Raw genomic sequence first — 288,358 nt, 5'->3', positions numbered from 1 at the left:
GGAAATTTGACATTAGTTAATACTGATGATTATTGCATTGCTTTGGTCATTTGTTTCATGGTGTACATGTCTGTGTTTAAGTTCTTGGTTACCTTGGTGATATGTAAATCTCCCTTCTCAAAATTAGTCCAGCGTGAGTCCTCTAAGTAGTTTGATTTGTAACCTGACTTACATAATTCTGATTATGAATATATGGAAAATATCATAGATTTGGCTTACAGATGTGACCCATGGCAAGGGTTGGGGTACTCCAAATCCAAAGGGGGACACTCCTGAGGGAATTAATTCTGAGAGGATTAGGGCAGTAAATGGTTAATTTTGAGAATTAAGTAAACCACACTGACTCCATCTTGTGACTCAATTCTGTGGCTAGCTCAGTTTTCTTTCTATTCAGTTACAGGCTTAGTCCAAATTCTGCCTTGTGAAAAAAGCTAATTCATTTGTGGGAATTGGGAGAAAACCTTATTGCAATGTTTGAACCTAGCCCTGTATGGCTGGAAAATTGGACCATCTGTACCTGCTGTTTAGAGACCCTTAACCAAGGACGGAGGTTATGTTGACCAGAAACATAATTCCCAAGACTAACTAAAGGAGTTTTCTCCTAATTGTACATCTCAAGCAATCCATATGTCTTATCTAAAAACTGGCCCCATATGATCAGTCAATTATTGATTCCATGTTCCTTTAATTGTCTACAGATACTACTCGGGGAGTTACGGAACACTTCTTTCTCTGGGGAATTTGAAGGAATTGTGCCTGTTCACGCTCTTCCTCCCAACTAGGGAAGTCCCTAATATTTTATCCAATTACAAACCAGATTGCTTAATATTGTTTCCTGTTAACGAGTTGGTCATCTTTGATTGTTTTTTAATGTATAAGTCTACTCTCCCCCATTTAGAGTCCAGCCCTAAATTGAGGAAGTGGCTTGATCCCAATGTTAGCCAAATGGCACTCATCACTTAATAAATCAAACCTGTTTCCTCAGTCATTTTGTCTTCAACTCTTACCTACCTCACACCCGAATTAATACAAAAGGTGGGTCTGCCTGCCTCCAATCATCTTCCATTCAGCCACCTAAATGGTTTTTCTCAAGTCAGTCTGATCATGTAACCCCAACCCCCAATACACTCCAACAGATCAAAGATGGCTCCAAAGATCCAAAGTAAAATCCTGTTTGAGCTTCAAAGCCTTTCCTTACCTGCCCCTCTCCTTTCCAGTCTTCCTCCAGCCTCCTCTCCCACCACTCTTTGATCCAGTGACCCTGGCCTCCCGGCCCGACCATGGACAAGTCTACACCTCCAGTCTCTGAGCTTTGACTCCGGCTGTGCCCCAGGCTGGCAGGCGCTCCATCCTGTGCTCACTTCAGCAAGTCCCAACAACGTCTCACCTCCCCTTGTAGCGGCATCCGTCTCAAAGAGAAGTGGATCCCCGCAGGCTGCTGCCCCAGCTAGCCCCAACCCCGCCTCATTTCCCACTGGCTCTGCAGATGGCCTTGCTGGACCCTTTTGCTCCACAATGGCAGCTCCTCGAGGGCGGTACCTGTCCTTGGCCTCTTTCTACGTCCTCTGCATTTGGCAGTGTCTGGCACACAATGGGTGCTTCACCCACATTTAACTGTGGATAAGGAACAGTCAGGGCAGGAATGGGCAGGGTCAGCTGTCTGGAGGACTAAAGGCAAGAGTTGGGGGGAGGGCACAGAATGGAGAGGGACAGGGTGGAGGGGCAGAGAGGGAGGAGGCGGCACAGGGTCACCCCAGGGGGAGCTGGCAACGTGGACTCCAGGGGCTGCGGGAGGGATCAACAGGAAAAGTTGGAGGGGAATCCTTGGCCAAACTCTCTAGGACAGGCCTCCCCGCGTGTGAGCCCAGGTACCCCGCTGAGGGCGCACACCGAAGTGCAAAGACATACACACAAACAGATAGACACAGAAAATAGTTCTCGCACTCTCCGGAGAAATAACTCCAGGCACACTTCAAACCGGGATCTGCACTCTTGGGGGAGGGAGTGGGCGGGGAAACGCGCGCCTGCGCACTGACTCGCCCCTAGGCACCGGAGGAAAGAGGTCGGCCTCTGCGCGTGCGCACTCCTGCCCTTGGTCCCTCCCTCCTTCACTCACGCACGGGTTTAGCCCCTGGAGCCGCACCCGTGCCCTGACTGGGAATCTGGCCTCCTAGAAGGTACGAGGCTTCATCCCTCTGACATCCGGAAGGACGAGTCCCATAATGGGAGTTTACGTCATTCTGCACCTGATGGGAGGGGCTCCCGATGCATTCTGGGAAATGAAGTTCAGAGACAGACGGCCCTTCCTGGACCAAACTGCGCACGCGCCTTCCGGGATGACATTCACCCAGATGATCCTCTCCCAAGTGGAGCTCCTGCGCCTGCGTACTAGGAAGGAGTCAACCTGTCTTTCAGCCGCCTCTTCCCCTAGAACCCCCCAGGAATCCGCCTGATGTGGGGCCCCAAGAGCTGAGAATGAAGAGGACGGTATGCAGGGAGGAAGACCCGACAGACAAACCCTAGAAGCAGCTTGCAGCCGAGGTCCTGAGGAGTGAAAGGGGCTCAAAAGGAGTGGAAGTTCAAGAAGACCATTCAGAGGAGACCGAGGGGCATCTTCGTGCATACTTCCGTAGCTTGGGGAGCTCATCATCGTCCCCTTTCCTGGAGTGCACTACTACTCGGCGATGCTCCATCCTTGAGGATACTGCCTCAGCTCCCCAGTTCCCCCAAGTGAAACTCTCCCGTCCATAGGAGGCTGCCAACAGGAGGTATGGTGGATAGGCTTAAACCACCCTACTTTGGATACTACAGTTGAGGAGGAGGCAGGAGAGAAAGTAACTGTCTAGGAGTCTGAAGGCAGCCTCGCTGTTACGAATCTGGAGCCTCTTTCCCTTGTTTGGAGGAATTTCCCATCATCCCTTCCTGGAGGAGCTTCTTTTAAAGGACTCATTGACAAGAGGTGGGAATGAGGCTGACACCTTCCAAGTTCCCTTGGCTGGATTCCATTTGGTTGACCTTGCCATTTCAGTGGGATATGACTCAATTCCCATGACAAGCTCTTTTCAAAAGGCTTTGACCAATCAGTTTCAGTCTTCTCAGTCCTCAGTTTCCACATTTGTAAACAATGGGAGGGATTATAAAGTTTCTCCCAGATTCTGACCTCTGCCTTTGGGTTTATTAAAGCCACAAAAGCTAAGATGATGCCCTGTTTGTGATATCTGAGTGGGTAGGGGCAAACCAAACCTGTCCCCCTTAAATTTAGGGCTTTATGGAACCAATACCATTTTTATAGATGAAGAAACAGGCAAAGAGAGACTGAGTTACCTGCCCGGAATTACACCATCACAAATTTTTCTGAGGCAGAATTCAAACTAGGATCTTCCTGTCTCTAGCCTCCATGTGAGGCATTGGGGCAAAGTGGATAGAGCCCCCAGCCTAGAGTCAGGAAGATCAGACACTTCCTAGCTGTGTGATCCTGGGCAAGTCACTTAATCTGTTATCTTCAGATTTTCAACTGAAAAGTAGGGGTAATTGTATCTATCTCCCACAGGTAACTTTTGGAAATACAAATAAAACCAAAGTATCCCTGTCTTTGTGGGTTTATACATATATTCTAAAGGAAGAAGACAACCCATAAAAGGTGAAAGAAAGTACCCGAGTCAAGGCATGATGGAGAAGGTCTAGAACAGAACTTGGAGAATGGGGACACATCTGGCCTGAGGTAGTAGTTCTGGGAGGAACCATTAATCAGAAGAAGGGGCCACATAGGCAGTATATTTCCAGTGTGAGAAGTCCAAGAGTACATTGAACTTTCAGGGTAAAGACTGACCTGGTAGAGAAAGTCTAGAATAAGTAGAGCCTAGAGAGAAATAATGGCAACCCTGATTCCACAGTGAAATTGTGTTCCGAATTTAAAGGAAGGGTATCCTGTGGGACTGTTTTTTATTGGCAAAGAAAACATCACAAGAAAGGGTGAAATTTCTTCTACTGGTTATGAATATTCTGTCTGAGGCAAAAGGGTATAATTTACATCCTCTCCAAATAATGTCTTGGGCCCTCCTGTAAGCCCTGTATTGGCCCAATCCTACATCCAGACAACTTATCTCTGTCCTCTCTTCAGGGGGGGTTTCCCAGTGCCCTGGAGGCCATGACCAAACCTGATCACCCTCAGGTCCTGCCTGACCAGTTCTTCCTCCAACTGCCAGCACCAGCCTCTTGTCCAGATTCCCCTAGGCCATACCTTCTCACCTGATCCATTTTGCTGTGGGGTAGGCCTCCTCATCAGCACAGGGCCAAAAGTCTTACCACTAGGTGGAACTCAAGGAAGGCTCTAATCACCTGATTTTTTTCAATGAACCTCTGTCCAGGAACTCTTATTCTGTTAGATTCATTCCTCAAAGCAAACTTTCCTTCTCCTCCTCCTCTCTGTCAATATACAAACTCCAATCCCCTTGCTCTCTTGCTTGCTCTGTTGTTCCCATTAATACCTTCTTCTCCCTATCCGTTACAGACCTACCTATTTCCATTACGCTCTCTAGAATGCCTGTCAAAATAAGTGAACTTTTAGTTTTGAAACTGTTCCTTTTCCCATCTTCTTAAACCCTCTAAAATTTGTACTCCTGGTTTATACTGCCTAAAACTTGCCTAACCTTTCCTGTACTGGTTGCAGTTTCACCCATTATTTTGTCAAGGTGAAAGGATTAAAATGCTTCTTGCTCCCTAATTACTTCCAGACTCTTCTACTATGAACATTCTGGAACTTATCCTTTTAGGTTCATTCAGTCCAAATTTGTCACCCAACAAGATTTTGGTATCTATTATCTACTGACCAAAAGGACATTCACTTTCTGTCATTATTAGTTCAGTTCCTGCCTTACAGTCTTTCTCTTTACTCCAAATCCTATCTTTATACCAGGTCACTACAACATAGAAAGATGGATGGATGGATGGATGGAGGGAGGGATGGATATATTGTCTCAAATAGACTCAATCTACTCAGTTTCTATAGCCTACTCTTCCAGTTTGCACAATGATGGTCATATCCTTGATCTTACCATTACCCATAAGTACAGACTCCCATATTCATGAACTCTGAAATTCCTGTGTAATTCTATTTTTCCTTCTGTTTAACTGGTGTCTGCTTTATAGTAGGTGCTTACTAAATACTGGTTAACTGACTTTATAACTCCTAACCCTTTTCTTCATGCTCATTGTGATTTCCATTCTCTACACCTCTAATTTATTTCCCAAGCTGACACCTTTGCTAGATAGGTTCTCTTCCCTTTCCTTTCTTAAACCTAGGGAGATTTAGTTCAACTCTACATTATATACTTTAATCATTTGCCCCTCTACCTTCCCATCCTTGATCACACCTTGTCAAGCCCCAACCTTGTATTAATCCCATCATAAATCAACTTCATTCACTCCATGTGCTGCTGTAAAAAGGTAGAGAAAATGATGAAATGATAGCTAGGAACACTACAAACCTGCTGCATAATCTCCCCAGAACCCCTAACTGCAGAGCCAGTTCTTCTACTTCTCTACTGCCTCACTCACTATATCATAGAGTGGCTAGGTGGTGCAGTGGGCCAGGGCCTGGAGTCAAAGAAGACCTGAGTTCAAACCTGGCATCATATACTTCCTGCCTATGTGACCCTGTATAAGTCACTTAAACCTGTTTGCCTCAGTTTCCTCATCTATAAAATGAGTTCAAGAAGGAAATGGCAAATCCCTCTGGTGTCTCTGCCAGGAAACCCTTCAACTGGGTCAGGATTGAACATGTAATTAAATAGATCAGGAGCCCCAAGAACAGAGTTTGAGCTCAGTTCTGTCCAGCCTCAGCTTCCTTCTCTGCTCCACAGCTTAGCTGGATTGAACAGTGCTCAGCCCTGGAATTGAAGCTGTCCAGCTCCCTTGGGAAAGACATGGATCTGTCAGCGGTCGCCCGGCCCCCCACCGCTGACTCCAGGGCTCCCGGGAATAACGGCCATTGGGCCTCGAGGAGCTGCCATCACCACGCGTCCCTTCGAAGACGCCTTCTCTTTTGGGCTGAGAGAGGAGATACGCAGAGCCTTCTGGTAGCTGTAGTCTGGCTCTGTAACTGGACTCCATTTCCCAGCATGCTTCTGCTCTCCCACCACCACCATCAACAACGCCCAGGCGGAGTTGGGGTAGGAGTGCGCAGTCGCAGTTTCTCCTCCCATCTCTGGCACGCTGGGCTCCGGCACCGGATCCTGAGGGGTCCATGTGTGAGTTTGCGCGCGCTGTGCCCATTTGTGTGCACCTGCGTGCGAGTATGGGCAGCGCATGTGCACGTGAGCGGCTGGTATTGGGGAGGAGTCAGTACTTGGGTGGGCTTGTCTGTCGAGTGCTGAGGAGCGGTGGGAAAGTTCCCAGGTGGATTGGGGCGTGGCAAAGCGGGCGCGGGTCGGGATGACTGATTAATCTTGGACCGATAAGTATGGAAACCGGAGTGGGTGCCCACGTGTGACCGTGTTCTCAGGGGACCCCAGACCCGGGTTCTGGCAGAAAGGTCCCCTGGAAAGTCACTGAGCGGTGGGGCTTCTAGAAGGCGAAGATGGCCAGGAGACCAGACCCAAGTGGTGAGGCCAGCCCCCGGCTTCAGGTGGTGTGGGGCTTCGGTCCGCAGTGAGCAGACACCCGAGGAGGAGGGGACTATGGACCGCTTGGCCGCGAAACTTGGGGAGAGAGGTGAGGAGGACACGACTCGGGGAAGGTGTGGGCCTCCTGCGCCCTGGGGTATGGACGGGCCAGAAGAGAGAGGGGGCAGCGGAAGCCCAGCTCCCGGCCTCCCCCGCTTCTCTTTACTGATTTCTCTCACCTGGGCCTCCCAGCCTAGTCTCTCCTGGTGCCATTAATTAAACACTGAAGGGGCAGCCAGGTGGGCTTAAATTCAGCTTCAGACGCGTCCTAGCGGTGTGACCCTGTCCTTGGCACTCAACCCGTTACCAGTTCTGCCTCGGAACCCATGCGCAGCATTGAGGTTAAAACGGAAGGGAAAGTTTAAAAAAATCCAACACACTGCTCAGTGCCTGCTGGGAGGTGGGCTCGGGCAGGGGTTGCTGTTTGGGGTGGGCTCCCCACCACTTCTTTGTCTTGGTCCAGCTCGCCCATCCACAGCTGCCTCGGCCGCCGCTCCCCCTGGAGACAGCAGAATCGTGGACCTGGAGGCCAGGACTGCGGTGAGTTCTGGGGCCCGCTTGTGCCCATCTGTTGGCAGAGGAGCCTTTCCTTAGGGGAACGTCCCTATGCCTCATTCATTTCTCCTCCAGAGCCCTCCGACCATCTGGTCACTGATAAAGAGAATACAATTCCCCGAGCTGAAAAGGCTACAAAGACAAATGCATCTCCCACAAGGGAGCTAAAAAGTGGGACCAGATGGCCTCCTGGGCCCTTATAAAGCAGTTCACAGGTTGCTGCTATGTACCAGGCACTGGGATACACAGATAAAATGAAACTGCTCTGAACAAAGACCTTTGTCAAGAAGAGGGATCAGCAACCAATCAACAAACACATTAAAAACCTACTATGTGCCAGGCATAGTGCATAGAAGGGCGATAGGCAAGAGAACATAAAATAGAGGGAGAAGCAGAGGAAGAGCCGGCTGAGTAGGAAAGCAGAAAAGGAGGTAGGAGAAAGGAATTGGAAATAAGAGCCCAAAGGTGTCCTTTCTCTCTGCCTCATCACTCTGCCATTCTGCAGTCCTGTGGTCAGTCTACTGGGGCACTTTTTAGGAAGGGGATTGATAAGGAGGAGAGCAGCCATTGGGGGCCAGCCTGGAGGGTGGATTAGTTACATTTAGGTTGGAGAAGATAAGGTTTAGGAGGATCCTGGGAGCTTTGTCCATGTGTCCAATGGAGGGAGAGTTGGCTTGTTTTGCTTGACCTCGGAGGTAGGAACTAGAAACAATATGCAGAAGTCATGAGAAAAAAATAAATGTTTCAGATAAAGTAAAACTTTCTGACTTCTTAATCTGCCAAAAAGTGGCACAAATGCTTTGAGGAGATAGTGGGTTTCTTTGAAGGAATTTTTAAAAAATAGGATTTAAGGTGTTTTTTAAATTAGATATATGGGGAATATATTCAATTATTTAAGTACATTCTCCCCCATATTTCTTTTCCCCTTTATCAGAGGAGTAACCAGTAATTAAAAAAAAAAGAAAGTAGAGAAGAAAAAAATTCTCAAAAACCCAAAATTATACTTGCTGTTTTGTACCCATGGACTTCCCCGTCACCAGTACCACACAGGTCGTACAAGATTTATTAGTCTTATAGCTTCTAGAATTACAGAGTTTCCTGGAGAATTGTCACAGACAACCTTCCTCCAGGGCTTGTCTTCTATCTGTTATATCAGGCTACTTTTCAACCAGCTAGGATTGTGGGTGGTGCAGTGTTTAGAGTGCTGGACCTTGAGTCAGAAAGACTCATCTTCCTGAGTTCAAATCCAGTCTCAGACACTTCCTTGCTCTATGACCCTGGGCAAGCCACTTAACCCTGTTTGCTTCAGTTTCTTCATCTGTCAAGTAGGTCTATCTATACCTCCTTTTTGCTTCTAGCTTTGATTCTTATTCTGAGGCAGGATGAGGGATTTCTCTAAGCAGATGCACTCATGGAATGACCCTGGCTATTGTATTTATATTATAGAATATTTTCCTTTTCACATTAGAGTTTTCAGTGCAATCCGTTCCTACTATCTAAACCATATAAACCTTTTCATTACCTGCTTCAGTTCTTCCTTTAATATCCTCACCCATTCTCCTGTGTTCTCTTCTTCCCAAGAGAAGAAAAACATTTCCTTTTATTATTAGCTTTTCACTTGCCTCGGACAGATAAAATATTCCTTTCTATAATCTTCTCCCCTCCCATTCTGTAATTTGGTCCCACCAAAAAGAACTCCAAAGCCCCCAACAATGACTCACCTATATGCTGAGCATTTTCATTCATGGTATTTCAGATCTGTTCTTCCACTGTCAGTTCTTGTATTTGACTTCTGCTTTTACCTGTATCTTTTTGTATACATTTGAAAAGAAATTTTTAATAGGCACTGTTATTTTTTTGCTAACCGCATAGGTATCTTTTTCTTTTTTAGTTTTTTCCTTCATTTTCTGGAGTGATTTATTTTGTATCTGTGCTTTTTTGGTTGTGGCTTTGTTTACCTTTTTTGTGTTTTCTATTGTCTAGGGTGTTTATGGAACAGATAATATGTTTGGGTCTGATTTTCCTTGTAGGAGTGCTTCAAATGCCTCTTTATTGAACATTTTAAAAAAATTAATGGTTAGGCTCAGGTTTGCAGAGTATACCCCCTTGGATTGCAGTTTTAAACCTTTCTCAAAGAAATGCTTTCTTTTTAGTTTCTGGTGGCTGAAGGATAATATTGTGTTATTCAAATTTTCTTTCCTTTTTAATTAAAGGTGTTTATTTTGGTCACTTGTAGAATTTGTTGTTCATCAGTAGAATTATTAAATTAATCAGGATGGAATCAAGAAGAAAGATTAAAGGTAACAACTCAGCTGAACTCTCAACTTTCCTCCCTAAACAATTTAAAAATAATGCCTGAAGTTAAATTTTGGACTGGCAGAGCCAACAAAAGGTCAGGATGAGCCTTTTTTTTTGCAAGATGGATAATTTGGAAATATGTTTTACATGATTTCACGTGTATAATTGATATATTTACTTGCCTTCTCTGTAGGAGAGTGGTGGAAGGGAGAGAATTTGGAATTCAAAATTTAAGAAGAATAAACATCTAAAAATAATCAATTGGAAAAAATTAATTGCTGTTTGTCTTAGAGTTTGCAGCATAGTGGGTTTTTTTCCTGGAAGGCATCTATTGATTCTTTTGGATGGCATTTTGTTTTCTATGATCAGAAGCTCTGGTTGGTCTACTTGTATTACTTCTTGAATTATAATGTTCAGGCCTTTTTACTTCTTAAGTTCTTCTGAAAGACTTATAATCTTCAAGTTGTTTCTTTGCAGCTTGTCTTGAAGATCAATATATTTTGTTCAGATAGACATCATGTTTTCTCTTAATGTTTTTGCCTTTTTGCTTCTCTTGGATTATGCTTTCATAACTATTATTTTAAACCATTCGAAAACATCCTGCTTTGGCACCTTTTTCTCTTCAGAATTCAGGGACTTCTGCCTCATCATGTGTTGATTCATTTCCCATTGACTTAGAAGATTTATTCATAGCAACATGGAATCTTTTAGCTGATCTGGAAGCCATATTTCCTTCTGTTGTTATCTTCTTCCCTGTTGGCTTATCTGCTTATTATCTACTCAATTAAAGGGTTTTTTCCTCCTCTGAGATCTAATTTCAGTCCTTTTCCCTTATGTTATCCTTTCTGACAATTTCCCTTTGAAATTAATTTCCCTTTGGCTGAATTTAAAATCTGTCTCAGCCTTTGTAGAATCCCCCCCCCCCCCCCCCAGGGGCAGGACTGGGACCAGAGTTTCCCAGGTAAGGGTGAGGGAAAATAAGGAGAGAATACAAAACATTGGAGTCAGAAGGGTTTCGTCTTGCTGATGGCAGACAAATAAAGTTTATTGCCATCAACAACTTTTAAAGGTATAGATCACAAAGAATGAAAGTATTCCTTTGAGGAGGGTCCTTGGGAAAATGCTGAGACAAGTCCTTGGAAAAGTACAATAAGGATAGTTCTAGCAATTAGAGCAGGAGAATGGTTCCAAGAAATATAGATAGGCACCTCTGGGGTAAGATTATGATTCAAGCACCATCCAAGGTTCATGCAACAGTCAGCAACTACATGTCTTTGCCAGCAATAGACATGTATTACTATGAGAGGCCTAAAGAAGGGGAAGGAGAGGGCTCGCTTGGGCTCGATCTCAGACAGACTTTGAGTTTTAGACCTCTTGATAGAGGGCACTCAGATCTTTATCTTAGATGGGCTCCAAGTTATCAACCTCTGACAGGCCTTCTTTCATATTTCATGTTTTGCTGACCTTTGTGTTTGCCTCATGTCACTTCTGGTATGAAGGAAGGAAATGGACACTTATTAAGCTATCATTATGTGCCAGCATTGTACTGAGAGCTTTGCAAATATTTGAGATTTTAAGGAGTTTTTTGTTTTATGTGGGAAAAGAGAAGAGCTGGGCTACAAGGGGCATTTTAGGCAATATAAAGATATCAATTCTTTAAAAAATATTATTAAATATGTTCCAACACTGTGCTAAGTGCTCTGCAAATAATATATCATTTGAACCTCATAGGAATCCTGTGTGGTAGGTGCTATTATTATTCCCATTTTACAGTTAAGGAAGCTGAGGAAGAAGAGGTTAAGTGATTTGTCCAGGGTAACACAGCTAGTAAGTGTCTTGAGACCTGATTTGAACTCTGTTCTTCATTCCAGATCCAGTATCTTATCTACTCTGATGCTGCCCAATAGCTATCTCTTTTGATGGGATACAACTGACCCCAACTGAATGCGGTGTAATTTCCTAATGACTTAGTAGAGTATATGACACACACATACTGATATCCTATCCTCGTTTCCTGTATTCTTTAGTTCTCCCACTTTGTACTCTTGGAACCATGGGGTTGCCACACTGGCATCTCAGTCAGAGCAACTTTTGCTGTACAATTTTCTCTAGCGAAAAGGGTGGAAAGAGCTGAGTTCTTTTGAAAGTTTGAAGGCTTGTGCAGTCCTGCCAGAGAGGGAAAGTCAGTGTGGGAAGAGGTGCTAAGTAAGTCAGTTGGAAATTAGGAATTAGCCTTTTTCTGCTGTTATTGAATTGTACCTCATTCCAATCCTTGGTGCTCTAGACCCTGGAGACAGGCGAGAATTGTTTTGTCTGTTGTATATAGTTTTTATTGAGAGTTCGGGAGCATAGGATCAAATGTCTAGTCCTCCATTTTCTTGGTTGTGTTAACAGATTTTTTTTTTTTAAGCCAAGAAGGGGTTAGACACAGTTATACAAGGCAAAATAGACAGTTTTGATTACATGAAATTGAAAAGTTTTAAAATAAGCCTATATAAGGGGCAGCTGGGTAGCTCAGTGGATTGAGAGCCAGGCCTAGAAACAGGAGGTCCTAAGTTCAAATTTGGCCTCAGACACTTCCCAGCTGTGTGACCCTGGGCAAGTCACTTGATCCCCAATGCCTAACCCTTACCACTCTTCTGCCTTGGAGCCAATACAAGATGGAAGGTAAGAGTTTAAAAAAAAAAAAGCCTATATAGAATAAGAAGGGAAGTAATCCAACTGGTCATCTGGGAAAAAATTCTGGAATATCTCTCATATCAGTTTAGTACCCAGGATATTTGGAAAATCAGCAGAATGAAAAGCCATTCCCCAATAGTTGAATGGTCAAAGGATATGAAACAACTGGCTCAATGAAGAGTTAGAAACTTAACAAACATATGAAGGAATGTTCCAAGTCACTACTAATAAGAGAAATATAAATCAAAACAAATCTCAGAGGTCTTAAATCAAAGGCTGGGTGACTACTCATTGGAGTTGTATACAGTATAATTTAGTTAGTTATGGCTCAGTCTTCACCATTTCTCATCAGGGTGCTCTCTCTGGGCTTTCTCAGAAACCTTTTTATCCTAGAAATCTCTTCAGCTAGAATCCACACCTTAGAACTAACTACCCTCTGCCCTCCCCACTCCCCCACTTAGATGACGCCTCCCAGAACCTCTATTTAAGGAGGGTATCCAGGCCAGCCATTCCTTCATTTCTCACTGGACTTCACTTCAGACTTCTCCGTCAAAGCCCCATGCTAAATGCCTTTCCTCCCCTTTTCAACTACCTTTGTGTGTTGTCTTCCTCTCATTAGAGTGGAAACCCCTTGAGGGCAAGTACTGTTTCTTTTTGGCACTGAGTGCTTAATAAATACTTTTTGACTGACTTGGTGTCCCTAGTCAAACTCAGTGATTTTTATTACAAAAAAAATTAATTCATAGAATAGGAATAAATAAGGGAAAATATAAAAATCTTGGGATGAGACCAAATTAAACCAAATCATCCTTATAAATGTTATTGATGAAACCATAATAAGAACAACAGATGAAATGGGAAGCATTTGTCAGGAAATTAAAAGCCATGTGGGATGAAGCTGCCATGCCACATTTGTTCTCTGATCCCTCTAAAACTCTTGTGTACTATAAGCAAGAAGAAAACACCCTGAAGAAAACTGAGAGAAAGTAGACCTAGAATAGACCAAGTTCAAGACAAAGAAAGTCCAAGCATTGCTTTGAGAGTATTAAGGGATAAGTTGCCAAGAACTCATGAAAGAACATTTGCCAGCTGCTTACAAAAGATCATAGGCTGCTATGTATAACTTCTGAAAAGATACATCTAAAAGATTTTTTTAACCCCGTCTTCCATCTTGGAATCAATACTGATTATTGGTTCCAAAGTAGAAGAGGGGTAAGGGCTAGGTAAAGGGGGTGGTAAGTGACTTGCCCAGGGTCACACAGCTAGAAAAAGATCTGACGTCAGATTTGAACCTGGGATCTCTCATCTCCAAACCTAGTTCTCTATCCACTGAATCACTCGCTGTCCCTAACAAAAAGATTTCAATAGATACCTGCTGACTCTGGCAACCATTTCCCCAGCTATAAAATCTTTATGAGGAAAAACTTATACATGTAACAAAAGGGATTCTTGATGAAAATGTGAGAAGGGAATAGGCAGTCTTTCTCAGTATTACACAACACAACCTTTCAGACAAATAAGTTAAAGTTGTAGACCATAGGAGATTCCACTGGGTTGATTATTTATGACCATAAATTAGTATTTGATTTGGTAGAGCAAAATGCCACATTAAGCCTTTCCACCACCAATGTGTCCCATAGATTACTTAGATGATATAGCAATAAAGATACTTTTTTGGAAGGGTACCCGAGTATGTCATTTGTACTTTAAAAGAGGTCAACTGCTGCTATTGTGGAATTTCTTCTGCCAAGGTCTGTCTAGAAGAGGATTGCTCTGATTCTATCAAGACCTAGTACTAGGTGGTGCAGTGGATTGAGTGCCAAGCCTAGAAACCATAGGCTCTTGGTTCAAATTTGACCTCAGACACTTCCTACTTATGTGACCGTATGCAAGTCATTTAACTCCTGTTGTCCAGCCCTTACTGCTTTTTCTGCCTTGGAACCAATGCAGAATATTGACTTTAAGACAGAAGATAAGGATTTAAGGGGGGGGGGGAGGAATGACCTACAAAAATTAAAATTAATCTATAATAACACCAAGTATTATATTTTATATGATATATTAATAATCACTAGAAGTAAAGGAATAAAAAGGTAATTATCTTAACAAAATAGAACCATGTGACTAAGTTAATCTACCTGCTCAAAAGGTCCTGATCCACCTAAGCCACCAACAGGAAGGAAAAAAAGCTAGACACTGAACTCCACCCAATTTATCTCCCATCTATGTTAGCACATAACAACAGGAAGTGAGTGGGCTCCTGGGAATCGTATTTTTGTTGGGAATCATAGTTTGGGGGTAGCAGTTTCCAATTTCATAGACCTAGTACATTTCAGCTTCCTGAAAGAGATCTCTAAGCACCCAAAAGTTTGGCCTGGCTCTCATGAAAGGAAAAAAATCAAGGTAGGGAGGAATACCTCTTGTCCAGACCATTTTCAGTAATTGTATGTATGGCCACAGAATCAGTTCCTAAATTTACATATTTTGTTCAGACAATGAAGATTAGAAATGAACTAGACACTGACTGAACAAGTGGAAGGAAGCAACCAAATAGCATTTGAGAAACCATATAGTGCCTTTGATGACCCCAAATGTCTACCTGAAATAACTTCTCTGTTGGTTTTCAGGGAGTCCTTTTCAGTCATGACTTAAAACTATTTCTGGAAAGTTGACTTTGCTGGACAACTAGAAGGCTTTGGAAGGGTGTGAGTTGGGCGTAGATGGTTGCTACCTGTTACCAATGAAGAATAGCATACAGGAGGCAACACAGAAGTTATCAACAGAAAAATATGACCATAAAAAACCAGAAAGAATTACATAAGTTGAATGAGGGATGACTGCCCACAGGTTAAACTTATGTGAAGAGACTGAGAGGAAGGCCTTCTGCATTTTGGTCCCCATCTGGATATTTTTTTCCCCTGGGAATATTCAGTTGATCAAAGGAATTGGAGACAAGGGTCACATGGGCTGAAAAGGAATACATGGATTGTAATCTTGACAGGTGGAGAGAAGGTCACTGAACCATTGAAGGATAAGAGGTAGATCTTTAGAACTAAGCACCAGAGCATCTGGGTAGCATAGTGGATAGATAGCCAGGCCAGAAGATAGGAGGTCCTGGATTCAAATCTGGCCTCAGACACTACCTGGTTATATGACCCTGAGCAAGTCACTCAACCCCACCTGCCTAGTCCTTGCCACTCTCCTGTCTTAAAATTGATACTAAGATGAGGTACAGGTTAAAAAACCACCAAAGAACTTAGCACAGGTTTACACACAGTATGTGTAGTTAGTAAATGTTATAGCAGGAAGAGAAGGCCACAACATTTTATTCTAGGTCTCCACAGTACAAAGGAATTGGTCACTAGTAAAAGAAAACGAGTGACTTCAGCACTTGGAACTAGGGAGGCCACTCATCCTGTTATTCCATTTATGAGAAACTGCACCAGTCGATTGACCCTATATAAGTTAATCAGTAATGGAGAATGGTAGAACTTAATATTTGGAGTGACTGCTGATATTCATATTGTCTACCAGACTAATTTGGCTACCAATTTTGTGGTATGATCTGGAACCTTAAAAGTGCGTGGCTTTCTGGGATTGACTTGCAGAAAGAATTTGGCATGGTGAAATTGAGTCATCAGGAAAGCTCTAGTACAAAGGGAGGGACGTAGTCTTCAAGGAAAATGTACTTGAAAGAATGACCCAGGGTTAATATAGAATGTTCTTTATCCAGGCACCAGTGACATTGAGGGATGTAGCTGTGGAGTTCACCTGGGAGGAGTGGAGGCACATGGAACCAGCTCAGAGGGATCTGTACAGGGATGTGATGTTGGACAACTATGAGAACCTGGTCTTTATAGGTAAGCACAACTAGCCCTATGCCTCAGAATCTGCCCACTAGGGTGTCTTTGCAGTCTCACACTGTACCACCATAGGAACTGTGAGCTTTAAAATTAATGTTCAATAACTAAGTATTATATTTTAAAAGTTTTATTAATAACAACTAGGACAAAAGAACTGCCTGGATTCGGCCCAGTCACAGGTCCAAAAAGAGAAAGAGGGAGGAGTTACAAATACAATCATGCAAAACATGGGGACGCAGGAAAAGGGAATTTTGGGAAATACTAAGGGACTTCTGGGGGTTAAAGTCCAAAGGCTCAAAATCTCCATTTTTACAGAACTTTGAAATGCTGAGCCAAATTTTGGTTTATTGTGTTACAATATTTAAGACTACCCATCAGTTTCAGAGGGTCCCAGATCCTTTATTAGAATGTTTCTGTTCTGTGTTTTCAGGTGAAAGTTCTTTGTCTATTCATAGGGAAATTTTGTCACTTACTTGTAATGGCTCTGAGGCCACAGCATTCTTACTCTAACTCCAGGATTCTTAAATTTTTGTGTGTTATGGACCCCTTTGGCAGTTTAGAAAAATGTTTTGACCCCTTCTCAGAATAATATTTTTTTTTTTTAAAAATATATTTTATTTGATCATTTCCAAGCATTATTCGTTAAAGACAAAGATCATTTTCAGAATAATATTTTTAAATGCATAAATTAAAATCCTAGAATTACAAAAGAAAGCCATGGTTAATTAAAAAAATGTTTTTCCCCATCTAAGTAGTTTTCAAATGTTTTTCCCCATCTAAGTAGTTTTCTCTTGAAATCTCTCCACTGACTATCCAAGGTCTATAATGTAAGGGTTAAATTGGGGTTTTGACTAAATAAGAGAGTTATAAATTCAATGTTGTGGTTACTAAATTCAAAATATTATCCCTAAGCTGGGGGGGGGGGGGGCTTTAACAGCTTTTATTTATAATGAGGAAGAGAAAGAGTTGAAGTATGACATGTAGGAGGGAAAGAGGAAGGAATTGCCTAGCCTACCCTAAGTGCTGATCCAATGAAATTCAGCTCACTCCCCAACAAAGTTCCAATCTTCACGTGGAAGTCCGAGTCATTCACCAGCAAGCTGATGCACGATCCAAGGAAAAGAGTCTCTCCACAGAACTCACGCTAAAGGAGTGTCCCACCAAAGTACCAACGAGCAGAGAGGGTCTTCTTGCAGAGCCACCAGGGCAGGAATCTCTTCAAGCCAGAAGTCCAAAGGAGAAGTCTCAGGGAGCAGAGATGAGGACTGGAAGTTCTGAACTTTTAATAATCCTTTTTCCATGTCACTTCCTGTCCCTTCCCCTCTTCACAGGGGCTAATCACAGTTTCCAAATTGCCTAGCACTGCCCATGGGGGGGCAGTGTCTGTGGGATCCACCTCTTGTCCTCTGAGAGTGTAAATTCTTATCAAAGGATTCACAAGTTTCTGACTGATTGAGTTAAAAGGGTGGAATCCACTAAGTAAATGACTTGTGAAGTCTCTTACTTGATGGCTAACAAAGTGTTAAGTAGGGTTTTCTTGATTGATTAAGTCAAAATAGACAAAGAATAAAGAATTCCTTTTCACAATGGGTTCCAGTTTAAGAACCCCTACTCTAGACCCTTGGGTCCTAGATGTTTGCTAAATCTCAGGGGAATTAGGTGACTGCTTCCATCCCTCCCTTTTCCCCTGGGGAATACTTTTCCTAAATGTCCTCTTAACTCTTCCTCTATATTGGCAACCCCCATGAGGTAAGCAGAGATTATATCTTAGCTAAACTTTCTTTTTTCTTTCTGATTCATTCATTTTACTATTTTTTCACACATAGAAATAATTTTTTAACAACTCCTTTCTTTTGCAATCCCTCCCTCACTCCCCTTCCCACTCCTCAGGAGGCAAGCAATCTGATATGGATTATTCCAGTGTTGTCATGCAATACAAATTTCCCTATTTCTCATGTTATGAAAGAAGACGTATTACACATCTAAGAAAAGACTCATGAAGGAAGTAAGGCAAGAAATGACATGGTTCAATCTGCATTCATATTCTGACAGTTCCTTCTATGACTGGATAAGATTTTCATCATGAGTCCCTTGGGGTTGTCTTGGGTTCTTGCATTGCTGATAATGCTTTAGTCCTTCACAGTTGATCATTGCACAATATTTCCATTATGGTATATACACTGTTCTCCTGATTCGACTCACTTCACTTTACAATCCTAAGTTTTAAAAAAATCCTCCCATTTCTCATTTCTTATGTGCATTATAACCATACACCACAACTTATTCAGCCATTTCTCAATTGATGAACATTTCTTCAATTTCCAGTTTTTTGCTGCTCCAAAGAGAGCTTCGATAAATGTTTTTGTACAAGTAGTTCCTTTTCTCTTCTCTGTGATCTCTTTGTGATATAACTCTAGTAGTGGGTCAAAGGGTATGTACAGTTTTATAGCCTTTTGGACATAGCTATAAATTGCACTCCAGAATGATTATATCAGTTCATAGCTGCACCAAAAGCATATGAGTGCTCCAATTTTCCCACATTCCTTCCAGCATTTATCATTTTCCATTTTCATCATATTAGTCAATCTGATAGGTGTTAGGTGATAGCTCAGATTTGTTTTAATTTGCATTTCTCTGCTCAATAGTGATTTGAAGTGTTTTTTTCACTCCAAATATTTTTTGACTAGAAATAGTTTTGATTTCTTGATCTGAGACCTGCCTGTTCTTAACCTTTGATAGTTTATCATTTGAGGATTGACTTATGTTCTTCTACATTGACCCTCCTTGGTTCTTGGTAGATTTGAGGAACAAGGCCTTTGGCAGAACCACTTGCTATAATTTTTTTTTCATAGTTATTTGTTTCCCTTCTAATCTTGGTTGTATTGTTTTTCTTCATACACGCGGTTTTAAATTTAATATAATCAAGATTTCCCATTTTATTTCTTGTAACGTCCTCTCTGTCTTGTTTTGTTATAAATTCTTCCCTTATCCATAGGTGTGGCAGGGAAGCTATTCTGTGTTCTTATTTGTTTATGGTGTCATCCTTTATTTCAAGATCATGTATTCATTTTGATTTTCTTAGTTGAACTTTTTATCTCTCCAGCATAGTTTCCTTTTCGTGGTAAATAATTAAAGTTTGATGGGAAGATGAGGTAAGATATTCTGACCACCCTGCTACCATGCTCTAGAAGATCTTTCTCTAATCTCCTTGCACCTTGCCCTAACCCACTGTTCTAATGCTAGTCCTATCCCAGGCTGACTACCTTCCTCTTCTCAGGCTTCTCACATTTGTCTTTCCATTTGCTCACTCTGTTGGCCAGGGCCCTGGGCCCAACTACTGTTCCTTAAACAGTACATCCCAGCTCTACCCTCTGTGCTGTTGTATAGCTCATCCTAAGGGCTGCCTCCTACATGTGGCCTTCAGGGTGATTTTTTTGTATTTTGGTCTTACGTTTGTATGTATGTCTATGTATGTGTGTGTTAAGCTTCTCCATTAGAATGGAAGCTCCTTGTGGGTTTGGTTATTCCATCTTTATTCTGTGTCCCCAATGCCCAGAACAGATCTTAGAGCATTATATGTACCTAATAATACCTGTCATTTGATAAATATGCATGGCAAGGTCTTAATTCCTTAGAATGAAGGTCCAGTGAACTAATTTTCTTCCTCAGCCTAATTTAGATCTGTGTCCCATACTCAAATATGGATGTGGAAGTTCATTGAATGGTGCAGATAGAAACCCATGTGTCCCTGACCATCTTCTGTGGCCCTTGCCCACATCCTCCCATCACTTTGCCATAGGGACCCCCTTTTTCCACCCCACTTGCTGGAGACCTTCCTCTTTTTCTCCAGAGACTGTGAAGGGTATCTGTGGAGCTCATAGGCTGTCCTTCACCTTTCACATGGAACCAGCTCATCTTCTCTTCTCATCATACATTTCCTTAGAGATAGTTTTTATTCTTGTTCTTAGAGGTTTCTCCATATTGGCTGTGTTACAGCTTGCCTAAAGCCCTTCCTTATTCATTACCCTCTGTGCAATGCCAGCTTCTGCTCTTTTGAGATGGTCCTATTCCTTATCTTTGCCTTAGAACAACAACTGTTCTATGTTGATATGAGAAAGATAGGCTTTTGTTTCCAGGGAAACCTTGAGGTCATTAAAGGAGCTTTGCAATTTCCCCAAGGCAGTTCAGCCCACTGTCCCTGTCTGTCCTTCAGTGATGTTCACCCTCTGTGCTAGAGATGCGGTAGAAGATCAGGGTTGAAGAGGAGAGGATCATGGTGAGTTCCCCCAGTGCTCCTATTTCAGGATAGTGTTGGGCTGATTTGCTTCCATCCCTGGGATGTTTTAGAGCTTTCTGGAAGACTAAGTCCTCTGGAGTTTGGCCCTGATCATCCCTAGGAGAAAGTCCAAGTTGATGAAAGAGTCTATTGCCCAGGTTATGACCTGCATATGGGTTAATAGCTTGTCCACCACTATATCTCTCTGTGACAGAAAAAATAAATAGACTTGGAATTGGGCCTGGAATTGTGACCATCCTCCTACAAAATATAGAAAAGAATTTTGAAATCCTCTGTACCTCCTTAACTGCTTGCTTTATTTTAAATAGAATTGAATTCCCAATTAGCTTTCTGTCTCCGTCACTTTCTCATTTATCTCCTATGTGTAGGGATTCCTGTTTCCAAACTGGATATCATTTCCCTATTGGTTAGAGGAGAAGCACCGTGGATGCCAGCTAGAAAAGGCCACAGAATCTTTTATGAAGGTCAGTGAGTAAAATGGGAATCATTGTAAGCATCATCTCCCTTATTCTGTTTTGTTGTAGTTTTAAAGAGGCATTCCTTAATCATAGAGTATGAGAGAGTTCTTACGCCCTTATCCTTTATTGGTATATTGCTTCCAGAAAGACCATAGTATGTAATAAAAGTTGTGTAATCATCTTATTTCTACATGGTCCATTTGGGATCGAATTTTGTAATTCTTTTCTAACTAATATGCCTTTCATGCATATTAGACTTTTTTTTTTTCAATTCTGACATTTCTGTAGCACCTTGTGACTTGCAGGATGCTTCCCTGTTCTTCCCTTACATTCTTTTGATTGTTTTCATCCTTGTTTCATCTGGTATTTTGTACCCCCAGCACTTAGCCCAGTGCCTGGTACACAGAAGACACTTTTTAAATGATTGATTGACTTGTATTTTGGAATTGAGTTTATGTCTTCGGTGTGTCTGGGTAGACTGACTCCTGGGTATCTGGTGCCTTTTGTTTTTGTTTGATTCAGCTTGCTTTTTTCTGTTATTTCACTGGGTTTTTTATTACTTCCTAGACCTTCTGTTGGTTTTCCTAATTTTAGTAAGTATTCTTTTGTTTAAGTTACTTAATGTCTCAATTGCTTTCTGTGGAATTCTCTAAGGAAACTATCATGTTATCAGCAAATAAGAATATTTTAGTCTCCTCTTCACCATTACTGGATTTTGATGTATCTGGAAGAGACAACTTTGTGTAATTGCCTCACTTAAATCCAATTCACACCGAAGTCAAGACATCGTGAAGTCATCAGTCCTGTTCAAAAATGAAGGATAAACAGCATTTCTTGAAATATATCAAGTAACATTGAAGAGGAAAGAATATCTGTGCTTTAGCCCTAATGATTTGTTTACAATCAGGGTAACAGCAGAAATTACATCATCTCTTACATATAATTCTCATTTTGGAGACGTTTAAGAGGTTCTGAGAATCAGAGTAAGTGTCCAGTCCTCCATTTGTTGGCCATGTGACCCAGAAGTTTGTTTCTGGTGATGTCCTCATCCTCTTGGCTAGAACGGCTCAGGCCTTGGCCACTTTCTCCCACTATTGCATCTTTGCTACTCTTTTGTCATTGTTGGTTGTCTGTCTTGATTTTATCTGCACTTGACTATTTTCATGAGGACCTAAACTCGATTCCTCTAGTGACCAGGGGAAAAGTATTTGGTAAGTCTTTCCTCCATGGGGCAGGGCCACAGTGAAGGGAACTTTTTCAGCTGCATCTATCATCTATAGGATGGAGCTATGATTAGTAAGCCTATCCATGACAAGGGACGACGGCTTACTCTTTTCACCCAGATCTTTTAGCCAGTAACTATTTTCAACTAATTGTGTCCCTCTTGCTTATATAAAATACAAAGGTTGGATTGACTGGAGAAAGGGGGAAGGCTTGAGATCTTTGCCCCGCTATCCTCTAGGTAATAGTTGAATGAGATCTCTTCACCCTCTAGTCCCATATTGGCGAAGGCATGGAATGCAGGTCCCAGCAGCACTGAGGGGGCTGCTCCATTCCCCCCTCTACAGCCTGAAGACGTTTTTGGCATGTCCCACTCCTCTGTCCAGCCACCCAAAGCAAGCACTTCCTCCCTCTGCTGTCTGGGGTAATGTGGGGGGATGGAGAGAGGAGAGGGAGGCTCACAGGTGGCTTGAAGTTGCAGTTTGGCCATATGACCTTTGTCAATGCTGCTTTAGTCCAATCCTTCACCAAACATGCACCCTACAACATAGCTGAAAAGTGAACATCCAGGCTTGTTCTTAAAGCCCTTCACTAAGAGGAAACCTAATCCTTTCAGAAGCATTCCGTCCCACTTTGAAAAGCTCTGTTAGGAAACTTGACCTTAAAGCCTAAATTTGTCTCTCTGCAATTTCTCTCCCTTTCACATGAAAAGCTTTCAGATAGTTGAAAGCAATTATTATGTCCCCTTCAGTGTCTGCAATTTCTCTCCCTTTCACATGAAAAGCTTTCAGATAGTTGAAAGCAATTATTATGTCCCCTTCAGTGTTCTGCCAAAGGCAGAAGCATAATGTAGAAGTCTGGCCTTGGAGTATGGAAATTAGGTTTCAAGTTCTGCCTCAGCCATACTGTTTCACCTGTTAGTTGAGGTGACAGCTCTGTGTGGGTGAAGGAAATGCCTTGGTGGGAATTCCCCTATCCTCAGAAACTGGAGAGGGTTGTCTTCAGGTTAAATGATTCCATTTCATTCAGCCAGTTTCTTCAGTTGATTCACGGGTGATATCTTGGCTTATTCACCTTACTAATTGCTCCCCTTTGGAGGGTCTCCTGCTGATCAGTACCCTTCCTATAATGTCCCTTCCGAAACTGAGCACATCACTATATCATGGTTAGGCGAGGTCAGGCCTTTGGCTTTTCACATTCTGTACTCTCAGTGCCACTCGATAATATTATCCTTATTGACTGCCACATACCATACTTTCCTTAGATTGAGACCCCCTAGAACTAAAATTCCTGGATCTCTTTTTCTGATGAACTCCTAGTTAGCCATGTCTTCCTTACTTTGTACCTCTGGAGATGAGTATCTGAGCTTAAATAAAGTAGGACTTGATGCTTATCTCTCATTAAAATGGCTCAAGACTTTTTTTTGAAATTTCTTTCAGATTCCCTTAGTGTTGAGATCAACTCTGAAAACAAGAATTCATGTCTAATGGAGGGTAGTCACATGGGAGCATCATCCAAGAAAATTCTACCGAAGGACATGTTCTGTCATTTCAAGATGAGCAAAGCTGAGGAATATGATGTTAATTTAGAGAAACCGAAGGACAACCAAGAAAGACAATGTAGAGAAGTAACAAATATTCCCAGAATAATTTTTAATAATGCTAGACTACCTCGATATAATACATTTGGGAGACATTTTAATGTGGGGTCAACATTGGTTACACTATGGAAAGAGACAATGGGAAAAAGTGTCTTTAAATATAAGACCTTCAACATTTTTCCTGATCTGATTACATCTAATGCTTTCTCCTTCTGGTGGAACCTTTCCAAGTCTAACAAATACAAAAAATCCTTCAGTTACCACTCAGACCTAATTAAATTTCATAGACTACATGTTGGAGAAAAGTTACATGAGCAAAAGAAATGTGAAAAATCCCTTGGTAGAATATCAAACTGTGATAGATCTCAGAGAAGTCATGTTGGCAAGAAACATTACAAACATAATAAATATCAGAAGTTCTTTGGTCAAAGAGAAAGTTTGGCTAAACTTAATGCAATTCAAATTAGGGGAAAATCCTTAGTACATATTAAATTTGAGAAAGCCTTCATCAAGAGGGGACACCTTATTAAGCATAAGAGAATGAATACTGGTAAACCCTTTAAATGTAATGAATGTGGAAAAAATTTCATTGAGAAGAGAAAGCTTATTAGTCATCAGAGAACTCATACTGGAGAGAAACCATTTGCTTGTAGTAGATGTGGAAAAAGTTTCAGTCAGAGGGTACATCTTATTAGTCATGAGAAAACTCATACCAGAGAAAAGCCATTTGCATGTAATGAATGTGGCAAAGGTTTCTGCCAGAGAGGACACCTTAATAGACACCAAAGAATTCACAGTGGAGAGAAACCCTTTGAATGTAATGAATGTGGGAAAGGCTTCATCAGGAGGAGCCACCTTGTTACTCATCAGAGAATTCATACTGGAGAGAAACCCTTTGTGTGTAATGAATGTGGAAAAACATTCAGTGAAAGAAGAAATCTTATTAGCCATCAGAGAATTCATACTTCAGGAAAACCTTTTGTATGCAGTGAGTGTGGAATAGGCTTCCGGCACCGAGTAAGTCTTATCATCCATCAGAGAACTCATACTGGAGAGAAACCATTTTTATGTAATGAATGTGGGAAAGGCTTTAGACAGAGGGGTCACCTTAGCACACATAAGAGGACTCATACTGGAGAGAAACCCTTTGCTTGCAATGAATGTGGGAAAACCTTCAGTGAAAGGAGAAACCTCTTTGCCCACAGGAGAATTCATACTGGAGAGAAACCGTTTGCATGTAATGAATGCGGTAAAGGCTTCCGATGCAAAGTCAGCCTTATTACTCATGAGAGATCTCATACTGGAGGGAAAATTTTTGAATGTAAGGAATGTGGGAAGAGTTTCAGCTGGAGGGCAAGCCTTATAATCCATCAGAGAACTCATACCGGAGAAAAACCTTTTGCATGTGATGAATGTAGAAAATCCTTTGCCCGAAAGGCAAGTCTTGTCATCCATCAGAGAACTCATACTGGAGAAAAACCCTTTGTATGTAATGAATGTGGAAAAGGCTTCAGTCAGAGAGGACACCTTATTACACACCAGAGAATTCATACTGGGGAGAAACCCTTCGAATGTAGTGAATGCAGGAAAACCTTTAGTGAAAGGAGAAATCTTATTACACACCAGAGAATTCATACTGGAGAGAAACCCTTTGCTTGTAGTGAATGTGGAAAAGGCTTCCGATGCAAAGTGAACCTTATTACCCACCAGAAGACTCATACTGGAGAGAAACATTTTGCCTGTAATGAATGTGGGAAAGCCTTCAGTAAAAGGGCACACTTTATTATCCACCAGAGAACTCATACTGGAGAAAAACCCTTTGAATGTATTGAATGTGGGAAGGCCTTCAGTGTTAGAGGAAGCCTTAATAGACACCAGAGAACTCATGCTGTAGAGAAACTTTTTGAATGTAATAAATTCGGGAAAGCTTTCAGCCAGAGAGGAAACTTTATTAGTCATGAAAGAACTCATAGTGGAGAGGAACCTTTTGCATATGATGAAAATGGAAAGGCCATCATTGACCATAGACTACTCAAAAGCTATTACAGGATTCATACTGGAGAGAAACCCTTTGCATGTAATAAATGTGAGAAAGTCTTCAGCAAGAAAGGATACCTTATTAGACACCAGAGAAATCATAAAGGAGTAAAGCATTTTGAATGTAATAAGCACAAAGAGTAACATAGAACAATTTTATGTTAGTGCGGCAGGAGGAATCTGGTCCAGTACCCCAGCATCTCTGCTTGGTTCTGTGCAATTGAACATTTTTGTCAATGACATATAATTATCAAATTTTCCAGTTATCCAAAAATGAGAGGGATAGCTATCACACCATGTGACAAAGACAGGCTCCAAAAGGATCTATGACCAGTTTGGAATGTGGGACTAAAGTAAATTAAGATGAAGTTCAGTAGGGATATATATAGGTATACAGCCACCTTCAGAAGTAATTAGCATCTACTACGTGTTATCTCCTTGGTTCTATGCAAAGTATAGAGTATATAAAGAAAGCAGAATGCATCTCTGCTCTTGGAGGATGCTAATGGAGACAACACAGAAGTAAATAGACATGCAAGATACTTACAAAGTAGACGGAGATGACTGCAGTGGTAGTGGTACTATCAGTTGGGGAAACCTGGAAAGGTTTCCTGCTGAAGGTGGAATTGGAGCAATCTCGAGGGAAGTCAGAGAAAATAAAAGACAGAAGAGAGGATTTAGAGGACAGATTGTATAAAAACTCAAACTTGGGAGGTGGAGGACTGTGTGTGTGTAATTTGAAGAAGACCAGAGTAGCTGAACTAGTAGTAGAGTTTTTGGAGGGGAGTAAATCTAGGAAGGGACCATGCTGTCAAGTTTAAAATGTGAAACAAAAGATTATATTTAATCCTGAAGTTAATGGTAATAAATGCTTGTTGACAGACAAGCTACTGGAACTGATTGAGTAGTGGAGTAACATCAGACCTACACTTTAGAAAATTCAATTTGTCAGTTGAGTGGAGGATGGTTTGCAGGAGAGAAACATTCTGAGCAGGAGGACCATTTAGAATCTTATTACCATATATAAGTAAGAGGTGTTCGGGAACTGGTAGTGATATAATAAAATCATTAAAAAGACAAAAATGTTCTACCTTCGGCAGTAATTAAGATTTAAAATTCCTGGACAGTCAATGAGTGGTATTTGGTTCCACATTAAAAGTCATGTTGAAGGGCAGCTGTGGATTGAGAGCCAAGCTTAGAAACCGGAGATCTAGGTTAAAATCTAGCCTTGGACACTTCCTAGTTGTGTGACTTTGGGCAAGTCACTTAACCCCCATTGCCTAGACCTTACCACTCTTCTGCATTGGAACATAATATTGATTCTAAGGCAGAAGGTAAGGGTTTAAAAAAAAAAGTCATCTTGAAATATCCAAGTCCTGTGGTTCTGTGAGAAGGAAAATAAATCCGTCCCTCAGACAGGGTGTTACTCATTATGTGACATGAGCTGGTGTCTTCTGGTTTCCCCTGGTGTCAGCAGCAGCAGGAATGACAATATGGCAGAGCCAGTGTGACTAGGCATCCCTACTGTACTGGAATGTCACCACCTCCTGACTTTTGAAAGCAAGTGAGCAAGGAGGGTTCTTAAACTCACGCAGGAAGCATGCTTGGGTCTCCTTTTGCTTCCAGACCTGGACAGACTGGTTTATCTTAGCTCTTAATCTATGGACAGGTCCTTAGCCAGCCAAATGAAGAATCAGTTCTAGTTAGGCTGACACCTCTCAATCTCTCACTATCTCTGTCTTTTTAATTAATAAATGCCTATAAATCTGGTGCTGAACCTCTAGACCCACCTTTTAATTGTAATAGTTCTGAGTACAGTAAAGGTCCTGAATAAATGCATTGATGACCAATCAGCTATTTGGTAAGCACCCTGTATCGTGAAGATGGGATTAACTCTCCCCTGCCTATTTTTAGATTTAATCACCAGAGGTGTATACACCCCATTTTATCCTTAAGTTGGGGAGGTCTGTGACCCACGTGTGCTAAAGTGGATGATGAATCAGAAATGACTGACTGTCCCCTGAGCAGTCCTAAGCAAAGCTAAAGCCATACTTGGTCCATGTAAAGTGGAAGGAATGCTCAGGAAGTGATGCAAAAAAGCATCTCACAGGAAGTTGCAACTTCCTGTGAGAGCCAGTTCTTTGGAGTTCAGAGTTTGAGTTCAAGGCTGATGAATCTTCTTCATGGACCTGAGACTGAAATTTGGTGAAACTGTTCTTGAATCTCTTCCTTTGAACTACCACATAAGTGAGTGAAGAGGCTGACTCCCTTTTCTGGATTTTGGAGAGGCAAGCCTCCAGAGAGGCCCCTGTTTTGGAGAAGGCCTTGTGGCTGGAACCTTTGTTTAGTTTACCTTTGGGCCTCCCTTTGGTGGGACCTCTGAAGCCCTGCCTGGTTCGAACCAGGCTGGAGTAATTATCCACTCTACTCTCTCTCAATACCCCTTATTCCTTTTGTAAATAAACTGTCACAAAAAATTATTCTGACTTGAGTAATATATTTTCAGTGACTACATTTTTATACATGTAGTCCAACCTTTAACCCTTACAGTGTCAGACAGATCTATTCATTGTTTTTGCAAAAGGAAAAAGAGTCCCTACAAGTCACTTGAGAGTTTTCTCCAAGATTGATGCAGCTGTCAATTGAAGGAGGGATTACATGGGTTCTGCTTGACCCCAGAATCAAGACTGAGCAGTGGACTGCATTGAAATAAATTTCAGCTAACAGTAAGGAAATCAGAAGTGTCAAAGGGGGATGAGCTGCCTCAAGATGGTGGATTACCCCTTTTGGAGTCTCCTCCTCGAATGAAGCTTAGAGCAATCTAACAAATGCTTATTAAGCACCTCCTAGTCAGCTATAGTTGGAAAAACAGAAATGAGGATTTTAAGATGTGAGGGTGGGTAATAGGATAACTGCAAATTGGCTGTAACATCCAGCAAGCACAGGGTCACTGAATTTGCAGCTCATTCACTTACCTGCTGAGAAAGTTTGGCCCTGGGGGATTCCAAAATTGTCAGCAACTGGAAGCATCGATTTCTGGCTGTCCAGTGGTGCTCTTTCAGGTAGAAAGAACTGGCCTAGCATCAGGACAGATGAAAAGGCTGGAAGGGATGTGGAGCATCATCTCTTCTATTCTGGCACCTCCTTGATATATGGGGGAAGGTCAGTTTTGACATCACACCAGGTTTGAGGGACAGGAAGGTGTGGAGTTGAGGGGGCAGATTTAATGCATTTGAACAAGCTCGTCTGTGACACAGTGAGAAGATTAAAAAAACTAGAGCCGAAAAGGACGTAAGGAACCATCTGCTCCAATCTCACTTTTACATATGAAGAAATAGGCTCAGAGAGCTTAATTATCAGATAGTCAGTGGCAGAGTTAAGATTAGAAGTTGGGTCCCATAACTACAAATCCAACAGGAAAGTCCAGCAGCCTTTGGGATGGACCGTGCTGCCAAATATTTTTACCTGGACAGAAGATGTTAATATTTTCCTGCAAACCCTACCATTATCTCATATCTGTGGTTCATAGAGATTGCTTCTGTCTCTTTTATTTCAGTAATGACACCCAAAATATAAACAAGCAAAAACACCAACAATCTTGCCAGAAACTCTATTAGAAAATGTATCTGTTTGTTATTCTTTGAGAACACTTGGGCTGCTCAAAGCATCAGGCTCACTTGTTCTGCAGGCCCACTCCCCAGTGAGCACAGTGTGTAGCCAGAGCCCGGAACTCTTCCAGTTTGCGACTGTTCATTTTAGGTAAATATTCACACTCACAGCTTTCAAAAAAGAAGTTGTCGGCCTCATTTTTAAAACAGCTGGGCCATTTAATCATGGACCTTTGAATATCTCAACTCAGTAAGGCTTCTCACGAGTTCCTGGACCTCATTTCCAAGCCAATCGTAAGCAAGAACAAAATTAATTGGAAGATGATGTGGGCATCTGGAACTGCAGCTAAATAAATACATGAGTAAATTGCACTTGCCCTAATTTTTGGAGCACTTTTAATGGAGATCAGCTTTAGTATCATGTGTTCTTTTATCCTCCACAACAGCTAACCATGGGGAAATGCTCAGTAAACACTCATCATATATGTTGAATTAATGAAATGCCCAGGAGCTTTGGCAGGAGACTTGGGCTGTCCAAAAAGGAGGGCGGTTGTCCTTCTTACAAAAAGTAAGACTGCTTTTAGGAGAGGCACAGGGTTTTATTTGCCACTATTCTCTCTGGTGCTCATAGGGATAAATCTTGAATCATCATGCATTTGAAATAATTCTTGTAAAGAGCAATTAAAAATCATAGTTCGTAGTATCCATCATGCTTTGGGGTTTGCAAAGCACTTTACATATATGATCTCACTGGACAGTAGAGAGATATGTAGCAGAAGGACAGAAGCAAATTATAATGTGCTACCAAAGATGACCAGCTCCTTCCCTACCAACGTTATTTTCTATTTACTTTGTAAATAATATGCATATACTTATGCCTGTTGTCTCCCCGATAGAATATAAGTTCCTTGGGGCAGCTGGGTGATCCAGTGGATTGAGAGCCAGGCCTAGAGAGGGGAGATCCTGGGTTCAAATGTGGCCTCAGATGCCTCCCAGCTGTGTGACCCTGGTAAAGTCACTTGACCCCCATTGCCTAGCCCTTACCACTCCTTACACACCTTACACCTTACACAGTATTGATTCCAAGATGGAAGGTGAGGGATTAAAATAAAAAGAATGTAAATTCCTTGAGGGCTGGAATGATATCATTTTTGTCTTTGTATTTCTGGAGCTGAGCACATGCCTGGCCCATAGCAGGCATTTAATAAATGCTTGCTTGTGGATGACTTGTGCTTGAGAAGTTGTGTAAAAGACCAGACACAGAAGATAAGAAAAGGAGGAAAGGGGGCAGTTGGGTGGCTCAGTGGATTGAGAGTCAGGCCTAGAGACAGGAGGTCCTGGGTTCAAATCTGGCCTCAGACACTTCCCAGCTGTGTGACCCTGGGCAAGTCACTTAACCCCCATTGCCTAACCCTTACTGCTCTTCTGCCTTGGAGTCAATACACAATATTGACTCCAAGACAGAAGGTAAGGGTTTAAAAAAAGAAGAAAGAAAAAAAGAAAGAGAGAGAGAAAGAAGAAAGAAAGAAAGAAAGAAAGAAAGAAAGAAAGAAAGAAAGAAAGAAAGAAAGAAAGAAAGAAAGAAAGAAAGAAAGAAAGGAAAAGAAAAGAAAAGAAAAGAAAGAAAGAAAAGAAAGAAAGAAAGAAAGAAAAGGAAGGGGGAGGGGAAGGGCATTAAACTGGAGGAAAGCCCCTTACTAGCAGGACAATCTAGCTGATGCAGCAAAATTCCCCCTGAAGAAGAGGTGGGAGCCAGAGTGAACCAGACAAGTCAAATCATCTCTACTACCTTGACAGCATGTTGCTTTGGATCCTGGAAATTGCCCAGGACCCTGATTTCGCAAGCCTTGGGAAGAGCAACATCCCCAACTCAGTGCCTACAGCTATCACTGTGGGTGGGGAAAGGAGGGTTCAAACATTTATTAAGCAGGTAGTGTGTGCCAGATTCTATGTAAAACACATGACAAACATCATCTCATTTAATCCTCACAACAACTCTAGGAGATAGGTGCTCTTGTTATCTCTATTTTGCCATTGAAGAAACTGAGGCAGACAGTGGTGAAGTGACTCACCTAGGGTCACACAAAAAAAGGGAAGTGACCCTTGTACAGATGCAGCCAGGAGACAGCTTCTACAGGTGCTAAAGCCACAATAATTAAACACCCAGAAAAGAAAACTTTTGCCACTGAAGTCTTTGGCTCAGTCAAATGGTTCAACATCTGAAACTGATATTTTATCGGGTTAAATTATATTAAAGAAGAGGCACAACCCTCTGTACCCCAAGGACTAGGAGATTTCTCTATCTGATTTGCAACAGAAACTAGCCTCACCTGTTGTCTCCCCCACTGAAATATGAGCTCCTTGAGGGCAGGGATCCTCTTCCTTTTCTGTTTGAATCTCCAGAGCTTCACACAGTGTTTTTTGGATATGGTAAGTGGTAATTAAATTCATCCACTCAGCTGGCACATGGTCCTAGACACATTGTACTGATAGACCTTTGTGTATAAAACACTAGATAATAGTGTTAAGAAGTGTACCATGTCTCTCTGGCTACAGTGAAACCAGATCAGAGCTAAGAGTAAAATGTATCAAGATGGCGCCCTAACTCTGTTACGATACAAATTCAAAAAGCAATTCTTGCTGCTGGTGATGTCTTCGAAGGATTGGCTATTACTGGTTGTGGCAAAATGAGAACATTTCATCATGCCCTTGACACATTTGTCCAATACTGTTTGTTGGATCCGGTATCTCAAAGCACAAGCAGTTCCTTTTCAAAACCACCCATCAGACTGACATCATTCCAATGTGAACAACAGAACCTCATGCCAATAGTATTTTTCCAAAGAAAGAAAAAAGCCGATATGGAGAGATAGTTATTCTGATGCAAAGGGAAGTAAGCGGAACCAGCAGAACACTGTATACAGTAGAAGAAATATTATATGGTGATGAACCATGAAGGATTAAACCATTCCCAAGTTCCCAAGATACCCACAAGGGACCCAGGATGAAAAATGCTCTCCACAGCCAAAGACGGAACTATTGGAGTCTGATTGCAGATCAAAGCACATGTTCTTCCACTTTATTTCTTTCACGAGTGTTTTATTGTCTCTGTGTTATGTGTCTTCATACAGCATGAGCAATATGGAAATATGCATTGCATGAAAGCCCTGGTATAACCTATATCAAAGTATTTACCACGTTGGGGAGCTTAAATATTGACCACAAAAAACCCTGCAGAAAAAATGGCATTATGTTCCTTTCCTTGGCAGGCTCTAGCATCTCACTTTTAGACAAGTACAGGTTTAAAAAAACCCATATTTTTATTTTTGTGGCTCCTTAGGTAATCAGTTACCATATGCAAAATGCCTTACTCTGGTTCCTTTTTCATTTCTACAGAGTTAATTACTACCTCTATCCACTTAAAATTTTCTGTAATTTTTGATTTTCAAAGGCAACAGATTTGTTCCATCGTCTTTCAGTTGTGTCTGACTCTTCATGATTGATGTAATTTTGAGCCATGACAAGAAGACTTGAATGTGTTTGGGGTTCGAGGTTATGGCTGTTAAACATGTGTTAAAGGCAGGTCTTCCTTGTTCCACATTCTACCAAGTATCTCAAATTTGGCTCCTACCTGGCTCCTATAATCTAGTCCCTTTTCTGTCTTTCATAGTGTGGCTAACTTTCTATAGTCCTGGCTACTGACTGGGTAAATGCATCATTGCTTAGATCATTTTAATTGGGCCCTGATTCAAGGACCTGTTATAGATTTATTTTTCTTTGACTTGGAATTTTTACACATAAGACTTTGATACTCTGTATTTCATCTAGGAATTATATTTTTTAATTTGGATTTTTTGATGTTTTTTATTTCTCTTGCCAATTGATTCATATACCTCATAACTCAGCCATGCATCCCTAAGTGATCCTGTGTTTTTCAATCACCCTCTTCGGTGGGGGGGTGGTAATGTAAAAATATTATTTTAAATTGTAAAGTTAAAAAAATTTTTTGAGAGTAATTTTAGGTTAAGAAACATGCTACCTCTCTGAGTCCAAAAAGTGAACTGTTTGGAGAAGACACCATGAAGATGCCTCCACAGACCACACACTGCACCAGAAGATCCAGAGTGAATTTTGGGATGTGGTGATTTGAACTGTGTGGGGTTTGAATGCATTGTTTTGTATGTATACTCTTATGCCAAAGGGGACTGCTCCCTAACTGGCTTTTTGTCAGTGCGCCTAGTAATCATTGGTTTTGTTCTCTTTTCCTATTATCCACAAATTATTGCAATCTTTAAGTTGATTATGTTTCCATGATCCTTTTGGGGAAACTGGTTTCCCAATAGTGTTTCCCAGAATTCCCTATAATCTCACCTGAGTCCCCAGGTTGGCGAGATCACAATTGGTATTTAACTGGCAGTTACGCCTCCCTCTCTCTCTTCCATTCCATTGCAATGATGTAGTAAGTAAGCTAAGCACAGGGATTCTGAATTGGCTAATCAGCCATGGGCATGTGGTTATTATTTTATATCATATTTATTCCTTGATTTCTAATAATCCTTAATAAACCTCATAAGAATATAATATTTTATTATTAGACAGTAATTTTTATATGTCTCTTTTTGTATCCTCGGAGTTTAGCACAGCGCCTGGCATGTAGTAAGCACCTAGTGTTTGTTGATTGATACATGAGGTTCCTTCAAAGCCTTATTCTATGGCTCTTAATGCATGTGCTTTGTGGACCTGTTCACAGCAGAATTCACTGTTATTATTATTTCACTAATATTCAATATTATACATTATCACATGAAAGTGAAAAGTGTTGATAATCTTGGTATTGGGAATTGGGTTCACACTCATGCTATAGAAATAGCACAAGGGACATAATTTGAATTTTATCTTTGTGCCCTGGGACGTTATAATGACTGTGGGATATGTAAACAAATACTGTCTCTAGTTCTGTGGTAGGGTACTGTCAGGAACCTACAAACAATGGTGAAAATCTCAGTCTGATTAATTCCAGAGATCTGTGATATCATCCTCATGTGTATTGCAAAGAAGACTTTGACCCCTTTGTACCTTAGTGTTGATCTTCAAGAGTTGCTTCCACCAAAATAAAGCATTAGCTGCTAAATAACCTTCAATAGATGGGTCCTCTAATGCTGGCCCTTGGATAAGGCATACCCTGTTACCAAGCCTGTCCCTGCAGGGGAGGAGGGTGACTTCCATAGTGTTCCCATCCTATTATCAAATGAGCAAGTTCCTCTCTCTGCTTTTGTTTTAATTCTTAGCTCCTTCTCCTTTTTCTGGCTGTCAAAATTGTTTGGTTTAATGAGAGAAAAGAAAGAAATGGGGCTACCAACTGCTTACCTGGAAGCTAAGCTAGATAATTTGGACAAAATATCATGGACAATCTTAACCATATTTCCCCTGAAAAATAGTAAATTTCAAAGTTTGATAATTAAGATTGTTCCTAAAACAATCTTATATAAATCAAATCTTGTGATTTTATTTATCTTCATTTATTCTGCAAGTGGGCATCTATAGTATCCTATAGTCCAAATTTCCAATGTCACAAAAGCATGTAACATGGACTTGTTGAAATATTAAGAATAAACTCTCATCCCAAACTATAGTTTCCCATTAAAGAATCTCTATGAACTGTCTTTTTCAGTGACAAGTCCATCAGAAGTTCCATACTGCCTCCTGCTTAGCAAATGAGTTAAACATTACAAGAATACACAAAAAGGTATTGTAATATAGGAGCAGAATGGGGTCACTCACACTCTCCCTGATGAACTAGAAGAGAGATGTGAAGGAGCTAAAGAATGGAGAGAGGGAAGAGATTGATCCTCCCTTCTCCTACCCTTGGGAGAAGTACGGAGGAGAGAAATTATAAGGCATGCAAAAAGGACAAGAAGCAAGACAAGAAGCTGGAGATTGATCAGCTGTCAATCAAAGGAAAATTCCATTTGGAATGTTACTGAGAAACAGTTGAAGGCAAGAGCCAATGGCTGACTGATTTTCTGGGTTTTTTGGCTAATGGTGGTCTTTGAAGGAAAAAGCTGGGTTTATCTCTGGGACTTGGGATAATCAAGTTGGAGGTGACCTGGTTGATTTGAAGGCAGAAGAAGAAGGACAATAGTCCATATCTCTCTCTGACTAGCTCTGTTTCATGGTAGTGACTGAATTGCCATTTCTCTTAATATCCTCCAACCTAAGACTCACTGAAGATAATAGGGAAACCTCCAACCCTCTTACCTCCATCCTCCATCTTTCCTGTTTCCCCAAATAAACCCATCCTTGAGATAAAGAAGATGAAGATTATTTCCTCTGAAACATCATAGCTCACCCTGAGTGACTTAGAAGGAGGCTGAAGAAGAAAGGGGAAGGGAAGCTGAACAGGCTGAAGAGGGAGGTTGGGAGAGACAAGGGAGGAAGAGAGAGGAAGGGAGATATAGAGGGAGGAGGGTAGGCAAAAGAAAACTACTTGATCTATTAGTCATCTAGTATCAATCAAATATAGCCCCTCTAATATTATCTATTACAGAAGGTAGCACAAACTATATATATATATTTTTAAATCCTTACCTTCCGTCTTGGAGTCAATACTGTGTATTGGCTCCAAGGCAGAAGAGTGGTAAGGGCTAGGCAATGGGGGTCAAGTGACTTGCCCAGGGTCACACAGCTAGGAAGTGGCTGAGGCCAGATTTGAACCTAGGACCTCCCGTCTCTAGTGCTGACTCTTAATCCACTGAGCGACCCAGCTGCCCCTCAAACTATATTCAAGAGGGACAGAATATGTCTCCTCAGAGATTAGATTGTGGAGGTTAAGGACTGAAAGAGAAGGTCCTAGAGAATAGACCCACTGCCTTGTCCCTCCTCTCCTCCCATCTTGGCTGTTGTAGGAGAGCAGAATAATTCTCTTGCCCTTGGATTTCCCAGTCTCCCAACTGCTCTTTCTCTCTTTGGATCTGAGTCACTCTACAGTCTAGTTTGGAGCTGATTCTTCTCTTTGAGGAGAAAGGGTAAGATTTCCTCCCAAGCCTCGGTCCCCTTCAATAATGTTAAGTAGTTCTGATCTAAAAGGTAACTATTCTAGGGGACACACAAGGCAGGGAGAATGGGGTTATTTAATGAAGAAAATGGGAAATGGGAATCCCTATAAGCTAACAACTGACATTCCCCCCCCCTCCAGATCCTGAGGATTCAGGCTGTCTGCCTGACTCTCTTTTGAGTCAGTTGTGGGGCTATTCTTCCTCCTGATCTAATCTAATTGTAAGATGAAGTTCAAGGACAGTTTTGGGGGGATAGAGAGGATCTTCTTTAGCAGATGGATTTTCCCAAAAGTCCCAATCTACTTTTATCATCTTCAGCAGGAACCAAAAGAATTTGGGGTTCACTAGAAGGTGATCAATGTCCAGAGAAGCTCTCTGTATCAGAGGCTTCCTCTTAGACCATCCACTTTAGGAGGGCTCCCAAGAAGAAGTGAAGAAGTGAAATAACAGTTTTGAATCTTCTCAGCTCATCTGTTCTTTTCCTGGAATCTTGGGTCTTCCTTGCCCTTCCCCCATTTGGGTTGCTCTTTGGTCATGTTGGATCTGATTTCCTCTCTTACAGTATGAATCATATATAGCATGTAAATATATAAGACCTAAAAATAAATAAAATTAACCCCCCCAAAGTTGACTATTTCTGTTTCTGAATCACCACACAGAATTTGATATCTACCCAGTGATAATTTCCCTTTTAAAATTCTTTCATTTAAAATTACTACTCATAGTTTAGGGAAGAGATGTAAACCATTCCTTAAGCATTAGGTATTACCTATTTGTCATCTGCACTAACGGATGGGCATCGTATCGGAGCTAATATAATTTTTTTAAATTGTGTTGGGCTTTGGGATTGGTTTTTGTACCCGAAGCTGAAAATGAGCATTTAAAAATATGTAGCTGTGTCTCACACGCACACACACACACACACACACACACACACACACACACACACCATAGCTAGCATTTATAGAATACTTTAAAGTTTCCAAAACAAATCTTATCTCATTTGATCCTCACAGGGAGAATTTATAATCACAAACAAATAGGAGAAGGGCAAAAAGTTGTTTAGTTTCTTTCCTATGTTCATCCTTGCTTACTCCATCTTTTGTGCGAAGCTTTCCTTGAGTATTGGTCCAGCCAACGTTTGTAAAGCATGCCTTCCCTAAGCTTAGGGCTATCATTAAATATCTATAGATTAGCCCAGAAGGGTCTGGTTGCCTATAGATGCTGTAGAGGGAGGATGAGGGGAAAAAAAAGAGTAAGTCTGGGAATTACATCAGGTTGTATCAGAGGCGTTTCCCCCCTAAGCTTCCTAGAAGTCTGATTAAATTGAAATGCTTGAACAGGTAATGAGAGGAGATGCAGGAAACCGAAGCAGGAGCCAAAAAAAGCCTTAGTGGAAAAATATGGGTATTTCTGGACTCTAACATGTCACTTCTCATGGAATATACAGTTGAATAATAGCACCCAACAGTGATTTCCAGGCTTTAACTGTAAACCCAGTATTGAAGGACCATGGACTCTTGTCTTCTGTTACTATTTAATTTTGTCCAATTAATGCTTGCTGTCCTCTTTAATAAAAATGTGGCCAGAAATCAAGCTGTCGACTCTCTTCTCAAAAGAAATTCTTTGGCTTTCACAAGAAAAAGGGAAAGCCAGAAAAGGACTTATTTGAATAAAAACCCAGTGATGCCAACTCTAACCTAAAACCATCACGCAAGGCAGCACACACGTGGGGTTCATGCTAAATTAAATCTTTCAGGTCTTCAAAGATGATGTCCTCGAGCAATGCAAACTCGAATGCTTCAAAGGCACCATCTTTGGTCATTCATGGGGTGGGTAATGCCCCAAAGTATGTATTCATTTTTTGTAAATTTTGGTTGATTTTACTGGCACATTACCAACACTTCCCAATGTATCCCTCCCTTTTCTCTTAACCAAAGAATTTAGGTCATTAACCTATCCTTATAGAGTAAGTTACGGAACTAGTTTTTGAACCTAGGGTCCCTGACCCCAAATTCAGTTGCCTTACTGCTTTTCCTGGTCCAATCTCTTTCCAAGGCAAGAGTCTCCTTGGCAGTGACCTGGACCCACAGTCAAACATCAGTTTGAGCAATTCAATGGATGAGGACCTCACAACCTCCAACAGCAGCCAACTATGTGTCTTCACAGTTCTAATTGCTGGAAAACTTCTTGGATTAAGCCAAAATCCACCCCAACATTTCACTCTTCATTTCCCGCTTGTTAGGTTGTCTGGGGCTACACAAAATGACGAATTCCTCCTCCTCTTGAAATCAGCCTTTCAGGTATTTGAAGACAGTTATAATGCTTCCCCTATCTTCTCCTCTCCAGACTAAGTAGCCCCACTGTCCTCCTCCATGCTTCATCCAACATGGCGGCCAGACTCTTTACCATCTTGTTGATGTTCCTCTAAACTTGGTGGGGCTCACTGGCTTCCCTGAAATGGAGTAGCCAGATCTTAGCATCATACTCCTATTTAGTCTGACCAGGGCAGAATATAATGGGATACCCCATTCTCACAGTCAGGACATTGAGCTTCCATGAGCAGAACTAAGATTGAATTGCCTTGCGTGGTGGCCACTTCGGTTTTTTAGAATTTTCCCAGCTCCCATCTTTCACCCTTGACAAACACCATATAAATAGCCCATTCAAAATGTCTTTATTAATATTTTAGCATAGGAGTTATTCCCAAAAAAGCATTATTTGGAGCTTTGCATAGAGGGAAGAAACATTATACTAATGATGAAGCATAGTTTTGCTTTAAACAATGAGTGCCTACTAAGTGCTTATGTTGTGGACATGCAGTATTAGGAAGAAAGGAAATAGACAGATTGGTTTGAAATTCCAGGTAAAGATTCAGTCTTCCTGAAAAGGGACATTATAACCCAGGGTATTGCCCAGGGGAAAATGAGCAAAGAAGGTTCGGGCCAAATCATTGATCTGGTGGTAGGCTCCCAGGGTCTGAAAGTATTCAAAATAGTTCCAGAAGTCTGTAGTTGAGAAAGGCCAGTAGGGTAAGGCTGGCAGTTCTGCAAAGGGATCTAATAAAAAGAGAAAATAAAAGCAGTAATTAACATTTATGTGGCCCTTGAAAGTTTGCAAAGTTTTTTACATATATTTGATTCTCATAACAACCCTGGAGCTAAGTGCTATTATTATTCTCATTTTTCAAGTGAGAACCCCCAAATGAAGACCATTAATGACTTGCCCAGGGCCACACAGCCAGTAAGAACTTTAAACAGGATTCAGACTCAGGGCTTTCTGATTCCAAGTCCCACACACCATCCACTATGCCACCTAATGGACCCCACTCAGCAGCCCGAAAGAATCCCAGAAGATATTGTTTCAGTGCTGGAGAGCAAAATCAGATTGCTTGATGAAGGCTGGACTTTGATCTTCTCCTTTTACATATGAGGAAACTGAGACCCAGAGACCTTGCCTCGAGCATTGTCCAGGGTCCCCAGATGGTGAGTAGCACCCAGGCCCTTTGTCTCTGCATCCTGTACCTTTTCTCTGTCTGTACTTTATTGCCTTCTTAATCCACAGAGTCTTCCTTTCACTTAGTCAATCTATCCCACATATGTGGGACAAGAAAGTCCCATGCAGAAAATAAAACTTATTTAAGTGCTTATGAGTGTTGTCCAAACAAAAAGGGTCACAGGAGATCAGAAAATAATAATAATGAACATGGTTCATCTGTGTGTAGCCCTTAAAGGTTTGCAAAGTCTTCCTAGAACCCATTTGACCCTCAGAAGACCCCTGGGAGGTAGGTTCTATCATCCCCCCATTGTACAAATAAGAAAACAGAGATTGAGAAAGTCAAAGTGATTTGCCTAACTGCACAACTAGTAAGGGGACAAGGCAGAATTTGCATCCATAACTTCCCGAATCCAATACCCTTATCTACTGTGCCACCTAATTGCCCCTAGTGACAGACAGGTGTGATTTGGAGTACTCTGAGAAGGCTTCATGGAGGGGGAGGCCAGATGGTATAGAGGAAAGAGTGCTAAATCTAAAGTTAGATAACCTGGACGCTTACTACCTGTGTCCTTGGCCAAGCCTCGGTTTCCTCATCTATTGAATGAGGGTGGTCTTTGAGGTCTCTTCTATCATGAGCTCTAGCAGCCTTTCCAGAAAAGGCCACTGGATTCAGAGCATCCTAAGGCACCCTAAGGCCTCACAGGACAAAGTGACCTTAAACAATCTAGAACTTGAGCAGTCATGAGATCACAGAACCTGATTGTAGGATTGGAGCCAATTTCTGCTGCCTGTGAGGATGGAAAAAGAAAGCAGGCGAGCCTGCAAGTGGACATTTCTGTCACAGGAGAGAGGAGCCAGACCCAGCAATCTAGAGAATGGCTTTCCTAGAAACAAAAGGTAGAGGTGGCTTCATGAGGAAGTACAGGGCAATGGCTAAAGCATCTTGCTTGAAGTTGGGAAGACCTGAGTTCAAGTCCTGCCTCCCTAACTAGTTGTATGATCCTGGGCCAATCAATCTCTTAATTTCCCTGAGGTCAGGGATTCTTCAAGCACTGTGTTGGCCTTGGAGCAGAAGTACCCAAGGAGCCATTGCTGATTACTTAGTCAATTGATTAATCCATAGACCCCTCATTTCATATTACTGCTGATCTAAGGCTGTGATTCCCTGCAAATGAATGAATGAATGCAGTAACTCAAAACCAAGAAGCCCAAATGAAATTGCCAAATCCTTTGAAATGTAGAACATTCAAACCCATCTGCCTCTATCTCTACACCCCTGCGTGGCCCTACAGTCTCCAGGGAGGGAAGGACACACAAAGCAAGGACAGAGAAGTTGAGCCCATTTCTCTGGGACAGGAAGCACAAATTGCTGATCTTTCATTTCAGAGCAGAGCCTGTGGCTTGGCATTCAGCAAAAGCAAACTATCCCCAAAGAAAAAACTATTTATTTCTGAAGGGAGCTGGGCTGCATTGGGAGGAGGGAGACACAGTCAGGAAACCTGGTGCTGGACACGCTCCACTGTCCCCGTGTGACCAGGCTCCACGCACCATCTCTGCCAGCGTTGTTTGTCCCTGGTACTCATGGAGGCAGAGGGGATTGCTACAACCCACTGCAAATGCAATCATAGAAAATCAATACCCACTCAGGGTTTAGACCAAATGAGTCAACTCAATGTCTTCTAGCTGGAAGGGATCCCCAACATCTTCTAGCTTCACCCCCTCATTTGACAGATGAATCAACCAAGACCAGAGAGGGGAAGTAATTGCCTAGGGTCACAAAGAGAGCAGGAACAGAACGGATTCAAACTCAGTCTACTGACTACAAATCTGGGTCTTCCCTATTTGGCCTCTTAAGATCCTTTGATTCCTTTAAGACTCAGCTCAAGCACCTCCTTCTCCATGAAGCTTTTCCTGAGCCCCTTCATCCCTAGTGCTTCCCTCCCCAAATGACCTATTGGGCATCTATTCTGTCCATCCTTTTCTTTTTTTCTCCCTAAAGCCCTTCCCTTCCCTTCTGTCTTAGAATCAATACTGTGTGTTGGTACCAGGGCAGAAGAGCAAAAGGACTGGGCAACTGGGGTTGAGTGACTTGCTCAGCATCCCACAGCTAGAAAGTGTCTGGGGGCAAGATTTGAACCCAGGACCTCCTGTCTCCTAGGTCTCTATTGTACATCCTTATTAATATCTAGATGATTAGCTCCTTGAGGGTAGAGATAAATCCATTTTGGTTTTTGTGCCCCTGATTATCTAGACCAGTGAATACCTCATAGTGCAACTTAAAATCAAGCTTTATTGATTGCTTAATCAATGAGTCTTGCTGTCCCCCTTATGCCTTTTTTAACTTCAGGTCCTGGCCAAAAAAACTTCCTTCCCCCCAAATATGCCAAACCCTAGACCTAAATTCCTCCATTAAAGTTTCATGTTTTTGCTTTTCTTATGGCCCTCTATGAAAACATTAGTTCTTCTGGAAAGGAAGAGATACCCAAGTACCTGTCACTTGAATCATTCATCTAGAACCAGAAGAGATCAACCTACCTCTTTATTTTACAGATTAGTAAACTGAGCCCCAAGGGGGAAATGGCTTGCCCAAGATCATACAGTAATCACCAGGAGTGGAATTTGAACTCAGTTCCTCTCATCCCAAAGTCAGGGTTCTTTCTACTGGGCTACAATATGGCTTCAAAGACTGAGAAATGAAGCCATCATAAAAAATTTACCTTGTTATGTCTCTTTAAGTTCGTGCAAAATATTTTCTCTATAAACCTCCAAGCCTAGTAAGGAAGGTACTAAAGATATTTTCATTCCCATTTCATGGATGAGCAAAATGTGTCCCTGAGACATTGAAGGACTCATCTGTCCACGGGGACATAGTAAGTCTCATCTCCAGAGTCCAGATTGACCATTCTTCCCACTACTAGCATGCTGTTAGCTGTTGGAGAGCATTTAACATTTTTTGATGGAGGGACCTTGGAAGCTATTGAGTCCCACCCTTCATTTTACAGATGAAGAAACTGAAGTGTGGATGATTAAAGTGATTTTGCCCAAAGTAAAGCAGGCTCTGAATCCAGTTCTTCTGATTCAAAAGTAAGTGTTTTTTCCACAATATCCTACTTTCTTTCTCTGAAGCTGGAAGGGACCACTGAATGTGAGCCAAAGAAATGGAGAAGACTGATTTTGCCCCCCTGCCAGCTGAGCACCTCCCTTAGGAGAGACCCCAAAAGGCATACCCTTTCGCTTCCAGGTTTCCTGATCCAGCGCCCAGACTCTTCCACTATATCTTGCTTTTTAGAGAATCACCCAGGGGCAGCTAGATGGCACAATGGATCAAGTTCCAGGCCAGGCTTCAGACACTTCCTAGCTGTGACACTGGGCAAGTTGCTTAGCCTTGTTTGCCTAGCCCAAGTCTTTCTTATCTTAGAGTTGTAACTAAGACAAAGTATGGGTTTAAAAAAAAAAGATCACCCAAAGATGGATGCTTTCCCATGGACCCACCATTTTGGTATGGTACAGAACTTGGCACAGAGACACTGATTAACATGTGCACAGCAAATTAACAGTAAAACTAGTATTGATGGCCATTAATTTGCCTAAAATAAGAGGGAATGTTTCCCCTCCTGCCTAGCTTTACTCTTCCCCTATCATTCCTGATCCATTTTGATTCTTTTAAATTCTTTTATTTATCTTTTATTTATTTATCTCAAACTCTTTTAAAAACACACAGAGATATAAGAAATGGACACCATCACATTACCTCCATCTTCTTGGACTGGCTTGGCACCTACAAATAAAGAAGAAATGTGTCACTGCAGGGGCAAGGGGAAAGCAGAGGGTTGGAAGCTTCTGTTAGAAGGATAAAAATGAGACTGATAGTTGGCTTGATTTCAGCTTCCTGAGCCATCGGAAAAATCCTTGCAAAAGGCAAGGACATTGGGAGATCCAGAACTAGCAATTAACATAGGAGGAAGAGAGGAAGAGAGACTAAGTCAGCCATAGCATTTTTAAAGCAAAGCAGTAACAGTTGGCGCAAAGGGTATTTTTAAGATTTGCAAAGAATTTCACATTTGGTTTCTCATTTGAGTGGAAAAAATATCCAAGTTGGAGTCTAAAGATCCAGGTTTAGGTCCTGCCTCTAAAGCTTGCTACCTCTGCAAAGTACAGGTGACCAGCCTCTCTGGGACTCAGTTTCTTCATCTGTAAATCCAAAATGATCTTTTTTATGAAAAAAACAACACATCATTTTTCAGTGTAAGCTTCCAAGGGCAGGAGTTGTTTCTTTGTCTTTGTGTCCTAGCACAGCCAGTCACTGGCTCACAGAGAGCAACCTCATTGTACAATGATAGGGTTGGATGATATAACTTCTAAGGTCCCCTCCAGTTCTTGATCCATGATCCCATGACACTAAGATCATTGCTACCCATGGGACTTTCTGCAAAAATATTGAATCTTCATAGCCCTCGGTTTCCCCATGTGTATAACAAGGGGGTTGGATTAGATGATCTCTTGCTCTTAGTCCATCGTTCTCTATAGTCCTGAGGTAGATGCTATTATTGTTTTGTAAAAGATAAAACTGAGGCTCATAAGGTTGGGTGACTTGCCCTAGCTAACAAAGCTAGAGAAAATCTAATGTTGGATTTGAGCTGAAATCTTCCTGACTCTAAGCCCAGACCTCTATTCCCTCTACCTCCAGCCACCTCAAATGTTTCAGGGGATAATGAAAAGTTAGTGATTTCAGTAGCCAACTCACCTACAAAAGCCCCCATCAGCAGGCAGAGGAAGAGCTGGCTGATAACGTTGGATTTCATCTTCCCAAAATCCCACCTCTGATCTTTCAAATGTCACTGTCCAACAAATGAGGAAAAGGCCCATCATTACTACCCACATTGACACTCTTTACATACCACACTTCTCTAATAACACTGGGCTCCTCAAACACTCACCACAAAGAACCCTCCCTTATAAGCCAACCAAAACGGAGGCCATGAAAATACATTTCTGGCACCTCTACAAAATAGTCAAGGTAGCTAAAAACTTAGATCTCTGTATGGAAATACTATTTTCCTCTTAGCAAGGAGATTTGAATTTAATTACTAAAATGCGTTTTCCCCCTTCGTGCCTTTCCAGCTATAGATTTATTTTTGAGAGGTTAAGCCTTTAGTCATGAAGAATGTGAACGTGATCCTAGAAATCCAAGAAATCGTACCTTTGTTTTGCCCCCTGAGCTTGGTTCCAGTTTTTATCTGAGAAGTTAATTCTTGTCTGATTCAGCTTTCCAGCTTGAATGGGCTTCTGTTGATGACTTAAAGAGAACTACTCTCTTGAGAAAGGCAAGGGGATGAGGAGGGGAGACGTCACGTCACTTTCTGGAAGCACCAATCTGAAATTTTCCTTCTGCAAAGAATTGAACCGTAGTTCATCATAGCACCCCTTGTGTTTAAAAAACAAACAAACCTGGAAAACAGAAATCAGCTCTGAGGAATCCCAGTTGTGAATCCAAAGCAGAAAGAGAAGGATGTTCACAAAAGGACTTCTCCAGGGTGTTGAAGCTTTTTTTGTGTCATGAACCCCTTCTGGCTCAGCCAATGGAACCCCATCTCAGAGTAATGCTTTTAAATGCACAAAATCTGTAGGACAATAAAGGAAACCAACGGGATTGAAATACAGCCATGAAGTTTTTTTGTTTTTTCAGTTTCTGGACTGACCCCCAGGTTAAGAACTCCTGCTTAACGCTTCTGAGGCTGAACCCAGTGTTGGCAAAATCAAACCTAATCATATTATCATTTGACAGTTGGAAGGGACTTTAGAGAGCAAAGCATGAATCCTTCCCCTCAGCATTCCGGATAGATTCCCAGCTAGGGGAGCTGGGGAGGTGAGACTTGGGATTGCTGAATTTAAATACTAGGCATTGAACTAAAATATAATGGCAAGTGCTAATTACCCGCTTTCCTTTGCCCCAATAATGTACATTAAATGGGCTCAAACTAAGTACAAGCAAGAGAATTACATGCTGTAAAAGTTGGACAGGGCCATGGCAGCCACTTAGTCTGGTCCATACATGGAGGGAATCTCTACTCTCACATACATGACAAGTGACTTGAAGAATACTAGTGAATATTGGAGAATATTGGATAATAGTGGCTATTAGCGCCTCTTGAAGCAGCCCATTCTACTTCTGAAGAGCTGCCTGGGCTGTTTGGATGGGAGAAATATCTCTCCTTTGAGTCCTTGTGGGAGGTTACTGCTGCTGAAATAAATATGCCACAACCCAGAAATTTGAGAAGCCAAAACTTGGGTTTTATTCTGCTTAAGCCCAGGTTCAGGTGGGGAGACAAAGAACCTCTGAACCAAGATTAGGATTCTAACATGGCTTCTTAGAGAAAAAATTTTGTTCGGGTGACAGAAATAATTCTTTTAATATTTTTTTATAATCTCATATATTCTTTTAGGTTACAAGTTGTTTTTTTTTTTAGGAAGACATCCATGATCCCATCCTTCCTTTAATGTCATAAAAGCTGAACTTAGTTAAGCATAATCATGTCATACAAACCTAAATAGATTCTACTGGTAAACTAAGTCAGGTTACAGATGAACCTACATTGAGAGGCTGACTGAGAAAGGAGATTTACATGTCAACAGAATAGCCAAGCAGCTAAGAACAATCGGGATCCTTACTCTAGCTTCTTTCTGAGTAATGTTGGACACCTTGTGTAAATTTTCACATCCCATAGAGCTGGTTTCAGTCAGTTTACTAGATTTAGATTAAACTGTTACTAGATGGTTCAAGATAGGACACACAGCCTAGAGTCAGGAAGACCTGAGTTCAAATGCAGCCTCATACACTTACTAGCTGGGTGGTCCTGGGCAAGTCACTTAACCATATTGGCCTTAGTTTCCTCATCTGTAAAATAAGTTAGAGAGGGAAATGGCAAACCTCTCCAGGATCTCCCAAGAAAATTCCCCCCAAAGAGGTCACAGAGTCAGACATAAGTGAAATTACTAAACAACAAAAGGATTCATAAAAGAGAAATGGTTTTTATCTACCTCAAACCATTAGCTAGATGCCTTCCCAACAAGATCAGGGGAAAACAAGGATGCCCAGTATCACCATTATTATTTAATATTGTACTAGAAAAGCTAGTTATCGCAATAGAAGGAAAAGAAATGAGAGGAAACAGAATGGACAAAGATCATAAAACCATCTCTTTTTGCAGATGATATGTGCTAAATCCTGGAACTTCATTTAAAAAGTTGGTTGAAACTATCAATAAAGGAAAATAACGTGTATGTTCAAGAATATTTGTAGCAGTTCTCTTTGAGGTAGTACTGTGGGAGAGCTTGCTATTATCTGGTTTAGGAGGGTACAACCTTAAAGAATTACCAGGCTCCAAGGAATCTTTTAAAAATAGAGGAATGTATTGAGTGAATGGCTGGGAGGCAGGTACAGGTGAAATCTGCCTCCCTCAAGAGAGGAGGTCCAGGAGTTTTATACTTTAAAGGAAGAGAGACTGTATGACAGGGAATGGAAGGTAGGGAAGGGGACAAAGGGGATTAGATGACATTCCTGTGTGAGGTGCCTTGGTGTTTGGGATAGAAGCACAGGTTTACATTTATGATATGTTGAGCTTGGATCATAAAGGAGGGTGGGTTGCATATCTCAGAGTATCTAGTGATGTTTCAGATGCAAACAGAAGGTGTGCTAAAAACTCTTATCAGAACACTAGGGGATATGTATCTCTCAGAAAATCCTTTGATCATGCAGTTTGTCCCTTTAATTGCATCAGGACTGGCTTTCTGTATATAGTACACCAGGGGGTTCAGGATTGGGAAATTCTTCACATAGCCTTTTGACCTGGGATTCCTCCATAGTCTTGGGGTGTCCAGGGGACCTTGTGCCCCCATATCATCATCAAACAACTGGAAATTGAGATGTCCATCAACTGGAGAATGGATGATATATTAGGTGGTTGATCTTTAAGGATTATGGTAATGAAGAATCAGATCTAGGGGGCAGCTGAGTAGCTCAGTGGATTGAGAGTCAGGCCTAGAGATGGGAGGTCCTGGGTTAAAATCTAACTTCAGACACTTCCCAGCTGTGTGACCCAGGGCAAGTCACTTGACCCCCATTGCCTAGCCCTTACCACTCTTCTGCCTTGGAGCCAATACACAAAGGTAAGGGTTAAAAAACAACAACAACAACAACAACAGATCTGCCGGCCTCCTCCCTGTGTCTCCCTTCTCCCTTTTCCCTCCCCTTCAGTTAGTCTCTTCACTTGGTGACAAACTGGAAGTCAGTTCTGAGTAAGTTTCCTGAAATATCTAATAGATAACTCACTCTTTGAATGGTTGGAACAAGGGGTTTATTTAAGGAAAGGGGAGGAAAAGGAAATTGGATAGGAGAGAGGGTTTAGGGTTTCCCTTTTCTTAAAATAATACTATATTGAGAATAATATTGTAGAGTCTTGAATGAGGGGTGTGGGTAACAGAGCTGAGGATCTTTGGGTCACTTCCTGATATAATAGAGAGAAATCAGTAAGAAGAGGATCTTCTCAGTTCTTCCTCCTTCCTGTCTCAGGAGAAAGTGACCTCCAGCAGTTTGGATGTTTCTTTTTAACAGTCTCCTTCCAGTCACATTCTCTTCTGGAATGCTCCTTGATTGACAGCTTCTGCAAACCTTCATCCATTACATCTGTTTGCAGGTTTTCTTCAATTTACTCATCCACAATGAACAAGCATTAGTATATGATTGTGATAGATTACTACTGCATTGTAAGAACTGATAAGCAGGTTAATTTTTTTAAGTTGGAAAGGCCTTTATGAAATTATGAGGAAAATGAGTAGAACCAAGAGAACTTTATATACAGCTGCAGAATTAATATTTGAAGAATAACGTGTGAATGTCCACCTTCAGAGAAAGAAGTGGTAAATAGAAATAAAGGAAAAAAAGAGAGAAATGACCCTGACCAGCCCCTCCTAATAAAAACGAAATAAAAGATGACAAACTATCATCACAACAGCCATAAGTCTGTGGCTCCTCTCCTAGCCACAGGCTGCCTAGATGGAAGGCAGAATATAGGGGAACCAAAGGCAGACATTCCAGGCTTTGCCTCCCCCTTTTAGATGGCCCAAGTTACAGATCTGAATGGCTTATTGCATGTGGTAGAGAGATCCAGTTCTTTGTATTCACACAATTCATCTCCCTGATAATGACAGCTGATGGTGACAGCAGGGCTCCATTAAAGGCAATGATCCACTGATGAGTCAGCCATCTGTAATGTCACGAGAATTGTTTATTTTTCTTCTGTTGAGCGACTCAGAGAGAGACGTTCCTCCGGTAGTTTTGGTGAACTCGAAGCCCGTCTTCCTCCGGACCTCACCTCACCAAATCCTGTCCGGGGGATGGAATATATACTTAGAGCCTTAAATGCTCCTTCGATCAGAAGCCTGAAGAAGACTCGCAGCTGTTTCGCACTCTGGTGACAGCTAAATCCTCCTCAAGCCGTTTCTCAGTTTAGTCTGTGCCTAGCCCCTGGCACTGGACTGGCTTTAGGACCACAGAACCAGATGTGGAGGGGCACTCGGCCGCAGACACGCCACTGTGCTTAGCTACGTACACACGTATGCACCCATGGACAAGGTTAAAAGCAAAGTGGCGATAGAATTAAAAGATGCTAAGGCCGCAGGCGCAGAGACTCTCTATTAGGGAAGGAGGGGCCAGAGCTGCGCATGCGCAGAGCGTTCGGACCGCCTCCCCGCAGCCAGACTCTATTTCCCAGAATGCAACCGAAGACTCTTATTTTTGAAAAACCTAGCGTGACCGCCCCGTTCCCCTAGCTCAATGCATTGTGGGAGTGGTCCTTTTGGATCTCGGAGTGCTGGGGCCCCACAGTCTGTCAGGTGAGGACGTGGGTCCGAAGGCCGAGCCTGGGGGGAAGGGAAAGTGGGGGGAACGGAGAGAGTGCGCAGGCGCGGCACCCACACCCGCGTGCCCCTCCACTTACACACACGCGTGTGACAGTGTGCGCAGGTGTTGGCACGTGGGTGTGCCCACACTTGGGCCTGAGCTCCCCGGCCTCTTGGCCCCTTCCCACCTCCTGACTCTCATTCCGGCTCCTCCCATTCATTGTCCCATCCGTGGGTCCAGCTCCGCCCTGGCTGGGCTAGGCTACCTGTCTGCCCCTTCTGCTTCCTGCACCTGAACCCCTTGTCCCCACGCTCCTGGTCGCTTGGGGGAGAGGGGGTCAGTGGTCCCCTTCGGACTGACGACCTAAAACCTAACTGCAGTCCCTGAAGGGCGGCGGGTCAGTGGGTCACCTCGGCACTCCTATTCAGATGCCCCCCTCCGGCCGTGCATGTGGCTGTGAGCTCATATTCCCACCTCCACGAGGATGGCAGGGGAGGCGGGGGTCACTCCTCCCCTCCCCGGGGTCCGAGGAAGGAACCCCTACGGCAGCGGGTACAATCTGGCACCTCCCCCTGCTCTGGGCTAGAACCCTTCCAGGCTGGCTGCAGGGAACCCTGGCCTGGGTCGTGTCCCCAAAGCCCCCCAACTCACAATCCGAGGCTCTTCCCCCTTTCGCCCAAGCGGCCGGCTCCCCTGGAGGGATTGTTGAAGCGTTGGAGGTGGTGGTGGTGGGGACTCTGTCAGAGTTTGTGTTCTGCGTGGATGTCCGTGTCCCTGAGTGGGAGAGTGTTGGGGGAGCCGCGGATGGGTATGAGAATATGGGGAGGTGGGCGGGCTGAGCATGATGCCCTAGCAGGCACCGGTGGAGGTTCTTGGGGGAGCCCTCTACTGCATACTCCACCCCCTCCAGAGGGCCAGGACTCAGGGTTTCCATCATGCCTAGGAAAGACCTTTGATCTCCCCCTTTATTTCTGTGGGGGTCCCCGGCTCTGTTTAGGGTAGGCAGGGAGGCCAAAGCCCAGTGCTGGACTCTTTGGGAGAGGGTGTCTTCCTCTACTGGAATGGGGGCTCCTGACACCCAGTGCCCGGCCAGGGAGGCAGGGAGGGGTCGCTGAATAAAGGAGCATTTTCTGTCACTATGTGTAAAACAGTGGGCTAAGCTCTGGGCACCCCGTGGGAAAGAGGGCCCCTCTGCTCCAGGAGCCCCCATTCCAGTGGGTGACACCACCGGGAGGGGATTTTATGACCTCTTGATGGCCTTCCTGCTGAGAAACTTCGATGGGTCAGGCCAGAATGGGGAACCCACTGGTGACAGTGGCCTGCTTGGGTTTGGAAGTAGGCCCTGGGGGCTCTCCTGGGGGTGGGAAGGGGCTGCCCTGCCCTTGGGCCCTGGTCAGTGGTGGTGGTGGCCCCTTGGTCCTGGTGATCTCACCCTTCAGAGGTATCTCTGGGTAAGGCTTGGGTGGGAAGGGGGGGCATAGAGTGACCCCTTCTCTGTGACAGCTGCTTCCTCCCCTGGGGGCTGGCCTGGAAGGAGGGTGAGCACTTAGCTTTGGGCCAAGCTGATATTTTTAAAGTAAGATTTAGTTCTTAGGTTTTCAGATCAATGAGGACACTTAAAAAATCTCCTTTGTGATGAAATAATCAGTGTTGTTTTAGAAATCCCTGTGTGCTCATCCTCATGGAGTCTGCTTTTGGGGGTTTGGGGGCAGTGAATGATATCATCACCTCCACACAGCAATGGGCAGTTCTTAATCCATTGCTGTGGTCAAAAAAAAAAACCTCAACACCAAATGGACTGACTCCTGCCAGCACTAGTCTCATGAGGCCTTGTTCCCCCGGAATACGGACTCATGGAGGGGTTTTCATTTTAAAACCCTAGAATCCGCAGTCAATATTCAAGAAGGGCTAGGCAATGGAGTTATGTGACTTGTCCAGGGTCACAAAGCTAAGGCATGTCTGAGGCTTCATTTTAACTCAGGACTTGAACCCAGGACCTCCCATCCCCAGGCTTGGCTCTCTGGCCACTGAGTCACCAAACTACCCTAAGAGTGTATTTTTCTTAAACCTTTCATGAATGAATGAATGAAATTCATGTCTTGTCTATTTTTATGATCAGGCTCTGATTGGCTAGGCGAGTATGATGTCTTGGCCACTCGTGTTGCTCCCATCCTTTCTCACATTTGTCCTATCTTGCTTTTGAGTTCCCAGGTTTTAGCTTTCCTAAAAAGTTGAAGGCGATATGTGTCCCAGGAAAATGCCTTTACCCCAGGAGAAGATCTGTGTCCTTAAGCCTTTAATCAGAGTTCCAGGATAGGACTTGAGGTGAAGGATCAGACCCTGGAACTACTTTCTTGGGGGTACAACAACTCCAGGTCATCCTAGTCAGGCATAGAGGACTGGACAACTGACCACATGCTTTGGCCTCAGTGCTTGGGGGGAGAGGTGAAAATTCCAGAAGTGTTGATAAAGGAGGAGAATGTACATGTAGACTGAATTGTTTGTTGTAATTTGGGATGCCTAGAGAAGGGGCAGACAGGATAGCCTGTTTTAATTTAGTAAGTGCTGTTAGGTGTTCTGTCTCCACCCTAAATGGTTTTGTCAATACTATAAGGGGTTTGGTGATTTCCCAATAGCAAGGAATCCATTGCCTGCAAAATCCTGTTGTTCCCAAAATTGCTCTCAACTGTCTCTTAGTAGATGGGCACTCAATTTTTGGATATCTTCAACATGCGTAGGAGCAGACACCATCAGCTAAAACAAATCCTAAATACTCTACTTTTGGGAGATACCACTGAACCTTTGCCTTTGAGATCTTGTGTCCTCTCTTATATAATTCCAACAGGAGATGTTTGCTATTGTCTTGGCATGCTGCGGCATTTGGTGAGGCCAAGAGCAAATCATCCACAAAGTGTATTAAAAGGCTCTCCTTAAACTTGATATTTGCCAAATCTTGTGTCAAATTTTGGGGAAATAAAGTTGGACTTTCTACACAACCTTGAGGCAGATGACACCATGTGTATTTAGACCCTTTCCAGGTGAATGCAAATATTTTTCAGGAATCTTCATGGATGGGCATTGACAAAAAGGTGGAACACAAATCTACTACTGTGAAATATTTAGCAGTGCTAGGAATAGAGGAAATAATGGTTGATGGACTTGGAACAGCAGGGTGTCTTTTGATGGCATGATTATTAACAGCCCTTGAATCTTGAACAAATCGGTAAACAGATTTTCCATTTTCATCTAATTTTGATTTTTTAATAGGCAAAATAGGTGTATTGTATTCTGATTTGCATAGGATTATTATTTTTTTGTTTAATTAAAGAATTTATCACTGGGGTAATTCCCTTGATTGCTTCTTTTGATAATGGATACTAAGGAATGGAAAGATGTGGGCCACCTTTTGTTCTAATTTGGATTGGAACAGCTGCTTTAAGTAGGCCTTCATCAGAAGAAGATATAGCCCAGAGAGATTTGGATATATCTGTTGGCATTTCAAAGGTGGAAGTTTTATCCATCCTAACTACCTAGAAAGAGTACAGGGAACAAATTTAGAGATTCCTCAGTTCTAATGTAATATTGCCATCTTGAGTACATATCATTGTGGCTCTTAATTTACACAAAATATCTCTTCCTAATACATTCATGGGGGAGTTAGGCATTAGAAGGAACGAATGTTCCATGAATAAAGGTTCCACAGACACCATTTGTGGTGAAAGCTTTGGGACTATCAAGAGGTGCTCTGGACACCCCCACAACACTGATAGAGCCAATAGAATTACAATTAGAATCAGGTGTACTCATCAGCACAGATCTTGATGCCCCAGTATCTAGAAGACAATTGTATAACATAGTTTCCTACTTTCAGTGTCACATGTGGTTCATTGCTATTTGGGGGAGAATGGACTGGGATGACTAGTGTAATTAAATGGGTGTCTGGAAAATCACATGTTTCACTCTTTGATTCCAGACTCCTTTCTCCCCTCTCAGACCTTCATATAGGTCAGTGTACACCTCTCTGAGATTCCTCTCATTGAGGAGGATTTACATTTTGGCTATTGTGTGGACAAGCCCCATTTCGTATATATTGTAACATGTCATTTGCCTCATTTTGATTATTGGTTCTATCATACCCATAATTTCCATAACTGTTATTTTTGTAATTGTTTCTGTTGTTATTTTTTCTAAAATAACTGTTCCCAACATTTCCATAATTATTTCTAAAATTATTGAATACTTGGGTCCAGCTTCTGCAATTTAACTTTAGGTGTCCCCTTTTTCCACATAAGTAACATGTTGATCTTTGGTTTGTAGATTCTTACAAAGGAGTCATAGATACGCCATAATTTGTATCTCTTTTTTCAAGTTTTCTCTTTAATACTTTTTGTCTCACTATCATCTTCACTATTATCTCACTATCATCACTATCATCTTCATCTTTCCTTTCATGCCCATTATACACATATCCTGCCACTCTTCTTAATTCATCAAGGTCCATATTTGGCCAGTTAGGACATCTGGTTTTGAAATAATATTTGACCACCCTACAACAGTTTTTCACAAACTGCCTTCTCAATTGTCTTAACAACCCTTTCTCAGGTCAAATCTAGGTCTGTATTATCTTCCCCCTAGTTCTGTAAGTCTGTCCATGAACTGTGAAGGATTTTCTCTGATGTTTTAGTTTTTCAAATTTTGTCTAGGTACCTGGTCTGTCAGAACATGGTCTCATTGATTTGAATACTGACACAATCTGGTGTAATTGGATTCATCATTAAAATTCCATTTGGCGTCTTGCAGTGTCCTGTGAACTGCTCCTCTTCCACAAGCCTCATTAGTAAACATGATAACCTTATCTTGTCCCTTTTTTGTTAATAATTCATCTAGCAGATGCTCAAAATCAATCCAGGTTGAATCAAATTGTTGACATATGTTTTTCCAGCCTTTTGATAACAGCTATGGGATCATCCTCAAAATAAGGGGTGCTCTGCTTAAATCCCTCGATATCCTGAGAGGTAAATGGTTGTGGATGTCTTATGCTAATTAACTCTTCTTTGGGATTAAAGGTTGGTACTTCTCTTAAGGGGAATAGGATTGTACTTTCTTTTGCGTTTTTGATTGAACTGCCATGGAGTTGGTGGAGGAAGTAGGAACAGTAGGAGAGACAGGTTGGCTAGAGTAAGAGATAGTTTCAGACAATTGAGAAATAGTTTTGACCATTGGAGAGAAACGATCTTCAAGATATGCAACTCTGGTCTCCATTAAGCTATCTTTCCATTGTTTCTTTTTCTTAGAGAGAACTAGACAACTTATTTGATAACATTGGTATCCTTGAAGTAATCCTGTCCAAACAAATAATCCCAGAAACAGTACTAACTGGAGACAGTCTAAAATTGTGAGCTGTAATTTGAGATAGACTGGAACATCCTTCTTTCCAAATGTGCTATGATATCTAGCACCATGTTTAATTGCCTAAAATTTCCTATACTTCTATCTTTTTGTCTATTCTTGAAAAGTGGGAATGGTAAGAAGTGAAGAACAGAAGATTAATAGGTTAATCAAACTCCTACCTGGCTTGCTAGGATTGTAAGGGTTAAAAGTAGGAGTTTGACAAAACTGGGGAGAGCAGTTGAATAAACCACTTAGTTTAATTTGAGAAATACAGATAGAAAATAGTAAAGAAAGATAGAAAAAAGAAAAGAAAGAGAAGTTATTATTCTAATACCCTATTACACCTAAATTCCTAACACTATCTAAAATTTCTAATAACCTACCTCTAACTCTTTTTCTTGCCTGGCAAACACCAGGCCTGTTCTAACCTACACTATCTAAAATTGAGTCACTAACTACCTATATTCCAAAATAATCAAACATTAATCCTACAATTAGTTTTCTATCACCCAACTGTCAGTAGCCATCTGCCAGTAGGCCTTTGCCTCCCTCAGAGACAGACCTCCTGCTTTCTCAAGATCCAGAGGGCAAAATCCTCTAACTGTTCTCACTCCTCCCTTATCTCTGTCCTGGTCTTCCTGGTAACAGAATCTTCAGCTCTGGCTCACTGAGTCCTGTCAGTTCTGATCCACTTAGAAATCCTGCTTTCTTGCCTCTTAAGGAGACAGAGGGAGAAATTAAGAAAATCTCTTTAACAAAGGAAAACAGGTTGGGAAGGGGTGATTAAGGATGCTAGTTCCAAATCTAATTTCCCATCCTGGCTACATTTCCGAATAGGATATATTGTTATCCAGCCAGAGACCTTCTGCCTTCATAATCTCTGAACTACTCTATTAATTTAATCAACATTTGTTAAATGCCTACTATGTGCCATGCCTGAAGGAAAGGAGTAAAAACTGAATCAATTTACAAGTAATTTAATCCAAAAATCAGTGACTTTCTTGGGCAGAGAATGGCAATTTAGGCCTTTGGATAAAGAAAACCCATAAATAGCTGATCTAGCCCATGGGATTGATAATGAAGAAGGGTTTGGGTGATGAAGTCTAGGGTGCTCTTGAGGTTTAGGTTTAGGGGCTTTGCTTAGGATGGGTCTCCCCATGACTTCTTTCTTTATTCAGCTCCAGGCCCTGTTCTCCCATACAGCAGCATGGAGGATGAAGAGGGAATGACTTCACCCAAATTTCAGGTGGATTCAAGCGTACTTTCTCTTTTCCTATGTCACATACATACCACATTGTTTCTCAATAAATCAATACATTTCTTCCCTTTATTCCCATGGCATGCTTTCCTCCCAGTTCTCTCTCTGTGTCTTTGTCTTTCTGTCTCTGTCTCTGTCTCTCCCCCTCTTCTCTCCCCCTTACCTTCTGTCTAATAGAATTAACACTTTGTGTATTGGTTCCAAGGCAGAGGGCTAAGCAATGGAGGTTAGGTGATTTACCCAGGGTCACCCAGGTAGGAAGTGACCAAGGTCAGATTTGAACACAGGACCTATGTCTCTATGTCTGGTTCTCAATCTACCAAGACACCTAGCTGCCCCTTCCTTCAAGTTCTCTTTAGGAATCTGAGCTTTGAAGTCTTCTGTTGAAACCTCTGGATATTTTGAGAGATGATATTGAATTTATAGATCATGGGAGCTAGAATGTCTCCATAGTAGATATTGACAAATTCAGAACTGAAGGCCTATTAAAAACTATTTTACTTTTAGTTCCAAATTTTCTTTCTCCCTTCCCCCTCCCATTGAGAAAGCAAAAAAAAAAACGAAACCCAAAAACGTTACAAATGTGTAGTTTTACAAAACAATTTTCTGCATTAACTTTGTTTAAAAAGAAAAGGGAGAGAGAAAACTAAATATACTTCCATCTGTTCTCAGAACTTATTAATTCTCCATCTGGAGGTGGAAATCAGTTTTCATCAGGAATCCTTTGGAATTGTATGGGTCACTGTATTGATCAGAGTTCCTGTTTTTCCCAGTTGATTTTCAATTCAATATTGCTGTCATGATGTACTGTGTTTTCCTGGTTCTCTTGACTTTATTTTGCATCAGTTCATACAAAGCTTTCCAAGCTTCTCTGAAACCATTCCTTTCATCATTTCTTCTATCTAGCACAAGAGAATTCTTCCACACTCATATACCATAACTTGCCCACGCATTCTACGATGGGCATCCCCTCAATATCCATTTTTTTTGTCCTCCAAAAAAAGAGTCTCTATAAATATTTTTGTACATTTGAATCCTTTTCCCCTCTCTTTTACCTCTTTGGGATACAGACCTAGTAGAGTATTGCTGGGTCAAAGTTTTATACAATTTTATAGCCCACTGTTTATAGTTCTAAATTGGTTTCCAGAATGATTGGACCATTTTACAATACCACCAACAATATATCAGTATAACTGTTTTTCTAAATCCCTTCCAGAATTTCTTGTTTTCTTTTTCTGTGATTTTACCATATCTGATAGGTATAAGGTGGTACCTGAGAGTTGTTTTAATTTTCATTTCTCTAATCAGTACTTATTTAGGACATTTTTTATATGACTTTTTTTAACCCTTACCTTCTGTCTTAGAATCAATACTATGTATTGGTTCCAAGGCAGAAGAGCAGTAAGGGCTGGGCAATGGGGGTTAAGTGACTTGCCGAGGATCACACAGCTGGAATATGTCTGAGGCCAGATTTGAACCTAGGACCTCCCATATCTAGATCTAGCTCTCAATCCACTGAGCCATCCAGCTGCCCCCTCAAATAACTTTTAATAGCTTTGATTTCTTCCTGGGAGATTAATTCTTAATCAAACCCTAAATATAGAGGCTGGTACAAAAAACAAACAGATGATTCTGATTATATGAAAATCTTTTGCATAAGGAAAATGATGCATTTATAGTAAGAAAGGAAATAGTTGACTGAGTTAACATTTTTTAAATTAAATTTTCAGATAATGATTTGGTGCCCAAGATAGACAGTTAGCAGAAATATATAAGACTAAAAGCCATTCTCCAGTAGATAAGTAGTCAAAGGAGATGAAGAGTTCTTAAAAGAAGAATCTCAGACTGTTAACAGTTGAGTGAAAGAATGCTCCTCATGTGTAGTTAGAAAACTGCACATCAAAATAACACTGAGTTTTCTCATTCTACTCTGACAATTGGCCAAGAGAACCAAAGAGGAGACCAGTTGGTGTTGTAGGGGCCATCAAAAAGAGGTACAAGAAGGCATTATTTGGTGTCTCTGTGAATTAAGATAACTATTCTGGAAAGCATGTTTTGGAATTATGCAAATAAAATGACTGATATATCTACATCCTTTGAACCAAAGACTTTTCTACTAGTGTCTTCTATCCTGGAAATGCCATTCATGAAGGAGACCTGATATCTACCAAAAGGTCTATAACATCATGTTTTGTGGTAGCAAAGAATTGCAAACAAAGATACTTATCAAGGAGAGAATATGTAATGGGAAATGACTGTGCTACCCGAAACAGTGAAGATGGTGAATACAGTGAAGTATGAACAATGTTCTACTTGATTCCAAGATTGCTCTCCTTAATTTCACAACATTCCAGCTCAATTGTCCTGGGGTGATTCCTTCCATTTACATGATTGTAGTCATTACACTGTTCAGTTCATATGTGCCTTTCCATACATCTCTATACTGAAATGCAAATAAATTACTGATATGTCCATAATGTCCAGTCTTTTTCAATACATTGATCAGGTTTGCTGAATGTTTTTTCTCTTCCTCTATTTAACGCCCCCCCCCAAAAAAAAAACCCCTTGTAATAAAGGATCAACTTGTAGAAAGGCTTTTTCAGGGTGAATATGAGCAATCAAGGAAAGTTATCTGTATGGGTCTAGAACAAAACAAGGTGGGGTACCTACATAGGTTAGGTGTAAATATTTGGATGAGTGGTCACTGGTTAAGGAAGAATGTATTGGATTCAGGAATCCCTGATGTTCAAGGATGTGGCTGTGGACTTCACTCCGGAAGAGTGGAGACATCTGGATCCTACACAGAGGACCCTGTTCAGGGATGTGATGTTGGAGAATTATGAGAACTTGGTCTCCTTGGGTAAGCACATCTCAGTATCTGCTCCTTGGACGATTGTCTTTGCAGTCCTGTGCCACAGGTTTGGATAGTGTGAATTGCTGAGTTGAGTATTTGACTTATTGCATAAGATATTTCTAGGCTGCTTATTCCTTCAAGAAAGTCCTAAATCCTTTATGGCCAATAAGCAGAAGGGTTCTGCTCTCTATTTCCAGGTGAAAAATCTTCCCATGATATAAATGGCAATCTTATAGCTTCTTTGTACCAACCCAAGGTTACGTTTCCTTTACTCCCTAGACCCTCCAGTCAAAGATTTCAGTCCAAATCTCAGGGGACTTGGGATACTTTTTTTCTCTCTAGGAAACCTTTCCTCCTGCTCTTGCTTAGACATTTCTTCAGGCACTTTCCTGGGATCTCTGTTCTAGATGAATTTTCCTCTCCCTAAAACAAGCAAGCAGGGCTGATACTTAGCTGAACTTTATATCTCCCCAATATTGTTCATTGTATCCAGTATGTATTTAATGGCTGAAAGATTTGTAAATGAAGAACCAGAGAAAAGCTCAAGTCTGATTCTATCCCTCTCCATTTCATGAAGCTCTTGGTAGCTCCCTGTTGCCTTTAGTACAAACATGCAAACCTGTTTGGCTTCTTAGCTTTGAGAGAGGTCAATGCACTAGTTTTCTTTATGAGCCTAAAGCAGATCTGTGGCCTTTTTTTTCCTTCCATTACAAAATAGGGTTTGCTTCAGAGGTCTTTTTGTCTACCTTCTATGCTCTCTAGCTGCCCTCTTCTGGAACTGGAAGCGATTTGCAGAAAACTTTCCATCTTCAGCAATTTTCCATTTCTTTCCTTCTACATAGGGCTTCCTGTTTCCAAACTGGATGTGATCTCCCTGTTGGAGAGAGGAGAAGCACCCTGGAGGCCTGAGGAAAGGGGCTCACAATGTTTCTGCCCAGGTGAGTGAGTAAAGTAGACAGAAAAATGTCATTCAAGTGTTTGTCCCTTTGCAGAGTTGGACAGGGAACTCTTGTCAAAGGCTTTTGGACCTGGGGCAAAGACCTCAGCCTAGCTGGCATGAGGTGATACCTTTCACTTGAGCATATTATTTCCCTGATTTCTGCCCTCATATTTCCCTGTAATAGAGAAGAGATGGATGTTTCTTAGTTTTTGTTGTTTTTAACAGACATTTAAAATGGAATAACCATCAACTAAAGCATTTATACTTACAAATAATAGTTGTAAATGGTTATACATCTAAATAATTTCCATTGTTTTCTATTTGTTTTCAAGTGTAGAGTAACTAACAAAATAGTAAGAAATAGTCCTATTTATTCCCACTGTGATTCTTCCTTTCTGCATTTCTCCCCCTTTTTATTTAAAGGTTGTTTTTTTTTACATAGTTTGGTTAACTTGGGTAGATTGTTGTCCTGACTTTGCTTCTGTATCACCTTTTTAAATCTTCTCATCTTGCTTTGGTTTCTTTTGTTGACTTCTTATGTCCTAATTACACATAATTAAATTCATACCATACTTTGGCCATATCCCAGTTGTTGAACTTGTGTTGTTGCCACATTTTTTGCTGTCATAGATAATAGCCCATCAGTAACAAACAGACTTTTAGCCATGGCATCCCTACAGGCGTATGAACAGTTTTGTAGCTTCATTGAAAAGGATTTAGTTGCTCTTGTCAACTTTGAAAAACATAGAACCACTAAAGTAGTTAGAAAGAACAAGTCTTTATTCAGGACAAGGAAGACAGTGCTCAGATTCAGCCACTACACAGAGTCAAGTGCTAGGTAATACTCGGAACCAAAGCTCTGGGACTCTGGGAAAATTGTCTCCAGGAAAAAAAAAACCACCAAAGGAGATTTTTTTGGGGAGCATGAGAACTTGGGATCTTATATACCTTTTAGGGAATTAAGGACAGAAAACTTATGCTGACTGGTTATAAGCAGGCTTGGGGAAGAGGCTGAAGCCTGAGGGTGGGGTACCAGGGAGTAGCATAAGATACAATGGGAGAAACTTCTAAGACAAAAAGGGTGATTGAAATTTGAGTATTTCTATCACTCTTATTCAGGATACTTAATGGATACTTGGTGGTCCATTGTTCAGGCTAAGTCAAGGTCAGTCTGGGACTTCCCTTAAGATAAGTTCCCAAGGGACAGGGGCAAATTTAGGGGTTCCATAGATACAGGTGACAATATCTAGAAATGTTGGACCACTTCATTATTGGATATTTTCATAGGCATTTCTTTGTAGCCCCACTAGCTTTAATTTTAGTTGTTTTTTTTTAATGAACCCATATCTTTTCTCCTAGAATTAATAGAAATATTGATTTCAAGGCAGAAGAGCAATAAGAGCTAGGTGATGGTGTTGTGGTAGAGCTTAGAAGTGAAACCCCAGGTTCAGGACAGGTTGCCCTTTGCAAGAATACAAGAATACAAAGAATTTAGCTTAAGAAGAAAAAATAAAAAATTATTAATTTGGAAGCTATGTTTAAAGGCTGAGAGATAGTGTGCAGGTTGAATACTGGCTCCCAAGGAGATGGGAGTTTGGGATTTTTATACCTTTTTAACAACAGGACCTAAGTGACTTGAGATAGGATGATGATGTCATGTTACTGGGTCTCTGGAATCCAATTTGGGTTATATAGTTATGTTCTATGCCTCAAAGTCAAAAGGGGATGAACTGTCCAACTTAGAGGATAATCAGATATCTGGGATATACAATAGATGCTTATCCAGAATAATCTGGGAGGTGCCTATCTGTGCTCATCAAGAATGAAGAGAGAGGCCAGAGAGGATCTTCATTTTAATCAAAGTCACTTTCTCTTAACACCACAGGAATGCAAGGAAAAAGGAGTCTTTTATGTACTCTCTGACTTGGCCCACAATCTGGGGTGTTGGGGTGTCTAGTGTTAAATGGTAACTTGAACCAGTGAAAGGTTAATTGTGTTCTGTTACTGTTACTGTTTTTGGGGTGTATGGGGTGTTCAGGGAAGGGTAGCACCCTTGGTACGGAGGGCTTGTTGTGCCCTCCTAGGGCAGCTCTCCAGACTCTGACCCCCACCTGATACCCAGCTCTCACTTGTGGCTTCCAGTAGCTGCTAGCATGCGGCAGCGGCCACACCCCAGGCAACGGCTTTGACAGGCCGGCTAAACCTTGTGAGGGTACCCATCGGGTCGTCGCCGACCCCTGGTGAACTAGGGCTTTGCTCACCCAGCATGTGAAGACTGCTTCAGTGGAATAGGTGGAAGAAACCAATAAGAAGGTTCAACGGCTAAGAGGGCGATGCAGCAAAGCACTGTGGAGTGCTCAGGGCATGTTGGAGCACAAAAGATAACACGGCCACCCAATGCAGCTGAGGAAGTCTACAGGCGTAATGATTTTTTGTGCCACTGGATCCAGGCTTCCAACGCCGAGAGAGTGGGACTGTCTCTGTGCATCAACTTTTCCACTTAAATCTCCTTCACACACAAGTATCTTTGTGCACACTCATCTATTCCAACCCTGCCTACCCTTTTCAAGACCTGCGGCAATGGGGGAGTGGCTATGCAACAGGTGGAGGTGACCACTGGCAGTTGTAGTCACGATCCTGCACGTAGGCGGCCCATGGACCAGTGGTCGTTCGGCCCGGTACCCGGGCAGCAGAGTCGTTCAGCAGCATCCTGGGTGACTGAGTAGCCCTCTCTAAGATAGCACTGCTCACCCTAATCAAGGGGAGGGACTAGAAAAGGTGTCCTAAACATTGCCTGCCCTACAAACACCCGGTCAGCACACCGCGGCTGGTGGGTCATCCCTTTAAGCGGTCGAAACCAAAGAAAACAAAACACAAAGAAATTCCTACTAGGAGCATGGAACATCAGAACATTACTTGACAGAGAGAATACCCCAAGACCTGAGAGAAGAACAGCTTTAATTTGTAAAGAGCTGGTGTGATATAACATCGACATTGCAGCCCTAAGCGAAACACGCTTACCAGAAGAGGGATCACTCAGTGAACTCACCACTGGATACACCTTCTTCTGGAAAGGTAGAGCCACAAGTGAAGACAGAATCCACGGTGTTGGCCTGGTTATCAAGACCAGTTTGCTCAAACAGCTGCCAGACTTGCCTGTGGGCATCAGCGAGAGGCTCATGAAGATTCGTTTACCTCTTAGCAAAGACCAGTATGCCACAATCATTAGCGCATATGCCCCTACACTAACCAGCACAGAGGAGACCATCGAGCAGTTCTACTCTGACCTGAGTGCTGTCCTGCACTCAGTGCCCACCAATGACAAGCTGATACTACTGGGAGACTTCAACACCCGCGTTGGCCAGGACCATGAAAGATGGAAAGGAGTGCTCGGCAAACACGGCGTGGGCAAAATGAACAACAACGGCCTACTGCTACTAAGCAAATGCTCAGAGTTTGAACTCACCATCACGAACACTGTGTTCAGAATGGTGAACAAATATAAAACAACGTGGATGCACCCACGATCAAAACAGTGGCATCTCATTGACTACATCATTGTATGCTGGTGAGACATCCAGGACACACAGATCACCAGAGCCATGAGAGGAGCTGAATGCTGGACAGACCACCGATTGGTTAGAGCGACTCTTCAAATGCGCATTGCGCCTCGCCATCCAAAACGCACCCAGGCAGTTTGCGCATCTTGCAACGTGAGTCGTCTCAGAGATCCACTTTATCTGCAAACATTCCAGTCCTGTCTGGATGACAGACTGTCTACCAAGGGACCACTCACTGGAAGCCCAACCAAGAAATGGAACCAGTTCAGAGACGTGGTGACAGAAACATCAAAGGCAGTCCTAGGCCCCAAACAGCACAACCACCAGGACTGGTTCGAGGAGAACAACACTGCTATTGAAGACCTATTGAACAAAAAGAACAAAGCCTTTATGGAGTGGCAAAATAACCCAAACTCTGCTCCTAAAAAGGACAGATTCAAGTCTCTCCAAGCCACAGCGCAGTGTGAGATTAGGAACATACAAGACCGATGGTGGGGAAAAAAAGGCAGAAGAAATCCAGCTCTTTGCTCACACGAAAAACTATAAACAATTTTTCAGTGCCCTCAAGACTATCTATGAGCCATTAAAACCCACCACTGCCCCCTTGCTATCCTCTGACGGTGACACTCTCATAAAAGATAAAAAAGGCATCAGCAACAGGTGGAAAGGACACTTCAGCCAGCTCTTCAACCGACCCTCCTCAGTCGACCAAAGGGCCCTTGACTAGATCCCCCCAAACCGCATCATCAAGCAACTTGACGTCCCTCCTTCATTAGAAGAAGTCCAAAAAGCCATTAAACAAATGAGTGCAGGCAAGGCACCCAGTAAAGACGGGATCCCAATCGAGGTATACAAGGCCTTAAAGGGAAAGGCGCTTCAGGCATTCCAAATAGTGCTGACCAGCATATGGGAAGAGGAAGACATGCCCTCAGAACTCAGAGATGCCTCTATCGTAGTCCTATACAAGAACAAAGGCACACGAGCAGCCTGTGACAACTACAGAGGCATCTCACTACTCTCCACTGCTGGAAAAATCCTCGCCCGTGTTATATTCAACAGACTCCTGTCATCTGTTTCAGAGCAGAACCTGCCTGAATCACAGTGCGGTTTCCAACCAGATTGCAGCACCATCGACATGGTATTCACGGTGAGGCAAATTCAGGAAAATGCCTTGAGCAGAACCTGAGTCTCTACATTGTCTTCATAGACCTGAAGAAGGCGTTCGACACAGTGAACAGGGACGCATTGTGGGTGATCCTTAGCAAGCTTGATTGCCCAGCAAAATTCGTCAAACTGATCCAGCTCTTTCATATTGACATGACAGGGGAAGTCCTATCTGGTGGAGAGACTTCCGGCCGCTTCAACATCTCCAATTGGTGTGAAACAAGGCTGTGTCCTTGCTCCGGTGCTATTCAACCTATACTTCACCCAAGTATTACGACATGCTGTGATGGATCTACACCTGGGCGTCTACATCAAATACCAACTGGATGGCTCACTATTCGACCTTCACTGCCTGACTGCAAAAACAAAGACAGCAGAGAGACTCATCCTGGAAGCTCTCTTCGCAGATGACTGTGCTCTTATGGCCCACCAAGAAAATCATCTTCAAACCATAGTGGACAGGTTCTCTACCGCAACAAAATTGTTTGACCTGACTATCAGCCTCAGCAAAACAGAAGTACTGTTCCAACCCGCACCAGGGAGGCCAACTAACCAGCTGTGCATTACAATCAACGGCACACAGCTTTCTAACGTCAACACTTTCAAGTACCTGGGCAGCACCATCGCCAACAATGGGTCCCTAGACCATGAGATCAATGCCAGGATCCAAAAGGCCAGCCAGGCACTCAGGCAGCTGCACTCCAAAGTCCTCCAACACAGCAGTGTAAGCACTGCAACGAAGCTGAAAGTGTATAACACAGTGGTCCTCAGCTCGCTCCTGTACAGTTGCGAGACATGGACACTACCGAAAGCACATGAAACAGCTGGAGCAATTCCACCAACGCTCTCTCCGGTCAATCATGAGGATCTGATGGCAGGACCGAATCACCAATCAGGAAGTCCTCAACAGAGCCAACTCCACCAGCATAGAAGTAATGGTCCTCAAAACCCAGCTACGATGGTCTGGACACATCATCTGCATGGACCCACAGCGAATACCAAGACAGGTATTCTATGGTGAACTATCAGCTGGCCTCAGGAAACAAGGCTGACCAAAGAAAAGATACAAGGATCAGCTAAAGTCAAACTTGAAGTGGGCTGGTATTACACCAAAACAACTAGAACTCGCTGCATCTGACAGAAGCAGCTGGCGAACCCACATTAACCATACCCCTGCCACTGATGTCAACGTTTTGCCGCTGCGCGTGAATGCCGACACCAGGCCACAACCGCACCTCCTGTAACAACTGGTGTTCCATGCCCCATGTGCCACAAACTCTGTGCCTCAGCCTTTGGACTTCAAAGCCACATGAGGGTACATCAATAGATGATAATGCACAAAGACAATAGTCATTCTCAGCTTTGGAGAGACTACTTCTACTGTTTAGCTTCTCCCCCCTGGCCTGAGGGCAAGATGGATATCCTCAGGCCTGGAATTCACCAACAAAAACAATCTGACTTTCTTGTAAGCAAAAGTAGGTTTATTCAAATTGATATTCAGGAAGATAAGGAAGTATGGTGGGCTAGGAAGGTCCCTAATCTTTTCCCAAGCTTTCTATCTCAGTTCCCTCTGACCCTCACAGGGTCTCTTCTGTGTCCAACACTGTTGGACCTACTCTGCCTCCCTCTCTGCCTAATTCCCACCTTCTTGTCTAAATAAACTAAACTGGGAGCAGCTGGGTGGCTCAGTGTATTGAGAGCCAGGCCTAGAGATGGGAGGTCCTGGGTTCAAATGTGGCCTCAGACACTTCCCTGGTATGTGACCCCAGGCAAGTCACTTAACTCCCCCCTCCCCCTTTGCCTAGCCCTTACTACTCTTCTGCCTTGGAGCCAATATACAACATTAACTCCAAGATGGAAGGTAAGGGTTTAAAAATAAATAAATGAATGAATGAATGAATGAATGAATAAATAAACTAAACTAAGCCCATCCAGGCTCCCAGAATCCCCCCATTCAGAATTCCAAGCTCCCTCTTACATTCTATTTTCTGCATCCAGCACACTCTTGTATTCTTGTTTCTGTCCCATCACATTTTACCCAGATTTCCCCCTTTCATTAGGGGAAACCAATACCCCCATTTCAGTGCACGTTAAGTGACTTGCCTAGGGTCACACAACTAGGAGGTATCTGAAACCAGATTTGAACTGAGGACCTTCTGTCTCCAGGTCTGGCTCTCTATCCACTGAACCATCTAGATGCTTCCATTTTTATGGTTCTGTTAACTTAATGAATCTGATATTGCATCTTAGAAAATTTTTTAAAATTTAGGTTTTTACAATGAAAGAATGAAAAGAATTTTTCATGTGGCTATTGCTAATTTCTGTCCCTTTAATGATTTTCATTTTTTAAGATAATAACCCTATTTCTGTTTTTTTTTGATATTTTCCTTTGCAAAGGTATCCCTCACCTGGAACCCTATGAGCCATCTCTTATAATAAAGAATAGAAAAGAAAGAGGGAAAGAAAAAAGAAGCATTTCTGCAAATCTAACCAACACGTGGACTTGAGTTAGAATGTACTCTGCCCTGCTCTACGCCCTGAGTCTTCACCTCTGTCTAGGAATGAAAGGAAGGAGAGAGCCGGGCATTTTCTTGTCTCTTCTTTATCATGTTTTATAGAAAAGTATAAATACAAACCATAGACACACAGATGTATATTTGTCCTTTCCATTTATATTGTGGTCATGGTTAATATTGTTTTCTTGGCCCTACTTAATTTTCTTAGGATAATTTCATGTTGTTCTTCCTACTGTAAGGATGATATTAGAAAATAAGTGTTGTTTTACTAATTTAGGGATAAGAGGTAAAGTGCTGGCAGAGCTGAGAGAGCATGTTAATTTCAGATGTGACAGTTATAACCGTTTTTCTGTGTCAATTACTCTCTCTGGCAGTTGGCAGAGACACACACTCAGAGACTCTCTCTCAGGACTGGAGGAGGGAATATCTTTGCCTCTCTCTGTCTGAGGGAAAAATCTGAAGGAACTTAGTGTTTTCCTTTCCCAACTTGGGAAACACTATTGATTATCTATTGCGGTTTATATAGATTGATTAAACTCTGAGAAGACCAAAGAAAAACTTGGTCTTTGGTTTGGCCTTTGAGTCGGTTAAGACTCAGAGCCCTAACTTGATTCTTGTTGAATCTCAGTCAGCTAGCCTTTGCTATTTATAATTTGAAGGTTAAGTTAAGAATTATAAGGATAATAGCGGTAGTTTTTATTTAGATAGTATAAATTTGGGTTAGTCAGATCAGGGAAGATTAGTGTAGCCTGTGAAACACAGGAGAACCGGTATCTTATGGAACCTGGGAGTTTATTTGGGTGGATTTAGAATCCCTTAGAATTAGAAATCCTTCTTTATCCTTATATATTTTAATAAATATTTTATTTTTTATAATAAGAGTATCTTTAGCATCCTTGTGCCTGGCCCTGAAGGGAAGTTCACATTTGAGCTTCACTTCATCACTGAGGATACTTTTGATGAAAAGTATCTAAACAGTTTGAACCTGATTGGTGAATTAAACAGTTTTGAAAACTTTTGAACCTATATTAAATAGTTTTTCCATCTAAGTATTTTATTTTATAACTCGCCAATTTTATTTTTATATTACACATCTCTGAACTGTTCATATTTGTTGTTTTTTATGTTTATTTACATGATGTGCTTAGTCATTCTCCATTTGGTGGCCATCTACTTTGTTTCTAGCTCTTTGCCATGGCAAAAGAGCTGTTATGAATATTTTGGCATCTATCTTACCTTTCCTTTTGTCCTTGACCTCTTTGAGGAATATGACTAGCAAGATCTCTGAGAAAATGGGTATGAACATTACAATAATTTTCTGGATATAATTCTAAATCACTTTCCAGAATGATTGAACCAATTCATAGCTCTACCAACAGGGCATTAGTGTGACCCTTTCAACAGGCAACCAAGAAAATTTTCCAAATGTCTATACAGTAATTCCTCACCTATCACAGGAGTTTCATTCCAGAGACCCTTGAATAGGTAAAAATCCACAAAGTAACAACTTTACAGTTATTATTTATATATATTTTAAGACTTTACAAACTCTTCCCACTCTCCTACAAATCTTTTCTACACTCTTATTAACCTACAGTCACTGAGCCAATCAGCAAACAGGAAACAGAACACAGTGCTGTGGTTGGTCACCTTTCATTTCACCAGCCAATGGTGTACCATGATATGTGTAACTCCACAATACAAAATTAGATATATTAAAAAACAAACAAACAAACCAGGTGATACAATGAAGTCAGACTAAGTGAGGGTCGACTGTATACTTGAACACAGACAACCCACTTCTAGCTTATAACCTCAATGGACAGAAATAAAGTTCCATATATCCTTGGTAGTTTGATTGAAATAGCTCCTAATCTGTACATTTATTTAGATTGTATCATCATTTATATTATATTGTCTTAGCTCGACAATGAATAGTGTCGATTTCCAATCAGTTAAAATGCTTTGTTTTATTACAAGGTGTTTTAATATTTCATTTGAAAGTGAAATATGCTTTGGTAGATTGACTCAGAAACTTTTTGCCATTTGTGTTTATATTGATTGCTATTTTCCTTTCTATTACTTCTTTTTGGATTCTATATATTGATTCCCCTATATTTTATTCATTTTTCAGTTATTATGAATGTACTATTATGAATGTAATTCCTTTTGTTGCCTCTTGGATTATTTTCTTATTCCAGAGAAATGCTGTCAATTTTGGTGGATTTATTAAGTAGCCTGACCGTTGCCAAAGCTATTAACTCCTTACTTTATTATCTTTGCTGATTCTCTAGTTTCCTAAGTAAACCATCATGCTGTCAGCAAGTAGGGATAGTTTTGTCTACTCTGCAATCTTTACATCTTTTCAAATGAGTCACAGTTTATCCCTTCCTCAATGGCTTTCCTCTGTTTGGCAGATGCTCATTCGGTTTTTCATGGATGTAGTTTTTTTATGACATCTGGAGGTTTGTAATTTTTTTAATCTTTGGCACTCAAGTTATTATCTCCTTACCTGTCTTTGTCTTCATTTCCTCTAAACAGTGTTTTACTTGGTCCAGATTGAACATTTTCAAGGAGCTTTCTATGTTTCTTTCTGTCAGTATAACAAATGTAGCTTAGTGACTTTTCCTCCATTTGTTTCAGGTTCCCTCACTGAGGAGGGCAGGATTCCAATAAAAGATTCTCTTCTCATACAGGCTATGTGTCTGAAAGAAGCCTCTAAGAAAAGATTGCCAAAAGATCCTGCCCAGTCTTCAAAGATGCAAGAAGCTAAAGAAGATGATATTAATTTAGAGAAACTGAAGGGAAGACAGGGGAAACAGTCTAGACAAGTAACAATCACTCCTAGAACAACTTTTAATAAATGGAATGTGCCCACTCAGGGTTATACATTGGGAAGAAATTTTAGTTCGGGATCAGCCTTGGGTCTGTTGTGGAAGGGAGGTATGGAGAAACGTCTCTATAGATATAAGACACTTGGAAAGAACTTCAGGGGCTTTTCATACCTGAATGTGTGTAACAGATCCTCCTTAGAGAAAAACTTGGGGAAATGTGGCTTGTGCAGGAAGCCCTTCAGTTACCATTCAGACTTAATTAAATTTCATAAAATTCATACAAGAGAAAGGCTTCATAAACACAGGGAATGTGGAAAAGCCTTTGGCAAAAGACAAAATGGCACTGGGCATCAGAGAACTGATACTGGAGAAAAACATGAATGTACTCAATATGAGAAAGTTTTTAGCCACAAGGAAATCTTGACTAAACTTAAGAAATTTCATACTGGAGTGAAACTGTTTGAATGTAATGAATGTCGGAAGTCGTTCAGGGAAAGTAAAGTACTCAAAAGCCATCAGAGAATTCATACTGGAGAAAAACCTTTTGAATGCAATGAATGTGGGAAAGGCTTTAGCCAGAGAGCCAACCTCGTTAGGCATCAGAGAACTCATACTGGTGTGAAACCTTTTGAATGTAATGAGTGTGGTAAAGCCTTCAGTCAGAGGGGACAGCTCATTTATCATCAGAGAATTCATACCGGAGAAAAGCCCTTTGAATGTAGTAAATGTGGGAAATGTTTCAGCCGGAGGGCAATCCTTATCACTCATCAGAGAACTCATACTGGAGAGAAACCCTTTGTATGTAATGAATGTGGAAAAGCCTTCAGTGAGAATAAAGTACTGAAAAGCCATCAGAGAATTCATACTGGAGAAAAACCCTTTGAATGTAATGAATGTGGTAAAACCTTCAGCCAGAGGAGGCTGCTCATTTATCACCAGAGAATTCATACTGGGGTGAAACCCTTTCAATGTAATGAATGTGGAAAAGCCTTCAATGAGAGTCGAGTATTGAAAAGCCATCAGCGAATTCATACTGGAGAGAAACCCTTTGAATGCAATGAATGTGGTAAAGGCTTCACCCAGAGGGGCCATCTTATTAGACATCAGAGAACACATACTGGAGTGAAACCCTTTGAATGTAATGAATGCCAGAAAGCTTTCAGTCAGAGAGGAAATCTTATTTGTCATCAGCGAATTCATACTGGAGAAAAGCCTTTTGAGTGTAGTAAATGTGGTAAAGGCTTTAGACAGAGGGCAGTCTTTATCACCCATCAGAGAACTCATACAGGAGTGAAACCCTTTGAATGTAATGAATGTGGGAAAGGCTTCAGCCAGAGAGGACACCTCATTAGACATCAGAGAACCCATTCCGGAGCAAAACCTTTTAAATGTAATGAATGTGGCAAAGGCTTCAACCAGAGTGGACACCTTATTAAACATCAGAGAACCCATACTGGACCAAAACATTTTGAATATAACAAATTCCTTCCTCCTGAACAGGTCATCCCAAAGTAGATGTTCATTGATTGAGGAATGGCTAAATGTATTGTGTTTCATCAGTAATGAAATACTACTGTGCTATAAGAAAGAGTGAAGAATTTAAAGAAACATGAGAAGGCATGTGAACTGATGCAGGGTGAAGAAAAGAGAACAAGGACTACAGTTTATACAATGAGTCAACACTATGACAAGAAAGAAAAAAATTAAATGCAGTGTAATTTTAATCACTCAGCTTGACCCCTGGGAAAGGGAAAGGCACATGCCTCTTTTTTAGAGATGGGAAGGCTTGGAATATCAGATAACCTTGTGTTTGCTGTCAGACTTCCTGGATGTTTTGCTGAACTCCTCTACCCTTCCCAGCTTCATTCTTGGTTAAAGAGATGTCTTGGGTAGTAAGGGATGGAGGTCACATGAAAATGTATCAAAATTATTTTAAAAGAACAGGTTATGTGAAACTGAGCTCATGTCTTTTATTGATTACTATAGTTACTAACCTAACATATATGTTGTTTATACAGAGTTGTTTGGATGTTATTTTCCTCATTAGACTGAGCTCCTTGGGACTTTTTTTTTTAAGCTTAACACTGTGGCTGGCATATAGTAGGCACTTAAGAAATGCTTATTTATTGACTGTGGCTAAAGGAATGTTGTCACTATAGTTTAACCTAGAAGAAATGGAGTTAATAAAATCTTTTTGTCATACAATCCAGTGGATCACCTCCAGAGAGTCATTATTAGTGATTTAATTTCAGTGAGAAAGATCTTCAAGGGAGTGCTCCAAGTTCTTAGACTGCTTGAATATTTTTATCAGTGACTTCTGTGAAGACACAGATGTTGTGCTTACCAATTTTTCAGCTCCCTTTGATCTGTTTTGAAACATATTTTGTCAGTGACCTTTTCTTTCTTCAGCCTCACTCTAACCTTCCTCTGCTCTCATCCTTGGGCTTTTCTTCCCCTTTTCCTCCAAAAGCCTTGTCTTTTAACATCTATATATAGTTGAGCTAAACAGTTCAGCAACATTGGGCTTGTCTGAAGGTATAGGTTTCATTCTGCATCTCTACTCAAGATGTGGGAGTCAAGGTTCAGCTTCCATCTTTGGCAATCATTATTCCTTGTGCTGAAGAAGGGAAAGAGACACAAATGTGAGTTTAGCAACTATTACATTAAATTTGTTGTGTAACTAAAAAATAAGTCATACACAATCAGCATTTACTTTTTTATTTTTGTGTTTTATTTTTTAACATGGCAATGATGTAAAACACTTATTACTAAGCCAGGCACTATCCTTTGTGTTAGAAGGTTGGATTATAAGAATCCCGAGTTCAAGGTGTGTGGTCTCAAGAACTATAATCCTATATCTATTTTCATAAGGTTCATTATAATAAAAATGTTATTTTCAAAAATTTGAACTAATATCAATCTGGGTCCAAAACAAATTATAGAATTGGCATCCAGTGCAGAGTGAGAGGAGCAGAAACAGGAGAACATTGTACACAGAGACTGATACATTGTGGTACAATCGAAGGTAATGGACTCCTCCATTGGTGGTAATGCAGTGATCATGAACAACCTAGAGGGGTTCAGGAGAAAAAACATCCACATCCAGAGGAAAAACTGTGGGAGTAAAAACACTAAAGAAAAACTACTCCTTAATGACATGGGTCGAAGGGGATATGACTGGGGATATAGACTCCAAATGAACATCCTATTGCAAATATCAACAACATGGAAAGAGGTTCTGATCAAGAACACATGCGATACCCCGTCAAACTGCACATTGGCTTTGAGAGGGGTGAGGGAGGGGAGGGAGGGAAATAAAATTATTTTTGTAACCAAGGAACAGTGCTTGAAATTAAAAATTAAAAAAAGAATTAGCATCCAGGAGCATCATGATGGTCTCAAACATGTGTGAAGATTGGATTTGGCTCTCCCTATTGTAACAATGAAGGTACTTAGCTCTTCCTTGATTGTGAAGATTAAATTGTAATCCCATCTATTTTTAGATTTTAATCCCCAAAATGTAAAGAATCTTCTAGGTACCATCAAAAGAGGATTATAGGGAGTTTATTAACTCCTCCTTCCTGAAAACTATGTCTTTCTTATGTACTTCCAGACTACCTCAGATATTTTGGCTGCACCATCACAGCGACTCATATATTGAGTTCAGAACTCAATAACAAAAACATTTTCATATTGCTATTAAATCATGCCTCCCACATCTCAGATTTTTGAAAGTTTTTGTTTTTTAATCCAAATGCAAAATCTAACATTTATTTGTTTAATTTTCATCCTTTGAAATTCAATCCCATGATTTAGAATAATTTGCCATGGTTACAAGACTCATCCCTCCTCTCCCCCCAACCCCCTCCCATATCTGACACACAATTCCACTGGGTTTAACATGTGCCATCAATCAAGACCCATTTCCTTATTAATATTTGCACTAGGTATTATGCATTTCAAGGAGAGTTTCTATGTTTGGGTGTTTCTTAACAAATTAAAAATTATTGATAGATGCATTGACAAGGAGCCATTAAGTGGCATTCCCCTATTGTGAACCTTAAAATTCTCAGACCCTACTTCATAAGGTTAGGATTATAAACCTTAAAAATTTCCAGACCCTACTTCATAAGGTTGGGTTAAGACCATTCCCCACTTTAAACAATGAGGGAACTTAGATCAGGAATGTGAAGACCTCTACTCCACCCGTACTTAGGTCTGCTTTGGGGGAAGAAACTCCTTGCTGAACAATGAAAAGATACTTAAATCCATACTTATAGTAAGACAAAAAGTTCTTAAGCTATGCCTATTTTTGGATATAATACAAAAGGGTGCTAAGTACCTATAAAGGTCAGGCAACTTGTGAATTTACAAGGAGCAAAGGAGTGAGAAACTTACTCAGAGATTCGAGTCTACTTGGGTGTGAATTACTCAAAAGATTAGTCTTCTTAGGTGTGAACTAAGAATGGTTTGTCCTTTGAAAAACGTCTACTGTGATTGGTAGATATAAGGACTTAGGGGAGGAGACATAGGAAAAAATTCCCTTTAAAAGGAGTCTCTAAGGAGGTTCTTGGGAGAGTCTCTTCAGCACAGTCTCTTGGAACAGTTCCAGGGAGGCTGACTCTGGCTGGAACTCCCTCTGAGGTGCCTTTGTCCCTCTTAATCTTTGATCTTGTGGTGAGTGATTAAGGACTGACTGATCTCTCTCTCTTAAGACTCAGGTCTAGGCCATGTTGGCTAAGGCCCTTCATACTTATTCCTTTCTTATTCTCTCTCTCCCTTTCTTTAATTCCTCATTAATTAAAATCTCTATAAAACCCAGTTGACTTGGGTATATTTTAATAATTGGGAATATTTCCCTGGCGACCACCTTTTATTTGATTTTAAAACAAGACACTGTAGTGAAAACATATTTTCTGCGGTCACAATTTACTCACCCACTCTTATATCTACTACAATTTAAGTCTTCCACTATTTTAATCACTACAGTTTATGACAGCAAATACTATTTTAATTATTACACTTTTGTGGCACAAGAATTTTACAATTTAGGGGCAGCTGGGTTGCTCAGTGGATTGAGAGCCAGGCCTAGAGATGGGAGGTCCTGGGTTCAAATCTGGCTTCTGACACTTCTTAGCTGTGTGACCCTGGGCAAGACATTTGACTCCAATTTGCCTAGCCCTTGCCACATTTCTGCCTTGGAACCAAATACATAGTATTGATTCTAAGATGGAAGGTGAGGGTTATTAAAAAAAAAAAGTTTTACAATTAAAAAATATATATCGTTGCATGGGGAGACCTGGAGGGTATGGTTGACCCAGCTCCTACAGTTCATTATATCCAAAGACTCACTCAGAGTCTTATGATTTCTAGGGACATCTTCTATTGCTGTCATTTTTTCAATCCATCTAGAGACATGACGATCCTTATAGCATTGTTCCTGGAAGATCTACTTTCCTGGTCCAGATCACTGGCAATATCTTTCTCTAAAATTGCTTTAAAAACATCTTAATTTGTAGACCTTTATTATATCTCCACAATTCCCCTTCAGGAGAATTTGATATTGCCCAGGACCTACCCCTGTAAAAGAAGCACATACATAACTTGATAGTAACACAAAATATTTCAAAATAGCATATATTCTTTTACAACAATAGACTTGGTATAGGATGTTTGGTTAGGCTAATTATTCAAAAATACATTTACAAGTCACTCAAATAATATACGAATCATTTTTCCCGAAAGAGAAAAAAAAATATAACAAGTCCCTGATACTCATCTACTTTAGCGGAGATAGCGTATATCCTGGAAGCATGGAGGTCAGATGAGATAATATCGCAATTACCTGCCATCTGCCATGACTGAAGAAAGTTGCCATACCCTCCAGAAAAAGCAGGCAGGGTTGGAGGACAGAAATATGACAAAAAAGAGAATGTGATCCCGTAGCCTGATTTCTACTCCCAACAAGAGCCATGAGGATAGGAAGATGGAGTCAGAGCTAAGTGAGCCTATTCTCCACCAGAGGAGATGTCCAACCACAGGAAAGAGTCAGAGAAGCCCTACCTCAGTCTCTGCTTAATAGTTGCTCTTCTCCCCTGAGACTGCTCTCCCTACCTCTGGCACTGACAGGTATCACCCCACATGGGCTGTTGCCATCCACGACAGAGGCTTATTAGCACCCATCTTATTTGAAATCAGACTTAAACATTGCTTACAGCCCCATAAGATTTAATCATAAACAGCAAGTTTCAAAGCCTAAGCTTTGGGGTATGCAGTATCGTTAGGGCTGTTGGACACTGTAAACTGACCCTTGTGACAAGGAAATCACTTTAAAAGACTGATATATACTAATTTAAGGTCGCCAAGGAATTCAGCTATGTAATTCCTAAATGAAAACTCAAGTCAGCTGTCAACCTTTTTTTGGGTTTAATTACAGACAGGAGGAAGAAAGGAATTAGAGATAGAGATAGAGAGGGAGAGAGAAAGGGGAGAGAAGGGAATAGGGCTTAAATACCCCTTCTGTTTAGGCTGGGCCAAAAGGCCCAAGCCCTTAGATAGCTGGGGCAAAGAAAAGAGATCAGTCCCTATTACTCACGTGACCAAAATGGAGAAACAGTCTCAGAGGCCCCCACCTTCAGCTTCCTTCAGAGGAAGCTTCTCAGAGCACCTCTCCAACCACTCAGAGCTAAAACTCTCCAACCACCCCCCAGTCCTCAGACCCCTCTCTCTTTAAGGAAACCATCCAAGTTCCCTCCCCTCAGTTCTCACATCTACCAATCACTGTCCATCATTTTCCCTGTGCCAATGGTGGCTCTACCTTAACCCAGGACCGCCCAGAGGTCTGGGCTTTGCACATGTCTGTTGGAGGTCATATTCTCAAATAATTAAATTTTGATCTATGCTGCAGCCCTTCCTAAATCCTGTTAGGACTGAGTGGGGTGGAAATTGTATTTTCCAAGACCTGATTCTGTCATTCCAAGTATCTCTATTGTATCAATTCTAAAATCAATCATGACTCAAAGAAATTCCTGTTCTGTGCTTAAGCATAGATCAAAGCCCTTTCCATTGTTCAGCAAAAGGTTTCTGTCCTAAAGTGATCTTAAGTAGGGAGGAGAAGGACCCTCCCATGCCAATGGGGTTCACATTCCAATACACTATCAGTAAGAAATTTTCCAAGTATGAAATTTCCCAATGGTGAAATTTCCAACATTTATAAGTCTAAGAAATTTTAAGGTTTACACCCTTCAATACTAGATATCAGGTATAATTCTATAAACTCAAAAATAATCATACTTAAAGCTAACAAAAAAAAAAGCAAAAGAAAAATTGTTTCCCGAACCCCATTCAACTATGTAACAATTATGTAGCTTGAACTATATCCCGAGCTCATTTCTCAACCTCAGCAGAGATGTTCCTAATTGAATCTATTACTTCCATCATCCATATAACAGCCCAGAAAAACCTCTGTGCTAAAGAGGAAAGGGCAACTGAGTCACACCCAGATCTCCTGCTCTTTGATGCCACTGAGTGCCCAGATTCCTAGGGGCCAGCTTGTCTGCTTGGCTAATAAAATGATTATGCACCACTGGTGGGGTTATCTAGGCCAAACCACCCTTGGGAAAAGGAAGAGTAACCTGCAGAGTTAAGACATAGAATTGCCCAGGGGTCACCAAACCCCATGGAAAATCTGATTTTAACTGTGATGAGGCAGTAACAGTTGCAAAGGATATGCATTCATATGACGCATCCTTTATCCTATTGAGGTATGTCTTAACCCAGATAAATGTTGTGGCAGGGAATTGGAACTGTCAGGTCGCACTTCACATTGTCACCCATATATATATATATATATATATACACTCCATTTTTTGCTCCTAATTGCATCCCTTCTGAAAGCTCCTCTAATTGGTGGACTCTAACTATATTCTGGGCAAGAGTCAGGTCTTCTGGACACCAGGGAGTCACAAAGGACAAGAGAAAAGGGTCTTCCAGGCACCAGGAATATGGGGATCTCTAGATCTCTGTGGCCTCCAGAATAGTTATGTCTGCTTTCCTCCTCCCCTACTATTTTTAGTTCCGATTTGATTTTCACAAAGATCCCAATGTTTTCAGGGCAGCCCTAACTCACTCTAGCTCCTACTTTATATTCCCTTCAAATCAAATTGTGCAGTTTTTAGTCTGAAATTCCAGGCTTCCCAAAGAGAAAATTTCCATCAGAGGTTTTCTTTTCAATGATATTGATTGCAATAGCGTTGGGATAGCTCTCCACTCTTTAGTTTACTAGATTGGTTCCTTCCTTAGAACATTAGCATACAATGATTAATTGTGGAATTCTTGACAGTTCTGCTCTTCACTACAAGATGGGAGCATTAGCTACCTTTTAGCAAATATAAAACTCCCTTAAAGACCAATTATGTTCTGAAAATTTATCAACAGGAGTACCAGAATTGCCCAAAGTAACCCCTCACCTACAATTCCAGTTGCCTACTTGAACATTTTCACTAAATGATTTGCAAGCCATATAATTTCAGTAGAATGTCCAGGGAATCCAGGATCAATTTTCCCTGTCAGAGATTGGGAAATGTCTAATGAAGGGCTCTCAGAACTTATTTACCTCTCACTTAAATTCCCATCTTGGAGAAGCTTTTTGTGAATATAATTCTGCTTAATTGGAGCCATGGCCTTGCTTTCTCCAAAGTTCAAATGCTAAATGCAGCCCTTGAGGGGGCAGCTTTCTTTTTCCAGGTCATTTGGTTTTTCTTAAAGCGTAGGGAATATCTCTCATTTTATAAGCATCCTTTGAAGGACAATTCAGGGATTTGCAGCTTCATACAGAGTTTTTTTTTTAAACTTTTGAAAAATTTTATTTAATTAACTAATTTAGAATATTTTTCCATGGTTAAAAGATTCATGTTCTTTCCCTCCTCTCCCCTCACCTCCTCCCATAGCCAATGTGCAATTCCTCTGGGTTTTACATGTGTCATTGATCAAGACATATTTCCATATCATTGATATTTGCACCAGGGTGATCATTTAGAGTCTACAGCCCCACTCATATCCCCATCAACCTGTGGGATCAAGCAGTTGTTTTTTTTCTGTTTCTGCTCCCACAGTTCTTCCTCTGGATGTGGATAGCATCTTTCTCATATGTCCCTCTGAATTGTTCTGGATCATTGCATTGCTGCTAGTAGAGAAGTCCATGACATTCCATTGCACTGTGTATCAGTCTCACAGAGGTACCTCTTTTTTTTTTTTAAACATTATTTTATTTGGTCGTTTTCATACATTATTCACTGGAAACAAAGATCATTTTCTTTTCCTCCCCTCCCCCCCCCCCCCCCGCCTTTCCCTCTCCCATAGGCGACACATGATTCCACTGGTTATCACATGTGTTCTTGACTCGAACCCATTTCCCTGTTGTTGGAATTTGCATTAGAGTGTTCATTTAGAGTCTCTCCTCAGTCTTATCTCCTCCAACCCTGCAGTCAAGCAGTTGCTTTTCCTCGGTGTTTTTACTCCCACAGTTTATCCTCTGCTTGTGGGTAGTATTTTTTTTTAGATCCCTGCAGATTGTTCAGGAAAATTGCATTGATACTAATGGAGAAGTCCATCACCTTCGATTGTACCACAATGTATCAGTCTCTGTGTATAATGTTTTCCTGGTTCTGCTCCTTTCGCTCTGCATCACTTCCTGGAGGTTGTTCCAGTCTCCATGGAATTCCTCCACTTTATTATTTCCTTTTAGCACAATAGTATTCCATCACCAACATATACCACAATTTGTTCAGCCATTCTCCAATTGAAGGGCATCCCCTCATTTTCCAATTTTTGGCCACCACAAAGAGCACAGCTATGAATATTCTTGTACAAGTCTTTTTCCTTATTATCTCTCTGGGGTACAAGCCAAGCAGTGCTATGGCTGGATCAAAGGGCAGACATTCTTTTATCGCCCTTTGGGCATAGTTCCAAATTGCCCTCCAGAATGGTTGGATCAATTCACAACTCCACCAGCAATGAATTAATGTCCCCACTTTGCCACATCCCCTCCAGCATTCATTACTTTCCATAGCTGTCATGTTAGCCAATCTGCTAGGTGTGAGGTGATACCTCAGAGTTGTTTTGATTTGCATTTCTCTGATTATAAGAGATGTAGAGCACTTTTTCATGTGCTTATTAATAGTTTTGATTTCTTTGGCTGAGAACTGCCTGTTCATGTCCCTTGCCCATTTGTCAATTGGAGAATGGCTTGATTTTTTGTACAATTGATTTAGTTCTTTATAAATTTGAGTAATTAAACCTTTGTCAGAGGTTTTTATGAAGATTGTTTCCCAATTTGTTGCTACCCTTCTGATTTTGGTTACATTGGTTTTGTTTGTACAAAAACCTTTTAATTTGATGTAATCCAGATTATTTATTTTGCATTTTGTAACTCTTTCTAATTCTTGCTTGGTTTTGAAGTATTTCCCTTCCCAAAGGTCTGACATGTATACTATTCTGTGTTCGCCTAATTTTCTTATAGTTTCCTTCTTTATGTTCAAGTCATTCACCCATTTTGAATTTATCTTGGTGTAGGGTGTGAGGTGTTGATCTAAGCCTAATCTTTCCCACACTGCCCTCCAATTTTCCCAGCAGTTTTTATGAAATAGTGGATTTTTGTCCCAAAAGCTGGGATCTTTGGGTTTGTCATATACTGTCTTGCTGAGGTTGCTTGCCCCCAGTCTATTCCACTGATCCTCCTTTCTGTCTCTTAGCCAGTACCAAATTGTTTTGATGACCGCTGCTTTGTAATATAGTCTGAGATCTGGGACTGCAAGACTCCCTTCCTTTGTATTTTTTTTCATTATTTCCCTGGATATCCTTGATCTTTTGTTCTTCCAAATGAACTTTGTTATGGTTTTTTCCAAATCAGTAAAAAAATATTTTGGAAGTTCCATGGGTATGACACTAAATAGATAGATGAGTTTGGGTAGGATGGTCATTTTTATTATATTGGCTCATCCTACCCATGAGCAGTTAATGTTCTTCCAATTGTTCAAGTCTAGTTTTAGTTGTGTGGAAAGTGTTTTGTAGTTGTGTTCATATAGATCCTGTGTTTGTCTCGGGAGATAGATTCCTAGGTATTTTATTTTGTCTAGGGTAATTTTGAATGGGATTTCTCTTTCTAGTTCTTGCTGCTGAGCTGTGTTGGAATTATATAGAAATGCTGATGACTTATGTGGGTTTATTTTGTATCCTGCAACTTTGCTAAAGTTGTTAATTATTTCAATTAGCTTTTTGGTTGAATCTCTAGGATTCTTTAAGTAGACCATCATGTCATCTGCAAAGAGCGATAATTTGGTCTCCTCCTTGCCTATTTTGATGCCTTCAATTTCTTTTTCTTCTCTAATTGCTACTGCTAGTGTTTCTAATACAATGTCAAATAATAGAGGTGATAATGGGCATCCTTGTTTCACTCCTGATCTTAATGGGAATGGATTTAGTTTATCCCCATTGCAGATGATATTAGCTGATGGTTTTAGATATATACTGTTTATTATTTTTAGGAATGACCCTTCTATTCCTATGCTTTCTAGTGTTTTTAGTAGGAATGGGTGTTGTATTTTATCAAAGGCTTTTTCTGCATCTATTGAGATAATCATGTGGTTCTTGTTGGTTTGCTTGTTGATGTGGTCAATTATGTGGATAGTTTTCCTAATGTTGAACCAGCCCTGCATCCCTGGTATAAATCCTACTTGATCATTGTGGATGACCCTTCTAATCACTTGCTGGAGTCTTTTTGCTAGTATCCTATTTAAGATTTTTGCATCTATATTCATTAGGGAGATTGGTCTATAATTTTCTTTCTCTGTTTTTGGCCTGCCTGGTTTTGGAATCAGTACCATGCTTGTGTCATAAAAGGAGTTTGGTAGGACTCCCTCTTTGCTTATTATGTCAAATAGTTTGTATAGTATTGGGATTAACTGTTCTCTGAATGTTTGATAGAATTCACTGGTGAATCCATCAGGCCCTGGGGATTTTTTCTTAGGAAGTTCTTTGATGGCCTGTTGGATTTCTTTTTCTGATATGGGATTATTTAAGAAAACGATTTCTTCTTCTGTTAGTCTAGGCAATTTATATTTTTGTAAATATTCATCCATATCACCTAGGTTGGTATATTTCTGGCCATATAGTTGGGCAAAGTAGTTTTTAATGATTGCCTTAATTTCCTCTTCATTGGAGGTGAGATCCCCCTTTTCATCCTTGATGCTGTTAATTTGCCTTTCTTCTTTCCTTTTTTTAATTAGATTAACCAGCACTTTGTCTATTTTGTCTGTTTTTTCAAAGTACCAGCTTCTAGTCTTGTTTATTAGCTTAATAGTTCTGTCACTTTCTATTTTATTAATTTCTCCCATAATTTTTAGGATCTCTAGTATGGTTTTCTTCTGGGGGTTTTTAATTTGTTCATTCTCAAGTTTTTTGATTTGCATTTCCAATTCCTTGGTCTCTGTCCTCCCTAATTTGTTAATATATGCACTCAGGGATATGAATTTTCCTCTAAGTACTGCCTTGGCTGCATCCCATAAGGTTTGAAAGGATGTTTCACCGTTGTCATTTTCTTCAACAAAATTGTTAATTGTTTCTATGATTTCTTCTCTAACTATCCGATTTTGGAGTATCATGTTATTTAATTTCCAATTAATTTTTGATTTGGGTCTCCATGTACCCTTGCCGATCAATATTTTAATTGCCTTGTGATCTGAAAAGGCTGCAGTTAATATTTCTGCTTTTCTGCATTTGAGTGCCATGTTTCTATGACCTAGTGTATGAATTTAGGTTGCTTCTGACTAGTTCTTCCCAGCCTCTGAGGTTTCTTAGAGTGCTGGGTCCCTGATCACAGCCACACTGCCCAGATGTTCAGCTCTGCCCAGATAATCAACGCGTGGTCCACCCCTGGTGTTTAGCTCCGCGGAGATGTTCAGCGCATCCACCCCAAGTACAGCTCTGCTGAAGTGCTGGATTTTCCAGTGAAACCGCCCTGAGATGTTTTTTCCTGACAGTCCCCAGATCCCAAAGACCCTGGAGTGCCCCCCCAGACAGAGACGTTCCCCACTCACTCGCTGTCCCAGTGAGCGCTCAGGTAGCTCACTCTGGTTTAGTGGGGGAGGTGGGGTGGGGGAAGGACGGCTCAGTTCACTTTTCTGTGCAAGCTTTTCCTCCTTATTATAGTGTGGAAATGTTCAAGCCCCACGTACCTTCGCCTCTGTGGAGTACTGGGAGTACTGGGGTGTCCTTCTGTTCCTCCAAAGGTGATTTTTATGCTCCTTTGATGTAGTCTATTTCGTTCGGTGCCGGGGAGAGGAAGCATGTGGCGTCTAGATTGCAGCCATGATTACCCGGAAGTCTCCACAGAGGTACTTCTTAACGAAGCTTTCTTTCTAAGGATTCTTGCTAGCCAGCATGGCACAGATGGACATGGGACAGATGACACTCTCCCTGGTCCTACTCTAAGGAAAGATTTCCCCGGCTGTTTCCGTGGACTGAAATCAACTTACCCTGAGATGCCAACAGACAAACAGACAGACAGATAGGGTGGACAGAATGGGACCAGCCGTTTGGGGATTTCGAGATCAAGTTTAAAAATCTTTAGTTCGGACTTAATTTGGATGTGTTTAAATCTGTGCTTACATGACCTCTGATTCCAGTAATTACGGGGGGGGGGGGGCGGGGGCGCTCCTATTCCCATCATTAAAACTCAAAGCAGGGTCCCCACACCTCCTTAATGATGACCTTCCCAGAGGTCCAGAGATCTCAGGTAGCTTCTCATCACTGACCAAACAGCAGTGAGGCTAAGAGCTCTGCCCAGTTTAGACTGCTACCCTAGAATCCTTTCACCCCAAATGAAATGGGGGCTTTGGTGACGGAAACCCCAGAAAGGCCAGACCTGTCCCAGCTAGCTGCGGAAGGCTGGACCAGATGTGTGACAGGATGATCTAGAAGGCCTCTTGGGTAGAGGGTAGCCTCTTGGTCTCTGCTTCTTATGGAGAAGAGAGAAATTATAAGAAAATACATGTAAAGGACAGAAGCTAAAGAAGGGTTATTTGTCAGTCAAATGAAGATTCCATTTGGAATGTGACTGGGAAACAGTTGGAGGCAAACACCAATTGCTTGCCTGGCTGATGTGAAGGAAGAAGCTGGTTTTATCTCTGGGACTTGGGATAATCAAGCTGGAGGTGAGCTGGCTGATTTGAAGGCAGAAGAAGAAGGACAATAGTCCATATCTCTCTCTGACTGGCTCTGTTTCATGCTAGTGACTGAATTGCCATTTCTCTCAATATCCTGCAACCTAACACTCACTGTAAAGAATAGGGATATCCCACCCCTCTTACCTCCATTCTCTGTCCTTGTCTTGTCTTCCCCAAATAAACACCTTATTTGACAAAGAAGATTAAGAACTATTTCATTTAAACCTCACAGCTCACACTGAGTGACTTGAGGGATACTGAAGAAGGGGGGAGGGGAGGCTGAAAGGCTTCTGAAGAGGGAGGAAAACGGGAGGCATAGAGGGAGGAGGATAGGTAAAAAGAAGATAACTACCTGATCCATTAGTTATCTAGTAACCATCAAATATACCCTCAAAATATCATCTATTACCTTCTCACCCATTTTCCCACCCCCTCTCCTGGGAGGCCCTCATGCCCCAAAAAGAATGTGGGCACCCCTGACTTCACCCCTCCTGCTGCCCCATCTGCCCAGGAGTAATATTTTATCTGTTCTGGTGGTGTTTCTGCTTGGAGAGCCCAGGCCCTGTTGGGATCAGATGAGAGTTGCCCCTGCCTCTCCTGTTGGGCTACTGTTGTAAGGAAACATCAAATAGAGTTTTTTATCCTTGGACCTTTCTGGCCATTTTGTGTCCAGGACATTATTGAGATCCCAACACATTTGGTGGTAGAGTGTGAACATAGAATAGGATACCTGTCAGATCTATGAGAAAGGAAGGAATTTAAGACCAAGCAAGAGGAAGAGAACACTACAAAATGTAAAATGACTAATTTTGATTATATTAAATTAAAAAGGTTTTGTACAAACAAAACCAATGCAACCAAAATTAGAAGAGAAACAACAAATTGGGAAAACAATCTTATAACAAAAACCCATGACAAAGATCTAATTTCTCAAATTTATAAGGAGCTAAGTCAATTGCACAAAAATCAAGCCATTCCCCAACTGACAATTGGTCAAGGAATATGAATAGGCAGAGACATTTTGTTTCCTATCAGAGAACTCATACTGGAGAGAAACCATTAGAATGTAATGAATGTAGAAAAACTTTCAGTGTAAGGCAAAGCCTTATAAAACATCAGAGGACTCATACTGGAGAGAAACCATTCCTTTGTAATGAATGTGGGAAAGCCTTTTGAAAGCAGATATTTTTGGTGCAGGGTCCAACAAATCACTTGGTGTTTTATCTACAGGACAACGTGGGGCCAATATAAACCCACTTTGTTGATAATCTGTCTCTTTTTTTCCATCTTGTGGTTTTCTAATGGATTTGGAGGACTTTAAAAACTCTCCAGTAGCCAACAACTGCCTCAATTCCAAGATTTTTCAATTTGAAGGTGCTGTTTGTAGAAATTTTCAACACAATGAAAGCCCAGTCATTGTCACAGTGTATATTCTCTACCAAAAAACCACCAACAAAAAAACTGATGCTGGTCATTCACAGCTTCAACATCTCCTCTTTTTGATGTTCAGTTCTGCTACTGCTAATGTCCCTCCTTCTACCCCCACCTTCCTCCTCTTCTACTTCCATCTCCCTTTTTCTGTCCTGTAAGTGATTTGGTACGAGAAACTGCCACCATTCATTCTCCCTCTATCACAATTGAGTTTCAATTTTGTTATTGAAATCAAATGCTTTATTCTGGCTTTTCACAAAAAAATTATACCCTGAAGTTATATCATTTCAGATCCCACCCCAAAAGTCAACCACCAATCCTAAAATAGTCGCAAACGAGATACATCTATAAGGCTTCTTTCTGCCATTGGTATCTTTCTATTCAGTATGTATCTGCATACCAAATATAGTCAAGACTTCTGCTCACGGACATGAGTAGGATTTACATTTTCTAGCAATAATTGGATTATAATATTTTATATGTACTTCACTGAAAATTGCTGTTCTACTTTTAGCATGTAAATGATGCTAAACAAAATTTAATAACATACTAAAAAATCTCTTACTTCCCCAATTGTATAATTCCATTTCCTCTCAGGTAGCCCCCTTTCCATTAATTTACCTGCTCATAAACTTTGTCATCACTCACCCACAGAATGTGACCAGGTCTGCTCTCTCTTGTTTCTTGCCATGGTGACAGACAGAATAGAGGATAGAGAAAATTTTGCTTCTTATCACCTGCTCAGTTTCTAATCTGATAGATGTAAAGAAGTTGTGGACTTCCGGTCAAGATGGCGGTGTAGAAGCAGCGAAAGTTCAGACCTCGGAATCCCTTCCCTACCGATCGCAAACAGAGTGCTCCTAGGCCACCGAAATTCAAGCTGAACAACAGGATAGACTTGGGGAAACCTCCTCCTGGACCTGGATCAAAAGGTACCACACCCCAAAAGCCAGAACCCTAGATCACTCAGATCTAAGGGGTAGACAGAAAGAAGGTTCCAGGACCCATCCCCCCCAACCCAGAGTGCTGAGCCCAAGGCAGCAGTGGGAACCTCAGGGCTCTGAGGACTCACCTTGAAAGCAACCCGAGCCAGTCTCTGGAGCGCCCAACACAGACGGCAGGGAAGCATAGAGAGAAGGGGGAAGCCTGTGGCCCCCTGGCTGGGTTCTTCCATCTGGGTCTCGGGGGAGGTCCCAGCTTTGGGGCACCAGTTGAGCCCAATCCCATCGGGAGCCCTCAGAGCTACTGAAAGGACAGAAAATTCAGGGCTGGCAAAGGGGTGGCTCCGAAGAGCCTACCTTGAAAGTAACCCGGGCCAGTTTCTGGGCATTCAACACAGACTGTGGAAGAGGAGGTTGCTGCTTTTCTCTTTCTTCTTTTTTTGGCTCCTGGATCATTCGGCCCACACTATCTGAACCTAATCCCATCAGGAGACATCAGAGTCCAGACAAGCCACAACCCCTCCCCCCTTAGAGAGCAGGGTCTTCTGAAAGAACCAGCTGAACCTAATCCCATCAGGAGCCCTCAGAGCTACTGAAAGGACAGAAAACTCAGGGCTGGCAAAGGGGTTGCTCCAAAGAGCTTTCCTTGAAAGTAACCTGGGCCAGTTTCTGGGCACTCAACACAGACTGTGGAAGAGGAGGTGGCTGCTTTTTTTTTCTTCCTTTTTTTGGCTCCGGGATCTTTCGGCCCACACCACCTGAACCTAATCTCATCAGGAGCCCTCAGAGTCCAGGCAAGCCACAACCCCTCCCCCCTTAGAGAGCTGGGTCTTCTGAAAAAACAGAAACCTAGAGGCGAAGTCAAGATGGCAGCCTAGAAGGAGCATAGACCTGGCAGCCTGGACAGAGCTTTAGAGATCCTCCATATCTGCTCCAGCCGTCCAGGAAGTTTAAAACTCAGAATAAACCCAGCCCAACTAAGCTGAACTCAATCCCATCAAAAGTCTCCAGAACACAGGGAAGCCCAGGCTCCCAACCCATCCTCATTGACTGCTGGACTTTAAGCCAATCAAAAGCCTCCAGAGGACAAGAAAGCTCAAACCCCCAACAACCCTCCCTCAGAGATTACACCAAGAGATCCTCTGTTAAAGCTCCAAGAGGGGAGACTGATAGAAGTCCCTAAAAAACAAAAAAATGAGAGTAACAAGAGCACAGACAAATACAGGGAGGAAAGAAGGGGTGAATTTGAACAAACAACAGAAACAGAAGAAAGAAACTACAATAGACAGCTACTACTCACCAAATGGAACAGAGGGGGAGAGATCAGCAAACGATAAACCAGAAATCCCAGCGAAATGGATACAGGCTGTGAAAGAACTCAAAACACAACTAAGAGAGGCTGAAGACAATTGGGAAAAGAACTTAAAAATTAAGATAAGTCATCTGGAAACAGAGGCACTTGAACTAAAACAAGAAAATAGTGTCCTGAAAGCCAAAATCATCCAGCTGGAAAATGAGGCAAAGGAGATGAAAGATGAGGCAAAGGAGATGAAAGACGAGATAAGGAGGATGAAAGACAATCTTCAAAGAAACTCAGACCAGAAGGAAAAAGATGACCAAAAAGCCAAAGATGAAATCCAATCTTTAAGAACCAGAGTAAAACAACTAGAATCAAGTGACCTCACAAGGCAGCAGGACACTATAAAACAAAACAAAAAGAATGAAAAAATTGAGGAAAATGTGAAGCATCTCATTCACAAAACAGACGATTTAGAAAATTGTTCAAGAAGACACAATTTAAGAATAATTGGACTACCAGAAGACCACGACAAAAGAAAAAGCCTGGACATAATACTAGAGGAAATTATCCAGGAAAACTGTCCCGAAATCCTAGAACAAGAGGGGAAAGTGGAGATTGAAAGAATCCACAGATCACCCCCTGTTTTTAATCCCCAACTGACAACACCAAGAAATGTTATAGCCAAATTCAAAAACAATCAGATAAAAGAACAGGTATTACAAGCTGCCAAGAAGAAACCATTCAGATACCATGGAAACATGGTGAGGATTACACAGGATCTGTCTGCATCCACACTGAAGGACCGAAAGGCATGGAATATGATATTCCGGAAAGCAAGGGAATTAGGCCTACAGCCAAGAATAAAATACCCATCAAAACTGACTATATTCTTACAGGGGAAAGTATGGTCATTTAACACAACAGAGGAATTCCAAGCATTCATAAATAAAAGACCAGACCTGAACAGAAAATTTGAAGTCCAACCACAGAACTCAAGAGAATCATCAAAAGGTAATTAAAAAAGAGGGGAAAAACAACAACAACAACAACAAAGGTTTTTTTTAAGAGACTCAATAAGTTAAAATGATATGTATCCCTATAAGAAAAGAGGTCACTGGCAACTCTTAAAAACTGTTGCTATCACCTAAGCAGCTAGAAGAACTACACTCAGAGGGAACAGTGACAAACTGTATAGGATGAAAGGACAAGACATAAATAGGTATATAGAGATATGCATGCATAAATACATATACATGTGTATGTATATATATATATATACATGACTAAAGCTAAAAAAGAAAAGAGGTTATGACTAAAAGAAATGGGAAAAGAAACAAATGGGGGTAAATTTATATGTCACAAAGAAGCTCATGGCGGGAGGGGGGAGAACATCGATACACTGGAAGGGTAAAGAGGTTGGAGATAGGAAATATTCAACTCTTACATACTTTGAAACTGACCCAAAGAGGGAAGAACAATCCAATCCATTGGGGAAGAGAATAGATTTGCGCCCTATAGGGGAGTAGAAGGGTAAAAAACAGACTGGTGGGGAGGGAAGCAGTACAAGGGAGGGAGAGGGTGGGGGGGGGAATTTTTAAAAAGACTACAGGGGAAAATAAGGGAGGGAATAAGAAGGGAGGGGGGTAGAAAGGGAAATACAAGGGGGACTGATTTAAAGTAAATCACTGGACTAAAAGGTAGAGCTGAAGAAGAAAGGTTAGAATTAGGGAAGGATATCAAAATGCCAGGGAGTCCACAAGTGACAGTCATAACATTGAACATGAATGGGATGAACTCACCCATAAAATGTAGACGAATAGAAGAATGGATTAGAATCCAAAACCCTACCATATGTTGTCTCCAAGAAACACACATGAGGCGGGTTGACACCCACAAGGTCAGAATTAAAGGATGGAGTAAGACCTTCTGGGCCTCAACTGACAGAAAGAAGGCAGGAGTGGCAATCATGATATCTGATAAAGCCAAAGCAAAAATAGACCTCATCAAAAGGGATAGGGAAGGTAATTATATTTTGTTAAAAGGGACTTTAGATAATGAGGAAATATCACTAATCAACATATATGCACCAAATAATATAGCACCCAAATTTCTAATGGAGAAACTAGGAGAATTGAAGGAAGAAATAGACAGTAAAACCATATTAGTGGGAGACTTGAACCAACCATTATCAAATTTAGATAAATCAAATCAAAAAATAAATAAGAAAGAGGTAAAAGAAGTGAACAAAATCTTAGAAAAATTAGAATTAATAGACATATGGAGAAAAATAAATAGGGATAAAAAGGAATACACCTTCTTCTCAGCACCACATGGCACATTCACAAAGATTGACCATACATTAGGTCACAGAAACATGGCACACAAATGCAGAAAAGCAGAAATAATAAATGCAGCCTTTTCAGACCACAAGGCAATAAAAATAACGATCAGTAATGGTACATGGAAAACCAAATCAAAAACTAATTAGAAACTAAACAATATGATACTCCAAAATCGTTTAGTTAGAGAAGAAATCATAGAAACAATTAATAATTTCATCGAGGAAAATGACAATGGCGAGACAGCCTTTCAAACCTTTTGGGATGCAGCCAAAGTGGTAATCAGAGGTAAATTCATATCCCTGAGTGCATATATTAACAAACTAGGGAGAGCAGAGATCAATCAATTGGAAATGCAAATAAAAAAAATCGAAAGTGACCAAATTAAAAACCCCCAGCAGAAAACCAAACTAGAAATCCTAAAAATTAAGCAAATTAACAGCATCAAAGATGAAAAGGGGGACATCACCTCTGAGGAAGAGGAAATTAAGGCAATCATTAAAAATTACTTTGCCCAATTATATGGCAATAAATATACCAATTTAAGTGATATGGATGAATATATACAAAAATACAAACTGCCTAGACTAACAGAAGAGGAAATAGAATTCTTAAATAATACCATATCAGAAAATGAAATACAACAGGCCATCAAAGAACTCCCTAAGAAAAAATCCCCAGGGCCTGATGGATTCACCAGTGAATTCTATCAAACATTCAGAGAACAGTTAATCCCAATACTATACAAACTATTTGACATAATAAGCAAAGAGGGAGTTCTACCAAATTCCTTTTACGACACAAGCATGGTACTGATTCCAAAACCAGGCAGGTCAAAAACAGAGAAAGAAAACTATAGACCAATCTCCCTAATGAATATAGATGCAAAAATCTTAAATAGGATACTAGCAAAAAGACTTCAGCAAGTGATCAGAAGGGTCATCCACCATGATCAAGTAGGATTTATACCAGGGATGAAGGGCTGGTTCAATATTAGGAAAATTATCCACATAATTGACCACATCAACAAGCAAACCAACAAGAACCACATGATTATCTCAATAGACGCAGAAAAAGCCTTTGATAAAATACAACACCCATTCCTATTAAAAACACTAGAAAGCATAGGAATAGAAGGGTCATTCCTAAAAATAATAAACAGCATATATCTAAAACCATCAGCTAATATCATTTGCAATGGGGATAAACTAGATGCATTCCCAATAAGATCAGGAGTGAAACAAGGATGCCCATTATCACCTCTACTATTTGACATCGTACTAGAAACACTAGCAGTAGCAATTAGAGAAGAAAAAGAAATTGAAGGCATCAAAATAGGCAAGGAGGAGACCAAGTTATCACTCTTTGCAGATGACATGATGGTCTACTTAAAGAATCCTAGAGATTCAACCAAAAAGCTAATTGAAATAATCAACAACTTTAGCAAAGTTGCAGGATACAAAATAAACCCACATAAATCATCAGCTTTTCTATATATCTCCAACACAGCTCAACAGCAAGAACTAGAAAGAGAAATCCCATTCAAAATCACCTTAGACAAAATAAAATACCTAGGAATCTACCTCCCGAGACAAACACAGGAACTATATGAACACAACTACAAAACACTTTCCACACAACTAAAACTAGACTTGAGCAATTGGAAAAACATTAACTGCTCATGGGTAGGATGAGCCAATATAATAAAAATGACCATCCTACCCAAACTTATTTATCTATTTAGTGCCATACCCATGGAACTCCCAAAAAATTTCTTTACTGATTTGGAAAAAACCATAACAAAGTTCATTTGGAATAACAAAAGATCAAGGATATCCAGGGAAATAATGAAAAAAAAAACACTAATGAGGGGGGCCTAGCAGTCCCAGACCTCAAACTATATTACAAAGCAGCAGTCATCAAAACAATTTGGTACTGGCTAAGAGACAGAAAGGAGGATCAGTGGAATACACTGGGGGCAAGTGACCTCAGCCAGACAGTATACGATAAACCCAAAGATCCCAGGTCTTGGGACAAAAATCCACTATTCGATAAAAACTGCTGGGAAAATTGGAAGACAGTGTGGGAGAGATTAGGAATTGATCAACACCTCACACCCTACACCAAGATAAATTCAAAATGGATGAAAGAGTTAAACATAAAGAAGGAAACCATAAGTAAATTGGGTAAACACAGAATAGTATACATGTCAGACCTTTGGGAGGGAAAAGACTTTAAAACCAAGCAAGACATAGAAAGAATCACAAAAAGTAAAATAAATAATTTTGACTACATCAAATTAAAAAGCTTTTGTACAAACAAAACCAATGTCACTAAAATCAGAAGGGAAACAACAAATTGGGAAAAAATATTCATAGAAACCTCTGACAAAGGTTTAATTACTCATATTTATAAAGAGCTAAATCAATTGTACAAAAGATCAAGCCATTCTCCAATTGAGAAATGGGCAAGGGACATGGATAGGCAGTTCTCAGATAAAGAAATCAAAACTATTAATAAGCACATGAAGAAGTGTTCTAAATCTTTTATAATCAGAGAGATGCAAATCAAAACAACTCTGAGGTATCACCTCACACCTAACAGATTGGCTAACATGATAGCAAAGGAAAATAATGAATGCTGGAGGGGATGTGGCAAAGTAGGGGCATTAATTCATTGCTGATGGAGTTGTGAACTGATCCAACCATTCTGGAGGGCAATTTGGAACTATGCCCAAAGGGCGATAAAAGAATGTCTACCCTTTGATCCAGCCATAGCACTGCTGGGTCTGTACCCCAAAGAGATAATGGACAAAAAGACTTGTACAAAAATATTCATAGCTGCGCTCTTTGTGTTGGCCAAAAATTGGAAAACGAGGGGATGCCCATCAATTGGGGAATGGCTAAGCAAATTGTGGTATATGTTGGTGATGGAATACTATTGTGCTAAAAGGAATAATAAAGTGGAGGAATTCCATGGAGACTGGAACAACCTCCAGGAAGTGATGCAGAGCGAAAGGAGCAGAACCAGGAGAACATTGTACACAGAGACTAATACACTGTGGTATAATCGAATGTAATGGACTTCTCCATTAGTGGCAGTGTAATGTCCCTGAACCATCTGCAGGGATCTAGGAGAAAAAACACTATTCATAAGCAGAGGATAAACTGTGGGAGTAGAAACACTGAGGAAAAGCAACTGCGTGACTACAGCGGTTGAGGGGACATGACAGAGGACAGACTCTAAATGAAACTCTATTGCAAATATTAACAACATGGTAATGGGTTCGAATCAAGAACACATGTGATACCCAGTGGCTATGAATAATGCTTGGAAATGATCAAATAAAATATTATAAAATAAAAAAAGAAATAAAACAGATTTGAATTATGGCAAAGGAGAATTTTATATTTGCTTGGCATACAGAATAAATAATTGGGTGCTAATAGAATCAGGCTAATAAGAGTAGCTTTCTCAGCTATGACAGATGATGCTTGTCATAAAGGCAAAAGTACCTTGAGTCTCAAAGAAAACCATAGCAAGCCTAAGAATCCAACAAAGGCTATGCAAAAAGTTCAGATAAAAAGCCTTGTCAGTGTGAATGAGTATCTCTGGTTGATAAGCATAATCTCATTGAAGTTTACAATGGAGATGAAATACAGTCATAGAAGGAGTGACTTGGTGCTAAATTAATCAAGGGGGTAAACCAATTCTCCCTAGAAAATTATATCAACATCTATGCACCATAATTCATGCAAAAGGACATTATAGGGTACAGGGTATTCTGGATATTTTGGAAGGCACCTGGAATAACAACAAATGCCATTAGAACTTATCAGGCATGCACGTGAAACATGTAGAAAATATAATCAAGAACGTTTTAAGAACATAGTATTGGAAGGCTGACCTCTCAGCTACATGCCTTTCCAATGTACCTAAATTGACTATATTAACATACTCAAAGACAAGGGATACAAGTATGCATGGCTGTTGTGGATAGACTAACAAGATAGTTTGAAGAATGTCCAATCAAGAAAAATGATACAGCCACAGTAGTGAGATTTCTACTGACAGAAATTATACCTAGATATGCCATTTCCTAAATCATAGACTTGGACAGGGGGTCTCATTTCACTTCCCAAGTTCTGCAAGAAATAAACAAGAACTTGGAGATCAAATGCAATTATCACAATGTCTATAGACCCTAAAGTACAGGCCAAGTGGAAAGGATGAACAAAGAATTAAAAACACAAATAGGAAAACTCTGTTCAGAAACGCACTTGAAATAGGCAGATGTTATACCTCTTGCTTTGTTTCACATAAGAACAAGAACTAGAACTGATTTGCATGTTTCACCATTTGAAATGCTATATGGTCAACCACTTTGGCATGGTAGGACAGTAAAGCCATCGTATCTGTCCATGTTAAAAGGGGAATGTGTACTTCATGAATATTTGAAGCAAATACAATCAAGATAGGCTGGACAAACTAAGAAATCTAGGCTTATTTGTGCAAAGAATACCATTTGATTTTTCATTGGATAAGATAAAACCAGGAGACAAAGTATATGTCAAGAATTTTAATAGAGAATCTCCTACAGAACCAAGATGGATCAGTCTGACAATATAATGACAACCCCAACATCTGTAAAGGTTGAACAAAAAGATCCACGGTTCCATGCTTCACATGTAAAATTGCATCATACCCATGACATTACCAGCAATGAAGATAAATAAATATAACATCTGCAACAAACAGCCCTAGCAATAGTTAACAACAATTCCTATAGATGGAAAGCTATGAAAGAGAAAACATAAAGAACAGACATTAAAGCACTGCACATGTTAATATAAATGAAACATGAGAGTACAAATGAAAACAGAAACAAGCACTGCAAAAGCAAAAAGGGAACAGCTCCAGACAAACAGATAGACAGATAGACAGACAGAGAAAAGTAATACATGCACATTAGAATTAGCTCTAATGAAAATGTCTCTACAAAAGTCTCTGCCAACAATTGTAAAAACAAGGAAAATGTAACAAAGTTATTTGACTGGGAAGACGTAACTATATGAAATACTTGATATGTTCACCCATAAGCTGAATGCAGAATTCTATCTCCAAGAAAACTTAACAGTCAAGAAAATCTCTTAACTTGAACATCTTAGAGAAGCAAACTATACAAATAAAACCCCCTTGTAAAAACCAAATATCAACTGAGATCAGATAATATCAGATTTAAAATCATAACATACACCTGAAAACTTATACAATACAATGTACTACATACACCCACATGTGAAGATGATCACATGTAAAAACATGCTTCCACCCATGAAGAACAAACTTATGAACACTGACAAGCATGCATGAAGAATTCAAACATTATTTCCATGAACAATGAAACAGAATTCAATCTTACATACAGGAGGCTTCAGGGTAAACATGGTGGCAGTCTAGATGCAAGACTTGTCCTCTCCTCAGCACCCACCAATATAGACTACCTCAAAAAACCAAAAAAAACAAATTCATATGAATGAAGGGACTCTACAGTAGGGTGCAGCATTGAAGGTACGTGGGATTTGGGCATTTCCACACTATAAGGGGGTGAAAAAGCTCCCACCAAAACTGACCCGACCCCACCTACAGAGTCAGAGTCAGAGACAGCATGCTCCAGAAACAGCAAGTGAGAGAGGGGCACCTCTAGAGTGAGGAAGGGGCACCTCTAGGTCCTTGGGAGCTGACTAAGACCACCAAAGACCTACCCCCGAGAGCAGCTACACATGAAACCCCAGCAGGCTCAAGAGAGCAGACCGTGGATGCTCATGGGAAAATAGCACAGAGAAGGGCTGCAAACAGCAGAAGTTGTGGAAATTTGAGAGCTTGCCTTAGACAAAATCCTTGCTCCTTAACTATATGCACAGAGAGCCTGCCCATCTCACTCAGATTTCTGACTAAAAAGGGAAGGGAAAACCTCCACAGTGATGGCAAATTGTGCCCAGGAGCAACAACCTCCCTCCAAGAAAAACAGGAAGAAGGCATTGACACTGGAAAATTTTTGCAGAAGAAAAACCCAGGCTACAGAAGAAATACAGGAGGAAATTCAAATAAGCCCCAAACCTCCCCTCCCAAATGGGAATTGTCCACAAGCTCTTGAAGAATTTAAATTAGAGCTTATCAAAAAGATGGAAGCTTTCTGGCAAGAAAAGTAGGAAATAACTCAAAGAGAAAATAACAGTTTAAAGGACAAGAACTCCCAATTGGAGAAACAGTTGGAAGTCACAAAAAGCAGGATAGACCAAACCGAAAAGGAAAATCAAAAGATTATAGCTGAAAATCAGTCCTTAACGACCAGAATTAGGCAACTGGAAGACAATGATCTTGCAAAACAGCAAGAATTAATAAAGCAAAGTCAAAAGACTGACAAAATAGAAGAAAACATAAAATACCTCACTGACAAGATGACAGATTAGGAAAACAGAGGAAGGAGAGACAATGTGAGAATCATTGGTCTACCTGAAAAGCCAGAAATAAACAGAAATCTTAATATCATACTATAAGAAATCCTCCAAGAAAACTGCCCTGATGTTCTTGAACAAGGGGTTAAAATAGACATTGAAAGAGTTCATAGAACACACTGTACACTAAATCCTCAAAAGACAACTCCCAGGAATGTCATTGCCAAATTCAAGAGCTTTCAAGCTAAGGAGAAAATTCTACAAGAGGCCAAAAAGAGACAATTCAGATACCAAGGAGCACCAATCAGGATAACACAAGACCTGGCAACTTCTACACTAAAGGACCGCAAAGCTTGGAACATGATATTCAGAAAGGCAAGAGAATTGGGTCTTCAATCAAGGATGACCTATCCATCAAAATTGACTATATACTTCCAGGGGAAATTATGGGCATTCAACAAAATAGAAGATTTCCAAGTATTTGTAAAGAAAAGACCAGAACTAAGTGGAAAGTTTGATATCCAAACACAAAGATCAAGAGAAACATGAAAAGGTAAATAAGAAAAAGAGGGAAAAGGGGGAAAATATTTCTTATTCAAACTTTCTTCTTTAAGGGCTACAACTAGATCAAATTATATATATTAATATATGGGGAAAATGTTATTTGTAATTCACAAATTATATTCACTATTATAGTAATTAGAAGAATCATTCACAGGAAGAGACTGGGGTAATAAGTGCTATAAGATGATATACAAAAAAAGAAAAAGGGAGGGGGGAAATCGAAGATGGCACTAAAAGATACTTGAAAAAATAAATAGGATAATATTTATCACAGAAAGATATGCTTGGGAAGGGGAGGGGAAGAATACTCTTATAAGAAGGAGAAGAAGAGAGTGCTAATAGGTAATACTTAAACCTTACTCTCAGTGAAATCAATTCTGAGAAGGAAAAGCATCTAGATCCATTAGGGTCTTGAATTCTATCCTATCCTAAAGGGAAAGTGAGAAGGGAAAACTAAGGGTGGTACAGGGGAGGGAGTACAAAAAGGGAGGGAAAGAGAGGGGGGAGGGAACTTAAGAGACCCTAAAAAACAAGAAGGGAACAAAAACGGAGGGGCCAGAAAGGGAAGTATATTAAGGGAGGGGATTAGGGGGATTGATTAGAAGTAAACCACTGGTTCAAAAGAATATAGCAAAAGAAGAAAAGACAGAACTAGGTGAGCATATCAAAATGCTGGGGAATATGCAAGTGACAATCATAACTTTGAATGTGAATGGGATGAAGTCACCCATAAAACAAAAACAAATAGGAGAGTGAATTAGAATCCAAAATCCTGCCATATGTTGTCTACAAGAAACACACCTGAGGTGGGTAGATACTCACAAGGTTAGAATCAAAGATTGGAGCAAAATCTATTGGGCCTCAACTGAAAAGGAAGAAGGCAGGAGCTGCAATCATGATATCTGACAAAGCCAAAGTAAAAATAGATCTGATTAAAAGGGATAGGGAAGGTAAATACATCCTAATAAAAGGGAGTATAGACATGAGGAAATATCAGTAATCAACATGTAATCAACAGTAATCAACACTGGTATGCACCAAATGGTATAGCATGCAAATTTCTAAAGGAGAAACTAGTGGAATTGAAGGAGGAAATAGATAGTAAAACTATACTACTGGGAGACCTGAACCTACCACTATCAAATTTAGATAAATCAAATCAAAAAATAAATAAGAAAAAGGTAAAAGATTTGAATGAAATCTTAGAAAAATTAGAGTTAATAGATATATTTCTACCTTCTTGTAACTTTCCAAACAGCTCTCCTTCAGACTTTAAGTCCTTCATTTCTTTCATAATCAGATCCACCACCTCTCAGACCTTCTTCTACTTTACTTTTCACAACCATAATTAAAATAAACTTCACTCCACTAAGTATCACTTTAATTTCTAATCAATAACCCATATTTTTAAAAGATTCTGCCATTTAAACATTATGTCTTAGAGCATTGCTTTGTCCAATTCATATTAGACATTTAGTCCATAATACAAATTGGTAAATTGAGATAACTTCTTATGTTTAAAAAAATCCATGATATATGTGTTGGGCCCAGATAAGAACTTAGGACCCTCATAAACCACAATCTAAGAGGAACATTCCTTCTGGGAAGTCAGGAAGAACAGGATGCCCCCAAGCCCTAATCAGCAACAGCCTCATTACCCTTATTAGCCAGCAGCTGTAATGGGAAAACTGCTCCCGATGCCTATAGAACAGAATATAAACCCTACATCAACCCCTAGGCGGGGTCTGGACTTGCACTCTTGGTCCTGGACTCTAGCTTGAGCTAGCAATAAAGTTCCCCTTGTGACTCCGTTGTTGGGGTGATGTCTTCCTTGCATTTGGGATTGATTCTGGGATGAACACATGCAGGTCACAGGTTTATATTCAAAACAACAAAATCATTCTTATCCTAAAAGTATAGATTTTAACAGTAATCATCTAGCTGGTCATGTGCCACTTCTTGCAGTGTGCGCCCATTCTTGCAAAGATGAAAGAAAACCTTCAGATACTTATTAAATTATGCTTATTTGGAAGGGCATTCCAGGGTGTGGTGAGACCTCTCCTAGTAGACAAATGATGGCAAGTGGGATGATGGAGGGAACATAGGACATGTGCACTAAGGGTTCCAGAAGTCCAGGGGAAGCTCCCCCCCAAACCTGTGCATGCCCCTTATTCTCTTTTTGGCATCCTTAAGTTCCCCTCTGAGGTGTCAGATTCCAAACATGCCTCTACCTAGATTTGTACCCTTCTCCTTTTTGTCCATTTCCCAGGGTTTTCTGCCTGCCATGTCCTGGGATGCTTTTATCAAACAAAGCCTTGCATTTTGGCTTGGGAGGGCTTAGAGGACCTTCCCATGGTGGAAGATGGCCAGTGGAAAAACCCACTAAATAAAAATCTCCAGGCAGGCTCAGTCAATTATTGAAATTTTTTTTTTCTTTTTGGCTTTTAAGGAAGCAAAACTCAAGATAAGACAGTAAAAGGAATTTATTGAAAGCTACATTAAGGTGGTGAAAGGAATGTTTACTGCCATCACTGGGGGGCCTTGCTCTCCTCCACTCTCCTCAGGGGGTTCTGAAACAATAATAGTCCTGGGCCACTCTAAGCTAAGCAGGAGCATCCTGGACCAGCCCACTGAGCCCTGCTCCATCCTGGGCACCTTTCCTGACCCAGGATCACTGTCTGGCCAGGAGAAGATCCAGAGAATTCCATCTAAGAGAACTGTAATCGGCCTCTCTCTAGAGCACCCCAGAGCCACTCAGTGCAGTTCCTGGGAAGGGTCAGCTGTTCTACTTGTCCCTCAAACTGCCAGTGCTTTGGGCCTCCCTTTTTCTTCCAATGAAAGAAAGTCCGAGGCTGATTTCTGTGTCTAATGAGGTCCCCTTCCCTGGGAGAGGAGCTCCAGCTGCCCACAAGACAGTCCAAGCCCCTCTGCTTCTCCCGAGGTGCCACCACTTTCTCTCGCTCACTTTGGTCCCTGCCCATGAAGGTCAAACGCTTGGCATGGTGGGTTGGCATTGGGCCCACATCACTGGGAGGAGGCCTATGGATGAGGGCTTTGGGGAAGCCCGCCCCCCAATCTTTTTTCACCCCTCACCTCCCTGAGAATCAGTTCCAAGGCCAGAGCAGCCTGGGGAGGCAATGCGGGTTGAGTGACTTGCCCAAGGTCACCTGGCTCACCAGTGTCTGGGGTCCCGTTGGAACTCAGGTCTGGTGGGGCCCCTCCGCTGCCTAGGGACCAGCAGTCCAGAACCCAACTCTCCTGGGGAGACAGAAAACGTGGGCTGATTGCCCTCAGGCATGGGTGAGCCTGGGCGGCTGGAGCCCTGGGTCACAAGCCCACTGCCGGCCAGGAAAGGCAGGAGCCAATAATGGCTGCAGCTGTGGACACAATGGGCCCGCGCCAACCCAGCCACAGCTTAGGGTCAGCCCATAGGCCAAGTGTTCTCAGGCCCACCTTTCTGCTCAGAGATGGAGGCGCCCAGGTGAAAAGAGGGCGGTTACTTTTGTCCCAGGCAGAGCAGGGACTGAAGGGGGCGGGGCGGAGGTCTGGGCTCTGCTGTGATTGGAAGGAAGGGCCGGGGTGGTCTGAGAGGGTGGTCTGAGCGCCCGCCCGCTCTTGCATGCAGGTTCCAGGCAGTCCAGAACTTGCCCGCCCCTCCCCCCATCCTCCCAGCGTTTTCTGGGCTCAGACTAGGGGCAGCAGCCCTTCGGGGGTCCTGAGGGGAGGAGCTGAAGTGGGGTCCTGACAAGGCCCGGGGCCGTCGGGACACTCGGCTCTTGGGGATCGTTAAGCCCAACCTGTCCTTTTTACCGAGGAGGAAACTGAAGCCTCGGGAGGGCGGGGCGGGCTCTTGACTTGTCCAATGAAAGCTCTTTGTGTGTGTGGGGGGAGGGGCAGGCGAGGAGTGCTCTTTCTGCCTGTCCAGGTAGAGGTCTCAGTCCGAACTCGGGCCCGACCCTACTACGGAAACCCGCAGAGTCCTGGGGAGGGGAGGGCAGGGGAGGGAGGAAGGGCACGAGTGGGCTTGCGAATGCTCCATCTCTGCTCTGACCCTGCCTGGATAGGAAGTGTGAGCTTGAGGACCGCAGTGGTTTCCACTCTCCTTTTTCTCCTCAACTTCCGGAGTGAGTGGGGGCGAGTGGGGGCGGGGCGGGGGAGAGAGGAGACCCTTGGGTGTGTGCTTCTGCGTAGGCATTGGGGGAGCCAGCAGCACTGAAGGGACGCAGCCGCACTCCCACCCCACCCCTCGTTCTTCTCGCTGTGTCCCGCCTCCTGCCTTCGCCTCCCTCTCAGAGCCCTCTCGGGGTCCCCTGAAGCCCCGCCTCGGGACGAGCCTGTGCCTCCAGGCCGCTTGCCGGGCTGTTTCTCCCCCCAGTGGAGTGCTCCAGTTCCCTAACGGGTCGTGCGCCGAGTTAGGAGAGCACCCATGACGGCCTAAGGGACGTCAGGCCTGGCGAACCAGCCGGAGAGTCGAGTAATCCGGCGAGGCTTAATTGTGGGAAAGGAGGGGGGAGGGGGAGCCTGCAAACCTGCACGTGGCTGGGGGTGGAGCCGGGGAATCTTTTATAGGGGGTGGCCCGGGACTGGGGGGGGTCCAGATGAGGGGGTTGGCTTTGGGGTGGGGGCTTGTATAGGCCTTAGTATGGCACCGGAAGTAGAAGTCTGGGCCTTCACTCCACCATGGGTTTGTCAGCTCCCAGCATGGGAAGTTCCAGCCCTGTGAAGTGGAACTACTTGTTTTGTTCTGGACTTCCAGCAGGTGCAGGGGAAGGGTGGGGGGGGCCTCTTGGTCTCAGTAGGGATTGGGGGAAGTGGGGAGGCTTTGGTCCCAGGACATGGCATTTCCGGCTTTGGGTTTATTTAAATAGAAAAAGTGGGAGTGGGTGATGGGGGGAGGGGATAAGAAGGGGAAGAAGGGAGAGGGGCCATGGGGGGGGGGGGCAATGATTTTGCTCACCAAACTGCTTTCTGCTGAAGGAGGGATGTGTCATTTGGTCTCTGTCTGCATCCCTCAGTCTGAATTGGTGTTGATGGTGTCAAGTTGGAAATAACACAGAACCATCAGAAAACCCACGTTTTTAATCAGGAGAGGGAGAAGTCCAGTATTTGATTCTTTACTTAGAGTCTGGTGCCACAACTTTTACAGGGTATAAACTGTTAAGATTAAAATTCGCCAAATTGTGGCTGGTAAAAATTAGTTTCTCTCTTAGAAGTATTATATTTTTATGAGGTTTATTTGATTAAGAATTTAAGAAAATCCAAGTAAGGAAAGTCGAGAGGCCCATTCAATTTCAGGTACATCATGAGAGATGAGTCTGCTTGGAAGCTGAAGTAGGAAAAGGGCCCCAGTAGGCGGAGAACTCCTTTAAATAATAATTTGTTCTCCGCCCAGGTGAGAATTCAGGTGAGGTTACAAGGCATCCTGGAAACCAGAGCAAGGACTTCTGGGGATTGAAGTCCTAGGTTCAAAACTCCATTTTTACAAAACCCTGGACTCTGGGGATGTTATCCCTGGGAGTGCCACCACACTAGATGATGATTCCAAGGAGCCATTAAAGTTGGGGAGTTTAAATACCTTTCTAGGTGAAACCTGGGGGCTAAGGATGAGAGGGACAATTGATTGACTTTACAATGGCAATAAAGAAAAATGAGGAGTCTTTCACAGGAATAAATAACAGTGAGAGGCTGATGTTTTACAATGGATATAAAAGGGAAAGACCCAGCCAGGCTTGGGCAGGTGCTTGGGGAAGGGGGCAGCTTTGGTCTCATGATCTGTCAAGGGCCACATCCATCATCTAGAACCATTTTGTTTGTCCAGCTTCTGACTTCTAATATTGTGATTGTGATTTTAGGTTCCTCTTGCTGATTCCACCCTTCCTCTGGCCTCAGTGACCCTTAGCAGAGTCCTCAGGGCACCCCCCTTCCCCAGAGAGAGGGACCAGAGCCCAAAGGAACATAATTGGCTCTTGATAGCCCTCAGCTCCAGCTTTAGTGGAAGGAGAAGGTGGTGTAGGATCCTCCCAAGGAAGTGAATCCAACTCTGGAGAGGACACCTGCCCTGAGACTTTTCATCCAGCTCCAGGGCAGCATCTGAGAAGAAGGAGCAAGTTCTAGACCAGCAGCAAGTTCTGCTGGTAGTAAAGGCACTTGTGCTCCTCCTGACTGGGTCAGAGTGAAGTCAGAATAATGAGAAAACGAAAAGAATGGAAGCATGGGAGAGACGTGGCCGTGACATGTCAAGAGAGGGGTGAGAATTCTAGGAGCATCCATGGGGGGAATAGAATCTTCCCAGTGTGGGAGACCTCCCAACCCTTCTCTCTGGGGAGGCTTTCTGCAGGAATGGTCCAGGAGGGGAGGGATCCCAGGACAGCACAGAGCCCCAGATCTTCCTTCCCTTCCTCTCCTCTTCTCTGTTCAGGATCCAGGATTCTCTGGCTCAGTTCCACCAGATGGTTTCCTTCAGTCAGTCACTCAGCCTTTATGATTCCAGTAAAGGTGAAGGAAGGGGTTAGTAGGGACAGTGGTGAGGGCCATGGAAGGGTCTCCTAGTCAATTCACACTTTGCTGGTTTAGTCCAGCTGGGATTGTGAGACGAGCCTGGTGGTTAGAGCATTTGGTGGAGGAGTGATCTGTCAAGGGGCATTGATGAGGCAGATAGGCTTGGGGACTGAGGGTGCTAGTGAGGGCTTTGTTTAGGAGTCACAAAACAGAATTCATTTATCCTAGTCTTTTTTTTCTCCTCATCCAGCTCTTGTTTCTCCAGATTCTGCCCTTCTCCAAGTCAGCAGCCTGGAGAAGGAAGAGGGAGGCACTTCTGGAGTCCTGGCTGACAGGTTTCAGGTAAGTGCAAGGTCACTTTTTCTTTTCCTTTGTCTCATTTCCTCCACTAACCTTTCTTTCCTATCTTAGTGACTTAGTGAGACCTAGTAGTCTCAATACTCCCCAATTCCATTTAGGTACCTAAATCTCATTATTTCGTTCTTAGAGTCTGCCTGTTCTGATTGTTGCTCGTTGTAGCTTCACAGCTGCAGTAGCCCCATAATGTAAAGGAACATATTGTAGGAACAAGTATGAACAATTCTAAGGTTTCTGATGACTATAGAATATCTGTGTTAAATGAGTCTCACTGTAATTCAGGGAGGAATGGTAGAATTTAAGCATCTTGTTATAAATCAGTATTAATCTGGTGGCTTACTACCAGATTTGTAAGTATTTGTTAGTAAGGCGAAGGAAAGACAGAAGGCCACTCTGTCTGTGGCACTGATGCTGGAATGCCTGAGGATGCCAAGGGGATCTTGGCAGCAGGCCGTCAGACACTCCCTGTGAGTCTGTGACTCTTGTGTCTGGGCTGCATGGAATCAAAGCTGGAATGGAGGTGGCCTCGATATTTTATTTCGCACAATCCCCCTCTCTGATTCTTTGGGAGACCAGCATATTAAGTCTCCTTACTCTTGGTTCTCTAGGAGATTAACATGTCAATCTCTTCAATGAATCATTCCTGTAAAGATTAAAATTAATATACAATAACTATATTATAATTTAGAAAGTTTATTAATAATAACTAAAGTAAAAGCTAGCTACCTAACTCAGCTCAGGTCACAAGAGTGAGCGGGTGGAGCTACAGAACTTATAAACAATTATGTGAAGATGCAAACATGCAGAAAGGCAAAAGCATTCTGGGTAATATAGTTTTAGGGGTTCAAGATTTTCTAACTATACATACTTCCCTGTGATCCTCTTGGGAGACCAGTCTCCCCCAAAGGATCATGGAAACAATCAATTTATAAATTGCAATAATTTGTGGATAAAAGGAAAATAAAAGAGAAGAAAAACAAAACCAATGATTGCTCCATTGAAAAAAAAGCCAATTTGGGGGCATTTCCCTTTGGCATAAGAGTATATACTCAAAACAAATATGTTCAACCCCCTATAGTTCAAATTAGCACATCCCAAAGTTCACTCTGGATCTTCTAGTGCAGCATGTGGTCTCTGCAGACATATTCATGGCTCCTTCTCCAAACAGTTCACTTTCTGGATTCTGGGAGGTAGTCTATTATTTCTTATCTTAAATTAGTCTCAAATTCAAATAAAAGTTCACAACAATAATAATCCCCCCTTAGGAGAACAACAACACATTCCCCATTGAGGAGGTTAATAACAAACACAGGGATCACTCAGGGATACACAGCTCAATGATGAGGTATTTGAATCAATTGGCAAAAGAAATAAAAAACATCAAAAAATCCAAAGAAAAAATAACTTGTGGATAAAGTATAAAATATCAAAGTCTTATGTATGAAAAATCTAAGTAAAGGAAAAATAAACCTAATTAAAGTGATTTAAGCAATTATGCACTTCCCCAATCAGTATCCAGGACTACAGAAAGTTTGCCACATTATGAGAGACAGAAAAGGGACTAGATTATGGGAATCAGGATGGCAGAAATAGTGAGATGCTTGATGGGGTTCAGGGAAGTCCTGCCTCTGACATGTCAAAAATAGCTGCGACCTCGAACTCCAAACAAGTTCAAGTCCTCTTGGCTCAAAATTTGATCAGTCCCACGGGGATTGGTTTGTCTCTTTGACCTTGTGCTTGATTGGCACTATGCAGGTTAGCTTTGGGCTTCTTTGGCACTGTGCAGTGGCTCTTTTTTTGTTCCCTTTTCTTAGAATCAGAATCATTAGCAAAGTCCCATAATTTTTTAAACAACGAATGGAATTATTCTATGGTCTAAAGCTTTTTGGGGAATGTATTAATATTATAACAAGTGTGTTTTAAACTTATATTACTGCAAAATCACAAAAGTTAAAGAAAATCTTCTCAATACTGTTGACATGTGATTCGAATACAAAAGGAGAGAAAAAATAAAACTCAAATACTTTATTGCACATGCAAGGAAAAATCATAAAAAAGTTTTAAAAGTCAAAAATATATAGCTTACAGTGATACACTGTGTCAGCCAAGGAGAGGTAGAATACAAAGGTTCCTCACCCAAAAATGAGATCCATTTCCTTTTTAACTTGGCCATGAACCATTGAGTGAGTGCAAATGATTTTTACAAAGTAACAGATTTATAAAAGAGTATAGTATATAATGCGCATTTAAAGAAAGTACCAAAATCCCCCAGATTAACAATAGCCCAGTTAATAACAATAGCAAACAAACACACTATCATATAGGATTCACATAAGTTGCTGTATCACATTTCAAAAAAACCAGGCACCTCTTGAGTCAACTGTAAGCATATGAAGACCTGGTTGGTTTTGTATAACTGCCTTGCTAAGGAATGTTATGATTAGTGTTTATTTAGTTTTATTAAGAGCAGGGTTTTAGATCAGAGAAAGGGTTTTTGATTTTTACTACTTCCCCTTTAAGAGGAAAGACACAGAATGTGCAGTGGTCACTTTAAGAGGCCGAGGATAAAGGAAAGTCAGTTGGAAGTTCTGGGGGCAGTCTCTCCTGACTTGTTTTGGAGACAGTTGGTGGCTGCGTCATTCTCTGACAGAAAAGATTTGTTTTGTTATTCTGAGTCTGTTTGATTTGAGATTCATACTTGGCATGGGCAAGGTCCAGCTTTACTCGCAACTCCAGGGGTTCCTGACAGGTGACAAATGATTAGTCAAGAAAATAACAAAAGGAAGACAGCTGTATATTTTCGGCCATGGGCATGCTTTGCATCTGATAGCTGCTCCGTCATCCACAGAAGAGTATACATTTTATTTTTATACCCATTTTCTTGGCACACAGATAAATTACCTAACACACATGTTCAAAGAGAGGTAACTGGAAAAGTGATACATTAACTTTTAACAAATCAATTGTGAATCTTAAAAATTCTCAGACCCTACTTCAGAAGATTTGGTTAACACCATTCCCCACTTTAAACAATGAAGGGATTTAGTCAGGAATGTATGTGAGAACTTTAAATTACTCCACCCATACTTAGACAGTGGGGTCTCTCTGAACACTAGAATTTTGCTTGGGACAAATCTTATGGTGAGTGGATTAAAGACTTGACTGATCTTTCTCTTAAGGTGCCGGCCTAGGCTGGCCTAGCCTTGTTCTTATTATTTCCTCTTACTCTCTCCCTTTCATTAATTCCTTAATTTGTATTAATTAAAATCTCCATAAAATCCAGCTGACTTGGGTATATTTAATTTTTGGGAATTTTCCCATGACGACCACTATATTTTTTATTTGAAACTATATTTCCGCGGTCACAGTTTATGGCAACCACTCTTTTAACTGTCACACACTTGATTAACATTCTATATTCTTGCATTGTGATTACAGATTCTTGATAGCATAAAGGTTTCACACAAGATAAGTTATTTTATCACAGGTGGCTTAATTTTCTCATTACCCTGTGAGAAGTTTTGAACTTACAAATAATCAAGGAAATTTACTTATTAGAAGTAATCAATCAGAACTTCTTAAAGACATATGATTGAGGTTGAAAGGTACTGGAAACACAATTCAGATTTAATATTAGACTGATCAATTTTCAGGGTTTACTAGGGAGTTTCTGAGTTATTGGTTTGTGAAATCGAGTCACTGAGGCATATTGAAGCTTAGTGTACCTATACATTTTGTATGGGCCTTTATGATTGATTTGTGTGCAGGCTTCATGAGAATAAGTTTCATGAGTGGGAAAGTTCCGGGCTTGGCCTGTAGCTGCGATTTTACTGGGAATTATGTACCTAAGTAAAAGTTAACCCATGATCGTCTTTTGGGGTTGGGTTTGAGGGTCTGATCTTTTGGTGACATTTTGGGGAATTAGGGTACAGGTATTTTGCTCTTGCATTATTCCTTCTGGAGTTAGGGGAAATAGTAATCATATCAATTCCATAGGCAAGGGATGTTACTGAGAGAGGTCATACAAGGGGGACTGAGTGGGCAATCACATCTTGCCAAAGGCCACTCTGTGGCCTCCTTAGTTACCATGTGTGACTCTGTCAAGGCGTCATGGCCTGATGGATCCCAGCACATACTGAAACTGAGAAGTGTGTTTACTGAAAACTTTTCACCTCAGAAATTGAAGGGGAACTTGACCTCCATTGCCTAGCCCTTACCACTCTTCTGCCTTGGAGTCAATACTCCAAGATGGAAGGTAAGTGTTTAAAAAAAAAAGAAAGAAATTGAAGGGGAGATAGAGAACTATTTTGTGTGAATTGTCCCAGACAGTTGGACCATTGGAGTGGAAGGAGAGAGAGGTCAGCTTCTCTAGGAATAGAAACTTAACAGTTATATTTGAAAGTTTGATTTAATATATAATATTAACATATAATAACATAGGTATATAATGTGACAAGGAAATCACTTTAAAAGACTGATATATATTAATTTAAGGTCGCCAAGGAATTCAGCTATGTAATTCCTAAATGAAAACTCAAGTCAGCCTTTTATAGAGTTTAATTACAAACAGGAGGAAGAAAGGAATTAGAGATAGAGAGAGAGAGAGAGAAAGGGGAGAGAAGGGAATAGGGCTTAAATACCCCCTCTGTTTAGGCTGGGCCAAAAGGCCCAAGCCCTTAGATAGCTGGGGCAAAGAAAAGACATCAGTCCCTATTACTCACGTGACCAAAATGGAGAAACAGTCTCAAAGGCCCCCACCTTCAGCTTCCTTCAGAGCAAGCTTCTCAGAGCACACTTCAACCACTCAGCCAAACTCCTCCACCTCCTCCCTGAGTCTTCAGACCCCTCTATCTTTAAGGAAACCATCCAAGTTCCCTCCCCTCAGTTCTCACATCTACCAATCATTGTCCATCAATTTCCCTGTGCCAATGGAGGCTCTAGCTTAACCCAGGACCGCCCAGAGGTCTCTGGCTTTGCACATGTCTGTTGAAGGTCATATTCTCAAATAATTAAATCTTGATCCTTTGCTACAGCCCTTCCTAAATCCTGTTAACCTGAGTAGGGTAGAGATTGGAATAATTAAATTTTGATCTATGCTGCAGCCCTTCCTCAATCCTGTTAGGACTGAGTAGGGTGGAGATTGATTCCAAGCATCTCCATTGTATCAATTCTAAAATCAATCATGACTCAAAGAAATTCCTGTTCTATGCTTAAGCATAGGTCAAAGTCCTTTCCATTGTTCAGCAAAAGGTTTCTGTCCTAAAGTAATCTTAAGAAGGGAGGAGGAGGAACCTCCCATGCCAATGGGGTTCACATTCCAATAGACTATCAGTAAGAAATTTTCCAAGTATGAAATTTCCCAATGGTGAAATTTCCAACATTTATAAGTCTAAGAAATTTTAAGGTTTACAATAATGATATATAAATGATGTAATATTTAGTATTAAGGTGGTGTTTAATGATTAGAAATGCATTATTAATTTACAATTTTATAATTAAAACTTAGGATAAGATAGTAAGAATTTCATCTATAGTCAGAGAGTATAGTTAAGTCAGGTCTATTTTACAGACAAGGAGAAGCTCTGTGAGGAGCAGTTTGTGGGGGGTTGTGTTATATAGGAAATTTTAGCATTAGGGATTAATAGATTTCATACCTTATTGTTAACTCTAGTTTTCATTCTCCATCTTCCTGTTTCTACCTCAACCAGTAATAAAGTAGGGTTGGATCAAACTTCTTCATGAAGACCATCCTGTAAAGATAATGTTAGAAATTAATTGGTCATCAGGGAAAATCCCAAATAATAAAATACTCAAGTCAGCTGGAAATTATGGTGATTTTTTTTAAATTACCAAATCATTTAATGGTTATTTTTGTTTAGAGCAACTTCTTTTGTAATACTGACTCCTCAAAGTTGAAGTCTAACCATGTTTTCCCTCTAGACAGAAAACTTATAATGGCTCTCCCAATATCCTGAAGTAGGTGTTTTAACTTTTAGGTGAGAGCTGCCTAGGTGGAGGCTTTATTCTGTACCCCCAAAGCCTTTATCTTAAGTAGTGACCTTTTTCAAAATTATGGTGATTTTAATTAATATAGAGAGAGGAATTAAGGAGAAGAGAGAGGGAGAGGAAAGAGTTAATTTAAATTGCTCCAGCTCAGGCTGAGCCAGGCAGGAGTTAAAGGTCTTGGCCAAAGGGGCCTTCCTGAGCCCAAGGGAAAAGGAAGTCAGTCTTACCCAAGTCACCACAAGACCATCTCAAGGAAGCTGTCTGAGTGAGTTCCTCAGGCTGAGTTCTGAATATCTGAATGCCCGCATGTCCGAAATCTCCCCTTCTGGCTGTTACAGCCTCTTTTTAAAGATCTTTTCTCTTGTGTCACCTCCCCCTAAATTTTCACATCTACCAATCACAGCAGACGCTTTTTTCCAGGACTGCCCATTCTTTAGTTCTCACCTTCTTTGATTAGATTTTTGAGTTACTTAACACTTCTTTGTTAAGTTCACCTTTTGTTAGTTACTTGACCTTTTTGTGATTAATTTAACCTTCATAGTTACTTAACACCTTTTTGTATTAAGGTCTAAAAATATTATAACAGCTTATCTATATGCAATAACAGAACAGGAAGATCAATATAACAGTTAATAATAGTTTGGTTAATCAATACAATAGCTATCATTCACTTATAGGAGTCAGTGTCATCCTGTAGGGAAGAGATAGCCTTAGAAATTCAGGAGATAGCTTGAACTATATCTTGAACCAATCTTTGAGCCTCAGCAGAGATATCGCTAAAAGAATTTATTTCTCTCATCATTCCAAAATTGGGCAGAGCAACCAAAAAAAAACTTCTATATTGCCAATGAAGAGGCGACAGAATTGGACCTTGACCTCTTGGATCTTGAATGCCGCCAAGTACCCAGATTCCTAGCCAGGGACTTGTCCACATCATCTGGTCAATAAAAGGATCATGCCCTGAACACTGATGAGGGAACATAGTCCAAACCACAAGTACCATGCAGAGTAAGCTGAAGAATTAGACATAGAATTGCCCAGGGGTCACCAAGCCTCATGGGGAATCTACCTTCTCCAGGAATGAGGCAGTAATAGTTGTAAAAGACATGCTTTTATGTGTCCCATCCTTTGTGTTTTCTATGTTGCCTTAGCACAAACAAATGTTGTGATAGGGAGTGGAATGGTGAGATTGCACTTCACCCTTTCACCCATATATCTATAATTCAACAGATCCTTGCCTCTCTTCACATACAAGTCAAAGGTAGGCACATGATCCATCATAGGTAGAATGATAGTGGGGCTCTCAAATATCTGAAAATCACTTTAGAAGATCTTTTAAAATCAGTGGAGATTGGGGGCATCTGGGTAGCTCAGTGGATTGAGAACCAGGCCTAGATATGGGAGGTCCGAGGTTCAAATCCGGCCTCAGCCACTTCCTAGCTGTGTGACCCTGGGCAAGTCACTTGACCCCCATTGCCTAGCCCTTACCACTCTTCTGCCTTGGAGCCAATACACAGTATTGACTCCAAGACAGAAGGTAATGGTTTAAAAAAAAATCAGTGGAAATTTCCAACTCTTTAAATTTTTCCAAGACCAATGATAAAGGTTGTGACCTATTATAAAGAGTCCATCTGTAATTATGTGACATTTAACAAAACCAAAAAGGGCAAAAGTCTTTTTTAGTAACCTGCGACCTTCCTGGGGTGCGAGTTGTAACAAAGTCTTATTCATATGGACAGGAATTGTTGCCCTTAACAAAACAAGGGTTTCTATCTGGTGACAGACCTAACATCCATAAGGGTAAATGACTTTGCCTTAGAAAAGAGTATGTCCTCCTTGACTATGGACATGATAGCATTATTCCCAGTCCAGTCAAGGGGAACAGAGTACAAATGAAGACACTGTAAGAGAACTTATAGCTAATAACCAAAACATAGTAATTGGAGGTAACATTCTGGAATGGAATACTCTAGATTAATTTATAAACTTCAAGGAAAACCAAATCCAAAAAACAAGCAATAATAAGCAGTGCAGTTACTGGGTGTCAATAAATGGTACTCGTTTTACATGAGAACAATGAATTCAAGAGTCTTTTTCTCCAGTTTTGATAGCAGTTGGAGTAGTTATCAGTAGTTGGAAAGGGCCTTCCCAGGAAGACTGAGTTCCTGTAATGAACTTCTGATTATTATTGGTTGATAAGTAACAAATCACCATCCTTATGGAATCACACCAACCTAGATAATGCTGATAAGACCTAATCATGAAGATAAAATTATTGATTTAAAATGAAATGTCTATTAAAAATAGGATCAAGATCACATTATTTCTTATCCAAGGGATATATGGAGGAGCTGCCCCTGGGTAAGGAGGAATATGTTTCATTTAGGTATCTGTGACATTTGAAGATGTGGCTGTGGAATTCACTTGGGAGGAGTGGAGATATCTGGATCTTGGTCAGAGGACCCTGTACAGGGATGTGATGTTGGAGAACTATGAGAACCTGGTCTCCATAGGTAAGCAGAACCAGCCCCTGTAATTCAGTTTCTGTGTTTTAGGGTATTTTCTACTTCTCTTGCTGGAGGCAAAGGAAGGTCTAAATAGGCTTTGGCTTATTAGCAAAAATACTAAAGACCACACATCCTGTGGGGAGAGTCCCAAATCCTTTATGGCCAGTAAGCAAAATGTTTCTGTTATATAAAATATCCATTTATACATATCATGAAGATGCCTCCACAGACAACATTCTGCACCAGAAGATTCAGAGTGAACTTTGTGATATGGTAATTTGAACTATATGGGGTTTGAATGCATTTGTTTTGTATGTATACTCTTATGCCAAAGGGGATTACCCCCTAACTGGCTTTTCGTCAATGCGCCTAGCAATCATTGGTTTTGTTCTGTTCCTTTTATCCACAAATTATTGCAATCTTTAAGTTGATTATGTTTCCATGATCCTTTTGGGGAAACTGGTTTCCTAATAGGATCACAGGGGGGAAATATGTATAAATGGAAATTTTGAACTCTAGACTTCAATCCCCAGAAGTCCTTGGTATTTCCCAGAATTCCCTATCATCTCACCTGAGTCCCCAGGTTGGTATTTAACTGTCAGTAACGCCTCCCACACTCCCACACTCTCTTCTCTGCCATAGCAATGATGTAGTAATAGTAAGTAAGCTAAGCTTGGGGATTTTGAATGGGCTAATCCACCATGGGCATGTGGTTATTATTTTTTGTCCTTGATTTCTAATAATCCTTAATAAACTTCATAAAATATAATATTTTATTATTAGACATAAATTTAATTTTTACACTGTTCTCTGTTTCTGGGGAGAGAGGTCTTTGCTTTGTATAAATTGAGCTCCCTTGGCTTCTTTGCTCTGATGGAGAGGCCATGCCTTTCTCTGCTCTGGACTCTTTTGTTACTAAGAAGGAATAGTTATGTGGATTAGTGGAGAATCAGGATAGAGGAGTGTCACTGAGTAGTGAGGCACTGAAGAATCTCAAGGAGTAGAGAGTGATTGCAGAGATCTAGAAGAAAGATACCTGCGAAAAAAGCATTGAATTTGTCAATGAAGAGATCATTGGTTAGTTAAGAGAGAGCAATTTCTTTTGAAGGATCAGTTTAGAAACCAGCTTGTAGAGAGTTGAGAGAGTGAGAGAAATAAGACATTGGAAGCATCTTTTATAGATAGCCTTCTCATTGCGTTAAGCTACAAAAGGGAGAACAGATATGGGAAGGGTAGCAGAGAATGGTGGGTCTCTCAAGAATAGGGGACATGTGGGTATACTTGTAGGCAGTGGGGAAGCAGTCGATAGACAAGTAATGACTGAAGATATGTGGACAATCTGCAGGAGAATAAAGGACTTAGTGGAATCAATTTTGCTCATGGAAGGGTTGGCCACCTCATGTGAGAAAAGGGTGAATGGAGAGGTGGTTTTAGAAGATATCTGAGTGATATGAGAAGAGGAAGATGTGTAAATGGAGATTTTGAACCCTAGACCTCATTTCCCAGAAGTGCATGGTATTTCCCAGAATTCTCTATAATCTTTCTTGTGTCTCCCTGTTGGCAAGATCACAATTGGTATTTAACTGGCAGTAACACCTCCCACGGGCGCTCTCTCTCTCACTCTTCTTTTGCAATGATGCACCAAATATGGTGGTAAGCCAAGTGCGGGGATTTTAAATGGGCTAATTAGCCATGGGCATGTGGTTTTTATTTTTGTATCCTCTTTATTCCTTGCTTTCTAATGACCCTTAATAAACCTCATAAAATAGGATATTTTTATTATTAGAGATAAAATTTTAATTTTTACAGAGAGGAGGAGAGAAGAGGGAGCTCTGGGTGAACAACTTAATTTTTTTTCAGTAAACTACTGGGCAGAATTCTTTGCCAAGATAGGAAAGGATTTGCAAAAGCCACAGTGATCAGTGGCATAGTATGCAACTGAGGGAGGTGTAAAAGGGCCCAGTTAAGATTATATAACATCAATTCATGGTGAATCCGGGGCAGCTATGTAACACAAAGGAGAGAGCATAAGGCCTAGAGGCAGGAAGACCTAGGTGCAAATGTGGTCTCAGATACTTTCTAGTTGTGTGACCCTGGCCACTCTTCTGTCTTAGAATTAATACTAAGACAGAACATAAGAGTTAGCAGAAAAAAAAACCAAAACAAAAACCTTATAACTTTTCATTGCAAAGATTTCTAGTTCTTGTTGGGTCCACTCAGCATGGATTTGTGATTTTTCTCCAGCTTCCTTCAGCAAAATGTGAATCAGAACAAGGACAGGGGAGGGTCAGAGTAATCCAGAGCTGAGGCTCAGCAGCATAAGATCAACTCCAGGATAAGGAGCTGTGAATCTTAAAAATTCTCAGACCCTACTTCATAAGATTTGGTTAAGACCATTCCCCATTTTAAATAATGAAGGAACTTAGATCAGGAATGTGAGACTTCTACTCCACCCCTACTTAAGCCTGCTTTAGGGGAAGAAACTCCTTGCTGAACAATGAAAAATACTTAAACCCATACTTATAGTAAGGCAAAAGTTCTTAAGCTGTGCCTATTTTTAGATCTAATACAAAAGGGTGCTAAGTACCTATAAAGGTCAGGCAACTTGTGAACTTGCAAAAGGCAAAGAGGTGAGAACTTACTCAGGCGTGAATTACTCAAAAGTTTAGCCTTCTTAGGTGTGAATTAAGAATGGTTTGTCCTTTGGAAAATGTCTACTGTGATTGGTAGATGTGAGAACTTAGGGGAGGTGACATAGGAGAAAATTCCCTTTAAAAGGAGATGAGAAACTGAGAGCAGGGGCATCTCAGAGGAACTCTCTCTGGAGATGGCAGCTGGCCAAAGCTGAACTGGTGTCTCTCTGAACATCAGAATCCTTGCTTGGACAAATCTTGTGGTGAGTGGATAAAAGACTGACTGATCTCTCTCTTAGGGCTTGGGCCGGGGCTGGCCTGGGCCGGCCTATCTTTTTCTCATTATTTCCTTTTTCTCTCTCTTTCCCTTTCTTTAATTCCTGATTTGTATGAATTAAAATCTCTATAAAACCCAACTGACTTGGGTATATTTAATAATTGGGAATTTTTCCCTGGCGACCACCTTATATTTGATTTAAAACAATACACTGTCTTGAAACCATATTTTCTGTGGTCACAATTTAAGCCAAAACACTCTTTTAACTGCCACAGTTTATGTCTTCCACTATTTTAATTATCACAGGACCAATAGGATGGAGAGAAGAGGATGATATAAAGTCAGGCTGGTTTACTAGGGGTCAACATGGGGAAGGACAGAGAGTATAATTAATGCAGGCTAAGTGGAAGTGCAGTGAGTGCTTGACTTGAACACATTTGGTATGAGAGGTTTTCTTCACTCATTTTGGTGGAGGCAAGAGGACAGTGTGGAGCTAGAGGGAGGTCTGCTGAGGAGAAAGTAAATGAAAAGAAAGAAGAGAAGATCTCTTACACATGCTTTTCAAATGCACAGAACAGCAGAACAAGACTGTACGCTTTCTTTGTTGCCTGATTTTCCTTCTAGAGCATTTCTCAGTGACAGATCATTTGTAGACCTACAGCTCTAGAACAATGCATATGATGTCTGATTTTTTGACATAATGAATTTTTTCTCCACTCTTTTTTTTTATTAAATTGTGTGTGTATCATAAGATATTGCTCTGTGGTAAGAAGAAAGTGATGGAATGTAGGGAAAAATTTGGTGATGTGAAAACAGAAAAATCTCATAAAAATTTTTTGGATTCTTATTTATCTTTTTTAATTCACCTCTTTTTCTGTTTCTCTGTTATAGGGATTCCTGTTTCCAAGCCAGATTTGCTCTTCCTGCTAAAGAGAGATGTACAGAATCAAGAGGGAAAAGTTAGATCAGGCATTTATTCAGGTGAGTAAGTGAAAAGCAGATAAGGTCAGTGCAAGGAACATGTCCTCTTCCACTTGGGGAGTGGCATCTCCAGGTACTGCTTAGAACTAATCCTAGGTGTCACAGCTGTGGAATATATTACATACCTGTTTCTCTGTATCAGCATGAAATATTATCACTGTTTTTTTTTTTAACCTTTACATTCCATCTTGGAGTCAATACTGTGTATTGGCTCCAAGGCAGAAGAGTGGTAAGGGCTAGGCAATGGGGGTCAAGTGACTTGCCCAGGGTCACACAGCTAGGAAGTGTCTGAGGCCAGATTTGAACCTAGGACCTCCCATCTCTAGGCCTGGTCCTCAATCCACTGAGCTACCCAGCTGCCCCCGTTTTTTTTAATTTAATGGATTGTATGGCAAATTTACAGGGATGTTTTCATTTGAATTTTCACAATTGTTAGCTTATTTGAGCACTTTTTCTTATGATATCACTAATTTCTGTCTTATTTAAAAAGAAATTATCTTTTTTTTGAACCTTTTGATTTTTCTTTTCTAAACTTGAGCACATTCAATAAACATGAATATTTCTAAATATTAAAGAAGAACAGCAAAAAAAGATTGCTTATGGAAACACAACTCTCCAGGACTTCCTCCTTGAGTCCTTTGTAAAAATACAGAATTGGTTCAGCTTTTTCATTTCAAAGTTTTCTTTCACTTGTTTCTCCCTCTAAATTTCTGTGTGTTCTTTTAAATCCTCTATTGATGCTTTTTTATGACTTTTTTTAAGAAGGTGTTGCAACATTTACCTCCTCCTTTCCATCCTCCCACCCCCAAACTGTAATCATCCATTATAAAGAATTGTGTTGTCAAGTAAAGTGATATGATCACGTTGACCATATCACAAAATGATATTTAATCATCTTGTTCCCATATGCTTTTACCCTTGTCCTACACAACACAATCCCTGTTAACAAAAAAATTAAAATTAAAGAGATTTTTAAAAAGATGACAAAGGATGTCCACAAATTGGACCCAGTGTTCCTGGTGCAGTCAGTTCCACACTGATAGTCTTCCATCATAGGAGACAGAGGAGACAGGAGCTACATTGTCCATGGCTGGCTAATGATAATTGTATACCATTCAGAACTTTAAGCAGTTTTTTTATTGTTTCTTTTTCATTGGTTGTAGTCTTCAGGTATATACTTTCCTTATTTCTGCTTGTTTTATTTTTGCAGACTTTTGGGAGTTGTTCACATTTATTCTTATGATCCGGTAATACTGGATCTCTTTCCTTCCCTAGTCTGATCTTTTCTTCTATTCTATTTCTTAAATTCCTAAGTGGTTTCAATGACTGCTGCTTTCTAAGCTGGATGAGGTCTGGAATTCCTATTCCACTTCTTTTCTACTTTTTTCCCTTCTATCTCTTGGTCTTCTCAGCCTTTACTTTTCAGTAGGGAAGTGTCTTAAGACTTTTCTTTGGGGCTCAGTTACATATTTTCTAGTTTTGCCACATTCAGTTGTTTTGTGGTGGTTCTTTCTATTACATTGTTGAAGTCTTTGTCTTTTCTTTTTTCCCAGTACTCTTGGCTTAACTTTCCATCAGGTCAAAGAATTCTTTCCATGCTTCTTTGTATATGTCATTTCTCACAATCGTGTTCACCATGGTTTGGTAGGCATTGTCTAACTGATGATCATCCCTCTAATTAGTTTGCTAGGTGGTGCAGAGGATAGAGTACTGATCTTTTGAGTCAGAAAGACTTTGGCCTCAGTTCTGGCTTCAGATACTTACTAGTTACCTTCTATCTATTCTTTTTCATTTTGTGCATATTTGGGTTTTCTCTTCCATGATAATTTATTCTCTTTGAGGGCTGGGTCTCCTTTTGATTTTTGTTCCCATATGCAGGTTTAGCTCAGTGTCTTGTTGTGGTGAAAAATCAACGTTAAAGATTGTTATAATATTGATTTATGGTCGCCAAGGAATTTACTTATGAAATTCCTAAAATGAACACTCAAGTCAGAATGGAGTTTATGGTGGTTTAATCACAACGGGAGTAAGAGAAAGGACAGGGAGTGAAGGAGAGAGGAGGAAAAGGAAAAAGGTTAACTCAACCTTCTGACAGAGCCAGAAGGAGTCTAGGACTGGAGGCCAAGGTAGAAAGGAGAAACAGTCCTTGACTCATGTGACCAATCTGAAGGAAAGCTGTCTGTGGGCCTCCTCTCTGCTCAAGCTCCTAGCACGAACTGGTGCCTAGCTCTGTCCACAGGAAGTCAGCGAATTCCAGAGGCTGTTCCCTACCTCACTTCCTGTGCCTCACAAGTGCCAATGGTGGCTCAAGGTTTGCATAGGACAGCCCAGGTGGGCAGTTAGTTATTTCTGATTTGTCATTGACTAGCACATGCCCGTGTAGCGTGGGTGTACACAATCCTGGGTGCTAGACCAAGCAAGATGGAGATTTTAAAATTCACAGTCTCCACACATAGTAAAATCTTAGGCATTAATTTATATTTGTTGTTGATTGGGAAAGTGATCCAAATTGAGTACCTTTCTTTTTGAAGAAAGAAGGGGTCCAAAACTTGCTCTACCAGAGGTTTCTTTCTCTCAGCATAACAAATAAGACTTTTATGACTTATTGTATGTGTTTCAGATCCAGTTTTTGAAGAGAACACATTTGGAACCAAGGTTTCAAGTCTGAAGCAAGTCATCTCTTCTGAAGTATTATCTGATCAAAAAGTGGGAAAGAATATGGTTTGGGATTCCAAGATGAAAGAATCTGGAATTTGTAGTAATAATTTGGAGAAAAAGAAGGACCAGCAGGAGAGGCAATCTAGACAAGTAGCAATAGGTGCTGAAATAAGTATGAATAAAGTGAATGTACCTCAGTGTAATACATTTAAGAGAAGTTTCAGGCTGAAGTCATCCTTAGTTGCCCCACAGAGAAGAGCTTTGCAGAAAATTCTCTGCAAATTTAAGGGACTTGCAATGAGCTTTAGGAAGCTTCCTAATATATGTGATCCATTCTTCTTAGGGAGGAGCCTATATAAGTATACCAGATGGAAGAAGCCCTTCAGGTACCATTCAGATCTAATTAAATTGAAAGGAATGTATGCTAGAGAAAAGCTCGATGAACTCAAACCAGTCACTGTCAGAAGATCGAATTTCAGTGTATATCAGAAAATTCAAAAGGGAAAGAAATATTACATATGTAAAAAATGTGGAAAAGCCTTTATCCCAAAGGAAATGTTACCTAACCACCCAAAAATTCATAATACAAAGAAAAACCTTGGTTATAATGAATGGAGAAAAGTCTTTAGTGAGAGAAGACACTTCATTAGTTATAAAAGAATACATTTTGGAAAAACACCCTTTCTTTGCAATAAATGTGAAAAATTCTTTGGGTGTAGAACTGTCCCTAATAGCCATCAGAAAATTCATGCTGGTGAAAACTTTATTCTGTGTAGTGAATGTGGAAAAGCTTTCTTTTCAAAGGAACAACTTATCACCCATCAGAGAACTCATCCCAAAAAGAAGCCATTTGAATGTGATGAATGTGAGAAAGCCTTTAGTCGCAAGGGACATCTTGTTTGCCATCAGAGAACTCATACTGGAGAGAAACCTTTTGAATGTAATGAGTGTGGAAAAGCCTTTAGTTATAAGAAAAGTCTTGTAATCCATCAAAGAACTCATAGAGGAGAGAAACCATTTGGATGTAATGAATGTGGGAAAGCTTTTAGCTGGAAGGAAAGTCTTATAACTCATCAGAGGACTCATACTGGAGAGAAACCATTTGAATGTAATGAATGTGGGAAAACTTTCATTATTAGACAAAGCCTTATAAAACATCAGAGAGTTCACACTGGAGAGAAACCATTTCAGTGTAATGAGTGTGGGAAAGCCTATACGTGTAATTCAACTCTTATTGTCCATCAGAGAATTCACACTGGAGAGAAACCATTTGAATGCAATGAATGTGGGAAAGCCTATACCCGGAAGGGACATCTTGTTTCCCATCAGAGAACTCATACTAGAGAGAAACCATTTGAATGCAATGAGTGTGGGAAAGCCTTTAGTCATAAGACAAGTCTTGTAGTCCATCAAAGAACTCATAGAGGAGAAAAGCTATTTGAATGCAATGAATGCGGAAAAACTTTCATGGAAAAGAATAGTCTTATAAGACATGGGAGAATTCACACTGGGGAGAAACCATTTGAATGCAATGAATGTGGGAGGACCTTTAGTTTCAAGGACAGTTTTATTAGACATCAGAGTATTCATTCTGGAGAGAAACCATTTGAATGCAATGAATGTGGGAAAGCTTTTAAGCTTAAGAAGAGTCTTATTAGCCATCAGAGTATTCATAGTGGAGAGAAACCATTTGAATGTAATGAATGTGGAAAAACTTTTAGTATGAGGAATAACTTTAGAAGACATCAAAGAACTCACACTGGAGAGAAACTGTGTCAATGTAATGAGTGTGGGAAAGCCTATACTTGTAAGGCATCTCTTATAGTCCATCAGAGAATTCACACTGGAGAGAAACCATTTGAATGCAATGAATGTGGGAAAACCTATATCTGGAAAGGACATCTTGTTTCCCATCAGAGAACTCATACTGGAGAGAAACCATTTGAATGTAATGAGTGTGGGAAAGCCTTTAGTTATAAAACAAGTCTTGTAGTCCATCAAAGAACTCATAGAGGAGAAAAGCCATTTAAATGCAATGAATGTGGAAAAACTTTCATTGAAAAGCAAAATCTTATAAGACATGGGAGAATTCACACTGGGGAGAAACCATTTGAATGCAGTGAATGTTGGAGGACCTTTAGTTGCAAGGAAAGTCTTATTAGTCATCAGAGTACTCATACCGGAGAGAAACCTTTTGAATGCAATGAATGTGGGAAAGCCTTTAGCCTGAAGAAGAGTCTTATTAGCCATCAGAGGACTCATACTGGAGAGAAACCATTTGAATGTAATGAATGTGGAAAAACTTTTAGTATAAGGAAAAGCCTTAAGAGACATCAAAGAACTCACACTGGAGAGAAACTGTTTCAATGTAATGAGTGTGGGAAAGCCTATACTTATAATTCGTCTCTTATTTTCCATCAGAGAACTCATCACAGAGAGAAAGCATTTGAATGTAACGAATGTGGGAAAGCTTTTAGCCTTAAGCAGAGTCTTATTAGCCATCAGAGTACTCATAGTGGAGAGAAAACATTTGAATGTAATGAATGTGGAAAAACTTTTAGTATAAGGAAAAGCCTTAGGAGACATCAAAGAACTCACACTGGAGAGAAACCATTTGAATGTAATGAGTGTGGGAAAGCCTATACTTATAATTCGTCTCTTATTGTCCATCAGAGAACTCATCACAGAGAAAAACCATTTGAATGTAATGAATGTGGAAACACCTTTAGTCATAAAAGAATACTTACTATTCATCAAAAAACTCATACTGGAGAAAAACCTTTTGAATGTAGTGAGTGTGGGAAAGCCTTTAGACAGAAGGTGCACCTTGTTTACCATCAGAGAATTCATACTGGAGAGAAACCATTTGAATGCAATGAATGTGGAAAAGGCTATAGGCAGAAGGGACATCTTGTTTGCCATCAGAGAACTCATAACAGAGAGAAACCTTTTGAATGTAGTGAGTAAGGGAAAGCCTTTAGTCAGAAAAGAAAACTAATTATCCATCAGAGATCTTATAATTTTGTATGTTTGTAACCAGTTACTAAAAAATACACAAAATCCAACCTCCTCCATTCTTCCAGAATGAATGGTGGGGAGGGGCATCCAGCACAGACAAATCATAGAACATGGACTGATAACACAGACAGAGACACATTCAAGGTCTTTCATGTACTCCCTGACATCATAGAACATAAAGTTATGATAAATAATTACTAGAGTCTTCTTTTCATCCTGGCATAAAGACCAACTGTTGCAAATCATAGCTGCAGAACTCAAGAAATCTTTAGGAAAAGGATGCTCATTAATAATGAAGGAAGAGAAAATAAAAGGATGCTTTGAGGGATCAGAAAATTGAAATTGTCAATGTAGTTATCTAATTCTTGCTCCCTGAGTCATATGTTGGGGGTAGGAATAAGAAATATTAATTTGATCAGGCTTTAAAAAAAAATTTCAGAACCTGGTTGGTCTGAAAAAGGGTTAATTTTGTAAGAAGCAAAGTTTGACATTGTTAAATTCTCTCTCTAGACACTCCATGAGATTTTTGCTATTAAAAGCCTGAAAAGCTTCCTAAGTTAACTTCTGTTTGGCGGAGTAGGGTTGCTTCCCCCTCAGGTGTAAAATCCTGAGGGCTGACTAATTGGGTTGTTTTTCCCCTGAGGCAAGGGGGTTTGGAAGTCCTCAGGGCCTTGCTTCTAAGATTTAAAATGGTTCTTTTCTATTTATTTTAAGGAGAAAGGGAAGAATTGAACTTACCTTTCTTGCATCTGTGAATTGTAGAAGAGACTGACGAGATTTTTACAGAGTGAAGGAAAAGTCAAGAAAATTTGTTAGAGGTTGAGGGTACTTGTCACAACTTTTGTTGTCATCCAGAATGCAAGGGCTAAAAATTAAAGGATTGGACTAAATTTTCCAAAAATTATTACTCAAGCCAGAATGACTTTTTATGTTAGTTTATTTACAAAAAGAGAAAGAGTAAAAGTAAGGAAATGGCACACACACACACACACACACACACACACACACACACACACACACAAGAGTTTGGCTTCATCCAAACCGGGCAGGGCTTCAGAGGCTCCAGCAAGAGTGGCCCAGAGGTAAATTAAATAAGAGTTCTAGCCCCTCCAAGATGAGGGTCCTCTCCAGAGATTAGTACCTCCAGAAAAGTCAGGAAAGGGAGTCAGTCTTTTTCACTCACCCACATGGTAGTTCTAAAGGAAAATTGAAGAGCAGTCCTAGGTCCCAAACGAGCTCCTTCAAAGTCATGTTCCAAGGTGAAAGCTATTCACAGGAAGTTCTTGCCACTTTTAAAGACCCTTTCATTATTTACTGTGCCTTCCTTCCACTTTGTGTGGACCAACTGCAGCTTTTAGCTTTGCTGAGGACTGCCCATGGCATAGTCAATTCTGATTCATTACCCACTATAGCACACATGGGTCACAGATTTCCCCATACTTAAGGATATGTGGGGTGTATACATTTCTGGTGATTAAAAATGGGCAGGGGAGAGTTAATCCCATCTTCGAGGGGGGGGGGAGAAGGAACCAAAAGGTCTTATAAGAAGAGGGAAGTAAGAAGGGAGTGAGGAGTAATGGGAATAATATAAGGGAGGGGAAAGATGGTCAGACTAAAAGCAAAACATTAAGAGGAAAAGGAAAGAATAAAAGGAGAGAGGTCAGGATTAAAGAAGGAAATAAAAATTGAGGGGAAGTACACAGATGGTAATCATAACTGAATGTGAATGTGATGAATTCATCCATAAAATACAAGAGGATACCAGAATTGATTAAACACCAGAATCCTAGCATGTGTTGTCTACAAGAAACACATAAGGCAGGTAGACACCCACAGGGTAAAGGTAAGAGGTGAGAGCAGAATCTATTGGGCTGCAACTAAGACAAAGAATGCATAGGGATAAAAAGTAATACACCTTATTTTCTGTAGCACATGGTACATATACAAAGATTGACCATGTACTAGGGCATAAAAACATCACAAAACAAATATAGAAAAGCAGAAATAATAAATGCAACTTTTCAGAATATATTGTGATAAAAATTATAATTAGTAAGGGTCAACTGAGAAGCAAATTTAAAATCAATTGGAAACTAACAATCTAATTCTCCAAAACTGGTCGATCAAAGAAACAATTACTGATTTCATTGAAGAGGAGACAACACATAAAAACAACACATTGGTGAGGAGACAACACATAAAAATCCATGGGATACAGCCAAAGCAGAACTCCGAGGAAAATAATATCCCTGAGAGTCTATATCAAAAAATAGAGAAGTAAAAAATTAATGAATTGGGCATACAACTAAAAACTAGAAAAAAGAACAAATTAAAAAACCCCAATTAAAAAGTAAACAGGAAATCCTAAAAATAAAAGGAGAAATTAATAAAATTGAAAGTAAAAGAAAAACTAATGAATAAGACTAGGAGCTGGTTCTTTGAAAAAAAAAACAAATTAAATAAAATATTGGTTAATTTTTAAAGAGAATCAAATTAACTGTCAAAAATGAAAAGGGTGATAACACCTCCAAGCAAGAGGAAATTACAGCAATTATTAAGAGTTATTTTGCCCAATTACATAAGAAATATGACAATCTAGGTAAAATGGACAAATGTTTAGAAAAATTAATTGCACAGATGCACAGAAATGGAAATAGAATACTTAATCCCATATCAGAAAAAGAAATTGAATAAGCCATTAAGGAATCCCATAAGAAAAAAATGCCCAGTGCCAGATGGTTTCACAAGTGAATTCTATCAAACATTTAAGGAACAACTAATCCCAATACAGCTGAGAGCCATCAAGGCATGACACCCTGACAAAGTCACTTGTGGCAGCCAAGGGGTCAAAGAGTGGCTCTTTGGAAAAATGGAATTACCCATTCAGCCCCTTCTTGTCTTTGAGTTTCTGATTGATTATTTCTTTTCATTAAAAGTAATAAGTAAATTTCCTTGATTGTTTGCAAGCTCAAGCTCCTCACAGGGTAATGAGAAAATTAAGCTACCATTGACAAAATTATTTATCTTGTGTGAAATCTTTATTCTGTCAAAAATCTATAATCACAATAAAAGAATATAGTATAATTTCAGAATGTTAATCAAGTGATTTGTTAAAAGTGAATGTATCACTTTTCCAATTATCTTTATTTGAACATGTGTGTTAAGTAATGTATCTGTGTGTCCAAATAATGGGTATAAGAATAAAGATCAGACATGAACATGGTGGGGCAGTTATTAGATGCAAGCCTGCCCCTGGCTGAAACACATTTATAGCTGTCTTCTGCTTTTTATTTTTTCATCCTGCCATTCGCCACCTGCCGAGAACCCCTAGAGACACAAGTGGGACTGGACCTGGCTCATGACACAATGCAAACTATTTGACAAAATAAACAAAGGTGTCTTACCAAATTCTTTTTATGACATAAATATGGTATTGATTTCTAAGCCAGGAAGACCAAAAACAGAGAAAGAAAACTATATACCAATCTCCCTAATGAATATATGTGCAAAAATATTCAATAAAATACTAGCAAAAAGACTACAGCAAGTTATCACAAGGATTATTCACTAGGACCAGGTGGGATTTATACCAGGAATACAAGGACATTTTAATATTAGGAAAACCATGCACATAATTGACCATATCAATAATCAAACTAAGAGAAAACATGATTATCTCAATAGATGCAGAAAAAGCCTCTGACAAAATACAACACTCATTTCTATTGAAAACACTAGAAAGTATAGGAATAGAAAGGTCAGTCCTCAAAATAATAAACAGTATATATTTTAAACCATCAGAAACTTATCATCTGCAGTGGGGACAAACTAGAAGCCTTCCCAATAAGATCAGGAGTGAAGCAAGGATGCCCATTACCACCTCTATTATTTAACATTGTACAAGAAACACTAGCAGTAGCAATTAGAGAAGAAAAAGAAATAGAAAATATTAAAATAGGCAATGAGAAGACCAAGCTTATCACTCTTTGCAGATGATATGATGGTCTACTTAAAGAACCCTAGAGAATCAACTAAAAATCTAGTGGAAATAACAACTTTAGCAAAATTGCAGGATACAAAATAAATCCATATAAATCATTAGCATTTCTATATATTTCCAACAAAATTCAGCAGCAGGAGTTAGAGAAACTCCATTGAAAGCCATTAGACAATATAAAATATTTAGGAATTTATCTACCAAGACAAACTCAGGAATTACCTGACTATAACTACAAAACACTTTTCACACAGAGCTAGATCTAAACAACTGGAAAAATATTGATTGCTCATGGGTAGGACAAGCTAATATTAAAAAAATGACACTCCTACCTAAATTAATTTACTTATTCAGTGCCACACTTATCAAACTATCAAAAAACTTTTTTATCGAATTAGAAAAATTTTTAACAAAATTCATCTGGTAGAACAAAAGATCAAGAATATCAAGGGAACTGATGGGGGGAAAAGGGAGGGATAAAGATCTAGCAGTACAAGATTTTGAATGGTACTTATAAAGCAGTGACCATCAAAACAATCTGGTACTGGCTAAGATATAGAAGGGTTGATCAATTATATAGATTTGTGATAAATGAACTCAGCAAGATAGTATTTGATAAACCCAAAGGTCCCAGTTTTGGGGACAAGAACTATTTGACAAAAACTGCTGGGAAAATTGGAAAACAGTATGGGAGAAATTAGGTTTAGATCATCATCTCATACCCTATACCAAGATAAATTCAAAATGGGTAAATGACTTAAATATTGTACTAGGGAGGGGAATTGGTGAGATATAGTTGGGGAAATAAAAAAATGTCATACCAGGAAGTAGTTGAATGAAAGAAGCTGAACTCTGAGCCCTCCCCTCTCTAATTCCTGTTCTTTCTCACCAAGCAACCTAATAGAGGTTTTCCTCACAGATGGTAAGTCAAATTCCTCCCTCTAATAAGAAAATCTTCAAACTAATTTCTTTAGTTAAAGGATCTTTTATTCTTTTGAGGAGAAGGAAATAAGGATGAGGCTGGGAAAGTGGGAAAGGGTTTCCTTAATTCTAAGTTGAAGGCTTTGAAATAAGTCTCTTCAAAAGGACAAAATATCTTCCCCTAAGGGAAGGTAGTAGCAACACTACTAGAAGTCTTTTCTGGGCAAGACTATCTTTTTCAGCTCCAATTAGAGGTAGAAAAGGTAATGACCAGAGAGAAGATAAAGTGGTCTGTCTTCAAACCACCTTCAAGCAGAAGTGAAATCCAGCCAGCTGGGGAGTCCAACTGTCCCTTCTTCAAACTTCCATAGAACTCACTCCTCTCTTTCTCTCCTCCTCCAATGATCTGTGTTCCATGTGTTTTTGCTCTCCTTGCTTTGCATGTCATTTCTTCTCTCTGTGCTCAAATTTCTTCAATCACAATATAAAGAGGGAAAGTATAAATAAATTAGATGAACATAGAATGTGTGAAGATTGGATTTAGCTCTCCCCTGATTGTAACAAAGAAGGTACTTAGTTCTTCCTTTGTTGTGAAGATTAAATTGTAACCCCCTATCTATTTTTAGATTTAATCCCCAAAAGTGTTATCTCAGTATTTAAAGTAGATCTACCCATTTTTAACCAAAAAAGGTGTCAACTAACCACAAAAGGTGTGATCTAAACAAAAAAGGAGCGAACACCCATTTCGTACATTGAGTAGGCAGTCCTGGAAAGAAGTGTCTGCTGTGATTGGTAAATGTGAAATTTAGGAGAGGTTACACAAGAGAAGGAGGTCTTTAAATATAGGAAACAAAGATTGAAGAGAAATTTGATAGGTTGAAATATCAGTCACTTGGAGCTGGAGGGAAGACAGACACTTGAAGAGAGACTGGAAGACAGTTGATTGTGGAACTGCACCCCTGGAGTGGCTCTTGCAGGAGACCTCAGATTGCTTTCCTTTCAGACAGTCACCATGGTGAGTGTAAAGGCTGACTTACTTTCCTTGTCCTTTCTGGAGGTGTGAACCTCTGAGAAAGATCTATCGTCTTGAGACATTTTTCCCCTGCCTGGGGCTTAAAATTTCTACCTGGCTCTGAGGAAGTCAGAACTCTCTCTCCCTCTCCCCCCTTTTAGCACTTTCTTTTTTTTTTTAATATATTTTATTTGATCATTTCCAAGCATTATTCGTTAAAGACATAGATCATTTTCTTTTCCTCCCCCCCACCCCCCATAGCCGACGCGTAAGTCCACTGGGCATTAGATGTTTTCTTGATTTGAACCCATTGCTTTGTTGATAGTATTTGCATTAGAGTGTTCATTTAAAGTCTATCCTCTGTCATGTCCCCTCAACCTCTGTATTCAGGCAGTTGCTTTTTCTCGGTGTTTCCACTCCCATAGTTTATCCTTTGCTTATGAATGGTGTTTTTTTCTCCTGGATCCCTGAAAGTTGTTCAGGGACATTACACCGCCCCTAATGGAGAAGTCCATTACGTTCGATGATACCACAGTGTGTTTGTCTCTGTGTACAATGTTCTCCTGGTTCTGCTCCTCTCGCTCTGCATCACTTCCTGGAGGTTGTTCCAGTCTCCATGGAACTTCTCCACTTTATTATTCCTTTGAGCACAATAGTATTCCATCACCAACATATACCACAGTTTGTTCAGCCATTCCCCAATTGATGGGCATCCCCTCGTTTTCCAGTTTTGGGCCACCACAAAGAGCGCAGCTATGAATATTTTTGTACAAGTCTTTGTGTCCATTATCTCTTTGGGATACAGACCCAGCAGTGCTATGGCTGGGTCAAAGGGTAGATATTCTTTTGTCGCCCTTTGGGCATAGTTCCAAATTGCCCTCCAGAATGGTTGGATCAGTTCACAACTCCACCAGCAATGAATTAATGTCCCTACTTTGCCACATCCCCTCCAGCATTCATTACTTTCCTTTGCTGTTATGTTAGCCAATCTGCTAGGTGTGAGGTGATACCTCAGAGTTGTTTTGATTTGCATCTCTCTGATTATAAGAGATGTAGAACACTTCTTCATGTGCTTGTTAATAGTTTTGATTTCTTTATCTGAGAACTGCCTATCCATTTCCCTTGCCCATTTATCAATTGGAGAATGGCTTGATTTTTTGTACAATTGATTTAGCTCATTATAAATATGAGTAATTAAACCTTTGTCAGAGGTTTCTATGAAGATTTTTTCCCAATTTGTGGTTTCCCTTCTGATTTTAGTTATATTGGTTTTGTTTGTACAAAAGCTTTTTAGTTTGATGTAGTCAAAATTATTTATTTTACATTTTGTGATTCTTTCTATATCTTGCTTGGTTTTAAAGCCTTTCCCCTCCCAAAGGTCTGACATGTATACTATTCTGTGTTTACCCAATTTACTTATGGTTTCCTTCTTTATGTTTAAGTCACTCACCCATTTTGAATTTATCTTGGTGTAGGGTGTGAGGTGTTGATCTATTCCTAGTCTCTCCCACACTGTCTTCCAATTTTCCCAGCAGTTTTTATCGAATAGTGGATTTTTGTCCCAAAAGCTGGGATCTTTGGGTTTATCGTATACTGTCTTGCTGAGGTCGTTTTCCCCCAGTCTATTCCACTGATCTTCCTTTCTGTTTCTTAGCCAGTACCAAATTGTTTTGATGACTGCTGCTTTGTAATATAGTTTGAGGTCTGGGACTGCAAGGCCCCCATCATATGTGTTTTTTTTCATTATTTCCCTGGATATCCTTGATCTTTTGTTCTTCCAAATGAACTTTGTTATGGTTTTTTCTAAATCAGTGAAGAAGTATTTTGGTAGTTCAATGGGTATGGCACTAAATAGATAAATAAGTTTGGGTAGGATGGTCATTTTTATTATATTGGCTCGTCCTATCCATGAGCAGTTAATGTTTTTCCAATTGTTCAAGTCTAGTTTTAGTTGTGTGGCGAGTGTTTTGTAGTTGTGTTCATATAGTTCCTGTGTTTGTCTTGGGAGATAGATTCCTAGGTATTTTATTTTGTCTAAGGTGATTTTGAATGGGATTTCTCTTTCTAGTTCTTGCTGCTGAGCTGTGTTGGAGATATATAGAAAAGCTGATGATTTATGTGAGTTTATTTTGTATCCTGCAACTTTGCTAAAGTTGTTGATTATTTCAATTAGCTTTTTGGTTGAATCTCTAGGATTCTTTAAGTAGACCATCATGTCATCCGCAAAGAGTGATAACTTGGTCTCCTCCTTGCCTATTCTGATGCCTTCAATTTCTTTATCTTCTCTAATTGCTACTGCTAGTGTTTCTAGTACAATGTCAAATAGTAGAGGTGATAATGGGCATCCTTGTTTCACTCCTGATCTTATTGGGAATGCATCTAGTTTATCCCCATTGCAGATGATATTAGCTGTTGGTTTTAGATATATACTGTTTATTATTTTTAGGAATGACCCTTCTATTCCTATGCTTTCTAGTGTTTTTAATAGGAATGGGTGTTGTATTTTATCAAAGGCTTTTTCTGCATCTATTGAGATAATCATGTGGTTCTTGCTAGTTTGCTTGTTGATGTGGTCAATTATGTGGATGGTTTTCCTAATGTTGAACCAGCCCTGCATCCCTGGTATGAATCCTACTTGATCATGGTGAATGATCCTTCTGATCACTTGCTGGAGTCTTTTTGCTAGTATCCTATTTAAAATTTTTTGCATCTATATTCATTAGGGAGATTGGTCTATAGTTTTCTTTCTCTGTTTTTGACCTGCCTGGTTTTGGAATCAGTACCATGTTTGTGTCGTAAAAGGAGTTTGGTAGAACTCCCTCTTTGCTTATTATGTCAAATTAGCACTTTCTTAATATCTTCCCTCTATTGTAAAATAAACTGCCATAAATTCCATTCTAATTGAGTAATTCATTTGGGGATTTAGAAATTAAAATCCCTAGCAACCACCAAATAAAATATTCAACTACAACAAAAATAAATTTAACAAATGGTATACCTGTCAGATCTATGGGTGAGAAAATAATTTAAGACCAAGCAAGAGATAGAGACAATTACAAAATATAAAATGAGTAATCTTGATTATAGTAAATTTAAACATTTTTGTACAAAAAAAAACAATGCAAACAAAATTAGAAGGAAAGCAACAAACTGGGAAAGAATTTATAACACAAATCTCTGACAAAGGTCTAATTTCTCAAATTTACAAAAAATTAAGTTAAATTTATAAGAAATCAAGCCATTCTCCAATTGACAAGTGGTCAAAGTCTATGAATAGGCAGTTTTCAGATGCAGAAATGAAAATGATCAATAATCACATGAAGAAGTGTTGTAAATCCAACCTGATTAGAGAAACGCAAATCAAAACAACTCTGAGGTACCACCTCACACATAGGAGATTGGCCAATATGACAGTAAAGGAAAATAATAAATGTTGGAGGGGATGTGGCAAAATTAGGACATTAATGCATTGCTGATGGAGTTGTGAATTGATCTAACCATTCTGGAAGGCAATTTGGAATTATGCCCAAAGGGCTTTAAAAGACTGCCTGCCCTTTGATCAAACCATGCCAAAGATGGGTTTGTATCTCAAAGAGATGATAATAAAAATGTTTGTACAAAAATATTTATAGTCATGCACTTTGTGGTGGCAAAAAAAAAATGGAAAATGAGGTGTCCCCCAATTGGGGAATGGCTCAACATATTGAGGTATATGATGGTGATGGAATACTATAAGGAATGATGAACTGCTAGATTTCTATAAGAACTGGAAGGACCTCCATGAACTGATGTGGAGTGAAATGAGCAGAACCAACAGAACCCAGAGACTGATACATTGTAGCACAATTGAAAATAACTGACTTTCCTACGAGTGGCTGTAGGGTCCGAGAAATTCCCCCAAGAATGGAGACACAGAGACAATGCAAGTAGGCAAAGAAACACCTTTATTGCTAGCGAGCTAGGGCTACTCCAAAAGAGAAACCACGCCCAGCTCGGCAGGGAACACCTTATGTAGCATAGAAGACTGGAATGAAGTGGGAGTGTTGGATAGCAGGATATTTTAGTTAGCCAGTTGCATCTGGCTGAGCTGAGGGTTTTACAATGAAGGGAGTGTCTTCTTAGCTGCTGGAATGGTCATGCTGACTTGGGCAAGAGTTTACCCCTGACCCCCGAGAGGGAGGTTGTTTTGGCCTCCTTCACAGCAATGCAATGATCCAGGACAATCCTGAGGAATTTACAAGAAAGAAGCTATCCACATCCAGAGAAAGAACTCTGCCAGTAGAAATGCAGAGGAAAAACATATGATCTATCACTTGCTTATATGAGATAGGACGGGGGGTGGGGGTGGTTTGGTTTTTAAAAGATAATTCTATTACAAAAATGAATAATATTGAAATAGGCATTGAGTGATAACACATGTATAACCCAGTGGAATTCCTTGTTAGCTCTGGGTTGTGGGAGGGAAATAACATAAATCATGTAACCATGGAAAACTACCTTAAAATAAATAAATAATTTTAAAGTACCCAAAAAAGTGTCCTATATACCAGTGACACAATGATCACCCTCATATAATGGTCACTTCCATTTTTGGAAGACAAATAACATAAAAGTTCACTTATTGGAATATATAGAGACTACAAAAATGGAATAACCAGTTTTTAGACATTTGCTCATATTGGATATCCCAAAATCTTAGTGTATTTTAAGTCATAGTAATTTAAAAATTCAATAAGATTTTGGGGACACTTAATATCAACAGCTTTCCCCCAAAGAACCATAGTTTAAACTTATGCCTTTCACCATTAGGAGATTTTATCAACTGTTGTGAAGTGTTACTACCCCCTTACTAAATAAGTTGTATAGTGTGGTATCTCTATAGTTTGTCCTGATGGAAAAGCTGTATGTTATGACTGTTGAAACAAGATGGCTTCTTGTAGTGAAGTAGCCCACAAAAGACAAAAGATGGAAAAATTAAATAAAGCAGATAGATAGACCCCTGTCCGGGGACAGACCTGGTTTCCCTTCTTGCAGGAGATCAAGCTGTTTATGCTTAGCTTGGGTGACAGGAGACAAAGAGGAATTTCAGGGTCAACGTTAAGGGTTGCCTCCTCCTCGTCTCAGACCCCCACATTCTTGTGTTAAAGTCTGTTTGTTATCAGATAAGAACCTGTATGTGAAGAGTAATAACTTGTATCTCGTAAACACTATGTAATTTATTCCTTAATGTCAAACTGGTGCAGTTTTCTGTTAGGGAATTCTGCCCCAGCTGGTAGATTCTTTCTGTCTTTTATTAATAAATTATGGTTGCAATAATCAAAATTCTAGGTGTTTGAACTCATTTGTGAAGTGTCCCACTTCAGTTGGAGCCTCGCAGCGAGATTCTGAGCCCTAGGACTGGGACAGAAATCCGAGGAAGTGAATGGTGTCCTCTCTGGAGCCCGCCCCTGGTTCTGGTATTTGAGATTTCGGACAAAATTTAGGCTGATCTTGGAACCGTCTGTTCTCTTCTGTTCTGGTAAATTAGCTCTGTTTCTCTAGAATTTGGTTTTGTTTTGCCCCAGGGTCTGTTCTACTCTAGGAGTCTGCCTGCTTGAAGGTTTGGTCTTCAAGTTCTGTTTGGGCCCTCAAGTCCGGTTTTTGCCCTGGTGCACTATTTGGCCTTGCAGTTCTGTTCTGTTCTGTTCTGTTCTGTTCTGTTCTGTTCTGTTCTGTTCTGTTCTGTTCTGGTATCTGGATTCAGAAGAGGCTGTTGGTTTGCTGAATGCAGCTTTAATCCCAGTCAGGTCCAAGAAGAGATGTCTTCTGGGACTGCAGGAAAATCTTAGGGTGTATGAGTGTGTGATTAAGTGTGTGTCCTGTGGATTTTTGTTGTCTTTTGTTTTGTCCTTGTATTTTTTTCATAATGGGTCAGTCCTCATCATCAAATTGAGGAACTCCATTATCACGTGTCCTTAGGAATGTCCGGCATTTTAAAAAAGATAGCTGCTGATTATGGAATTCAGGTTTCCCCTGGCACCCTCCGCATTTTATGTGAACTGGAGTGGCCTACTCTGGGGGTTGAATGGCCTCCAGAGGGACTACAGATCTTTCTGTGTCCTATGCAGTCCGGAGAGTAATATCTGGGAAATCAGGGCACTCTGATCAGATTCCATATATTGATGTTTGGATAAATCTACTTACTGACACCCCAAAGAAATTGAAGGCTTGCCTTTCAGGGCAAAATTACTCTGCTAAAACAGAGGCTGCTTTGCTAACTAATTCACTCTCCTGAGAAGGGAAGAGCAAGCCTCCCAGAGGGGGAAAGAACACTCTTCCCCTTGTGCTCCAAGGGGACCCCAAGGAGCCACCGCCCCATGTCAATAGGGAATCTTAATTACCACAACCCCTACCCCTATCCCCTCCATAATCTCTGTCCCCACTGTTGGCACCCCCCTTCAGGCTCTCTCTACCCCCCTCTTCCTGGTACTTCCTATCATTATACTCCAGGACAGTCTGGGGTAAAGATTGTTGCTAAATCCCAGCTGCCATTATGTCAGGCAGGACCTGGGACAGGGGAAGATCCACAGCCTTTCCTGGTTTATTCCCCCTTTTCTTCCACAGACCTCTATAACTGGAAGAATCAGAATCCTTCCTTCTCCGATAAACCCCAAGGGCTGATTGCTTTGCTTGAAACAGTCTTCTTTACCCATAACCCCACTTGGGATGATTGTCAGCAGCTGTTACAGGTTCTGTTCACCTTTGAAGAATGGGATCGGATCCAGCGGGAGGCTGTTAAAACTATCCTTGGGCGGGATGGCCAACCGACTACGGAACTGTCTTTCCGTCCAGTCGGCCAGACTGGGATTCTGATCAATTCTGATCAAGGTAAGGAGGCTCTCGATTGGCATAGCCAGACTCTGCTAAGGGGACTCCGGGCTACAGCCAGGAGGTCGACCAATCTCTCTAAAGTAAGTGAGGTAACCCAGGGTCCTGATGAGTCACCCTCAGCCTTCCTTGAATGCCTCGTAGAGGCCTATAAAACCCCAGTGGACCTTGAGGCTCCCCAAAATCGCAGGGCAGTAAATATAGCTTTTATGGCCCAGTCAGCCCCAGATATACGCAGAAAATTACAGAAACTGGAGGGATTTGAGGGAAAACTGTTATCTGAGCTCATGGAAGTAGCTCAAAAGTATTCAATACTAGGGATGGGACTGATAACCAAAACACTAAGAAGGCAGCCAGGGCAGTTTTAGTGGAATTAGCAGATAAAAGAACCCACCAGCCTAATAAGGTATGGGATGGGAGGAGGAGAAGCAGTGGGGAGGAGAGAAGGAGGGGGAGGGGTGATGTGGAGAAACGAATTCCCCAATTGCAAAGAGATCAGTGTACTTATTGTAAGGAAAAGGGCCACTGGAAAAATGAGTGCCCAAGAAGAGCAACAGGCAGGGAGGTTGTCCCTCAGCTGCTGGGCTGATGGGGCCAGGGCTTGGCCAGCCCCCGAGAGCCCATGGTGAAGTTAAAGGTGGGGGGCAAGGTGATGGACTTCCTGACACAGGGGCCACCTATTCTGCTTTGTGCATGGATCCCGGTCCATATTCCTCCTGGAATACCTTCATTCGAGGTGCCAATGGCCACATTGAATCCTCCCCCTGGACTACATCACGCACAGTCGATCTTGGAACAGGGAAGGTGACGCACTCCTTCTTGGTCATGCCCGACTGCCCCACCCCCTTCTTGGTCGGGACTTACTGCACAAACTGAGGCCAGCATCTCCTTCAAGGGAGGGGGGACTAGACTCTACTTATAGACATGCCTCAGACCCTCCTCCTGCCCTGCCCACTCTCAAAGGAATATCTATTGACCGCACAGGCCAGCTGACCACAACTATCCTCATTCCTGCAAAAGTTTCAGGCCAGAGTTCCTGGGGTCTGGGTAGAGTCTAATCCCCCTGGCCTGGCCACCCACCAGCCACCAGTGGTGGTGCAGCTTCTCAGCTCTGCCACGCCTGTACAGTAAGGCAGTACAGCAACAGCCAGTAGGCCAGAGAAGGAATTAGCATCCACATAAGAGAATTTAGAGGCTGGAATCCTGGTTCCTGCCAATCCCTTTGGAATACCCCTCTGTTACCTGGGCAAACACCCGGCACCCTGGACTGTCGCCCCATCCAACATCTCAGGGAGGCAAATAAGAGGATTGAAACTATCCATCCTACAGTACCAAACCCTTATATCCTGTTAAGCCAGCCCCCACCGGAGCATACAGTGTACACTGTTTTGGACCTCAAGGACGCTCTTCTCCATCCCTTGGCCCCCATTAGTCAGCCCATCTTTGCTTTTGAGGACCCCAGGGAGGGAAAGGGGGTCAGCTAGCCTGGTCCAGAATTCCACAAGGGCTCAAAAATTCCCCAAGCCTCTTTGGGGAGGGACTTATCAGCATTCAGAGAAAGCCATTCTGACGTCACCTTGCTCCAGTATGTGGATGATTTGCTTCTGGCCACCCCAAGTGCCTAGGCTTGTAAGACGGCTCCTCTCCACTTGTTGGAGCTGCTGGGCACCCTGGGTTATCGGGTCTTGGCCAAGAAAGCTCAGCTCTGCACAACCTCCTTCACCTATCTGGGCTATGAGCTGGAAGGCGGTGTGAGGAAACTCTCCTGTGCCTGGATCCAGGTGATCCTCCATGTCCCTGGCCCAGAACCAAGTGGCAGTGCGGCAGTTTGGGGGACAGTGAGGTACTGCAGGCTGTGGATTCCAGGATTCGCTGAGATTGCCAAGCCACTGTATGCAGCTACGGCTGGCAAGCTGGAAAACCTGGACTGGACGGAGGACTGTCAGTGGGTCTTCAATTAACTGAAAGCAGGCTTGGTGAGTGTCCCTGCCTTCAGGGCTCCCAAATCTGTCTAAACCTTTTCACCTCTTCGTAGATGAAGGCAGGGGGGCAGCAGTGGGGGGTCACCCAGTCCATTGGACCGTGGTGGAGGCCCGTGGCCTATCTGTCTAAGAAGCTGGACCCTGTGGCAGCAGGATGGCCTAACTGTCTCACTGCGCTCTTGGTCAGGGAGGCTTCCAAACTCACCTTTGGCCAAGACGTGGTCCTGACAGCACCGCACTCTGTGGAGTCTCTGCTTAGAAGTCCTCCAGAGAGATGGCTTTCTAATGCCCGCATCACTCAGTATCAGGCTCTCCTGCTCAACCCCCCTACAGTGACTTTTTCTAAGACTGAAACTTTGAATCCAGCCACCCTCCTCCCAGAGATGGGAGAGGAGGCAGTAGTGACTCATGACTGCTTACAAATTTTGGATTCTCTGACCAGTCTGCGCCCCGATTTGATGGATGTCCCCCTGCCTATGGCTGCCCACAACCTCTTTGTGGATGGTAGCAGCTTCATACAGGATGGGATACGATATGCTGGAGCTGCAGTGGTGGCGCCCCCGAGGGTGGTCTGGGCACAGTCCCTGGGAAATGGGGCCTCGGCTCAACAAGCGGAACTGATTGCATTAACACAGGCTTTATGATGGGGAGCAGGGAAGTCTGTTAACATTTACACCGACAGCCGATATGCATTTGCCACCGCCCATGTCCATAAAGCATTGTACCAGGAATGGGGATTCCTCACTGCAGGTGGCAAAGATATCAAGCCTGAGATTCTGGGCCTCCTGGAGGCTGTGTGGCTCCCCTCTCACCTTGCCATCATCCATTGCAAGGGACACCAGAAAGGTGATTCCCCTGAAGCTGTAGGTAATCGCCTGGTTGACGAGACAGCAAGAACTGTGGCCTTGCAGCCTGTGTCTCCCATTCAAGCCTTGCCCATCCATGGGTGTGCCACGTGATCCCCCAGGCCTTCATTACTCCCCTGATGACTCGGACAGAGGTAAGAGGCTGGGTGCTACCTCGAATTCAGATGGATGGCTGGTCCTGCCAGATGGCAGGACTCTCTTGCCAGAAGCAGTAGGGAAACAGCTAGCAAAGAGAATACATGACACCACACATAGGAGAGGCACAAAACTGAGTGATATGCTGGACAGAGACTTTTTCTTTCACAATATGCATCAAATCTGCAAAGATCACTTCAAGATGTGAAACATGTGCACGGGTCAATCAAAAGGGGGGACCAAAGGAACCAGGGGGCACCAGGTTAAGAGGGCTGGAGCCAGAACAGTGGGAGATAGATTTTATAGAAATTAAGCCAGGGAAATATGGGTACAGGTGTCTTTTAGTCCTGGTAGACACCTTTTCAGGATGGGTAGAAGCCTATCCAACAAAACATGAAACTGCCTCAGTGGTAGTTAAGAAATTAACAGAGACCATTCCTAGGTTTGGACTCCCACTGGGAATAGGGTCAGATAATGGGCCTGCTTTTGTAGCTAGGGTGTCTCAGCAATTGGCTAAGACCCTGGGCATAAATTGGAAATTACATTGTGCATTTCAGCCTCAGAGTTCAGGACAGGTCGAGCGCATGAATAGAAAATTGAAGGAGACCCTGACAAAATTGGTCCTAGAGTCTGGCAAGAACTTGGTAAGCCTCCTCCTCTTTGTCCTCCTGAGCGCCCGATGCACACCATATGTACAAGGTATGACCCCATTTGAAATTATGTTTGGTCGACCACCTCCCCTCCCTCCTAAATTGGGACTAGAAAACTTGACTGAATGTGATAACCAATATCTGTTCTCTTCCCTGAAGGCTTTGGATAAACTCAGGAAAACTATCACTCAAACTGTCTGGGCCTGCCCATCCCTCACCCCCCAAACGTGACCTGCCCCCTTTTACAGGTGAACCAGGAGATCTTGTGTGGGTTCGGAAGATTCCCACAGGGAATCGAACCAGAACCATGGTGGACTGGACCTTATGTGATAATACTGACCACCCCCAGAGCTGTAAAGGTTGCAGGAAAGAAACGCTGGATCCATGTGTTTCAACTGAAACCTGTTAAACCAAGAGCAGCAGCATAAGGAGCAGAGCAGTGGAAGGTCACTAAAACTTCGGATCCCCTAAAGATCAAGATTCATAGACATTGAATGCTAATGGAAAGGGAGGATGGGGTGGAGCTATGCTTGGACTTGTACTTTTGGGATTTGTGGAAATTATTCTACCCTTCCAGGTAATTCAATACCAATGGGTAATCAGTAGGACAAGGGATGGGAAGGAATTAATTAGTGACAGACCAACCCAGGAGGAGAAACCCCCCAAAATCCTTTTCAATTTGTATGATTTATTTGGAAGTGAATGGACAGATCCCTCACAGACCCTTTCATGCACAACCCCATTGGGGACTCTGTATCTATCAGAAGCCCCTGTCTATGCTTACCCATCTACAGGGCCACTATCATGCAAAAAAGGGGGAGAATTCTATTGTGCAGCCTGGGGATGTGAAACTGTTGCTCCATGGTGGGGGGAGGACCCCAATATCATACTACAAAGGGAGTGAAGCAGGGTCTGTGACATCCCCCTAGATTTCAGGAATCCCCTTTCCCTAACTATTAAAAACCCAGAGGATAAAGGATGGTTACTAGGCCAGATGTGGGGACTTAGGCTGGATGTGGGAGGCCAGGACCCAGGAATAGAATTTACATTACAACAAATAGCTGACAAAATGCAACCCTCACCAGTTGGCCAGAGCCGAGAGGTCATTATAGGATTTGGCTGGGAACTCGCCCCCTTTCCCCGCACTGTCTCAGTACCTGGGCAACCAGTTAAGACTGCCATAAAGCTTCCTCACAGGGAACAATCCCTCCTCACCATGATTACAACTGTCTTTTCCTTTTTAAATGCCAGCACCCTGTGAATCTTAAAACTGCTCAGACTCTACCTTAGAAGATTTGGTTAAGCTATTCCCTTATTGTAACAAATGGAGGTACTTAGTCAGAAATGTATTGGGAACTTTTAAAATTACTCCACCCTGCTCAGAGAGTGCCTTAGGGGAAGATAAAGTTGTAAACTCCTTACTGAACAATGAAAAGTCCCTAACTCATACTTATAGTGAAGCTAAATCCTTAAGCTAGGTCTATTTTTAGATCTAATACAAAAGGGTACTAAGTGCCTATAAAGGTTAAATTAATCACTAAAAGGTCAAGCAACTTATAAAGGACAAGCTTAGCAAAGAGATGTGAAATACTCAGAAGATATAATCTAATCAGAGAAGGTGATAACAAAAGAAGACGTGAACTAAGAATGGATAGTCCTGGGGAAAACAGGTCTACTGTGATTGTTAGATGTGAAAATTTAGGGGAGGTGACATAAGAGAAATTTCTCTTTAAAAGGATCTGGATCTCTGAACTTAGGGAGAGGGGAGTTTGGAGTTAGTTTGGAGGATCTGGCTCTCTGAACTTAGTTGGAGTTTGGAGTTAGTTGGAGGAGCTGGGTCTCTGAACTCAGTTCAGGAGTTGAGGATTCAGTGAAGGACTGGAGTTTTGCTTTAGGATGACCTTGTGGTGAGTGATTAAAGACTGACTAGTCTCTCTTAAGGCTCAGGCCACCTAGGCCCTTCATACTATTTACTCTCTCTCTCTCTCCCTTTCCTTAATTCCTTCATTTGTATTAATTAAAATCTTCATAAAACTCAGCTGACTTGGGTATTTTCATATTTGGGAATTTTCCCATGGCGACCACTTATTTTTTATTTAAATCAAGAAACTAAAAATTATCTTTACAGTTTGGCCAAAACCTTGACAGTTTTGGCAATTCACAGTCTTGAAACCCACATTTTTCACGGTTACAGTCCCCCAGACATCATCGGACTGTTGGCTCTGTTTGAACCCTCAACCTCCATATTATGTTGGTATTGGGGCCCAGGGGGTCCTATCTCCCTCAGTCTCCCCAAATGCTTTGTATATCACCACGGGTCACTGATGCTGAGGCCAAAGTCCAATGCAAGTGGGGACATGAAACAATTCTTACCTTAGGGGACTTGCAAGGAAATGGCACTTGTTTCATGAAGTCTGGGGTAGATCTAAGTCATTCGTTTCTTGCTCCCCACTGCATCAGCAGTGTCACAGCACCTGATGCTGACTCTTCTGAGAGTTATACTGGAAAGCCCCCTCTGGATCATGGTTTTCCTGTACTTCAGGTATCACGCCATGTTTATCTCCTCATACCTTAAGAACAAAGGATGCTGCAGGGGACCCTGCAATTTGCATTCTGGTTCATATTATTCCCCAGGTTTACTATTATTCAGGGGAGGGAGGCAGAGAACACTTTGAAGGGATGCAGACCACTGAATACCTGATAGGCCTTATTAGATGCCATAGAGTGCCAATTCTCATCCCTATCCTAGTAGGGCTAGGGATAGGGGGAACTGTAGTCTTAAGTACTGCCGCTCTGATTCAGGGAAACCAGAATTTCCAATCTCTCTCTAACCAGATTGATTCAGACTTTAGTGGATTAGAAACTTCTATTAATTTCCTGGAAAAGTCACTGTCCTCTCTGGCAGAAATGGTTCTCCAAAATAGACGGGGACTTGACCTCCTTTTCTTTAAACAAGGGGGGGGGGGCTCTGTGTGGCATTGGGAGAATCCTATTGTTTTTATGCTAATCATTCTGGGATTATACAGGAATCTCTGGCCATGCTCTGGGGAAGGATCCAAGAGAGGACTTGGGATAATGCTCAATCTAGCAACTGGTATTCTAATCTTTTCTTGTGGTCTCCTTGGCTAACTACTTTGATCATGGCCATGGCAGGACCACTCATATTAGTAATAGTGGCCCTCGTGATAGGACCCTGCCTGATCAACCATCCTATGGCCTATATCCGTCAGTGTCTTCAGGCTATTAAGCTTTTGGCCTTAAGATCACTTTATTCTCCTCTGTCTGATGAGTCAAGGGTTTGATTCCACCCCAACAGAAAAGGGAGGGAATGAAGTAGTCCCCAAAAGACCACAGCTGGAAAAATTAAATAAAGCAGATAGATAGACCTCTGTCTGGGGACAGACCTGGTTTCCCTTCTCGCAGGAGATCAAGCTGTTTATGCTTCGCTTGGGTGACAGGAGACAACGAGGAATTTCAGGGTCAGCGAACTAACATTTGGCTAAGTGAGGATAGACACTCCTTGGATAACAGCCCCTCCTAAATCTAAGGGTTGCCTCCTCGTCTCAGACCCCCACATTCCTGTGTTAAAGTCTGTTTGTTATCAGATAAGAACCTGTATGTGAAGAGTAATAACTTGCATCTCGTAACACTATATAATTTATTCCTTAATGTCAAACCGGTGCAGTTTTCTGTTAGGGAATTCTGCCCCAGCTGGTAGATTCTTTATTTCTCTCTTTTATTAATAAATTATGATTGCAATAATCGCAATTCTAGGTGTTTGAACTCATTTGTGAAGTGTCCCACTTCAGTAGCAATATTAAAATTCTGGCTTAGGCCAGATTTATTTATTTATTTATTATGATAAAAAACTAAGGAAAAGGGATAGGAAAATTAAATAATTGGATAGAATATATTAATCCCTAAGCTAATAAATTGTACTTAATAGCCCCAAACCCTCTGATCTGCAAAGATCTCTTCAGTCTCCAACAAAGTTGGAGCTACTCTATCTACCTCTCTACATAAATTCCCCCCAGACCTATTCTTATCTTAATCCCACACTAAATTTTAACTTATTCACAGAAAAAGAGTAAGTTAGTCTTTGTCCTTATCTGTCTAGCTGGAAACAACTGCTCAGATTCTCCACAACCTTCTCCAAACTCACAGCAAACCAGCTGGACTGGTAATGATTTTTCTACCAGCAATCTCCTTTGATCTTATGGTTTGCTAGATGAATTTTGTCATAGCAAAGTAACAGAGAATTTCCCAGGTTTTGTCAATCTGCCTTTGAGACATTCTTATCACCATAGGATCAGTCCCAAAATGCAAAGACAGTTGGGTAACTGTCTCCAAAGGCACTCTGGGAAAATTCTCTCACCCATAATTCTTCTCCAAAATTCCATTTAAGGAAACCTAACTTACTTCTCTTTATGCATTTATAAATCACTTGTGTTATTAATCTCTATGTCCTAATGCATTCTTACTTAATTAACTCCTAATTACCAAATATCCTACTACACAACTCTATTTCAAAGTTTGCCTTTCTACTGTCTTGGCCTGAATACATGTAATTGCATCATTGACCAAAAGAAATAATTATACAGGAAAAAGTTTTATACTTTAAAATGAACAACCCAGTTTGTGTAAATTGCTCCCCTTTGGACTATTCCCAAGTGTCTGGTCCTAAGGTAATTGTCTATGTAAATCCACAGATCACAAGTCCCTCTTCCCATTGAATCTCTCTTCAAACCAGAATAAATCACAAGATGTCACAGTAAAGCAAAGAACTTTTAAAGTAGAATGCAAGTCAAATCGCAGGGGCTTAACTCAAGTCACAAGGACTCAACATACAAAAAAATTGGAATGATTTCCTCGAGAATCATTTTAAAAGAATTTTGTTTAAATTTTCAAGGTGGTGTTCAATAATAATATTGATTTATAATTGATTTTCTGTGTTTGTCCCCCTGGTCTAGATAATAGGTCTGTTGTCATTTCTCAAGTGATTCTGATAGGATTCATTCTTATTTGGGGGAATTATATGTGAAGTGTAAGTAATGACTGGTGCAAATTTGATAGAATTCTCCTCTGAATCTCTCTGGACCTTGTAAAAAAATATCATTATTTTAAATTGCAAAGTTTAAATTCCTTTTGAGAAGAATTTTAGGTAAAGAAAGATGCTACTTCCCTGAATCCAGAAACTGAACTGTTGGAGAAGACACCATGAAGAAGCCTCTAGACCACAAGCTGCACAAGAATGAACTTTGGGTGTGGTTGATTGAACATTTATTTGTATGTATACTTTCATACCAAAGGGGACTGCCCCCAACTGGCTTTCTGTCAATGCGTCCAGCAATTATTGGTTTTGTCTTTTTTTTTCTCTTATCCTCAAATTATTGTAATCTTTAAATTGATTATGTTTTCATAATCCTTTGGAAAAAAATCAAGAAAGTCTGAAGCAGATGGCTGCCAGCAAGAGCTGAGCAAGAGGGTTTTCTAAAAAAGCATCTTGGAGAAACGTGGCTTAGAAATCATTATCTAGGCTATCTTTCCTTTTTTTTTTTAATTTGAGAAGTTCTCATCCAATCTAGTGGTCGCAATAACTGTAAAGATTAAAATTTAACTGTTACGTTTAAAATTTAGGGGAAACTGAGGCAGGTAGAATTTAGTTTCTCTCTGCAAGGATTATTATATTTTTAGAGGTTTATTAAAGGTTGAGAATTTAAGAAAATACGAGTAAGAAAGGCATGTGCTAGGTGGGCCGAGAGGCCCAATTCAAGTTCACTCACATCATGAGAGACGCGTCTGCTCCGAAGCAGAAGTAGGAAAGAGGCCCCAGAAGCCTTTTCAACCAGGTTAAATACCCCATCTCGCTCTCTGCCCAGGTGAGGTTACAAAGCATTTTGGGAAGTGAGCAAGGACTTCTGAGGAATGGAGTTCAGAGTTCAAATCTCCATTTCTACAACTTGGAATTTTTTTTCTTTCTTTGGTTCTTTTACATCTTAAATCTTTTTTCTTTTATGAGGTCAAGTTATCCAATTTCTATCTGGTCTTCTGTTAGTTTGAGTATTTTCTCTTTTGGGAAGGGTTCCTCTAATTCTTCTAAGTCCCTTTGTACTTTTTTTTTAAACCCTCACCTTCCATCTTGGAGTCAATACTGTGTATTCGTTCCAAGGCAGAAGAGTGGTAGGGGCTAGGCAATGGGGTTCAAGTGACTTGCCCAGGGTCACACAGCTGGGAAGTGTCTGAGGCCACATTTGAACCTAGGACCTCCCATCTCTAGGCCTGGCTCTCAACCACTGAGCTAGTCAGCTGCCCCCCCCCCCTTTTGTACTTTTATTTTTTTATTTTCCATTTGAATTAGTTTATTTAGTCAATTTAGAACATTATTCCTTGGTTATAATAATCACATTATTTCCCTCCCTCCCCTCCACCCACCTTTCCCACAGCCAATGAGTAATTTCATTGGGTATTACTTGTGTCCTTGATCAGAACCTATTTTCATTTTGTTGATGTTTGCACTAGGATGTTCATTTAGAGTCTACATCCCCAACCATATCCCTTCGATCCATATATTCAATCAGTCATTTTCCTTCCATGTTTTTACTCCCACAGTGTTTCCTCTGAATGTGGATAGTGGTTTTTCTCATAGATTCCTCCAAGTTGTTCAGCGTCACTGCATTGCCACTAATGGAGAAATCCATTACATTCGATTGTACCACAGTGTTTCAGTCTCTGTGTACAATGTTCTCCTGGGTCTGCTCCTCTCACTCTGCATCAATTCCTGGAGGTTGTTCCAGTTCCCATGGAATTCCTCCACTTTATTACTCCTTTGAGCACAATAGTACTCCATCACCAACATATACCACAATTTGTTCAGCCATTCCCCAATCCAAGGGCATCCCCTCATTTTCCAATTTTTTGTTGCCACAAAGAGCTCAGCTATGAATATTCTTGTACAAGTCTTTTTCCTTATTATGTCTCTGGGGTACAAACTCAGCAGGGCTATGGCTGGATCAAAGGGCAGACAGTCTTTTATCGCCCTTTGGGCATAGTTCCAAATTGCCCTCCAGAATGGTTGGATCAATTCACAACTCCACCAGCAATGCATTCATGTCCCAACTTTGCCACATTCCCTTCAACATTCATTTCTTTCCTTTGCTGTCATGTTAGCCAATCTGCTATGTGTGAGGTGGTACCTCAGAGTTGTTTTGATTTGCAACTCTCTGATTATAAGAGATTTAGAACACTTTTTCATGTGCTTATTAATAGTTTTGATTTCTTTAACCGAAAATTACCTATTCATGTCCCTTGCCCATTTATCAATCAGAGAATGTCTTGATTTTTTGTACAATTGAGTTAGCTCATTACAAATTTGAGTAATTAGACCTTTGTCAGAGGTTTTTGTTATGAAGATTGTTTCCCAATTTGTTGCTTCCCTTCTGATTTTAGTTACATTGGTTTTGTTTGTACAAAACTTTTTAATTTGATGTAGTCAAAATTATTTATTTTACATTTTGTTTCTCTTTCTAAGTCTTGCTTGGTTTTAAAGTCTTTCCTCTCCCAAAGATCTGACATGTATACTATTCTGTGTTCGCCTAATTTGCTTATAATTTCCTTCTTTATATTCAGGTCATTCACCCATTCTGAGTTTATCTTGGTGTAGGGTGTGAGATGTTGATCCAAACCTAATCTCTCCCATACTGTCTTCCAATTTTCCCAGCAGTTTTTTATCAAATAGTGGGTTTTGGTCCCGGATCTTTGGGGTTATCATAGACTATCTTACTGAGGTCATTTACCCCAAGTCTATTCCACTGACCCTCCTTTCTGTCTCTTGGCCAGTACCAAATTGTTTTGATGACTGATGCTTTATAGTATTGTTTGAGATTGGAGGCTGCAAGTCCTCCTCCCTTTGCACTTTTTTTTTCATGATTTCCCTGGATATCCTTGATCTTTTGTTCTTCCAAATGAACTTAGTTATGTTTTTTTCTAATTCAGTAAAAAAAGTTTTTTTTTGGTAGTTCAATGGTTATGGCACTAAATAAATAGATTAATTTCGGTAGAATTGTCATTTTTATTATGTTAGCTTGTCCCTCCCATGAGCAATTAATGTTTTCCAATTGTTTAGAACTAGTTTAAATTGTGTGGAGAGTGTTTTGGAGTTGTGTTCATATAGTTCCTGTGTTTGTCTTGGCAGGTAGAATCCAAAGTATTTTATATTGTCTAGGATGATTTTATATGGAATTTCTCTTTCTAATTCTTGCTGCTGAAATGGGTTTGGAGGTATATAGAAATGCTGATGACATGGTACTGATTCCAAAACGAGGCAGATCAAAAACAGAGAAAGAAAATTATAGACCAATCTCCCTAATGAATATAGATGCAAAAATCTTAAATAGGATACTAGCAAAAAGACTCCAGCAAGTGATCAGAAGGGTCATCCACCATGATCAAGTAGGATTTATACCAGGGATGCAGGGCTGGTTCAATATTAGGAAAACCATCCACATAATCGACCATATCAATAAGCAAACCAACAAAAATCACATGATTATTTCAATAGACGCAGAAAAATCCTTTGATAAAATACAACATCTATTCCTATTGAAAACACTAGAAAGCATAGGAATAGGAGGGTCATTCATAAAAATAATAAACAGTATATATCTAATACCATCAGCCAATATCATCTGCAATGGGGATAAACTAAATGCATTCCCAATAAGATCAGGAGTGAAACAAGGATGCCCATTATCACCTCTACTATTTGACATTGTACGCGAAACACTAGCAGTAGCAATTAGAGAAGAAAAAGAAATTGAAGGCATCAAAATAGGCAAGGAGGAGACTAAGCTATCACTCTTTGCAGATGACATGATGGTCTACTTAAAGAATCCTAGAGATTCAACCAAAAAGCTAATTGAAATAATCAACAACTTTAGCAAAGTTGCAGGATACAAAATAAACTCACATAAGTCATCAGCATTTCTATACATCTCCAATATAGTTCAGCAGCAAAAACTAGAAAGAGAAATCCCATTCAAAATCACCTTAGACAAAATAAAATACCTAGGAATCTATCTCCCAAAACAAACACAGGAACTATATGAACACAACTACAAAACACTCGTCACACAACTAAAACTAGACATGAGCAATTGGAAAAACATTAACTGCTCATGGGTAGGATGAGCCAATATAATAAAAATGACCATCCTACCCAAACTTATCTATCTATTTAGTGCCATACCCATTGAACTTCCAAAAATTTTCTTTATTGATTTAGAAAAAACCATAACAAAGTTCATTTGGAAGAACAAAGGATCAAGGATATCCAGGGAAATAATGAAAAAAAAAATACAAAGGAAGGGGGCCTTGAAGTCCCAGATTTCAAACTATATTACAAAGCAGCAGTCATCAAAACAATTTGGTACTGGCTAAGAGACAGAAAGGAGGATCAGTGGAATAGACTTGGGGCAAGTGACCTCAGCAAGACAATATATGATAAACCCAAAGATCCCAGCTTTTGTGGCAAAAATATACTACTTGATAAAAACTTCTGGGAAAATTGGAAGACAGTATGGGAGAGATTGGGTTTGGATCAACATCTTACACCCTACACCAAGATAAACTCAGAATGGGTGAATGACTTGAATATAAAGAAGGAAACTTTAAGTAAATTATGTGAACACAGAATAGTATACTTGTCAGATGTTTGGGAAAGGAAAGATTTTAAGACCAAGCAAGAATTAGAAAAAAATTACAGAATGTAAAATAAATAATTTTGATTACATTAAATTAAAAAGGCTTTGTACAAACAAAACCAATGCAACCAAAATTAGAAGGGGAGCAACAAATTGGGAAAAAATCTTCATAACAAAAAAGCTCTGACAAAGGTATAATTACTCAAATTTATAATGAGCTAACTCAATTGTACAAAAAATCAAACCATTCCCCAATTGATAAATGGCCAAAGGACACTGTTAAAATAATATGTGGTTGGACTGAATATTAAATTGCTGGTCACCAGGGATTTGAATTACTAAATCCCAAAATAAATTACTGAAGTAAATGGAATTTATGATAGTTTGTTTACAATGAAAGGAAGATATTAAGGAATGAGAGAGGGAGAGAGAGAGAGAGAGAGGAGAGAGAGAGAGAGAGAGAGAGAGAGAGAGAGAGAGAGAGAGAGAGAGAGAGAGAGAGAGAGAGAGAGAGAGAGAGAGAGAGAGAGAGAGAGAACTCTGGCTCCCTCTGATCCAGGTGGAAACTCTAAGGCCCTAATCAGGGAAAAGGATTCTTAAGCCAATGGGCCTTTCTTAGAGGTTCACACCTCCAGAAAAGCAAAGAAAACTAAGCCAGCCTTTAACTCACCAAGGTGACAGTCTAAAAGGGAAGCAGTCTGAGGTCTCCTGCATGAGCTCCTCCAGGGGTCCAGTTCCACAGCCAAGTCTGAGTGTCTGTCTTCTAGTCTCTCCTCAAGTGTCTGTCTTCCTTCCAGCTCTGAGTGACTGATCCTCTTCAGTCTTTGTTTCCTCTAATTAAAGACCTTTTTCTCTTGTATCGCCTCCCCTAAATTTCATGTCTACCAATCACAGCATATGCTCCTCTTCAGGACTGCCCACTCAATATATGAAATGGATGTTTACACCTTTTTTGGTTAGATCATACTTTTTGTGGTTAGATCACACCTTTTGTAGTTAGTTCACACTTTTGTAGTTAGTTTGCACCTTTAGTGGTTAGTTAACATCTTTTGTGGTTAAAAATGGGTAGATCTACTTTAAATACTGAGTTAACAATTTGGGGGATTAAAATCTAAAAATAGATAGGGGATTACAATTTAATCTTCACAACAAAGGAAGAGCTAAGTACCTTCATTATTACAATCAGGAGATAACCAAATCCAATCTTCACAACATGAATAGGCAATTTTCAGATCAAGAAAGCAAAACTATTAATAGGTACATGAAAAAGTGTTCTAAATATAATCAGAGCGATGCAAATCAAAACAACTCTGAGGTATCACTTCACACATAGCAGATTGACTAACATGACAGCAAAGGAAAGTAATGAATGTTGGAGAGGATGTAGCAAAGTTGGGGCATTAATGCATTGTTGGTGGAGTTGTGAATGAATCCAACCATTCTGGAGGGCAATTTGGAACAATGCCCAAAGGGCACTAAAAATCTGTCTGCCCTTTGAGCCAGCCACAGCACATCTGGGTTTGTACCCCAAAGAGAAAATAAGGAAAAATACTTGTACAAGAATATTCATAGTTGTGCTCTTTGTGGTGGCAAAAAAATGGAAAATGAGGGGATGCTCTTCAATTGGGGAATGGCTGAACACACTGTGGTCTATGTTGGTGATGGAATACTATTGTGCTCAAAGAAATAATAAACTGGAGGAATTCCATGTGAACTGGAGGAATTCTATGTGAACTGGAATGACTCCAGGAATTGATGCAGAGTGAGAGGAACAGAATCAGGAGAACATTGTACACAGAGACTGATACACTGTGGTACAATCAAATGTAATGGACTTCTCCATTAATGGAAATGCAGTGATCCTGAACAACTCAGAGGGATCTATGAGAAAGAACACTATCCACATTGAGATGAAAAACTATGGGAGCAGAAACACAGAAGAAAAACAACTGCTTGATTACATGGGTCAAGTGGGATGTGATTCGGGATATAGACTCCAAATGATCATCCTAATGTAAACATCAACAATATGATAATAGGTTTTGACTAAGGACGTGTGTAAAACCCAGTGGAATTGTGGGTCAGTTATGGGAAAAGGGAGGGGCAGGGGATGGAAAGAATATGATTCTTGTAACCAAAGAATAATGTTCTAATTTGACTAATTAGATAAAATTTTCCAAAAAAAAAAAAAGAAGCAAGTTCTTGTTCCTATTACAAAAATGAAAACTGTGGAAATATGTTTTGAGTGATAATACACATATAACCCAGTAGAATTGCTTATCAACTCCAGGAGGGGGGAGGGATGAGAGAAGGAAGGAAACATGAATCATGTAACTTTGAAAAACTTATGTGTAAATTTATTACTGGAATAAAATAAAAGTAAAATTCTGTAGTAAAATAAACAAACAAATAAATAAAAGAAGCAAGTAATCTCTTCAGTGGTTTGCAATTTCCTTTTCCAGTTCACTTTGCAAAAGAGGAGCTCCAGGGAACAGGGTTAAGTGAGTTGCCCAGGGTCACACAGCTAGTAAGTGTCTGAGGTCATCTTTGAACTCAAGAAGATGAGTCTTTGTGACTTGAGGTTTGGCACACTGTCCACTATTCCTCCTAGCTGTCCAGCCAGAACAAATGAATGAGAACAATGTGTTCCAGTGGTCATGAAGGAATCTCTGGGGCTTGATTAGAGCTTGGAGAGAGATCTGTGATGCCAATGTTGTCCAAATCAGTGCTGATAAATCTCAGAATGGAACTAATCTCAGAGATTATTTAGTCTCACCTCTGGCCAAGCATGAGTTAAATCTGCCATATCTCTGAACACTGCTCAGGCTTTTTCTTGCAACCCCTTCCTCTTTGTAATTTTCTATGTTTGGAATCTTTTCCTTTTTAACAAGCATCCACTTGTAGCTCACAGTTCCTAGCTGTGCCTAGGTAGGTTCAAAGGTTTGTCCATGTGTTTCCTTAATATTGCCTTCAAATTCCACAGGCAAAGGAAGGGAAGACCATAAGCTTTTTAGATTCACCTACTCTTGGCTAGGTACTGGGCCAAATGCTTTCTTTAAATTATGATGTCACTTCATCCTCACAATCACCTTCCAAGTTAGGTGATTTTACTTAATCCCGATTTTATTGTTGAAGCAACTGAAGCAAATAGAGGTTAAGTGACTTGTCAAGGGCACACAGCTAATAAGAATCTGAAACTGGATTTAAACTTGGGAATTCCTGACACTAGGCTCAGGGATCTTTTCATCACACTATCAGTTGCTTCTAATTCCTAGAAAATAAAAACAATCTAATGTGTCCATCTTATAAAGAAAGTGCACCAAGATCATATTTCCCTCTTCTCTCCAAAGCTCCCCACAATAAATGCTGTGGAAACTGTCCTTCAGGAGTCCTGGGAACCTCCTGTGGTCCTTACTTGCCTTCCCTGTCATTACCAAAAACAATAGACAGGCTTAGAAACAGAGTTTGGCCCAACTAGTGTTTGTTAATGTTGCCAGCAGGAGAATCCTACCTGAAGAAGCAAACCATCCTAGAATAAACAGGACACAAGGCTTATATTGGTTTCAGGGAGAGAAGAGCATGGTAGGGGTCATTCATTAAGGCTCCTCTTATTGGGGCTTGAGGCTAATGTGGCCAGATAACTCTGTCCCAGTTTTGGAGTTAGAAGTTTCTGTAGAAAGGGGCATAATAGGATGGGGAACCCGGGGTTGGGCTGCTTTTCAGGGCACATTGCATGGCATGGTAATATGGCACCTCCCATTTGGAGTTCCTGGCATTATAAAGACTAAATGAGTGAGGACAGACTCCTGTGGGAGGACAACATGGAGGGCTTCTCAGAATGGACAGATCCAGATTCACACTCCTTTCCCTACAGAGAACTAGATGACAAGTTTCTCTCCATCCTCATCCCTAAGTGATTCTCCATGCCCAGAACTTCCAGAACCCATAAAAGGTTTCATCTCCTATTTTTTCAAAGGGAAGCACTATGGATGCTGAAGCAAGAAGATCTGAGGAATTCCTATCCGGGTGAGTGATATGAAAGCAGGCATATGAGAGCTGTTAGTTCAAGAGGCTTCTTGTGTTGTAGTGAAGGAGAGGCTAGATTTGGGGGCCAAAAAACCTCACTTGAAATGCTTTTTCATGGATTTCCTCAATATATCCCTGAGCCTCAGTTTCTCCATCTGTGAAATCCCCTTAGTTCCTTTCCACTGACCACAATCTATGATCCTATAAAAAGTCACTATTTGGAATTGTGGGAAAGAGAACTCTCCTCAAAGAGCATTAGAGTATCCAAGATGAGCTCTTTCTCAGACTTTCTTCAAGTCAACAAATTTTTATTCAGAGCCTGATATCAGGGTTATAAAGAGAACCAAGGGATCCCTCATGGAGCTCACAGTGTGTAGGGGTAGATGACAGGACAAGAGCTAGGTAGAAATCCACAATGTATACAAGGTAAATTGTAGCCAATCCAGAGAGAGAAGGTACTGAAGGTAAGGAGGGGTACAAAGGGCTTGTTGTGGAAGGTCGCCTTAAGCTGAGGAAGCAGGGAAGCCACGGGGAGCATTCCAGGCAAAGAGATAGGGAAAACCCCCCAAGTGAGGAGGCAGAGTATCCTCTTCATGGAACAAAAAGGAGGCCTTTACCACTGGCTTACAGCATATTAGGAGGGGAAAGAAGGTGAAAGAAAGCCAGAAGACTAGCAAGATGAAAAGCACTTTAACAGTCCTAGAGAGGATTTTATATTTGATCCTTTTGCTAGGGAGCTACTGGAGGTTGTTGAGTGAGTGGTGACATGGACAGGGAGGGCTTTAGGAAGATGAACTTGACAATGAGCTACAACTGGACTGGGCAGAGGCTTGAGGCAGCTGGACCAAACAAGCAGGCTCTGCCTGGGCCTCAGGTGTTGTTGGATTGTTGAAAATAGAGCTGTTCAATTCAGTTCTGAGTCTTCTGGGAAGCCTTAGAAAGGAACCTGTGGTTGTGGCATGGCTGGAGTTCTGGGAGGGGTATAGGAGCATTAAATATTCAGGATTCAGGCCACCAAGTTCAAGACAGGCTGTCTAACTGACCAAAGACCACATCTTCACTTTAAGAGCAAGGCCAGTATCCCTAGAAGGGAAGAAGGAATCTGGCTAATCCTCCTTCCTTATGACTTGCTTTGACCAAATTATTCCAATTTCACCAGCTTGGAGGCCTTCATAGTATAGCCACTGTCCAGTGTATAATTGAAAATCTATTATCCTAAAAAGGAACTGCATGACCTGAGAGCCCACTGACTTCTTGTCACTACATATTGTAAACCTTAAAATTTCTTAGACTTATAAATGTTGGAAATTTCACCATTGAGAAATTTCATACTTGAAAATTTTCCTACTGATAGTCTATTGGAATGTAAACCCCCTTGGCATGGGAGGGTCATCCTCCCTACTTAAGATTACTTTAGGACAGAAACCTTTTGCTGAACAATGGAAAGGGCTTTGACCTATGCTTAAGCATAGAACAGGAAGTTCTTTGAGTCATGATTGATTTTAGAATTGATACAATAGAGATTCTTGGAATGACAGAACCAGGTCTTGGAACTTCCAATCTCCACCCTACTCAGGGTAACAGGATTTAGGAAGGGCTGCAGCAAAGGATCAAGATTTAATTATTTGAGAATATGACCTTCAACAGACATGTGCAAAGCCATAGACCTCTGGGTGGTCCTGGGTTAAACTAGAACCACCACTGGCACAGGGGAGACATCGACAGTGATTGGTAGATGTGAGAACTGAGGGGAGGGAACTTAGATGGTTTCCTTAAAGATAGAGGGGTCTGAGGAGAGAAGGAGGAGGTTTTTCTCTGAGCGAGGTGGCTCTGGAGGTGGTTGGAGAGGTTTTGTTTTGAGAGGTTGTGCTCTGAGAAGCTTGCTCTGAAGGAAGCTGGAAGTGGAGGCACCTGAGACTGTTTCTCCATTTTGGTCACGTGAGTGATAGGGACTGATCTCTTTTCTTTGCCTCAGCTATCTAAGGGCTTGGGCCTTTTGGCCCAGCCTAAACAGAGGGGGTATTTAAGCCCTATTCCCTTCTCTCCCCTTTCTCTCTCTCTCTCTCTCTCTCTCTCTCTCTCTCTCTCTCTCTCTCTAATACCTTTCTTCCTCCTGTTTGTAATTAAACTCCATAAAAGGTTGACTGCTGACTTGAGTTTTCATTAAGGAATTACATAGCTGAATTCCCTGGCGACCTTAAATTAATATATATCAGTCTTTTAAAGTGATTTCCTTGTCACATTGTGGTTGACCACACGGGAGTCTAAAGAATTCTCTCAATAAACTTCTGAAATTCCTTGCCTTTTTACTCTACCATCTCACCACTTAGTCCCTTTTAACAGCAAACTTGGCTTAAAGACACAGCTGCTAGAACACATGAGTATAAAAAACTTTTTCTCTCTTCTTTTTTCTCCTTAAGTTAAATTGGAATCAGCAGTTTTTCTTTTTCTTCCCTTTAATCTTAAGGGACAGCTGGGTAGCTCAGTGGATTGAGAGCCAGGCCTAGAGACAGAAGGTCCTGGGTTCAAATCGGGCCTCGGATACTTCCCAGCTGTGTGACTCTGATAGATAGAAAACAGCTGTTTTAAATCTCAGCAACAGGACCCTAAAGTCCTGGCTGGAAGAGCTGTTTCTAAATATCCTTTCCCTTAAGGAACAACTTCCTAGATTAGGAAAAAAAACCCTGTGGAAAGTTTGTTGCTTTGCCCTGCTCCCCACGTGTTTTGTGAAATTACAAAATATATATATAAAAATGAGTACTACATTCTTTGACATTTATATGGCAGCTGAAGAATTAGGGGCATTGAGGAATGCAGGATACCTCCAAATTTTTGATCAGAATACTTGAATTTTTTCTCATTTTTTGTACTGAAGGTACACATAATTAATATTAATATTATTTTTTTCCTGCAGTAATACAAGTTAATATATATATATATATATATATATATATATATATATATATATATATATACTCTTGCTATAATATCAATATATGCCTAAAAGCTTTAAACTATGGGAACCTGCCATTTATTGATAAAATATTATAGGACTGTGATTAATGTTTGTGTCTGATTCCAGGAAAAGGGATAAAAACAAGGAGCACAGACTAAACCTGAATAGTGCCAATAGAGCACACAAGAAATATTAAAGTGAGACTCGAGGTTGCGACACTTAACTTATGTTTAAGTCGTAGGACTTCCTTGTATCTACACTCTTTTCGAAGTACTCAAACAAGTACAAAGCTTGACTATCATGCTGGCTCGCTATATCCCTGAATGAAAAAAAAAATCAGATGAGGGAATGACATTTCCCCATCAAAATAGAATTCTAATTCTTTTCTTCTTATATTATGGCAACTTCCTGTAGTCTTGGCTACAAATGGCTAAGTGAAATATTACTGCATTCTGTCCTACATACTTGTGGGATAGAAATTACTTTAAACTGGACCTATACAAGCCTATTTTGAATTTTTTCTTGTTTTTGATTATTTTTCTATTCTGTTGATAATTGACACATACACCCCCATAACTGAACATTGCATTCTGAGCTAAACTTGATATTTTTTAAAATACTTACTTCAGGGGGGATTGTATTTTAATTTAAAATCTAAGAATTTTTTTTATTTTTGAATTTTTTTGTTTAAGATTGTATTTTAATTTAAATTCTAAGAATTTTTGAATTTTTTTGAGATTGTATTTTTATAAAAATCCAAGTATTTTGAATTTTGTTTAAGATTTACTGTTATAAAAAAAATCAAAGATTTTGATTCTGTTCGAGAAAAGATCTTCAAGAAAGAAGCTTGAAACTTTTATATCCTGAACTGTTGCAGAAAGATGCCGAAAACCTACACTTCATCAAGAAGATCAAGAATGAACTTTGGATATGATTGATTGGACTGAACTTTTGATTGAACATTTATTGTAATTGTACACATTTATGCCAAAAGGGACTGCTCCTAATTTGGCTTTCTGTCAATGCGCCTAGCAAAACATTGGTTTTGCTTTCTTTTTTTATTTCCTCTCTCACTATTCTAATTTCTCTTAGAAAATTGAATATTGTGTATACCTATAGTTAGAAGTGCATTTAGAACTACAAAATGATTATGTTAAATGATCAATGGGGAGACTAGTCTCCCAATGATCATCAGGGGGGATTGTAAACCTTAAAATTTCTTAGACTTATAAATGTTGGAAATTTCACCATTGGGAAATTTCATACTTGAAAATTTTCCTACTGATAGTCTATTGGAATGTAAACCCCCTTGGCATGGGAGGGTCCTCCTCCCTACTTAAGATTACTTTAGGACAGAAACCTTTTGCTGAACAATGGAAAGGGCTTTGACCTATGCTTAAGCATAGAACAGAAAGTTCTTTGAGTCATGATTGATTTTAGAATTGATACAATAGAGATACTTGGAATGACAGAACCAGGTCTTGGAACTTCCAATCTCCACCCTACTCAGGGTAACAGGATTTAGGAAGGGCTGCAGCAAAGGATCAAGATTTAATTATTTGAGAATATGACCTTCAACAGACATGTGCAAAGTCACAGACCTCTGGGTGGTCCTGGGTTAAACTAGAACCACCATTGGCACAGGGGAGACATCGACAGTGATTGGTAGATGTGAGAACTGAGGGGAGGGAACTTAGATGGTTTCCTTAAAGATAGTGGGGTCTGAGGAGAGAAGGAGAAGGTTTTGCTCTGAGCAAGGTGGCTCTGGAGGTGGTTGGAGAGGTTTTGTTTTGAGAGGTTGTGCTCTGAGAAGCTTGCTCTGAAGGAAGCTGGAAGTGGAGGCACCTGAGACTGTTTCTCCATTTTGGTCACGTGAGTGATAGGGACTGATCTCTTTTCTTTGCCTCAGCTATCTAAGGGCTTGGGCCTTTTGGCCCAGCCTAAACAGAGGGGGTATTTAAGCCCTATTCCCTTCTCTCCCCTTTCTCTCTCTCTCTCTCTCTCTCTCTCTCTCTCTCTCTCTCTCTCTCTCTCTCTCTCTCTCTAATACCTTTCTTCCTCCTGTTTGTAATTAAACTCCATAAAAGGTTGACTGCTGTCTTGAGTTTTCATTAAGGAATTACAATTACATAGCTGAATTCCTTGGTGACCTTAAATTAATATATATCAGTCTTTTAAAGTGATTTCCTTGTCACAATACTTCCTGTGGACAGAGGATAAAGCCAGTGGGCATTGAGGCTCTGCCTCCTCTTTGGCATGATGCAGCAATTGGTGGTGATGGTGGTAAGGTGGGGATTTTGAAAATGGCAAACCAGCCATGGGCACGTGGTTTTTATTTTGTATCCTCTTTATTCCTTGATTTCTAATGATCATTTAATAAAGCCCCTTAAAACAAAATATATTTTTTATTATTAAAATCTGATTTTAAATTTTACACCAAGGTCCTCTGAAATGACTCCTAGACCACAGTCTTTCAGGGCCCTGCCCCTACCCTCTGGTTTCTTGTCTGGAGTTGAAGATTAAAGCCTTTTGTTTGGCCTCTTCTTTAATTATACTTTGGATGATCCTAGTTAAGTGTAGAGCGCAGCTAGCCTTGGCCATGAGACAAGCAGGCCTGGGTCTCCCTGGGGCCTCCTGCTTCCATGTTGGGGTTGGTCATTTCTTGCCTCATCCTGGCATTATTGGTCCCCACTTCCACACTGGTAGCATCCTGCAGTCTGTTACTTGCTGCCTTGTTTGGCAGCTCACTTCACCTAGATGTTTGTGAAAGCCATTGCCTGGGAGAAGAGACTTCTGACCTTTGTGGCAGATGGCAGAAAGTGTGAATCAGGTGCCATGAGGCATGCCCCGAGTTCTCGGGGGTTCAGGATCTTAGCTCACAGCTTTTCCTGGAAGATGCCTCTTTGGAATGAAATGCCAACAAGCCATCAAGGGTCTAAGCCAGTGAACAGCAGCAAAGGGGAGAGACTCACCAGAACCTCCTATTGGCCCACAGCAACCCCACTGGGATGAAGGGTAGAGTGACTAAACTGAATTTCTATCACTAATTCTTCTCCTATGGTGTTCTTTGTCTCCTTACATTTCATAATCTTTCATATATACTTTACTGAAATTTGCTATTATACTTTTAGCACATAAGTGACGCTAAATAACATCTAATAACATACTAAAAGCTCTTTTACACCCCCAATTATATAATTCAATTAGGTGGCCCCATTTTCACTAAGTTATCTGCTAATAAACTTTATCATCATTCACCCACAGAATGTGACTAGGTCTGCTCTCTCTTGCTTCTTGCCATATGAAAGTAAGCCAGATAGAGAAAATTTTGCTTCTCATCACCTGCTCAGTGTCTAATCTGATAGATATACAGAAGCTGTGGAATCCATTCCTGAAAACAATCCTTTCATATGTCAGTGATTACAAATAGCTTTAATAGGTCTGTACTCTTACTGAAAACACAGAAAGAGCTCTTCGCTTTTTCAGTTACTGCTCAAAATCAAATAGCCAAATGAATGCTTACATGAAGCATTTTCCAAATTGAACTCAACTCTTTTTTTCTGCTCACCTTTCAGATCCTGGAGAGAGCTAGTAATCTCAATTGATAGCATTGTATAAATGAAGTTTTTATACCTTTGGATTTCATCCCCCAGAAGTCCCTTAGTATTTCCCCAAATTCCCTTTAATCTCTCTTGCACCTTCACCTTTGAATGATCACGCTATTATGCTGTTACATAAGTGGCTGTAACTCCTTCCTCTTCCTCCCTTTTGACCTGTGACCTGGCTGAGTTCAGGTAACTTTAAAAAATTTTTGTTATTATTAATGAAACTTTTAAAATATAATAGTTATTGATTATTAATTTCCCCAACCCTTACCTTCCATCTTTTTAAAGAGAGATTTTCAGTTAAGTAAGTAAATTTTTCACCAGTCCCTCAGCCCACCTGTTTTTGCTCCATCTCGGCCACTGCTGCTCCACCCTCTGCATTGCTGCTCCGACCACTACCAGGGCTGTTGCTGCTGATTCAGCCTGAGCTCTACCTGCCCAGTCTCCAGCCTTCTGATTAAATGCCCTCCAGAATTAGCTGGTCAGGTGATAGCAACAGTTTTTAAGAGTTACCAATGACCTCTTTTCTTATAGGGATACATATTATTTTAACTTATTGAGTCCCTTAAAAAATTTTTTTTGTTGTTGTTTGTTTTCCCCCTCTTTTTAAATTACCTTTTGATGATTCTCTTGAGTTCTGTGGTTGGACATCAAATTTTCTGTTCAGGTCTGGTCTTTTATTTATGAATGCTTGGAACTCTTCTGTTGTGTTGAATGATCATACTTTCCCCTATAAGAATTTAGTCAGTTTTGATGGGTATTTTATTCATGGTTGTAGACCTAGTTCCCTTGCTTTCCAGAATATGGTATTCCATGCCTTTCGGTCCTTCAGTGTGGATGCAGACAGATCCTGTGTTAATCTCACCGTATTTCCATGGTATCTGAATAGCTTCTTCTTGGCAGCTTGTAATATCTTTTCTTTCATCTGATTGTTTTTGAATTTGGCTATAACATTTCTTGGTGTTGTCAGTTGGGGATTAAATACAGGATGTGATCTGTGGATTCTTTCAATCTCCACTTTCCCCTATTTTTCTAGGATCTCGGGACAGTTTTCCTGGATAATTTCCTCTAGTATTATGTCCAGGCTTTTTCTTTTGTCGTGGTCTCCTGGTAGTCCAATTATTCTTAAATTGTCTCTTCTTGAACGATTTTCTAAATCGTCTGTTTTGTGAATGAGATGCTTCACATTTTCCTCAATTTTTTCATTCTTTTTGTTTTGTGTTATAGTGTCCTGTTGCCTTGTGAGGTCACTTGATTCTAGTTGTTTTATTCTGGTTATTAAAGATTGGATTTCATCTCTGGCTTTTTAGTCGTCTTTTTCCTTCTGGTTTGATTTTCTTTGAAGATCATCTTTCATCCTCTTTACCTTGTCTTTCATCTCCTTTGCCTCATTTTCCAGCTGGTTGATTTTGGCTTTCAAGGCACTATTTTCTCGTTTTAGTTCAAGTTCCTCTGTTTCCAGATGGCTTATCTTAATTTTTAAGTTCTTTTCCCAATTGTCTTCAGCCTCTCTTAGTTGTGTTTTGAGTTCTTTCACAGCCTGTATCCATTTCGCTGGGATTTCTGGTTTATCGTTTGCTGATCTCTCCCACTCTGTTCCATTTGCTGAGTAGTAGCTGTCTATTGTAGTTTCTTTCTTCTTTTTCTGTTGTTCGCTCAAATTCACTCCTTCTTTACTCCCTGTATTTGTCTGTGCTCTTGTTCCTCTCATTTTTTTTTTGTTTTTTTTGGGGACATCTATCAGTCTCCCCTCTTGGAGTTTTAACAGAAGATCTCTTGGTGTAGTCTCTGGGGGAGGGTTGTTGGGGGTTTGAGCTTCCCTGTCCTCTGGAGGCTTTTGATTGGCTTAAAGTCCAGCAGTCAATGAGGATGGGTGGGGAGCCTGGGCTTCCCTGCATTCTGGAGACTTTTGATGGGATTGGGCTCAGCTTAGTTGGGCTGGGTTTACTCTGAGTTTTAAACTTCCTGGACAGCTGGAGCAAATATGGAGGATCTTCAAAGCTCTGTCCAGGCTGCCAGGTCTATGCTCCTTCTTGTCTGCAATCTTGACTCCGCCTCTCGGTTCCTGTTTTTTCAGAACACCCTGCTCTCTAAGGGGGGAGGGGTCATGGCCTCCGTGGGCTCTCAGGGATCCTGATGGGATTAGGTTCAGCTGGTTCTTTCAGAAGACCCTGCTCTCTAAGGTGGGAGGGGTTGAGACCTCCCTGGGCTCTGAGGGCTCCTATTGGGATTAGGTTCAGCTGGTTTAGACCGAATGAGCCCTGAAGCAAAATACCTCCTCCTCTCCAATCTGTGTTGAATGCCCGGAGACTGGCCCAGGTTGCTTTCAAGGTAAGCCCTTCACTGGCCCTGTTTCTGTTCTTTCAGAAGCTCTGAGGGTTCCTGATGGGATTAGGTTCACTTGGTGTGGGGCAAATGATCCCCAAACCAAAAAAAGAAAAAGAAAAAAGAAAAAACTCAACCTCCTCCTCCACAATCTGTGTTGAATGCCCAGAGACTGGTCCAGGTTACTTTCAAGGTAAGCTTTTCGGAGCAACCCCTTTGCCGGCCCTGAGGTTTCTCTCCTTTCAGTAGCTCTGAGGGCTCATGATGGGATTGGGTTCAGCTGGTACCCTAACGCTGGGACCTCCCTTGAGACACAGATGGAAGGACTCAGTCAGGGGGGCTACAGGCTTCCCCCTTCTCTGTTTCCCTGCCGTCTGTGTTGGGCGCCCCAGAGACTGGCTCAGGTTGCTTTCAAGGTGAGTCCTTCAAAATAGCCAGCCATGAGGCCCTTGTGCCGGCCCTGAGGTTCCTGCTGCTGCCATGGGCTCAGCACTCTGGGTTGGGGGGGATGGGTCCTGGGACCTTCCTTCTGCCTACCCCTTAGATTCAAGTGATCTAGGGTTCTGGCTTTTGGGGGGCCGTACCTTATGATCCAGGTCTGGGAGGAGGGTTCCCCGGGTCTGTCCTGTTGTTCAGCTTGAATTTCGGTGTCCCAGGAGCACTCAGTTTGCGATCGGTAAGGAAGGGTTTCCAAGGTCTGAAATTTCACTGCTTCTATGCTGCCATCTTGACCGGAAGTCTGGAAGGCAATTCTTGATACCCTTTAAGTATTCTTACTGCAGAGTAACCATTTGAATGTAATGAATGTGGGAAATTTTAATCAAAAGGGACATCATATTATTCACAATAGTACTCTTAGTGGGAAGAAACCATTTGAATGCAATAAATATGGAAAACTTTTAGTTGTAAGACAAATCTTTTTAACCATAAGAGAATTCACACTGGTGAGAGACTATTTAAATGTATTGAATGTGGACAAAGCTTTAGTCAGAAGAGACGACTTAATATCCATCAGAGAATTCATACTGGAGAGAAATAATAGAATATAATGAATATAAGAAAACCTTTAGCCACATGAGAACATTTATTCTCCATCAGAAAATTCAGTCCATTTGAATGTAATGAACGTGGCAAAACATTTAGTCCTAAGGAAAATCTTATTACCCACCAGCAAACTCACACTAGAGAGAAACTATTTGAAAGTGATGAATGTGAAAAAGACATTAGAACTGTGATGGCAAGCCTATGGCACACATGCCAAAGATGGAAAGCAGAGACTTTTCTGTGGGACATGGGTGTGTTCCCAGCCATAATTAGTTACTAGAAAACCAGAGGGACTCTGGCAGAGGTGCTCCTTTCCCCTCCTCCACTGTACCTCCCCACTCTTCTCCCTAGCAGTCTAACGGAAGTGCTTACTCCCTCTCCTGAGCTGAGAGCTTGGGCCACTCCCTTCCCTCTCTTCCTGAAGCATTAAAGTAAAATTTTAGTAAATCTTCCCTGCTGTATATCATAGGCCTCCCTTTTTAAAAAATATTTTATTTGATCATTTCCAAGCATTATTCATTAGAGACAAAGATCATTTTCTTTTCCTCCCCTCCCATAGCCGATGCGTGATTCCACTGGGTATCACATGTGTTATTGATTCGAACCCATTACCATGTTGTTAGTATTTGCATTAGATTGTTCGTTTAGAGTCTCTCCTCTGACATGTCCCCTTAACCGCTGTAGTCAGGCAGTTGCTTTTCCTCAGTGTTTCTACTCCCACAGTTTGTCCTCTGCTTATGGATAGTGGTTTTTCTCCTAGATCCCTGCAGATTGTTCAGGGACATTACACCGCCACTAATGGAGAAGTCCATTACGTTCAATTATACCATAGTGTATCAGTCTCTGTGTACAATGTTCTCCTGGTTCTGCTCCTCTCGCTCTGTATGACTTCTTGGAGGTTGTTCCAGTCTCCATGGAATTCTTCTACTTTATTGTTCTTTTTAGCACAATAGTGTTCCATCACCAACATATACCACAGTTTGTTCAGTCATTCCCCAATTGATGGGCATCCCCTCGTTTTCCAATTTTTGGCCACCACAAAGAGCTGAGCTATGAATATTCTTGTACAAGTCTTTTTCCTTATTATCTCTTTGGGGTATAAACCCAGCAGTGCTATGGCTGGGTCAAAGGGTAGATATTCTTTTGTCGCCCTTTGGGCATAGTTCCAAATTGCCCTCCAGAATGGTTGGATCAGTTCACAAGTCCACCAGCAATGAATTAATGTCCCTACTTTCATAGGCCTCACTTTTACCAGCAGAGACTGGGGCTGCATTGAACTTTGGCCAGAGTCCTCAGCAGTTTCCCAAGGTTTCTGACTGTTTGGAAGATAAATATACTTCTGGGAGATTAACTCTTGTCTCACAGAATGTGTTGTCTCCATGACTGTTGATTAAATTTTGAGACAGGTTTTGCCTGGTCGATTCTGGGGGCTCGGGATCTTGACCAGGTTACTGGGACCCTGGACATAGCGATGTAAAGTATAGTTGGAAAAATGCCATCTTTGAGATCAATAAAACCTTCTTCTGGAATGTGGAATTTGGAGTCTCACCCATGGAAAAGGATGCTTTTGCCTGGGGCTTTTCCAAATGAGACCTTGAATGTTGGGCCCTGGAACCCCCCACCCTCAGCTAGAATATTCAGGTGTTGGTGTTTCCCCCATTTGATGATGTATCTTTCTTTTCTATCTCTCTTATTATTGCTGGTGGTGTTATATTTATTCATGCTTTCTGTTGATTCAGTTATGCTTTCTGTTGTAAGTTAAATTGCTGAATCTTTGCGTAGTAACAATAAACATTTCTTTTTACTTAAAAATGCTGTGGAGGAATGCATCTTGTTGTAGGTGCAAATCTCAAACCACAAATAAATTTAAGCAGCTGCATATGTAATACCTTAACATTATACTCCCTCTCCTCTGTGGGATAAGGTTGGGGGAGGGGGGAAACTCCCATTTCCTTGTAGCTATAGTGATGTCAATCATCATTCCCCGCCCCTGGACTCCCCAAATTATCTAGAGGTTCCCCAAATTCTTTTGTTATCTGGAGTTCATCTTGCATGGTGGCACTCCCAGGGGTCAGTGTTCAGAGAGGCCAGAGTTCAATCCTCGGACTCTGCGCAGTCGTGTGTGGCGCTTAGCTCTGTGTTGAGGCCTACTATGGCACTGAACCCCTTTTGCCCTTGATTAAAGAGTGATTTTGACTATTTAATAGTTCTGTATTTTTTCCCAGTCAACAAAAGAAACCCCAACCTTCTCTTAATCTTCAGCTCTTTCTTCTTTCATTCCTACTTCTTAAACTCTCTCCCTTCTTTTTCTTTTTTTTTTTATAGCCCCTCCCTAGGTGTGGACCTTTCTTATCAATACTTTTTCTACTGGCTTAATTCCTCTAGTCTAAGAGATTATCTAGACTTAATCTTTTTCTCCACAGAATTTTTCCTGAATGAATTGACACAAGTTTTTATTACAGGAGACTAACTGCAATGTTGTCCTGATTTCGGTTCTTAAAGGCTTCAACTGTATAAATAATTCTAATTTCTTCAAAGACTTTTGGGCACTGGGAATCACTTACAATCTCATCATTTTAATATGTTGTAGTTTACTATGTGCTCCAAAACAAATACTTAATAAAACTAGTTTTCATTTAGAAAAAGATAGAAGCCTTCTGAGGATTTAATATATTCTTTCAGAAGTCCAGCTCATAAGATGCTAAACATAATTTTGCCAAATAACATTGAATGTTGTCCCATTTATTTTTTTTTCTCCATTTATACTTTTAAATGATAAAAGAATTAGACATTTCTAGACACAGAGAGAATCAAATAACATTCACAAAATGAAAATGGTTTTTTAAAAAAGGTTTTATCAGAGGCAGCTAAGTGGCTTAGTGGATAGAAAGCCAGGCCTGGTTATGGGAGGTGCTGGGTTCAAATCTTTTTTTTTTTATTTAAACATTATTTTATTTGGTCGTTTTCATACATTGTTCATTGGAAACAAAGATCGTTTTCTTTTCCTCCCCCCCCCCCCCCCGCCTTTCCCTCTCCCATAGCCGACGCATGATTCCACTAGTTATCACATGTGTTCTTGACTCGAACCCATTTCCCTGTTGTTGGAATTTGCATTATAGTGTTCATTTAGAGTCTCTCCTCAGTCTTATCTCCTCCAACCCTGTAGTCAAGCAGTTATTTTTCATCTGTGTTTTTACTCCCACAGTTTATCCTCTGCTTGTGGGTAGTATTTTTTTTTTAGATCCCTGCAGATTGTTCAGGGAAATTGCATTGATACTAATGGAGAAGTCCATCACCTTCGATTGTACCACAATGTATCAGTCTCTGTGTATAATGTTTTCCTGGTTCTGCTCCTTTCGCTCTGCATCACTTCCTGGAGGTTGTTCCAGTCTCCATGGAATTCCTCCACTTTATTATTCCTTTTAGCACAATAGTATTCCATCACCAACAGATACCACAATGTGTTCAGCCATTCCCCAATTGATGGGCATCCCCTCATTTTCCAATTTTTGGACACCACAAAGAGCGCAGCTATGAATATTGTTGTACAAGTCTTTTTGTCCATTATCTCTTTGGGGTACAGACCCAGCAGTACTATGGCTGGATCAAAGGGCAGACATTCTTTTATCACCCTTTGGGCATAGTTCCAAATTGCCCTCCAGAATGGTTGGATCAATTCACAACTCCACCAGCAATGAATTAATGTCCCCACTTTGCCACATCCCCTCCAGCATTCATTACTTTGCATAGCTGTCATGTTAGCCAATCTGCTAGGTGTGAGGTGATACCTCAGAGTTGTTTTGATTTGCATCTCTCTGATTATAAGAGATGTAGAGCATTTTTTCATGTGCTTATTAATAGTTTTGATTTCTTTGGCTGAGAACTGCCTGTTCATGTCCTTTGCCCATTTGTCAATTGGAGAATGGCTTGATTTTTTGTACAATTGATTTAGTTCTTTAAATTTGAGTAATTAAACCTTTGTCAGAGGTTTTTATGAAGATTGTTTTCCAATTTGTTGCTACCCTTCTGATTTTGGTTACATTGGTTTTGTTTGTACAAAAACTTTTCAATTTGATGTAATCCAGATTATTTATTTTGCATTTTGTAACTCTTTCTAATTCTTGCTTGGTTTTGAAGTATTTCCCTTCCCAAAGTTCTGACATGTATACTATTCTGTGTTCGCCTAATTTTCTTATAGTTTCCTTCTTTATGTTCAAGTCATTCACCCATTTTGAATTTATCTTGGTGTAGGGTGTGAGGTGTTGATCTAAGCCTAATCTTTCCCACACTGTCCTCCAATTTTCCCAGCAGTTTTTATCAAATAGTGGATTTTTGTCCCAAAAGCCGGGATCTTTGGGTTTGTCATATACTGTCTTGCTGAGGTTGCTTGCCCCCAGTCTATTCCACTGATCCTCCTTTCTGTCTCTTAGCCAGTACCAAATTGTTTTGATGACCGCTGCTTTGTAATATAGTTTGAGTTCTGGGACTGCAAGGTCCCCTTCCATTGTATTTTTTTTTCATTATTTCCCTGGATATCCTTGATATTTTGTTCTTCCAAATGAACTTTGTTATGGTTTTTTCTAAATCAGTAAAAAAAATTTTTTGGAAATTCCATGGGTATGGCACTAAATAAATAGATGAGTTTGGGTAGGATGGTCATTTTTATTATATTGGCTCGTCCTACCCATGAACAGTTAATATTCTTCCAATTGTTCAAGTCTAGTTTTAGTTGTGTGGAAAGTGTTTTGTAGTTGTGTTCATATAGATCCTGTGTTTGTCTCGGGAGATAGATTCCTAAGTATTTTATTTTGTCTAGGGTAATTTTGAATAGGATTTCTCTTTCTAGTTCTTGCTGCTGAGCTGTGTTGGAATTATATAGAAATGCTGATGACTTATGTGGGTTTATTTTGTATCCTGCAACTTTACTAAAGTTGTTGATTATTTCGATTAGCTTTTTGGTTGAATCTCTAGGATTCTTTAAGTAGACCATCATGTCATCTGCAAAGAGCGATAATTTGGTCTCCTCCTTGCCTATTTTGATGCCTTCAATTTCTTTTTCTTCTCTAATTGCTACTGCTAGTGTTTCTAATACAATGTGAAATAATAGAGGTGATAATGGGCATCCTTATTTCACTCCTGATCTTAATGGGAATGGATTTAGTTTATCCCCATTGCAGATGATATTAGCTGATGGTTTTAGGTATATACTGTTTATTATTTTTAGGAATGACCCTTCTATTCCTATGCTTTCTAGTGTTTTTAGTAGGAATGGGTGTTGTATTTTATCAAAGGCTTTTTCTGCATCTATTGAGATAATCATGTGGTTCTTGTTGGTTTGCTTGTTGATGTGGTCAATTATGTGGATAGTTTTCCTAATGTTGAACCAGCCCTGCATCCCTGGTATAAATCCTACTTGATCATGGTGGATGACCCTTCTGATCACTTGCTGGAGTCTTTTTGCTAGTATCCTATTTAAGATTTTTGCATCTATATTCATTAGGGAGATTGGTCTATAATTTTCTTTCTCTGTTTTTGGCCTGCCTGGTTTTGGAATCAGTACCATGCTTGTGTCATTAAAGGAGTTTGGTAGAACTCCCTCTTTGCTTATTATGTCAAATAGTTTGTATAGTATTAGGATTAACTGTTCTCTGAATGTTTGATAGAATTCGCTGGTGAATCCATCAGGCCCTGGGGATTTTTTCTTAGGAAGTTCTGTGATGGCCTGTTGGATTTCTTTTTCTGATATGGGATTATTTAAGAAAACTATTTCTTCTTCTGTTAGTCTAGGCAATTTATATTTTTGTAAATATTCATCCATATCACCTAGGTTGGTATATTTATTGCCATATAGTTGGGCAAAGTAGTTTTTAATGATTGCCTTAATTTCCTCTTCATTGGAGGTGAGATCCCCCTTCTCATCCTTGATGCTGTTAATTTGCCTTTCTTCTTTCCTTTTTTTAATTAAATTAACCAGTACTTTGTCTATTTTGTCTGTTTTTTCAAAGTACCAACTTCTAGTCTTGTTTATTAGCTCAATAGTTCTGTCACTTTCTATTTTATTAATTTCTCCCTTAATTTTTAGGATCTCTAGTATGGTTTTCTTCTGGGGGTTTTTAATTTGTTCATTCTCAAGTTTTTTGATTTGCATTTCTAATTCCTTGGTCTCTGTCCTCCCTAATTTATTAATATATGCACTCAGGGATATGAATTTTCCTCTAAGTACTGCCTTGGCTGCATCCCATAAGGTTTGAAAGGATGTTTCGCCGTTGTAATTTTCTTCAACAAAATTGTTAATTGTTTCTATGATTTCTTCCCTAACTATCCGATTTTGGAGTATCATGTTATTTAATTTCCAATTAATTTTTGATTTGGGTCTCCATGTACCCTTGCCGATCAATATTTTAATTGCCTTGTGGTCTGAAAAGGCTGCAGTTAATATTTCTGCTTTTCTGCATTTGAGTGCCATGTTTCTATGACCTAGTGTATGATCTATTTTTGTGAATGTGCCATGTGGTGCTGAAAAGAAGGTGTATTCTTTTTTGTCCCTATTTATTTTTCTCCATATGTCTATTAACTCTAATTTTTCTAAGATTTCATTCACCTCTTTTACCTCTTTCTTGTTTATTTTTTGGTTTGATTTATCTAAATTTGATAGTGGTTGGTTCAAGTCTCCCACTAATATGGTTTTACTGTCTATTTCCTCCTTCAATTCTCCTAGTTTCTCTATTAAAAATTTGGATGCTATACCATTTGGTGCATACATGTTGATTAGTGATATTTCCTCATTGTCTATACTTCCTTTTAGCAGAATATATTTACCTGCCCTGTCCCTTTTGATCAGGTCTATTTGTACTTTGGCTTTGTCAGATATCATGATTGCAACTCCTGCTTTCTTTCTATCGGTTGAGGCCCAAAAGGTCTTACTCCAACCTTTAATTCTAACCTTGTGAGTGTCAACCCGTCTCATATGTGTTTCTTGAAGACAACATATGGTAGGGTTTTGGGTTCTAATCCAATCTGCTATTTGTCTACGTTTTATGGGTGAGTTCATCCCATTCACGTTCAAAGTTATGATTGTTATTTGTGGATTCGCTGGCATTTTGATATCTTCCCCTAGTTCTGACCTGTGTTTTATTCCCCTTTCCTTTTTTGTCTGAGATCTGGGTTATATGTGTGGTTTTTCTGTGAATTTAGGTTGCTTCAGACTAGTTCTTCCCAGCCTCCAAGGTTTGTTAGAGCGCTGGGTCCCTGATCACAGCCACACTGCCCAGGTGTTCAGCTCCGCCCAGATAATCAGCGCGTGGTCTGCCCTGGTGTTTAGCGCAGCCCGCCCCAAGTACAGCTCCGCTGGATTCTCCAGTGAAACCGCCCTGAGACGTTTTTTCCTGGCAGTCCCCAGATCCCAAGGACCCTGGAGTGCCCCCCCCAGACAGAGATGCTCCCCACTCACTCGCTGTCCCGGTGAGCGCTCAGGTAGCTCACTCTGGTTTAGTGGGGGAGGTGGGGTGGGGGAAGGGCGGTTCAGTTCACTTTTCTGTACAAGCTTTTCCTTCTTATTTTAGTGTGGAAATGTTCAAGCCCCACGTACCTTTGCCTCTGTGGAGTACTGGGGAGTCCTTTTGTTCCTCCAAAGGTGATTTTATGCTCCTTTGATGTAGTCTATTTCGTTCGGTGCCGGGGAGAGGAAGAGTGTGGCTTCTAGATTGCAGCCATGATTACCCGGAAGTCAATGTTGTCCCATTTAAATGAACTACGTAAGCTCAATGAACAAATTCAGATCATAGCTCTGGTTGGGGAGTGCATGCGTGAGCATGTGTGTGCATGTGTGTTTGTGTGTGTGTGTGTGTGTCCTAAAATATCGTACTAAATCATATACATTTTAGGCAAAAGGCTTGAAGGTTGTTATATTCATCTCAATGGCTCAATAGGGAAGTGACTTCTTTAGTGGGTATGTTGCAATAATTTTTAAAGATAATCACTTGATCTGTCTCCTCTTTACCAAGAAATATTCAGTTTTAATTACTTTTATTTGCTTCATGGTTCTTGAAGGGTTCCAGGTCTAAATGAATCATGAATGTATTAAAGATACTGACTCCAATGAACGAACTGCTCATGCAACAGACTTAGGGATATGTTTCTGATATTTCACAGGATTGATTTCTGAATCCTTAAACTGGACTGGGCTCAAACTTGGTGGAACTGCAACCTCTACCATGGTCTGCAGACTAGAAGGCTGCCATGCAATTTCAATAGCTTCTTTGTAATGCCACAGACACACCAACTCAGCATCTGAATGAGATGGGGTCAGCTCCAGAGGCAGGACTTTCAAATGAGCTTCTGGTCTGGCCACTGGCTATGGCACTCAGTGTTGATATCTAATCCTTTGTCTTGTTGTGGATTGCCAGTATAATGCTGATATTTCTATCCCACCACCTGCTGGACTAACAATCCCACATCCCCCATGCCTTGAAACCTCCATAAAAATCCCTTCTATTTTTGTCTGACTCTCTCTCTGACCATCTGAGGTGGAGCTGACAGACTGAACATGTTGTATGCTCTATTTTCTGTCTTTCTGTCCTTCCTACCTACCAACCCACGCAAGAAGATCATGTAGCAGCATTTTCCCTCTGAATTCACTTTCATCTTTAAAATTTAAAATTTTTATTTTATTTTTGAAAAACATTCCCCTTCCTTCTTGGATTCAATACAATATTGGTTCCAAGGAAGAAGAGTAGGAAGGGCTAGGCAATGAGGGTTAAGTGACTGGCCCAGCTAGAAATTATCTGCGACCAGATTTGATTCCAGGATCTCCCATCTCTAGGCTTGGCTCTCCATCCACTGAGCCACCCAGCTGCCCCTGAGTTCACTTTCAATTGGGGAGTCCTATTCTAAAGTTACCAACAGAGTTTACTTTGCGTTAGGAGCAACAAAAAGACAAATAGATTCAAATTTTCACATCTTTTTACTGCAGCAAAATTGCCGCTCCTACACAACAGAAATGCCATCATCCCAACAAAAATTTCTATGACCAAAAGGAGGGATGTATCCCTTCTTGCTGGGACCATCAGTAGTGAAGGGTCTAGTTTTTAATATGACAGTAACACATTATTAGACCTCTGACTCCCAGAACCACTCCCTCAATGCCAAATGTCAGTCTCAAATGGTGGAATTATTCAGGCTCACATAATTTTTCCTCCAATTTTCCTGTACTATCTCTCCAAGTTCCTTATTTTAACATTTCTGTGAAAACTACATTAAATCAGCTCTAAAAATTCAACTTCCACTGTCAAAAGCAATCTCAAGCTATCAGTTTTGGTTGAAACGTCCCAAAGTTCACTGGGTTCTGTTGACACTCACCAAAAATACTTCATGAAAGGGGTACTTGGGTGGCTCAGTCAGACCTGGAGACAGGAGGCCATGGGTCCAAATACACAATCCTGCTTCTAAGGCAGAAAGTAAGAGCTTTCGAAAAAGTATTTCATGAAATCGTGCAAATTATAATTGAGAAATTTTCTTTCTGTCTTAGAATTAATACTAAGGCAGAAGAGCAGTAAGGGCTAGGCAACTGGGGTTAATTGACTAGCCTAGGTCATGCAACTAGGAAATCTGAAGCCTCATTTGAACCCAGGATCTTCCATCTTCAGGCCTGGCTCTTTATCCACTGAGGCATCTCTGCTCCAATTTGGAAAATTTCAGTAAAGAAATTAAGCATTTTTTCACAAATGTAGGCTTTAATTGATTTTGTGTCTACCTTTCAAAGTGACCAGCACTGGGGTCTTTGAAGAGAAAAGAGATATTATCTTCTCTGAAGAATTTTAAAAAAAGTTTTGCTTTATTTAATCATTTCTCTCCAGGTGATCAGACCAAAGCGAAAAAGCACAGACTGAAAACAAATGCTTGGAAGCACCTGCTAACTTGGATTAACCCAAAGAACAGACAGCTCAGGTAAGGCCTAGTTGTACTCATGCAGGCCTTTTAGGGAGCTGTAGGTTGTTCTCATTCTTTTGTCTTGCTCATCTTGTAGGCCTGGGGATAACAGGGCAAGAAGGTTGGAGGCCAATAAAAGCCAATCATTTTCCAAGGGTAGAATAGTAACAAATTTCAAATTGTAGCCAAAAGAATTTCTCTGAATCCCTTAACATGTGATACTAGCACCCTCCATCCTGTGGGCTCCCCTACTCAGGAGAGGGCAACTTCAGATCTTTTTCTGAAACAGCTGGATACCCAAAGGCTCTGCTTCTGAGGACTAAATGTCTTAGAGGTTCCTCTTCTGAAGATTGTACCCCTATCCTATTCCTTCTCTCTAACTAGAAGGATAGTGCACTAATCCTGGAGGTACTGAGCGCATCATTATGGGTTCCTGGATTATAATTAATACTCTTAAGATTCAGGGACATATTTTAGAAAGTTCTCCATTTTCAAATTTCTGAAATAGGCCACTGGGGGCCTCAGATGAGCCCATTAGGGCTTCAATGTCTTAAGTAGAAGCCCTAATATCACTGAAAATGACTTTATTCATATTATAAGCAATAAAATGTATATATCCATCAAAAAAAAACAAAAACGCTCCATCCCTGACCACCAGCACTTGAAAAATCTATTTGAAACTTGCAACTATTTTTTCTTTGTTGGTTTTCCTGATTGGAAGCTGAAAAAGTGGCAGTAGCAGTGATTCTGTTATACCTCCCCAGCTATGATAAGTAAAAAGGAGATGAATTAATGTCCCTACTTTGCCACATCCCCTCCAGCATTCACTGCTTTCCTCTGATGGCATGTTAGCCAATCTGCTAGGTGTGAGGTGATACCTCAGAGTTGTTTTGATTTGCATCTCTCTGATTATAAGAGATTTAGAGCACTTTTTCATGTGCTTATTAATAGTTTTGATTTCTTTGGCTGAGAACTGCCTGTTCATGTGCTTTGCCCATTTATCAATTGGAGAATGGCTTGATTTTTTGTACAATTGATTTAGCTCTTTGTAAATTTGAGTAATTAAACCTTTGTCAGAGGTTTTTATGAAGATTTTTTCCCAATTTGTTGTTTCCCTTCTGATTTTAGTTATTATATTGGTTTTGTTTGTACAAAAGCTTTTTAATTTGATATAGTCAAAATTATTTATTTTACATTTTGTGGCTCTTTCTATGTCTTGCTTGATTTTAAAGTCTTTCCCTTCCCAAAAATCTGACATGTATACTATTCTGTGTTTACCTAATTTACTTATAGTTTCCTTCTTTATGTTCAAGTCATTCACCCATTTTGAATTTATCTTGGTGTAGGGTGTGAGGTGTTGATCCAAACCTAATCTCTCCCACACTGTCCTCCAATTTTCCCAGCAGTTTTTATCAAATAATGGATTTTTGTCCCAAAAGCTGGGGTCTTTGGGTTTGTCATAAACTGTCATGCTGAGATCATTTACGCCAAGTCTATTCCACTGATCCTCCTTTCTGTCTCTTAGCCAGTACCAAATTGTTTTGATGACTGCTGCTTTGTAATATAGTTTGAGTTCTGGGACTGCAAGGTCCCCTTCCATTGTATTTTTTTTTTCATTATTTCCCTGGAAATCCTTGATTCTTTGTTATTCCAAATGAAGTTTGTTATGGTTTTTTCTAAATCAGTAAAGACATTTTTTGGAAGTTCCATGGGTATGGCACTAAATAGATAAATAAGTTTGGGTAGGATGGTCATTTTTATTATATTGGCTAGTCCTACCTATAAGCAGTTAACGTTTTTCCAATTGCTCAAGTCTAGTTTTAGTTGTGTGGAAAGTGTTTTATAGTTGTGTTCATATAGTTCCTCTGTTTCTCTCGGCAGATAGATTCCTAAGTATTTTATTTTATCTAAGGAGATTTTGAATGGGATTTCCCTTTCTAGTTTTTGCTGCTGAGCTGTGTTGGAGATATATAGAAATGCTGATGACTTATGCGGGTTTATTTTGTAACCTGCAAGTTTCCAAAAGTTGTTGATTATTTCAATTAGCTTTTTGGTTGAATCTCTAGGATTCTTTAAGTAGACCATCATGTCATCTGCAAAGTGCGATAACTTGGTCTCCTCCTTGCCTATTTTTATGCCTTCAATTTCTTTTTCTTCCGTAATTGCTACTGCTAGTGTTTCTAGCACAATGTCAAACAGCAGAGGTGATAAGGGGCATCCCCGCCTCACTCCCGATCCCACTGGGAATGCATCCAGCCCATCCCCATTGCAGATGACACCAGCAGATGGTTCTAGATATACACTGTTCATTATTTTTAGAAACGACCCTTCTATTCCCGTGCTTTCCAGTGTTTCCAATACGAATGGATGTTGTATTCCATCAAAGGCCCCCTCCAAGTCCATTGAAATAATCATGTGATTCCAGCAGGACTGCTCGTTGACATGGTCAACCATGTGGACGGTCCTCCCAATACTGAACTAGCCCTGCATCCCTGGCATAAATCCCACTTGATCATGATGGATGACCCCTCCGATCACCGGCTGGAGTCCCCTTGCTAGCATCCTATTTAAGATTTGTGCATCAAAACTAGTAATAATCACATAAAGGAGTGTTCTAAATCTCTTATAATCTGAGAGATACAAATCAAAACAACTCTGAGGTATCACCTCACACCTAGCAGATTGGCTAACATAACAGCAAAGGAAAGTAATGAATGCTGGAGGGGATGTGGCAAAGTAGGGACATTAATGCACTGCTGGTGGAGCTGTGAACTGATCCAACCATTCTGGAGGGCAATTTGGAAATATGCCCAAAGGGTGATAAAAGACTGTCTGCCCTTTGATCCAGCCATAGCACTACTGGGCTTATACCCCAAAGAGATAATAAGGAAAAAGACTTGTACAAGAATATTCATAGCTGCACTCTTTGTGGTGGACAAAAATTGGAAAACGAGAGGATGCCCATCAATTGGGGAATAGCTGAAGAAATTGTGGTATATGTTGGTGATGGAATACTATTGTGCAAAAAGGAATAATAAAGTGGAGGAATTCCATGGAGACTGGAACAACCTCCAGGAAATGATGGAGAGTGAGAGGAACAGAACACTTTAATGCAAATACTAACAACATGGCAATGGGATCGAATCAAGAACACATGTGATACCCAGTGGAATCACGCGTCGGCTATGGGAGAGTTGGGGGGGGGGGGAGAAAATGATCTTTGTCTCTAATGAATAATGCTTGGAAATGACCAAATAAAATATTATTCAATAAAATAAAAGGAGAAAAAAATTAAACTGGGCTTTAAAAGCTGAAAATATCACCAAATAATTCAAGGAATTTACATTAGTGCTGGTTAATTCACATAATTTAGTCATAAACCCAAATAGTCACTTTCAATAAAATTGCAACCTTCTTTTATCCCTTTAAATTTGTGGGGTGTTGTGGGGTAGTGATTTCAGGTAAACTCGCCAATCTGTAGCCTTGGGGAGACATCTTAAGCTTGGAGAATTTGGGTAGGAACAGTAGAGAGTCCCACCAACCCATGTCTTTGTTGGTGGGTGAGCCAATGGTGAAAATTCATCCAGGAACAAGCTTCCTATTTTTTAAAGAGGGAGGAGTACCTTAAGGAATGGAGTATAGCATCTAGGGAAGGTCTACACCTTATCATCCTATCTGGGGTAACCATAATGAACCACCAGAAATGATCTAAACTATAAATAAAGTCACTGAGGCAGAGCTCTAAGCCAACTACAATTTATTAAAGGGATCTGGCCACTATCTGAGAAGGCTTCATGTTCAGAGTCAAGTTTTATAATCCTTAAGTCCCAGACAGTTCAGATGGGATAGTACAGAATCTCCTTGGGGGTCCCACAGTCCCTTTAGGGTTCACAAGAATAAAGGGCTAGTAGATTTCCACCAGCATTGCTGAGTAATGGGCTTACAAATGTAAGTACAGAGCAGGCAGAATCCCACCCAAATGTTGGGCAACAGACTCCTAACTATGAGACATTTTACATTTTGGAGGGATCTTCCAACCCATTAGAACATTTCTATCCTACAGTATTCAGACCGTTGAGGCTGGAGGTCTGGGGGTCTTCCTTGCCCAATTAGTTATTCTGAATTGTGTTACATACTGGAATTAGTTGATTATCCTTAACTGATTCAATGTAGAATAATGTCTTTTAATACACAAGAAATAATCTGTCCCCTTATGAAATGTCTATAAACTGGATAATACTGATTAGCAATTAGTCTAGGGGTAAAATCATGAATTTAGGAGGGGTAGAGGGCTACTCAAATAGGGTTGGGGTCCAATTTTTGCTCAGTGTACCCATCTAGCAAGAAATGGATGGAGACAGTAGAACCACATACAGTCTATATTATTCATACTCAGTGCTTCCAGTAGTGTCAATAGGAAGACTGACACAAGTAGATCTCTGAGCAATTGTATCAAACATTGGCTGTCTCAGGCCTCCCTCTTCCCTAGAGAATCAGAAGACTTGACTCCCAGGGTAGGTTACCTCCACTGAAGGTGTGCCCATGAAATTGCATTCACTGTCTCTGGTTTGGTTTGGTTTGTTTGTCACCATAAAGGATTCAATCTGGAAGGAAAAAGTTGTTTATCTCCTTTCAGACATGAAGAAAAAAAATCAATCAATCAAATCCCAAAGGGACAGGAGATGGAAAGGCCTAGAGCAGAAGGTTACAGGAGATCATTTGTAGTAGTCTTCCCAATAAGTATAATTGATGGGGAAAAGATGGAGCCAACATTCCCCTTGCTTATTACCAGAAAACAACTCTTGCTGGAGAAGAACCTTGTAAATATTATCACTGTGGGAAGATTGAAGCTTGCATCTGTTTCTGATACCTTTAGAAAGCCCCTGCTTAGACTTGCCTCATTTCTGAGATATCATATGGAAAACCCAACCTGTGAAATTCAGGAGGGAGCTCTGGAGCCAGCCTGACGCTACGATGATGCTGTTGAGGTTTGGCATGCTTTTGTGGACATCTTCTCCTTGAAGCATATCTAGAACCTGTGGGAAAACCAGATTGCCTTGTTGGAAACTCTCTTGTCCTGTTGTAATATGGAAATCACTTACAAGACTGATATATATTAATTTAAGGTCGCCAAGGAATTCAGCTATGTAATTCCTAAATGAAAACTCAAGTCAGAAGTCAATCTTTTATGGAGTTTTTAATTACAAACAGGAGGAAGAAAGGTGAGAGAGAGACAAGGGAATAGGGCTTAAATACCCACTCTGCTTAAGCTGAGACAAAGGCTCAAGGCCTTGGATAGCCGAGGCAAAGAAGAGAGATCAGTCCCTATCACTCACGTGACCAAAATGGAGAAAACAGTCTCAGGGCCTCCACTCCAAGGACCAGGCTCCAACCAACACACTCTCCTCCACACAGGCAGTTCCAGCACTCCTGAGCTCTCCTCTACCTCACTTCCTGTGTCTACCCTGTGACAATGGTGGCTCTAGCTTAACACAGGACGGTCCTGAAATAAATTTTTAAAGGGGTCCGTAGTTTGGTAAAGAAGGCACTAAAAATACTGAATAAAAAGATGTTAAACAATAGACCAAATGGTGAAAAGGGCACAAAAATCCATTGAAAAAAGGAACTTCTTTAAAATCAAAATTGGCCAAATGGAAAAAAGATATACAAAAATGTACTGAAGAGAACTTCTTAAAATGTAGAGCTAGTCAAATGGAAAGTGGAGCTATAAAAATTAAATGAAGAAAATTCCTTAGGAATTAGAATTGGGCAAGTGTTAGCTAATGCCTCCATGAGATATTAAGAAAAAATTTAAATCAAAAATATATAAATAGGAGAAAAGTGAAATATCTCATTAGAAAAATAAGTGACCTGGAATAGATGCAGGAGATAATTGAATGACTGTACAATCTGATAGCCATGATTAAAAAAAATCTAAGTTCCAGGGCTCCCAGATTAAGAAGGAAATATAGCAAACAATCCTCTGAATTGAAGCAAAATTCAAATATTGTGTAGCCACAGTCGTCATACCACAAGATTTCGCAGCCCTGTGTAGCTTCGAGATTGGACTTGTATATGGCTCTGGGTCCAGATTTGTTGCTTATTGAGGACCTTCAACTCATGTTAACACCAGAAGCCTTTCAGGAGCTCCACAGATTGAAATAAGGAAAATTCTGAGCTAGACCTTTTAGCAGCCTATGACCTGTATAGGGTAAGTGCCTCAGCCATTATTTTCTCATTCCTGTGTTTCAAGTTTATAGAAGTAAAACTTCTAGAGGCTCCTCAACAGGCCCCCTATTTTGGCTCTCACTTCTGCTGCAGGACTTAATAATAATAAGCCATTCTGAGACCTAAGACCTCAATAGTAGAAATGGAAATGCACATGTGGGCATGCTGGGATTTCAGGGAACTTACTATTTGCAAGTTCTTTTTGGTTTTTGTTTTTAATCAATGCCTGGTATCTCCAGAGCCTAGTATTTCTTGGTGTCCCAGCTGTTTAATAAATGCTTGTTGACTTACACCATTAGAATGCAAGCTCCTCCAGGGAGTTATCATTTCATTCTTTTTTTTTTTAAATCCTTAGCACTTAGTCTACTGCCGGGCCCTCAGTAGATGCTTTATAAATGCGAACTGAGAAATACTTCTTGAAGTAACATGATTTAAGTCTCCAGTTGAAGAGAATTTGAGGCATTCTTCTTCCCCCTGCATATCAAGACCTGACAAAAGCAAATCTAATCAAGGAAGACTTTGATCTGCATTCAGACTCCATCAGTTTTCTTTGGGAGTAGCATTTTTTATCCAGGGTCCTTCAGAATTGTCTTGGATCATTGTATTGCTAAGAATAGTTAATTCATTCACACTTGATTACTGAATAATATTGCAACTACTGTGTTCAATGTTCTCCATATTCTGCTCACTTTACTTTGAATCAGTTCATTAAAGGCTTTTTAAGTTTTTTTCTGAAATTATCCTCATCATTTCTCATAGCACAACAGTATTCTGTCATAATCATTATACCAAAACTTCATTTATTCCTCAATTGATGGGCATCCCCTCAATTTCCAATTCTTTGCCATCACAAAATGAACTGCTAGAAAGTTTTGTACAAATAAGCCTTTTTCTCTTTTTTTCCCAAAAAGATATCTTTGGGATACAGACCTGGTCATGAATTTGCAGTTTTAGAACCTTTAGAGGAAGCTTCTAAATTGTTCTCATGAATGTTTGAATCAGTTCATAGTTCCACCAACAATACATAAGCATCTCAAATTTCCCACATTTGTCATTTTTCTTTTCTCTCAAATTAGCCAATCAGATAGGTGTAAGGTAAGTACCTAAGGTATTTTAACTTTCATTTCCCTAAATATACACATATATTCTTCATATTTAGAGAAACTTGCTGTAAATTTTTGTTACATTAGGATTGTTAACTGGGTATTTTGCTCCATCCTATTTTCCCCTGTTTATCTTACTTGCTTTTCTCCTTTCATTCAATTCATTCTCAAGTGTTTTGCTTCTGACTGCCTCTTCCAATTAACCCAGTCTCTTTTCTTATCCCTTTTCCCTATTCTCTTACAAGGCAAAGTGTAGTTCTATACTTAGTTGTGTGTATACTGTTTGCCCTTTGAGCCAATTTCAAAAAAATTTAAGTGCTTCTCCCCAACTCCATCTAACCCTCCACTTCAAAAGCTTTGGCTCTTTTTTTGTGATAAAGTACCCCATTCTACTTCTCCCTTCCTCCTTCCAATGCATCCTTCTCACCCCTTAATTTTTTTATGCATTCATCTCATCATAGTAAACTTATACCTATGCCCTTCTAACTGCCCTAATAATGATCAGGTTCCTAGGAATTACAAATATTATTTTTTCATGTAGGAACGTAAGCAGCTTAAATTTACTGATTGCTCTAAGATTTCTTTTCCTTTTATGCATCTCGAGACTTATATTTGAAAATCAAATTTTCTTTTCAGCTCTGTCCCTTTCACAAAGAATGCTTGAAAAGACCTCTATTTCACTGAACATCCATTTTTTCCTCATGAATGTTTGAACTCAGTTTTACTGGGTCGATGATGCTTGGTTGTAATCCTAGTTCTTTTACACTCTGGAATATCATATTCCTAATTCACCAATCATTTAATATCAAAGCTGCTAAAACTTGTGGTATAATGACTGTGGCTACACAATATTTGAATTTTGCTTCAATTCAGAGGATTGTTTTCTATATTTCCTTCTTAATCTGGGAGCCCTGGAACTTAGATTTTTTTTTTTTAATCATGGCTATCAGGTTGTACAGTCATTCAATTATCTCCTGCATCTATTCCAGGTCACTTATTTTTCTAATGAGATATTTCACTTTTCTCCTATTTATATATTTTTGATTTAAATTTTTTCTTAATATCTCATGGAGACATTAGCTAACACTTGCCCAATTCTAATTCCTAAGGAATTTTCTTCATTTAATTTTTATAGCTCCACTTTCCATTTGACTAGCTCTACATTTTAAGAAGTTCTCTTCAGTACATTTTTGTATATCTTTTTTCCATTTGGCCAATTTTGATTTTAAAGAAGTTCCTTTTTTCAATGGATTTTTGTGCCCTTTTCACCATTTGGTCTATTGTTTAACATCTTTTTATTCAGTATTTTTAGTGCCTCCTTTACCAAACTACGGACGCCTTTAAAAATTTATTTCATTCATCACTCAATTATTTTCTCAATTTTTCTCTATTTCTCTTATTTGATTTTTAAAATCCTTTTTTGAGCCCTTCTAGGACTTTTTTTTGTTCCTGAAATCAATTCATATTTTTCTTTGAGACTTTGTCATTTTCAGTTTGTTTTGATCTTCTTATCACCACAGTAAATTTTATGGTGAAGTGCTTTTCTAAAGTTTTTTGCTCATTTCCGTAGCCTATTTCTTGACTTTTATGCTAAATTTTAAGTCTGCTCCTGGAGTAGAGGAGACATTGTTTGAAGCCTGGGGTTTAGTTTTGAAATGTAAGTGCTTTCAGAGGTGGCTCTGGAAAGGGGTGGAGTAGTTCTATACATTTTCACTTCTTCCAAGGTGATGTGATGTACAAAGAGGTGTGTTCACTACTCTCTTGGCTTATACTCTGGACTGTGAATAACCAGCCTTTTATTTTACATTTTGGAACTGTGATCAGGATCCCAAATCCCTCATGGCTGCAAATTCTATTACTTCTAGTGCTTGTCGCTAATGGTACTTCTTACATTGGGACGGCCACCAGGCCTGAAACTAGAATCGTCCTATGAGCTATGAAACAGACTCCTGCACACAATGCTAGAAAAAGGACCTCTGATTTTCTGTTATCTGACCACCCCTACCCCTTACTGTCTGTGGACTAAGAGCTTCAGAAGTTGCCAGTTCAGTTCCCTTAAGGGCCTGCTGCTGATGGGTCAGGGCACATGGCTTTGCTGCTGACAGAGTAAGGCATGGCCTTGCTATTATTCTGTTAGCCTGCGCTAGACTTTGCTCCACTTCCACCATGGTGGGAGTGACCTTTCCTGCTGACCTTCTAAAGTCTCTAGGCAGAAAAATTCTTTAACCTCCTCCTTTTTGGAGTTCTTCTGTTCCACAAAGTTGAGACGTTATTTTAAAGTCATATCAAGGAGAATTTGGGAAACCTGAGGTAAATCCCTGATTTCTGTCTGCTATCTTGGCTATGGTGACCCAGCATTTTTTAAAAAGTGTGAATTTCAAATTCTCTCCCTCCCTACTTTCTCACACTGCTCCTTGAGAAGGCAAATAATCTCATATAGATTATACATGTGCAGTCATCTAAAACTGGTTTCCATATTGCTCATGTTGCAAAAGACAAGATGACTTGCAATGCCCCCAGATATGGTGAATTATCTTGGAGTCGTTGATGTCTGATCAAACTCTAAATGCTTCCATAGTGTTTGCTTCAGCTACATTCATGGTACTGAAACAATGGCTATGGCTCTTATCAACTAATTCCAATTGGGCAGTTAAGTGGCACAATGGATAAAGTAAGAAGAATTTTAAACGGTAAATTGCCATTCATCTTTCTGACTGGCTAAGGAGCTAAAAACAAACAAAAAAAAGGCATATCCATCCCTCAGCAAGAAAGTTTGTAAACTTCTCTCATTTTTTAAAAAATTTTTATTTGGTTATTTCCAAACATTATTCATTGGAAACAAAGATCATTTTCTTTTCTACCCTCCCCACCTCCCACCACCTCTGCCACAGCCGACGCGCAATTCCACTGGGTATCACATGTGTTCTTGATTCAAACCCATTTCTATGTTGTTGGTATTTTCATTAGAGTGTTCATTTAGAGTCTCTCCTCAGTCATGTCCCCTCCAACCCTGTAGTCAAGCAGAGTCTTTTCATCGGTATTTTTACTCCCACAGTTTATTTTCTGCTTGTGGATAGCATTGTTTAGATCCCTGCAGATTGTTCAGGGTCACTGCATTGCTGCTAATTGAGAAGTCCATCACCTTCGATTGTACCACAATGTATCAGTCTCTGTGTATAATGTTCTCCTGGTTCTGCTCCTTTTGCTCTGCATCACCTCCTGGAGGTTGTTCCAGTTCCCATGGAATTCCTCCACTTTATTATTCCTTTTAGCACAATAGTATTCCATCACCAACATATACCACAATTTGTTCAGCCATTCTCCAATTGATGGGCATCCCCTCATTTTCCAATTTTTGGCCACCATAAAGAGTGCAGCTATGAATATTCTTGTACAAGTCTTTTTCCTTATTATCTCTTTGGGGTACAAGCCCAGTAGTGTTATGGCTGGATCAAAGGGCAGACAGTCTTTTATCACCCTTTGGGCATATTTCCAAATTGCCCTCCAGAATGGTTGGATCAATTCACAACTCCACCAGCAATGAATTAATGTCCCTGCTTTGCCACATCCCCTCCAGCATTCACTACTTTCCATAGCTGTTATGTTAGCCAATCTGCTAGGTGTGAGGTGATACCTCAGAGTTGTTTTGATTTGCATCTCTCTGATTATAAGAGATGTAGAGCACTTTTTCATGTGATTATTAATAGTTTTGATGCAAAAATCTTAAGTAGAATGCTAGCAAGGGGACTCCAGCAGGTGATCGGAGGGGTCATCCATCATGATCAAGTGGGATTTATGCCAGAGATTCAGGGCTGGTTCAATATTGGGAGGACACGGTTGACCATGTCAACGAGCAGTCCTGCTGGAATCACATGATTATTTCAATGGACTTGGAGGGGGCCTTTGATGGAATACAACATCCATTCGTATTGGAAACACTGGAAAGCATGGGAATAGAAGGGTCGTTCCTGAAAATAATGAACAGTGTATATCTAGAACCATCTGCTGGTGTCATCTGCAATGGGGATGGGCTGGATGCATTCCCAGTGGGATCGGGAGTGAGGCGGGGATGCCCCTTATCACCTCTGCTGTTTGACATTGTGCTAGAAACACTAGCAGTAGCAATTAGGGAAGAAAAAGAAATTGAAGGCATAAAAATAGGCAAGGAGGAGACCAAGTTATCGCTCTTTGCAAATGATATAATGGTCTACTTAGAGAATCCTAGAGATTCAACCAAAAAGCTAATTGAAATAATCAACAACTTTTGGAAACTTGCAGGTTACAAAATAAACCCACATAAGTCATCAGCATTTCTATATATTTCCAACACAGCTCAGCAGCAAGAACTAGAAGGAGAAATCCCATTCAAAATTACCCTAGACAAAATAAAATACTTAGGAATCTATCTGCCGAGACAAACACAGGATCTATATGAACACAACTACAAAACACTTTCCACACAACTAAAACTAGACTTGAGCAATTGGAAAAACGTTAACTGCTTATAGGTAGGACTAGCCAATATAATAAAAATGACCATCCTACCCAAAATCATCTATCTATTTAGTGCCATACCCATGGAACTTCCAAAAAACTTCTTTACTGAATTAGAAAAAAACATAACTAAGTTCATTTGGAAGAACAAAAGATCAAGGATATCCTTGGAAATCATGGGAAAAAAAATGCAAAGGAAGGAGGACTTGCAGTCCCAGATCTCAAACTATACTATAAAGCAGCAGTCATCAAAACAATTTGGTACTGGCTAAGAGACAGAAAGGAGGATCAGTGGAATACACTTGGCGTAAATGATCTCAGTATGACAGTTTATGACAAACCCAAAGACCCCAGCTTTTGGGACAAAAATCCATTATTTGATAAAAATTGCTGGGAAAACGGGAAGACATTTGTGGGAGAGATTAGGTTTGGATCAACACCTCACACCCTACACCAAGATAAATTCAAAATAGGTGAATGACTTGAACATAAAGAAGGAAAGTATAAGTAAATTAGGCAAACACAGAATAGTATACATATCAGACCTTTGGGCAGGGAAAGATTTTAAAACCAAGCAAGACTTAGAAAGAGTCACAAAATGTAAAATAAATAATTTTAACTACATCAAATTAAAAAGGTTTTGTACAAACAAAACCAATGTAACCAAAATCAGAAGGGTAGCAACAAATTGGGAAACAATCGTCATAAAAACCTCTGACAAAGGTTTAATTACTCAAATTTACATAGAGCTAAATCAATTGTACAAAAAATCAAGCCATTCTCCAATTGATAAATGGGCAAGGGACATGAACAGGCAGTTCTCAGCCAAAGAAATCAAAACTATTAATAAGCACATGAAAAAGTGTTCTACATCTCTTATAAACTTCTCTCATTTTTAACCTCACTCATATATGAGCATTTTTACTTTTTTGGTACACTGGATAGAAGCATACCAATCCCAGACATTCGCTAGTACTATGACCCTAGGCAAGTCATAAGTCCTCTGCTCATTCCATTTGCTTCACTTGTAAAATGAGAATAATTATTACACTTAACCCTTATGGTTCTTATGAGAACCAAATGAGCTAATATTGATGAAATGCACTGCACACAGTAGGTGCTATATAACTGATAGATATTACTTTTTTATTATGATTTTGATTTTTACTATCTATTCCCCAATTCTGCCCTTCTTAAACTGTAATTGCTCTCATACTTCTATTTACTTATTTCCCTGTTTAACTAAATAGATTTCCATTCATAAAACACCCTCTTTTCCCTGGATCATTTAACAGTCAGGTTCATGATCTTTTACTTCTTCTTGAACTATCACTATGTTTGTATACTAGACTCTGAGCTCTGACAACAGGGACTGTCTTTTGTTACACTTTGTGTCCTCAGAGGCTAGATCATAGTAGGTGCTTCATTAATGTTTACTGACTAACAGACTAGGCCAGGGCTGACACCGGGCCCCAATCTCCATCTCCATTCTGCCTTCTGATATCTTTCCTAGTAGTCAATGCACGCTCTGGCTTCAGTATGTGACTCTCTTTTTCTTGTACCTAATCACCTTTAAATGACTAGACCTAACACTAAAGATCATGGAGGCTCCTTTCTAGGCCCCTGAAGTCTCATGCCAAGAGACACCAAGCAGTCTCTATTTCTCATCTTCCTAAACTGAAGTGGTAATCATACTCATGATTCCATCGGGAAAAGGAAAGGGATTCAGCTTGATTATGTGAACCTTAGCCTTGGATTACTTCCAAGTGAGACAAAACCATTTCTCTTACTTGTGCGCTCCCCCATTATTCGGCACAGCCTGCGACCATGTCTGATCAATGTGCTGAGGCCCCACATCCAGGGCCAGTGGAGGGTCCTGCAATCTTCCTTTAGTTAGCAGGCGACCCCAGGGTCATCAGTAGAGCAAAAGTTCCCAAAGGTATGGCTGGGATCCACACAGCTGTCTTTTGCATGAGGGTGTTTGGTTAGAGTCGTTCCCCAGCATATCCCCTCCACCCCTGTACTCAAGATGTTGCCTTTCCTTGGTGTTTTTACACCCACCATTTGTCCTCTGCTTGATGGTAGTGTTTTTTTCTCCTTGATCCCTGCAGGTTGTTCAGGGACATTGCAATGAGACTAATGGAGAAGTCCGTTACTTTTGATTGTACCACAGTGTATCAGTCTCTGTGTACAATGTTCTCCTGGCTCTGCCCCTCTCACTCTGCATCAATTCCTGGAAGTCTTTCCATTCTCTATGGAATTCGTCCAGTTCATTATTCCTTTGAGCTCAATAGTATTCCATCACAAACATATACGACAATTTTTTCAGCCATTCCCCAATTGAAGGGCATCCCCTCATTTTCCAGTTTTTTGCTGCCACAAAGGGCGCAGGTATGAATATTCTTGTACATGGCTTTTTCCTTATTATCTCTTTGGGGTACAAACTCAGCAGTGCTATGGCTGGAAAATTGCCCTCCAGAATGGTTGGATCAATTCACAACTCCACCAGCAATGAATTAGTGTCCCTACTTTGCCACCTCCCCTCCATTATTCATTACTTTCCTTTACTGTCATGTTAGCCAATCTATTAGGTGTGAGGTGATACCTCAAAGTTGTTTTGATTTGCATCTCTCTGATTATGAGAGATTTAGAACACTTTTTCACGTGCTTATTAATAGTTTTGATTTCTTTGGCTGAAAACTGCCTATTCGTTTATCTTGCCCATTTATCAATTGGAGAATGGCTTGATTTTTTGTACAACTGATTTAGCCCTTTGTAAATTTGAGTAATTAAACCATTGTCTGAGGTTGTTGTTATGAAGATTCTTTCCCAATTTGTTGCTTCCCTCCTAATTTTGGTTTCATTGTTTTTTTTTGGTACAAAAACTTTAATTTGATGTAATCAAAATTATTTATTTCATATTTTGTGACTCATTCTATATCTTGCTTACTTTTAAGGTCTTTCCCTTCCCAAAGGGCTGACATGTATATTATTCTGTGTTCATCTAATTTACTTATACTTTCCTTCTTTATGTTCAAGTCATTCTCCCATTCTGAGTTTTTCTTGGTGTAGAGTGTGAGGTGTTGATTCAAACCTACTCTCTCCCATATTGTCTTCCAGTTTTCATCAAATAGTGGGTTTTTGTCCCAGAAGCTGGGGTCTTTGGGTTGTCATAGACTGTCTTGCTGAGGTCACTTACTCCAAGTCTATTCCATTGATCCTCCTTTCTGTCTCTTAGCCAGTACCAAATTGTTTTCATGACTACTACTTTATAATACAGTTTGAGATCTGGGATTGCAAGGCCACCTTCCTTTGTATTTTTTTTTCATCATTTCCCAGGATATCGTTGATTCTTTGTTCTTCCAAATGAACTTCGTTATGGTTTTTTCTAAATCAGTAAAAAAATTTTTTGGAAGTTCAATGAGTATGGAACTAAATAGATAGATAAGTTTGGGTAGGATGGTCATTTTATATTATATTGGCTCACCTTACCCATGAGCAGTTAATGTTTTTCCAATTGATTTGGAGGGGGGAAAAACAAGAAAGAAAAAGGGAGGGGGGAATAAATGATGGTATTACGATACACTTGAAGATATAGAAATAAATTAAACAGAACAACCTTTGTCACACAAAGATACACACGGTAAGGGGAGGGGAAGAATTCTCTTATAAGAAGGAGAGGAAGAGAGAGCTAATTGGTATTACTTGAACCTTACTCTCACTGAAATCAACTCTGAGAGGGAAGAGCATCTAGATCCATTGGCATCTTCAATTCTATCTTATCCAACCGGGTAAGGGAGAAGGAAAAACTAAGGGGACTTGGGGGGGAGGGAACACAAAAAGGGAGGGAAGGAGAGGGGGAAGGGGAAGGGAACAAAAAGGGATGGGCTAGAAGGGGAAGCACAACAAGGGAGGGGACTAGGGGGACTGATTTAAAGTAAACCACTGGTTTAAAAGGTAATAGCAAAAGAAGAAAAGTCAGAATTAGGGGAGGATATCAAAATGCTGGGGAATTCAGAAATGACAATTATAACATTGAATGTGAATGGGATGAACTCACCCATAAAACGTAGACAAGTAGCAGAATTAGAATACAAAACCCTACCATATGTTGTCTACAGGAAACACACATGAAACGGGTAGGTGAAAATTAAAGGTTGGAGTAAGACCTACTGGGCCATGTTACAGACAAAAGAGTGGTTTTCTTAAACTGTGAACATGAACATATGGTTTCAAGACTGTGAATTGCCAAAACTGTAAAGATAAATTTTAGTGTCTTGGTTTTATATTAAAAAATAAAGTGGTCACCATGGGGAAAATTACCAAAATATGAAATACCCAAGTCAGCTGGGTTTTATGGATTTTAATTGATAAAAATAAAGGAATTAAGAAAAAGGAGAGAGAATAAGAGAAATATAGTATGAACAGCCTAAGCTAACATGGCCTAGTCCTGAGCCTTAAGAGAGACTAGTCAGTCATTTATCACTCACCACAAGATAATTCCAAGCAAAAACCTAGTGTTCAGAGAGACCCAGCTACTCCAACTAGTCCCAGCTCCAACTCAGCTACCAAAGCTGAACTCAACTCCAGAGCCCTCCTGCTCCTTCCTTTTAAAGAAAATTTTCTCCTATGTCACCTCCCCGAAATTTCTACATCTACCAATCACAGTAGAGGTTTTCCAAAAGACTGACCATTCTTAATTCACACCTGAGTGGACTAAAACTTTTGAGAAATTCATACCTGAGTAGACTAATCTTGTCCTTTGCAAGTTGCCTTGATTAATTTGATCTTCATAGGTACTTAGCACCCCTTTGTATTAGATCTAAAAATAGACCTAGATTAAGGGTTCTTACTTAATTTAAAATATAGGTTGGGGAATTTTCATTGCTCAGGAGTTTACATCTTTATCTTCCCCTAAAGTATGCCTAAGTATGGGTGGAGTAATGTTAGAGTTCTCACCTACATTCCTGACCAAAGTCGCTTCATTGTTTTAAAATGGGAAATGGTCCTAACCAAATGTTCTAAGGTAGAGTCTGGGAATTTTTAAGATTCACAAGTCTGAGAAATTTTAAGATTCATAACCTCAACTGACAGAAAGGAGGCAGGAGTTGCGATCATGATATCTGACAAAGCCAAAGCAAAAGTAGACCTGATTAAAAGGGATAGGGAAGGTAAATACTTCCTGAAAAAATGGAATATAGACAACGAGGATATATCACTAATCAACATGTATGCACCAAATGGTATAGCACCCAAATTTCTAATGCAGAAACTAGGAGAATTTAAGGAGGAAATAGATAATAAAAGTATACTAGTGGGAGATCTGTACCAACGACTATCAAATTTAGGTAAATCAAATCAAAAGATAAATAAAAAAAGAGGAAAAAGAGGAAATCCTGGCTGCACTTTCACTCAGGCCCTGACTGGTCAACGTGGAGGAGGCAGATTACTCCCCATTTCCAAGTGCCACTCAAACCTCTCCCTCTGCCACCATCACTTGCTAATCTCTCCTCCTCTGAAGTTCATTCAATACAAAACTACCATCCAGGCTAAGGTTTGGCAGCTCTTTCTCTATTGACCTCAGGGCCCTTCCTCTCCTTCCTCAATGAGTTCAGTGCCTGACTGGCTCAGTCTTTCTCTCCTGACCACCCAAGAACACACAAACAAAGTCAGACCCTTGACCTTGCTGTCATCCACAAATGCACCACTTCCCTCCTCGGGAACCCTGACATCCCCTTTTCCCACTGGGATCTACATCTGTCCTTGCCATGACCTCCATTCCCCCATAACTCAGTTCCCTCCTAGGCCATCCTCCCCCTACAATAACTCACCTTCTAAACTTCCACATGTTGTTCCCAGGGAACAGTCTGACTTTTCATCATCCTCTTCTCTCCTGCCCATTGGCTCCTTATGCTGGAGCTGATCTCATGCTGCCAAGCCTCAGCCTTGGTTACTCTCCCCTCCAGTGCCCTCACTCCTACTACCCTACAGCTGAATAAAGCTGAAGAAAAATCATAAGACTGTGCTGACTGGATCCACCATAAATTGACGTTACATCCAGAGTATACTGGGCCTTGGGGATACTCAGGCAAGCCTCTTTTTTTTTAAAACCCTTACCTTGTCTTACATTCAATACTGTGTATTGGTTCCAAGGCAAAAGAGCCATACGGTCTAGGGAATGAGGGTTAAGTGACTTGTACAGGGTCACCAAGCCAGGAAGTATCTAAAGCCAGATTTGAACTTAAGACCTCCTTTCTCGAAATCTAGGCTCTCAATCTATTAAGCCACCCAGCTATCGCCCCCACCCCCAGCCTCTAATACCCCCCACAGTGAATCACTATCCCACTCACCACAGGAGATTATACAAATTCTTTTCTGCCTGAGCTCAGAACGTCGATAAACAAACTAGGCTGGTCCCCCAGAGCTCCCCCTCTTCTCCTCACGAATCACTCCGATGTCTTCTAAAAACATCTCTCCCTTCACCTCTGTCTCATATAATGAGGGGGGGACTTCCGGTTAAGATGGCGGCTTAGAGAAAGCTAAAGTTCAGATCTCCGGAAAACCCTTCCCGACCGATCTCAAACTATAAGCTCCTAAGGCGCCGAAATTCAAAACGATCAACAGCACAGACCCTGGGAACCCTCCTCCTGGACCTGGACCCGGTTCAAAAGGTACGGCTCCCCTCAAAAGCCAGAACCCGAGATCACTCGGACCTCAGGGGTAGGAGCGCAGAGTCCAAGGCTCCCGGAAGCCGCAGCCCGGCCCGGCTCAGAGAGCAGGGTCCTCGGAACAACAACCCTCAGGGCCTTCTACCCGAGTCCGGGTGAAAGTTACTGCGTGGGGCTTCCGCTGCAGAGAGCTGGTGGAAACAACAGCAACCCTCAGGGCGGGCAAGACAGCCCCACAGGCTGGATCCTGCTATCCAAGTCTCAGTGAAAGTCCTTGCCCTTGGAGCTTGGGGAAGCTGCAGCCCATCCCCCCGCAGGCCGACGAAACAGCCTCACGGCCAGCTATTCTGAAGGCAACTTCCGGAAAGCGAGCCGGGGGGAGAGTGTGGCCTCGTGGTCCAACCCTTCCGTTCCAGTTCCAGTGAGGCATATTCAGTTTAACCCAGGGAAAGCTCATAGAACCAACATCTGCCCAGGACTAAAGACTCTGAACACCAGACAGAGATAAGAAAAGCTAATCCTCCACATTCAGAGATGACAAACTCCACAGAAGCACAGAAGCCCCAAAATACCAAGAAAAATAGAAGAAAGGGGCGACTTTGGACACATTCTATGGAGCCAAAATACAAAATACAGAGCAGATAGAAGAAGATATACAAGAAAATTCTCCAAAATCTTCCAAAGGAAATAGAAACTCTCCACAAACCCATGAAGAATTTGAATCAGAAATGAACAAAAAGATGGAAGCCCTCTGGGAGGAAAAGTGGGAAATAATGCAAAAGAAATTCACGCATCTACAAAACCAGTTTGACCAAACTGTAAAAGAAAACCAGGCTTTAAAGCAAGAACTAATAAAGCAAAGCCAAAACACCAAGAAATTAGAAGAGAACATAAAATATCTCACCGACAAGGTGATAGATCTGGAAAATAGAGGGAGAAGAGAAAATTTAAGAATAATTGGACTCCCAGAAAAGCCAGAAATAAACACCAAACTGGACATGGTGATACAAGATATAATCAAAGAAAATTGCCCAGAGATTCTAGAACAAGGAGGCAATACAGCCACTGACAGAGCTCACAGAACACCTTCTACACTAAACCCCCAAAAGACAACTCCCAGGAATGTAATTGCCAAATTCCAAAGCTATCAAACAAAAGAAAAAATCCTACAGGAAGCCAGAAAAAGACAATTTAGATACAAAGGAATGTCAATCAGGGTCACACAAGACCTTGCAAGTTCTACTCTGAATGATCGTAAGGCATGGAACATGATCTTCAGAAAGGCAAGAGAGCTGGGTCTCCAACCAAGAATCAGCTACCCAGCAAAACTGACTATATACTTCCAAGGGAAAGTATGGGCATTCAACAAAATAGAAGACTTCCAACTCTTTGCAAAGAAAAGACCAGAGCTCTGTGGAAAGTTTGATACCGAAAATCAAAGAGCAAGGAATACCTGAAAAGGTAAATATTAAGGAAAGGGGGAAAATGTTATCTTCTTCTTTTACTCAAACTCTCTTCTATAAGGACTACATTTATATCAATCCATGTATACTAACATGTGGGGAAAATGTAATGTATAAATAGGGGGTAAAGAAAGACCAAATAGAATAATGGTTCTCACACAAAGATTCACATGGGAAGGGGAGGGGAAGAAAACTCTTATAAGAAGGAGAGGAAGAGAGGGGGGGGGGGGTTTACTCAAACCTCAATCTCAGGGAAATCAACTCTGAGAGGGAAAAACATCCAGATCCATTGGGATCTTAAATTCTATCTTACCCAACAAGGGTAAGGAGAAGGGAAAACCAAGGGGGGGAGGGGGAGAGGGAGATCAAAAAGGGAGGGAAAGAGAGGGGGGAGGGGGAGGGAAGAAAAAGGGAGGGACTAAAAAGAGAAACATCAAGGGAGGGGACAAGGGGGACTGATTCAAAGTAAATCACTGGACTAAAAGGTAGAGCCGAAGAAGAAAAGGTTAGAATTAGGGAAGGCAATCAAAATGCCAGGGAGTCCACAAATGACAATCATAACTTTGAACGTGAATGGGATGAACTCACCCATAAAACGTAGACGAATAGCAGAATGGATTAGAATCCAAAACCCTACAATATGTTGTCTTCAAGAAACACACATGAGGCGGGTTGACACCCACAAGGTCAGAATTAAAGGATGGAGTAAGACCTTCTGGGCCTCAACTGATAGAAAGAAGGCAGGAGTGGTAATCATGATATCTGATAAAGCCAATGCAAAAATAGACCTGATCAAAAGGGATAGGGAAGGTAATTATATTTTGTTAAAAGGGACTCTAGATAACGAGGAAATATCATTAATCAACATGTATGCACCAAATAATATAGCACCCAAATTTCTAATGGAGAAACTAGGAGAATTGAAGGAAGAAATAGACAATAAAACCATACTAGTGGGAGACTTAAACCAACCATTATTAAATTTAGATAAATCAAATCATATAATGAGGGGGCCGTTTTCCTGAACAAGGCTGACTGCTCTATGTGCACAAGAGATTCCATTACGTCCTCAGTTCTGCTGCAGAATGTCCACTTCACTCATTCCCTCTCTGCTTCTCCACTGCCTACATTGCCACATCTCCCCTATTTGTGAAGACCCACCAGTCGCTGCTGCCTGCTGTCTCCTCCCTCTCCTCTTCTGTGGCTTACCTCCCTGAGGAGCCCACCCAGAACACATGCCTCCAACTCCTTCCCTCTCACTCTCTCCTTAACCCACTACAGGCTGGATTCCAAACTCATCATTCAATGAGAAGTGCTCTCTCTAAACTCAATAATGATGACTCAATGGCCAATGGCTTTTTAAAAACATCTCCTTTAGCCTTTGAAATCAATCTGCCCATCACCCTCTCTTCCTGCCCTTTCTCTTCTCTAAGTGCCTCTCTACTCAGTGACACTCCTCTATCCTGATACTCTTCTTACCAAGAAGATGACTCCTTCTCAGTAACCAGAGGTTCCAGAGAAGAGTAAGCACATCAGAGGAAAGGAGCCAGAGGAGCTCAATTCATACAAAGCAACAACCTCTTGCTCAGAAACATTTTACCTACTGGCCATAAAAGATTTGGGATTGTTGGAAAAGAATTTCTCTCTCCATTATGTTGTCTTTTATTTAAATGGCATAAGTCAGTGATCTCAAGGTCGAACACCACTGAGTAATTCAGGTATACACAAGACCTCAGAGAAAGGAAGTTAAAGAACCAACAAGATAGGTAATTTATTGCATAGGCATTGCCCCCCTAGGTGACCCCAGCAAATAAGAAATTATGGTTTGTTCCTGAGATGTGATGTGTGAGAGCTAGTGAATGAAGAAAGCTTATAAATGGAAGACCAAGAGGTCTTTGGAGTCTTCTGGCTGGAGCTTGGAACCTGGAGGAAATCTTGTCATTGCTTAGCTTCAACACATCATGGTCACCAAACAGGGTAGAAAGCTAAGTAACTTTCTACCTCTTTCCTACCTTTCCCTCTCTTTAATACTACGACTACTACTACTACTACTACTACTACTACTACTACTACTACTACTACTACTACTACTACTACTGTGATTTAATGCAATTAAAAATCTAATAGCAGTCTCATCATTTAATTTTAATTATTACAGGATTGTCCCCATAGGATGTGTGGCCTTAAGTGTTCTTATCTAATAAGACAACATTTATGTATACCTTTCTTAGCCTACAGCAAATGAGCTTGCAAAAATTCCAACATACTGACACTGATTCACATGGGCTGTTTCTGCTTACCTATGGAGACCAGGTTCTCATAGTTCTCCAACATCACATTCCTGTGCAGGGCCCTCTGGGCAGGATCCAGGTGTCTCCACTCTTCCCAGGTGAATTCCACAGCCACATCCTTGAAAGTCAAAGTCTCCTGAATGGAACAACACATTCCTACTTAATCAGGACAAGTCCTCTAAGAATATTTCTTCATTATCCACCTGCTCTCTGCCTCACTTGATACTGAACTCAGGAGCCAGTGTAGAAGCTTCCTGAGTTTTTTCCCAACAAGGAACCCCAAAAATATCATGTCATTTCAGTCTGTATAGAAAAGCCAAAGATCAATTTTGTAAGACAGGATTTTTAGCAATATATCCTCAAGAAGACTGTGTTCCATCCTCATCTATCCTTCCATCATAAGAGGTTTAAAGGAAAAGTGGGTTTAAGTGCTGAAACCTAAGACCAAGATATGATCTAGGCATGTTTTGTATTTACTATAGAGCTAATGAATTCAACATTCTCTTCAGGTTTTGTGACTACATTGTGATAAATTAATTATTGTCAAAATATGTAAGAATAACTGCTATAATGTAGAATCATAGGACTTAAGGAATCCTTACAGAGGGCAAATGATGAGAAAAGATTGTTTGAGGGTATGGAAATTTGTTTCTGGATTACTGGTGAGCAGAATTTCTCTGAGTTGAAATGAGTGAGACTTGTCTTTTAAGGAAAAAGAAGGCTTCTGGGATTTAATGGTGACAAAGTACACAAAGGACAGAGAATGTCCTGGGATGGTTACAGAGGCATATTCTGGGCTCACCTAGGAATGCACCTTTTCTGACCATAATACTACTGTCCATCTATGGTACTTCACCAGCAATATCAAACTCTGACTCCCACTGAATCCCCTTATGAAGATACAGTTCCTTGAGGAAGATTCCTCATGTGCAGTAGAAGTAGGGAATAAAGGAGGTCAGAATAAGCTCCCTCTGGGGGCCAGGGGTAAACTCTTGCCCAAGTCAGCATAACTGCTCCAGCAGCTAAGCAGAGAGTCCCTGTATTGTCAACCCCTCAGCTAGATGCAACTGCCAAATCTCGACATCCTATTGTTCAACATTTCATGTTAGCCCCCTATACTATAAAAAGTGTTCCCCTAGCCAAGCCAGTGCGGCTCCTTCTTTGGGGCAGCCCTAACGTATTACATTTCTTAAAGGTGATTACTTGCATTGTCTCTGTTTCTCCATTCCAGGGGGATTATCTCAGACCCTACGTCTCAAATGGGAATCTGAGAACTAAGCATGAAATTTCATCATGGCAACTCCATTCAGCATCAAGGGATAATTGCTGTTTCTCCAGCATTTTCTTTCTCCTTGTTCTCATCTCCATTTCATTTTTTCTTTTAAACCCTTACCTTCTGTCTTGGAGTCTCCAAGGCAGAAGAGAGGAAAGGGCTAGGCAATGGGGGTTAAGTAACTTGCCCAGGGTCACACAGCTGGGAAATGTCTAAGGACAGATTTGAACCTAGGACCTCCCGTATCTAGGTCTTACTCTCAGTCCACTAAGACACCCAGCTGCCCCCTCATGTCCATTTCATTTTAAAAGATTGTTTAATAATTCTTCATTTAACATTTATCAAATGGAATGATGAGTTCTCTCTATATGAAAAGGCAGTTTCTATTATGTTGCCTTTTTAAAAACTATATAAGTTCAACATGCCACTTTCACAGCTGTCTGACAAATCCTGGTATTGATACTTCTTCACTTTTTTCTGGGAATTTTTAAAAATTTCCCACAAATCCATTCTGTTTTTTTTTTGTTTTTGTTTTTGTTTTTAATTTAAACACTTACCTTCCATCTTGGAATCAATACTGTGTATTAGTTCCAAGGCAGAAGAGTGGTACCGGCGAGGCATTGGGGATTAAGTGACTTGCCCAGGGTAACACGGCTGGGAAGTGTCTGAGGCGACATTTGAACCTAAGACCTCCCACCTCTAGGCCTGCTTCTCCATTCACTGTGCTACTCAATCTACTGAGGCTTGGGTCCCAAAATGAATTTGAGTGAGCACAATTTGAGTGAAGACAGGAAAGAAATGTTAGGAAAGAGAGGCAAAGGAAGGAGACAGAACAAAGGAGAAAGAGAGTAAAAGGAACTTACCTGAAACTTGGAAGCCAGGACTCCAGAAGTCCCTCCTTCCTTCTCCTCTATGTTGCTGACTTGGGGAAGAGCCATATCTGCAGAAACAGAGCTAGATAAGGAGATGTCCTAGGCTAGGCCAATCTTGCTTTGTGGCACCTAGACAAATACCTCACTAGCACCCTCAGGCCCCAAGCCCATCTGCATTGTCAATGCTCCTGGACAGATCACTCCTCTACCAAATCCTCTAACCCAGGCTGATCTCACAATTCCTGCTGGAGAAAGCTATGACTATGAATTTTGTCTAGGGTTCATTGGCCCTCACCACTGCCCCTTGTGACAAGAAAATCACTTTAAAAAACTGATATATATTAATTTAAGGTCGCCAAGGAATTCAGCTATGTAATTCCTAAATGAAAACTCAAGTCAGCCGTCAACCTTTTATAGAGTTTAATTACAAACAGGAGGAAGAAAGGAATTAGAGAGAGAGGGAGAGAGGGAGAGAGAAAGGGGAGAGAAGGGAATAGGGCTTAAATACCCCTTTTGTTTAGGCTGGGCCAAAAGGCCCAAGGCCTTAGCTGGGGCAAAGAAAGGAGATCAGTCCCTATTACTCACGTGACCAAAATGGAGAAACAGTCTCAGGTCCCCCCACCTCCAGCTTCCTTCAGAGCAAGCTTCTCAGAACACCTCTCCAACCATTCAGAGCCAAAACTCTCCAACCACCCCTCAGTCCTCAGACCCCTCTATCTTTAAGGAAACCATCCAAGTTCCCTCCCCTCAGTTCTCACATCTACCAATCACTGTCCATGTCTCCCTGTGCCAATGGTGGCTCTAGCTTAACCCAGGACCGCCCAGAGGTCTGTGGCTTTGCACATGTCTGTTGAAGGTTATATTCTCAAATAATTAAATCTTGATCCTTTGCTACAGCCCTTCCTAAATCCTGTTACCCTGAGTAGGGTAGAGATTGGAATAATTAAATTTTAATCTATGCTGTAGCCCTTCCTAAATCCTGTTAGGACTGAGTAGGGTGGAGATTGCAATTTCCAAGACCTGGTTCTGTCATTCCAAGTATCTCCATTGTATCAATTCTAAAATCAATCATGACTCGAAGAAATTCCTGTTCTATGCTTAAGCATAGGTCAAAGCCCTTTCCATTGTTCAGCAAAAGGTTTCTGTCCTAAAGTAATCTTAAGAAGGGAGGAGGAGGAACCTCCCATGCCAATGGGGTTCACATTCCAATAGAGTTCCCTATGAAATTTCCCAATGGTGAAATTTCCAACATTTATAAGTCTAAGAAATTTTAAGGTTTATAATCTAGTAACCCTTTCTTTCACCTTTACTGGCACCTGCTCCAGCTAAGGACCTTGGAATGCCCCCATTTTCAATTAGGTCTATGTGTGGGTGAGTGAAAAAGGCTGGCTCTACTCCCTGGCTTTCCTGGAGGGAGGTACTAGCCTCTGGAGGGGCCCTTAACCTGGGAGGAGGTCTCTGGGCTAAAACCTATGTTAATTGGCCCTCAGGCCCTCCAGTTGGGGCTTCTGGAGTTTTGCCACAGTAAAGTCAGGGCTTAAGCAATAGTAAATCTCATTAATTTAATTTCTTACTCTACCCTCTTTTTCATTTCTCTACCTTCACTTTCCCTCTATTTTATGAATGAATTGCTAAAATTCATTGTGAATTGATTTAAAAAAATTTTTTAAACCTTTTCTTTTTAGCCTTTATTTTCTGGCCATTACACTCCCCAAAGGTAAGGGATAAAATTTCTCACACTGGGAAGATTCCATTCCCGCACTGATGCTCCTGGAATTCTAAACCTTCTCCCGGTGTGTCAGGGCCACATCTCCCATTCTTGCCCATCCTTTTTGTTTTCTCCTTGCTGTGACTTCACTCACGTCCTTTCTGCCCAGCTGGGAGAAGGACTGGCTTCACTACTCCCCTGGAGCTGGATGAAACGTTGCAGAGTAGGGATACTCTCCTGGGTTGGACTCCCTTCCTAGAGGGGAAATCCAAAACCACCTTCTAGTTCCACTAAAGCAGAGGCCTATAAAGAGACAACAATATTACTTTGGGATCTAGGGACCAGATTCATATTCCCAGCTGGGAACTGACCCTCTCTCTGAGGCCTGGGCTCCTGAGGACTCTGCTAGGAGCCACTGAGGCCAGAGAAAGGATGGAGATAGCAGGAGTGCCATGAAATCACAATCACAGTATTGGAAATCAGAAGTTGGACATGCAACTAAGCAGGTCAGGAATTTCATTCATTGAAGAAACAAACTCACATCTCACACTGGGAAGGAAACAATGATTTGTGACTTTAAGGCAAGGATTAGCAATGTCAAGACAATTTTGATACCCTTACTCAATTTAATCAGTGATTATACATTTCGGTGCAATTTAATGGGAATCAGTGATTACAATTAGTGAGTTAAGCTGAATAGGAGGAAATTTGAGGTCCTTTTCTTAGGTAATACTATAGGAATAAGAGTTATGGAAGTTAGTAGTAATGAACCAACAAAGGACTTGGGTGTACTTTTCAGGTATCAAAAATCTTATTAATTGTATTTGATCTATTAAAGAGATTCATGCTATAGTAGTTAATTCTGTATTTGGGATCTCTCTCAGCTTGTAAAGCTCTGTTAACATAAAACCAATTCCCAAGTGTAAGGATAATTTTACGGTTGTGACCTAAAGTAAATTAATTTGGTCGCCAAGGAATATCCCAAATAAAATACCCAAGTGAGTTTGGAAATTTATTGTGATTTCATCAATATAGAGGGAAGAAATTAAGCAGAAGAGAGAGAAAAAGATTATAGGATTTCTCCTGCCTGGCCTGTGCCAGGGGGAGTTCAAATTCCTCCACCACAAGGACTTTGAAGATTAAAGGTTTTCTCTAAAAGGACAATGTTTGGAAGGTAAAGGAGAAAGCAATCAGCCTAAACTCCAACAGAGCTCAGAGAAGAGCCTCACTTGAACTAGGTTACTAGGTTTCCTCCAGTATGGTATCAAGGAAAACTCGCCAATAAGCCGGACAATAGCTGCCACCACTCCAAGATGCCAAGCTGCTCAGCAAGGTGCCACCAGCCACCTCTCTGCTGCAAAAGAGTCTGGAGAGAGGAAGTGATGCCAAATATACAAACAGTTTAAAATCACTTTCCTTGGTCTCATTTGTACCAATGGTAGCTTAAGCTTGATTTAGGACAGCCCAAGAGTCCTTCAGCAGTTTCTGAATTGTCATTTGCTAGCACATGTCTAGCAAAGGCCATCTTCTTAGATACTTAATCCTTAAGTATGGGTGTAGACATTCCTCATTTTGTGAGACTAAGTAGGGTGGAGTAATCTAAAGTTCACACAAGTCTGTGATGTTCAAAATTAGCTCCTGTGAGAACATAGTACACAGAAAGTAAAATATCCTGGAACTATCCAATATAATGGACTTTGCTACTAGTAGCAGTACAACAAGCCAGGCCCTTCTGGGAAGGACTTCTGGGAAAGAATGCTATCCACATTGTCAGAAAGAACTGTGAGAGTAGAAATGCAAAAGCAAAACGGATAACATCACTTATCACATGGATATATGGATACAGCGTTTGGGGTTTAGGCTTTTAAAAAATCACTCTATAGCAAAAATGAATAATATAGAAATAGGTATCAAGTGATAACATTTGTACAATCCAGTTTGCTTATTGGCTCTGGGAGGGGGGAAGGAAGAGGGGACATGGAGATAATGGTTCATAGAAGCAGAAAAAAATATTTAAAATTTCAAAAAAAGAAATGATTTCCTGTGCCTTAGCAACAGTTCTCACACCCCTGAATCATTAGCACCATTCCCAAGTGACCCTTGAATTTAAAACTACATGATCCTAAGAGCCGCCATCATTGAGTTCTTGGATCCAATGATATTGTTGACCAAAGCCATGCTAAGATGGCCAGATGGATGGCCGACGACTTAAGACCTTGCTGACAGGGTCTCCTGACCTGGGGAAGGTCTCAGGACAGGATATGATTGATGACCTGTGAAAAGACCAGTGGACTTAAAATGGCTCTGGATGATGTTCGAGTCCCTTAGTCTATCACAGGAGCTCCCCCAATTCTGCAGAGACCAGTCATGGAACTGTAGCACCCCATTCTATTTTTGATAGCCTTCCAAGATTTACAAACCCTCTGAGACCCTGAGGAGCGGGTCCCGGACTGTGAGCCAGGTCTTGGACACAGTTGTTTAATGACCACCAGATTCCCTAATGAATTGATTGATTATGCCTGGGGCTCTGACTTGATGACTGTTGTGACAGATAGGATATTTTGGGACCAAAAGCAATTTCAAGAAGGTGGGGCATGTGGGTTTTTTTTTTCATGGCACCTGCCTTGGCACACAAAGTAGAGGAGACAAAGGAGAAACCAGTGTATCTGAAGTTTCCTTATAACGGTAGCCCAACAGGAGAGGCAGGGGCAGCTCTCATCAGACCCCAACAAGGCCTGGGCTCTCCAAGGAGAAACAACCCCAGGACACATAAATTATTACTGCTGGGCAGATGGGCCAGCAGGATGTGAAAAGTCAGGGGATGCCCACATTCTTCTTGGGGCATTAGGTCCTCCCAGAAAAGGTGGTTGGAAAATAGGTGAGAAGCAGAGGCCAAGAAAACACCTTCTACACAAGAGGCCTTCTAGATCATCCGGTCACGTACCTGAGACTTCACCATTACACACGTGTGCACAAACAGCACCCCAATGTACTCTCCAGCATGTAATATGGAGTATCTCATATGAAAACCACCAACCAATTAATCCATGAACCAAAAAGCATTTCTTGGTCATGCCAGACCCCATGCTGGGCACAGCAGAGCAAAGACAAAAGACTAGGAAGGAGCTAAGGGGCCAGGAGGGAGACAAGATGTGCCACAGGTCTGTGCCAAAGAGATTTAAGGCAACAGTAGGGAGGGAATACTTCTGCTGGGCGTTGAAAGACTCTAAGGATCCAGGAGGCAGGCGGGCAGAGAGGGCATGCCAGGCATGGGGCACAGCCAGAGGAAATGCACAGAGACTGCAGCAGCTGAAGGGCAAAATCTGGGCATTCTGTACCTGGAGAGGATTTTTGGTTCCTGGAGGGAGCAGGGCACCAGTGGACATTCTGGAGTGGGAGACTGCCATAAAGCCCTGGGCTGGTTGTGTGCCTCAGAGGTGGTAAAGTCTTGGGACAAGGAGGCCCATCAGGGTCCTGAAGCACAGGAGTGAGGGGTCAGGTGTGTGGGGAAAGGAGGGGACAGAAATGAGACCGATGGTGGATACAGGAGGCAAGACCTGCCCAGTGCATGGAGGTGAAGGGGAAAGAGACTGAGGCACCACCCAGCATTCCAAAGCTTCCCACCTGGCTGTCTGAGGTTCACAAGAGGATTTTTTATAAAGAGTTTCTGAGATTGAGAGGCAAAGGGGTCCTCTGAGGTGTCCAGAGGCAGCCCCTGATTTTACAGGTTAGGAAACTGAGTCCCAGGATGTGAATCTACAGCCTCCACCTCCAGAGTCAGGGCTCCATTCTCTGACCCATGGAGTAGCACAGGATGGAGCTGAGCAGAGCAAAAGGTGGAACCATTATCCTGGAAGGCCGGAAGACAGAGTGAGATTTACCCTGAGGGACTGAAAAGATGGAGGAAGGCTATGAGAGGTCACAGCCACTGAGTGGGCACTAGGGGATGATGGTCCAGCACAGGAGGCTAAGTTGGGGCAGATGGACATAAAGCAACCCAAGGAGAGACAGTGGTCAAGGGTGCCTTGTGTGTGACAGTACCAATATGGCAGACCAGTCGTTCGGAAGGGCTGGGAAAACTGCCACAATAGGTGATAACAAGAGAGGGAAGAGAGAGTGGGAGAGAGAGACACACACACAGAGAGACAGAGAGAGAGACAGAGACAGAGACAGAGACACAAAGACAGAGACACAGAGACAGAGAGAATGAGAGACAGAGAAAATGAGAGACAGTAAGAGAGAGAGAGAGAGAGAGAGAGAGAGAGAGAGAGGAAGCAAGGAAGAAAGGAAGGGGGGGAGGGGTGGGGGAAGGGAGAGAAGGAGGGAGGAAGAGGAAGGAAGGCCATGTGGGATGCAGGAGGCAGGAAAGGAGAGGAAAGTCTGGTATTCTATCACTGTAAAGATCAGTGGCCAGAGGGAGGCAGGCAGGGCTGGTGGAGGCTTGGACTGACCTGACAGTTCTGGGCATGTGTGAGGGCACCAGGAGTTGGGGAAGGTGGAAACTCTAAGATGGGGCACAAGTGTGGGCAGGGTGGCAGGGGAGACAGAGGGAAGGAGAACACACACTCCTCCTGCACAGGGTACTGAGTGCAGGGTCAGGAGTTAGGGAGATCCGAGTTCAAATCCAGCTGAGATATTTACTGGCTTCTGTGACCCTGGGCAAATTACTTAACTCTATTTGCCTCAGTTTCCCCTTTAGCTGGAGAAAGAAATGGCCGGCTGCTCCACTATCTTTGCAAGAAAACCCTAAACAGGGTCATGAAGAGCGAGAAGAGACAGAAAAACCACTGAACAAGAGAAAGCTCCATTTCCCAGGGCTATGGAGGAAGCACCTACTACCCTGCCTGGCACACAGAAGGGAAAGAGGCGGCTGGAAGGAAGTGAGAGGGACTTGGGTGGGGAGAGGCCACGCTGCCACACTACCAGGGGAGGGAGAGGTCACGGGACAGGCCATTTCTAGGTCAGGACTTCAGGAGAGCCTGGAGGGGGTTTCGTAGAGAGAGGACAGACAAAGGCTCAGAGAGCAAAGATGAGGGTGGGGGAGGGGCGGGAGGAAACAGTTCTTCCTGGGAAGAAGAGGGGAGGTCTGCCCATCGCAGAAGGGCGGGCACAACACCCTTCGCAGGCCTCTGCACTCCCGGAGGTCCCCCCCACCCAAGCTCATAGAACCCAGCCCACACCCACCCACGTGTTTCCCTTGGCTCTCCCCTCCCCAACCCGCGTGCCCAGACTGATTCTGGTATCTAAAGTGAAGAGGGGGAGGGGGAAGCCAACTGGGTTGTGCGTGCGCACTACGATCTTCACCCCAACACTGACACACCGGTGGGCATTCCTGCCCTCCCTCTCCCGTGGACTCTGCAAGCTTCCATAGAATGGAGGAGGCAGAGCCCAGAGCTGAAATACGCATGTGCACTCCTCCAGGACTCTGGCTCACGTGACTGCGAGCTTCAGTAGTAGGGCAGGGCCACAGCAGGCTAGAAGGACAGCCAGAGGAGGCAATCAGGTAAAGCACCGCCCCTGTGACCAGCCTTCAGCGGGCATTCTGGGATACATAGTCTGAGTGGCTCCTCCATTTCCCCGCCCACCCTCACACCCCTTCAGGCACCAGGGTTCCTTTCCGCTCTGTTCTTCCCCTTCCTTCTTGGCAGGGAAAGATTTTAAAACCAAGCAAGACTTAGAAAGAGTCACAAAATGTAAAATAAATAATTTTGAATACATCAAATTAAAAAGGTTTTGTACAAACAAAACCAATGTAACCAAAATCAGAAGGGTAGCAACAAATTGGGAAACAATCGTCATAAAAACCTCTGACAAAGGTTTAATTACTCAAATTTACATAGAGCTAAATCAATTGTACAAAAAATCAAGCCATTCTCCAATTGATAAATGGGCAAGGGACATGAACAGGCAGTTCTCAGCCAAAGAAATCAAAACTATTAATAAGCACATGAAAAAGTGTTCTATATCTCTTATAATTTTCTCTCATTTTCAACCTCACTCATATATGAGCATTTTTACTTTTTTGGTACACTGGATAGAAGCATACCAATCCCAGACATTCGCTAGTACTATGACCCTAGGCAAGTCATAAGTCCTCTGCTCATTCCATTTGCTTCACTTGTAAAATGAGAATAATTATTACACTAAACCCTTATGGTTCTTATGAGAACCAAATGAGCTAATATTCATGAAATGCACTGCACACAGTAGGTGCTATATAACTGATAGATATTACTTTTTTATTATGATTTTGATTTTTACTATCTATTCCCCAATTCTGCCCTTCTTAAACTGTAATTGTTCTCACACTTCTATTCACTTATTTCCCTGTTTAACTAAATAGATTTCCATTCATAAAACACCCTCTTTTCCCTGGATCATTTAACAGTCAGGTTCATGATCTTTTACTTCTTCTTGAACTATCACTATGTTTGTATTGTATACTAGACTCTGAGCTCTGACAACAGGGACTGTCTTTTGTTACACTTTGTGAAGGGTCCTGCAATCTTCCTTTAGTTAGCAGGCGACCCCAGGGTCATCAGTAGAGCAAAAGTTCCCAAAGGTATGGCTGGGATCCACACAGCTGCCAAGGACTGTTGTTTACTGACTTGGCAGTGGTTGAGAGAAAATACGGGTTGACTTTTGACTGAGGACTTTACTAAGCCAGTATAAGATTTCTCTCTAGTGTGGATTTTCTGATGTACAGTAAGACCAGCCTTCTGGGTAAAAGCCTTTCCACATTGATTACATTCAAAAGGTTTCTCTCCAGAGTGGATTCTCTTATGTACAGTAAGCCTGGTCCTACACATAAAAGCCTTTCCACACTGATTACATTCATAAGGAGACTCTCCAGTGTGAATTTTCTGATGTGCAGTAAGACTTGCCTTTTGTATAAAACCTTTTCCACACTGATTACATTCAAAAGGTTTCTCTCCAGTGTGGATACTTTGATGTGCAGTAAGACTCACCTTTTGTATAAAACCTTTTCCACACTGATTACATTCAAAAGGTTTCTCTCCAGTGTGGATTCTCTGATGTACAGTAAGACTCGCCCTTTGTATAAAAGCTTTTCCACATTGATTACATTCATAAGGTTTTTCTCTAGTGTGACTTCTCTGATGTATGGTAAGACCAGATTTCTGGGTAAAAGCCTTTCCACATTGATTACATTCATAAGGTTTCTCTCCAGTGTGGATTCTCTGATGTACAGTAAGCTTGTGCCTCCGTATAAAAGCTTTTCCACACAGATTACATTGATAAGGTTTCTCTCCAGTGTGAATTCTTTGATGTACAGTAAGATAAGCTCTCTTTTCAAATGTTTTACCACATTGATTACATTCGTAAGGCTTCCCTCCAGTGTGGATTTTCTGATGTACATCAAAGTTTTCCCTCAAAGTGGAATCACAGGCACCATCACCAATGCATCTTTGCTTCTGAGTTTCTTCCCCAGAAAGGCTTAACTCTGCAGTCATCTCTTTCCTTTCAAGTCTGATCTTCCCTTCTGAAAGAAACAAACAACATAAACGTATAGTCACATAGACATCTATATATCCCTTGTCCTTCACTGGCAGAATAAAAACTGATTTTCATTCTATTTGTCCAGGAAAAGAGATAAGTTTACAAACACAAATAGGCAGAAACAATCATTTCAATGTGCCATTAGCTCACAACTAAAGGATGACGTCACTGATAAAGAGTTTTACTCATATTCATATTAGATCCTCACAAGAAACTTGGAGCACAGGCAGGGGAAGCATTCTCATTGCATTCACAGCTCAGGCCATGAGCTCAGAGTATCTGAATGATTTGAACAAAATCCTAAAAGCTGAGACTAGAATTAAACTCCGTAAAGTGGTCTCTACATTCAGTCTTTCTTTTTCACTTTGAGTGTCTGTTGTGAATTTCAAAACAACTCAACCCTGTTCAAACCATTCTTTAGAGGATGGGATTTAGCTATTTCCTGATCAATAACAATAGAGGTATTTGGAATGACAGAATCAGGTCTTGGAAACTACAATCTCTACCCTACTCAGGGTAACAGGATTTAGGAAGGGCTGCAACAAAGCTCAAGATTTAATTATTTGAGAATATGGCCTTCAACAGACATATGCAAAGGGGACAGACCTCTGGGTGGACCTGGGTTAACCTAGAGCCACCATTGGCACAGGGGAGACACAGGAAGTGAGGTAGAGGACAGTTGAGGAGTCTGGGGACTTCCTGTGTGGAGGAAAGGAGGTTGTTGGTGCCTGGTGCTTGAGGTGGAGGCCCTGAGACTGTTTCTCCATTTTGGTCCATTTTGGTCATAGAGACTGATCTCTTTTCTTTGCCTCAGCTATCTAAGGGCTTGGGCCTTTGGCCCAGCCTAAGCAGAGGGGGTTTTTAAGCCCTATTCCCTTCTCTTCTCTTCTCTTCTCTTCTCTTCTCTTCTCTTCTCTTCTCTTCTCTTCTCTTCTCTTCTCTTCTCTTCTCTTCTCTTCTCTTCTCTTCTCCTCTTCTCTCTCTCTCTCTCTCTCTCTCTCTCTCTCTCTCTCTCTCTCTCTCTCTCTCTCTCTCTCTCTCTCTCTCTCTGTCTCTCTCTCTATGTCTCTCTGTCTCTCTCTCTGTAAAACCTTTCATCCTCCTGTTTGGGATTAAAAACTCCATAAAAGGTTGACTGCTGACTTGAGTTTTCATTTAGGAATTACGTAGCTGAATTTCTTGGCGACCTTAAATTAATATGTATCAGTCTTTTAACGTGATTTCCATATCACATCGTGCTCTCAGTCCTCTCTTCACAGATAATTATACTACTTGGTGCATATATACATAAGATTTATATTATTCCATGATGTATTATCTGTAAGCATAATATAATTTTCTTTTTTCTTTCTTCTTTTTTTCCCTTTAAACACTTACCTTCCATCATGGAATCAATACTATGTATTGGTTCCAAGTCAGAAGAGCACTAAAGGCTAGGCAATGGGGGTCAAGTAACTTGCCTAGGGCCACACAGCTAGGAAGTGTCTGAGAACAGATTTGAACCTAGGACCTTCTGCCTCCAGGATGTAATTTTCATCTTTTCTGTTACAGTAGCTGAGATCACATGATGAATGCCAACACTATTTTTTTCTATTGACACGAGCCATAAGGAATTTACTTTTTGGGAATAGTCATTACTTATTGCTTTTTAAAAAATTTATCCTTAAATGTAGCTGATTACTAAAATAAAAATAGATTCCTTATAAAAAACAGCATTTTAAAAAATGAAAGGCATTATGAGGCATCTGGGTGATTCAGTGGATAAAGAGGGAGGTCTAGAGATGGGAGATCTTGAGTTCAAATGTGACCCTAAAACACTTTCTAGCTGTGTCAGCCCTGGGCAGTCACTCAACCCCATTGCCTAAACATTCACGCTCTTCTGCATTATTGGTTCCCTTGGAGGTGCTCACTGTGACCCAAGAGATGTGAGCTCAAAACGTGTGAATGGCAGCTCAAATAGTAAAGAATTCGCTAGTTTTCTAAGGAAGCTATTTTTCCTCTGGGATAAGCATGTGCTTGTTCAAAATTAATAAATTTCTTTCTGCAGTGATTCCAATCATTATGGTGGAGGATATAATGCTTTTGGGGTTCATGTAGTGATCAGATTAAACCCTGACTGCTTCTGACTATGGGCACCATTTCCTTTCTGTTACCCAATTGCACATCAAATTCTTTCCAAACTTCTGGGAAGGTTGACCATTTATGTGTGTGAAGATCATTTACAGCAGTCCTAGGGTCCTGCCGAGGACCCTGCATTCCTGGAGCTACCTCTAGTAAGAGAATCTTAAAATGTATAAGCTCCATATGTAGAACGATTCATCGGGAGAGATGTGTCATGTTAAATCTCCTAGAATACCAAAGTGAGGAGATTTATCCTGCTGGTCTCCCAAAGAATCAAAGGGAAGACTGTGAAAAGGAAATATGTCCTTCCCCATTTCCACTACAAGTACCTAGCATGGGACGGGGAAGCAATGACTATGTGAGGGAAATCATGGGGTAGATTAGGTGATGAAGATAGAATGGCAGCTAGAAAAAGGCAGCAATGGAGTCAAGAATATGAAGAAACAGGGGGCTGGGCAATCTTCCCCTGCACAGCACCACTGAGAGCCAAGATCACTTTTGAGGGAGGAATCCTTGTATTATGCCTCTGTTTGGCTAACCCACTGTCACATGGCATGTGCAAGATGAGTTTCTGGTTGTTTTTTGAATTCCATTTCTCCATATTACCAATGGGAAATTTTATTTTATTTTTTATTTTTTTTACTTGAGTATATGGAATCAGTATTAATGTTTTTGATTTTGAAAGATAAGTTTGCAATACCTATTAGCCCTAATACTAATGTATACCCAAAAGATTTAGACTATGAAACCTGCCATTGAGTGTTATTATAGGACTCCAATTAATATTTGTATCTGATTTCAGAAGAAGGGATTACTAAGGATCTACTGTACAGTGCAAAGAAGCACAAAGTCAAGGAGACCAACAATCCCTATGGGATTGATAAGGATCTATGCCAACACAGAGGACTTGTTTTGGGGATTGAGGATGCAGATGTATGGCAAATTCAGACACTAGACTTCCTTGTGCCATGTAAACCTTAAAAATTCCCAGACCCTACCTCATTACATTGGATTAAGACCATTCCCCAGTTGGGCAGTGAACTCTACTTAGATCAGGAATGTCAGAACTCTACTTCACCTACTTAAACCTACCCTAGGAAAAGATGGAATTGTAAACTCTTTTCTGAACAATGAAAAGTATTTAAACCCATACTTAAGCCATGTCTATTTTTAGAACTAATAAAAAGGGGTGCTAAGTACCTATAAAGGTCAAGCAACTTGTGAATTTTACAAGGAACAAAGAGGTGAGAAACTTACTCAGAGCTTTCCTGATGTAAATTACTCAAAAGATTAGTTGACTCAGGTGTGTAAACCTTAAAATTTCTTAGACTTATAAATGTTAGAAATTTCACCATTGGGAAATTTCATACTTGGAAAATTTCTTAGTGATAGTCTATTGGAATGTGAACCCCATTGGCATGGGAGGTTCCTCCTCCTCCCTTCTTAAGATTACTTTAGGACAGAAACCTTTTGCTAAACAATGGAAAGGGCTTTGACCTATGCTTAAGCATAGAACAGGAATTTCTTTGAGTCATGATTGATTTTAGAATTGATACAATGGAGATACATGGAATCAATCTCCACCCTACTCAGTCCTAACAGGATTTAGGAAGGGCTGCAGCCTAGATCAAAATTTAATTATTCCAATCTCTACCCTACTCAGGGTAACAGGATTTAGGAAGGGCTGTAGCAAAAGATCAAGATTTAATTATTTGAGAATATGACCTTCAGCAGACATGTGCAAAGCCACAGACCTCTGGGTGGTCCTGGGTTAAACTAGAGCCACCATTGGCACAGGAAAAATGATGGACAGTGATTGGTAGATGTGAGAACTGAGGGGAGGGAACTTGAATGGTTTCCTTAAAGATAGAGGGGTCTGAGGACTGGGGTGGTTGGTTGGAGAGTTTTGGCTCTGAGTGGTTGGAGAGGTACTCTGAGAAGCTGGCTCTGAAGGAAGCTGGATGTGGAGTGTAAAAAATAGACTCGAATACAGGACTACAATCCCCATGAGCCTTTGCTCCACTTCCCCAGAATGCCTTGTAATCTCACCTGGGCCGAGATCGAGAAGATATTTAAGCAAAGGCTTTTGAAGGTCTGGGCGCTTTTGGACTTCCGTTTTTGGAGCAGAGGCGTCTCTTCCGTGATGTGAGGTTATTTTGTCTAGGCCTCTGGCCTAGGCACATGTTTCTTACTTGTATATTCTTAATCTTTAACCTTTAATAAACCTCTAAAAAATATATATTCCTTGCAGAGAGAAACTAATTTCTACCTGCCTCAGTCTCCCCGTCTCCCCTAAATTTTAATCTTTACAGTTGGCGACCACTAGATTGGATGAGAACTTCTCAAAAAAAATTTTTTTAGCCTAGAGAATTTTTTTTAAAGCCAAGGTTCTCCGAGATGCTCTTTAGAAAACCATCTTGATCAGCTCCTGCCTGCGGCCCTCTCCGGCTCCTGCGTCTGCTCCTGGCCTCTCACCTGGTGCCTGAGCTGTGCTCCAGCTCCCGGCCCGACCCACCCCGGCGGTCTGTCTCACCCATCTGGCCTCTGACTCAGCTGACTCACCACCCAGATCCTTGGAGCAGATCGCTCAGGACTCATTGCGACCAGCTGGTAACAGTATTGGCCACGTGGGTGGAGGGGAAAGAAGAGAGGGAAAGGAGACCGGGTAATTTTCCCTTAGACTAAGCCTCCACGTGGCTGGGGGTATTGGCCACAGGGGTATCAGAGAGGGGAAAGACAGAAAAGACTAAAGAGAAGAAACAGATCTTTTCAAACAGAAACTTAATAGCAATGGGCTGTTTAAAAGGATTTTTGACTCTTCTGGCAATTTCATTGATTTTGCCTGCCTATCTGGGAGCAGACTCAGCCCAAAGATTCAACTTTAACTTTGGGGAGGAAAATGGGTGGCCCAGCGAACTGGAAGCCAGGCCCAGAGACGGGAGGTCTCTAGTTAAAATCTGGCCTCCGATGCTTCCCAGCTATGGGGCCCTGGACAGATCCCTTGAACCCCATAGCCTAGCCTTTACTACTCTACCTTCGGACAATAGACATTTAAATGGATAATTAAAAACAAACAAACAAAAAAAAAAACCCAAGGAACTTTGAAGAGACTAAAGGCTATATTCTAAGGCATTTCAGACTCCAATGGTTTATAAACATCTCTGTATTCTATTGCATTGTTTTGTTATGGTTTAACTTTGTGATTTTAAGATCATATATTACTGGATTGAATATTATTCTGTGAACTGAAGGTTGATTGAATTTATTTTGAATGTACTGAGTTTTGAAATTCTGTTGTTTTTCCCCTATAACTGTTGAACAAATATTGTTGTGAATAAGCCCATATATGAAAAAACAGCTTTTTTCTATTTTGCTGAGGATAGATGGACTTCAGAACTGGTTATAATTGTATTAACAACCTTTGAAAATTTAATGTGCTAAATACCTCAAATGATTTGATTTTAAGGGTTTTTTAAATATGATTTTGGAATTTTTTTTAACAGTCTGGTTATTTTTGCCTGCCCCTACCACGAGGTAAGGCCCATTCTAGTAGCTGAAGTGAAATGTATTTTATAACCCCCAACCTTCCCACATGTGAATGGAAGTTGGGCAGTTAATTTCAGGGCATTTGTACCCTTGGGAAAAGCCTCCAAAAGGAGCACCCTTTATTTATACTCTTCAGCTCACTACTTTACTTGCACCAGAATGATATATAGATTTCTTGATTATGTTCTAAACCCAAGATGAGTTTTACTTTGTTTTAAAAAAATATGTTTAAATACCAAGGTTGAAAGATTGCTATGTTTGTAAAAATTGTGACAAATGTCCATCAATTCATAGGTTTTAAAAATGTCATACAGCAACTTATGTGAAATATGAAAGTGTGTTTGTTTGCTATTGTAATTAATTGGGATATTGAGAATTTTGGGGATTTTGATATCTACATATTTGTACTACTGTATTTTTAAAGATGAAAAAATTGTTAACCTTGTTCAATTCATTTGCCTTCTACTCACAGTGATCATGGCCAGATACAAAGAGGAAATGGATCTCATTTTTTGGTGAGAAAGCCTTGCATATCTCTTGCCAATTGATTCATATACCTCATACCTCAGCCATGCATCCCTAACTGATTCTGAATCTTTCAATCACCCACAACACGGGGGAATGTAAAAATATCATTATTTAAATTGCAAAGTTTAAATTCCTTTTGAGAAGAATTTTAGGTGAAGAAGATGCTACCTCTCTGAATCCAGAACTGAACTGTTGGAGAAGCCACCATGAAGAAGCCTCCAGACCACAAGTTGCACAAAATTGAACTTTGGGTGTGGTTGATTGAACATTTATTTGTATGTATACTTTTATGCCAAAGGGGACTGCCCCCTAACGGCTTTTTGTCAATGTGTTCAGAAATTATTGGTTTTATTCTTTTTTCTCTTATCCTCACACTATTGTAATCTTTTAAGTTTATTATGTTTTTATGATCCTTTTGGGGAAAAATTAATTTTTCCACAAATGATCACACGGGGGGATGTAAAAAATAGACTCGAATACAGGACTACAATCCCTATGAGCCTTTGCTCCACTTCCCCAGAATGCCTTGTAATCTCACCTGGGCCGAGATCGAGAAGATATTTAAGCAAAGGCTTTTGAAGGTCTGGGCGCTTTTGGACTTCCCTAGAGACAGAAGGTCCTGGGTTCAAATCGGACTTCGGATACTTCCCAGCTGTGTGACTCTGGTAGTTAGATAGAAAACAGCTGTTTTAAATCTCAGCAACAGGACCCTAAAGTCCTGGCTGGAAGAGCTGTTTCTAAATATCCTTTCCCTTAAGGAACAACTTCCTGGATTAGAAAAAAAAAAACCCTGTGGAAAGTTTGTTGCTTTGCCCTGCTCCCCACGTGTTTTGTGAAATTACAAAATATATATATATAAAAATGAGTACTACATTCTTTGACAATTATATGGCAGCTGAAGAATTAGGGGCATTGAGGAATGAAGGATACCTCCAAATTTTTATATTAATAGGTACTGTCATTTTTGTACTCCTCAATACTATATTTAGAGATGCTAAAATAGAAAATATTGAGGATAAAATAGAAAAAATTGAGGATAAAATGCAATCCCAATTAGAAGATCTAAAATGTTTCCTACAGGATCAATGGGCAAACACCCACTCTACCAGAAACAGACCTGTTTCTGAACCTTTGAATGAGGAATTTCCTTCACTGAAATAGAGAAGGAAAACACCGTCCCTATAGCCCAGTTAACAGACTGCTTCTCTCATGTAGTGCAAATCTTGTCTGAATTTAATCCCCAAAACCCTTCCCCTGCAATCCCAGTTTCTCATGTTCCCTCTCCTACAGAAAACCAAAATCCAACGCAAAGGAGATCTTGTCCTCCTAGAGAAACCTGTCCTTGTCAAACTGACCCACAGGTACAAAATTCAACTAGAGGCCCGTTTCCTCTAAGAGAAGTACCTGAAATAGGACGGAATGGGGATGTGGTGACTTTAAGACATAGGATACCGTTTACTCCCCAAGAAATAAATGAATTTACACGAAATATCCCCACATATGAACAAGATCCTTTTCTAGTAACAAAAAAGATGGGAGACATATTTTTTTCAGTATAATCCTTCTTACAAGGATGTTGAGAACTTACTACAGGCTTTTTTAAGTGAACATGAAAAAAATAAAATAATTGCTCATGTCAACAAAACCCGGGGGCGTAATGCAGCACATTGGCCATCTCAGGATCCCGAATGGGACTATAACAATCCTGAGGATTATCTACAACTATTCCTTTGTAGAGAAGCCATCCTCACAGCAATGAAGGAATGCGCAGACAGTACAGATAAGTGGATGGAACTGGAAAAAAATTAAGCAAAAGGAAGAAGAATCACCGTCCAGATTTATGGATAGAATTATCAAGTTTGGGGACAGATACTTAGATTGGGACTTAACTAAAGAGAGTAGTTTAAGACAAGTTAGAAGAATCTTTGTAAATAACTCTTGCAAAGCAATTAAGAATTATTTTAGAACACAATGCCCAAGATGGTCAGATATGGACCTTGAAGAATTGCGAAAAACAGCTATATATGTTTTAAAGGGAAAGATAGAAAAGGAGGAAGAAAATAATGACGACATGGACGAAATGAAGAAAAAAATGAGATATTTAATAGATAGGATGACTAAATTAGAAAGTGGGCATGATAATGAACCAACGACAATTGCCCCTCTCCAGAAATCCAATTATCAATCCATTACTTGCCACTTCTGTGGGAAGAAGGGCCACAAAATGATAGAATGTAGAACCTTTCTTAAGATGTTTGGAAGGAATACACAGTTTAATAATAGTTTTAGAAATAATAACTATAGAAATGATGATAATGGTTATAGAAACCAGAATTCTAGAAATTATAATAATGACTATGGAAATAACTATAATGAATATAGAAATAAGAACTTTAGAAACCAGAATTATAGAAATAGGAATTGGGAAAATAATGACAATTCTCCAAATGAAGAAAATGATAATACTCAACAACAATATATGAGAAATGGCGCTCGTCCAAAACATGCTTGGGGTGCTAATGAACCTCAGAGAGGTGCCCTTCAGGAGGGTGCCCAAGAAACTTCCTAATATAATGAAGATGATTCTTCTTAGATTGTATTGATTTTGTTGATATTAATTAACCTTTTTCAGTTTTTTTTTTCTCCTCTCCAAATAGTAGGAAAGAAGGAACAAAGAACTTAAGACTATGATTGGCAAATTATGCACTGAGACCCATTTAAAATGGCCTGAAATTCTCCCTCTGGCCCTATTTTATCTTAGAAGCAGGCCTAGAGGAGACTTACATATTTCACCATTTGAGATGCTTTTTGGACATCCGCCTATACAGGCTAAGCCTTTCTCCCCGGCTTATACATCGCTATTAGGGGGAGATATTACTATTGCTTCCTATATACAGGAGTTACAGCACAAACTACGTGAACTTCATGAATCTGGAGCTGTAGTACAAGCCGGACCATTAGACTTTTCTCTGCATGACCTGAACCCAGGAGATAAAGTTTATATCAAGAATTTCAAGCAAACTGGAGCAACTCAACCTTTATGGGAAGGACCATCCCAAATACTATTAACTACTCCAACATCTATAAAGATTGGAGAAAGGGACTCTTGGATTCACTGCTCACATATGAAGAAAGCATCTTCTGCTGAGACTGATTGACTCTATCCTATCATATGAATTGTGACTCTATCTTATCATATGAATTGGAGATAATAATCCATAGACAAATTGATGCTGTTTTTTTTCAAGAATATATTGAATTACTGATTTTTTTCTTATTTTTCTTATTTCTTTTATTTTATTTTTTGATCACAATATTTGATTTTTCTTCTCATTTTTTGTACTGAAGGTACACATAATTAATATTAATATTATTTTTCCCTGCAGTAATACAAGTTAATATATATACTCTTGCTATAATATCAATATATGCCTAAAAGCTTTAAACTATTGGAACCTGCCATTTATTGATAAAATATTATAGGACTGTGATTAATGTTTGTGTCTGATTCCAGAAAAAGGGATAAAAACAAGGAGCACAGACTAAACCTGGATAGTGCCAATAGAGCACACAAGAAATATTAAACTGAGACTCGAGGTTGCGACGCTTAACTTATGTATAAGTCGTAGGACTTCCTTGTATCTAAGCTCTTTTCGAAGCACTCAAACAAGTACAAAGCTGGAATATCATGCTGGCTCCCTATATCCCTGAGGAAAAAAAATCAGACAAGGGAATGACATTTCCCCATCAAAATAGAATTCTAATTCTTTTCTTCTTATATTATGGCAACTTTCTGTAGTCTTGGCTACAAATGGCTAAGTGAAATATTACTGCATTCTGTCCTACATACTTGTGGGATAGAAATTACTTCAAACTGCACCTATACAAGGCCTATTTTGAATGGTTCTTATGTTTCTTATTATTTTTCTATTCTTTTGATAATGGACACATACACCCCCATAACTGCACATTACATTCTGAGCTAAACTTGATATATATATATATATATATATATATATATATATATATTTAAATACTTACTTCAGGGGGGGATTGTATTTTAATTTAAAATCTAAGAATTTTTGAATTTTTTTTTGTTTGAGATTGTATTTTTATAAAAATCCAAAAATTTTGTTTAAGATTTTACTTTTATAAAAAAAATTCAAAGATTTTGATTCTGTTTGAGAAAAGATCTTCAAGAAAGAAGCTTGAAACTTTTATATCCAGAGAATGAACTGTTGCAGAAAGATGCCGAAAACCTACACTTCATCAAGAAGATCAAGAATAAACTTTGGATGTGATTGATTGGACTGAACTTTTGATTGAACATTTATTGTAACTGTACACATTTGTGCCAAAAGGGACTGCCCCTAATTGGGCTTTCTGTCAATGCGCCTAGCGGTTTTGCTTTCTTTTCTTTTCTATTTCCTCTCTCACTATTCTAATTTCTCTTAGAAAATTGAATATTGTGTATATCTTTAGTTAGAAATGAATTTTTAGAACTACAAAATGATTATGTTAAATGATCAATGGGGAGACTAGTCTCCCAATGATCATCAGGGGGGATTGTAAACCTTAAAATTTCTTAGACTAATAAATGTTGGAAATTTCACCATTGGGAAATTTCATACTTGGAAAATTTCTTAGTGATAGTCTATTGGAATGTGAACCCCACTGGCATGGGAGGTTCCTCCTCCTCCCTTCTTAAGGTTACTTTAGGACAGAAACCTTTTGCTGAACAATGGAAAGGGCTTTGACCTATGCTTAAGCATAGAACAGGAATTTCTTTGAGTCATGATTGATTTTAGAATTGATACATGGAGATACTTGGAATCAATCTCCACCCTACTCAGTCTTAACAGGATTTAGGAAGGGCTGCAGCATAGATCAAAATTTAATTATTCCAATCTCTACCCTACTCAGGGTAACAGGATTTAGGAAGGGCTGTAGCAAAAGATCAAGATTTAATTATTTGAGAATATGACCTTCAGCAGACATGTGCAAAGCCACAGACCTCTGGGCGGTCCTGGGTTAAACTAGAGCCACCATTGGCACAGGAGAAATGATGGACAGTGATTGGTAGATGTGAGAACTGAGGGGAGGGAACTTGGATGGTTTCCTTAAAGATAGAGGGGTCTGAGGACTGGGGTGGTTGGTTGGAGAGTTTTGGCTCTGAGTGGTTGGAGAGGTGCTCTGAGAAGCTGGTTCTGAAGGAAGCTGGATGTGGAGGCCCTAGAGACTGTTTCTCCATTTTGGTCACATGAGTAATAGGGACTGATCTCCTTTCTTTGCCCCAGCTATCTCTCTCTCTCTCTCTCTCTCTCTCTCTCTCTCTCTCTCTCTCTCTCTCTCTCTCTCTCTCTCTCTCTCTCTCTCTCTCTCTCTCTCTTTCCCTTAATTCCTTCATTGTTTATTAATTAAACTCTCCATAAATTCCAGCTAACTTGGGTATTTCATATATGAGAATTTCCCATAGAAACCACTTTTTTTAGATTTTTAAGACAAAACACTAAAAATTATCCTTTAAAATTTTGGCCAAAACCTTTACAGTTTTTAACATTTACAATCTTCTTTTGGTTTTCATTCTGGCTCCCCTCTCCCTAAGATTAAAGGTAAAATCAGACCAGGGAATAGTACTTCCCTTTTACCTCACACTTTCTCCCCTTATCTCTTTCATACTATGGCAATGTTCTTTTGTCCCTGATGCCAGTGGGTAATTGCAATATCCTGCATGTTTGCAGGATATAAGCTACTTCACTTGGGTCTTGCTGGTGATTCAAGAACTTGTTATGGTTCATTTTTGCTCGTAATTTTATACACATGGGATTTTGATATGTATTTTTATCTAAATTTTTTTTAATATTCTTCTAATGGCTTTAGAGTTTTGAGGTTGTTTTGTTTTGTTTTAGGAATTACTTCATATACCGCATACCTCAGCCATGTATCCCGGGGTTATTCTGGTGTTGGTCAACACCTGTCTAAGGGGGAGATTGCATAATTATGCTAAAACCCAATATTCAAGATCTTTTAAAGCTATTTTTAGGAAAAGAAGATCACCAACACCCTGAATCAAGAAAGTGAATCTTCTGGAAAAGATATCATAAGGATGCCTACAGAAATCACATACTACATCAAGAGATCCAAAATGAAGCCTGGGTCATAATAAACTGAACTGAATGGGGTGAACCTATCATTTATTCTGAATGTAAATTCTTATGCCAAAGAGAAGTGCCCCCTAATCGGCTTTTTGTCAATGTGTCTATCAATCATTTTTTGTTTTCACTCTTTTTTCTTTCTTTCCCTTGGATCTCACAAATTTGTGTAATTCCCTCTTTGTAAGGTACAATATTTTAGATATCTCTAGTATACATGTGGAATGATTCATTGAGGAGACCTGACATCTTAATCTCCTAAAGAACCCAATGAAGATTTACCATACTGGTCTCCCAAAGAATCAATGGGTGAATTATGTGAAGAGAATAGATACCCCTCTCCTAGGGTCTTACATGGGATGCTGTCCTGCCTTCACCCTTGTGTGAATCTTAAAAATTCTCAGACCCTACTTCAGAACACTTGGTTAAGACCATTCCCCATTTTAAACAATGAAGGGACTTAGTCAGGAACGTGAGAACTCTACTTCACCCATACTTAAGCATACCTTAGGGGAAGATAAAAATGTAAACTCTTTAAGGAACAATGAAAAAAGTGCTTAACTCATACTTATAGTGAAACAAAAGCGATAAGTTAAGTCTATTTTTACATCTAATACAAAAAGGTGCTAACTACCTATAAAAGGTCAGGCAACTTGTACACTTGCAAGGGGCAAAGAGGAGTGAACTTACTCAGAAGTTTTAGTCTACCCAGAGAAGTTGAGAATTAAGAAGGTGTGAATTAAGAATGGTCAGTCCTGTGAAAACGTCTGTGATTGGTAGATGTGAGAATTTAGGGGAGGTGACATAGGAAAAATTCTCTTTAAAAGGAGAATCAGAAGGCCTCTGAAGGGGAATTCAGCCTTGAAGCTGAAGTGGAGCTCAGGAACTAAACTGGTGGGTCTCTCTGAACACTAGAATCTTGCTTGGGACAAATCTTGTGGTGAGTGGATAAAAGACTGACTGATCTCTCTCTTAAGTCTTAGACCTGGGCTGGCCTTTTCTCATTATTACCTCTTATTCTCTCACTCCCTTTCATTAATTCCTTAATTTGTCTTAATTAATATCTCTATAAAACCCAGATGACTTGGGTATATTCATTATTTGGGAATATTCCCATGGCGACCACCTTAATTTTAATTTAACTCAAGACACTGTCTTGAAACTATTTTCGCGGTCACAGTTTAAGGCAACCACTCTTTTTATCTGTCACACTTGTATTCCTGGAGCTATGTCATTTATGCCACCTGGGCTAGTCACCTAGGTACATCACCTAATGTAGGCTACATGACTCTGAACTTCATCCAGACATGACACTACATTTGAACCAGATGTAAAAAGAGAAGATAAGAGGGGTGAACAAAGAAGTGCTGTTTTTCCACTGTCTCTGGTGTCTAGCCAAGGAAGATGCTGCTGGATATCACACTGGAAGCATCCACATGAGAGCTAGATTAGACTATCTTTCTACATATTTCTCATCTTTTACCTATCCAAGTAATTCTAACAAACTTTATTAAATTATGAGGACCAGAGTCCTAATTTTACGATAACAAATGCAAAATGCCACAGGCTTTCACTGGCTGACTACCACTACACTAGATTAGCTTTTTCATATTTGGGGTATCTTGGAATAACAACTCATGAAAACTGAAATCACTAGACCAAGATGTTCCATGGATTTGCATTCTTGTAGCAGTCTCTTTGAAAACCCTGATGGCTAGCCATGCACAGTGAGGCCATTATGAGACCATTATGGACCACCACCACTGTTCTCCAAAAAAAGACCTTGAATTGCCCCTAATTGCCATGCTAAGCTCGTTTTCTGATCAGAACTCATCCTCTGCTCATGGTATTATTCTTCTATCTAGAAGCTTCTCAAAGTCACTAATGGACAACACTGTTTGGTCATTCACTAGAGTTTCAATGAGAGAATACCCACTTACCAGTGGAAGAAAGGAGAAGGTTATGTTTGAAGAAATTTTATACTTACAAAATTTGTTTTAGATCTAAACATTTTTTTAAAACCCTTTACCTTCTGACTTAAAATCAATATTAAGTATCAGTTCCAAGACAGAAGAGCATTAAGGGCCAGGCAAAAGGGGTTAAATGAATTGTCCAGGGTCCCACAGTTAAGAAGGGTCGAACATCAGAGATTAACACAGAACCAGCTATTTCTAGGTCGGCCTCTTGATCCACTGAGCCACCTAGCTGCTTATTCATTAACACTTTTAAAAAAGGAAAAATATTATGCACAAGTAACCTTCATGTAAATTTATCATTCAATACATAACTTGTAATGAGTCAATAGAAAAATGTACCTTTAAATATATTAACAATCAATTCATTTTGTTGATTGGTTGAGGAGCTAAAAACAAAGAATGAATTTCCATCCCTCAGTAAAAGAACTTCAACAATTCACCTCCTATTTTTTCTCTCATATATGTATGAGCACACTCAGTTTTCTACGTAAAAATGAGAATACAGATAGTGATTCAGTGGACAGAACACCAAGCAAGGTCAGGAAGACCTGAGTTCTAATCCCACCTCAGAACCTGCCCAGTACTGTGACCCTGGACAAGTCAGCTTCTGCTTCTTCATCTGTAAAATGAACATCATAATAACCCCAACCTCCTCAGGTTCATATGATGATCAAATATGATTTAGAAAATGCCTGACACAGAGTAGGTGCTGAGTAAAAGACAGGTATTAGTCTTTTCATTATTATTCTTATTTTGACTATTCACTCCCTAATTCTACTCTTACTTAATCTGTTAATGTCATCATGCTTCCATTCCCTTATTTCCTGTTGAACTAAATGGATTTCCATTCCAAAACACTGTTTTTATCCCAAGATCAGCTAAGAGTGTGGTTCATGACCTGCTGCTGCTTCTCAAACCATTTCTATGTTTTTTATCTAGATTCTGAGCTTCCAGACAGCATGGCCTGGCCCTTCCCTTCTCTTTGTATGAAGTAGACTATTGAGGGGACTTAGATCCCCACCACCCTTCTATCCTCAGATTCAGAACATAGGAAATGCTTAAATCAGTGCTACTTACTGATTGCCTAGACCCAGGACTGATCCCATCAAAACCATTAATCTACAAGGAGGGGTAGAAAAGTTAATGCTGATGGAGCAGCTATTTTTCAACAACTCACCTATACAAGTGCCTGTCCCAGATACTCCCTCTTGATTCTGTACATCTTCTCTCTTTAATAGGAAGAGCAAATCTAGTTTGGAAACGGGAATGCCTACAACACGGAGAGAATGAAGAGCTGAGTTCAAAGAGCTGTCTGAGAATTCAAAAGTTAAAAATAAAATTTTTATGCATTTCTTCTGTTTTCAGAACATTCCAACCTTTTCTCCCTATCAGACAGTAATTCCTCATCAAAAAAAAATTTTTTTTAATGAAAAAGAGGAAGATAAAAACATTTGGTAAAATCAATCAGTATGTCAAAAATCTGCCATCATATGCAAAGTTCCAGAACTCTCAGTCTGCAGGCTACAAATGATCAGGCAAGAAGAAATGGAAAATCAGGCAGGTAAGGAAACATAGAGGGACTGTGTTGTAATACAAGGCAAGATTGGTCAAAAGTCCATGAACACAAAGGCTAGCCATCCAAAGCTATGTCATAATCTGGACAATACACATTTTCCGACAATTAAAAAATTCCAAAGAAAATAAATACAAACTAAAACAATAAATCCACATGTAGCATTAAAGGCTATCCTGCTGGTCAGCAATGCCTTCCGGTTCTGGATTTCTGTGCATTTCAAAAGCAGGTTTAAAAAGATCTTTTCTTTCTTTCCATTTACTTTCTCCTTAGCAGTCTGAGCCCCAGGCTCCACACCCAGTTCTCCTGCTTCAACCAAAATGAGAGGGAAAACCTCTCATAGCAAATGTGTCCAGTCAAGTCCTGGCTACACTTTCTTTTTCTTATAAAATTTAAACTTTTTTTTTTGGTCATTTCAAACATTATTCATTGGAAATGAAGATCATTTTTCTTTTCCTCCCCCCCTCCCAGCACACTTCTCATTGGCAATGCGTGATTCCTCTGTGTAACATTTAAATTAGGTGAGGGGCTTAAACTATTGTAGATAAAAGAGTGGGAGCCATAATCTGTTACAATTAAATAGGTTGGAGCAAGGGAAATATATTCCCAAGTCAACTGAGTTTTATAGAGAAGTTTAATTAATAATACAATGATTAATCAACAGAGAGAGAGAGAGAGAGAGAGTGAGAAAAGGAATAAGTATGAAGGGCCTTAAGCCAATATGGCCTAGACCTGAGTCTTAAGAGAGAAAGCAGTCAGTTTGTTATAACTCACCATAAGATCTGTCTAAGTAAGGATACTAGTGACACCAGGCCAGCATCATCTCAGCTGCTTTCACCAGCTCCCTCCATCTGAATGTTTCAGAATCAGCCTCCTCAGAATGAGATCTCCTCAATCTGAATGTTTCAGAATGAGTTTCAGTTCTTCCCTGAGCTCTTATTTTTAAGGGCAAAATCTCCTATGTCACCTCCCCTAAGTCCTTACGTTTTTCTAAAAGACAGCCCATTTTTGAATCCACAGCTGAGTAGATTAATCTCTTTAGTAAGTCAGAAAAAAATGCTGCTGTGTCAACAAATTTCATTAAGAAAAAACCTCTGAATAAGTTATCACCCTTTTAGGTTTAAGTAGTTTACAAGTTGCCCCACCTTTATAGGTACTTAGCACCCCTTTGTATTATATCCAAAAATAGGCATGGCTTAAGAACATCCTGTCCTTTCCATAAGCATCAGTCAAAGTACTTTCATTGTTTAGCAAGGAGTTTTCTGTCCTAAAGCAGTCTTCAGTAGGGTGGAGTCGGGATATTCCTATAGCAAGAATTTTTCACATTCAAGTAGAATTATCACTATCTGCTAGGGAATTTTTCAAGTACAAGATTCGCCAATGGGGAAATTTCCAACATTCATAAGTCTGAGAAATTTTAAGGATTAAATCTGGGTGTCATATGTGTCCTCGATCGGCACTCATTTCCATGTTATTGTCTTTTGCATGAGGGTGTTTGGTTAGAGTCGTTCCCCAGCATATCCCCTCCACCCCTGTACTCAAGATGTTGCCTTTCCTTGGTGTTTTTACACCCACCATATCTCCTCTGCTTGATGGTAGTGTTTTTTTCTCCTTGATCCCTGCAGGTTGTTCAGGGACATTGCAATGAGACTAATGGAGAAGTCCATTACTTTTGATTGTACCACAGTGTATCAGTCTCTGTGTACAATGTTCTCCTGGCTCTGCTCCTCTCACTCTGCATCAATTCCTGGAAGTCTTTCCATTCTCTATGGAATTCGTCCAGTTCATTATTCCTTTGAGCTCAATAGTATTCCATCACAAACATATATGACAATTTTTTCAGGCATTCCCCAATTGAAGGGCATCCCCTCATTTTCCAGTTTTTTGCTGCCACAAAGGGCGCAGGTATGAATATTCTTGTACATGTCTTTTTCCTTATTATCTCTTTGGGGTACAAACTCAGCAGTGCTATGGCTGGAAAATTGCCCTCCAGAATGGTTGGATCAATTCACAACTCCACCAGCAATGAATTAGTGTCCCTACTTTGCCACCTCCCCTCCATTATTCATTACTTTCCTTTGCTGTCATGTTAGCCAATCTACTAGGTGTGAGATGATACCTAAAAGTTGTTTTGATTTGCATCTCTCTGATTATGAGAGATTTAGAACACTTTTTCACGTGCTTATTAATAGTTTTGATTTCTTTGGCTGAAAACTGCCTATTCGTTTATCTTGCCCATTTATCAATTGGAGAATAGCTTGATTTTTTGTACAATTGATTTAGCCCTTTGTAAATTTGAGTAATTAAACCATTGTCAGAGGTTGTTGTTACGAAGACTCTTTCCCAATTTGTTGCTTCCCTCCTAATTTTGGTTTCATTGGGTTTTTTTTGTACAAAAACTTTAATTTGATGTAATCAAAATTATTTATTTCATATTTTGTGACTCATTCTATATCTTGCTTACTTTTAAGGTCTTTCCCTTCCCAACGGGCTGACATGTATACTATTCTGTGTTCATCTAATTTACTTATAGTTTCCTTCTTTATGTTCAAGTCATTCTCCCATTCTGAGTTTTTCTTGGTGTAGAGTGTGAGGTGTTGATTCAAACCTACTCTCTCCCATATTGTCTTCCAGTTTTCATCAAATAGTGGGTTTTTGTCCCAGAAGCTGGGGTCTTTGGGTTGTCTTAGACTGTCTTGCTGAGGTCACTTACTCCAAGTCTATTCCATTGATCCTCCTTTCTGTCTCTTAGCCAGTACCAAATTGTTTTCATGACTACTACTTTATAATACAGTTTGAGATCTGGGATTGCAAGGCCACCTTCCTTTGTATTTTTTTTTTCATCATTTCCCAGGATATCGTTGATTCTTTGTTCTTCCAAATGAACTTCGTTATGGTTTTTTCTAAACCAGTAAAAAAATTTTTTGGAAGTTCAATGGGTATGGAACTAAATAGATAGATAAGTTTGGGTAGGATGGTCATTTTATATTATATTGGCTCATCCTACCCATGAGCAGTTAATGTTTTTCCAATTGATTTGGAGGGGGGAAAAACAAGAAAGAAAAAGGGAGGGGGGAATAAATGATGATATTACGATACACTTGAAGATATAGAAATAAATTAAACAGAAAAACCTTTGTCACACAAAGATACACAAGGTAAGGGGAGGGGAAGAATTCTCTTATAAGAAGGAGAGGAAGAGAGAGCTAATTGGTATTACTTAAACCTTACTCTCACTGAAATCAACTCTGAGAGGGAAGAGCATCCATTGGCATCTTCAATTATATCTTATCCAACCGGATAAGGGAGAAGGAAAAACTAAGGGGAGTGGGGGGGGGGGGGGGGGAGGGAACACAAAAAAGGAGGGAAGGAGAGGGGGGAGGGGAAGGGAACAAAAAGGGATGGGCTAGAAAGGGAAGCACAACAAGGGAGGGGACTAGAGGGACTGATTTAAAGTAAACCACTGGTTTAAAAGGTAATAGCAAAAGAAGAAAAGTCAGAATTAGGGGAGGATATCAAAATGCTGGGGAATTCAGAAATGACAATTATAACATTGAATGTGAATGGGATGAACTCACCCATAAAACGTAGACAAGTAGCAGAATTAGTAGTAGAATACCCATTTGGAAGAACAAAAGATCAAGGATATCCAGGAAAATAATGAAAAAAACCACATATGATGGGGGCCTTGCAGTCCCTGACCTCAAACTATATTACAAAGCAGCAGTCATCAAAACAATTTGGTACTGGCTAAGAAACAGAAAGGAAGATCAGTGGAATAGACTGGGGGAAAGCGACCTCAGCAAGACAGTATACGATAAACCGAAAGATCCCAGCTTTTGGGAAAAAAATCCACTATTCGATAAAAACTGCTGGGAAAATTGGAAGACAGTGTGGGAGAGACTAGGAATAGATCAACACCTCACAACCTACACCAAGATAAATTCAAAATGGGTGAGTGACTTAAACATAAAGAAGGAAACCATAAGTAAATTGGGTAAACACAGAATAGTATACCTGTCAGACCTTTGGGAGGGGAAAGGCTTTAAAACCAAGCAAGATATAGAAAGAATCACAAAATGTAAAATAAATAATTTTGACTACATCAAACTAAAAAGCTTTTGTACAAACAAAACCAATATAACTAAAATCAGAAGGGAAACAACAAATTGGGAAAAAATCTTCTTAGAAACCTCTGACAAAGGTTTAATTACTCATATTTATAATGAGCTAAATCAATTGTACAAAAAATCAAGCCATTCTCCAATTGACAAATGGGCAAGGGACATGGTTGGCAGTTCTCAGATAAAGAAATCAAAACTATTAACAAGCACATGAAGAAGTGTTCTACATCTCTTATAATCAGAGAGATGCAAATCAAAACAACTCTGAGGTATCACCTCACACCTAGCAGATTGGCTAACATAACAGCAAAGGAAAGTAATGAATGCTGGAGGGGATGTGGCAAAGTTGGGACATTAATTCATTGCTGGTGGAGTTGTGAACTGATCCAACCATTCTGGAGGGCAATTTGGAACTATGCCCAAAGGGCGACAAAAGAATATCTACCCTTTGACCCAGCCATAGCACTGCTGGGTCTGTACCCCAAAGAGATAATGGACACAAAGACTTGTACAAAAATATTCATAGCTGCGCTCTTTGTGGTGGCCCAAAACTGGAAAACGAGGGGATGCCCATCAATTGGGGAATGGCTGAACAAAATGTGGTATATGTTGGTGATGGAGTACTATTGTGCTAAAAGGAATAATAAAGTGGAGAAGTTCCATGGAGACTGGAACAACCTCCAGGAAGTGATGCAGAGCGAGAGGAGCAGAACCAGGAGAACATTGTACACAGAGACTAATACACTGTGGTGTAATCAAACGTAATGGACTTCTCCATAAATGGTGGTGTAATGTCCCTGAACAACTTGCAGGGATCCAGGAGAAAAAAACACCATTCATAAGCAAAGGATAAACTATGGGAGTGGAAACACCGAGAAAAAGCAACTGCCTGAATACAGAGGTTGACATGACAGAGGATAGACTCTAAATGAACACTCTAATGCAAATACTATCAACAAAGCAATGGGTTCAAATCAAGAAAACATCTAATGCCCAGTGGACTTACGCGTCGGCTATGGGGGGTGGGGGGGGGAAAGAAAATGATCTATGTCTTTAACGAATAATGCTTGGAAATGATCAAATAAAATATATTTAAAAAAAATAAATAAATAAAGTGTTCACCATGGGGAAAATTACCAAAATATGAAATACCCAAGTCAACTGGGTTTTATGGATTTTAATTGATAAAAATAAAGGAATTAAGAAAAAGGAGAGAGAATAAGAGAAATATAGTATGAACAGCCTAAGCTAACATGGCCTAGTCCTGAGCCTTAAGAGAGACTAGTCAGTCGTTTATCACTCACCACAAGATCCTTCCAAGCAAAAATCTAGTGTTCAGAGAGACCCAGCTACTCCAATTAGTCCCAGCTCCAACTCAGCTACCAAAGCTGAACTCAACTCCAGAGCCCTCCTGCTCCTTCCTTTTAAAGAAAATTTTCTCCTATGTCACCTCCCCGAAATTTCTACATCTACCAATCACAGTAGAGGTTTTCCAAAAGACTGACCATTCTTAATTCACACCTGAGTGGACTAAAACTTTTGAGAAATTCATACCTGAGTAGACTAATCTTGTCCTTTGCAAGTTGCCTTGATTAATTTGATCTTCATAGGTACTTAGCACCCCTTTGTATTAGATCTAAAAATAGACCTAGATTAAGGGTTCTTACTTAATTTAAAATATAGGTTGGGGAATTTTCATTGCTCAGGAGTTTACATCTTTATCTTCCCCTAAAGTATGCCTAAGTATGGGTGGAGTAATGTTAGAGTTCTCACCTACATTCCTGACCAAAGTCGCTTCATTGTTTTAAAATGGGAAATGGTCCTAACCAAATGTTCTAAGATAGAGTCGGAGAATTTATAAGATTCACAAGTCAGAGAAATTTTAAGATTCACAACCTCAACTGACAGAAAGGAGGCAGGAGTTGCGATCATGATATCTGACAAAGCCAAAGCAAAAATAGACCTGATTAAAAGGGATAGGGAAGGTAAATACTTCCTGATAAAACGGAATATAGACAACGAGGATATATCACTAATCAACATGTATGCACCAAATGGTATAGCACCCAAATTTCTAATGCAGAAACTGGGAGAATTTAAGGAGGAAATAGATAATAAAAGTATACTAGTGGGAGATCTGTACCAACGACTATCAAATTTAGGTAAATCAAATCAAAAGATAAATAAAAAAAGAGGAAAAAGAGGAAATCCTGGCTGCACTTTCACTCAGGCCCTGACTGGTCAACGTGGAGGAGGCAGATTCCTCCCCATTTCCAAGTGCCACTCAAACCTCTCCCTCTGCCACCATCACTTGCTAATCTCTCCTCCTCTGAAGTTCATTCAATACAAAACTACCATCCAGGCTAAGGTTTGGCAGCTCTTTCTCTATTGACCTCAGGGCCCTTCCTCTCCTTCCTCAATGAGTTCAGTGCCTGACTGGCTCAGTCTTTCTCTCCTGACCACCCAAGAACACACAAACAAAGTCAGACCCTTGACCTTGCTGTCATCCACAAATGCACCACTTCCCTGCTCGGGAACCCTGACATCCCCTTTTCCCACTGGGATCTACATCTGTCCTTGCCATGACCTCCATTCCCCCATAACTCAGTTCCCTCCTAGGCCATCCTCCCTACAATAACTCACCTTCTAAACTTCCACATGTTGTTCCCAGGGAACAGTCTGACTTTCCATCATCCTTTTCTCTCCAGCCCGTTGGCTCCTTATGCTGGAGCTGATCTCATGCTGCCAAGCCTCAGCCTTGGTTACTCTCCCCTCCAGTGCCCTCACTCCTACTACCCTGCAGCTGAACAAAGCTGAAGACAAATCATAAGACTGTGCTGACTGGATCCACCATAAATTGACGTTACATCCAGAGTATACTGGGCTTTGGGGATACTCAGGCAAGCCTCTTTTTTTTTTAAACCCTTACCTTGTCTTACATTCAATACTGTGTATTGGTTCCAAGGCAAAAGGGCCATACGGTCTAGGGAATGAGGGTTAAGTGACTTGTACAGGGTCACCAAGCCAGGAAGTATCTAAAGCCAGATTTGAACTTAAGACCTCCTTTCTCGAAATCTAGACTCTCAATCTATTAAGCCACCCAGCTATCCCCCCCACCCCCAGCCTCTAATACCCCCCACAGTGAATCACTATCCCACTCACCACAGGAGATTATACAAATTCTTTTCTGCCTGAGCTCAGAACGTCGATAAACAAACTAGGCTGGTCCCCCAGAGCTCCCCCTCTTCTCCTCATGAATCACTCCGATGTCTTCTAAAAACATCTCTCCCTTCACCTCTGTCTCATATAATGAGGGGGTCGTTTTCCTGAACAAGGCTGACTGCTCTATGTGCACAAGAGATTCCATTACGTCCTCAGTTCTGCTGCAGAATGTCCACTTCACTCATTCCCTCTCTGCTTCTCCACTGCCTACATTGCCACATCTCCCCTATTTGTGAAGACCCACCAGTCGCTGCTGCCTGCTGTCTCCTCCCTCTCCTCTTCTGTGGCTTACCTCCCTGAGGAGCCCACCCAGAACACATGCCTCCAACTCCTTCCCTCTCACTCTCTCCTTAACCCACTACAGGCTGGATTCCAAACTCATCATTCAATGAGAAGTGCTCTCTCTAAACTCAATAATGATGACTCAATGGCCAATGGCTTTTTAAAAACATCTCCTTTAGCCTTTGAAATCAATCTGCCCATCACCCTCTCTTCCTGCCCTTTCTCTTCTCTAAGTGCCTCTCTACTCAGTGACACTCCTCTATCCTGATACTCTTCTTACCAAGAAGATGACTCCTTCTCAGTAACCACAGGTTCCAGAGAAGAGTAAGCACATCAGAGGAAAGGAGCCAGAGGAGCTCAATTCATACAAAGCAACAACGTCTTGCTCAGAAACATTTTACCTACTGGCCATAAAAGATTTGGGATTGTTGGAAAAGAATTTCTCTCTCCATTATGTTGTCTTTTATTTAAATGGCATAAGTCAGTGATCTCAAGGTCGAACACCACTGAGTAATTCAGGTATACACAAGACCTCAGAGAAAGGAAGTTAAAGAACCAACAAGATAGGTAATTTATTGCATAGGCATTGCCCCCCTAGGTGACCCCAGCAAATTAAGAAATTATGGTTTGTTCCTGAGATGTGATGTGTGAGAGCTAGTGAATGGAGAAAGCTTATAAATGGAAGACCAAGAGGTCTTTGGAGTCTTCTGGCTGGAGCTTGGAACCTGGAGGAAATCTTGTCATTGCTTAGCTTCAACACATCATGGTCACCAAACAGGGTAGAAAGCTAAGTAACTTTCTACCTCTTTCCTACCTTTCCCTCTCTTTAATACTACGACTACTACTACTACTACTACTACTACTACTACTACTACTACTACTACTACTACTACTACTGTGATTTAATGCAATTAAAAATCTAATAGCAGTCTCATCATTTAATTTTAATTATTACAGGATTGTCCCCATAGGATGTGTGGCCTTAAGTGTTCTTATCTAATAAGACAACATTTATGTATACCTTTCTTAGCCTATAGCAAATGAGCTTGCAAAAATTCCAACATACTGACACTGATTCACATGGGCTGTTTCTGCTTACCTATGGAGACCAGGTTCTCATAGTTCTCCAACATCACATTCCTGTGCAGGGCCCTCTGGGCAGGATCCAGGTGTCTCCACTCTTCCCAGGTGAATTCCACAGCCACATCCTTGAAAGTCAAAGTCTCCTGAATGGAACAACACATTCCTACTTAATCAGGACAAGTCCTCTAAGAATATTTCTTCATTATCCACCTGCTCTCTGCCTCACTTGATACTGAACTCAGGAGCCAGTGTAGAAGCTTCCTGAGTTTTTTCCCAACAAGGAACCCCAAAAATATCATGTCATTTCAGTCTGTATAGAAAAGCCAAAGATCAATTTTGTAAGACAGGTTTTTTAGCAATATATCCTCAAGAAGACTGTGTTCCATCCTCATCTATCCTTCCATCATAAGAGGTTTAAAGGAAAAGTGGGTTTAAGTGCTTAAACCTAAGACCAAGATATGATCTAGGCATGTTTTGTATTTACTATAGAGCTAATGAATTCAACATTCTCTTCAGGTTTTGTGATTACATTGTGATAAATTAATTATTGCCAAAATATATAAGAATAAATGCTATAATGTAGACTCCTGGGACTTAAGGAATCCGTAGAGAGGGCAACTGATCAGAAAAGATTGTTTGAGGGTATGGAAATTTGTTTCTGGATTACTGGTGAGCAGAATTTCTCTGAGTTGAAATGAGTGAGACTTGTCTTTTAAGGAAAAAGAAGGCTTCTGGGATTTAATGGTGACAAAGTACACAAAGGACAGAGAATGTCCTGGGATGGTTACAGAGGCATATTCTGAGCTCACCTAGGAATGCACCTTTTCTGACCATAATACTACTTTCCATCTATGGTACTTCACCAGCAATAACAAACTCTGACTCCCACTGAATCCCCTTATGAAGATACAGTTCCTTGAGGAAGATTCCTCATGTGCAGTAGAAGAAGTAGGGAATAAAGGAGGTCAGAATAAGCTCCCTCTGGGGGCCAGGGGTAAACTCTTGCCCAAGTCAGCATAACTGCTCCAGCAGCTAAGCAGAGAGTCCCTGTATTGTCAACCCCTCAGCTAGATGCAACTGCCAAATCTCGACATCCTATTGTTCAACATTTCATGTTAGCCCCCTATACTATAAAAAGTGTTCCCCTAGCCAAGCCAGTGCGGCTCCTTCTTTGGGGCAGCCCTAACGTGTTACATTTCTTAAAGGTGATCCTTTGCTTACTTGCATTGTCTCTGTTTCTCCATTCCTGGGGGATTTTCTCAGACCCTACGTCCCAAATGGGAATCTGAGAACTAAGCATGAAATTTCATCATGGCAACTCCATACAGCATCAAAGGATAATTGCTATTTCTCCAGCATTTTTTTTCTCCTTGTTCTCATCCCCCTTTCATTTTTTTTTAAACCCTTACCTTCCGTTTTGGAGTCTCCAAGGCAGAAGAGAGGAAAGGGCTAGGCAATGGGGGTTAAGTAACTTGCCCAGGGTCACACAGCTGGGAAATGTCTGAGGACAGATTTGAACCTAGGACCTCCCGTATCTAGGTCTGACTCTCAGTCCACTGAGCCACCCAGCTGCCCCCTCATCTCCATTTCATTTTAAAAGATTGTTTAATAATTCTTCATTTAACATTTATCAAATGGAATGATGACTTCTCTCTATATGAAAATGCCAATTTCTAGTATGTTGCCTTTTTTAAAACTATATAAGTTCAACATGCCACTTTCACAGCTGTCTGATACATCCTGCTATTGATACTTCTTCACTTTTTTCTGTTAATTTTAACAAATTTCCCACAACTCCATTCTGTTTTTTTTGTTTTTGTTTTTGTTTTTTAAATTTAAACCCTTACCTTCCATCTTGGAATCAATACTGTGTATTAGTTCCAAGGCAGAAGAGGAGGTACCGGCGAGGCATTGGGGATTAAGTGACTTGCCCAGGGTCACACGGCTGGGAAGTGTCTGAGGCGACATTTGAACCTAAGACCTCCCACCTCTAGGCCTGCTTCTCCATCCACTGAGCTACTCAATCTACTGAGGCTTGGGTCCCAACATGAATTTGAGTGAGCACAATTTTAGTGAAGACAGGAAAGAAATGTTAGGAAAGAGAGGCAAAGGAAGGAGACAGGACAAAGGAGAAAGAGAGTAAGAGGAACTTACCTGAAACTTGGAAGCCAGGACTCCAGAAGTCCCTCCTTCCTTCTCCTCTATGTTGCTGACTTGGGGAAGAGCCATATCTGCAGAAACATAGCTAGATAAGGAGATGTCCTAGGCTAGGCCAATCTTGCTTTGTGGCACCTAGACAAATACCTCACTAGCAACCTCAGGCCCCAAGCCCATCTGCATTGTCAATGCTCCTGGACAGATCACTCCTCTACCAAATCCTCTAACCCAGGCTGATCTCACAATTCCTGCTGGAGAAAGCTATGACTATGCATTATGTCTAGGGTTCATTGGCCCTCACCACTGCCCCTTGTGACAAGTAAATCACTTTAAAAAACTGATATATATTAATTTAAGGTCGCCAAGGAATTCAGTTATGTAATTCCTAAATGAAAACTCAAGTCAGCCGTCAACCTTTTATAGAGTTTAATTACAAACAGGAGGAAGAAAGGAATTAGAGAGAGAGGGAGAGAGGGAGAGAGAAAGGGGAGAGAAGGGAATAGGGCTTAAATACCTCTTTTGTTTAGGCTGGGCCAAAAGGCCCAAGCCCTTAGCTGGGGCAAAGAAAGGAGATCAGTCCCTATTACTCACATGACCAAAATGGAGAAACAGTCTCAGGGCCCCCAATTCCAGCTTCCTTCAGAGCAAGCTTCTCAGAACACCTCTCCAACCACTCAGAGCCAAAATCCTCCAACCACCCCTCAGTCCTCAGACCCCTCTATCTTTAAGGAAACCATACAAGTTCCCTCCCCTCAGTTCTCACATCTACCAATCACTGTCCATGTCTCCCTGTGCCAATGGTGGCTCTAGCTTAACCCAGGACTGCCCAGAGGTCTGTGGCTTTGCACATGTCTGTTGAAGGTCATATTCTCAAATAATTAAATCTTGATCCTTTGCTACAGCCCTTCCTAAATCCTGTTACCCTGAGTAGGGTAGAGATTGGAATAATTAAATTTTGATCTACGCTGCAGCCCTTCCTAAATCCTGTTAGGACTGAGTAGGGTGGAGATTGCAATTTCTAAAACCTGGTTCTGTCATTCCAAGTATCTCCATTGTATCAATTCTAAAATCAATCATAACTCGAAGAAATTCCTGTTCTATGCTTAAGCATAGGTCAAAGCCCTTTCCATTGTTCAGCAAAACGTTTCTGTCCTAAAGTAATCTTAACAAGGGAGGAGGAGGAACCTCCCATGCCAATGGGGTTCCCATTCCAATAGAGTTCCCTATGAAATTTCCCAATGGTGAAACTTTGGGATCTAGGGACCAGATTCATATTCCCAGCTGGGAACTGACCCTCTCTCTGAGGCCTGGGCTCCTGAGGACTCTGCTAGGAGCCACTGAGGCCAGAGAAAGGATGGAGATAGCAGGAGTGCCATGAAATCACAATCACAGTATTGGAAATCAGAAGTTGGACATGCAACTAAGCAGGTCAGGAATTTCATTCATTGAAGAAACAAACTCACATCTCACACTGGGAGGGAAACAATGATTTGTGACTTTAAGGCAAGGATTAGCAATGTCAAGACAATTTTGATACCCTTACTCAATTTAATCAGGATTATACATTTCAGTGCAATTTAATGGGAATCAGTGATTACAATTAGTGAGTTAAGCTGAATGGGAGGAAATTTGAGGTCCTTTTCTTAGGTAATACTATAGGAATAAGAGTTATGGAAGTTAATAGTAATGAACCCACAAAGGACTTGGGTGTACTTTTCAGGTATCAAAAATTTTATTAATTGTATTTGATCTATTAAAGAGATTCATGCTACAGTAGTTAATTCTGTATTTGGGATTTATCTCAGCTTGTGAAGCTCTGTTAACACAAAACCAATTCCCAAGTATAAGGATAATTTTAGGGTTGTGACCTATAGTAAATTAATTTGGTCGCCAAGGAATATCCCAAATAAAATACCCAAGTGAGTTTGGAAATTTATTGTGATTTCATCAATATAGAGGGAAGAAATTAAGCAGAAGAGAGAGAAAAAGATTATAGGATTTCTCCTGCCTGGCCTGTGCCAGGGGGAGTTCAAATTCTTCCACCACAAGGACTTTGAAGATTAAAGGTTTTCTCTAAAAGGATAATGTTTGGAAGGTAAAGGAGAAAGCAATCAGCCTAAACTCCAAGAGAGCTCAGAGAAGAGCCTCACCTGAACTAGGTTACTAGGTTTCCTCCAGTATGGTATCAAGGAAAACTCATCACTAAGCCGGACAATAGCTGCCGACACTCCAAGATGCCAAGCCACTCATCAAGCTGCCACCAGCCACCTCTCTGCTGCAAAAGAATCTGGAGAGAGGAAGTGATGCCAAATATACAAACAGTTTTACATCACTTTCCTTGGTCTCACTTGTACCAATGGTAGCTTAAGCTTGATTTAGGACAGCCCAAGAGTCCTTCAGCAGTTTCTGAATTGTCATTTGCTAGCACATGTCTAGCAAAGGCCATCTTCCTACATACTTAATCCTTAAGTATGGGTGTAGACATTCCTCATTTTGTGAGACTAAGTAGGGTGGAGTAATCTAAAGTTCACACAAGTCTGTGATGTTCAAAATTAGCTCCTGTGAGAACATGGTGCACAGAAAGTAAAACATCCTGGAACTATCCAATATAATGGACTTTGCTACTAGTGGCAGTACAACAAGCCAGGCCACTTCTGGGAAGGACTTCTGGGAAAGAATGCTATCCACATTGTCAGAAAGAACTGTGAGAGTAGAAATGCAAAAGCAAAATGGATAACATCACTTATCACATGGATATATGGATACAGCGTTTGGGGTTTAGGCTTTTAAAAAATCACTCTATAGCAAAAATGAATAATATAGAAATAGGTATCAAATGACAACATTTGTACAATCCAGTTTGCTTATTGGCTCTGGGAGGGGGGAAGGAAGAGGGGACATGGAGATAATGGTTCATAGAAGCAGAAAAAAATATTTAAAATTTCAAAAAAAGAAATGATTTCCTGTGCCTTAGCAACAGTTCTCACACCCCTGAATCATTAGCACCATTCCCAAGTGACCCTTGAATTTAAAACTACATGATCCTAAGAGCCGCCATCATTGAGTTCTTGGATCCAATGATATTGTTGACCAAAGCCATGCTAAGATGGCCAGATGGATGGCCGACGACTTAAGACCTTGCTGACAGGGTCTCCTGACCAGGGGAAGGTCTCAGGACAGGATATGATTGATGACCTGTGAAAAGACCAGTGGACTTAAAATGGCTCTGGATGATGTTCGAGTCCCTTAGTCTATCACAGGAGCTCCCCCAATTCTGCAGAGACCAGTCATGGAACTGTAGCACCCCGTTCTATTTTTGGTACCCTTCCAAGTGCTACAAACTCTCTGAGACCCTGAGGAGCGGGTCCCGGACTGTGAGCCAGGTCTTGCACCCAGTTGATTAGTGACCACCAGATTCCCTAATGAATTGATTGATTATGCCTGGGGCTCTGACTTGATGACTTTTGTGATAGATAGGATATATTGGGACCAAAAGCAATTCCTAGAAGTTGGGGCATGTGGGGTTCTTTTTCATGGCACCTGCCTTGGCACACAAAGTAGAGGAGACAAAGGAGAAACCAGTGTATCTGAAGTTTCCTTACAACAGTAGCCCAACAGGAGAGGCAGGGGCAGCTCTCATCAGACCCCAACAAGGCCTGGGCTCTCCAAGGAGAAACAACCCCAGGACACATAAATTATTACTGCTGGGCAGATGGGCCAGCAGGATGTGAAAAGTCAGGGGATGCCCACATTCTTCTTGGGGCATTAGGTCCTCCCAGAAAAGGTGGTTGGAAAATAGGTGAGAAGCAGAGGCCAAGAAAACACCTTCTACACAAGAGGCCTTCTAGATCATCCGGTCACGTACCTGAGACTTCACCATTACACACGTGTGCACAAACAGCACCCCAATGTACTCTCCAGCATGTAATATGGAGTATCTCATATGAAAACCACCAACCAATTAATCCATGAACCAAAAAGCATTTCTTGGTCATGCCAGACCCCATGCTGGGCACAGCAGAGCAAAGACAAAAGACTAGGAAGGAGCTAAGGGGCCAGGAGGGAGACAAGATGTGCCACAGGTCTGTGCCAAAGAGATTTAAGGCAACAGTAGGGAGGGAACACTCCTGCTGGGCATTAAAAGATTCTAAGGATCGAGGAGGCAGGCGGGCAGAGAGGGCATGCCAGGCATAGGGCACAGCCAGAGGAAATGCACAGAGACTGCAGCAGCTGAAGGACAAAAGCTAGGCATTCTGTATCTGGAGAGGATTTTTGGTTCCTGGAGGGAGCAGGGAACCAGTGGACATTCTGGAGTAGGAGACTGCCATAAAGCCCTGGGCTGGTTGTGTGCCTCAGAGGTAGTAAAAGTCTTGGGACAAGGAGGCCCATCAGGGTCCTGAAGCACAGGAGTGAGGGGTCAGGTGTGTGGGGAAAGGAGGGGACAGAAATGAGACCGATGGTGGATACAGGAGGCAAGACCTGCCCAGTGCATGGAGGTGAAGGGGAAAGAGACTGAGGCACCACCCAGCATTCCAAACCCGCCCACCTGGCTGTCAGAGGTTCAAAAGAGGATTTTTTATAAAGAGTTTCTGAGATTCAGAGGCAAAGGGGTCCTCTGATGTGTCCAGAGTGTAAACCTCAAATTTCCAACATTTATAAGTCTAAGGAAATTTGAGGTTTACAAGAGGCAGCCCCTGATTTTACAGATTAGGAAACTGAGTCCCAGGATGTGAATCTACAGCCTCCACCTCCAGAGTGGCTTCGCTCCATTCTCTGACCCATGGAGTAGCACAGGATGGAGCTGAGCAGAGCAAAAGATGGAACCATCATCCTGGAGGGACGGAAGACAGTGATATTTACCATGAGGGACTGAAAAGATTGAGGAAGGACATGAGAGGTCACAGCCACTGAGTGGGCAGTACAGGAAGATGGTCCAGCACAGGAGGCTGAGATGGGGCAGGTGGACATAAAGCAACCCAAGGAGAGACAGTGGTCAAGGGTGCCTTGTGTGTGACAGTACCAATATGGCAGACCAGTTATTGGGAAGGGCTGGGAAAAGTGCCACAACAGGTGGTAACAAGAGAGGGAAGAGTGGGAGAAAAAGAGAGAGAGAGACAGAGTGACAGAGAGAGAGAGACAGAGAGACAGAGAGAATGAGACTCAGTAAGAGAGAGAAAGAGAGAGAGGAAGCAAGGAAGAAAGGAAGAGGGGAGGGGTGGGGGAAGAGAGAGAAGGAGGGAGGATGAGGAAGGAAGGCCATTTGGGATGCAGGAGGCAGGGAAAGGAGAGGAAAGTCTGGTATTCTATCACTGTAAAGATCAGTGGCCAGAGGGAGGCAGGCAGGGCTGGTGGAGGCTTGGACTGACCTGACAGTTCTGGGCATGTGTGAGGGCACCAGGAGTTGGGGAAGGTGGAAGCTCTGAGATGGGGCACAAGTGTGGCCAGGGTGGCAGGGGAGACAGAGGGAAGGAGAACACACACTCCTCCTGCACAGGGTACTGAGTGCAGGGTCAGGAGTTAGGGAGATCCGAGTTCAAATCCAGCTGAGATATTTACTGGCTTCTGTGACCCTGGGCACATTACTTAACTCTATTTGCCTCAGTTTCCCCATTAGCTGGAGAAAGAAATGGCCGGATGCTTCATTATGTTTGCAAGAAAACCCTAAACAGGGTCATGAAGGGCGAGAAGAGACAGAAAAACCACTGAACAAGAGAAAGCTCCACTTCCCAGGGCTATGAAGGAAGCACTTACTACCGTGCCTGGCACACAGAAGGGAAAGAGGCGGCTGGAACGAAGTGAGAGGGACTTGGGTGAGGAGAGGTCACGCCACCACACTACCAAGAAAGGGAGAGGTCATGGGACAGGCCGTTCCTATGTCAGGTCTTCCGGAGAGCCTGGAGGGGGTTTCGTAGAGAGAGGACAGGCAAAGGCTCAGAGAGCAAAGATGAGGGTGGGGGAGGGGCGGGAGGAAACAGTTCTTCCTGGGAAGAAGAGGGGAGGTCTGCCCATCGTGGAAGGGCGGGCACAATACCCTTCGCACGCCTTTGCACTCCCGGAGGTCCCCCCCACCCAAGCTCACAGAACCCAGCCCACACCCACCCACGTGTTTCCCTTGGCTCTCCCCTCCCCAACCCGCCTTCCCAGACTCACTCCGGGATCTAAAGTGAAGAGGGGGAGGGGGAAGCCAACTGGGTTGTGCGTGCGCACTACGATCTTCACCCCACGACTGACACGCCGGTGGGCATTCCTGCACTCCCTCTACCGCGGAATCTAGAAGCTTCTTTAGAATGGAGGAGGCAGAGCCCAGAGCTGGAATACGCATGTGCACTCCTCCAGGACTCTCGCTCACGTGACTCTGCGAGCTTCCGTAGTAGGGCAGGGCCACAGCAGGCTAGAAGGACAGCCAGAGGAGGCAATCCGGTAAAGCACCGCCCCTGTGACCAGCGTTCAGCGGGCATTCTGGGATACATAGTCTGAGTGGCGCCTCCATTTCCCCGCCCACCTTCACACCGCTTCAGGAACCGTGGTTCCTTTCCCCTCCGATCCTCCCCTTCCTTCTTGGCAGGGGAAAGAAGGCTTTGTCCTGTCCCGGTTATCTCTAGCTTAGATTCTCTGGCTTTGATTAAGAAGGTTAAGGAGGGATGTAACACTGCCTGGCCAAATCAAGGTCCTCTCAGGCCTCAGTTTCCTTCTCTGTAAAAAGGGCAGTTTCGCGTTAGTAACCACAAGCATCCCTGAGCCTTCTGGCTATTGCCCCATGTTCTTGCCTGAGAGTCTGAAGGAGAAGGATGGAATTACAGCCATTCATACCCTTGGATTGTTACCTCTGAACCGTGTCCCGGCCCCTTTTCAGCCCTGCGGGTCCTCATCCGCTCTAACCCCTGTAGACCTGGCTTCTGCCCGGTCTGTCTGGCAGAGTGGCAGAGGCCCCCAACATCACCAGCACGAGGGTGCTCCCACAGACTCCCATAGAGAACGACCCTTCCCTGCCGGCCCCATTGGACCCAGGTATCCGGCCTCACACATGTTCTCTGCTTTGACTAAAGATTGACACCGCGGACTCTGGTCCTGAAGCCGCGAGGACCTACTGTGCTGTGACTGAGGAAGGGTCGGAGACCAGAATCCCCCTCCCCAGCTCCAGGCCTGGCACTCCCCACTCAGCCACCCAGCTGGCTCCCTCTCCCCCCAAAGATAAATGTTAAAAAAGAAATAAGAAATGGCCCTTTGAAAAAGCAAATCCTTTATAGCTCAGGTCAGTACAAAAAGGGTGCCCTCATTGGTCACGTGCCCTCAGATAACACCACAGAAAAGATCCGCTGGAAAGTGATCCCGAGGAAATGACATCCTGCTTCCAGGAGAACAATCAGCACCAAAGGGCTTAATATCAGGCTAGAGAGGATGGAGAGTGCAGATGGGGTGAAAGGAAAGCCAGGGAGCACCCACGTGCCTGTTAACCTGGACAGAGCACGTCCCCGCTCAGGCTTGGAGCTCAAGGCTGGGCCACCCTGAGCTGGCATTGGAGAAAACCTGCCCTGCCTCGGCTCCAGTTTGGCAAGGATCCATGGGATTGGGGTGAAACTCTGCCCATGAGGGCATCCTTCACTGGGGAGCTAATGGCAGAGTGAAATGACTGATTCTGCCCATTTGTGTCTGTAGATATTCTCACTGCAGAGCTCTTTTTTAATTGAAATTATTTATTTAATTAATTTAGAATATTTTCCCATGGTTATATGATTCATGTTCTCCCCTTCAGCATAGCGAATGCGCAATTCAGCTGGGTTTTACATGTATCATTGATCACAACCTATTTCCATATTATTGATATTCGCACAAGGGTGATTGTTTAGTGTCTATATCTGTGAATCTTGAAATTTCTCAGACTTGTAAACTTACAAGGAGCAAAGAGGAAAAAACTTACATGGGAGTATTCCCCATTTTAAACAGTGAAGCTACTTAGATCTAAAATGTGAGAACTCTGCTTAGTTCAGAAATGTGAAGACCTCTACTCCACCCATACTTAAGACTGCTTTAGGGCAGAAAACTCCTTGCTGAACAATGAAAAATACTTACACCCATACTTAAGCCATGCCTATTTTTAGAATTAATACAATGGGGTGTTAAGTACCTATTAAAGGTCAGGCAACTTGTGAACTTGCCTGGACAAAAAGGTGAGAAACTTACTCAGAGATTCTAATCTACTCAGCTGTGAATTCAGAATGGGCTGTCCTTTGGAAACCGTCTACAGTGATTGGTAGATGGAAGCACTTAGGGGAGGTGACATAGGAGAAAACCCCCTATTAAAAAAAAAAAAAAGATCTCTTGAAAAAAAAATTCTCTTGAAGGACAATCTCTAAGGAGGTCTCTCAAGGGAGGCTGACTGTGGCTGGAACTCCCTCTGGGGAAGACTCTGTCCCCCAGAATCCTTGCTTAGACAGTCAGAAGAATCTCCCTGGAGAAGGATGGCTGGCTGAACTGGTGTCTATATTCTTGCTTGGACAGATCTTGTGGTGATTATATTTTATTTGAAAGAAGACACTGTAGTGAAAACATATTTTCTGCGGTCACAATTTACTCATCCACTCTTATATCTACAACAATATATATCTTCCACTATTTTAACTCACTACAGTTTATGACCTCAACCATTTTAACTCACTACAGTTTATGTCATCCACTCTTTTAAATGCCACACATCCCCAATCATATCCCCATCAAATCATGTGATCAAGCAGTTGTTTTTCTTCTGTGTTTCTGCTCCCACAGTTTTTCCTCTCATTGTGGATAACATTCTCTCTCATAAGCCCCACAGAATTGTCCTGGGTCTCTGCATTGCTGCTAGTATAGAAGTCCATTACATTCGATTGTACCACGGTGTATCAGTCTCTGAGTACAATGTTCTCCTGCTTCTGCTCCTTTAGCTCTGTATCCTTTTCTGGAGGTCTTTCCGGTTCACATGGATTTCCTCCAATTATTTCTTTCAGCACAATAATATTCCACCACCATCAGATACCACAATGTGTTCAGCCATTCCCCAATTGAAGGACACTCACTCATTTTCCAGTTTTTACCACCACAAAGAGCATGGCTCTAAATATTTTTGTACAAGCCTTTTTCCTTATGGTCTCTTTGGGGTATAAACCCAGCATTGCTATGGCTGGATCAAAGGGCAGATAATCTTTTAATGCCCTTTGGGTATAGTTCCAAATTGCCATCCAGAATGCTTGGATTATTTCACAACTCTACCAGCAATGCATTCATGTCCCAATTTTGCCACATTCCCTCCAACATTTTGTAACAGTGCACACATGTGTATGTATAAGATAGATGTTTGATCTATGGAATTGTATTAAGAAATGCATGGTCAGACCTGAGAATGGCAATAAAGGTCTCGACCTTTGATCTCAGCATTCCTAACATTCTGGTGGGAATCCAGGCTTCTTTGTCTTCACCTGGTTAGAGTAATCCACACCTGGAACTTGTAATTTACATTTGAACCAATGGCAATCCACTATGTGCTGTTGCATACCCATTATGGACCTCTTACCTCATGACCTCAATAATGACAGGACCAGCACCATCCTCCTTCTCTCTTTTTCTTTCTTCTCTTCTCTCTTACCTGTCTGCTGGCCATATGGAAAACTCCTGCTATGGAGCCCTATTGTCTTCTTTCTATATTCTTTTCTTCCCTTCTCACCTGATCACCAGCCAGTGCCATCACCACTTGGCTCCCAATTCTGCCAGTGGTACTTCTTCATCTGATTCTATCCTCTCACCTGATTCCTGATCCTATCTAAGTATTCCAATATCCACCTATCCATGCATTCTTGGCTAATTTTTATCTTTCTTCCCTAAATGCCCTACCAAGAAAAATAACAGGAGCATGAGCCTGTTCCTCCCTGCAATCTGATCTGTATGTGTCTGCCTCAGTTTACTGATAATGTCTTTGATCTAAAAACCTCTCTCTGGCTTCTTTCTCCTCCTCAAAATCATAATCTGGTAGATATTCCCTTATATGCAGGGGCCGCTGGCCGGCTCCCTACACATTGATTACAGGAAAGCTTTATTTCCAAAAGAACACATCATTTTTTATCGGAGAACTCAAAAGAAAAAAAATTGAATATGATGAATATGGGGAAACTTTCAGGGTAAGGTAAAGCCTTATAAAACATCAGAGAACATCAGTGGAATTGGAAAGAAACCATTTCAATGTAATGAATGTGGGGCAAGCTTCCATCACCAAATAGCACTACATGTCAGAGAATCTATACTGGGTAGAAAAGTCCTTTGAATTGATTTAACGTGATAAAGTTTTCGTTTTAATGCCTTACCTTATTGTCCAAAAGAGAACTTGCACTGGAGAGAAACTACTTGACTGGAATGACTAGAGGAAAACCTTTAGTTATAGTTTCATTACCAATGTGGGAAAACTTAATTGCAGTATTTGAGTCCAGTCCTGCACAGTGAGACACCAGAGTTGTTTGTCACTTAGAGACAAGAATTATGTAATTCTGGATATGCAGGCCAGGTTGATCCCTAAAAATATTACAGGGGATCTGGAGGTTCCTGCAAGGATTTTTCTTAGTAGTACATTTTAGGTCATTTATGTGCCTAATTTGGGATCTGCCTACCTGCTGGCCAATTAGATGTTTTATCCTCCATCCTTTGAACTCTAGATAATGTAAAACTTACAAAAGCCTGGCGGTGAGGATGGGTCTGTACTTCTTTGACTCTCTCCTCTGCTAAATGACTTAGGAAAACTTGTAAAATTTTTTTGGGGTTTGGATTTGTTTTTGTCTGACTCTCATCAGTGAACTCATGCTTAGAAACTAGTTGAATTTAAGGAATTTGAGAAAGTCATCAGTAAGAATGAAGGAACCAAAAGGAATCTATTCATACAGAAAGGAATCCTTCATGTGTAATGAATGTAAAAAATCCTTAAGAGCAGGAGAACACAATATTGTGGGAAGTGTTGGGTTTGGAGACAGAGAACCAGGGTCCAAATGTCTGTTCTGACCTTGGGGAGCTCACAGATTCTTTGGCCTTTTCTTGACCATCTGTTGAGGGAAGTTGTTGTACTAGCTGGCCCTTCAGCACCCTTCCAATTCTCAATCCAAAGCTCTTTGATCTAATGGATGTTAGCGAATATGTAACTTCACACTATAGTGAATGACTTGGGATATAGCACATTCAAAGAGTGTTTGTTAATGGGTCACAGTCAAAAGAATCCAAAGATCTCTGAGAGGTATTTGTTTTGTATCTGTTAACATTTCTCTCAATGGCAGGGCATAGTCATCATATTTGCAGGTGACGAAGCAGGAAGGTAACACAATGACATGTTCCAGAAAGTCTTGATTGGATGGAGCAGGGGCCAAGGGCCAGCTCCAGCCCCTTCACTATTTCTGTACAACTTGAGTACCAAGAATGGTTTTTCTCATTTTTAGATGTAATAAACTTACCAATCATAATAACTTTATTTTTAAAGGTAAAAACCATTTTTAACTTGCTGGTCACACAAAAACAGTGGTGGATAAAATTGGTCCACAGAGTATAGCTTTTCAACTCCTAGGATAGAGCATTAGACTGATCAAATAAGAAGAAATTCCATAGGGATAAATGTAAAGTGACATAGTGGAAGAGTGACAGAACAGCGTTTAATCAAGTCCCAACCTGACACCCAGTCTTATGCCCTTTCCACTGTATTCTGTTGCTCACCATGTCAGAAGTAAAGCCTAGGTGGAAATTTCTGAACTCCACGGTCACAGGGTCTAGAGACCAGCTTCAGCCATACAAGGTGGAGGAACCCAAATTACAAAATGTCAGAAAACAATGATCCAAAATTGGTTTCTGTGTATAATTTTTTAAAAATCAGAGGTTGGATATTTGTTCTTTTTTCTTTTAGAGTAGAAGTTTTATCCCAGAAGGAAGTATGGTGAAAATTCCCAAAGTAGCAGGTACAATTCACAGAAGCCTTGTCAGCACTGGGGAAAGATGTGGATATAGGAGGACAGTCTGTCCTGGGAATAGAAAGACTTCTGTTCCCATTATACTGCTAAAATCCTGAAGCAAGTCCATCAGGATTTCAGTGGGTTTGACTGGGTCCAGGATGCCCTGTGGTCACTAAGTATCTGTTTGAATGGGCTAACCCATTGTCACATGGCATGTGCAAGATGAGTTTCTGGTTGTTTTTTGAATTATATTTCTCTATATTACCAATGGGAAATATGATTTTTTTCTTATTTTTTTTTACTTGAGTATATGGAATCAGTATTAATGTTTTTGATTTTGAAAGATAAGTTTGGAATACCTATTAGCCCTAATACTAATGTATACCCAAAAGATTTAGACTATGAAACCTGCCATTGAGTGTTATTATAGGACTCCAATTAATATTTGTATCTGATTTCAGAAGAAGGGATTACTAAGGATCTACTGTACAGTGCAAAGAAGCACAAAGTCAAGGAGACCAACAATCCCTGTGGGATTGATAAGGATCTATGCCAACTCAGAGGACTTGTTTTGGGGATTGAGGAAGCAGATGTATGGCAAATTCAGACACTGGACTTGCTTGTGCCATGTTAACCTTAAAAATTCCCAGACCCTACCTCATTAGATTGGATTAAGATCATTCCCCAGTTGGGCAGTGAACTCTGCTTAGATCAGTAATGTGAGAACTCTACTGCACATATTTAAGTCTTCCCTAGGGGAAGATAAAGTTGTGAACTCTTTTCTAAACAATGAAAAGTACTTAAACCCATATTTAAGCCATTCCTATTTTTAGAACTAATAAAAAGGGGTGCTAAGTACCTATAAAGGTCAAGCAACTTGTGAATTTTACAAGGAACAAAGAGGTGAGAAACTTACTCAGAGCTTTCCTGATGTAAATTACTCAAAAGATTAGTCTACTCAGGTGTGAATTCAGAATGGACTGTCCTTTGGAAAACGTCTACTGTGATTGGTAGATGTAAGAACTTAGGGGAGGTAACATAGGAGAAAATGTCCAATGCTTCTGAAAGGCTGGGCTTTAAGTACTTTTCAGCATGTATGACCCCCTTTCCAGCCCCTTATCTGTTACATACCATTGTTGGAACGTTGCCGGCATGTATGACTCCCCTCAGCCCTTATCGGTTACATACTATTCTTGGGACCTTGACAATTTTATGTTATTGGGGTCTTCTTGGCCTTTATGTGGTACCCACTGCAGCTGGGGTGTTTGGCATATTTATGGTTCTGACAAACTCCCAAGGCTAGCCAGCTCCCTGTTCAGGCCTTCCTGAACTTTCAAGGCTGGTCAATTTGGCCTCCCTCATTCCCAACTTCTTTTTCTTTTAGGGGGCAGAGGGAAAACCTGCCCACTGAGGCAGCTCGTGGCTCTTGGTAGTGGCTAGGGGTTGGTACTGTTGTCAGAGGGCCAACACCTGGATGGCATCCAGCCGGTCTTTCATGAACCGAACAAGGCGATTAAAAACACAGCGGCCGACTTCCGGGTAATCATGGCTGCAATCTAGATGCCACTCTTCCTCTCCCCAGCACCGAACGAAATAGACTACATCAAAGGAGCATAAAAATCACCTTTGGAGGAACAGAAGGACACCCCAGTACTCCCAGTACTCCACAGAGGCGAAGGTACGTGGGGCTTGAACATTTCCACACTATAATAAGGAGGAAAAGCTTGCACAGAAAAGTGAACTGAACCACCCCTCCCCCTCCCTACCTCCCCGACCAAACCACAGTGAGCTACCTGAGAGCTCACCGGGACAGCGAGAGAGTGGGGAACGTCTCTGTCTGGAGGGGGGCACTCCAGGGTCCTTGGGATCTGGGGACTGCCAGGAAAAAACGTCTCAGGGCGGTTTCACTGGAGAATCCAGCGCTGATTATGGGGGTCAGCAGAGCTGTACTTGGGGCGGCTGTGCTGAACATCTCTGCGGAGCTAAACACCAGGGGAGGACCACGCGCTGATTATCTGGGCCGAGCTGAACACCTGGGCAGTGTGGCTGTGATCAGGGACCCAGAGCTCTAAGAAACCTCGGAGGCTGGGAAGAACTAGTCTGAAGCAACCTAAATTCACAGGAAAACCGCCCATATAACCCAGACCCCAGACCAAAAAGGAAATGGGAATAAAACCACCAAAGGGATGGCTCACATGACCCAAAATCAAGCCTCCAGGAAGAAAGGGGAAAAAGTGACTATTGAAAACTTTTATGGTGGAAGTACCCAAGGAAAAGAGGAGAATGAGGAGGAAATCCAAAAAAAATCAGAACATGCCTCCCAAAATGGAAACTATCAACAAGCTCTGGAAGATCTCAAACTGGAACTTATCCAAAAGATGGAAACCTGGAAAGAAAAATGGGAGAAAGAGATCAGCAGTCTGACATATAAGACTGCTCAATTGGAAAAGGAACGCGAAGCATCCAATAGAAGGGCAGACAAGGCTGAAAAGCAAAACCAGTCCCTAACGACCAGAATTAAGCACCTCGAAGAAAGCGAGATGATAAAACAGCAAGAATCAATAAAGCAAACCCAAAAATTTAATGAATTAGAAGAAAACATAAAATATCTTACTGAGAAGGTCACAGATCTCGAAAACAGAGGGAGAAGAGAAAAGCTCCGAATTATCGGTCTCCCAGAAAAACCAGATATAAACAATAAACTCGATATTATTCTACAGGAGATTATAAAAGAAAATTGCCCTCACATTCTGGAGCAAGGGGGCAAAATAGAAATAGAAAGGATTCATAGAACACCTTCTATACTAAATCCCCAAAAGACAACCCCTTGGAATGTAATTGCCAAATTCAAGAGCTTCCAAGAAAAGGAGAAAATCCTACAAGAAGCCAAGAAGAGGAGCTTCAGATATAAGGGGGCTCCCGTAAGGATCACACACGACTTAGCGGCTAACACACTAAGAGACCGCAAAGCATGGAACACGATATTTAGAAAGGCAAGAGAGCTGGGTCTCCAACCAAGAATCAACTACCCAGCAAAACTGACTATATACTTCCAGGGGAAAGTATGGGCATTAAACAAAATAGAAGATTTCCAATCATTTGCTAAGAAAAGACCAGAGCTCTGTGGAAAGTTTGATATCCAAGCACAGAAAGCAAGAGAAACATGAAAAGGTAAATATGAAAGAAAGGGAAAAGGAGATAAATCTTATCTTTAAGTCAAACTCTCTTCTATAAGGACTACATTTACATCAAATTATATATATTAATATGTGGGGAAAATGTTTTATGTAACTCTCATGACTTGTAGCAAAATAAGAGTAGTTAGAAGAAACACGCATATGGAAAGATTGGGGCATTAAGAAGATTTGGGGGAAATGGTGGCAAAGAAACGAAAAGGGAGGGGGGAACCGAGATAATACTAAGATTAACTTCAAGAAATAGGGGGGGACTCAATAGAATAATCTTTCCCATATAAAGATACACATGGGAAGGGGAGGGGAAGAACTCTCATATGAGAAGGAGAGGAAGAGAGCGTGAAGTGGAATTACTTTAAACCTTACTCTCAGTGAAAGCATATCTGAGAGGGAAAAACATCTAGATCCAGTGGGATTCTGAATTCTATCTTATCCATTAGGGCAAGCAAGAAAGGAAAATTAAGGAGGGGGAGAGGGGAGGGAGTACAAAAAGGGAGGGAAGGAGAGGGGGAGGGGAAGGGAGCATAAAAAGGGAGGGGATAGAAAGGGAAGCATCTCAAGGGAGGGGACTAGGGGGATTGACCTAAAGTAAATCACTGGTTCAAAAGGACAAAGCTAAAGAAGAAAGGTCAGAACTAGGGGAAGATATCAAAATGCCAACGAATCCACAAATGACAATCATAACTTTGAACGTGAATGGGATGAACTCACCCATAAAATGTAGACAAATAGCAGATTTGATTAGAACCCAAAACCCTACCATATGTTGTCTTCAGGAAACACATATGAGACGGGTTGACACTCACAAGGTTAGAATTAAAGGTTGGAGTAAGACCTTTTGGGCCTCAACTGATAGAAAGAAGGCAGGAGTTGCAATCATGATATCTGACAAAGCCAAAGCACAAATAGACCTGATCAAAAGGGATAGGAAGGTAAATATATTCTGCTAAAAGGGAGTATAGACAATGAGGAAATATCACTAATCAACATGTATGCACCAAATGGTATAGCATCCAAATTTTTAATTGAGAAACTAGGAGAATTGAAGGAGGAAATAGACAGTAAAACCATATTAGTGGGAGACTTGAACCAACCACTATCAAATTTAGATAAATCAAACCAAAAAATAAACAAGAAAGAGGTAAAAGAGGTGAATGAAATCTTAGAAAAATTAGAGTTAATAGACATATGGAGAAAAATAAATAGGGACAAAAAAGAATACACCTTCTTTTCAGCACCACATGGCACATTCACAAAAATAAATCATACACTAGGTCATAGAAACATGGCACTCAAATGCAGAAAAGCAGAAATAATAACTGCAGCCTTTTAAGATCACAAGGCAATAAAAATATTGATCGGCAAGGGTACATGGAGACCCAAATCAAAAATTAATTTGAAATTAAATAACACGATACGCCAAAATCAGATAGTTAGTGAAGAAATCATAGAAACAATTAACAATTTCGTTGAAGAAAATGACAATGGTGAAACATCCTTTCAAACCTTATGGGATGCAGCCAAGGCAGTACTTAGAGGAAAATTCATATCCCTGAGTGCATATATTAATAAATTAGGGAGGGCAGAGATCAAGGAATTGGAAATGCAAATCAAAAAACTTGAGAATGAACAAATTAAAAAACCCCAGAAGAAAACCATGCCAAAGATCCTAAAAATTAAAGGAGAAATTAATAAAATCAAAAGTGACAGAATTATTAAGCTAATCAACAAGACTAGAAGCTGGTACTTTGAAAAAACAGACAAAATAGACAAAGTACTGGTTAATCTAATTAAAAAAAGGAAAGAAGAAAGGCAAATTAACAGCATCAAGAATGAAAAGGAGGATCTCACCTCCAATGAAGAAGAAATTAAGGTAATCATTAAAACCTACTTTGTCCAACTATATGGCAATAAATATACCAACCTAGGTGATATGGATGAATATTTACAAAAATATAAATTGCCTAGACTAACAGAAGAAGAAATAGTTTTCTTAAATAATCCCATATCAGAAAAAGAAATCCAACAGGCCATCACAGAACTTCCTAAGAAAAAATCCCCAGGGCCTGATGGATTCACCAGTGAATTCTATCAAACATTCAGAGAACAGTTAATCCCAATACTATACAAACTATTTGATATAATAAGCAAAGAGGGAGTTCTACCAAACTCCTTTTATGACACAAACATGGTACTGATTTCAAAGTCAGGCAGGCCAAAAATAGAGAAAGAAAATTATAGACCAATCTCCCTAATGAATATAGATGCAAAAATCTTAAATAGGATACTAGCAAAAAGACTCCAGCAAGTGATCAGAAGGGTCATCCACCATGATCAAGTAGGATTTATCCCAGGGATGCAGGGCTGGTTCAACATTAGGAAAATTATCCACATAATTGTCCACATCAACAAGCAAACCAACAAGAACCACATGATTATCTCAATAGATGCAGAAAAAGCCTTTGATAAAATACAACACCCATTCCTACTAAAAACACTAGAAAGCATAGGAATAGAAGGGTCATTCCTAAAAATAATAAACAGTATATATCTAAAACCATCAACTAATATCATCTGCAATGGAGATAAACTAAATCCATTCCCATTAAGATCAGGAGTGAAACAAGGATGCCCATTATCACCTCTATTATTTGACATTGTATTAGAAACACTAGCAGTAGCAATTAGAGAAGAAAAAGAAATTGAAGGCATTAAAATAGGCAAGGAGGAGACCCAATTATCGCTCTTTGCAGATGACATGATGGTCTACTTAAAGAATCCTAGAGATTCAACCAAAAAGCTAATTGAAATAATCAACAACTTTAGCAAAGTTGCAGGATACAAAATAAACCCACATAAGTCATCAGCATTTCTATATAATTCCAACACAGCTCAGCAGCAAGAACTAGAAAGAGAAATCCCATTAAAAATTACCTTAGACAAAATAAAATACTTAGGAATCTGTCTCCCGAGAAAAACACAGGATTTATATGAACACAACTACAAAACACTTTCCACACAACTAAAACTAGACTTGAACAATTGGAAGAATATTAACTGCTCATGGGTAGGATGAGCCAATATAATAAAAATGACCATCCTATCCAAACTCATTTATCTACTTAGTGCCATACCCATGGAACTTTCAAAAAAATTTTTTACTGATTTAGAAAAAACCATAACAAAGTTCATTTGGAAGAAGAAAAGATCAAGGATACCCAGGGAAATAATGAAAAAAAAATACAAAGGAAGGGGGTCTTGCAGTCCCAGATCTCAGACTATATTATAAAGCAGAGGTCATCAAAACAATTTGGTACTGGCTAAGAGAACGAAAGGAGGATCAGTGGAATAGACTGGGGGCAAGCAACCTCAGCAAGACAGTATATGACAAACCCAAATATCCCAGCTTTTGGGACAAAAATCCACTATTTCATAAAAACTGCTGGGAAAATTGGAGGACAGTGTGGGAAAGATTAGTCTTAGATCAACACCTCACACCCTACACCAAGATAAATTCAAAATGGGTGAATGACTTGAACATAAGGAAGGAAACTATAAGAAAATCAGGCGAACACAGAATAGTATACATGTCAGACCTTTGGAAGGGAAATACTTCAAAACCAAGCAAGAATTAGAAAGAGTTACAAAATGCAAAATAAATAATCTGGATTACATCAAATTAAAAAGTTTTTGTACAAACAAAAAAATGTAACCAAAATCAGAAGGGTAGCAACAAATTGGGAAACAATCTTCATAAAAACCTCTGACAAAGGTTTAATTACTCAAATTTATAAAGAGCTAAATCAATTGTACAAAAAATCAAGCCATTCTCCAATTGACAAATGGGCAAGGGACATGAACAGGCAGTTCGCAGCCAAAGAAATCAAAACTATTAATAAGCACATGAAAAAGTGCTCTACATCTCTTATAAAAATCAAAACAACTCTGAGGTATCACCTCACACCTAGCAGATTGGCTAACATGACAGCTATGGAAAGTAATGAATGCTGGAGGGGATGTGGCAAAGTGGGGACATTAATTCATTGCTGGTGGAGTTGTGAATTGATCCAACCATTCTGGAGGGCAATTTGGAACTATACCCAAAGGGTGATAAAAGAATGTCTGCCCTTTGATCCAGCCATAGCACTGCTGGGTCTGTACCCCAAAGAGATAATGGACAAAAAGACTTGTACAACAATATTCATAGCTGCGCTCTTTGTGGTGGCCAAAAATTGGAAAATGAGGGGATGCCCTTCAATTGGGGAATGGCTGAACAAATTGTGGTATATGTTGGTGATTGAATACTATTGTGCAAAAAGGAATAATAAAGTAGAGGAATTCCATGGAGACTGGAACAACCTCCAGGAAGTGATGCAGAGCGAAAGGAGCAGAACCAGGAAAACATTGTACACAGAGACTGATACATTGTGGTACAATCGAAGGTGATGGACTTCTCCATTAGTATCAATGCAATGTCCCTGAACAATCTGCAGGGATCTAAAATATACTACCCACAAGCAGAGGATAAACTGTGGGAGTAAAAACACCAATGAAAAGCAACTGCTTGACTACAGGGTTGGAGGAGATAAGACTGAGGAGAGACTCGAAATGAACACTATAATGCAAATTCCAACAACAGGGAAATGGGTTCGAGTCAAGAACACATGTGATAACCAGTGGAATCATGAGTTGGGTAGGGGAGAGGGAAAGGTGGGGGTGTTGGTGGGGGGAGGGGAGGAAACGAAAACGATCTTTGTTTCCAGTGAATAATGTATGAAAACGACCAAATAAAATAATGTTTAAAAATTAAAAAAACAAAAACAAAAAAAAACACAGCAGCAAAATATCAAGAGTATGGTTAAGGCAGAGCTGAGAATGGAAGGCGCTCTCTCTGTTAAAGCTACAGCTGCCTCTAACGCCACCTCCACGGCCACCAGCTAGAGCTTCCCACCAGCCCAGCCGGCAGTGCCACCGTCGCCTTGAGCCCTCGCCTTTGGCGTCTAGTTCCCGCACGCTTTCGGGCCCAGGACAGCTTCCACCATGGCCACCTTGGCTAGTTCTCACTTGAACAAAAGCATCAAGCAGCAGTACTTGAACCTGCCTCAAGGCAACAAAGTCCAGGCTATGTATATCTGGATTGATGGCACTGATGAGGGTCTGCGCTGTAAAACCCGAACCTTAGACTATGAACCCAAGAGCATTGATGATCTACCTGAATGGAATTTTGATGGCTCCAGCACTTTTCAGTCTGAAGGCTCTAACAGTGACATGTACCTCATTCCTGCTGCTCTGTTCCGAGACCCCTTCCGAAAGGATCCCAACAAACTGGTTCTCTGTGAAGTTTTCAAGTATAATCGAAAACCTGCAGAGACCAATTTGAGGCATACCTGTAAACGGATAATGGATATGGTCTCCAACCACAAACCCTGGTTTGGTATGGAGCAAGAGTATACTCTCATGGGAACAGATGGACACCCTTTTGGTTGGCCTTCTAATGGCTTCCCTGGGCCCCAGGGTCCATATTATTGTGGTGTGGGAGCTGACAAAGCCTATGGAAGAGATATAGCAGAAGCTCATTACCGTGCTTGCCTGTATGCTGGAGTCAAAATTGGGGGGACAAATGCTGAAGTGATGCCAGCTCAGTGGGAGTTCCAGATAGGACCTTGTGAAGGGATTGAAATGGGAGATCACCTCTGGGTCGCTCGCTTCATCCTCCATCGAGTGTGTGAAGATTTTGGAATGATTGTATCATTTGATCCCAAGCCAATCCCTGGGAACTGGAATGGAGCTGGTTGCCACACTAACTTCAGTACCAAGGCCATGAGAGAGGAGAATGGTCTAAAGCATATTGAAGAAGCAATCGAGAGACTCAGCAAGAGACACCAATATCACATCCGAGCCTACAATCCCAAAGGGGGTCTGGACAATGCCCGACGCCTGACGGGTTTCAACGAGACCTCCAATATCAATGAGTTCTCTGCTGGTGTGGCCAACCGTGGTGCCAGCATCCGCATTCCCAGGACGGTTGGGCAAGAGAAGAAGGGCTACTTTGAAGATCGCCGCCCCTCTGCCAACTGTGACCCTTACGCAGTTTCAGAGGCGCTTATTCGTACCTGTCTCCTCAATGAGACAGGAGATGAACCCTTTCAGTACAAAAACTAAGTGGACTAGACCTACAGATACCTTCTGTATCCCCCACCCCATAACCCTTTTCTCATGCCCTTTTCCACCTCACCTGTCTCCTCTTCCACGTTTCCCTACTAGATGTAACTCAGGGCACAAAATACCACGTTTTTTTGTGCCCACAGATAACTCCTTGCTTTTCTTTTGTGGGGGAAAGGGAGTAGGGTTGGGTGATTGTTTTTAATCTTTTCCCATCATTGAGGACTTTTTGAAGACTGAGAAAATAGTATGTTAGTGGGGAAAAGGGGTTGGGGAACATAACCACTGCTTCCATCTAATCAAGTTTGTACATCTGACAGAGACTTATGGCTTCCAGGGAAAAAATAAAAGAATAAATATTTGAGAGAGGCCAGTTGGGGGTTGGGGGGGAGTGGAAAATGGGTAGAGGGAGGAATTTACTTTTTTTTTTTTTGGTGGAATGGAGAGGAGTATTAAATTCATACATGAGACTGTATAACCTCCTTTTCTTTAAAGATAAGAATTAGTAAGGGGTGGTTGCCTCAGCTTAGGTAGGCAGGAAAACGAGCCCTTTGTCTTTTAGCTGTATGGGCATCTTTATATTTTCCCTGGTCTTAGAGGGGGAAACCCTTGGCCAGAAGATAGTCAGTAGGCTGTGTGAACCAATGGGGATTGCTCAACTTTAGAAAAAGAGAAAAGGAACCTTCTTGCCATTCATCCATCCTCCTTTCACCCAAAGCAGAGTAGTATTTTTATATTTAAATTTAAAAACAAAAAAAACTATATGGGGTGTTTGTATGCTGGGGAGGGGGTTATATAGAATAGGATTAAAGACTGGCCCTTAAGGAAAGGCAGTGGTAGGTGGGAAGGTGGGAAAGGGGTGGTCAGAAGCAAGCAGTGCTAGAAGGAATTTGGGCAAAAAAAGCCAGCTTTGGTGACTGGCCATCTTTTCAGTTTGTGGTTGAATTTCTTGACCACCTTCTTTCCCATCCATGTACAAGACAGCAGGAACCACCTGGTGGCTGTAATTTTAACAAGCACACATTGAATGAAACGCACATAAGTTGGGGGTGGGTGGGTTTATGGTGGTAAAAAGTGAGTTGGCTGGTCAACTTAACCATGTTATTTGGGGGGGGGTGTTTATTTTCTGGTGGAACTAGCATGTCACTAAAGCAGGCCTTTTGATATATTAAAAAAAACCCTTTATAAAAAGGCAAAAACAGTTTTAGATTTTAATAATGTTTATAGGGTTTCTAAGTTGTACAGTTTTTCAGAGTTGCATGCATGTATTTCCCCAGTGCACTCAAATGGTCCCCTTGCCCGATTGCTGTGAGGTGGGGGGATGACAATGTTGGGTTCAGTCATTTGTGATTTTGTACCCTGCTATCTTTTCTGAGTGCCGAATCTTCCTTGCCTTTTTGTCAAAAGATTTCTGAATAGTTTTTTCCCTTTTTAATAAAAACAACAGAAAAATACCCTTAATCCCTAAAAAAAAAAAAAAAAAAAAAAGAGTATGGTTAAGATTATAAGAGGTCCTATAAGGGAGGTGAATAGGGTCAGCCAGGGAGAAGAGTTGAAAAGGTGAGCATACCAGGGGCTGACAGTTTCTCTCTCCTTCCGCCAGGCTTCTAGACCTTCACGTAGCGAGTGGTTAACATAGAAACAACATTCTTCACCCAAAGCTGCACAGAGGCCCCCCTCCTTTAGGAAGAGCAGGGGGTTCTAAGGCAGAGTTGGCAGGGGGAGCAGTGGGTTGACTAGGAGGGTTAGTGTTTTTCATAAAAGCTATGCGCTCCCCCTGACTTTTCTCTATAAACTCAAGCCAAATATTTAGTTCTACAATTTGTTGAATGTTAGAGGGAGCAATTGGTTGGTTTGACTGAAAAATGAGTTCTTCAAGGAAATACAATATGACAATTACAACAATCAAAAACTCAAGGGAAAGTAGTATGTCGATTAGATTTTGCCATAAGTTCCATGTGATGAGCCCTTTCAGAGAGACAAGGAATTCTGTATTTATAAGATTGGTCATGGAGCTGATGAGCCAGCTGTTAAGTAAGTTGCAGACCAATGCTTGTACTAAAAGAACAAAGTATTTACTGAAACGCCAGTTGTTAACTAAGTTTTGAAAACTGGCTGTAACTCCATATTTCTAAAGTAAACATGTGGGGAGCAGGACAAGGCCAAAACTTTCCCCAGGTTTTTCTTAATTTTAATTTAGGCAGTTGTCAGATCTCCTAGCCAGGACCATAGTGCCCTGTTGCTAAGATCTAAAACAGCTGTATTCTATTTAATTTAAGGAGAATCAAAAAGGTTTTTTACTCACCTGCTCTTGCAGCTGTGTTTTTCAAGCCAAGTTTAAAAAAAAAACTGACTGATAGAGCAAGTAATAAAGAGAGAAAGGAAAGAGATTTCACAGAAACTTTTTGAGGGTTTTCTCACCAACTTCGTGGTCTGCCATAAACTGTGATGATTAAAATAGTTGGTTGTCATAAGCTGGAGTGATTAAAATAGTGGGAGCCTTAAATTGTGAGAGCAGAAAATATGGTTTCAAGACAGTGTCTTGTTTTAAATCAAATATAAAGTGGTCACCAGGGAAAAAAATCTCAAATATTAAATATACCCAAGTCATCTGGGTTTTATAGATATTTTAATTAAGAAAATGAGGAATTAATGAAAGGGAGAGAGAGAAATGAGAAAACGTTTAGACCAGCCTAGGCCAGCATGAGCCAGTTTAGGCTGAAAACCCTAAGAGAGAGATCAATCAATCTTTTATCAACTCACCACAAGATTTGTCCAAGCAAGATTCTAGTCAGGATTGACTTCTTTTTTTTTCCAAGTTTTAAAAAGTTTATTTAGATTAAATATGTAGAAAGATCACAACAGTGATGCTATAATTCTGAATCTCATTTGAACTTTAAAAAAACACTGTTTTGAGCATAGGTATAATGTATATTAACAAAAATGTGCAAGTGATTGGGGGGACAACATATAGTAACATATTGTATAGATCAGACCCTTAAACCCAATCCCCAAAAGACTATCATGGGTGAACTTTTTATTTAGGTACATAATTCTCAGCAAACCACAGCTACAGGCCAAAAACAAGAACGTTCCCACTCACAGAAGCCTTTCTCATGAAGCCAGCACACAAATCAATGAGAGGCCCAAGCAATAAGTACAAGTACATCAAGCTTCAGTATGCCTCAGTGACTTGATTACACAAATCAGTGACTCCCTAGAAGCCATCAGTCTAAATTTGAATTGTGTTCCCAGAACCTGCAGCCTCGATGATATGATTGTTGAATTGTCTTCTAAGAACTGCTGATTAATTATTCCATTTTTTAAAAGCAATATGTAATTTTCCTTGATTGTTTGTAAGCTCAAAACTTGTCACAGGGTAATGGGAAAATTAAGCCATCTGTGACGAAATCATTTATCTTGTGTAAAAACTTTATTCGTCCATAATCACAATGCAAGAATAGAGAATGCTAATCAAGTGATTTGTTAAAAGTTGATGTATCACTTTTCCAATTATCTCTTTGATTTTGTGTATCTGTATGCCAAGAGAATGGGTATGAAAATAAAGATCAGACATGGGGAAAGTGGAACAGCTGTCAGGTGCAAAGCAATTCCATGGCTGTTATGACTAAGCTATCTTCCATTTGATATTTTTGTTGACTGATCATTCGCCACTAGTCGGGATACCCTAGAGTCTCAGGCAAGGGTGGACTTTGCCCATGACAATCATCCACTGAGGCATCTCTGCTCTAATTTAGAAAATTTCAGTAAAGAAATTAAGCATTTTATCACAAATGTAGGCTTTACCTGATTTTGTGTCTATCTTTCAATGTGACCAGCACTGGGGTCTTTCAAGAGGAAAGGGATATTATTGTTTCTGAAGAATTTTTTTAAAAGTTTTGCTTTATCCCACCAGTACAGTTTTACTTTCTATTTCCTCCTTTAAATCTCCTAGTTTCTCCATTAGAAATTTGGGTGCTATACCATTTGGTACATACATGTTGATTAATTGACATTTCCTCTTTACCTATACTCCCTTTTATTAGGATGTATTTACCTTCCCTATCCCTTTTAATCAGGTCTATTTTTGCTTTGGCTTTCTCAGATATCATGATTGCAACTCCTATCTTCTTTCTGTCAGCTGAGGCCCAATAGGTCTTGCTCCAACCTTTAATTCTGACCTTGTGAGTATCTACTCATCTCATGTGTGTTTCTTGTAGACAACATATGGTAGGATTCTGGACTGTAATCCACTCTCCTATGTAAACCTTAAAATTTCTTAGACTTGTGAATGTTGGAAATTTCACCATTAGAAGGTTTCATGCTTGTAGGGAATTTCCTACTGATAGTGGGAACTCTATTGAAATGTGAACCCCATTGGCATGGGAGGTTCCTCCTCCTCCCTTCTTAAGATTACTTTAGAACAGAAACCTTTTACTGAACAATGGAAAGGGCTTTGACCTATGCTTAAGCATAGAACAGGAAGTTCTTTGAGTCATGATTGATTTTAGAATTGATACAATAGAGATACTTGGAATGACAGAACCAGGTCTTGGGAACTTCCAATCTCCACCCTGCTCAGGGTAACAGGATTTAGGAAGGGCTGCAGCAAAGGATCAAGATTTAATTATTTGAGAATATAACCTTCAACAGACATGTGCAAAGCTACAGACCTCTGGGTGGTCCTGGGTTAAGCTAGAGCCACCATTGGCACAGGGAAGACATGGACAGTGATTGGTAGATGTGAGAACTAAGGGGAGGGAACTTGGATGGTTTCCTTAAAGACAGAGGGGTCTGAGGACTGAAGGAGGTTGGAGAGTTTTTGCTCTGACAGATTGTGCTCTGAGAAGCTTGCTCTAAAGGAAGCTGGAGGTGGAGGCCCCTGAGACTGTTTCTCCATTTTGGTCACGTGAGTGATAGGGACTGATCTCTTTTCTTTGCCTCAGCTATCTAAGGGCTTGGGCCTTTTGGACCAGCCTAAACAGAGGGGGTATTTAAGCCCTATTCCCTTCTCTTTCTCTCTCTCTCTCTCTCTCTCATACTTTTCTTCCTCCTGTTCGTAATTAAACTCCATAAAAGGTTGACTGCTAACTTGAGTTTTCATTAAGGAATTACATAGCTGAATTCCTTGGCGACCTTAAATTAATATATATCAGTCTTTTAAAGTGATTTCCTTGTCACATTGTGGCTGACCACACGGGAGTCTAAAGAATTCTCTCAATAAATTTTTGAAATTCCTTGCCTTTTTACTCTACCATCTCACCACTTAGTCCCTTTTAACAAAAAACTTGGCTTAAAGACACAGCTGCTAGAACACGTGAGTATAAAAAACTTTTTCTCTCTTCTCTTTTCTCCTTAAGTTAAATTGGAATCAGCAGTTTTTCTTTTTCTTCCCTTTAATCTTAAGGGACAACTGGGTAGCTCAGTGGATTGAGAGCCAGGCCTAGAGACAGAAGGTCCTGGGTTCAAATCAGACCTCAGATACTTCCCAGCTGTGTGACTCTGGTAGTTAGATAGAAAACAGCTGTTTTAAATCTCAGCAACAGGACCCTAAAGTCCTGGCTGGAAGAGCTGTTTCTAAATATCCTTTCCCTTAAGGAACAACTTCCTAGATTAGGAAAAACAAAACAAAACACACCTATTGTTATGGGCATGGAAGGATACCCTTTGGGGTTCGGAAGGATGCCTTTTGCAAGCATGCAATTACTCCAAAACTTAACTTAAAACAAAAAGAGATTTATTAATTTAGAAAGTAATGTTGAGAGTGGCCAGTAGGATAGCAAGGTAGAACAGCAAGGTAGGGAGCAGTTCCCTGGGAGGACAGCATGAAAGGAAAGGCTGTTCCCCCAGATGACATCAGTTCTGAGGATTTTATACATTTTTCACAGCAGTTAGTCACTCAGGCATGAGGTGGGGTGATCATACTGGGGTCTGCCTGGGGACATAAAGATTCCTTAGTTTTAGGGGACAAACAGATGTCTTTTAAGATCAAGGTGTGGCTTGAAGGTGCACCTTTCTGTCCATCTAGAGGATGATCAAAGGAGGAGAGTCATTTCAGGACCCTAGGTGGGGTCATTGGGTGTTTTTAGTCTGAGAGTCAGGAAAAAACAAGGGAGTTCCCCTGATAATAGTTCACCTGGGTTTCTGGGGTACAGTGCCCATGTCACTATTCATCTACTTTTAATGGGCGAGTTCATCCCATTCACGTTCAAAGTTATGATTGTCACTTTTGAATTCCCTAGCATTTTGATATCCTCTTCTAGTTCTGACCTTTCTTCTTTTTCTATATCCCTTTAAACCAGTGGTTTACTTTTAGTCAATCCCCTTATTCCCCTCCCTTGATATACTTCCCTTTCTGGCCCCTCCCTTTTCGTTTCCTTCTTATTTATTTAGGGTCTGTTAAGTTCCCGTCCCACTTGCCTTCCTTCCCTTTTTTTTTTAACTCCCTCCCCTGTACCCCCCCTTAGTTTTCCCTTCTTCCTTATCCTGTAGGATAAGATAGACTTCAAGGTCCCAATGGATTTAGATGCTCTTCCCTCTCAGAATTGATTTCACTAAGAGTAATATTCGAGTATTACCTATTAGCACTCTCTTCCTCTCCCTCTTATAAGAGTATTCTTCCCCTCCCCTTCCCATGTGTATCTTTATGTGACAAAGATTATTCTATTTATATTATTTGTTCAAGTATCTCTTGGTACCATTATTGATTCCTCCTTCCCCCCTTTTTTTTGCATATCATTTTATAGACTTTAAGCCCCAATCTTTTCTTATGAATGATTCTTCTATTTATATAATAATAAAAAATATTTTCTGAGAGTTACAAATAACATTTTCCCCATATATTAATATATAAAATTTGATCTAATTGTAGCCCTTAAAGGAGTGTTTGAATAAAAAATTTTTTTTCTCCTTTTCTCTCTCTTTCACATTTACCGTTTCCTGTTTCTCTTGAAGAAGGAAACGATAAGTAAATTAGGTGATGTAAAAAATAGACTCCAATACAGGACTACAATCACCACGAGCCTTTGCTCCACTTCCCCAGAATGCCTTGTAATCTCACCTGGGCCGAGATCGAGAAGGTATTTAAGCTGATTCAAAGGCTTTTGAGAGGTCTCTCTTGGGTCTTTTGGACTTCCCTTTTGCAGGAGCGTCTCTTGCGTGATGTGAGGTTATTTTGTCTAGGCCTCTGGCCTAGGCACATGTTTCTTACTTGAATATTCTTTAATCTTTAACCTTTAATAAACCTCTAAAAAATATAATACTTCTTGCAGAGAGAAACTAATTTCTACCTGCCTCAGTCTCCCCATCTCCCCTAAATTTTAATCATTACAGTGAACACAGAATAGTATACATGTCAGACCTTTGGAAAGGGAAACCAAGCAAGACTTAGAAAGAGTAACAAAAAGTAAATTTTGACTACATCAAATTAAAAAGGTTTTATACAAACAAACCCAAAGTAACAAAAATCAGAAGGGAAGCAACAAATTGGGAAACAATCTTCATAAAAACCTCTGACAAAGGTTTAATTACTCAAATTTACAAAGAACTAAACCAATTGTACAAAAATCAAGCCATTCTCCAATTGATAATGGGCAAGGGCCATGGCAATTTTCAGTGAAAGAAATCAAAACCATTAATAAGCACATGAAAAAGTATACCAAATCTCTGATAATCAGAAATGCAAATCAAAACAATTCTGAGGTATCACCTCACACCTAGCAGACTAACATGACAGCAAAGGAAAGTAATTAATGCTGGAGAGGATGTGGCAAAATGGGGACATTAATTCATTGCTGTGAATGGATCCAACCATTCTGGAGGGCAATTTGGAACTATGCCCAAAGGGTGATAAAAGACTGTCTGCCTGGTTAATTCACATAATTTAGTCATAAACCCAAATAGTCACTTTTAATACAATTGGGACCTTTTACCCTTTTAAATTTGTGGGGTGTTGTGGGGGAGTGATTTCAGGTAAACTCACCAATCTGTAGCCTTTGGGAGATATCTTAAGCTTGAAAAATTTGGGTAGGAACAGTAGAGAGTCTCACCAACCCAAGTCTTTGTTGGTGGGTGAGCCAATGGTGAAAATTCATCCAGGTACTAGCTTCCTATTTTTTAAAGTGGGAGGAGTACCATGAGGAATGAGATGGAGCATCTAGGGAAGGTCTACACCTCATCATCCTATTTGGGGTAACCATAATATAATGCCAGAAATGATCTAAACTATAAATAAAGTCACTGAGGCAGAGCTCTGAGCCAATTACTTTTTATTAAAGGGACCTGGCCACTATCTGAGACTGCCTCATGTTCAGAGTCAAGTTTTATAATCCTTAAGTCCCAGACAGTTCAGATGGGATAGTACAGAATCTCCTTGGAAATCCCACAGTCACTCTGGGGTTCACAGAGTAAAGGGCTAGTAGATCTCCACCTCTATTGTTGAGTAATGGGCTTACAAATGTAAGTACAGAGCAGGCAGAATCCCACCCAAGTGATGGGCAACGGACCCATAACAAGTGGACATTTTACATTTTGCAGGGACCTTCCAACCCATTAAAGCATTTCTCTACTCGTCGAGGATGGAGGTCTGGGAATCTTCCTTGCCCATGGGGACACATAGTCATCAGGCCACATCGATGGAGGTCCTCTAGTTAGGACACTCTTGTGCTCAGCCAAGTACATATTAATGACAAGTTGAAAATCTACTATAAGATGGGACCTATTTAACCTACTCTAATTATTCTGAATTGTATTACGTATTGGGTTTAGTTGATTATCCTTAACCGACTCAATGTACAATAATGTCTTTTGATACACAAGAAATAATCAGTCCCCTTATGGAATGGCTTTAAACTGGATTATATTGATTAGCAATGAATCTAGGGGTAAAATCATTGATTAAGGAGGGGCAGAGGGCTATTCAAATAGGGTGAAGGTCCAATTTTTGCTCATTGTACCCATCTAGCAAGAAATAGATGGAGCCACTAGAACCATATACAGTTTATATTATTCATACTCAGTGATTCCAGTAGTGTCAATAAGAAGACTGACATAAGAAGATCTCTGAGCAATTTTATCAAACAGTGGCTGTCTCAGGCCTCCCTCTTCCCCAGAGGATCAGAACACTTGACTCCCAGGGTAGGTTACCTCCACTGACAGATGTGCCCATGAGATTGCATTCACTGTCTCTGGCTTGGTTGGTTTGTCTGTCACCAAAAGGATTCAGTCTGGAAGGAGAAAGTTGTTTATCTCCTTTCAGGCATGAAGGAAAAATATTAATCAATCAAATCTGATTGATTAATCTGGAAAACCAGATTGCTTTGTTGGAAACTCTCTTGTCCTGTGTAGCTTCGAGACTGGACTTGTTTATGGCTCTGGGTCCAGATTTGTTGCTTATTCAGGACCTTCAACTCATGTTAAAACCAGAAGCCTTTCAGGAACTCCAAAGAATGAAGTAATTTCTGAGCTAGACCTTTTAGCAGGCTATGAGCTATATCTGGGAAGTGCCTCAGCCATTGTTTCCTCATTCCTATGTTTTAAATTTCTAGAAGTAAAACTTCTAGAGGCTCCTCGACAGGCCCCTATTTTGGCTCTAACTTCTGCTACAGGACTTAATAAGCCTTTCTGAGAACTAAGACCTCACTAGTAGAAATGGAAATGCACATGTCGGCATGCTAGGATGAGGGATCTTAGTATTTGCGAGTTGTTTCCGGTTTTTGTTTTTAATCAAAGCCTGGTATCTCCAGCGACTACTATTTCTTGGGGTCTCAGATGTTTAATAAATGCTTTTTGACTTACACCATTAGAATGCAAGCTCCTCCAGGGAGTTATCATTTCATCCTTTTTTTTTAATCCTTAGCACTTAAGTCTACTATCTGGCCCTTAGTAGGTGCTTTATAAATGAGAACTGATTGAGAAATGCTTCTTGAAGTAACATGATTTAAGTCTCCAGTTGAAGAGAATTTGAGGCATTCTTCTTCCCCCTGCATATCAAGACCTGACAAAAAGCAAATCAAATCAAGGAAGACTTTGATCTGCATTCAGACTCCATCAGTTTTCTTTGGAAGTAGCATTTTTTATCCAGGGTCCTTCAGAATTGTCTTGGATCATTGTATTGCTAAGAATAGTTAATTCATTCACACTTGACCACTGAATAATATTGCAACTACTGTGTTCAATGTTCTCCGTATTCTGCTCACTTTACTTTTAATCAGTACATGAAATGCTTGTCAGGTTTTTTTCTGAAATTGTCCTCATCATTTCTTATAGCACAACAATATTCTGTCATAAACATTATACCAAAACTTCATTTTTGGGATCATGTCTGATCAATGTGCTGAGGCCCCACGTCCAGGGCCAGTGGAGGGTCCTGCAATCTTCCTTTAATTAGCAGCCTGACCCCAGGGTCATCAGTAGAGCAAAAGTTCCCAAAGGTATGGCTGGGGTCGACACAGCTGCCCTCAAGGACTGCTGTTTACTGACTTGGCACTGCCTGAGGGGAAATAAGGGTTGATTTTGACTGATGACTTTACTAAGCCAGTAACAGTCATAAGATTTCTCTCTAGTGTGACTTCTCTGATGTACAGTAAGACCAAACTTCTGTGTAAAAGACTTTCCACACTGATTACATTCCTAAGTAGTCTCTCCAGTGTGGATTCTCTGATGTGCAGTAAGACTCGCCTTTTGTATAAAAGCTTTTCCACACTGATTACATTTAAAAGGTTTCTCTCCAGTGTGGATTCTCTGATGTGCAGTAAGAGTCGCCTTTTGTATAAAAGCTTTTCCACACTGATTACATTTAAAAGGTTTCTCTCCAGTGTGGATTTTCTGATGTACAGTAAGACTCGCCCTTTGTATAAAAGCCTTTCCACACTGATTACATTCATAAGGTTTCTCTCCAGTGTGGATTCTCTGATGTACAGTAAGCTTGCCTTTCTGTATAAAAGCCTTTCCACAGAGATTGCATTCAAAAGGTTTCTCTCCAGTGTGGATTCTCTGATGTACAGTAAGCTCGCCCCTTTGTATAAAAGCCTTTCCACAGAGATTACATTCAAAAGGTTTCTCTCCAGTGTGGATTCTCTGATGTTTAGTTAGAACAGACTTGTGTGTAAAAGCCTTTCCACACTGATTACATCCATAAGGTTTCTCTCCAGTGTGGATTCTTTGATGTATGAAAAGACCAGACTTTTGGGTAAAAGCCTTTCCACATTGATCACATTCATAAGGTTTCTCTCCAGTGTGAATGCTCTGATGTTCAATAATACTCCTTCTAGATCTGAATGCCTTTCCACACTGACCACATTCATAAGGTTTCTCTCCAGTGTGGACTCTCTGATGTTTAACCATACTCATTCTAGATCTGAATGCCTTTCCACACAGATTACATGCATAAGGTTTCTCTCCAGTGTGGATTCTCTGATGTACAGTAAGCCTGTGCCTCCACATAAAAGCCTTTCCACACAGATTACATGCATAAGGTTTCTCTCCAGTGTGGATTCTCTGATGTACAGTAAGCTTGCCCCTTTGTATAAAAGCCTTTCCACACAGATTACATTCATAAGGTTTCTCTCCAGTGTGGATTCTCTGATGTACATCCAAGTTTTCTCTCCAAGTGGAATCACAGGCACCATCACCAATGCATCTTTGCCTCTGAGTTTCGTCCCCAGAAAGGCTTAGCTCTGCAGTCATCTCTTTCATTTCAAGTCTGATCTTTCCTTCTGAAAGAAACAAACAACATACATGCATAGTCACCTAGATATATATATATCCCCTTTCCTCCACTGGCAGAACATAAACCGATTTTCATCTTATTTCTCCAGGCAAAGAGAAAAGTGTACAAACACAAATGGGCAGAATCAATCATTCCAACATGCCATTAGCTCACAACTAAAGGAAGACTTCACTGATGAAGACTTTTACTCATATTCACATTAGATCCTCACAAGAAAGTTGGAACACAGGCAGGGGAAGCATTCTCATTGCATTCACAGCTCAGGCCATGAGCTCAGAGTGTCTGAGTGATTTGAACAAAATCCTAAAAGCTGAGACTAGAACTCAAACTCTGTAACGTTGTGTCTACATTCAGTCTTTTTCACTTTCACTGTCTGTACTCTCAGTCCTCTCTTTTTTTTTAATTTTATATTTTATTTGATCATTTCCAAGCATTCTTCATTAAAGACAAAGATCATTTTCTTTTCCTCCCCCCAACCCCCATAGCCGATGCGTGATTCCACTGGGTATCACATGTGTTCTTGATTCCAACCCATTGCCATGTTGTTAATATTTGCATTAGAATGTCCGTTTAGAGTCTCTCCTCTGTCATATCCCCTCAACCGCTGTAGTCAGGTAGTTGCTTTTCCTTGGTGTTTCTACTCCCAGTTTGTCCTCTGCTTATGGATAGTGTTTTTCTCCTAGATCCCTGTAGATTGTTCAGGGACATTACACCGCCACTAATGGAGAAGTCCATTACGTTCGGTTATACCACAGTGTATTAGTTTCTGTGTACAATGTTCTCCTGGTTCTGCTCCTCTCGCTCTGCATCACTTCCTGGAGGTCTTTCTATTCTCCATGGAATTCCTCCACTTTATTTTTCCTTTTTGCACAATAATATTCCATCACCAAGATATACCACAATTTGTTCAGCCATTCCCCAATTGAAGGGAATCCCCTCATTTTCCAATTTTTGGCCACCACAAAGGGGGCAGCTATGAATATTCTTCTACAAGTCTTTTTCTCCATTATCTCTTTGGGGTACAGACCCAGCAGTGCTATGGCTGGATCAAAGGGTAGACATTCTTTTATCGCCATATGGACGTAATTCCAAATTTCCCTCAAGAATGGTTGGATCAGTTCACAACTCCACCAGCAATGAATTAATGTCCCTACTTTGCCACATCCCCTCCAGCATTCAATACTTTCCATAGCTGTTATGTTAGCCAATCTGCTAGGTGTGAGGTGATACCTCAGAGTTGTTTTGATTTGCATCTCTCTGATTATAAGAGATTTAGAACACTTCTTCATGTGCTTATTAAAAATTTTGGTTTCTTTATCTGAAAACTGCCTATTCATTTAGCTTGCCCATTTACCAATTGGAGAATGGCTTGGTTTTTTGTACAATAGATTTAGCTCTTTGGGAGTTCAATGGGTATGGCACTAGATAAATAAGTTTGGGTAGGATGTTCATTTTTATTATATTGGCTCGTCCTATCCATGAGCAGTTAATGTTTTTCCAATTGCTCAAGTCTAGTTTTAGTTGTGTGGAGAGTGTTTTGAAGTTGTGTTCAAACCTTTGTCAGAGGTTTCTATGAAGATTTTTTCCCAATTTGTTGTTTCCCTTCTGATTTTAGTTACATTGGTTTTGTTTGTACAAAAGCTTTTTAATTTGATGTAGTTGAAATTATTTATTTTACATTTTGTGATTCTTTCTATATGTCTTGCTTGGTTTTAAAGTCTTTCCCCTCCCAAAGGTCTGACATATATACTATTCTGTGTTTACCCAATTTACTTATGGTTTCCTTCTTTGTGTTTAAGTCATTCACCCATCTTGAATTTATCTTAGTATAGGGTGTGAGGTGTTGATCAATTCCTAATCTCTCCCACACTCTCTTTAAATTTTCCCAGCAGTTTTTATCGAATAGTGGATTTTTGTCCCAAAAGCTGGGATCTTTGGGTTTATCATATACTGTCTTGCTGAGGTCGCTTGCCCCCAGTCTATTCCACTGATCCTCCTTTCTGTCTCTTAGCCAGTACCAAATTGTTTTGATGACTGCTGCTTAGTAATATAGTTTAAGGTCTGGGACTGCAAGGCCCCCGTTGTTTGTGGGTTTTTTTTTTCATTATTTCCCTGGATATCCTTGATCTTTTGTTATTCCAAATGAACTTTTTCATGTTTTTTTTCTAAATCAGTAAAGAATTTTTTTGGGAGTTCAATGGGTATGGCACTAAATAGATAAATAAGTTTGGGTAGGATGTTCATTTTTATTATATTGGCTCGTCCTATCCATGAGCAGTTAATGTTTTTCCAATTGCTCAAGTCTAGTTTTAGTTGTGTGGAGATTGTTTTGAAGTTGTGTTCATATAGTCCCTGTGTTTGTCTCGGGAGATAGATACCTAGGTATTTTATTTTGTCTAAGGTGATTTTGAATGGGATTTCTCTTTCTAGTTTTTGCTGCTGAGCTGTGTTGGAGATATATAGAAATGCTGATGACTTATGTGGGTTTATTTTGTATCCTGCAACTTTGCTAAAGTTGTTGATTATTTCGATTAGCTTTTTGGTTGAATCTCTAGGATTCTTTAAGTAGACCATCATGTCATCTGCAAAGAGTGATAACTTGGTCTCCTCCTTGCCTATTTTGATGCCTTCAATTTCTTTTTCTTCTCTAATTTCTACTGCTAGTGTTTCTAGTACAATGTCAAATAGTAGAGGTGATAATGGGCATCCTTGTTTCACTCCTGAACTTATTGGGAATGCATCTAGTTTATCCCCATTGCAGATGATATTAGCTGATGGTTTTAGATATATACTGTTTATTATTTTTAGGAACGACCCTTCTATTCCTATGCTTTCTAGTGTTTTTAATAGGAATGGGTGTTGTATTTTATCAAAGGCTTTTTCTGCGTCTATTGAGATAATCATGTGGTTCTTGTTGGTTTGCTTGTTGATGTGGTCAATTATGTGGATGGTTTTCCTAATATTGAACCAGCCCTGCATCCCTGGTATAAATCCTACTTGATCATGGTGGATGACCCTTCTGATCACTTGCTGGAGTCTTTTTGCTAGTATCCTATTTAAGATTTTTGTATCTATATTCATTGGGGAGATTGGTCTATAGTTTTCTTTCTCTGTTTTTGACCTACCTGGTTTTGGAATCAGTACCATGTTTGTGTCATAAAAGGAGTTTGGTAGAATTCCCTCTTTGCTTATTATGTCAAATAGTTTGTATAGTATTGGGATTAACTGTTCTCTGAATGTTTGATAGAATTCACTGGTGAATCCATTAGGCCCTGGGGATTTTTTCTTAGGAAGTTCTTTGATGGCTTGTTGGATTTCATTTTCTGATATGGGATTATTTAAGAATTCTATTTCTTCTTCTGTTAGACTAGGCAGTTTGTATTTTTGTATATATTCTTCCATATCACTTAAATTGGTGTGTTTATTGCCATATAATTGGGCAAAGTAATTTTTAATGATTGCTTTAATTTCCTCTTCATCGGAGGTGATGTCCCCCTTTTCATCTTTGATGCTGTTAATTTGGAGCCCCGGACAGTTTTAGGTTTGTAATTCTTCAGCATATTCTACTCTTCCCCCGGGGTGGTATGGTACTTTTGGTTGGCCTTATGTTATTCCATCTGTATCAGTGCACAATCACTATATTGGTCAAGTAGACAAGTCCATGGCCAGAAATCTGGGGTCTTGGAGGCATTCTAGACCCAAGAGGCCAAGGTCAAATTCAGCAGCATCCTCATCAACAGTACAGAGGTTTTTCTGCCCACTCCTGCCAATCTTTGGAATGATGGCATAATAGACTCTGTTAGAAACATCTCAGATGAGGTTGAAAGATTGGCTCAAGACACAGCTCAAGCCATCTCTCAAACTGCGGAGGCCATCTCTTTCCTACAAGAAGAGACTGACTCCTTAGCAAAAACAGTTCTACAACATCAGCTGGCCCTTGACATGGTTACAATTGCATCAGGAGGTGCATGTACCTTTATTAATCACTTTTTTTGTTCTTATGTAAACAGATCTGGAGAAATTATGATGAACATCCATGAGCTTGAAAGGATTTTAAATGTCTCACAAACTGCTGTAGAGACTCAGGCTGCAGGATACTGGTTTATTTGCTACTATAATCAAATGGACTCATAATTTTGGGAATTGTGGTAATTTTTAGAATTTGTATTAGCTGTTATAACAGTTATAACAAGTTGTCCCTCGTGAAAAAATTATGTACACACACCAACTTAGAGAAGAAATTGAGCTCACTTTTGAGGGAGGAATCCTTGTATTATGCCTCTGTTGGGCTAACCCATTGTCACATGGCATGTGCAAGATGAGTTTCTGGTTGTTTTTTGAATTCCATTTCTCCATATTACCAATGGGAAATTTTATTTTTTCTTATTTTTTTTTACTTGAGTATATGGAATCAGTATTAATGTTTTTGATTTTGAAAGATAAGTTTGCAATACCTATTAGCCCTAATACTAATGTATACCGAAAAGGTTTAGACTATGAAACCTGCCATTGAGTGTTATTATAGGACTCTAATTAACATTGGTATCTGATTCCAGAAGAAGGGATTACTAAGGAGCTACTGTACAGTGCAAAGAAGCACAAGGTCAAGGAGACCAACAATACCTATAGGATTGATAAGAATCTATGCCAAGACAGAGGACTTGTTTTGGGGATTGAGGAAGCAGATGTATGGCAAATTCAGACACTGGACTTGCTTGTGCCATGTAAACCTTAAAAATTCCCAGACCTTACTTACCTCATAAGATTGGATTAAGACCATTCCCCAGTTGGGCAGTGAACTATACTTAGATCAGTAATGTGAGAACTCTACTTCACCTATTTAAGTCTGCCCTAGGGGAAGATAAAGTTGTAAACTCTTTTCTGAACAATGGAAAGTACTTAAACCCATACTTAAGCCATGCCTATTTTTAGAACTAATAAAAAGGGGTCCTAAGTACCAAAAAGGTCAAGCAACTTGTGAATTTTACAAGGAACAAAGAGGTGAGAAACTTACTCAGAGCTTTCCTGATGTAAATTACTCAAAAGATTAGTCTACTCAGGTGTGAATTCAGAATGGACTGTCCTTTGGAAAAGGTCTACTGTGATTGGAAGATGTAAGAACTTAGGGGAGGTAACATAGGAGAAAATGCCCTTTAAAAGGAGACAAAGAGGCTGAATTGGGAAAGTCAGTTGGGAAAGGCTGCCTTCAAGGGTCTCTCTCGGGACTCTCTCGGTGAGATTCAGATTGAGGCATTTTGATTGACCTGGTGGACTCAGCTGAGATGGAGCTGGCCTGGTGTCACTAGAATCCCTTGTTTGGACAGATCTTGTGGTCAGTGATTAAGATATAAGAACTGACTGATCTTTCTGTTAGGGCTTAGGCCTGGGTTGGCCAGAGCTGCCTGGGCCGGCCTATTCTTTTCTCATTTATTTTCTCTCTCCCTCCCTCTCTCTCTCTCTCTCTCTCTCTCTCTCTCTCTCTCTCTCACACACACTCATTCTTCATTTGTATGAATTAAATTCTCTATAAAACCCAGTTGACTTGGGTATATTCATAATTGGGAATATTTCCCTGGCGACCACCTTATATTTGATTTAAACCCAATACACTGTAGTGAAAACATATTCTCTGAGGTCACAATTTACTCACCCACTCTTATATCTATCACAATTTATATCTTCCACTATTTTAATCACTACAGTTTACAACCTCAACTGTTTTAACTCTTACAGTTTATGGCTCCCACTCTTTTAAATGTCACAGCCAGTTTTCTACAAATATCTTGTGAATCTTAAATTTACTCAGACTCTACTTTAGAAGATTTGGTCAAGCTATTCTCCTATTATAACAATGGAGATTCTAGATCAGGAATGTGTTGGGAACTTTTAAAATTACTCCACCCTACTCAGACAGTTCCTGAGGGGAAGATAAAGTTGTAAACTCCGGATTGGACAATGAAAGTCCCCATCTCATACCTTATATTAAAGCTAGACCCTTAAGCTAGGTCTATTTTTAGATCCAATACAAAAGGGTGTTAAGTACCTGTAAAGGTTAAATTAGTACCTAAAAAGATCAAGCAACTTACAAAAGACAAGCTTAACAAAGGGGTTTGAAGTACTCAGAAGATAGAATGTAACCAGAGAAAGTGAAAACCAAAGAAGGTGAAAACTAAGAATGGGCATTCCTGGGGAAAAGTGTCTACTGTGATTGGCTGATGTAAAAATTTAGGGGAGGTGACATAAGAGAAAATTTCTTTAAAAGGAAGGGGTAAGAAGTCAGGAAAAAATTTGATTTGAGTTTGCAATTGAATTCAGTTTGGAGAGTAATTTCAGTTCAGAGTGGAAGAACCCAGCTTGGAGGTGATATTGTGGTGAGTGATAAAGACTGACTCGCTTTCTATTAGGCTCAGGCCTAGGCTCTTTTTCTACTGCTTGGCTCAGCCTGAGCCAGAGCAATTCAAACTAATTCTCTCTCTCTACTTCTCTCTCTCTCTCTCTCTTTCCCTTAATTCCTTCATTGTTTATTAAGCTCTCCATAAATTCCAGCTAACTTGGGTACATATTAATTCACTGTCTTGAAACTATTTTTGCGGTCACAGTTTAAGGCAACCACTCTTTTTATCTGTCACACTTGTATTCCTGGAGCTATGTCATTTATGCCACCTGGGCAAGTCACCTAGGTACATCACCTAATGTAGGCTACATGACTCTGAACTTCATCCAGACATGACACTACATTTGAACCAGATGTAAAAAGAGAAGATAAGAGGGGTGAACAAAGAAGTGCTGTTTTTCACTGTCTCTGGTGTCTAGCCAAGGAAGATGCTGCTGGATATCACACTGGAAGCATCCACATGAGAGCTAGATTAGAGTATCTTTCTACATATTTCTCATCTTTTACCTATCCAAGTAATTCTAACAAACTTTATTAAATTATGAGGACCAGAGTCCTAATTTTACGATAACAAATGCAAAACGCTACAGGCTTTCACTGGCTGACTACCACTACACTAGATTAGCTTTTTCATATCTGGGGTATCTTGGAATAACAACTCATGAAAACTGAAATCACTAGACCAAGATGTTCCATGGATCTGTATTCTTGTAGCAGTCTCTTTGAAAACCCTGATGGCTAGCCATGCACAGTGAGGCCATTATGATACCATTATGGACCACCACCACTGTTCTTCAAAAAAAGACCTTGAATTGCCCCTAATTGCCATGCTAAGCTAGTTTTCTGATCAGAACTCATCCACTGCTCATGGTACTGTTCTTCTATCTAGAAGCTTCTCAAAGGCACTAATGGACAACACTGTTTGGTCATTCACTAGAGTTCCAATGAGAGAATAACCAGTTACCAGTGGAAGAAAGGAGAAGGTTATGTTTGAAGAAATTCTATACTTAAAAACGTTGTTTTAGAGCTAAACATTTTTTTAAAGCCCTTTACCTTCTGACTTAAAATCAATATTAAGTATCAGTTCCAAGACAGAAGAGCATTAAGGGCCAGGCAAATGGGGTTACATGAATTGTCCAGGGTCCCACAGTTAAGAAGGGTCGAACATCAGAGATTAACACAGAACCAGCTATTTCTAGGTCAGCCTCTTGATCCACTGAGCCACCTAGCTGCTTATTCATTAACACTTTTAAAAAAGGAAAAATATTATGCACAAGTAACCTTCATGTAAATTTATCATTCAATACATAACTTGTAATGAGCCAATAGAAAAATGTACCTTTAAATATATTAACAATCAATTCATTTTGTTGATTGGTTGGGGAGCTAAAAACAAAGAATGAATTTCCATCCCTCAGGAAAAGAAGTTCAACAATTCACCTCCTATTTTTTCTCTCATATATGTATGAGCACACTCAGTTTTCTACTTAAAAATGAGAATACAGATAGTGATTCAGTGGACAGAACACCAAGCAAGGTCAGGAAGACCTGAGTTCTAATCCCACCTCAGAACCTGCCCAGTACTGTGACCCTGGACAAGTCAGCTTCTGCTTCTTCATCTGTAAAATGAACATCATAATAACCCCAACCTCCTCAGGTTCATATGATGATCAAATGCCTGACACAGAGTAGGTGCTGAGTAAAAGACAGCTATTAGTTTTTTCATTATTATTCTTATTTTGACCATTCACTCCTTAATTCTCACTCTTACTTAAACTGTTAATGTCGTCATGCTTCCATTCCCTTATTTCCTGTTGAACTAAATGGATTTTCATTCCAAAACACTGTCTTTTCCCAAGATCAGCTAAGAGTGTGATTCATGACCTGCTGCTGCTTCTCAAACCATTTTTATGTTTTTTATCTAGATTCTGAGTTTCCAGAAAGCATGGCCTGCCTCTTCCCTTCTCTTTGTATGTAGATTATTGAGGGGACTTGGATCCCCACCACCCTTCTATCCTCAGGATCAGAACATAGAAGATGCTTAATCAATGCTACTGACTGATTGCCTAGACCCAGGACTGATCCCATCAAAACCATTAATCTACAAGGAGGGGTAGAAAAGTTAATGCTGATGGAGCAGCTGCTTTTCAACAACTCACCTATACAAGCAGCTGTCCCAGCTTCTCCCTCTTGATTCTGAACATCTTCTCTCTTCAACAGGAAGAGCAAATCTAGTTTGGAAACGGGAATCTCTGCAACATGGAGAGAATGAAGAGCTGAGTTGAAAGAGCTGTCTGAAAATTCAAAAGTTAAAAAATAAAATTTTTATGCATTTCTTCTGTTTTCAGAACACCTCAGTTTCTCATAATATTCCAATCTTTTTTCCCTATCAGACAATAATTCCTCATCAAAAAAAAAATTTTTTTTTTTAATGAAAAAGAGGAAGATAAAAAAATTTGGCAAAATCAATCAGTATGTCAAAAAATCTGGCATCATATGCAAAGTTCCAGAACTCTCAGTCTGCAGGCTACAAATGATCAGGCAAGAAGAAATGGAAAATCAGGCAGGTAAGGAAACATAGAGGGACTGTGTTGTAATACAAGGCAAGAGCGATCAAAATTCCACGTACACAAAGGCTAGCCATCCAAAGCTCTGTCATAATCTGGACAATACACATTTTGACAATTAAAAAATTCCAAACAAAATAAATACAAACTAAAACAATTAATCCACATGTAGCATTAAAGGCTATCCTGCTGGTCAGCAATGCCTTCTGGTTCTGGATTTCTGTGCATTTCAAAAGCAGGTTTAAAAAGATCTTTTCTTTCTTTCCATTTACTTTCTCCTTAGCAGTCTGAGCCCCAGGCTCCACACCCAGTTCTCCTGCTTCAACCAAAATGAGAGGGAAAACCTCTCATAGCAAATGTGTCCAGTCAAGTCCTGGCTACACTTTCTTTTTCTTATAAAATTTAAACTTTTTTTTTTGGTCATTTCAAACATTATTCATTAATAATAAAATTCATTAATAATAAAAGACATAAAAGACAGCTATTAGTTTTTTCATTATTATTCTTATTTTGACCATTCACTCCCTAATTCTATTCTTACTTAAACTGTTAATGTCGTCATGCTTCCATTTCCTTATTTCCTGTTGAACTAAATGGATTTTCATTCCAAAACACTGTCTTTTCCCAAGATCAGCCAAGAGTGTGGTTCATGACCTGCTGCTGCTTCTCAAACCATTTTTATGTTTTTTATCTAGATTCTGAGCTTCTAGACAGTATGGCCTGGCTCTTCCCTTCTCTTTGTATTAAGTAGATTATTGAGGGGACTTGGATCCCCACCACCCTTCTATCCTCAGGATAAGACCATAGGAAATGCTTAAATCAGTGCTACTGACTGATTGCCTAGACCCAGGACTGATCCCATCAAGACCATTAAACTACAAGGAAGGGTAGAAAATTTAATGCTGATGGAGCAGCTGCTTTTCAACAACTCACCTATACAAGCAGCTGTCCCAGCTTCTCCCTCTAGATTCTGTACATCTTCCCTCTTCAACAGGAAGAGCAAATCTAGTTTGGAAACAGGAATCCCTGCAACACGGAGAGAATGAAGAGCTGAGTTCAAAGAGCTATCTGAGAATTCAAAAGTTAAAAATAAAATTTTTATGCATTTCTTCTGTTTTCAGAACACCTCAGTTTCTCATAATATTCCAATCTTTTTCCCCTATCAGACAATAATTCCTCATCAAAAAAAAAAAAGAAATTTTAATGAAAAAGGGGAAGATAAAAAAATTTGGCAAAATCAATCAGTATGTCAAAAAATCTGGCATCATATGCAAAGTTCCAGAACTCTCAGTCTGCAGGCTACAAATGATCAGGCAAGAAGAAATGGAAAATCAGGCAGGTAAGGAAACATAGAGGGACTGTGTTGTAATACAAGGCAAGAGCGATCAAAATTCCACGAACACAAAGGCTAGCCATCCAAAGCTCTGTCATAATCTGGACAATACACATTTTCTAACAATTAAAAAATTCCAAACAAAATAAATACAAACTAAAACAATTAATCCACATGTAGCATTAAAGGCTATCCTGCTGGTCAGCAATGCCTTCTGGTTCTGGATTTCTGTGCATTTCAAAAGCAGGTTTAAAAAGATCTTTTCTTTCTTTCCATTTACTTTCTCCTTAGCAGTCTGAGCCCCAGGCTCCACACCCAGTTCTCCTGCTTCAACCTGAAAACCTTATAATTTCTTAGACTTATGAATGTTGGAAATTTCCCCATTGGGAAATTTCATACTTGAAAAAATCTCCTACTGATAGTAAGAACTCTATTGGAATATGAAACTACTTGGCATGGGAGGATCCTTCTCCTCCCTACTTAAGACTACTTTAGGACAGAAACCTTTTGCTAAACAATGGAAAGGGCTTTGACCTATGCTTAAGCATAGAACAGGAAGTTCTTTGAGTCATGATTGATTTTAGAATTGATACAATAGAGATACTTGGAATGACAGAACCAGGCCTTGGAAACTACAATCTCTAACCTACTCAGAGTAACAGGATTTAGGAAGGGCTGCAGCAAAGATCAAGATTTAATTATTTGAGAATATGACCTTCAACAGACATGTGCAAAGAGGATGGTCCTCTGGGAGATACTGGGTTAAGCTAGAGCCATAAGGTTTGGCAGCTCTTTCTCTATTGACCTCAGGGCCCTTCCTATCCTTCCTCAATGAGTTCAGTGCCTGCCTGGCTCAGTCTTTCTCTCCTGCCCACCTAAGATCACACAAACAAGGTCAGAGCCTTAACCTTGCCGTCATCCACAAATGCACCACTTCCCTGCTTGGGAACCCTGACATCCCCTTTTCCCTCTGGGATCTACATCTGTCCTTGCCGTGACCTCCATTCCCCCATGCCTCAGTTCACTCCTAGGCCATCCTCCCTACAATAACTCACTCTCTATACTTCCCCATGTTGATCCCAGGGAACAGTCTGACTTTCCATCATCCTCTTCTCTCCAGCCCATTGACTCCTTATGCTGGAGCTGATCTCATGCTGCCAAGCTTCAGCCTTGGTTACTCTCCCCTCCAGTGCCCTCACTCCTACTACCCTGCAGCTGAACAAAGCTGAAGCTATCCCAGCTATTACCCCCCCCCCCCCCCCCGGCTCTAAAACCCCCTCAGTGAATCACTATCCCACTCACCACAGGATATTATACACATTCTTTTCTGCCTGAGCTCAGAACATCGCTAAACAAACTAGGCTGGTCCCTCAGAGCTCCCCCTCTTCTCTTCTCAAATCACTCAGATTTATTCTAACATCTCTCCCTTCACCTCTGTCTCATATAATGAGGGGGCCATTCTCCTGAACAAGGCTGATTGCTCCATGTGCACAAGAGATTCCTTTACGTCCTCAGTTCTGCAGCAGAGTGTCCACTTCACTCATTCCCTCTTTGCTTCTCCACTCTCTACATTGCCACACCTCCCCTATTTGTGAAGACCCACCAGTCGCTGCTGCCTGCTGTCCCCTCCCTCTCTTCTTCTGTGGCTTACTTCCCTGAGGAGCCCACCCAGAACAGATACCTCCAACTCCTTCCCTCTCACTCTCTCCTTATCCCACTACAGACTGGATTCAAAACTCATCATTCAATGAGATGTGCTCTCTCTAAACTCAATGATGATGACTCAATGGCCAATGGCTTTTTTAAAACATCTTCTTTGACCTCAACAGCCTTTAAAATCAATCTGTCCATCACCCTCTCTTCCTGCCCTTTCTCTTCTCTAAGTGCCTCTCTACTCAGGGACACTCCTCTATCCTGATTCTCCTCTTACCAAGATGATGACTCCTTCTCCCTAACCAGAGGTTCCAGAGAAGAGTAAGCACATCAGAGGAAAGGAGCCATAGGAGCTCAATTCATACAAAGCAACAACCTCTTGCTCAGAAACACATAACAGAAACATTTTACCTACTGGTCATAAAAGATTTGGGATTGTTGGAAAAGAATTTCTCTCTCCATTATGTTTTCTTTTATTTAAATGGCATAACTCAGTGATCTGAAGATCGAACACCACTGAGTAATTCAGGTATACACAAGACCTCAGAGAAAGGAAGTTAAGGAACCAACAAGATAGGAAATTTATTGCATAGGCATTGCCCCCCTAGGTGACCCCAGCAAATTAAGAAATTATGTTTGGTTCCTGAGATGTGATGTGTGAGAGCTAATGAGTGGAGAAAGCTTATAAATGGAAGACCAAGAGGTCTTTGGCGTCTCCTTGCTGGAGCTTGGAACCTGAGGGACTCTTGCCATTGCTTAGCTTCAACACATCATGTTCACCAAACAGGGTAGAAACCTAAGTAACTTTCTACCTCTTTCCTAACTTTCCCTCTCTTTAATACTACGACGACTACTACTACTACTACTACTACTACTACTACTACTACTACTACTACTACTACTACTACTACTACTACTACTACTACTACTACTGTGTTTTAATTAAATTATAAAGCTAATATAGCAGTTTCATAATGTAATTTTAATTATTATAGAATTCTCCCCATAGGATGTGTGGCCTTAAATATTCTTATCTAATGAGACCACATTTATTTAGACTTTTCTTAGCCTACAGCAAATGAGCTTGTAAAAATTCCAATATTCTGACACTGATTCACAGGGGCTGGTTCTGCTTACCTATGGAGATCAGGTTCTCATAGTTCTCCAACATCACATTCCTGTGCAGGGCCCTCTGGGCAGGATCCAGGTGTCTCCACTCTTCCCAGGTGAATTCCACAGCCACATCCTTGAATGTCAAAGTTTCCTGAATGGAACACATTCCTACTTAATCAGGACAAGTCCTCTAAAAATATTTCTTCCTTATCCACATGCTCTCTGCCTCACTTAATACTGAACTCAGGAGCCAGTGTATAAGCTTCCTGAGTTTTTTCCCAACAAGGAACCCCAAAAATATCATGTCATTTCAGTCTGTATAGAAAAGCCAAAGATCCATTTTGTAAGACATGTTTTTTAGCAGTATAGCGTCAAAAAGACTGTGTTCCATCCTCATCTATCCTTCCATCATAAGAGGTTTAAAGGAAAAGTGGGTTTAAGTGTTTAAACCTAAGACCAAGATATGATCTAGGCATGTTTTGTATTTACTATAGAGCTAATAAATTCAACATTCCTCTTCAGGTTTTGTGACTACATTGTGATAAATTAATTATTGTCAAAATATATAAGAATAACTGCTATAATGTAGACTCCTGGGACTTAAGGAATCCGTAGAGAGGGCAACTGATCAGAAAAGATTGTTTGAGGGTATGGAAATTTGTTTCTGGATTACTGGTGAGCAGAATTTCTCTGAGTTGAAATGAGTGAGACTTGTCTTTTAAGGAAAAAGAAGGCTTCTGGGATTTAATGGTGACAAAGTACACAAAGGACAGAGAATGTCCTGGGATGGTTACAGAGGCATATTCTGAGCTCACCTAGGAATGCACCTTTTCTGACCATAATACTACTTTCCATCTATGGTACTTCACCAGCAATAACAAACTCTGACTCCCACTGAATCCCCTTATGAAGATACAGTTCCTTGAGGAAGATTCCTCATGTGCAGTAGAAGAAGTAGGGAATAAAGGAGGTCAGAATAAGCTCCCTCTGGGGGCCAGGGGTAAACTCTTGCCCAAGTCAGCATAACTGCTCCAGCAGCTAAGCAGAGAGTCCCTGTATTGTCAACCCCTCAGCTAGATGCAACTGCCAAATCTCGACATCCTATTGTTCAACATTTCATGTTAGCCCCCATACTATAAAAGGTGTTCCCCTAGCCAAGCCAGTGCGGCTCCTTCTTTGGGGCAGCCCTAACGTGTTACATTTCTTAAAGGTGATCCTTTGCTTACTTGCATTGTCTCTGTTTCTCCATTCCTGGGGGATTTTCTCAGACCCTACGTCCCAAATGGGAATCTGAGAACTAAGCATGAAATTTCATCATGGCAACTCCATACAGCATCAAAGGATAATTGCTATTTCTCCAGCATTTTTTTTCTCCTTGTTCTCATCCCCCTTTCATTTTTTTTTAAACCCTTACCTTCCGTTTTGGAGTCTCCAAGGCAGAAGAGAGGAAAGGGCTAGGCAATGGGGGTTAAGTAACTTGCCCAGGGTCACACAGCTGGGAAATGTCTGAGGACAGATTTGAACCTAGGACCTCCCGTATCTAGGTCTGACTCTCAGTCCACTGAGCCACCCAGCTGCCCCCTCATCTCCATTTCATTTTAAAAAATTGTTTAATAATTCTTCATTTAACATTTATCAAATGGAATGATGACTTCTCTCTATATGAAAATGCCAATTTCTAGTATGTTGCCTTTTTTAAAACTATATAAGTTCAACATGCCACTTTCACAGCTGTCTGATACATCCTGCTATTGATACTTCTTCACTTTTTTTCTGTTAATTTTAACAAATTTCCCACAACTCCATTCTGTTTTTTTTGTTTTTGTTTTTGTTTTTTAAATTTAAACCCTTACCTTCCATCTTGGAATCAATACTGTGTATTAGTTCCAAGGCAGAAGAGGAGGTACCGGCGAGGCATTGGGGATTAAGTGACTTGCCCAGGGTCACACGGCTGGGAAGTGTCTGAGGCGACATTTGAACCTAAGACCTCCCACCTCTAGGCCTGCTTCTCCATTCACTGTGCTACTCAATCTACTGAGGCTTGGGTCCCAAAATGAATTTGAGTGAGCACAATTTTAGTGAAGATAGGAAAGAAATGTTAGGAAAGAGAGGCAAAGGAAGGAGACAGGACAAAGGAGAAAGAGAGTAAGAGGAACTTACCTGAAACCTGGCAGCCAGGACTCCAGAAGTCCCTCCTTCCTTCGCCTCTATGTTGCTGACTTCGGGAAGAGCCATATCTGGAGAAACAGAACTGGATAAGTCCTAGGCTAGGCCAATCTTGCTTTGTGGCACCTAGACAAATACCTCACTAGCACCCTCAGGCCCCAAGCCCATCTGCATTGTCAATGCTCCTGGACAGATCACTCCTCTACCAAATCCTCTAACCCAGGCTCATCTCACAATTCCTGCTGGAGAAAGCCATGACCATGTGTTTTGTCTGTGGTTCATTGGCCCTCACCACTGCCCCTAATAACCCTTTCTTTCACCTTTACTGGCACCTGCTCCAGCTAAGGACCTTGGAATGCCCCCATTTTCAATTAGGTCTATGTGTGGGTGAGTGAAAAAGGCTGGCTCCATTCCCTGGCTTTCCTGGAGGGAGGTACTAGCCTCGGGAGGGGCCCTTAACCTGGGAGGAGGCCTCTGAGCTAAAATCTCTGTTAATTGACATTCAGGCCCTCCAGTTGGGGCTTCTGGAGCCTTGCCACAGTAAAGTCAGGGTTTAAGCAATAGGAAAGCTCATTAATTTAATTTCTTACTCTACCCTCTTTTTCATTTCTCTACCTTCACTTTCCCTCTATTTTATGAATGAATTGCTAAAATTCATTGTGAATTGATTTTTTTTTTAATTTTTAAGCCTTTTATTTTTAGCCCTTACGTTCTGGCCATTACACTCCCCAGAGGGAAGGGATAAAAGTTCTCTCACACTGGGATGATTCCATTCCCCCACTGATGCTCCTGGAATTCTAAACCATCTCCTGGTGTGTCAGCTCCATGTCTCCCATTCTTGCCCATCCTTTTTGTTTTCTCATTGCTCTGAATTCACTCACGTCCTTTCTGCCAAGCTGGGAGAAGGACTGGCTTCAATACTGCCCTGGAGCTGGATGAAAAGTTACAGAGTAGGGATACTCTCCTGGGTTGGACTCCCTTCCTTGAGGGGAAATCCGAGACCACCTTCTCCTTCCACTAAAGCTGAGGCCTGTAAAGAGAGAACAATGTTACTTTGGGATCTGGGGACCAGATTCTTATTCCCAGCTGGGAACTCACCCTCTCTCTGAGACTCTGCTAGGAGCCACTGAGGCCAGTTAAAGGATGGAGATAGCAAGAGGGACCTGAAATCACAGTCACAGTATTGGAAATCATAAGCTGGACGTGCAACTAGGCAGGTCAGGAATTTCATTCATTGAAGAAACAAACTCACATCTCACACTGGGAAGGAAACAATGATTTGTGACTTTAAGGCAAGAATTAACAATGTCAACACAATTTCAATACCCCTACTCAATTTAATCAGTAATTACTCATTTCGGTGCAATTTAATGGGAATCAGTGATTACAATTAGAGAGTTAAGCTAAATAGGAGGAAATTTGAGGTCCTTTTCTTAGTTAATACTGTAGGAATAAGAGTTATGGAAGTTAGTAGTAATGAACCCACAAAGGACTTGGTGGTACTTTTCAGGTATCAAAAGATTTTATTAATTGTATTGGATCTATTAAAGAGATTCATACTGTAGTAGTTAGTTCTGTATTTGGGATTTATCTCAGCTTGTGAAGCTCTATTAATACAAAACCAATTCCCAAGTGTAAGGATAATTTTAGGGTTGTGACCTAAAGTAAATTAATTTGGTCATCAAGGAATATTCCAAATAAAATACCCAAGTGAGTTTGGAAATTTATGGTGATTTAATCAATATAGAGGGAAGAAATTAAGCAGAAGAGAGAGGGAAAGGTATAGGATTTCTCCCTCCTGGCCTGTGCCAGGGGAGTTCAAATTCCTCCACCACAAGGACTTTGACGATTAAAGGTTTTCTCTAAGAGGACAGTGTTTGGAAGGTAAAGGAAAAAGCAATCAGCCTAAAATCCAAGAGAGCTCAGAGAAGAGCCTCACCTGAACTAGGTTACTAGGTTTCCTCCAGTATGGTATCAAGGAAAACTCGCCAATAAGCCGGACAATAGCTGCCACCACTCCAAGATTCCAAGCCTCTCAGCAAGCTGCCGGCAGCCACCTCTCTGCTGCAAAAGAATCTGGAGAGAGGAAGTGATGCCAAATATACAAACAGTTTTACATCACTTTCCTTGGTCTCACTTGTACCAATGGTAGCTTAAGCTTGACTTAGGACAGCTCAAGGGTCCGTCAACTGTTTCTGAATTGTCATGTGCTAGCACATGTCTAGCAAAGGCCGTCCTCCTAGACACTTAATCCTTAAGTATGGGTGTAGACATTCCTCATTTTGTGAGAATAAGTAGGGTGGAGTAATCTAATGTTCACACAAGTCTGTGATGTTCAAAATTAGCTCCTGTGAGAACATAGTGCACAGAAAGTAAAACATCCTGGAACTATCCAATATAATGGACTTTCCTACTAGTAGCAGTACAACAAGCCAGGCCCTTCTGGGAAGGACTTCTGGGAAAGAATGCTATACGCATTGTCAGAAAGAACTGTGAGAGTAGAAATGCAAAAGCAAAATGGATAACATCACTTATCACATGGATATATGTATGCATCGTTTGGGGTTTTGGCTTTTAAAAAATCACTCTATAGCAAAAATGAATAATATAGAAATAGGTATCAAGTGATAACATTTGTACAATCCAGTTTGCTTGTTCGCTCTGGGAGAGGGGAAGGAAGAGGGGACATGGAGATGATGATTCATATAAACATAAAAAAAATTTAAAATTTTTAAAAAAGAAATTATTTCCTGTGCCTTAGCAACAGTTCTCACACCCCTGAATCATTAGCTCCATTACCAAGTGACCCTTGAATTTAAAACTACATGATCCTAAGGGTCGCCATCACTGAGGTCTTGGATCCTATCATATTGTTGACCAAAGCCATGCTAAGATGGCCAGATGGATGGCCGACGACTTAAGACCTTGCTGACAGGGTCTCCTGACCTGGGGAAGGTCTCAGGACAGGATATGATTGATGACCTGTGAAAAGACCAGTGGACTTAAAATGGCTCTGGATGATGTTAGAGTCCCTTAGTCTATCACAGGAGCTCCCCCAATTCTGCAGAGACCAGTCATGGAACTATATCACCCCATTCTATTTTTGGTACCCTTCCAAGTGCTACAAACCCTCTGAGACCCTGAGGAGAGGGTCCTGGACTGTGAGCCAGGTCTTGCACCCAGTTGATTAGTGACCACCAGATTCCCTAATGAATTCATTGATTATGCCTGGGGCTCTGACATGATGACTTTTGTGATAGATAGGATATATTGGGACCAAAAGCAATTTCTAGAATGTGGAGCATATGGGGGTTCTTTTTCATGGCACCTGCCTTGGCACACAAAGTAGAGGAGACAAAGGTGAAACCAGTGTATCTGAAGTTTACTTACAAAGGTAGCCCAACAGGAGAGGCAGGGGCAGCTCTCATCAGACCCCAACAAGGCCTGGGCTCTCCAAGGAGAAACAACCCCAGGACACATAAATTATTACTGCTGGGCAGATGGGGCAGCAGGATGTGCAAAGTCAGGGGGTGCCCACATTCTTATTGGGGCATGAGGGGCTCCCAGAAAAGGTGGTGGGAAAAACAGGTGAGCAGCAGAGGCCAAGAAAACACCTTCTACCCAAGAGGCCTTCTAGATCATCCTGTCACATACCTGAGACTTCACCCTTACACACGCGTGCACAAATGGCACCCCAAGGTACTCTACAGCATGCAATATGGACTAACTCATATGAAACCCACCAACCAATTAATCCATGAACGAAAAAAAAAGCATTTCTTGGTCACCTACTCCACGCCAGACCCCATGCTGGGCACAGCAGAGCAAAGACAAAAGACTAGGAAGGAGCTCAGGGGGCAGGAGGGAGACAAGATGTGCCACAGGTCTGTGCCAAACAGATTTAAGGCAATAGTAGGGATGAAACACTTCTGCTGGGCATTGAAAGACTCTAAGGATCCTGGAGGCAGGTGGGCAGAGAGAGCATGCCAGGCACAGGGCACAGCCAGAGGAAATGCACAGAGACTGCAGCAGCTGAAGGGCAAAATCTGGGCATTCTGTACCTGGAGAGGATTTTTGGTTCCTGGAGGGAGCAGGGCACCAGTGGACATTCTGGAGTGGGAGACTGCCATAAAGCCCTTGGCTGGTTGTGTGCCTCAGAGGTGGTAAAGTCTTGGGACAAGGAGGCCCATCAGGGTCCTGAAGCACAGGAGTGAGGGGTCAGGTGTGTGGGGAAAGGAGGGGACAGAAATGAGACCGATGGTGGATACAGAAGGCAAGACCTGCCCAGTGCATGGAGATGAAGGGGAAAGAGACTGAGGCACCACCCAGCATTCCAAAGCTTCCCACCTGGCTGTCTGAGGTTCACAAGAGGATTTTTTATAAAGAGTTTCTGAGATTGAGAGGCAAAGGGGTCCTCTGAGGTGTCCAGAGGCAGCCACTGATTTTACAGATTAGGAAACTGAGTCCCAGGATGTGAATCCACAACCTCCACCTCCAGAGTCAGGGCTCCATGGAGTGGCACAGGATGGAGGTGAGCAGAGCAAAAGGTGGAACAATCATACTGGAGGGCCCAAAGACAGACTGAGATTTACCCTGAGGGACTGAAAAGATGGAGGAAGGAGATGACAGGTCCCAGCCACAGAGTGGGCAGTACGGGATGATGATCCAGCACAGGAGGCTGAGAAGGGGCAGGTGGACATAAAACCACACAAGGAGAGACAGTGGTCAAGGGTGCCTTGTGGGTGATAGTACCAATATGGCAGACCAGTCATTGGGAAGGGCTGGGAAAAGTGCCACAATAGGTGATAACAAGAGAGGGAAGAGAGAGTGGGAGGGAGAGAGAGAGAGAGAGAGAGACAGAGAGACAGAGTGACAGACAGAGAGACAGAGACAGAAACAGAAAGAATGAGAGAGAGAGAGAGAGAGAGAGAGAGAGAGAGAGAAAGAGAGAGACAGAGAGAGAGAGAGAGAGAGAGAGAGAGAGAGAGAGAGAGAGAGAGAGGAAGCGAGGAAGGAAAGAAGGGGGGAGGGAGAGAGGGGGGAAGAAGGAGGGAGAGGAAGGAAGGCCATGTGGGATGCAGGAGGCAGTGAAAAGAGAGGACAGTCTGGTATTCTATCACTGTGACCATCATTGGACAGAGGGAGGCAGGCAGGGCTGGTGGAGGCTTGGACTGACCTGAAAGGTCTGGGCATGTGTGAGGGCACCAGGAGTTGGGGAAGGTGGAAGCTCTGAGATGGGGCACAAGTGTGGGCAGGGTGGCAGGGGAGACAGAGGGAAGGAGAACACGCACTCCTGCACAGGGAACTGAGTGCAGGGTCAGGAGTTAGGGAGATCCGAGTTCAAATCCAGCTGAGATATTTACTGGCTTCTGTGACCCTGGGCAAATTACTTAACGCTATTTGCCTTAGTTTCCCCTTTAGCTGGAGAAAGAAATGGCCGGCTGCTCCATTATCTTTCCAAGAAAACCCTAAACAGGGTCATGAAGAGTGAGAAGAGACAGAAAAACCACTGAACAAGAGAAAGCTCCACTTCCCAGGGCTATGGAGGAAGCACTTACTACCGTGCCCGGCACACAGAAGGGAAAGAGGCGGCTGGAAGGAAGTGAGAGGGTCTTGGGTGGGGAGAGGTCACGCTGCCACACTACCAGGGGAGGGAGAGGTCACGGGACAGGCAGGTCCCTCGTCGGGTCTTCAGGGGAGCCTGGAGGGGGTTCCGTAGAGCCAGGACAGACAAAGGTTCCGGGAGGAAAGAAGAGGGTGGGGGGAGGAGCGGGAGGAAACAGTACTTCCTGGGAAGAAGAGGGGAGGTCTGCCCCTCGTGGAAGGGCGGGCACAACACCCTTGGCACGCCTCTGCACCCCCGGAGGTCCCCCCCCAACTCACAGAACCCAGCCCACACCCACCCACGTGTTTCCCTTTGCTCTACCCTCCCCAACCCGCCTTCCCAGACTCACCCCGGAATCTATAGTGAAGAGGGGGAGGGGGAAGACAACTGGGTTGTGCGTGCGCACTACGATCTTCACCCCACGACTGACACGCCGGTGGGCATTCCTGCCCTCCCTCTCCCACGGACTCTACAAACTTCCGTAGAATGGAGGAGGCAGAGCCCAGAGCTGGAATACGCATGTGCACTCCTCCCGGAATCTCGCTCATGGGACTCTGCGAGCTGCCGTAATAGGGCAGGGCCACAGTTGCCTAGAAGGACAGCCAGATGACGCACTCCCATAATGCACCGGCCCTGTGAACGGTCTTCAGCGGGCATTCTGGGATACATAGTCTGAGTCGCGCCTTCATTTCCCCGCCCACCCTCACTCCGCTTCAAACACCGCGGTACCTTTCCCCTCCGCTCCTCCTCTTCCTTCTTGGCAGGGGAACGAAGGCTTTGTCCTGTCCCAATTATCTCTAGCTTAGATTCTCTGACTTTGATTAAGAAGGTTAAGGAGGGATGTAACTCTGACTGGCCAAATCAAGGTCCTGTCCGGCCTCAGGCCTCAATTTCCTCCTCTGTAAAAAGGGCAGGTTCGGCTGGTGACCACAAGCATCCCTGAGCCTTCAAGCTGGTGCTCTGTTTTCTGGCCTGAGAGTCTGAACTGGAAGGATGGCGTTACAGCCACCGAGACCCTTAGATTGTTGCACCGGACCCGTGTCCGGCCCCTCTTCAGCCCTGCGGGTCTTCACCAGCTCTAACCCCTGTAGACCCGGCTCCTGTCCCATCTCTCTGGGAGAGCGGCAGAGGCCCCCAATATCATGAGCACAAGGGAGTTCCACAGACTCCCACGGAGAACGACCCTTCCCTGCCGGCCCCCTTGGGCCCAGGCATCCGGCCTCACGCCTGTTCTCTGCTTTGACGAAAGATGGACACCACAGACTCTGGACCTGAAGCCCCGAAGACCTACTGTGCTGCAACTGAGGAAGAGTTCGAGGCCAGATTCGAGCCCAAGACCCCTCTCCCCGGCTCCAGGCCTGGAACTCCCCACTAAGCCACCCAGCCGCCCCCCAAAAGATAAATGTTAAAAAAAGAAATAAGAAATGGCCTTCCAAAAAGCAAATTCTTTATAGCTCAGGTCAGTAGAAAAAGGGTGCAGTCATTGGTCACGTGCCCTCAGATAACGCCACAGAAAAGATCTGATGGAAATTGATCCCGAGGAAATGACATCCTGCTTCCAGGAGAACAATCAGCACCAAAGGGCTTAATATCCCGGTAGAGAGGATGGAGAGTGCAGATGGGGTGAAAGGAAAGCCAGGGAGCACCCACGTGCCTGGTAACCTGGACA

At 40.9% G+C, this 288,358-nt stretch overlaps 6 protein-coding genes and 1 long non-coding RNA gene across 27 annotated transcripts; 4 read left to right on the top strand and 3 right to left on the bottom strand.

The window, feature by feature from the left end:
* Positions 1 to 6,153: 6,153 nt before the first annotated feature.
* Positions 6,154 to 28,150, top strand: LOC100618796 (zinc finger protein 260-like). Of its 5 annotated transcripts, XM_003340531.4 has the most exons (6): positions 6,154 to 6,248; positions 6,569 to 6,711; positions 7,126 to 7,202; positions 15,928 to 16,054; positions 20,723 to 20,818; positions 23,473 to 28,150. In XM_003340531.4, the coding sequence occupies exons 2-6, from the start codon at positions 6,678 to 6,680 to the stop codon at positions 25,812 to 25,814; spliced, it is 2,676 nt and encodes an 891-aa protein (XP_003340579.4). In that variant the 5' UTR covers positions 6,154 to 6,248; positions 6,569 to 6,677; the 3' UTR covers positions 25,815 to 28,150. The 5 variants fall into 5 exon arrangements, with proteins under 5 accessions (XP_003340579.4, XP_016284819.2, XP_016284821.2 ...); XM_016429333.2 differs by lacking the exon at positions 20,723 to 20,818 and having other exon boundaries at positions 6,186 to 6,711; XM_016429335.2 differs by lacking the exons at positions 6,154 to 6,248; positions 6,569 to 6,711; positions 7,126 to 7,202 and adding an exon at positions 20,271 to 20,333 and having other exon boundaries at positions 15,927 to 16,054.
* Positions 28,151 to 38,999: 10,849 nt separating this feature from the next.
* OTOS (otospiralin) lies at positions 39,000 to 50,508 on the bottom strand. 2 transcript variants are annotated; one of them, XM_056814467.1, is made up of 5 exons: positions 50,381 to 50,508; positions 45,032 to 45,219; positions 44,576 to 44,669; positions 43,583 to 43,609; positions 39,000 to 39,392 (listed from the first exon to the last, which is right to left on the bottom strand). In XM_056814467.1, exons 3-5 carry the CDS (start codon positions 44,631 to 44,633, stop codon positions 39,208 to 39,210), a joined length of 270 nt encoding a protein of 89 aa, XP_056670445.1. In that variant the 5' UTR covers positions 44,634 to 44,669; positions 45,032 to 45,219; positions 50,381 to 50,508; the 3' UTR covers positions 39,000 to 39,207. The 2 variants fall into 2 exon arrangements, with proteins under 2 accessions (XP_056670445.1, XP_001365725.2); XM_001365688.4 differs by lacking the exon at positions 50,381 to 50,508 and having other exon boundaries at positions 45,032 to 45,446.
* On the top strand, positions 49,568 to 72,385 carry LOC100022663 (zinc finger protein OZF-like). Of its 2 annotated transcripts, XM_007485874.3 has the most exons (4): positions 49,568 to 49,722; positions 59,112 to 59,238; positions 60,075 to 60,170; positions 70,056 to 72,385. In XM_007485874.3, exons 2-4 carry the CDS (start codon positions 59,121 to 59,123, stop codon positions 71,759 to 71,761), a joined length of 1,920 nt encoding a protein of 639 aa, XP_007485936.2. In that variant the 5' UTR covers positions 49,568 to 49,722; positions 59,112 to 59,120; the 3' UTR covers positions 71,762 to 72,385. The 2 variants fall into 2 exon arrangements, with proteins under 2 accessions (XP_007485936.2, XP_007485939.1); XM_007485877.3 differs by lacking the exon at positions 59,112 to 59,238 and having other exon boundaries at positions 49,569 to 49,722.
* Positions 72,386 to 72,474: 89 nt separating this feature from the next.
* LOC103093174 (uncharacterized) lies at positions 72,475 to 101,112 on the bottom strand. The gene is made up of 2 exons (XR_463546.3): positions 100,678 to 101,112; positions 72,475 to 72,863 (listed from the first exon to the last, which is right to left on the bottom strand). It is a non-coding gene; the product is annotated as an uncharacterized LOC103093174 (long non-coding RNA).
* Positions 101,113 to 101,117: 5 nt separating this feature from the next.
* LOC100022638 (zinc finger protein 84-like) lies at positions 101,118 to 125,520 on the top strand. 6 transcript variants are annotated; one of them, XM_056814420.1, is made up of 6 exons: positions 101,681 to 101,975; positions 103,354 to 103,748; positions 104,265 to 104,341; positions 112,749 to 112,875; positions 116,671 to 116,760; positions 119,381 to 125,520. In XM_056814420.1, the coding sequence occupies exons 2-6, from the start codon at positions 103,688 to 103,690 to the stop codon at positions 122,383 to 122,385; spliced, it is 3,360 nt and encodes a 1,119-aa protein (XP_056670398.1). In that variant the 5' UTR covers positions 101,681 to 101,975; positions 103,354 to 103,687; the 3' UTR covers positions 122,386 to 125,520. The 6 variants fall into 6 exon arrangements, with proteins under 6 accessions (XP_016284818.2, XP_056670395.1, XP_056670398.1 ...); XM_056814419.1 differs by having other exon boundaries at positions 104,250 to 104,341; XM_016429332.2 differs by lacking the exons at positions 101,681 to 101,975; positions 103,354 to 103,748 and adding an exon at positions 101,118 to 101,625 and having other exon boundaries at positions 104,250 to 104,341.
* Positions 125,521 to 176,187: 50,667 nt separating this feature from the next.
* LOC100022490 (zinc finger protein OZF-like) lies at positions 176,188 to 288,108 on the bottom strand. 10 transcript variants are annotated; one of them, XM_056814457.1, is made up of 12 exons: positions 281,842 to 281,957; positions 281,079 to 281,155; positions 278,943 to 279,069; positions 275,753 to 275,845; positions 274,412 to 274,546; positions 232,827 to 232,903; positions 230,689 to 230,815; positions 221,566 to 221,658; positions 196,831 to 196,907; positions 194,704 to 194,830; positions 177,378 to 177,483; positions 176,188 to 177,051 (listed from the first exon to the last, which is right to left on the bottom strand). In XM_056814457.1, the coding sequence occupies exons 1-12, from the start codon at positions 281,855 to 281,857 to the stop codon at positions 177,033 to 177,035; spliced, it is 1,074 nt and encodes a 357-aa protein (XP_056670435.1). In that variant the 5' UTR covers positions 281,858 to 281,957; the 3' UTR covers positions 176,188 to 177,032. The 10 variants fall into 10 exon arrangements, with proteins under 10 accessions (XP_056670435.1, XP_056670434.1, XP_016284825.2 ...); XM_056814456.1 differs by lacking the exon at positions 176,188 to 177,051 and having other exon boundaries at positions 177,055 to 177,483; XM_016429339.2 differs by lacking the exons at positions 176,188 to 177,051; positions 177,378 to 177,483; positions 194,704 to 194,830; positions 196,831 to 196,907 and adding an exon at positions 204,343 to 206,048 and having other exon boundaries at positions 281,842 to 281,956.
* On the top strand, positions 252,836 to 255,591 carry LOC100017907 (glutamine synthetase). Its single transcript, XM_056814463.1, has one exon. The coding sequence runs from the start codon at positions 253,009 to 253,011 to the stop codon at positions 254,128 to 254,130; it is 1,122 nt and encodes a 373-aa protein (XP_056670441.1). The 5' UTR covers positions 252,836 to 253,008; the 3' UTR covers positions 254,131 to 255,591.
* Positions 288,109 to 288,358: the final 250 nt, after the last annotated feature.

Source organism: Monodelphis domestica, chromosome 2, assembly GCF_027887165.1.
Source record: "Monodelphis domestica isolate mMonDom1 chromosome 2, mMonDom1.pri, whole genome shotgun sequence".
In the NCBI taxonomy this organism is placed as follows: domain Eukaryota; kingdom Metazoa; phylum Chordata; class Mammalia; order Didelphimorphia; family Didelphidae; genus Monodelphis; species Monodelphis domestica.
This window is presented reverse-complemented; position numbering and strand designations above follow the sequence as displayed.

Bases quoted from the DNA above. Each gene is read 5' to 3' on its own strand.
- LOC100618796 (XM_003340531.4), top strand. From the start codon at position 6,678: ATGGACCGCTTGGCCGCGAAACTTGGGGAGAGAG. The intron at 6,712-7,125 runs GTGAGGAGGACA...GTCTTGGTCCAG, and splicing joins CGCGAAACTTGGGGAGAGAG to CTCGCCCATCCACAGCTGCC. The intron at 7,203-15,927 runs GTGAGTTCTGGG...TTCTTTATCCAG, and splicing joins ACCTGGAGGCCAGGACTGCG to GCACCAGTGACATTGAGGGA.
- OTOS (XM_056814467.1), bottom strand. From the start codon at position 44,633: ATGAAATCCAACGTTATCAGCCAGCTCTTCCTCTGCCTGCTGATGGGG. The intron at 43,610-44,575 runs GTGAGTTGGCTA...CTTTATTTGTAG, and splicing joins GCTGATGGGGGCTTTTGTAG to GTGCCAAGCCAGTCCAAGAA. The intron at 39,393-43,582 runs GTAATGTGATGG...TCTTTTTATTAG, and splicing joins GCCAGTCCAAGAAGATGGAG to ATCCCTTTGCAGAACTGCCA.
- LOC100022663 (XM_007485874.3), top strand. From the start codon at position 59,121: ATGTTCAAGGATGTGGCTGTGGACTTCACTCCGGAAGAGTGGAGACAT. The intron at 59,239-60,074 runs GTAAGCACATCT...CCTTCTACATAG, and splicing joins TGAGAACTTGGTCTCCTTGG to GGCTTCCTGTTTCCAAACTG. The intron at 60,171-70,055 runs GTGAGTGAGTAA...CATTTGTTTCAG, and splicing joins CTCACAATGTTTCTGCCCAG to GTTCCCTCACTGAGGAGGGC.
- LOC100022638 (XM_016429332.2), top strand. From the start codon at position 101,364: ATGAAAGCTCTTTGTGTGTGTGGGGGGAGGGGCAGGCGAGGAGTGCTC. The intron at 112,876-116,670 runs GTAAGCAGAACC...TCTCTGTTATAG, and splicing joins TGAGAACCTGGTCTCCATAG to GGATTCCTGTTTCCAAGCCA. The intron at 116,761-119,380 runs GTGAGTAAGTGA...TATGTGTTTCAG, and splicing joins TAGATCAGGCATTTATTCAG to ATCCAGTTTTTGAAGAGAAC.
- LOC100017907 (XM_056814463.1), top strand. From the start codon at position 253,009: ATGGCCACCTTGGCTAGTTCTCACTTGAACAAAAGCATCAAGCAGCAG.
- LOC100022490 (XM_016429339.2), bottom strand. The intron at 275,846-278,942 runs GTAAGCAGAACC...TCCGTGTTGCAG, and splicing joins TGAGAACCTGATCTCCATAG to GGATTCCTGTTTCCAAACTA. The intron at 274,547-275,752 runs GTGAGTTGTTGA...TTGAATTTTCAG, and splicing joins TGGGACAGCTGCTTGTATAG to ACAGCTCTTTCAACTCAGCT.